Below are 288,358 nucleotides of genomic sequence, written 5' to 3'. Positions count from 1 at the left end.
ATTTAAAATATTTATTTAAGTCTTTCTGCCTTTTGATTTTTTTTTAAGAAAATGTTTATCTAAATGCGGGAACTTTGTGGTTGGATTTCATGTCTATAATGAAAAATAACTAAATATTTGTTAAACTAATGCAAAGACGCCGACATACTTTTTTTTTTAAACAGCATGTCCGTGACTTACTCTAAGTAAGATAACATTGGGATAGTTTTCCTCAAAGTTCTCTGGGTAAATAATTGTAGTCAGCAGTGCAGCTACAAAAGGTGCTTTGCAAGTGACACTTGGCCTTGGTGACTTGAAGTGGACATATTTAGAACTGCAAGTCCTTGGTTAACACCAGGCTCATTTGTTCTCTTGTGATTCTCTCAGCATTGTCTCGCAGGCCACATACAATGATGTGAGATCAACACATGTGAATTAAAGGATCTTTTTTTTTTCATCACAAAACAATCTCTTTAGTCTCAAAATTTAACAATTTACAGCACCATGGTGAAATGTAGTGGAGAAATTTATGTTTCACCTGGCAGTAGCTCAGGAGGTAGGGGCAGAGAGGAAACGGGTTTGTATTCCCGGATCCTCTGAGTTAAATGTTCAAACACTGAACTTCTAATGCCCCTCAGGGGTAAGCACCTTGCATGGCTGCCTCAGCCTGTGAGTGTGTGTGTGTGTGTGAGTGTAAATGGGTAAGTGTGAAGCAAATTGTAAAGTGCTTGTGAGGTCTTCAGTGACTTAAAAAGTGCCATGTAAATGAAAACCATTTACCATTTAAAATATCTCAAACCAATCAATATGATCTTTATCATCATCTCAAACGACGTTTGGTGTCATTCACAAACATTGTTTGCTGGTCCTCTGCATCCGGTGCATAAACGGTGGATGCTTTTTTTTAAGCCTGCGCACCCACGTACATGCACGTGAATGTTGTGTGGGTGAGGAGGAGGTTCAAAACCTTCTTGTGCACCACTTGAGGAATTTCCAGAGTTTAGAAGTGGGAACCTAGAGCAGGAGGAGGAGTAGGACTGGCGGTGCCCGCGGCAGTGGGTTCGAACCTGGGTCTCCTCCGATGACACCGGAAAGCGCACACAGATTGCAAGGAGAAACGGGAGCAAGGAGGAGGTGGAGACACTCCCTGTTCCTGCTCAGGTTGTCTGCTGCCACGGTGACATCACATCGAGTCTGCACTGTAGAAGGTGCGTACAAGAGACCCCCGCCAAGGCGCGCAGTGGTCGGACGCACGCACCGCACAACGCACGAACAGGCTCAGTGAAAAGTCTATGGCAAGTGCAACAGGATTCCGAGCAGCAGGAATGTTTGGATGCTCGTGCAAGTGGAATACCTGACAGCAGAAACATTTGGATTTTCCCCCAGAACTGATTTGGACCTCTAGGGTGGATCCGGATCCCTTTTCCCTCCCTTACAAATTCGGATAATCAGGATTTGTTCTTCTAAAAATTGTGTGTTTTTGCGGCACTATTGTGGAGATTTCATGTTGGAAGAGAAGGTAAGCATGTGATTAACACTTAACTATGTATTTAAATATTTATTTTAAGCTAAATGCACATTCAAAGTCCTTCGAGGATTTTAAACGCTCTGGATCATGTTCAGTTTGGATGCGTTCAGTTCAGATAAAAAAGTATCCGCTCACGCAGACTTAGTTGTCTTTTCAAAGGTCAACGCAATAGGGGGCGCTCGAACCTCGCTTGCTCATGGCCAACGTATAAGGAACCCTGTACGCACAACCACGATCGGAAAAAAATGTCATCTTGTAACATGATGTGGCTTTGGATGTTGGTTTTTATATTTTCATTTTAGTTTATTGGGAGCTTATAAGAAATAAATGCATTTGGAAAATTCTCAACTTGTGTTACTTGCATGAAAGATATTGTTACACAGCCAAAATAAAGGACTTGTCAAAGTTCCAGAAATATTGATGAATGAAAACCTTCCATTATTATGCTATTTCCATTTGATTTTTCCCCAAAGTTGGGGGGCTCAAAATGAAGCCATTCAGAATATATGTAATGGTTTGGTGATGAATTTGAAAAGGGTCTGGCAACCAAAGTTCACAAGGCTGGAAAATGAAATCTATAGCGGTAAAATATACTGTATCATGTCACAACTCAAATTAAATTGCCTATGGATGATATTCTGGATCACTTGTCAGGATGATGCATTGTGATGTCGTGATTAGAAATTCCAGGTTTTGCATAGAAATACAATTTTATATTCCTTCCAAGGTCAAATGGTCACAACCCATGATGCAGTGGTTGTCTCAAAGGGTGGGGTGTTTATCACCAATAACTGATGTAACTGTGTGTGTTTTGGATGACCAATATGTACACAAATAGCCTTTTCATTAAAAAAAAAAACAACATGTTTAAGATTCTAACTGAGGAAAGTGTTTGAGTTTTTAACAAAGGAATCATGTTTTTTGAAAAACACAGCAGCATATATGTTTTTGGTTGATGTTCTTTTCTCTTTGATTTTCTTAAATACAACTTTATTTAAGGAAGTACATATTCATATAACGTAATCTCTTCTCATAACTTTAAAAAGCCAGATTACGGATAAAAACAATACAATCTTAAAAACATTTATTTTGATTAGAGAAGTACAAAAATGTACCAAAATTCTAAAACATCGTTTTTGAAAAACAAGGAGACATTTCAAGTCAAGTCAAGTCCCATTAATTTCTATAGCCCTTAATCACAAGATATCTGAAAGGACTGCGCAGGATTACACCATGCCCTGATCTTAAACCAACATGCGGGCAATGAAAAACTCAAAACATTAGCACGAGGAAAATAGAAACCTTTTGAAGGGGCTTAACAAGTGGTAATCCCCCTTTCAGGATGACCAGGGTGCAATAGATTTAGCATTGGGTAACAGTACACAAAACATAGTGAACATCAATAAGAGAAAACAATAGGTAATATGTTGAAATTTGTCCAGGAAGTCCAAGACCGCAATGATGCCTCAAGCCTGTAAAACAATAGAAAATGTCCATAACAGCAACCACGTAGCTTCCCATCTCTCCCGGCTGGTCGATGCAGGCGTTGACATGCTTCAGGTCCAGATACTGGTCCGCTGATCTCAAATCGTTCTTCTCCCTCGTATCACCACCAGCCAGGCCGTCGGAAAAAGACAGGAAAAGAAAAACACAAGGTGGGCATCAATAATAAGCAATTGAATAAAAGTGGGTCTTAAATCTAGATTTAAAAACGTTTACTGAGGTTGCAGATCTTATCTTCAGAGGCAGAGCATTCCACAGCACGGGGGCTCAGAAGGAGAATGCTCTCGAGCCTGCAGACTTCTTCTTGGCTCTTGGAGTCACAAGTAGACAGGTATTTTCCGAGCAAAGGTTCCGTGAAGGAACAAATAACAAAAACTCAACAAATTTTTAATTAAAAAAAAACATTCAAAAGACAGCAAATATTATTGTGATAAATTTTTCACCAAAAAACCAACAGCAATTTAAATCAAGATAATTTTTAAGAATGAAAATTAAGATTTATTTTCAAAATTTGGGGAAAAAAATTCTGAAACGAATTTTTATATTACTGTAAAGAAAATATTAAAAAATATTATTTAAAAATATATTTTCATTTAAAAATGATTCAGTAAACCTTATTTTAAAAATACTATGCCTCGATTATTCTGACAAAATTTATTGTATTTTTTTAAATTCAATTTAAAAAAGCAGATTTAAGAATATTAATGATCTGTAATTAATTCCACTTACACAATATCCATAAACAAAATTATTATATATTAAAATATTCAACAGACCAAAATAGTTATTTTTAAATGTATAAAGACTTACAAAAATTAAAGATTTCAGTATGAAAAATCTACATTATTTAAATATTATATTAAATATTTTTCTGTCAAAGAAAAAAAAGACTATTGCTTTTCTCACATTTTTCCAAATTTCGAAAATCAACATATCGTACGTATGCCTCAAGCCCCCAAGTTTACACATTTTAAATTCTGTTTGAAGCCAACAGGTGACTTAAGATCCAACATGCGTGCGTGTGCGTACATCACAAACGTGCAGCCAGTGAATATCGGATGTACATAATAGAATAAAAGGACGAGTCGATGAATGCGGTTTAGCTGTTTGAGAGAAGGACGGCGACACGCTACGCACTGCACTCTGCACGCTTAACATACCTTTAGGGAGGCCAGTTCCATAACGCAGCAGGGGCACTATCGATTTCCAGAGGGGAGATGTCACAGTGAGTTCAGGTCAATGCTTTGATTCACTCTGCATTGATACATTTCAATACTGAAGGTGGAACCATTAAGTTGATAAACAGGAACAAGGTTACAATATACCTTTTATATATGGCAGGGGCAGGCAACGTACGTAAATGCTGAAGGGGTAATCATTTCTGATGTTATTGCACTTCACACAAAATACATGCCAAACTTTGTATAAATAAGTGTTCATATGTGAGGTTTTATATTTTAACACACGTTTTAAGGTTTTCTGTTCAACAACAAAAAAAAGCTTGTTGCAAAAAAAAACCCCAAATCATAACATTTCGCCTGCACATGCATGCAGTATGTGGGATACGACGTTAATCAGTTCTAAGGTGGGGATCGTGAAATAAACCTAAGGTATTAAGCTAATGCATTCCCAAACCCTTGGTATCCCAGGTAAAAGCATTAAAATTGTCTATACATATTAAACACTTGTAATGAGTATATAGTTAGCACTGCTTATGTAGGTGTACATGTTTAAATAACATAATAGATATACATGAAAACAAATATATATTTGATTTCTTTAATTATATTTGATTTACTCCTGTGAGGATAGCCCCTAGAAAGTGGTACTCAACTGGTCTGACTTCTAAACCCATTACTACACTCTTATTACAATCAGTGACCCAAAACAAGAACCCATTTCCCCTTCTCAATCTTAATGTAAACTTTTGCAGTTCAAACCAGGTATCGTAAAGTAAATTCACATAAAAAAAGAACACCAAAACCTAAACGACTTTAAATACCAATATTGCATTTAAGGCTTAATTAGCTGCATTTTCAATTAAATCCCAAGCGCTTCACTTCAGTAGCTATGTCTTCAAAATAATAAAATACATATCTCACATATTATCTGCTGCATCTGTAGCTGTACCAAGCTCAACGTTTTTTTAAACTTGCATTTGCAGGGAATTATCACCATCTATATAAATATACCTATTTTTTTTTCTCAGCATTATGTTGCCAAGGCAAAGGCTCACAACCCACTGAAATTGAGTCTCGGACCCAATTTTGGGTCCCGAACCACTGGTTGGAAAACACTGCCTTAGAAGACTTTATTGCCTCATCTAAACCTTATTCTCAAGGCCCTAGTGTGTAATATTTGACCACTATATGGCACTGTAATGTGTCATGCAAACAAAAAGCAGTGCATCAGTGTAGCAGCAAGATGCCAAACAAACATAGGAGCAACCTTAGGTAGGGTTAGGGTTAGGGTTAGGGTCAAAAATTAACATTGGTATTGTACTTCAGGTCATTTTGCCTAGTGTTCAAATCAATGTATTTCTCTCGCTGAATAAAAGTTTTCATACCACCGGGAGTCACTAAATATTACACATTGCCCCTTTAATAATTATTCCAATTGTTGATTGGTTATGGTCATGTTCATTAGCGAGGGTAAGATTGGGTGTGCCATCTTTGTATTTCCTTATTATTTCAAAAATATTTTCCATTGATACCATCTTCTCGCTTCTCCTTTTGCTGTCACTGCAAGTCTTAGAACCCATAGCTAAACAAATGCGAAATTTTGATTCAAATGAAGAGAGAAATACAGCATTGGGGGAAGAAGTTCAGCCAGAAGCATATCAGCAGTTTCGACACGAAACAATACCAGATCTTACAAGACATCAACCGACAGCAGAAAGATAGATATCTTAGAGACATAGGTGTTAAGGTCTGGTTTGACCATGCGACAGATTTCTTCATCTCATATCGTATAATGATGAAAAAAAAACATACAAAGATACTGAAAAAATATCATATTTCACGTTATAATGTTAAAATAGCTGGGGACACCAGAGTCCTACCGTAACTTACAAAAACAATGGGGTCCGATTTCTGAATTTGTGTCATCCCATTTAAAAAAGAACCAATTTCAAATAACAAATTTATTTCGCCCTCTATGAATAGTCATATCACAGGTTAAAACTCTAAGACTAATTGCAAAATATTGAGACCAAGCTGTTCCATTAAATAATAAAGAAATAAAGAAAAACCATCAAACCCAAAATATTTGGCACAAGACGCTTAGGAGCTTCCACTGCCAAATATCTCACATTTAAGAGGTTTTACTCCAAATGTAAAACAAAAATGAAACATAACTCTAGAAAAAGAGAGCTTATCAAAATATTTATATAAATATTAGTGAAAAGCACCACTAGGGGTATGCTTTCACTCTCTATTGATTTACGGTTCATTTTCAAGTTTGTAGGTTTTTGTCCTTGTCGGGTCCCCACATTTTGCCTACGTTTGGTGCCATTTTTCAAAATAAGAGAGCTTTGCAAGGTAAAAAAAAACCCCACAAACCTGCATAACCTGAAAGTATCCCTAAAACAAACGACGTTGAAAGTGTACCCCATCGTGGAGCTTTCCGTTCTCTGCCCAATATAAAGTTCAACTATTTGTCAGACAACTACTTCGGGTATTAATTCCATCATCTTTTTTAAAGAGTCTTTCAACTTCGCACTACCCCAAAAAACCCTAAAATGTACTTAAATATTTATGCGTAATTTCCAAATATTTATTGTTAAGACTCTCACTTACAAAATCATGTGAAAATATATGCCTTAAAATGATCTGGACCAGGGGTCTCAAACCTCTTTGTCACGAAGCGGAGCGGGAAACAGGAAAAAAGGACCCATTCGCGTGGACATACTCACAATTTATTGGGGGAGGATGAGGAGGATGCGCACACGCGATCAGGGGATCGATGGTCGCGTAGTGGATTCGAAATCCAAACAAAAGTTGTCAAAAACAAAACAAACGGATCGGACCAAAAACAAAACAGGATCAAAAGCAGGCAAACCTACAGACTAAGCATTTCTCAGAGCCAAACAGAACTTGCAGAAATCTCAAAGAAGGTTCCCAAAAATCTCACAGGTTTAACAAAGTTTAACAAACGCTCAGGCAAAGCACAGTTAGAAAGAACGTGTTTAAGTACTCCAAAAAGCAATCAGTCAATGCACCTCAGCCGGTGTCCATGGGCAGGGCTAATTGGGCACCTCGGCAACCGCGGCAGAATCCAGCGCCACCCGTCGGGACCGACTGGGCGCCACGGCAACCGCGCCCAGCGTGACCCTTATTGGAGTTAAAGGCTACTTTTTGTTGCTGATTGGGACAAAGGTCTAACAGGGTGGTATGCATTTCTAAAATGACAATTTAGCAAAGTATTACTACGTGTTTATTATGTGATCACCAGGTTGTTATTATTAGAAGTTGGGTGTAAATAGGCTCAGTCAACCGCTAAAACGTCATGGTGGTTAGAAATCAAATTTCCTGGAAAATCTCGATGACCCGTTACAAATGAGCTATATTCAAAATCTATCTGGGGCCTACTTAAGTATTCTTTGTGGGCTTTGGGCACCACGTTGGAGACCCCTTATTTAGACTTTACCAAAGCAAACTCATAAACCCATTTTTTTTTACCTTTTTGGATCCTGTAATCCCTAAACCAAACCTTGCCCCTCCCCCTTTGTTTTTTTACCCGATTTTATTTCCTGCTGCGACCGATCGAGCAGCCAATCGTTCTCCTACTGCCGCCTTCCACCGAGCAGCCCTCAATCACCGCGCACCTCGCCTCGATCAATAAGGCCCCATAACTCAAGGATGCCTCCCCGTGACCCTGACCACAGGTCTTTACTGCCCCCTGGGGATGAAACACACACACACAAACATACACATGCCATCTATTTCTATAAGTGTCAAATGCTAGGGATTTCCGCAAATAGCATCCGGGGGCACTTTATTCACTTAACTGCAGACAGGGTAGGTGTACTACAGGAATAGGCAGAGCCCAGTTAAATTTGATATTCCACCCCCCTAACCATTATCAGCAGTTAATTTTTCAGTTACGGGATTGAACAGAAAGTGGATGCTGCTGTTTTCTTTCGCAACAGACCCTAGTTGAGTATTACAGGAATAGGCAGAGGCCAGTCAAACCAGATCTTTGACCTCTCTCACCAATAACCATTATGAGCAAATACATCTTCAGATACGATAAGGGTCTGCAAACTGCAGCTCGTGGGCCAGATCAGGCCCGCCAACGGATTTAATCCTGCCTGCGATAAAAAGCTGAGAGAAGCACAAAAGAAATATAAGCCCCCCTATCACATAAAATAATGACCAGTAGTTTTAAACGTGCACACTGTATCCAAAGCTGGGGCCACTCCCAAAGCTGTATTTGCTGACTATATTTTATCTACCAGAGAACATTTGAGGACACATCCCGATGTTATTTTACTTAAAATAGTAGTCACGGACTTGCTGTTTAAGGCATATTGTTGCACTCAAACGGATTAAAATTGTCAGGCACCAGAAACAGAGACAGAACCCAAAGGAGACGAAGGCTGGCACCCACGTTCCAGTGATCGTCGATTGAGGGGAGCAGGGTGCTCGGGATGCGGAAGTGGCACCTCTGTGGCGAGCGATAGCGGTGTCGAAGACGGGAAAACAGGTCGGGATGTCGGGTTGCACGAGCAAAGACGTGGTCAAACAGAAACAGGTCAAAGCCAGGAAACGTACGAGAGCCAAAGAACAGGGAGTCAGGGTCAGAAGGCTTGTCTTCGGGCAGTGGGGAGGGAACACCTTGAACTGGTTTCCAGCTAGTCACAGGGCACACAGAGACAGACAACCATTCATATGCTAACGCATACCTAGGGTCAATTTTGAGACTAATTCACCTTACATGCATGCTTATGGAAGGAAACCCACGCAAACGCAGGGAGAACCTGCAAACTCCGCATAGGAAGGGTGGCAGCTGGATTCGATCCTATGACCTCAGAACTGTGCCACGGGCGCGCTAAACACTCAGCCGCCATGCCACCCCTGTTAAGTTTGGGTGGGTGAGTTCGTGGGTTGGATCCCTTAATCACTAGGGTGGTAGGGGCACTATTGCCTGTGGTGTGTATTGGGCAAGTACAGCCTGGTGGGACCCATACCTCTCAAGGCCACATATGTTTTCACCCGGTCTCGACCTTACATATGTTAGGCGAATGTGCTAACCACCGTTCTTGCAATATTTAATCAAAATTATTTATCAAGACATTGCATTTAATGCAAAAAAATACTCCTTAGATAGCCTAATTGCATTGAGTTATTCAATTCAAAATGATCAACTATAATGCTTAAAAAAGGAGATATTAATTCGCATTTACTTTTAATTAAAGTCCATTAGTAAATTATGAGTGATTTAAAACCAATGGGATGAAACAGTCCCTTTACAGTCAAATAACCAATGAAACATAATTTGTACAGGCAAATGCAAATATCGAAAAAATGGATTGGCTCCTATGTGGAGTTTGCATGTTCTCCATGTGCTTGCCTGGGTTTCCTCCACATTCCGCAAAGTATATGCATGTCAGGTTAATTGGCTGGTTCAAATTGTTCCTAGGTATGAAAGAGGGTGTGAATTGTCTGTCTCTGTTTGCCCTGCGACTGGCTGGCAACCGGTTCAGGGTGTCCCCTGCCCACTGCCCGAACACGGCTGGGATGGGCTCCAGTAACCCGCAACTCTACTGAAGATAAGCGGTGCAGATAATGGATGGCTGGATTGATTGGCTCATGCTATCTGTTTTCCTCATGTATTACCGAGGCATTGGATATAAAAATCTATATCGGGTATACAAAAAATTAAATGCATCAATCAGTCATTTTTTTTACCTCAGGCCTGGGCGCTTGTGCAAATTTTTGCAAACCAATGCGGCCCGCAACTCAAAAAGTTTGCCCACCCCTAAGATACGGAATTGGAAAACTAGTGAGTGCTGCAGATTCGGATTGCATCCATCCACAGTTGAGGTTTCGCTGAAGTGTGTGTTCCCTCATTCCGTGACTTTTCATGTTCCGTTTTCTCAGCGGAAATCACTAAATCCCGCTAATCAGAGCATTTGATCCGAGCATCTTGTAACTGTTGACACGTGCTGCGTTGCCTCACGACATCTGAGCGCGCACAGCTTGAGCAAACAGCTAAATGAGAATTTGCGGAATTTGCGCTGATAGACGGCGGCAAAGACAGCGAGCAGATGGAAGCAAGGGCAACACCCGGCTTGCCCGCAAACAGGCGACAGACACCGTGTTCCCACATTTATTCATTCGGTTTATTTTGCAGTTTAGTGAGCGTTAAATTGCTGAGTATGTGTATATGTGCTTTGTCACAGTGAAGTTTTTGGGTTTTATACATAAAATACGAGTTAGTCACCTGGGATTATATTTTTTAAAGGAATATTTTCTGGAACAGTTGAAATAAGTAATAAACTTTCCATCCTCTATCTGCTCTGCTCAGCCTCAGTAGAGTCGCGGGGTGCTAAAGCCCATCCCAGCCGTCTTCAGGCAGTGGGCAGGGGACACCATGAACTGGTTGCCAGCCAGTCGCAGGGCACACAGAGACAGACAACTCACTCGCTCATTCACACATAGGGACAATTTGGACCGGCCAGTTAACTTGCATGTTTTTTGAATTTGGGGAGGAAACTAGGGTGCCCGGAGGAAATCAGAGTGCCCGGAGGAAACCCATGCAAGCATGAGGAGAGCATGCAAACCCCGCACAGGAAGGCCGGTAGCTGGATTTGAACCCATGACTTCAGAACTGTGCCGATGAAGAACTGTGCCCACTCAGCTGCCAGTGATAAAACAACACAAACTAAAATTACGCTAATACAATCTTAGAAAAGTAAGTATAAATACAATTTAAATAGTACATATTGTGGCTAATCAAGAAAAAACTAATTTAATGAATGTCTATGACCAGTTCAGTTACATCTGGAATATAATTGGTAAGAAACCATGACAAATACAAATCAGGCGTAGAAAGAGATTGAAACTCTATCATGTATTTATGTTTGATTGCGTTTATATCTGGTGTGGCACAGTCAGATTTACAATTAAATTAACTTACATCAAATTCATTACTTTATTAGAAGAACAAGAACACATAGTCATATGCAAAAGTTTAGGAACCGCTGATCATTTTCAAAATTTTCCTTTAGAAATCATTGGTTGTTCGCTTCAGCAATTCCATTTAAATATATCAGTTAGCAGACAAACACAGTGATATCCGAGAAGTGAAATGAAGTTCATAGGATTTACAGAAAGTGTGCAATAATTACTTAAACAAAAGTAAGCAGGTGCATAGATTTGAGCACCCTTGTTGTTTTATTGATTTGAATACCTTTAGCACTAATTATTGGAACACAAAATTTGTTTGGTAAGCTTGTTGACCCATGACCTACATACACAGGTAAAGCCAACCATAAGAAAGTGTATTCAAGGTGGCCAGTTGCAAGTTGTTCTCCTCTTTGCATCTTCTCTGAAGAGTGGCAACATGGGAGCCTCAGAACAACTGTCAAATGACCTGAAAACAAAGATTGTTCAACATCAGGGTTTAGGCGACAGATACAAAAAGCTGGCTCCGAGATTTCAGCTCTCAATTTCCACTGTGAGGAACATAGTGGGGAAATGGAAACACAGGCACAGTTCTGGTTAAGGCCCGGATGGGCAGGCCAAGAAAAATCTCAGATAAGCAAAGGCGAAAGATGCTGAGAGCAATCAAACTCACAGACCAGCTCCAAAGACCCTAAAAACATGATCTTGCTGCAGATGGTGTCACTGCGCATCGTTCAACCATTCAGCACACTTTGCACAAGGAGATGCTGTATGGGAAAGTAATGCGACAGAATCCTTTTCTTTCCACATGCCACAAACAGAGTCACTTGAGGTATGCTTAAGCACATTTGGACAAGCCAGCTTCATTTTGGAATGAGGTGCTGTAGACTGATGAAACAAAAATGGAGTTATTTGGACATAACAAGGGGCATTATGCATGGCGGAAGAAGAACACAGCATTCCAAGACAAACACTTGCTACCCACAGTAAAATTTCGTGGTGGTTCTATCATGCTGTGGGGCTGTGTGGCCAGTGCAGGTAAACACTTACCAAAAATGTTATAAAATGACACTGAACAGTATGTTTAATCACAAGATAATTTATAATGCTACCAGGTTTTAAAGCACAGACACTTGACAATGACATAATATTTGCAGAAAATGATTCATAAATGTTTCATTAAATTTTAAAAAGTGACATTGGATAATTTCTCACGGCAGACCTGACGATCTCCCACGGCACACTTGTGTGTCACAGTGGTTGAAAATCACTGACCTAGAGGATATAATAAAAAGAAAGGGCTCCGGGGGAGGGCCTTTAGACCCGCTTGGATCTGGTCAGTGTCAAGAAAGGAACGAAGAAATTACTTGCCTACATAAAATGGTTCTCAAAAATGCGCAAATTATGCTTGCACCGACCGATAAAAATCAATTTGATTCACAACAAAAAACAAAACATTTGACTTGTAGCATTAAAAAGAGCAAGATGGATACAATGAAAAAGATGAATAAATTAAATGCCTACCCTAGAATAGTGACTTTTAAGTTCATAGCAGTTAGTTTTATCAAAGTAGAACATTTAGTATAAGTAACAAACCCTCCCTGGTTTTCTAATAGGAAATTCAAATGAACTGAATTATTGTTTTAGAACTGAAACACGTAGGACATCCGGAGGTTTTACAACCTTCTCCCTTGTGTCATTGGGTGTCTAACTTCTTTTTTGACTCCTTGTTTCAGGGTAATACAAAACAACCCAAAAATAAACTATCCTATTTTGAATACCTTTAACCAGGGTGTGTTCTAAAAACTGAAGCAAGCCACTTTTTAATGATTTTTACCTTGAGAGTGTTGTGCTTGGGCAGAATTAGAGAGGTGGTTAAAAGATTGGGTATCCCAAGAACCTATTTGTTACCATCTAGCAAAGCGGTAACAGCTGTTTATCTGCGTTGCAATGCAGCGCCATCATTAAAAAGGTGGCACAAAAAGTCACCTGCCCGCTTTTCTCCACGCTCTTTCCACTTTCCTTTCAATTTGCCGTCTGATTGATTCCTGCTCACTTCCGCCGGTCTGCTGCAATTGCTTCAGACTCTTATTTTCTAACCCAAATGCTTCAATTTATCTTTTATTTTCTAAATGACTAAATAGAATTGATGCTATCTTAGCCTGGGGCTTTAAAACACTAAATGCCTACTAAATATAAAAAAAATAAATGAAAAAAAAAATCAATAAACAATCGTTTCTCTTTTTTGAATGTGCATAGTAGAGTTTACATTTTGACATAACCCTTATGACTTTTTGATCTACTTATTCAAGCATCACTAGTTGCTCTAGCATTAGCGCTGATGCTAAAGGCCTAAATAAAACTAACCAGAACCAACCGTGTTAAACATGTAACACTTTTAAGTAATTTTTCAAAGAAGAAAAAATATCAAGCTGCTTTGTGATACCTACACTATTATTGAACAACTTTATGTTAAAGTTAGGCATTTAGTGATATGACAAAATGACAATCATACAGTTGTTTTAGTAACTGCTTGACCATTTGTTGGGAGTCATGTACATTATTAATATTAAAAAAAAGCCACTTTTATACAAATATTAATTATTTTACAATTACCTATTTTCTTCAATTGTTTCGATTGTTTTCTGTTTCTCTCTGAGAAGAGGCATTAAACACCTAACATTTAGAATACCACTTCACAGTGACAAAGACGTGATCATATTTATAATTACTGAGTCACTTTTTTGATAAGATGTGTAAATTCATTTGCTTCCTTGTGGGAAAAAACTGAAACCTCTTTATCATTCATTGTCATGTCCTGCACGGCTGTCATAGCGCCCAGTTGGCCCCGCCCACCGGCTGACCTGCATTTCCTGATTACTCCTATGGGTACTTAAATGCTCTTTTTGGAACTGCCCTTTGCCAGATTGTTGTTTACCCTTGTTGAAAACTTGTTGATACCTGTTTATTCTTGTTTTGCTTGTTGGACTTTGATGCACTCCGGTGTAACATTCTGAGAGATTCCTGCAAGTTCTGTTTTATTCTGAGAAATGCCTGGATTGTAATTTTGCCTACATTTGAGCCTGCTTTGTTTTGTTTTTGGTCCGTTTGTGTGTTGGACAACTTTTCTTTCTTAATATAAGTGACAGATCGTCTACGCAAATGAGTTCCTACTTTCTGCTTCCTGACCCGTTTCAAGACAGTCCCGTTTCGTCTCATGACAATCATTTTGACAAATATGTTTTGATGCGGGGTCAGACCCATGCGGGGCATAAGAAACCAAGGCAGGCATGCTCAAACAAAACCGATGAACAAAGTAACGGACAAAAAGTGGTTTCAAAACAACTAATAAATCTTCAAAACCAAAAACAACTCATAAAAACAAAACCTGACATGAAAATGGTAATGACCATCCTCTACTGTTGGTTATATTCACTATAAAATGCGCTGATAATAATACATTGCAGATGTAGAGAGAAACAAGGCACAGGTTGGCATCCTCTAGCGAGGAAATAGTGTGCCAAATCCTGACATACATTAGTAATCACTTATCAAGCCACCTCATAATGCCAAACATTAAATTGTTTACTCATACACTTTGTGATAAAAAAACAATTATCAAGCTGCGTTATAAAAACAGAACAATTAGAGCAATTAGCAAACTCCTTCATGATGACAAACATACCACTGAAATAATTTACGGGGATAATTCTAACCAACCTTTAAATTGTTTTGTTATGATTCTGTTGTCTGGTGACTCATATCAAATTTCTGGTATGAATACAAACATTGTTTCGATTTCAGCCACCAAAGGACAAAACCTGTATTTTACACCTACAATTTCATGCTGACAAAATGAGCCATATCCCGGCTGTGCTTAACCTGGCGTCTGCGACTCGGCCATACAAATCTTTCTCAAACTCCTCTTGATTTTATTCTTCTTTCAGGCGGCACCATTGAAAGACAAATAGTTCCAATATCCGGCGCTCCAGATTCAACGTTTTACCCGCCCATGCACCTTTTACGATTGCACATTTTAAGAATGTTCAATCCCGACCACTCAATCACCATTCCCTAAATCGAATCAATTGGTAAATGTGCAAGGAAATAAGTTGACAGCAAATATATGATGAATTGCTTATGACTGCGATAAAGCGTTCTTTCGGCTAACAGCATCCGTGAGGCTTACGTACTTTCAAAGTAGAGTGCACGGAAAAGTATCTCCTTGTGTTTATTCGGATTGAGCAGGTAGTATATAGACTTTTTAGGGGATACGCGTACTTGTGCTGTGGAGTAAAATAAGCTGTCTAATTTCCTGAGCCTTTTGCTGCAGTGAAGCATCAACTGATCTACCTCAATACTGTGAAGAAAATATGCATTTGAACACCCTGCTATTTTGGTATTCCTCCCACTTAGAAATCATGGAGGGGTTTGAAATTGTCATCGTATGTGGATGTCCACTGTGAGAGAGATAAACTAAAAAGAAAAATCCAGAAATCAGAGTGCATGATTTTTTAGCGATTCATTTGTGTGATATATCTGCAAATAAGTATTTAAACACCTGAAAAAAATGAATGTTAATATTTGGTACAGTAGCTTTTGCCTGCTATTACAGAGGTCAAACATTTCTTGTAGTTTTTCACCAGGTTTGGACACAGTGCAGGCGAGATCTTGGCCCACTCCTCCACACTGATCTTCTCTTGATCAGTCAGGTTTCTGGGCTGTCGCTGAGAAACACGGAGTTTGAGCTCCCTCCAAAGATTTTCCATTGGGTTCAGGTCTGGAGACTGGCTGGGCCATACCAGACTGTTGATATGCTTCTTACGGAGCCACTTTGTTTTCCTGGCTGTGTGCTTCGTGTCGTTTTCGTGTTGGACCGAGCGACGACCCATGTTCAATGCTCTGACTGAGGGAAAAAGGTTGTTCCCCAAATTCTCACAATGCACAGCCCCAGTCATCCCGTCTTTAATGCAGGGCACTTGTCCTGTCCCATGAGCAGAAAAACACTCCCAAAGCATGATGCTACCACCCCCATACTTCACAGTAGGGATGGTGTTCTTCGGATTGTACTCTTCATTGTTCTTCCTCTTCTTCCGCTTTGTGGAATCATGACCAAAAAGTTCTAATATAAAAAAACATTGTATGGGTGTTCAAATACTTATTTTGTTCACTCTATTTTACAATAAATACAAGGTTCTATTATCTTTCAAACATGTCTGAAATGTAAGCACTCTACCTGCAATTGGATAAAAAACAACCTAAATTGATGAAAAAATGCAAACTACATAATCTTTAAATAAGTTAAACTCACAACACTTCAAAAGCTTTAACCCCAAATTCAAATGCTTAAATAAAAGGGTATCGAAGTAAAGGGTACAAAGGGCCAAATCAAACTTTTGGCTACAGACCAAATAATTTCTTCCAAAAGACGCATATAGTCCAGTGCAGGCATTGACCTTTTTGAAGGTGAGAATTACTTTTTACTAATATTAGCGCAAAAGGCTTCCTGTTTTATATGCCTTTCTAGAATAACATATAATTACAATGTTGTTACTATGTTATTACCAGATTGTGAGTTGAAACTAGGCTCAGTCAACCAATAAACATCATGTTAGTTGAACTCAAATTTCCTAAAAAGAAATCACAATCAGACCCCGGTCTTGTGAATCTCACTGGACCTACTGAAAACAGAACTCAAAATCGAACTATGATCAAGTGACATTTCCTTAATATATAAATCCAATAACATGAACATTAAGTAAAAGAAGCCCGCCTTCGTCAGGCCCCATCTGTCATCTATTATTTCTATTTTAGCTAAAGTAGGCAAAATTTATTCTAAAAAAAAAATAGGAGCAATTTTTAGTGTTCACTCTTTTTTTAATGAATTATTGAAATGTAATACAATAAAATGAAGTGCAAAAAACTATTACCCATTAACAACTATTTCATCAAGGAGAAGTAACATATAATGTAATAAATATACAACATTTTTTGGTGTATAATACAATAATGTATCATCTCAGGATCCATGGAAAACTATTGTGGGCAAAATCATGCCCATGGGCTTCGAAATTCACACATGTTCTTTAATAAAACTCCTATAACTGTCAAGACCACCACAGGGGGAAACGCAATCGCGTAACGTTTTCTTACAAGTTTTATTGGAGGAAAGAGAAAGGGCTGCGCCCATGATCCGGTGTTCGCTGGACGCTGGAAGCAAGTCGCTCGCGTACTCGGACTGTGCTCAGAATGCGCAAGTGGATCTTTCGTAGCGAGCGATGGCGTTGTCAGGGACGGAAAAAAACAAGTCGGTACCCGGGACTGGGAGAACAAGGCGTGGTAGGGTCTGAAGGGAGTCGTTAACCAGAATGGCAGAGTAGACGTAGTAGGGGGACGAAAGAGATCGTGAGCCAGAACGTCAGAACAGACGTGGTCGGGAGCAAAAACAGGTCGTAGCCAGAGACAGACGGGAGCAATAGCGGGACAGGTGGGAGTCAGGGGCGAAAAAGCTTGCTTAGTATTCACTGAGGTTCGCAGAGGGACTGACAACAGGGGACTGACAGGATTGGGTTCAAATAGTGACAGGGAGCCAATCAGAACCCGCAGCGGTTGGCACCAAATGAGCGGGCACAGGTGATTCAAATCGGTAATCATGATAATAACTCCTTTTTGTGGGCTATGAAATTCACACTTATTATTGTTACATAAAATCCACACTTTTTACTTAGCCAAAATCGTTGGGCGCATTGGCATTATGTTTGAGTTTATGTTTTTGAATGAAAATGATATTAATACACTTTCCTGGGTCAGAGATAATGGACCAACCCTCCACTTGGGTCAATTTGACCCAAATTTTAGAACTTTTTCTGTGTTTCTACTTTATTTCTTCAGATCGTTTGTTGTTTGGATTGTTTTAATATAGAATAACCTGATTTGCCACTCATCCTTTACTGGCACTCAGCTGGTCCAATGTATCAATTTAACTGGTTTTCCCCGAATTTAATGTCAGAAGGAAATTTCTATTTCTTTTGAATGATTTTACACACATTTTGATAGCCAAGATTCAGTTATTGGATACCTTCAGCATATGACAATCCATTACATGTATTAAAGAGAGGCAGGTTAGGCAAAGCCTCCACCCTCATCATAAAGGTAAAACTTAAATTCATAGTGGTCGTATTTCTTCGTCAACATTATTTTTCATTTAACTTCAGATTTTTGCAATTTTTTTTTTTCAAAATCACTAAATTTTCACATTTATGGAAAAGGCGAGTGCCTCTCTGGGAATTCTTTTCACTATGTCGACAATCACTTGGCTCACTGTTGCCCCCTGACGGTGAGGAAGGAGAACTATAAATATAGAATTAAGAAATATATTAAATGGTTATATTTATTAGGCGTTAAAGTCTTTTGCATTTAACAAGACAATTTTGGGATTTTTTTTTGATTAAATTATGAATATTATTGATACAATAAGTACGTAACATATTACTGTGCTAAGGGTCTGTAGATGTGGTATGAGGCATGCAATTCTCTTGCCTCATGACAGGCTGGTAGTCAGGCCAAGCTTTCTAAAATGGCACACAACTTAGCCACAAACAATAGAGTTTTGCAAGCTAACAATAAGACAAACTATTGCAATTTTTTTGCAAGGCTTGTCTTATGGACTTTTTTCATAATGGATGATCCTATTTATCGTGGGTTTTTTTTTTTTTTTCAAAACAAGTAGTATGCTATCTATGTCTCTTATTAACGCGCTGAGCGTCTGCAGGTATAGTTTTTTAGGTATAGAGTATTTTTTTTTGCAAAAAACATTGTTACAAAAATACAAATACTCTCTAACAATGTCAGCATCGGAAATAAAATACATTCCATTTCACAATACTTTAAAAATACAGTCAGTAATGAAAAAAAAAGTAAATTGTCTCTCATTGGGTCTGTTGCCAGAGACAACAGACTTACACGTTTTTGTTATGAACAATAACATGTTCACAATTTTGGTTGGAGCTTGTTGCTTTCTTCCGGGTAGAGATAAGATCTTGGACCCAGATTGGAACCCGGCCCTGATTTCAGAGTGCGCACCTCGGCATCAAGCTGTTTGTTTATGGAGACGGCAAAAATCACCCTTGCGAGGTCGTCTGGGTAACGTGAAGGTTGTGTACTTCGGCGCCGTGTTTTTGTTGTTGTCGAGGACGGCCAAAAGCACCTTTGCTCCCCACGAATAAATTGTGAAAATCTGAGTTTTTGTCGAGTTTAGTTCCTCAGATCAAGTTAATCTGACTAATTTGGTCTGGTTCGGGGTTTTATACCCTCGGGCCAGGTCGGGCTGGATTCTGAAGGCCCGATATTACCTCTACTTCACGGTGAGCTTTATTTTCATGTGTTATAAATTCATAGTTTTCAGTCAGCAGACCACTTAACTAGACAAATTAAGCTTAGGAGTGTCCTTTTCGCTTGTTTAAAAAAAGCCCCCTCCACTCTGTGCTACCTGCTTGCCTCTTATATTTTTAGCTTCTGGTGGGGGGTAAGCTCAATAATTTGTCCTTCAGGATTCAGATTCGGGCCAGGTAGAGAAAAGGTGCTAAAAGTGGGACACAACTCAAGCATAAACTTAGGGAGTGGCCCAGGGTGCTGAGTGAGGGAGAGAAGGGCGGCGCTATGTACAGAAAGATGCAAAGTATCAGGTACCAAGACAATAGTATAGATTCAATCCATGTACGTGTTTAGTTTGATGATATTGATATTACTATCAATCTGCCCACCCCTACTGGTGTCACAAGAAAGATGTTTTCTTCACTTCTTAGGCCTGAATGATTGAATTTGTATTTCTTGAGATAAACATCAATTGGATTTGGCATTTATGTGATGTGGATCTTACACTAGAGCACCCACCAAATTGTCTTGCATCACGTGTAAAACAAAAATGCAACTGATTCTCAACATAAAGCCCTGCAATCTCAGTTCTGAAAGTCACGATGTTAAGTAAAACGCACAAGTGTGAGGAAGAAAATTTCATCCCCAGCAGAGGTGGGCGAAATTTGCTTCCTGGCATCCTGGCACAATGGGTAGAAAAAAATGGATGAGTTAAAGATGCAGGAGGAAAACCGTTATTAGGAAGCAGGAATGACTTGACGCTCAACTTCACGGCTTCCCGCTTCCGTCGCTGTCGGTCTTTTTTACGCGCTTCGGCTTTAATTATCAGCTCGTGGCCATCTTTGGTCCATAAATGCTCGTAACAGTCAGGTGCTGGCACACACAAACACATTAATACAACACACCTTTTTATACAAACATACACAGCCTGGATGACATATTCATATTTTAACGAAATGCAATCACACGCCTCCGTAAATATAAACAATTGGAAGCAACAGCTGAAAAACAATAGAGCTCATATACCAAGATTAAGCACACAAAGCTAAATTCAAAAAATACACACACACACAGACATTGGTGGGGCAGTAAACAATGATGGCGATATTGCCAGGCGGCTTGGAAATGAGAAGCTGGCCGAGGCAGGATTAATTAAGTAGGAAATGGAAAGATACCGAGAGGAAAGCGAGCCAGTGTGGCGCCAAATAAAGATGCGGATCGACAGCGAGTGAATCACTTCAGGGACGATAAGAAGATGGCAATTTATGAACTAGCCTATCATGACTCCATTAGAAAACATGCGATTGTGCTAACAATCGCACGGTAAAGTTAACGCAAAATTTATTCCCTTGAGAAGAAAACAAGTTGATGATTTATAAAGATGTCAAAAAGTTAGGAGAAAATAAATCGATGAGAAGCACCCATTTCAAAAAAACATAAACATTTTGGTATGAGGGATATAGTTCTATATCAAAGTCTGCCTGTTTTGATGTAAAATATCCTGCACCTTCCCCACTGTTTAGCCCCCCCTTCCCATTTTTCCTGCACAGGCACCTGCAACTCTTTGATACATTTCTCATCTCATCTCATCTCATCAGCCGTACCGCTTATCCTCATTAGGGTCGCGGGGCTCATCTCATTAGCCGTACCGCTTATCCTCATTAGGGTCACGGGGGGGGGGCTGGAGCCCATCCCAGCCATCTCCGGGCAGTGGGCAGGGGACACCCTGAACTGGTTGCCAGCCAATCGCAGGGCACACAGGGACAGACAACTCATTCGCTCATTCACACCTAGGGACAATTTGGACTGGTCAATTCACCTGAAATGCATGTTTTTGGAATGTGGGAGGAAACCGGAGTGCCCGGAGGAAACCCACGCAAGCACGGGGAGAACATACAAACTCCGCACAGAAAGTCTGGAGCTGGATTTGAACCCACGACAGGTTCCCATGACATGAACTGTGCCGCACAAGCGCTAACCACTGCGCCGCCGTGCTTGCTTGATACATTTCTTTAAGGAAAAAATCAGAACCATCCACCAGTTCCTCTCTCGACACCTAAACTCCTCCTTTCATCTCCCCAGTACCACAAAATAATCAGAGTTAATCTCTTTTTTCAAGCCCCTCACATGTCTTCTCGACCCGATTCTCTCATCCCTGGTCAAATCCTGCCTCTCCTTTCTGCTTCCCACCAATTCTGCCATTATCCAGTCTACTTTCCACTGGCACTGCCCCCTCTGCCCCTAAAACTGCCACTGTCACAACCATTCTGGAAAAAAAAACTCTTTCAGACCCCAACAACCATACAAATCCAAAATCCTTGAACTAGTCTCCTCCTAACTTCATGCCAATCTCTCTAATGATTCCCCTCGTACCTAACTGGCCGCACTCTATTTATTTAACTTAAGTCTTTCTACTCTGACCTCTCTCCAGTCACCACACCTGTGCCCCAGAGCTCTGTCCTGGGACCCCTCCTCTTTATAACCTACCCACTCCCCCTGGGCCATATCCTACAGACATTCAAGATTTCCTTCCACTGCTTTGCAGGTTATACCCAACTCTACCATATCTGCAAACTCAACTCCACACTCACACCACCCTACCTCAACTCCTGCCTTTCTGAAATAAAATAATTGTTCATTGTCAACTTCCTAAAACTAAACACCAGTAAAACTGAATTACATTTCATCGGCACCGAATCCATCCTCTCTAAAGTTGACATTTTTTATAGACAAATCCAGTTTTTCCCTCCCCTCGGGTCAAGAGTCTGGGTGTCATCTTCAACAGTACACTCTCCTTTAACTCTCGTATAAATAACATCACCTGGTCAGCTTACTTTAACCTGCACTCCATCAACCGCCTTCATACCTCCCTCACCACCCACACCACCGCATCCTTGTCTATAGACTTGTCACCTCACCACTTGACTACTGCAATTTCCTCCATTACAGTCTACCTCAAAAGCTCCTTCATAAACCTCAGCTGTTTCAAAACTCAATCTCGCCATCACATCACCCCTGTCCTTTAGCAACTATATTGCCTCCTAATAAACCAAAGAATCACCGACAAAATCATTCTATACACATACAAGGCCAGCCATAACCTTGTCCTTCCCTACCTCTCCGGCTTACTTCAAACTGCCACAACATCCCGTTCCCTAAGATCTTCCTCCTCTCTCCATCTCACTGTACCCGCTGCCTGTCTCAGTTCTATGGGGAGCAGAGCTTTCAGTCACTCTGCCCCCAGCTCTGGAACTCATTAACAACCGACCAGAAGATCAAGAGATGGTGTAATTGTAGCCTCTGCAGTCCTTTGAGATATTTTGAAATTAAGGGCTATACCGGGGGTGGCTAACACGGTCCTGGAGAGCCGCATGTCCTGCATTTTTTGGAGGTTTCACTGCTCCAATACCAGTTTATCCCAATCACCTGGAACATTATCAAGCTCTCACAAAGCCTGCCAACAAGCTGAAAATTGGCGTCACCTAAGTCGGAGCAGAGAAACCTCCAAAACATGCAGGGCGTGCGGCTCTCCAGGACCGGGTTAGCCACCTCTGGGCTATACGAGCAAATGTAACTTGACTTGACCTCAGGTATTCCACCACCCTGTCCACCTTCAAATCCAAAACACACCTCTTAAGACTTGTTTATTTATAATTGTCTGCCTCTCATGCCACCCTCTTTTGAAGTTTACTTTGTTTTCATTTTGTATTTATTTCTTGCTTGTTTTGTTGTTGTTTGATATTCTGTGAACAGGGTCCTTGGGTGTCCTGAAAGGCGCTTTGAAGCCAAATATAGTATGTATTATTATTATTAATATTATTATTATTATTATTATTATTGTCATCATTATTTTTATTATCATACTTCCTTGGCTTATTTGGGAGTTTTTGTTGCTTCTAAATGTTATTGAACTAACTTTCATTGCACTTTTTTTACAATACACTTTCATCTTACTATCATCGCAACTTATGCCACACTACAAGCACCAATTAGTAGATATTATTTTCACAGTTTTTATACATTTAACAGGACAAATACATCACAACATTCATGAAAATGTGTTTCCTTGAGTCTCCTTTTCAAAAGTATATAATGTGCTGGTTCAAATAGAAACTATTCCAACTTCCATTCCATATATCTCCTTTGCAATGAACATTCAGAAGGAAACAGACTTTCATTACTCAGCAAAGCATACGGAAGGAGTAAGGGTCACATGTAAATGGCCGAACTTATATAGGGCTTTTAAAGTCACTGAAGACCTCCCAAAGCGCTTTACAATTTGCTTCATACTTTCCCATTCACACACCGATAGCAGCGTCAGCCATGCAAGGCAACTTACTTGCTAACCGGGCACGTTAGGGATTCAGTGTCTTACCCACACTTCGACATATAAGACGAAGGAGCCAGGAATCCAACCTGCGACTTCTTGATCCCAAGACGAGTGCTTTCCCTCCTGAGCTACTGTCGCCACACATGCCTCCTGGGTTCCCCCTTGATAGATCCACTTGCTCATTATTGACCAGCTGGAAGAAATTGTCGGATGGAATGAACAGGTGCTGTAGTACATCACAAGTCACGTGGAATATACACGAGACAAAGTGGAAACATAAGGGAAATAATTGGAAACTGTAAAATGGTCACCGCAAAAGCTGACACGAATACTTGGTATTTGGAATTCATGTTTGGTCGTCAAATGAAGACAATTTTAAATTTTGGTGTAGCAGTGTCCTTTAAAGCTACTTTGACTTTAATTTGTGCCAGGGTTCCAATTCCACCTTGAAAAACTGGTGCAAAGGGATCCAGTAGGTTCCTCAGTCGTTTTAGGATAGGTTGAGTGCTTTTGTGAGACATCTCGTCATTGGAGCTTCAATAGCCCTATTCATAGTTAAATGTGTTTTAACCCCCCAAATTTTTTCTTCTTCAATTTGGCACAGAATGTGTAGTGTCCCCTCCCAGAATTATGCAAATATTACATCTTCCAGGAGCTTCAGAAATGTAGTCTCAAAACGGGCCTATCTGGCTTTTTTCCCCTAGAACTGTGATATCATTGAAAAGAACACTTTCAGAATGGGAAATCTCGTTAACACAACATGTGGGGCAGCTCCGGAAGAATCAGTGATTGCAGTGAACAGCGATTGCATATCGCTTATTTCTGCTAGGGGAAATTGGACATATGCTTTCCTTCCCGCTGGGGGCCTTGTTTCGTCGGAGTTGCGTGCTTCAAAATCCAAAAGCTGTCTGGTGTAAGTGCATTCCTTGTTCGCTTTATCCTCCTTTTAGGCAATTTGGGCTTTTGCCTTGTGTTTTTTGCAGTGTATGTTGGTATAATAATGTCCAGTTTTCGCCATAATAGCGTCCAGGCTGCCGAAGGCTTCTGGTTTTATTTCCTCCTGGTTGGCACTCGTTGGCTGCACAGGGAGAACATGCAAACTCCACACGGGAAGGCTGGCAGCTGGATTTAAACCCATGACCTCAGAACTGTGCTGCAGACTTGCCAACCACTCAGCGGAATATATGATGAAATATAAATATATTTTATGCAAATATGATGTACAGTTTCTTCACATTTTGTATATTTTAGAATTTGGGAATACCTTTAAAGACACTGTTTCATCACACCACTCCCGTGTTATTTTCGATTGTTCTCGATTGTTCTCAGCTCAGGGATGCTGCTGGAAATGTGAATTTCCCTTCGGGGATGAACAAAGTATCTATCTATCTATCTATCTATCTAACAATTGCCATTCACGAAAGGCTGAGTAACAACTTTTACAACTATAATACAAAGTGTAATTGTTTGACCTAAATTCCTGTGAAGCTGTGTGCGTGTTTACATCACCGAAGCATTGATATGGAGGCAGTCTGTTACGTCGTGTCACTTGGTTCCGCTGCTTTGTTACAGTTTCGTATCATAGCGTTGCATCAGAAGGGAGGTGTCAAAGATCATTATAGGTCAACGTAATGGGCTAATAATGAGTACACTATTTTTGGCTTGATTGGCAGGAAGCCTCCATGGCTGATCTGTAAGGTTAAACAAAAACACATGTAATCAATAATAAAAGAGCTCAATCTTTAAGCCGGAGCCAGACCAATCAGAGAAGCAATTATTTCGTGAAGCACATGGCAATAAATACATTAGCAACGGAGAAAAAGGTGAACCCTGCAAGGGCGCGGATAATGCAAATTCACAACGTACTGTATATTTATGATGAGATGCGTGTGCTAAAGTTGCAAAGACGTACCACTGGGCACCAGTCTATACTGCTGATTAAGGCTGAGATTGGAGGATATTATTCAATTATAATTGTGGGTGTGCATTCTTGTGAGTGTCTGGACAACTCTGCAGAAACATAAAAATAAACAAATTCTACAGGAAATGGATACGAGACAAGGCCACGTCCTTTGGGATGATGAACGTCCTCTAATCCTGAAATAAACACACTACGACTATATTTACCGTATCTGTGTGTATGTGTTTGCTCATTTCGATTGTGGGTACACACATACACACATACACACACACGCACACACACATCACTCTCTCTCTCTCTCTCTCTCTCTCTCTCTCTCTCTCTCTCTCTCTCTCTCTCTCTCTCTCTCTCTCTCTCTCTATATATATATATATATATATATATATATATATATATATATATATATATATATATATATATATATATATATATATATATATATATATAAAGCCGTTAACAGTCAGACAAATGCACTTAGGTGCATATATATAAATTCATTTATTTCCATTACGTAATAGTGCTAATGAAGTTAAAGCTTTAACCTTGACAGTGTTATCATATTTTGAGTGACTGTAGACAAAGTTGTTGTTTACTAACTAGTTAACAAAATACCGTATATACTCACTTTTAGTATAAGCCTACACTGCATATAAGCCAACCGTCTAGAAATGCTCTTAAATAGGCATTTACTAAAATAAATAAACACCCAAAATATTAAAAAATAGATGTACTTAAAATATGATAAATATTTAAGTATTGAGATAATATAAGATACAAAACAAAAGAAGTTTAAACCATTCATTGTACCTTTACGCAGCGCTTTCATGTCAGAAACTCATATATTATTTTCTTATTACGTAATCATTTCCATCTTTATCTCGATTATTGTCATCACTGTTTTCCCTTATAAATAACTTTCTTGGGACGCAATAATTTGAGCAAAACATGCAATAAAAAACACTGAATCAAAATAAAAAGAGATTTGGATCCTCTCAAATACAAATGGGATGGCTGATCAGGACAAATCCATCAGGAAGAAGAGACTGTGAGTTATTGGGGGGCTACACATGTCTTATGCCCTCTAGTGTTCATTTCGTTCTATGCGCATATACATAGACCGCCTGAATTCATTACTGCTACAGTACTGCTCTTTCTGTAGTCTTGTGAATGTCATGTAAAACCCTGTTACTTTTATTGCTCGTCTTGAGTAAAATAGGGAATACATCATATAAAAGACATTCTTTCAAAATGTTGTGTTTATGTATGGTTGCATTTATGAAGTTGCGTAAGAAAAAAAAGAGTACGTTGGACCGCTGATTTTTTTGAGACTTCATACTTTGCACAACGGTTTCACAGCGACATGTTTTGACAGACCGGGTTAAAATGAAATACTGTGCACATAAATGAGTATATATAGTAGTCACTATTGCACCATAACATTCTTTATGATGTAAACATCGCAGCCCTTTTGCTTTCGTGAATCTCCCAAGGCTTATATGTCAATGCTGGTCGCCGGAAAAATGTTTGAAACAAGTGCTTTGCAGGCTTGAGTCGGATAATAAAATAGAATACAATAAAAATAGAATCTGGTGGGGATCATATTCACCAATAAATAACAATACTTATAAAACACTAATCCTATTTACTGTATGGTAGTAGGCATACAATTACAAATGTTTTAGTGAATTATTGAACTGTCATAACAAGTACCGTTATATTAACTAATGCTTGTATTGGCACTGATACCTTTCATGAATTCTCAAACATCCCTTAGTTTACCGATCACTTTTTAGAGGTTAGGTTGTGTTAGTGTATAGTTGAGAATCAACATTTTGCATTAGTGTTAATTTCTCATGTCAACCCTTTCTGCTATCTCGGTTACAACTTTCGATTTTAAATAAATAAAAACAAATAACATCCAATGTCACTGACACATCAGCTGCCATGAATGTAAAAAAAATGGGCGAAACAGACTCACCTCAATCCTTGTAGAAAATAAACAAAAAACAGTGCAAAAACCATTTTAATAACCTGGATTTAAAAAAAATATTTCTCAATAACACATGACCACAAGCATCTTAACCTGGTAAGGGTCGATTGGTTTTGTGGTACCAGCAGAGAGTTTAAATTTAGAAGCATTGATGGAATGGAGGCAACAATAGGGTGCGGAAATAGAATACGACTCACATCCTTCTAAGCAACACACAAACTCACATGCACAGGTTAACCTCATTGAAATTGTTGCCTCTTTCAGCCGCAAATCAAATAAAGCCTCCTTCAAATAGAAGCAATTGCTGTTTATGTCCTTGGAATCTCCATAACTGATTAGTTTTCAAATTCAACTGACATAAAACGTTCATAAAGACAACACTATTTAATCGCATTACACAATTACACACAATCATATACATATATATATATAGAGAGAGATCTTTTCCTCCTCATGCCATGAGGCTCTTTAACTCCACCCGGCCTAGTGAAGGCCCACATTAAACCATACCCCCTACATTGCTTTTTACTGTATTTTATTGCAATGTGTATTCTGTGTAGCACTATCTAGATACTCTATATAACACGCTACAGTGGGTATTAGCACGTCACATTGGGTATTTGTATATTGTATTCTTTTTGCTTTATTATTGTATTGTTCTCAGCACAGGGATGCTGCTGGAAATGTGAATTTCCCTGCGGGGATGAATAAAGTATCTATCTATCTATCTACAATACAGCGACTTTTAAATGGGGCCGTTTGATCAGGTAAATTGTCCTTAGTTTGTAAAATTCTTTGTGCGACACAATACAGCAACATCTTGTGGTCAGATATCATAGACTGTCGCTTAAAAGAAAAATGTTGAGGTTTGTTCACTTTAAATCTCCATCGTTTTAATCTTCCTTGTGCTTTGTAGCACTTGGTTTTGGTTGCACTACCCAATACAGCGACATATAATGGTAGATTTTACACAGTGTCCAATAAAGCTTGTGGGAAATTGTTACATATCCCTTGTACTCAATGTCACAACATAAAGTAAATGTAAATACCAACATACTCCAAGCACAGATAAACATTTGAAAGGACTTTATTCTGTGCAGCTCATGAAAATCTGGAGCAAGTCATCCATTAGCTGTGGCAGCATCTTTATAGCTGCCTGCCATAATTGGATCCTAAGAAGTCAGATTTACCAGCACACTTTCTTCATGTTATTACTAATATGCTAGAGTGGTTTAGCATTTTGCAATTTAATGTATGTGTTGTCTTGCATACCATCAAATTAGAAAATGGCTGAATAGGTTGGCACACTAGAATGATGTGTTCAAAACTATGACTCATACCTGCAGTTTTTGAATGGTTACACAGCATTGACTGAAGTGTACAGTAAAGTGTTGGGAGTAATGGCTTTATTTTTTTCAGGACAGTAACAGGGTAATCTTTCTATTTTTTGGCAGCCATTAACAATAACTCAAAACAATGCGTCCGTGATGATAACACACAACGGAGAACGTCCTACAGCAATATTAAAAGTAAGAGCACTATTAAATTCACAATACTTAACATCTCATTTGAGAAACTAGTATACGATTCTTTTTCAGTGGTTCCTGCATCTTTAAACACTAAATGTACCAAAACTGCTCTTTTCTCGTTGCTGAGAATAGTCTTTTCAGCTATAAAAATCAGAGAGAGAGAGGGATGGAGAGATGGAGGGAGTGAGAGACGTAGAGAGAGGGACTTTATATTGTTTTACTGTCGACTTTCGTTGTGAACAAAATGTTCAAAGTGTAACTGCCTATTTCTACTTGAGCAGATGTCTCAGGTTGTAGGAGTTTGATTTATTTATTTCACACTACAGTGTTAAACATACTTTTTATTGTTTAACTGTTTGAATTTGTTGTGTAAAAATACTTGAAGTACAGTAGCATATGTCTACTTGAGCAGTTGTCTGACTAGAGATTGAGATTTATTTATAGAGTGAAACATACTTTATTTTGTTATGAACAAAATGAAGTATAGTAGATGATATCTACTTGACCAGTGGTTTTAGGTTGAGAGAGTTAGCTTTAATTTATTAAAGTCATTTTGTGTTTCTTTCGCTGATTGTTTTTTTAAAGGGTTTTTTAAATAAAATATAATTTGTTATGGTTTAGGGCCTGCAGTCCCTCTCCTTCTATAAGATATTCCAGCATTACCCAATTTCCAGCGCCCACTCACAATTTCTCCGCCCAGGATCTCCCCAGATGCCCTTAATCAGACAATTAGCCAACCACTACCATAAATACTCCAGGCATCCACTTTACGTTGCTGATTGTTTTGATTCATGCTCCGGACATTCACTCGCGAAGATGATCAGGTTCTCCCAATACTTTATTCTTAAGTTCCCTCCTCATTCCAAGATCACCCACTCCAAGACCTGCCACCCCAATATTCTTCTTAGAGGTATTCCCAATTCTCCTTTCCAAGACTCCTGCCACCCCAAGATCCCCTCTCAAGTCTTCCACTTAAGTTGTTGCTCGTTAGCAGTCCTGGTTCCACTCTCCCTTATCCTTAGTGTATTATTTTTTTGTTTCTTGAATAAACACCCCTCTTTGGGGTTTGATCACCTCCCCATTTTGCATATCCTTGTGTCCTGTATTTGGGTCTTTCTGACATCCCGTGACATATTTTTTTTTTCTTTTTGTCCTTCTTTCGCTCTCTATTTATTTCTAATATTCGTGCAAACAATAAAAAACATAACAATAATTGAATGGGAAGACATCAGAACACATTCACAATTTTGTGATTCATTAGGTTTCCTTGAATAAAATATCAGTTTAATCTGAAGGCTAGTTTAAGGTTTTGGTGTGCAGTTGAACATGATGTGACTTGCTGCATGTGGTTGAATGAATGATAAGAAGGACAGTGCTACCAGAAGAAGAGCGTTGATTGAATGGCTTGAACTAGACTGACCCATCAAATTTACTGCTCTTTCACGAAACAGGGCTATAGTTACCGAGCCTACTGCCCTAAATGGCAATTATTCAGCTACTTTCATACATTTGTCCATTTGAGTCTATCATATTACATTTTGTGGGTTGAAATAAAATCTCATTAATCCAATATTGTCCCTTCGCTTAGGGATTAATACGACAACAATTGCGTGTTTTCTCTTCAAACAGTTTCTCAGATCAAATCATCACGAAGCCGAACTCGTCAGCGTACATTGATTCCGCCGTTAATCCAACAGGCGTTCAAGTTGTGCCGAGATCTATTTTTATCCCCGCTACCGCATCCACCCACTGCTGCCGTCCACAGCGGCCAAGAAATACTTCTGCTTCCGAGACCTTTTGTTGCGCTAAATGTCACCCTGCTAACTTCTGAGAAGAGAAACAACACTTTGTCGCTTGCTGGAGAAGGAAACTACTTTAAAAAAAAAGCCTCGAAACAGGAAAAGATTGTCGTCGGGCTCTATTTTGGGGTACGATTTATGTCTGGCACAGTGTGAGGCCTGAGTCTGTTCTGGGGTGGGTTGAAGCAATTGTTGGTTATTTTCCTATCACATCCTCTTTTGTCAATCACAAGCAGCGGCTCGTTAGATTGAAAAGGAATGCATCAACTAAATCGCATTAGCCCAGGAGGTAGAGCATCGTCAAGAGGTCCCAGGTTCGATTCCCGGCTCCTCCGTGTTATATGTCGAAGTGTCCCTAATGCCCCTGATAGCAGGGAGTTGCCTTGCATGGCTGACACTGCTACCGGTTAGTTCCTGTGTAAAAGGGAAAAGTGTGAAGCACATTGTAAAGCGCTTCGGGAGGTCTTCATTGACTTGAAAAGCGCTATATAAATGCAGACCATTTACATTTACATTTTACTCTAAAGTCAGAAGAACGCAAAGAAATTCTGATCAACAGCAGGTGCTTTTTAGGATTATTGCTGGGTTCCAGAAGCGACTCGGGTGGTGTTTGGGAGAAGGCCAGGGTGGTACCGCTGGTCCGGCCTAATGTTAACAGCTAGGCTAAAAACTCTCCGAAGCCATCACTGCGGACCTTGGACAGCAGGTCTATTAGTCATTAAATGGATGACTTTGTAGCCACAAAGTCTCATTTTAGTTACCGCAGAGATCTGCCTGCAATCGAAGACACACAATGATAGTGCTCAGCTAGCCGGAGGTTCTCTAAATTGCTTTCTCAAGCTGAAAAGAGAAGCCCTCTAATGTGACCATAGCCAACAGTCATAGTAATAATAATAATATCACAATGATATGAAATAAAAGCACAATGATCCGTTTATTATTTTTTGATACTGGGCACCTCCAAATGAGATTGCATAGGATGACAGTTTATTTTGGCAATAATACATCACTGCGGTTCATTATTTTTACTATTACGCACTCTTTGCTTCATTGTTGTTCTTTGATTTCCACACACTTTAGGGTGGATCTGCTTTTTGTAACGTAGGATATTTAATGAATATAAATGGCTTAGGAGAGGGCTTCTAGAACAAATTTGGAATTTGGCATAGTGGGTTTTTTTCGTACTATCCTCTCTTGTTCTCATTGCAAGTTCAAAATTCATTGATGTATTTCCTCCTTGTTTTGAGTGTCTACTAAACGTATCACTCTTTGTGTATATCATTTATCAAATCAGTGTAGCAATTGGAGATGATGGCACAGTTCTGAGGTCATGGTTTCACATCCAGCTAAAAGTCTCGATGTGCTGAGTTTGCATGTTCTCCCTGTGCTTGCGTGGGTTTCCTCCGGGCACTCCGGCTTCCTCCTACGATCCATTAACATGTATTCTACGTTAATTGGCCGATCCAAATTGTTCCTAAGTGTAAATGGACAAGTGAGTTGACTGTCTCTGTGTGCCCTGTGACTGGCTGACAACCCGTCCAAGGTGTCCCCTGCCCACTGCTCGAAGATAGCTGATATGGACTCCAGCACCCCCGTGACCCTAGAGAGGATAAGTGGTGAATATTATGGATGGTTGGTCACACAAAAACAATATTTGAATTGTTATCCACAATAGAAACGTTGAATAATCTTCAAAGTAGCATCTTGCAAATTAATACATATGTAGTGTGCAACTTTGTGCACTAGCTTAGCACTTTATACATTATTGTTTAACACCTTGTCAGCTTACCTCTTAGCATGACAGTAACAGAGCGTAAGGATCTATGGTTGGTAAAAATAGAAGTCCAGGGCCGCTGCTGTGTGCGCGGTTTGCAGCATAAGCATTAGCGCCATCCGTCTATGTAGTCTGGCTCCAGCTGCGCCTAGCAACAAATCATCAAATTGAATAAAAATATATGCAACCTAGATAAGATGCACGATGTCTTTGTCATCTGCTTGAAATAATGTGTTTGTCGCTTTTCTTATGGTGGTCATTTTAGAACAATAGCTCAGGAGGTAGAGCGATCGTTTTAGGATTAAGGGATCCCAGTTCGAATCCCGGCTTGTCCGTGTTACATGCCGAAGTGTCCTTGGGTAAGACACTGAACCCCCAATACCCCCAATAAGCAGGTTAGCGCCTTACATGGCTGCACAGATCACGGCCGCTATTGGGAAATGTGAAGCACAATGTAAAGCGCTTTGGGAAGTCATTGACTTGAAAAGCGCTATATAAATGCAGATCATTTCATTTCATTTCATATAGTTCCGTATGAATTACATTTTGTGGTACGAGTTGAAACACTTCTTCAAATCTTTGGATCGGTGATATTTAACCAGTGGGCAGGGGCACACTAATGTTCCTTGAAACCTGAAATAGTGTGCCGCAGGACATTGTTCAATTTTCCCTTTGCAAATAAATATGCCATTGCTTTATTCCAGTGATCAGCCAAGTAACTGTAACGTTTATCCATGTCAGCAGGAAGCAGATTATCATTTTCGATTTATAATACTGGATATCTCCCCGTGTGGTAGTAGAGGGAAACATTCTCAATAACTTATTTTGTTTGATTAAAGTCACTTGCAAAATATAAAACAAAAAATCTTGCACATTAATTATTGAATATTGCATTTTTATGTTATTTTTTTGACAAAAATAAAAAAGAAAACAGTTAAAACCTTAAAAAACAAAAGTTTTACTGAAAAATGATTCTCACTTATTTTAAGTATTGTTTAAAATATATCAAATCGGAATCATGAGTTTATTAAAGCTTCTTAAGTTATTTTGTGGTTATACTTTTCGGTTTTCAAGTCAAACTATGTTAGGAGGCTTCATTAACATTGAAGCAAAATAATAATCTTCGCAGCAACCAATTTCATGTTGCACAGTAACTTGATAAACAGAAAACTATGGTAATAAGAAAATGGATGGAAACATTTACACATGAGGATTTTTAATCAAATTTACAGTTTTAAGCTGATTTTGGAGCGGCGGGTTAATTTGATTACGAAATGGAATGTATGCTATATATATATATATATATATATATATATATATATATATATATATATATATATATATATATATATATATATATATATATATATATATATATATATATATATATATGTATATATATATATCTATATATACGTATATATATGTATATATATGTGTTTAATTTTAAATCTGGGGCCAGCTCATACATTTTACTATAAAAAGGAACATTTTCACAGTGTCCATTCATGATGCCTACTCTCAGATTCAAACCCAAATGGCAAACTTTTGACGTGTTTTCAGATATCATTTTTTGGTGATCTTATTTTGTGAATTCATGATAGTCTTGTAAATCGAATTTTGTGTTGCAGAATGAAGCTAAATGCGTTAAAACAAATCGTGCGCTGATTCAAACCAAAACTTTTGTGTTCTTTCAGACATTTAATTTTAAGTACCATATATTTTTCTTTTTTAAACTGCAGACTTTTTAACCCTTCATGCTATTCTGAATTCATTTTTGTCATATCACCATTGCTACAAAAGTTCATGTTTGAATTCCAAGCTTGGTTCGATTTATAAATTTTAGGCAAACCAAGCATTTGCATTTTAACTATTTTACAATAGTTGCTTGTCAAGGGAAAAAAATGGCGGATTTTCTGCATCCTTTCAGATTTTGTTTTTGAGACTTATAAAATTGAATAGAATAGTCTTTATTGTCATTGAAAACGACATAGTGATTTTTTTTTGCAACTATATTGGACAAGGCACTCAAGGATAAACAAGATAATCAAATAATAAAGACAGAGAACAAAAACACGACATAGGAAAACATATTTACAATGTAGTTCTTGGAGAATGGCCCAATGTGTTAAATGCAGTGTCCTTTCGTAATAATAGTACACCATAACAATAGTGGAATAAAAAGTACCATAATTATAATTAGCAGCAAACCTGTTTTTCAAGCAACTGGCAAGATATACAGAATATCTTTCACAGTATTGTGCACTTGTTTAGGGTGGTTACAGCCCTAGGGAAGAAACTCTCTCTGAGCCGTTAGTCCTCGTTCTTCGGGACCTGTAGCGTCTACCAGAACACGGGTCAAAGAGGTGGAGGGGACATTAGGGAGAGGTCCTTTATAATGTTTTTGGCTCTGCTGCGTTATCGCAAGCCGGCAATGTCCTCTAAACTGAGCAGAGAGCAGCCAATGATTTTACAGGTTGTGTTGATGACTATATGTATGTTTTTTTTTCTGTCCGCTGCCATGCTCCCAGCATACTACACCGTGTGACGCTGTATGCCAGAATGCTCCCCACTGTGGCTTTGTAGACGGCCACCTGCAGCTTCTCTTCTTGTCTTTAGATCATCAGAATTAGACGTCTGCTCGGCTACATTTTAAAGTCAGGGCCATTGACAGCTCTGGATGTTAAAAATGTATTTTAGAGAGATGAGCTAGAGTGATATTGATTTTTGACCACAACCAGCTGTTTATAACTCAGATTGCAGATTTCCTGCGTCCTTTCAGAATTACTATTTGGTAACTTAATAGTGTGTGTTTTTTTTAAAAATGCAAGATATATTTTATTTCAGTCAAAGGGATTGAGATCAGGACCTTTCTAAAACAAGGTACACTGAGCACAACAGTCAAGTTTATGTGGAAAGCTCTTAAACTAGTTCAGATTTTAATTGGTACATTACACGTATCCTCGCTCTGATGAAATATTCATAAACATTTGATTGGGAGTCGTTTGTCAAACACGAAGAGATCAGACATAATCAGTTATTAGTGGGAAAACAAACACTATGGCGTTGAACAACACTGACTCCTTCTTTGCCAAGCACAACCAAATTCTGATTGTAATTGAAACCGCTCATGCAAATTCGTCTCACTGATATGGAATTAAATGTTGTTTGAGTCAGAAACACTTGTGTGTATGACCGTTTCTTTAATGACACAATTGTAGATGAACAACGAACCGAACGGGGAGTGTTCCTATTACAACACAACTCTGCGACCGAGTGTTTGAAAAAAATACACTGAGAAAGTCATCAAGTAGAGAAGGATTAAAGCAGGAAAAATGTTTATGTTCAAAATCATTTGCATGCATGCAAACACATTGCATAAGGAATAGGTGGAGCGATAAAACTAAATACTGAAACACGATTGTGTCATGGTTGCCCTGGCGCCCAATTGGCCGTGCACGTGTGTGTCACGGTTGCCATGGTGCCGTATTGGCCCCGTCCGTGTGGCCGATTGGCTTTCTGTCTATATAAAGCTCAGCGCTCTCTTGCTTCCTTTGTCAGCCCGTCAAATGAACTTCTGCCCCACAAGACGTGGATTCTGACTCGGTCCTGTTTTCCTGTTAATATTTGCTGTCCGGTATTGTTCCCAGGTTTTTTTGTCCTGTTTAATTTCGGGTTCCAGTTTTGTTTCCTTCTCTTTTTGTCCTGTTGTTATTTTCTCCAGTTTTTTGTTCCCGTCTAGTTTCTCACGATTATTTTTGATATCCTGATTCATTATTTATCTTGTCTGTCCCGTCCTGTCCGGTATCGACCCCATCTGTCAGGAATCAACTCGGGCAATTGGAATCTATCTCTTTGGTCTCTGCCTTCCTGTCTTTCCACGCCAGACTGGATGCTTAACGTGCATGACTCCCCACTTCCCGTAAACTAAAGGCTTGTGTGAGAACGTCATGCAATTGGGTACTGATCCTGTTCTGGTTCCTGGCAAATTGTTAATGAATAATCACGGCTGTGCTTCATCAAGTAAGGGTGTGCATTAAAATACATAGAAAATGTTTTGAGAATGACAGGGAAACTCAGAAACTCATGACTACATACTGTATGCAGTGACATGTTAAAAAAACGTGTTAACTTCTGCTTTTAGGTTTCAAATGAAGGTTTTTAGATATACAAATGTCAAATTGAAATATTAAAATGAGGAATTTAAAATTAGGGCAAGGCATTACGGGTTTACATGAGCGATGAGGTTTTAAATCGGGTCTCAAGATCTATGTCAAGGTTTGAAAAAAAAGAAAATTGTAAAAACTCACCTAGTCGTCATAATCAATTAAATATTCATGTAAGAATATTGATTTGAAGAAATGATATGTATTAAAATTTAGGTGAAAAACAATGGCAAATTCACGTTGATTTGTGAGTTTGGGGTAATTACATTAAAGGGTTTTAAACCATTCATTGTTAACTGTAAAGGGTTCTGGCTTAATAATTATTACTTGTATTGCTCAAAACACATAAGTGTGTCACGACCACAACGGAATCAGAACCCAATTGCGTAACGTTTACCAAAAGTTTTATTGAAAAAAAGAGGAAGGGCTGTGCCCACGATCCGGTGCTCCCGGAATGCGTGAAGCAATTCGCTCTCGCAATCGGATTGTGATCCGAATATGAAAGTGGATCTTCCGTAGCGGGTGATGGCGGTGTCAGGGACGGAAAAACAGGTCAGGAGAGCAAAACGTGGTCGGGGTCAGATACGGGTCGCAAACAGGGACAGGAGAGCAGACGTGGTCGGGATAAAAAAATAAACGGGTCGTAAGCCGGGACGGGAGAGCAGACGTGGTCGGGATTAAGACAGGTCGTAACTGGGGACAAACGAGGAAATCAGGAACGGGCAGGTGGAAAAACGGGTGCAAAAATGGGACAGGCGGGAGTCAGGGTCAAAAAGGCTTGCCTTGTATCAACAGAAGTTCGTAGACAGACTGACAACAAGAGAGTGACAGGACAGGGTTTAAATAGGGACAGGGAGCCAATCAGAGAGCCTGCAGCGGCTGGCGCCAAATGACCGGGCGCAGGTGATTCCAATCGGTTATTATGACAATAAGGTGATTTTAATATATGAAAGTTATTCTACTAATGTTCCCAGAAAGTTATATGATTTTAATATGTGTGCCTTTTTCTATTTTTTGGGCATTTTAAAAATATTTTGAGCAGTTTTTTCAAATTGCATTTAAAAATAAAATGCCCTAAAGGTGGAAATGCGACTTTTTTAGAACAGCAGCCATAATTTGCATTTATAAATAAACAAATATGCAGACATTTAAAAATACATTTTATATTTCTTTTTGCTTAAAAATGAAACGTTTAATCAAATTTGTTTTGTAACACAAACATTATGTCCGTTTGTAAAACAATAACCTAATTCACTATATTTATTGAAAAACTCAAATTGCAATATAGCCATCTCAGGAATTTGATAAATATTTTGGGATACAAATGAAATAAATAATGATAAAAATAGCAAGAAAAGTAACATATTTAGAGTTCCTGGATATCTTTACCGCCAGGGTTGTCAGGGCTTGGAGAAGTACAGCCTGGCGGTGCGCATCCCTCTCTAGATATTTTTGGATATGGGTTTGGGCCCCCACATGAAACAATAGCCACTTATTTAAAAGTTGGGGACACTGGGGAAAGAAAGGTCACTAAAACAACATATTCTCATCTGTAGTGTTTTTTTTCCAATTTATACAAATAATCATTATATTTTCACACCTTGATTTGGCGGGGCTGTTGAGAAAGCATGATGGGCAGCATTTGGCCTTGGGCCCACCCCGTACCTATACCCTCAACCCTCCCCAGCCAATATATCTGGCAGAGTGAGATCCAGTAAGTGCATTTGTATAAGAATTTTAGCACACTTACTTAAGTAGCCTGGAAGCTAAAACATGCAAATGTGTGTGCCTCCTTTTCTCCAAGTTCAATTCCTCACCAGTACATGACGCCAAATCCAATCATTGCCCATTTTCAGTAACGATTATTGTGCTTACGTGTGTTCGTGAATGTGTGCCTTTTGTGTATTAGGCCTGGCTAGGTGATATAGGCAGTGCTCATACACTCTTGATCAGTGAAGGTCAAAGTGCAGCTAGCGTGTCATCAGTTCTGTTGCCTTGACAGTTTTACGGCCTCCAGTTGACAGATGACACACAATGGCGAACACAATTCAGCGGCCGCAAAATGCTGACGGTTGTCGTTTTTTTAAAGTACATGCAGCCATTAACCGAATGCATAGGGACCAGTTCACATTTCTAATGTCAACGATATTGTTCATGTTTTTGATTGATCGAATCATGACTCTGCAGGGTAGCTGTAGAACTGCTTAATATATGGAAGGTAAAAGGACAATTTGTTTATAATTCACGGATCACTTAATTCAAAGCAAATAAATACTTTTATTTTGGCTTGATTTAAAAAAAAAGTAATAAAATAAATAAATATATATATATATATATATATATATATATATATATATATATATATATATATATATATATATATATATATATATATATATATATATATATATATATATATATATATATATATATATATATATATATATATATATATATATATATATATATATATATATATATATATATATATATATATATATATATATATATATATATATATATATATATATATATATATATATATATATATAATAAAGGTTTCAGCCTAGCTCATCAGTAAGTATCAAACCTCTGGGAATAGTTTCAGTCTGGTAATTACCATTAAATGGCAGGAGTGACCACACATTGAAGAAGCCCAAACTTCCCAGTCTTGCTTCCTGTATCCGCCAATTGAGAGTATGTATAAGCCGGATAGGTGTAGTAAAGCAGTGTGGTCGGAGTAGCAAAGCTATGGATAAGTACATACAGTTAAAGATTCAACAGAGCTTTTTTTATTTCTGAAAAAAAGACAACATCGAGAGGGATGACGTTTTGTGCACATCCACAGGAACGCAATTCCCATGGTGACCAAAATCCTGTGATCATATTACTGGAAACATCGGGCGCTGGAAAGTTCTTACAAAGTTCATGCATTGTTCATGCATGAGTTCAGTGTTCTTGCAGTAAGTCATTTAGCAAGAAACGTGTCCTTGTGTTTATGAAAGTCATTGTTTAGATATCGGAGGTGTCACAAATGCAAGAGAAAAAAAAGCACCTACGTGAAAGTTCTGGAAAAGTTGTTTTTCTCAGTTTTCTTGGAAACCATTATTTTCCAGAAACCTAGCAAACACTGATACTAGATCTTAAATCGATAAACTATTGACCCAAAAATGTGAGTGTACTTTTATATAAAAAAATAGATTCACACACCTATGTCATGTTTCGATGTTCCCTTTGCTTGCTATTAAAGTGGTTTAATCAAGTGCAGTTTTAGTTTTTAATTTATTTTCCCTGTCTAAAATCAATACCGATAGTCAACTCTTGAAGTCAGGTCAAATCAAGTCATATTTATCTATATACCCATCTATCACAAAAATGTCTCAAAGGACTGCATAGGATTACAACTACACCATCCACTGACCTTAAACCAACTTGCAGGCAAGGAAAAACTCAAAACCTCGGCGTGGGCAAAAAATAAACCTTGAGAAGGGCCCTCAAAAGTGGTAATCCCCTTTCCAGAATGACCAGGGTGGAATAGAGATAAACGTAAACAAACATAGTGAACATCATTAAAAGAGAACTATAGGTAACATGTTGAAATTTGTCCAAAATGTCCATAACAGCAATGACGGAGCTTCCTATCTCTGCCGGCTGGTGGATGCAGGCGTTGACATGCTTCATGTCCAGATGCTGGTCCGCTGACTCATCTCAAAATAGTCCTTCTTCCTCATATCACCACCGGCTAGGCCGCCAGTAAAAGACAGGAATAGAAAAATATGAGGTGGGCAATGTTCCCTCTAGTTTTCCACGGGTCTGAGCGTTCACACAATGTCGGTGAGCAACGCTTGAAACAACAGTGAGCCACCATAATCCCAAGTGTGGCAAGATAATTAATAATCAAACACGTCCAAAACTTGATATCAAGTAACATTTTTCGGCAATGCAAATTGTTTTTCCACTTTTGAATGAATTGACTAATGTACGATTGCAAATGTTGTAAGGCCTATAAACGTCGTTTGTTTTTACAACAATTCTTTCACAAGATTTTCATTTCTTTTTTTTCCTGGTATCTTTTGTCGCATAATACTAACATTTTGGGGGGTTTATTTAGTCGGTTGCACGATACACAACTGTATTTAATCACATTTTTGAGTGGAAGTGCAATGTTGGCAACAAGATTGACTGGAAATAAATGGAAATAATTTGAATGCAACACAAACTTTTTATTCTTTTTTCTGTGTTTTTTTTCCACTTTTTTAAAATTCCTTTAAAAAAATCTCATTGTGTTTATTTTTTTCTGAGCTGTTACTTTTTTCTTTTTGTTCTCTATTTACTTTTTTCCTACATTTCTTTCTTTTCTTTTTTTCTGGCTTTTTTGTAAATGTTTACTTCTTTTTTTCTCTTCCTTTTGCTTCTTTTTTTTCTCAGCTTTTCACTACTTTTTCAATTTGGTATATTTTTCTTTTTTGGTCTATTCCCCCCTTCCTTTAAGTCATTTTGTGCGTAATTTTACTTAATATTTGGTCATGTTGGGATTAAAGAAGCAAAAACAACCTGAAGAGCCGTTTAGGACCCGAAAGAGTCGGTTCCTTTTAGTGAGCCGAGCCGAAGAAGCCAGTTCTCGACATACTCTACTAACTTTACTCAACTTCGTTCGACTTCAAAATACCGCATTTAGGACACAACGTCAGGGGAACCCGTGTATTTTTACCTTCATGCATTGTAACTTTGATTTAAGTCGCTTCTTAATAAGTAATTTTGTGCCCTCATTTTTGTGCGCTGGCTAGATTTTCTTGTGCGCTGAGAATGTGCGAGCAGTGCGCAATTGCGCACACGTGCAGCTTAGAGGGAACACTGGAGGTGGGCATCAATAATAATCTATTGAATAGAAGTGTGTCTTAAGTCTAGATTTAAAAACTTACTCTGAGGTTGCAGATCTTATCTCCGGAGGCAGAGCATTCCATAGCTCTGGGGCCCAGTTGGAGAACGCTCTCGAGCCTGCAGACTTCTTCTTGGCTCTCGGAGTCACAAGTCGACCGGCACATTCAGAGCTGGGGCTCCTTGCAGGAACAAAATCTGAGAGAGAGGGGGTCGCAAGTCCATGCAAACATTTGTATGTTAGTAAGAGAACCTTAAAGTCACATCTTAACTGGACTGGGAGCCAGTGAAGGTTGGCCAATACAGGAGTAATATGCTCAAACTTTATTGTCTTAGTCAAGAGTCTCATGGTACAAAAACATTCATTCAGTTAAAAAATATGATTCATTTTGAATATTTAGGAAAAAAAACATAGTTAGTTTTTATAAAAAAAAAACCTCATGGGTGTAGACATGTACACTCTTTTTACATAGTGAAATCCATAACTAGTAGTCACCGCCAAGTGATCCTTTGGCACTGTTTTTCTTCACATTGGACAACAGTGCCCTCTACTGGTCAAATATTACACACTTGGGCTTTAACAATTCTGTATGTATTTCACATTATTTTTTGATTCATTTCTGGAATTAATTGGGTATAATAATTATTAAAATTAGATAATCACTAATAACAATAATAAAATAAATAAACAAATAATGCAATAAATACGTGATAAATGCGATAAATAAATAAATAAAATAATAATAAAATAAGTAAAATATATTTTTTAAACGTATTGCTCTTTTAGTTTTAGTTTGTGATCCTGAACGTCATTTCTTTAGGCATTCATTTAAATTACTATTTTATTTTGCATTTACTTTTTGCCCTTTTAACATTCTGCACTAAAATTGTTTTTCTTTTTAGGTTTATTTGCCTTTTTGTTTTTAATTTTAAGTTGCTTATTTTTGGCATTTAAGGGGTTGTGTATTTTCTTTGTTTCCTTTTAACATTTGCACGTGAATTATTCTTAGGATAAAAATGTATTTTTATCAGTCATGCAAATGTTGTTTTTTTCTTTTTCTTTTGGTTTTTAGTTCATAATGAATTAGATCACCCGCAACCCTAGTGAGATAAGCGACACAGTAAATGGATGGATGAATGGATGAATGGATATATTTGATTATTTTAAACTTTTGGTTCAACATACTTACACGCTGCGACCCAAAGCAATAAAAAACTCCACTTCCTAAATTGATTCTAACAAATGAATGTCTAACTCAAAGTAGATATAGTAAAAATGACTAGCAAAACGACTACATACATGCCTGCATCGCATATAAGCGATCCCCTAAACATGTTTTAAAATAGACACAAAGTAAACTTACTGCAAAACATTAATAAAGCAGTTACCTATACATTGATAATTATTTTTGTGTTAAATACAGATTAATGTTCTGGTATAAATCTAAAAATACATCATTTTAAACCATTTACTGTACCCTCCAGTAGCTCTTCAAAGGGACACCTGTACACCATTTACGTGTTCTGCAATTATATCATATTATATTACGTTATAGTTTCCACTTTTCCTTCCCACTTTCTTGGGATCCATTATTATGGGCAGAAAAAGTAAATAAAACCAACAAAATACCAATAAAATGAGATGTGGTCCCTCTCAAAAGCGCTGATTGACTGATCAGGTAGAAGAGATCAATGAGGGCATTATTGCCATCTACTGCATTTGACCCTCTGTTTTTACTTTTTCTTAGCATTATTTTGCCCAGGTAGGAACTCACTGAAAACGGATACACTTTCGGGTCCCGACACACCATTTGAGGAACATGTTGTAAAAAAAACTGCTTTTCAAAAACAAGTGTGTCTATTTTTAAATAAAAAAGGTCACATTTGGCATTCCTCCACAAAATGCCATGACATTTGCAAAATAGTTAGTCACCTTACTTTGCTTCTGCAAACTTGTTTCATTATTTTACAGAGTACAAAACTTAAAACACATTGAAACGAGTGACAGCAGCGATGCTAATGAGGAAAAAAAGTGCAGGCCAGATGTCGTCTAGTGTAATATAGGCATATTAGAAGACAACTTCTAAATAGAACTTGTGTGTTTGGGTCTTAGTTTGTAGTGTCATATTCATAGATGTGCTTTGGCCACCGGCAGCAGTCAGACTGCAAAGAAAACGACTGTTCTTGTGTGTCCTTTGACTCTACACCGAGCTTAGATGTATTGCATAATTTAAAAGTGGCTATACAGCATCTGCTGTTTTGCATTGCGGTCCCAATGAAAACACGATGGGCCAATTAAGTCTGAGCAACCCCCCCAGCCCTAAATAAGGTAGAATGACCAGGCAGAGGTCTTGTACCAAAGCTGTAATAAGTCATGTAATGATGATGAGCTGGAACTTGAAAATACGACTTGTGTTCCAGGCAGAAAGTACCTTAGAGATTTGGAGTGCAAACTCAATTTGGATCTTTGTGGGTGTTATGATTAATTTGCTGGCCATTGAGTGAAGATTCGCACTGATACATTTGCGGACAGTTTTGGGCGCACTCCAATGAAACAGTTATTAGTGACAGTTTGTAGTTACTTCATTTAAAATGTTACCCCCCGTATTTTTGACACTAAGAAGTAGTGTTACAAATGATTGTATATACTCGCATAGAAACCGACCCTCTAAGCTGCTTCAAAATAGCCACTGTTGTGATAGGATACTAGGATGTTTGGACGTATGCTAAGGGATAGGCAGGGCACCTGTATGATGCGGCAGGGGTAAACCGGTGAAAGCTGTGGTGCCCTACTGTTGAACAGAAGAGTGTGTTGTGTCACCCTGACCCTTGTGACATGGCCGCTTTCTTGCGTCTCGTTTCATCGGGAGGGACGAAAGCATGACCAACTTGGGTGCCGAGGTGGGTTGGCCATGGTCAAATTGTCTGTGTTTTCTGCTACTTTTTCCTTTTCTCTCTTCTTTGTTTTTGTGTATGTGTTTGTCTTGTTGTTGGTCACCCCTCTTGAGGGATATGACCAGGGTTGATATATATATATATAGAAAATAGTCACATCATAAAGAAGGCACAACTACACACAACTACAGTATGTCACAAAAGTTAGTACACTACTCACATTTCTGCAGAGATTTCATCATAATATTAAATTGAACATTGCTAAAGAAACATCACTTTGACACACTGAAAAGGAGTACGTATGAACGAAGACCATTACTTAGTGGTCTGATGGGACAAAAATGCATTTGTGTGGCTCAGATTGTGTGAAGCATGTATGGTGGCAACCGGGTGAGGAGTTCAAAAGTGTTTGTGTCATGCCTAAAGTTAAGCATGGTGTTGGGAATGTCATGGTTTGGGTCTGCATGAGTGCAACTGGAAACACGAACTCAAGGATGTACTGAAGAATACTAGAGCAGATAATGATCCCCTCCCTCCAGAAACTGGGTAACGTTGCTGGTTGACTGAGAGTTGTATGAGACAACATGAAAGGTGTATGAGTATCCAGCAGAAAAAACATAAATCGTGATTTACATTTAATAAAAAGGGCAGTAATACAGTAAAGTACCATGTAGCAACAACAGCAAAGGTATGAAAATTGCATTAATAATGCGTCAGAATACTCCTTACCGAGAAAAGTAATTACATTCCAGGAATGCGTTCCTTTGTAACGTGCTAATCTCAACACTGTTAGCACACGTGCTAGCGGTTTGCTAGCTAATATTTTTAAAATCACATCAATAGGGCTTTGAATCCTTACTTGGGACAATTCTGATGCTCTTCTACCTCTCCAATCACCCTCTAATTCCTCTCACATCACTTAGGCATGCAATAGCACTCTGAAAATCTCACACAAAAGGCAGTGCGTGTATTTTTAGCCCATTGCCATTTTCGTCACATAATGGTGCTCTTTCGACCCCGCAGCTCTCAGCATCGATTCTTGCACCCAGGTCAATACTTGCACAATTTTGAGAAAAAAAAAGAGAAATACCAAAAAGCATATGACAAAAAATCCTTATTTTCTTTCTTTTTGGAGCAGAGCTTGGTGTCGCCATGACGAGCGAGGAGGAGGAGGAGGGCCCCTCGACCGCGGCGACCATCACCCGGATGACTGGGGTGGATGATGTCATTGAACCCTCCTCCCCCGACCCGTGCCACCTGGAAGAGGAAGAAGAAGAGGAGGAAAAGGACGATATAGAGGAAGAGGAAGTGGACCACGATGACAATGACGGTGATGGTAGCAGTACCAACAGTGCACTTGTGGTCCCGTATCCCGATCTCGTACCGGTGGTCTTCTTCTGCCTCAAGCAAACCACCTGCCCTCGCAGTTGGTGTATCCGAATGGTGACCAGTCCATATCCTTTTTTTAGATACCTGAAGTCAAAGTAAAGGACCTTAGGTACACACATTTGTTGGTAAGGTCCAATACTATATTCTTGTGCATAAAACTGTCGCCAGTCAGGATACAGAGAAACAGGCATCAAGTAAGGGTAAATGACTCATCAGGTTAGGCAAAGATCTACTTATCTTTAGCATCACATTCATAGCACAGCAGAAGTCTTTTCTTAAGGTGCTAAAAAATTAAATTTTTTTCTCATGTTTCTCTGAGCTTTTTCACTGCCATTAAGAAACCCTCTCTCACTGATTAAATAGAGCTTTCATACGAAAACATTAGAGCAGGAGTCTCCAAACTACGGCCTGTGGGACAGATACAGCCCTTTTCCTTATTTGGTCTGGCCCTCTAAACAATACTCTAAAGCATTTTGATGCACAATTAACTTTTACCTAAAAAGAATGCAAAGTCTGGGTACATCGTTTTGGTTGTAACAGGATTTGAACCAGAGTTGCGGTGGTCTCTTACGATTGGAATACCAGTGACATACATGATGTATGCAGTGGTGTTGTTTTTTTTCTCTCATTAGCTTTTTCAGTCATGGTACTAGAGACTAATTTAGTCCTGGGTGTGCGTTTTTGGTTGCAACAGGATTTGAATTCTGGTCGCAGCGATCTCTCACCACTGGACTACTAGCGATATGGAAGACTTATGAAAAGGGATTGTGTTTTTCTTTCATCATCACTCTATTTTTAGTCAGAGTACCAGGGACAAATTTTGTTGTGCATTTCACATGTTACAATGACAATGAATTTGTCACGTACAATGCTTGGACTAGAATGATAGAATATACATTTTCGCCATTGTAACAAGTGAAACACACAACATATTTAACATTCGTCTCTGGTACTGTGATTAAAAACAGTGTGATGATGATAAAAAACGACTGCCTTTTGGCAATTAATCTCCACTAATGGTGGTCCATTGATCTGACATCAAAGCTGATCCCAGACCTGTTCAGAAAGTGTTCTGAGTGTTATTTGGTTTTTTAATAGTGTTATTTTTTTCATTTTCTGACTTTTGTTTTGAGAAGAATTCTGAAGGGTATTTTTTTGTGGCTTTCGGAAAACATAATTTTTAACATTCAGGCCCAGACCCTGGACCCTCATCAGAAAAGGGAAAGGTTATGTGGCCCTCAGGGGTAAATGTTTGGGGACCCCTTGGGTTAAAGGCTTTCAAAACCTCTTAGACTGACACACATTTAAAGAACAACTGTTTTCGAGTAGCGAAGCTGTATAGGAAGTAATGAAAAAACCTAAATGGACGAGTGGGCGGAACCTCTTTGAAGGCAAACAGAACAGAACAATCAAGCTGTGATTGATTCGAAGCCCTGAGAATAGAATGACCTGGATGAATGAGAATATTCACAGGTAGCCCCAACTACATTGGCTCTATTATGCTAAACAAAAGAAAAATATTTATTCACAGCCTGCTGGGATTGAGTTGCATGATGGTGATTTGTCAAAGCATGCTAGCGAAAGCAACACTGAATGATTCAATCAACAATTATTTCTCACCTATAAATAAAAGGTGCTCTACACTGCAATTATGAGAAAACTGACTAGTAGTTATAGGGCATGGTATAGCATTTCAGATAGTCGAGTAACTAATAATTAAGGTACAGTTATCCCTCGGTTATCACGGTTAATGGGGACCAGAACCCCCATTCGAAAAGTGAAAGTCTATGAAGTAAATTGCACGCTCATAAAAGCCCCCAAGGGTGAAAATTACCTAGGAATGATCTCAGCAATGACCGAGAGCATAGGATTGTAAGAAAATAGCAACTATAGCTCTACAAATATATACACAGAAAACAGAATAGCAGTTGAATGAAAGATCTTTTTGGTCATGATACATAAGTACAACAAAATTGGAGTTATTCTTCTTTCAATGCAAGAAAGCAGTTTAGAGCTACACACTAGCTTTGGGTATCCCCAGATTAATGCAGGACTCTGTGATGATCATAATACAACTACCCCGAATGTAGCGGTTTTCCACGAGTTGTAGCTCCAGGTCATCCGTTTCATGAGTAATGGATCTGGCGTTGGTGAGATACATGCTTGGCAGGGCTGGCCTGTTAGAATAGCCGTAGCAGTAGGCTGGACCTGCAGGCTCGCTAGTTGCCCTTTCTCTCTCTCGCTGTTTCTCCGCTACTTCCCAAAGTCTATAACAATCCACTGGTGATGACCGTTCTTTCTCGCTCTTCTGACTTTCCAGTCCGATTTAAATTATGAACTACTTTTTGATGTTAAGACTCAGTAAAAGCTAGCGGTCGCCATGCTCCCCAGTTTATTTTGGGAGGAGACATGGTCTTGTGTGCCCGCCACGCTGTTTGACTGACTGGGCAAAACACCAGCCAATCACAGTGACGTACACAGACCGTCATGCCCACCTAACACACAAAGCCGTCCCTGACCTGCCCCTCTGATATACCGTCTGCTCAGAACACAATGCATACGTTTATATCAATGACAAAATGACAATTCAATTGAATTCAAAATCAGCAAAGCAGTGAAACAGAGATAACTGAAGCGTGAAGTAGTGAGGGGTCTCTGCACATTTTAGTTACATGCTAAAGTCATTTTAACAAGGGTCGTGAGAAGAAGAGTGTACATTATTGAGCCACTGTTACCTTGCTAGGCTAGAAAGAAGCGGAAAGCAGCGTGTGTGCTGTCAGCTCAACTCCACTTTATAAATCGCCAACAACCAACCACAGCTTGGGTGCATCCAAGGATATTTTCGGGGATCTCTGCACCTTATTTGCTCTCTTTGCTTAAGTGCCTCAGCATGTAGGAATTAGAAAATTAATTCCAATCAGATGCCCAATAATAGACTCCTTTTTCACTTCTAATGCCCTCTTTGATGACCTGGCCGCTAATGAAACATTTTATCGGTTCCACACCTCAAATCACCACATGATGTGGTTAGGAACCATGCAAAATTTTGTTCGTATTTCCATAACAACAATGATGGGGCGTCGAGGCCTGCAATGCCATCTCTACTGGCTTAAAAAATATTTGAATCGTGTAATGTTATTATATTTTGTCCATAAAAACTTGGCAAATTATTCTTTATGGTCAGCTTAGTTTCATTTCTTCCCCCTGCTTTCACTGCGTCCAAATGTGTGCTTTTATATTGAAGCATTTAACCAATCGCATTTTAGCCATTACTTATTGCCAGGCTCAGTAATCAGCCCAAAAGGCCTTCAGAAAGACATCTGATGGCCTCGCGTCATACAACCAGCGTTTGATAAAGCTTTTGGTTGAACCAAATGGTTGAGCGGGTCCTGGAAAAGATCACCGATTTTACAAGTTGGCTAGGAGACGGTAACCAGATTCAGATTCAGATCTACTTTATTGTCATTCTAGTACACGTGTATACAGAACGAAATGTCGATACATCTGACCCGCACAGTTTCCTTGAATGTACAGATATAAGTAAAAGTTGTATTGTATTATGGCTACGTATGGTATTTTACCATAGTGCCGATAGTGCAAGATGAGTAGCTAACCAGATGTGCAAACCAAAGTATCACAATAAAAACGTGAAGAAAAAAATTCCAGTTTCCACTGCTCCTTCCAACGGACATTTTTACCTTTAAACCCATACCCTCCGACAGCCCCCCGGCAGGCCACTGGACTTTTCATCAACATATACGTGTCTGTTCGATGTCACCAGTCACTGAATTCACATATTATTGGAAAGCTTAAACTCTTGGGATCCAAGATATGATGAACCTTTTAAAGATTCACAGAAACATTTCAATCAGTCTGAAAGAAGAAAACGTAAACTCTCAAACTGAGGTAACTCACCATTACGCCCCCTGGACATCTTCAAATTCCTGAATGTCTGCCAAAATGGCTGTTATATTGAGGACAATCCATATAATCCAACTCTGTAAAATATTTACTCCAAACACTGGTTAATGCCAACAGATAAATAGAAATCAGCCAAAAACATTTTTGCCACATGGACGTTGCTTCTTTAAATTAATTTCTTATGTTCCAAAACTCCCTTTGAAAACAGACACTCTTTGAATTACTCCCAATATGGTGATTACCCCTCCCCTTTTAATTAACTCATTTTCTCTTTCAATAGCAGGCTTTTTTCACAGTCCACAGCCCACGTTAGCCCATACAGCCTGTTTGACAAAACGGATATTGGCTCTAATAGGTCCAAAAGTATTTAAGCACTAGTAACCAAATCGAATTGTGATTGACATAATGGTTATACAATGCAATTTTCAACATATTTTATGCCATTTTCCGGGGGTGTATTCGAATCACACCCGAAAATAACATGCACCAGGCAATCAGTGATTCATTTTTACATTTACATTTACAACTCTGTCACAATTTCTAAAACATTGGCCAAAGTAAAATTCAAATTTGTGAACATTTTAGTGGACTAAAGTCTCCATATGACCTAATCTAAGAAACATGTGTGATATCCAATGTTCAGTTTTTCAAATTGTGATCAAATTTAGTAAGATACCAGGTAATCTATTATCTCACCTGTTTTCCACATAAGATGCTTATGCTACACTCATCTGCAGGCATCTGATACAGAAAATAATGCACAAAACAAAAACATTCTATTTCTATGTGGTTCAACTCAGATTACTAAATGTTAGTAGCACTTGCAAAGATTATTTAAGTTTGGGACAAAACTTCAGAATCTTACCTTTCAAATGAGACCAAATGCATCCATATTCTCCAAATGGTTAAAAAACATCATTCGATTTACTCTGGGTACGTCTTGGATTGGGATTTCAGGCAAATTGTACGGGAATGTAAGGGAATTAAACCACAAAACCTCAGAAAATACAACAGCACAGGCTCGACTTTCAGCATTAGCATTCTTGGCGATGGAAAAAAACTTCTTGCTGGGACTGAAGTGCAAGGCTAATCTGTATGAAAGTGTAACCTACATTTTCTTGAGGAGAAAGGAGTATGGATTTTCTGCACAAATACAAGAAATTTTTGCTGGGTTAAATGTGACTATATTTCTAAATGATATTTTTATTTTATGAGGTTTGTTTTCGATGCGTTTTTATATATGTCACAGGTTTAGCTGCAGTAAACATTTTATAGCCATAATATATCTATTAGGGATTAGATTAATTGAGGGTACTCAAGGCTTCGGTGGGAAATACAAGGTCCACCACTAAATTACAGGAGTCCAATAGAATTACTTTTTTTATTTGGTTCGAACACTATCAGATTGAAAGACTGCATACTCAGGAGTAACTCATTTGGTTTGCCAGTTTATATTTCCGCTTGTTTACATTGATTAAGATGATTTTTTTTTCTTGCCCTGTTCAAGATGAAAAAGACACAGGAATCCCATCCTGCTGTGTTGAATCTTATTCACCCTCTGAACTTGTCAATAACCCCCTCTGGGTGGTGCGCAAGTTTAGTGCAGAAACAGACTAGTACAGTAATGATTGTCTTTTTTTCGGGCAGGGTTCGGTACACAGGACATAATGTAGCAAGCAACATTTGGCAACAAATGTGGTCCATGAGGCATGCGAAGGTTTACTGTTCCAGTAAACCCTAGAGTTCCTTAGGCGTTACTCATGATCTGCAAGGGCAGGCAAGGGTTTGATTATGGGTAAGATTGGCCCAATAAAATTCAAGCTGACCCGACCCAAGCTACATGAACCAATGGATTAACTTAAATGATAAACGAGCTTGAAATAAACACAAAGCTTTACCCCGGCTGTGCGTATTTCAGCGCCAAACTGTGCGTTTCGGCTGAACTACACAGCTTGGTGTTTATTTCAGGGCAGCGCCAAAATAAATGGTTTAGCGCCAAAGTGTGCATCTTGGCGACGTGCAGCGAAAGTGAAACTGCACAAAATAGCACCGGAAAGAAATTCATATTCTAATGATTATAAGCTGCATATAGTGAAATATTTGGTCAAAAAGTAGAAAGAAAGTTTGTAGAGCTTGTAAGCTATTGGCAAGAAGCAGAAATGACTTCTGACATGAGAGAGATGGAAGGAGGAAGCCACACGTCTTTACCTCAACACAGAGGAAGGACAATTTCTTTGTATTTAGTGGGTTGAAGTAAAGCATTTTCTTTATCTAGATAATTACTGGGAGAAATTAAGGGCAGTTGTGTAGATCCTCCACAAAGGAGAAAAAAAAAAAAAAAGGCAGGATCGAAGCCCTCCCGGCCCAACTTAATGATTGACATTTTAAGAATATGGGCTGCGTTGTGGACCGGACCAATATCTTACCTCTAAGTTTGATACACTGGAATAATGAAAAAAATACATATACATATAAACTATTATTTCTTGTCTGAGAGTTGATTTTGAACTGTACAGCTTGTTTGCCATCTGCTGTGGATAACGGTCTAACAGCGGATACAGGAATATTGATTTGGGTTTTGTGTGTATAAAGTACGGGGTGGGAATTAATACGTTTTCCTTGCCTCACTCCCTTTCAGTCATTCTGTTATGATATAATTTATATTTACATGTGTTCACAAGGAATGTAACTGCCTGAAGTAAATCAAGACAATTCTTATTTTCGTCGGTCCAATCACAAGGCACACATCAGTACAAGACATGGTCACATCAGATTCATATCTAAAAAAAATGGGTTCTGTTGTAATCTTTTTGGCTTTGAAAAAATAAAATAGATGAGAACATGTCTAGGCCTTTAAATGTAACAGGCGTAACTGTCGTGGAGAAGAGGGCGGAGTCAGAGTAAAAAAAAGTTGTATCTTAGATCATGTTCTTGCTTAACAGCTAAATGCTTTTTATTGTAGAGAGGGGAAGTACATAGCAAGCGTCGTTTTCTTGCTTTGCTTTCTTGCTCAGGTCCTTATTCATCTGAATCATTTTTTCTCATTTTACCGTGAGACCACTTGTAGACGGAAAATTATTACATCTTGGACACATTTTTTGTCGGTCGCATGCAACATGAGGTTAACACAAAATGTCAATGATACAAGAACACGATGGTACTATTCTTTAACCCTAGATACCCAATCGTTTTTTCATCCAAAAATACTGTCCGTCTCCATGTCATCACTTGGTGCAATTTTGCATTCCTTCACCCCTGTTTTGTGTTTAAATGGTTCATAGACTGTAGAGCCACCAAAAGAAGGATAGTCATGAGAATATTCTAAATTTGAATAGAGGGCATCCACCATAACGTGGATACAGGTTTAGAGACAAGATTGTTGGCCTACACCCAACTCTCTTTGCCATTGAGCTTTATTTTTTTCCAATTGCTTTTTTTCCCTGCTTTCACTTTTTTTTATTGTACTTGCTGTTTCACTTCTATATTGAAGTCACCATAGAGTAAATCCAAACTCTACCCTGGATGAGAAATCTGCAGAACAGGCAAAATAAAATGTGTTGGCGAAAAAGACAAGGCATGATGCAGATGTTTTCATGCATGTTCAACTCTGCGCATCTCTTTCGCCACATATGTCGAGAGATGACACTTCTGATTGTCCGCTAGAAAGGCAGAAAAAGAAGGAAGGCAATGTTCTTTACGCTCGCAAACGGTAATGGTTCATTTTACACCTTCCATCACGCCTCCCGTCATCTCTGACACTCTACAAATGAATGAATATGTGGAAGCAACCGAGCAATAGAACAGGGCATTCACTTTATATCCTAGAAGCAATAATGGGATTAATACTCTGAAGTTTCATCTTGCATTTGTCTGTGAAGTGAGACTAGGAGATTCACTTCATGTACAACTACTTAGCTTTTATCTTTTGACTTCTGTCCATTATTGCAGCACGACTGAAAGCAAGCCAAGTCTTTCAGTAGAATCTACATTTTGACCGAAACAATATTTGCTAATGCATACAGTAGCCTGAGATGTGCATATTAAGGGAGCAACCCTGCCAAAAACAGTTTGATACAGTTTTAATCATCAACTTTTCCTAAAGGGACATTATGTATTATTTAGCGCCTTATAATGGTTAAAAAAATATTTCATCTTAAAAAAAACAACAACAAAAACAAAACAACAATATTTGAATAATAAGCACACATACATCGTATACTGTAAATTTTCATTTTTTAAGATACTCTAAGTTGAATAAATTTGTGTTTATTTTGATAGCATGAGGATGCTGACATGATTGCTTGCCATCTTGCTGCTAACGATACCCCAAAACTCAAAAACTTTGTAAATAGAAGAAAATTGTGCGGTTCGGTCACTTTGAGCCTCCATAGTCTCTATTATTTCTTGTGCTTTGTATTACTCATTTTTGGGTTGCACATCACAATACAGCGCCATTTAGTGATTAGATACTAAGCATGGTCCCTTTAAGGTCATATCCCACGGAAATAAACTCAAAACTTTGTTTTGCATCTCTTGAACTATACAAGCAACAAACCGACAAACAATCCTGCTTAAAGATGTTAAAGGTTGAATAGTAAATACATCGAAATAATAAAAAACAAACTGATTCAAACACTGCATAGTAATATTTGCTTCTAATCTTTTTTTTTTTTTTTAGTAATTGCTATACAAAATTGAACGACTAAACCTGTCAGGGGGCATTAAACATCATTCATCCCAATGATTAACCACAAGAACCTTCACCATTTCACAAACCACACATTAGTTTTATTTGCAACAAATAGAAGCATTGAAAAAGTCTGCATCCACTCCAGAGAGCTGTAAAATTGAATTATTTCCACTAAATGAATAATCCTGGTCCTTTATTGGTGAGTGAAAGCTGAAAACGCACCGGGGGGGGGTGTTCATATAGACTTGCAGTCCCTCAAAAATAAATCACTTTGACATCTGCAAAGCTCACGCTGCCCCCCTGCGCTCCGCCGCCATGGCAAATGATCCGTTCCGTCTTCATGTGCTCGCTGTCCCTGTGTCCCGTTTCCAAAAATCCATTTCATCTCCGCCACACGATGACAGCCCGCACCTCAAGCTCCTCAGCCACCGGCTCGTCATCAAAAGTAAACTTGGGTTTCTCAATGAACTTCCACGAACTTGTTTTTGGGCTTAAGCAGGGCAAAGACATAAAATACAGTAAATTAATAAAACAAGTGTACATATTGTTGCTCCTAGGACACGAGAAAAACTGGATTGTAACCTAATAAAACAAAACTGAATAAAAAAAGACAAGAAGAAGTAACTAATGTATGAGCAGTAAATACAAATCAAATTATTTTTTGCTTACAAACACGACCATTCGAAAGTCTAGGGGCACCCATACTATTTTGTGTTTGCCATGAAAAAGTCACATGTGTAGAGTATTCATCTTTTGCCAATATTGATCTTTTCCTTTTGTAAATCCTGCCCTATATATGGCTTTCTCTTTGCCACGCTGCCATGGAGGCCAGCATCTCAGCTTCATCTCTTAACTGTAGATGTTGGCGCCGGTGTATTGCGGGTACTGGTTAACCAAACTGCTAATTGATTGGTATTTTGTTTTTACTGGTCATCATATGCAAGGTTACAAAAGTTGAAAGTTAATAGTTTTGATTAACAAATGACAGCGGAAAAGGGGAAACAAGCAGACAGGAAAAAGACGGAACTAATTTTGGTCCTTTCTGCTCAACAGCCAGAACACTTTTCACGTTATTCATGTCATGTAATCCAATTTTATAACAATACATTTTGGGTATCACAAGTCATCTCTCATCATCACACAAGATAAACCAAACGTGTAAAATATAGATAAGCGGAAACATGTTTAACAGAATCAGTAGTGTGTTTGTTTAAATTCTACGAAAAGAGCCAAATGTCAATCTCGATTCAATGAAAACATAATAGTTGGTTGATCAGTCATTGTTGAAGTAGAACCTCAGTTGTGCCATTCTGATCCCTGATCAGTTGATCAGGCATTTTCCTCCTCTGTATCCACAAACTCCACATAAAAAACCCATCACAAATTCCAATAATGAGAAAAAAGCACGTCAGATAAATGCCTCCAACGTCTTTGACGTCCAGTAACGTTTGCCACAATGGTCTGAACTGGAGTGCTGGTTGCTGGAAATGGGCGTCTTTAAAGCTATGTAGCCATTAAAAACAGACATACACAGCTAAAATCACTATTCATCACATTACCTACGCATGAGGTGTTTTTTGGTTGAATTAATGTTATCTCCATTGGAAAAAACAGTGCTTTTTTTAAACGAAATAAGGACATTTCAAAGTGACCACAAACGTAAACATGGTTGTATGGCTAACCAAGTAATAGACAAGACCCCGAAAATACATGATCAAATGACAAGAGGACTAATAATAAACCAACAATAAAAATCTAAGAAATAAAAATTACTAAAAAGTGAGACCACCTAGTGAATAGACAAAATTAAATAACCAAACAAAAATGTATATGCTTGACTCTTGATGAGACTAACCCAATGTTTTTCATCAAGTATGGTGGGGCACACTAGAGTGCCGTGACAGCTTGTCTATTGTCTATTGCCTAATTTTATCTTTATTGGCATTAAAAAATATCATGATTTAGTCTGGGCAGCACGGCGGCGCAGTGGTTGGCGCTTTTGCGGCACAGTTCTGAGGTCATGAGATCAAACCTCCTGTGTGGAGTTTGCATGTTCTGCCCGTGCTTGCGTGGGTTTTCTCCCGGCACTCTGGTTTCCTCCCACATTCCAAAAAACATGCATGTCAGGTTAATTGGCCGGTCCAAATTGTCCCCAGGAGTGAATGAGCGAGTAAGTTGTCTGTCTCTGTGTGCCCTGCTACTGGCTGGCAACCGGTTAAGGGTGTCCCCTGCTCACTGCCCGAAGATAGCTGGGATAGGCTCCAGCACCCCTGTGACCCTACTGAGGATAAGCGGTGCAAATAATGGATAGATGGATAATTTAGTCCAGTAATCAGCAACTATAACATTTTCCTCCATTAAAGCAAAAGTATCTTTCTCTCAAAAAAGAAACATTAAAAGAAGATAATTTTGCCCAGGAAATTAGAAAATGGAATCACATATATATATATATATATATATATATATATATATATATATATATATATATACTGTAGATCTGTAGATCAATATGCAATATGTATTCTGTGTAGCACTATTTAGTTATTCTATATAACACGCTACAGTGGGCATTTGCACGTCACACTGGGTATTTGTATTTTGTATTCTTTTTGCTTTATTATTGTATTGTTCTCAGCTCAGGGATTCAGATTCAGATTTACTTTATTGTCATTCGTGTACACGTGTATACAGAACGAAATGTCGATACATCTGACCCGCACAGTTTCTTTGAACGTCAGCCGGGATAGATAATATTAACCATGTCTTCGTCAGAATTTTAGCACAACAGTTCGTCATCTCGCGGTTCGATGCCACTTCCAGTTGTTAAATGGTCCAGTTTATTGTCCAGAGAGCGAACGTTGGAGAGGAAAATGGATGGGAGAGGCGTTTTGCAGGGTTTAGCCTTTAGCCTAGCTGTTAGCCCGGCCCGACAACCTCGCTTCCTCGTCCGGCGGTCACGCCGCTGTCTTGCCACTCTGCTTCGCTGCTTTGTAGGCCGCTGGGTCTTGTTGACATAGCAGTCCGTGGCTAATAAACACTCCCGAGTGGTCGTAGCACCGAGCGCTTGATGTCTGGATGATCGCATATCCAGCAAAAAAAACTGCGATCGTATCTTAATCTGCAGTTCGAGCCGACTTTGTGCGCCATCAAAACTGAGTCGAAGACTGGATCTTATGGCCGACGTGTAAAAAACCGTTGCGAGCCGATGCAGCCGCAGCCGAACAGGGGCGCCGCCATGATGAATTGCTGGATGCTGCTGGAAATGTGATTTTCCCTTCGGGGATGAATAAAGTATCTATCTATCTATCTATCTATCTATCTCTATCTATCCACCAAAAGAAGGATAGTCATGAGAATATATATATATATATATATGTGTATCTATATATCTGTCTCTAAACCTTTGTTGTACTTTTGACTCCTGTCTGAGCTCCTCCAGCTAATGCGGCTATCTTTCCACATGCTAATGCTGCGATTAATCAAAAGGCTCATGACAGGGTGCATTTAAAAGGCTATCTTTAGCCAAATTTATCCTGTCCCCTTCACTTTTTATCCCCCTAACAAGACGACGGAGGATTCTGGGGTTTATGTCAAGTTTGGGATCTAAAGAAACTCAAATTGCAGTCAAATACCGCATTCAAGCTGTGAGATTGAATCTGGCAGTCGGAGCGCATGTCTCACTTTGATGATGTTTTAACAGGAAATTTCTTTAATGACACATTTAGAAAGAAAAGTCTTTGTTGTGGCTGAGAATCATGCGGCAGGCTGACATCATATCAAGCGGATTTAATCGCTTATTTCCCGTCATGAGCTTTTAATATTGTTTTTATGTATTTGTTTTACACAAATGAATGTGCAATACCAATATGTTCTCTCTTAGTTGTTGCTTTGGGCCTCACCCTCAATAAAAGCAGCAGGTCGTCGTCCTCATCAATAATTCAGGTCAATCATCAGTGGCTCTTATCTGGAGAGGTAAAAGTTTCAGCAGCATTCTTTCGCTTTGTTCAGTTAGCAGCTTTTTTCTCATTGGAGAATATACACCCTTTTCAGTTACAGACGGTCCCCTACTTACGACCATTTGACTTACGATAAACGGTAGATACGAACATTTTTTTCTGGATGTCGGAAAATATCTCTCAGATATTGCTGTTGGTTTGATTTTGTATTGTGTGCACCTTTTTCCGTGTACAGGACATTATTGTAGTGCTTCTTTCCGCTGCTATCGGCATGTGGCACTGTGAGAGGTCACCCAGCATCCACCCCGAAGAAGAAATCTGGCTTCTACTTCCTAGTTCGTCCGCAATCATACTGCGTGTACTTATGTACTGTATCTCCAGTGCGCTAAGCACTTTGATATTTTTATTGTTTAATATCTCGTGCATCCATTCAATATGGTTGGTGTAAAGTGTAAAGAAGAGGCGAGCCGTTTCTTTTGAAATGAAGTGGAATAAGAAAGCTTGATGCGGTTGAGAAAATGGTTGGATCGTTTTTTTTGGGCCACTGTCTAAAACGGAGGAGGACCTCTTCTAAAAGTAAGTTACGCTTAACTTTATGCATCTTTGTAGAGGAGGGGGGCAGGGGTGGCAAACACGTGGCTCTAGAGCCGCATGCGGCTCTTTGCCAATAAGAATGCGGCTCTTTGCCTCATCATATGTTCTATATACTGTGGCTCTTTGCCTTGTTTCATGTTTAGTTTTTTTTGTGTGTATTGAGGGTGGACACTTTCCTTGAAATCAACACAAGAACAATAGTTGTTGTATTGTAAGGAGAGGAGTGTGTTATGGGAAATACTATGTTTTTAATTGTGTGTGTTTATTTGTGTCTGTCTGTCATGGCAGGTCAGTGTGTCGTGTGGCTCTTTGACTCTCACAGTTAAAAAGTTCGGCTATTTGTGTCAAACTTGTTCGCCACCCCTGTTACAGAGCATATTTATTTACATGTTTATTATTTAGTACAAAACAATACAGGGGACTTATACAAACCTTCAACATACAAAATGTAGCACTGAAGCAACGTACGAACAATTCAACTTCCGAATGATCGTCCAGAAGCTGAGTCTTGTTTGTAAGTAGGGCAGCATCTGTATTCACAAAATATATACATTACTATACGTAGCAACATTAATGTCTACTCATGTAAAGCCATTCAATTTGAAACACGATATTACTCATACTAATGCATGCGCGTGGGTGGGACTGCAGGCCAAACACTTTGTGGAGTTATGTAGATGCTCCACAAAGGTCAGGGAGAGGCAGCAGGAAAATGATTACACATTTCAGTTGACTCTTGGAGCAATCTGTTTCTTTTTCCCTCAAACACTGAAGTCGGAAATATACTTTGCTAATTTAATCTAAAGAATTTTCATATACCTACAAACCTTTTTTGTTGAATAGAATATAATAGAATTGCAGTACATTAGAAAAAGAGAAAGGGAGAGAGAAAAAGAGTAAGAGTGAGAGTGTGATAGAGAGAGACAGATAGACAGGAAAAAGACGGAGCTTATCTTGGTCTCGTCCACTCAACAGACTAAACCAGGGGTTTCCAATGTGTGCCTGCGGTTACCGTGTAGTGAAATAATTTATTAATGGTATAAAAATAAATCATATTAAATACATACTTAAAAACAGAATCATTCTTTGGTGTTATTGCACAATCCCCATCCAGGCAGTGTTTTATTTTTATTTATTTATTTTTTTGTTTTTGTTTTGTTTTTTTGCAGCGTTGAGGATAATAATAATAATAATAATAATTTCCTTGTATTGTCATTCTGTGTAACAATGTACACAGAACGAAATGTCGATTGCACCTGACCCGTTGTAGCGAGCCGATGCAGCCGCAGCCAACAGAGGGCGCCGCCGACCACTTTTTAAGTCTTAGGAATGACTCGGATGATTCGTGCATTGGATAGAAACTATTTTTTGACGTGTTAGTTCTTGATTTGATGGTCCTGTATTGTGTACTAAAGTGCGACAGTTTGAAAATAGATCTCTGCTAGACCTCACTGTAGTGTGTAGTGCAACCAAAGAAAAACACAAAAAATGGAGACTCAAAGTGACCAAACTGCATCTCTGTTATTCTCATGGTTTTAACCAGGCTATCACAAAAGTTTTGGCTTTTGGGGTACCGTTAGCCGTACGATGGCGTCAGCTCCATCTAGGCTCGTGTTGTGTAAAATAAATAGAAATGTATTGACCTACCAGTCTATGAAGGAATTGTAAAATACTTATATATGAAAATATATATGCCTACTGTAACTTTTTTTAAATTTTCAATAAAGTAACAGAATAGTTCCTCCCCACAATCATGCATATATAGTGCAAAATATTTTACATGCCGGGGGGCTCGAGAAACTTTGGATCAAAGTTGACGGATTTGGCTCAAATACTTTAGACCTGTGACATACAGAATGAGGCAGTTTTTCGGTAGGCAATTGTTGCTTTTCGTTTGTGTTTTTATCCGGTCGATGCAATTTTATCCAGATACATTCTCGTTAGGGTTCAAGGCTGCTAAAGGCTTCAAGTTTTGTTTGATCTTGGTCAGCTGCCCTTAACAGCCGGCTGTACTGTACTTGTTTATTCCTAGCTTGGTTTGTGTTTGTTGAATTATCTGCTTTTCTTGGTTCCTGGTTATCCTGGCTGCTTACTGCATGTTTTTGGCCGCCCGTTCTTTCGCCGATCGGTTCCGCTTCGCGCCGTTTATATGATTGTTCATGAACTGTGTATTCGCATCTTGATAAAATCAATATTTTTTAATAAATTATTTTCTTGCTCACTATTAGGATGTCCTACATAGCACATAATGCCCCTTATACAGCGAGCGCTATACAGTTCATCAAATGAGAGAAGGGAATAGTCCACAACTTTTGGTGTTGTGATGGTCACTGTCTGAAGTGCAAATATCCGTGCTGCTGTACAGTTGTGCAGCTGGTGAACCATACATACGCAGGTTGTCAGGATGGACTCAATGCAGCATCTGTGAAAGGACACATGCAGCCCGTGCCTGGTTTTGTTCTACCATCAGGAAGTAGATTGTTTGCTGCACGTTTTGTGCTGTTACTGCTTCAAGTCAGAAATGCACTCATCCTTTGTTATTGCAACATCTCTTGCAGCCTGATCATCCTGGAGGGGGGGGGGGGGGGGGGGGGGGGGTTACCTCATCTGCGGTCCCTTCACAAGGTTTCTTCATTTTTCTTATGTTTAGTTTTTTTGACTTTCTCCTTGCCCTCATGTAGGTTTTAGATCAGGATATGGTGTAATAATAGTCTGTAGTTTGCAATAGTCTGCGGACTGTGCAGCCATTTGAGACTCCTTGTGATTAAGGGCTATACAATTAAACATTACTTGATTTGACTTCACTAGACATAATTCGTAAGGCCCTAATCAATTTCCCTTCCAAAATAATCATACTCAGGGAGCAATCTTGTTTGAAATAATGACACTTGTAAAAAGTGTGCTCATTATGGCCCCTTTCACAAAACAATGTTTTATCACATTTGCATTTTTACTACTACAGTATGCTTGATTTGGTGGACGTCTCAGACCAAAGAAAAACAGAAAATACATACTTTCAAATGTAATTTCCCGGTTTGAAAAATATCCTCTCTGACCTCAAGGCCTCCTGGGGATGTTAAAAAAAAGTTCCCGACATGACAAAGAGGCTAAATTATGAAACGTCTGCAAGTTATTAAAATGTCTGCACCATGGTTTCCCAGACTATTTGTCATTTTTTTATATTTTCCTCAAAACATTTATACTGATAATTGTGTCTTTGTTCTGTCTGCTTATATACAACCTGCAGGGAGGTTGAGGAAAGTAAAGAAGATGGCTAACTTCAGAAGGTTTCACAGCCAGAATAATCACAGATCTACTGCTAGCCTGCTCGCACAATTTGTGGTTATGTTACGTTTGTCGAACGTTTGCTGGCTGGCATTTGCCTTTGAACAAATATTTTAGCTACTTGACAGAGAACGATTCTCAGGTTATGTAATAATTGCATAAACATTTGATAAAATTAAAGAATTGTGAGCTTCAGTATGGTAAATGGCATACCATGGTTTAAGCTGCTTTGCTAACTTAGGGCCAGGACGCATTGCTGTAATTTTATTCTTCTACTTCAAGATTAACAGCTGTTGGAACTTTCTTCATTATCGCCGCCAATGCTGTTATCAACCAATGCCTGAACTCGTTTTCAGTTAATCAGAACACATAAATTACGTTGCAGCAAACCACAGTCAGTCAATTCATGCTTCATGTTTTTCTTAAACAAAAATATTAAATGAACAAACCTTCTATGAAAATTCTCTATTGTTTGAGGCTGCTTAACTCATATAAAGCCTGGACACGAGAAAAAAAATGAATAAATGAGGGAACATAACACTAAGCATAATAACACCATAAACATCTTCAAATTAGTCATTCTGAGAAAATGTTGAATCATTGTTCCCAAAAAATGATGGCTTGGGTATTTCTTGTTTATATTAGGGTTATAGTCCACGGTTAGACTTTTGAAATGGCCTTAAGAACCTCAATTGGGCTTTCACAAAAGGAGTTCTGTCAAGTTTAAAATAAAATTCAAATTTCATTTCCGGAGGATACATTTTCAATATTTTGTTCCAAACTTTTGACAAAATTTTAAGAAAATCAAATCCAGAAAGTGTATGATACGAAGACAGAAAAGAGAAAGACCAAATATTTTGATGTAAGGTTTTAAGACAAATTTGGGTTTCAAATTGGGGTTTAAAACAATCTCTGAATCCGAGTTGGAACTTTGGGTTTGAGTTCTTGTGTAGAGTTTAAAACAAGGGCTAATGTTTGAAATCAACCAAGTTATTTTAAGAATTTGTTTTTCGAATATTGGGTAGGTCTTCAAAAAATGATTGCATTTTCAAATTAACAGTACATGAGAAGATCTAAAACACTGTTTATGCTTTAGGAAATTATTTTCAGTCAAAAATGATCTTTTTTTAAGTTCTGGTTTCAAGCCAAAGTTTCAATCACGCCTTTCTCATCAGAGTTTGGGATCCCAGTAAAAAGCCTTGTTTTTGTTGTCATAATTCACAATGGTTGACACTGGACATTCTGCATGCATGTGTGTGCGTTTGTTTGTTTCTGCTGCTGGCGGCACAAAAAGTAAACCTACACAAATTGGCATCATGCTACATCACGCACACTGGAGGGAAATTTAGCCAGCAGATGGTCCGATCAGCACCACGCATGCTCACTTTATTTGTTTTCGACATGAATATAAGTACTTATGAAATCTAGGCCTCTCCCACATGTTTTTTTTATGTTGTTTGACACTAAAAAACTGGATAGAACTGACTTCAACCAGGCTAAGAATTAAAAAGGTATTCGCAGTTTTTCTGACTGAAACCATTACCTTATTCAGGAATGGTCCACAAAACCACTTAATGATATCAAAAGTACATTCCATCTAATACCTCTTGAAATAAAAAAAAATGCTATCATAACAGAAATACTATCAAACCCAACACCATTTCATTTCATGCAATTTCAGGCTCCCGATAGTTAAATAGCCACTACAATGCAGCTGATGCAGCCAAATCTTATCATTTAAAAAGACATTGTGTGTTATATAGTGCCTGCTAGTGGTAAAAAAATGGATTGATTGATTTGAATAATAAGCAAAAATACTGTATTCAATTTTTTCAATTACAGTACTCATAGGTCGATAAAATGTGTATTTATTTTACATAATACGAGCCTAACCTAAAGAGAGCTGACATGGTTGTCCGCCATCTCATGCTTGCATGCTGGATAAGTCTAACGAGGCTAAGCAAGTATTCAAAAGGTGAGAAGGTACAGTTCCGTTTAGTCTCCATCATTTGTATTTTTCTTTTTGTTTTCTTGCACCTCTTTTCAAATGTGATACACAATACAGTGCCTTCTAGTTGTTGAATATTACACAGAATCCCCTTAAAGGAAACTGTGACTTATAATAGGAGAAGTGTTTTGCAAACCTCTTTCCTGAAAGAAAACAAAAAAATCCTTAGGTGGAAGTTGTTACATAAACATTTATTGTAGTGTGTCACACATGAGGTTTGTCAGATTGTCAGCTTGCTGAGCTTCGACTTTCCACCCTCCAGGTGAGTCGAGTAGGTGATGGATTGCTAAATGAGCTCATTCTCTGCCCAATAATCTTATTGAAACCAGGCTGTTTTTTATTTTATTTTAGTGAAGGCTCAAAGTCATAAAATGTTCTGCATTGTAATTTCAGAGATTTAAAAAAAAAGAAATCTGCCAACCGGTGACTTATTAAAACCTACATGCACACACACCTCAGTGGAGATGGTGATATATTATTATTTTCCTTTTTTTCTTTGTGTGTTAGTTACCATGGCAACACAAATCTCAAGGAATCCCTTGGCATCTGAGTGGGAGACACACCACAAAGTCAGATCGGGTGCGGAAAATCGGGTTTTACTTGGAGACTGGAAGAGCGCAAGTCTTCAAGCTCTCGTTTAAATGAAAAGCTTTTTTTGTGTGGTATTTTTCAAAGTGGTGGCGTAGGAGTGTAGAATTACAGGGTAACTCAAGGGGGAAAAAAAGCGTTTTTGTGCCATGGCCATGATAATCTGATTAATACTACATCTGTGGAATCGAAAATAAAATCATCTAACCATGGATCAACTATGATTTTAATGCACCCTTTTAACTCATCTGATTTCTGTCAATGTGTCAATGTGCTGATCCATATTCACAACTCTACCGCTTTACGCCTGAGACTTCCCATATTTATGATTTTTTTTTTAAACTTAAAGGTTTTTCAAGTAAAAAAAACAAAAAATATTTTGACTCGATACCAGTATTCTAATCTACATCAGCTTTATTTTAAGGCAAGACTAAGTCTTTGGTCAGGGTTTTTCCACCTTTTTCAAGGCCACATTCAAGGACTTTTTAAAGACTTTCAAAGCATATTGTCTTATTTATTCAATATCATTAAATGCAATCTGGTGTGAGTGATGTATTTTGCAGAGACACAATTATATCTGTGATTTCTATATGCAATTTTTACTCTTGCATGTGCATTTTTCAAAACATATGATTATTAGATCTTGAGTAAATCACAAATATATTTGTGGATCTGAACACACATCTTTCTCCACAGAGGTGTTGGATAAAAATGACTACTATGTAACTTACATTTTCAGTTGCAGGAAGTTCTTCCCATTAAAACTTACCACCAGGAAACGCTACCCCTTTTTTTGCATGGGCCATAATAAATGTACACAACTGATACATAATCCTTGCACTAATACACATTTCATCGTGCCCTGTTTCAGGTGTCGGATGCACCTTGCCTCAGGGATGCGACTCGTAGGGGGCGATGTCGTTTAACAGTACAGTGCCATATAAACCAAAGTCAGCTGCTGTTATTCACAGGGAAAGAATGAAATGGAATGAAATTATCTGCATTTATATAGCGCTTTTCAAGTCAATGAAGACTTCCCGAAGCGCTTTACAATGTGCTTCACATTTACCCATTCACACACACACATACCAATAGCGGCTGTGTAGCCATGCAAGGCGCCAACCTGCTTATTGGGGGCATTAGGGGTTCAGTGTCTTACCCAAGGACACTTCGACATGTAACACGGAGGAGCCGGGAAAAATGCAATGGCAAAGCAAAGCCACCAGAAAGTAGTGTTAGTGTCATTTTTAAGCAGACTTCTTGAGAAGTATAGCAACAATTTCAAGCATTTAAAAACACTTCACCCAGAATCCAAGCACTTTTCAAACCTTAAAAACACAACATTAAGATTAAAACATTCACAATAATTTCAACCTGTATGAATCCTATCTGTGCGTGAATCATATTAAATTTTCATTTTGGTAAATTTTACTACTTTTTTGTTTTTTTGGTCTTTTATTTTTAATTGAGTGTGCCTGTGGATGCCAGTCCCCAGCTGAGAGTGGGAACATTTGAGAATTTACTGACTTCAGTCTTCATTATTCATTAGTATGAATATTCTTTCAAGAATATTATTGTGATCCAATAGATAAAACGGGTATTGGTTAGATTTTTATTCCATATTTTTTTCTAAAAGCGAAAACAACCGACCCTAAAGATAAAAAGGTTAATCAGCATTCAATTTTGAATGAATGAAAACTTTATTTAAGCATCAAAATAAACACACAACAAAAATAATAATTTAACAACAAAATAACGTTACATAATATGTTCGAAAAGGGGTAATAAGAAACAAAGTGCTTATTTGCTTTAAAATACTAATCAAAAACCTCTTGGAAGCAGAGATCTACCATTTGTTAGTGATTGACATGAAAGGGTATCATTTTGATATACATTTCTAAAACAACACATTGCCAGTTATGTTAGGATAGAGAGAATTTTGTTTAACTTTTTCCCAATTTAAACTAAGCATTTTAAGTGGCAAACTCTTTAAATACGTGCGGCCATGCATTTATTGATATCTTTCAAGACGACATAATTCTTTTTCCTCAAAGCCTTCCCCTTCATTCAGTTTAGAAGGACCAAATTGCTTCCAACAATGCCTTTCTCTTCATTTAGTACATAATCTCATGCGCTTCATGAAGACTTAGCAAGTCGGCAATACACAGCTGTATTGCAGTGGTCCCGGCCTTGTTAGTACCACTGACCGGTTTAATGTCTGACAATAATCTGGCGGCCTGGCCCGATAGTAAAATCAGCAATTAACTGACTAAAAGTAATGTGATGATGAGATAAAATAAAAAGCCTTTTCATGTATTGGCAGTATCCCTTACTGGCATTTTAAATAGGAACTGACATGTGATCTGGGTTGCATTCCTGTTGCATCCAATGTTATGCAATTATATGCAATTGTGATCACTACCATATATTCTGACAGATCAATAAATGCAGAAATTCCGCATTTTCTGTGCAACCAAACTGCTAATGTAGCTTAGTTCCATGCGCTTTATAGTCCAGTGGGCCTTGTACAGTTTATTAAAAAATATTAGGAAATACTAATTTTTGGTGGGTTGTAGTGTGGAAAATACAGTATATAAATATTCTTGTCTAGCTAATTCAAGGAAAGCACAAAGAAGCTAAACTCCCCAAATGCAAGGTGAAGTCACGCTGACAAACAGCAATCGGCTCCTGCATCCGAGTGTAAGGAGCTGACATGAAGTGCCGCTTTGTGATGTCCGGTGACAATTGGAGAAGTCCTGAGAGCGCGCATGTACATGTGCACACACTTCTTTGGATGCTATTGACTTACCTTGGATTCAAGATTCACCAGTAAAGATAAGCCAGGAACCATGTCTGCTCACATAAAATTAACTGGATTTGGAATTTAGGCTTAATTTGTTAAAAACATTTCTTCTGTTCATTTTTGAGGGCAATATTTTGTCTTTCTTTCTAACTTTTAATTTCCAGAATTAAAATATTTTCTTATTTTGGATGTACTAAGCCACAACACAAAACCAACATTCTTTTTATAACAAAGTATGACAATATTCCCCAACAAATCCAAATGTCTTGCAGATGAAAATACAATTCCAATCTAAAAAAATGGGGGAAGAAAAAACACCTTTAGTACATGAAACACAGATGTTCAAATACTTGTTTGCAGCTGTATCACACCAATAAATCGGTAAAAAAAATCATGCATTGTGATTTCTGTATTTTTCTTTTTAGTTTATCTCTCTCAAAGTGGACATGCACCTATAATGGAAATTTCAGACCCATCCACGATTTCTAAGTGGGAGAAATAACAAAATTGCAGGTTGCTCAAGTACTTATTCTATTCACAGTAATAATAATAAAAAACATTCAACTCTACATATATATTACACTCTTTTTCCCCAAATTAACTTCCTTGTTTAAAAAATAAATGAAATGATTTACCCACCACCCATTTTTTTGTACTAGCGTAGTTACGGAGGAACTGAACAAAACTGTTTTTCTTGAACTTTAATTATACATTACAAAATGTTTTGCCCAGAAATTATTTCCTTATTTCCATATCCCTTAAAGTTTAGAAAATCATCTAAATAAAACACAAAGTTTAATTGAATTCAATATCAGTCTAAGGAAAAAAAATAGAGGCAATGTGTTCTAAAATTTAGAATCTTTTATTTATTTATTTTCATCATCAAAATAAAATTAACTGCAGAGAACAGAAATATCTAAGTTAAACAAATGCCATTTTCTCTCAAAATGCAACTGACAGAACCAGAACGGAAAAAGGACCCAATTGCGTTATGTTTCTTACAAGTTTTATTCGAGGAAAGAGAAAGGGCTGCGCCCACGATCCGGTGTTTGCTGGACGCGGGAAGCAAGTCGCTCTTGTAACCGGACGGTGCTCCGAACGCGGAAGTGGAAATTCCGTAGCGAGTGATGGCGGTGTCGGGGATGGAAAAACGGGTCGGTAGCCGGGACTGGGAGAGCAAGATGTGGTCGGGGTCGGAAGCGAGTCGTAAGTCAGAATAGGAGGGAAGACATAGTCGGGGACAAAAAGAGGTCGTAAGCCGGGACGGGAGAGCAGACGTGGTCAGGATCAAAAACGGGTCGAAGCCGAGGACAGACGGGAGCAAAAAACGGGACAAGGTGGGAGCCAGGGTCGAAAAAGGCTTGCCTAGTGTTCGTTGAGGTTCGCAGACGGCCTGAAAACAGGGCATTTACAGGACTGAGTTCAATTAGTGACAGGGAGCCAATCAGAACACGCGGCGGTTGGTGCGAAATGAGTGGGCACAGGTGCTTCACATCAGTAATCATGACAGCAACATTATATTGAATATACAATATTAAAAGCATACAATAAACTAAAAAAATGATGAGCTCCATGTAGTCGTAAAACTCATTCTGATAAAAAATGGCACTGTCTGGACAAATTATTGTTTCATCCAAAATGGAACTCAAAAAACAATGAATGAAGGAATGGACAAACAAATGAATAGATGACTAAATGAATAAATGAACATAGAAATAAATGTAAAGATAAGCCAGGAACCATGTCTGCTCACATAAAATTGAATGAATGAATGCATTAATAAATGAGTGAATGGGTAAATGGATAAATACATTCAACATTTTTGTCCTTAAATTAAGACCAATATGAAGAAAAATATGAAAAAAATCACCAAACAGTACATTTTCCTTTTCTAATTAAAAAAAGATAAAAAATTGTCAAATAAAATCACTGTCTACTCTTGTTCATTATATTTATATTGTTCTTTGTCCTCAGTTGTACCTAATCATTTTGCCTTATTGCGCATTTGTCCTTCCCTCATGGAGTTTGCTGCTGAGTCGACGACGCTATTGTTGATAAGCAGACACTTTCTCTTCCTTCAGTTATTGATCTTCAGTGCACACATTTGCCCGACACAAAAACAAAAACTGTCATTATGAGTTAAACTTTACTGAATATTTCCATTTGTATTCTTCCTACGCGTTTTACATTAAGGATGATGACCATTCTAATGATGAATAGGTGAGGCTGATGTGCAGAAGAGGGATGCTAACTGTGGCTCATTAGATGTAGTTTATTGTGTGGCGAGGAAATTGCTGATGTGGTGAAAAACATGATAGCTCGCTCAAATGTCAACTTTAAGAGCAGGCAATGAGAGTTTATTACTTTACACACCTCATTATTGGGGGCACGCACACATCAACACACACACGGCAATGTCAAGCCGCTAGAAACATGTTCTAATTAAAATACGTTTGGATAACTGTTCATTGGATTACTAAGAGTGAAATTATATTTGTGGACAAAAATTATTGTTTTTAATTGTTTGTGATTCAGTACAAACTAACATCTCTGACTTCTCCATTTTGTCCCCATAATTATTTCCTTTTTGGTCATTTTCCAGGTCTTCTTTGTTTCCTTTCCTTTTTCTTCTTCATCTTCTTTCACTTTTTATGTCTTTGTTTCCATCTTCCTAACTGTCTTCTTCATCTTTGTCTTTATACCCGACTTTATGTGTATCTCCTTGTTCTTGTTCTGTCATGTTCATTTTCATTGTCATATCTTCATCTTTGTCATGTTAAGCTTTTTATTTAAGTAGAAATGAAAGTTCTGGTGAAAAACAGCTTGATTAAGGCTAAACCTTAATGCTACCCATTCCCCTCAGTTTTATTCCATACTCTAGCAAAGCACATTCACACTGAGGGTAGAGCCCACCTTATTCGACACCACTGGAGACTGTCATTTTGCTTTTGGCGGAAGGTGTACACAGGCACATTTTGGCGCAGGGTCAATTGTGTCGAGTATAAAACATGTTCGATATTTTTGGAGCTCAGTCTCCACATTTTTTAAGTGTGCAGGAGCGTAAGGAAAACCACAACTTGACACATGCCTCTTTAAACGGGGTTTGCTTGGATGTGAATAGTTTGTTGTAGAAAGAGAGGATTTCCTAATCGTTTTAGAGAAGCAGCTTTTTTCGCCTGGCTCAATAAATAGAGCTATTGTGCAGATAAATGCACCCCACGCGTCAGATGCACCCCCCTTGTCTTGATTCCAAGTGCTGGTTTACAGAGCCATTTGGTTTTCGAACGACACGATTTGGGTGCCGTGGCATTCATTAACAAATTTGTCACTTTCAAATATAGGACTGACATTTTCGCGACGCAGCCCCTACTTTCGGCTGTTTAAAAATACTGTATTGGCAATCGCAATCTAACTACTGTATACAGAAAATAAGTGATGTAAACAACTTGGAGGAGAGCGGAAAACAACGCTGCTTAACAGGGTTTCCAGTTCGCGGGGTATGTCGCCGTTCATTGCCAAACTCCTCACGCGGTTGGTGTCAGGTGTGCCCAAGAATGTTCCATTCCTCCACAAAGGGCAGAGGAAGATGGAAGGGTAAGGGACACAAATACAATTTTATGAAGTCAGCACAGGGGCGCCCTAGCATTTCCCTACCACAACCTCTCGCATTATTATATATATTGTAGGATGAGGAATAGCCTCTTTTCAAGAGCCATAACCTCACTGAACTCCCATCGTTGTTAAGGAAAATATACTCTACAACTGCCAGTGAGAATATACAACGTATCATGAACATATTGTTATTTATTTATTTCATCTTTTTAATTTCCTCTTCACTTTGGACCGAAAGGAGAAGCCCTCCAAGTTTGTTGACAATAAAGGTCCTTCGTTAATTAATTCACTCATCCCTACGTTCATTAATTCATTAATTACCTAATTGTTCATACATTCATTCTTCATTATTTACTGACTAGTTGGAAGCGGTTGTGGCAGGGAATGATAGATAGATAGATAGATAGATAGATAGATAGATAGATAGATAGATAGATAGATAGATAGATAGATAGATAGATAGATAGATAGATAGATAGATAGATAGATAGATAGATAGATAGATAGATAGATAGATAGATAGATAGATAGATAGATAGATAGATAGATAGATAGATAGATAGATAGATAGATAGATAGATAGATAGATAGATAGATAGATAGATAGATAGATAGATAGATAGATAGATAGATACTTTATTATGTGTTTATGCTGAATTACGGAAGTAATTCTTCTGATTGTGGTGAAGAAAAACAAGGTGCAAAAGATATAATTGAGGCAGTCAAAGGAGAATAACAAAGAGTGAAGTACAGTACTCGTCTGGTGGCATACTCATTTCTTCTCAAATTCATACAGACCAGTTTATCATTGTAACCAGTTCCAATGTTACTGACTAGAAGTGAGTGAAAAAAAAATAAAAAAAAATAATATAAATGAACAATTAAGACATGGTATATCACAACAAACACAGCTTGAAGTAATGGCGTGGTAAGCAGAAAGCATGTTTCTCATACATACAGTATAGGTTTCAGATTCTGATTCCATGGGGCTGGCGGAGCTAGGTTCTGGGTGAGGTTGGGCCGAATTGGGCCTTTCTGCAAGAAATGCTCAGATGAAAATGATCCATTGATCTAGAATGTTTTTTTCTTTTTTCAAAATTGTTCACACAAACTAAATATAAAAAAAAAACACCTTTGCAAATTAATGTGGTATTTTATCTTATTGCATATTATATTATTTTTGGGTGATTTTTTTCAATGAAAATATCATCAATCAGTAATAAATAAGCCCATAATTTGCGTGGGCTGCAATTACATTTAAATAGTTGTACGGAATTTGGAACTTTGTTACACTCTGCCGCCATCTCCTGGCTTGTGTCATCATTACATAATTCAGCGTCATGATGCAAGTATGTGCAAATTTTTAGACGCACTCGAATAAACTCTTCATTTTTCATCTTTGTTGGGGTTTGGGTTAGTGTTTTGAATCTACTTGCAGCAGGCTTTTTGTCACTTTCACCATTTTCATTCTACACTGAGAAATAGAAATACAAAAAAAAAAAAAAAACTGCGGGGGCAAGCGTGATGTCACTCTCCAGCTATCCCCCCAAGCCCCATGCCTACTGTGTTCTGCCTCGGATAGGTCTGTCAACTGTTAGATGAAAGTAGATAGGCACACTGGAAAATAAAGCATAGGGGCTTTTTAAACTCAGTTGGGCATTGTTATCATATACAGTACTTAGAGATTGGAGAAAAGATTTAATTTGCAACTTTTTAAGGGCACCCCAGCTTTAAACTTTGATATGAATACAGGGGCTGCATAATTCCTGAAAGGAGCTGGGGAGGGAGGAGAAAAATCAACTATAGGGGAGGTCAGGGAAAGACAAACAAATGGAATTGTGCCTGAGTGTATATTGTGATCAAGAAGCTTGTTCCTGAAAAGCTACAGGCTTCAGGAGACCAAGTCTAATGAAAACAGGGGAAGAAAAGTTCTTTTAGGCCTGCCGACAGTGTGCTTGTGTGCGTGCGTTCAAGTCCATTGGGCTTTGGAGATCTCCGGCATCCTTTCACAGGAAAGGCCTGCGGGACGATTCGGACCTCCTCCCCAAAAGTGTCTAGTTAGCCAAGCGTTGAGGTGGCTCCCTCTTGGGGAACACAGGCAACCGCTTTGGTCACAGTCGGCTGGTGCTTACGTCCTTTTTATTGCGCTTCCCTGCAAACACTTTACCTCCAAGCGCATGCCATTGAGTTAAGTATTCCCCCTGTGGGAAAACCAAGTTGCGCACATGGACTTTTTTAGTGTTTTTTTGGGATGTCTTATAATTATTTGTAACATTCTTTCCTGCTAAGCTTTACACCACAAAACTGACATTGAAGGGTTGGAAAAACCTTAGTTATTTAACTTTTGCTTTTGAATGTTTTCTTTATGTTTTAAGAAAGTATGCATACTCAAAAAATACATGCACACATATTTAAATTATATATAATATAATACATTATATATAATTATATAATTTCTTGTGAAGAATCAACAATAAGTGGAATACAATCATGTAGTGGAACACACTTTATTGGATATTTTAAACTTTTTTAACAAATAAAAAACGAAAAAGTCAATGTGCAAAATTATTCAGCCCTGTCTAGTTAATACTTTATAACGCCACCTTTTGCTGCGATTACAGCTGCAAGTCGCTCGGGTGTGTCTTTATCAGTTTTGCACATCAAGAAACTGATATTTTTGCCCGTTCCTCCTTGCAAAACAGCTCGAGCTCGGTGAGGTTGGATGGAAAGCATTTGTGAAAAGCAGTTATCAGTTCTTTCCACAGATTCTCAATTTGATTGAGTTCTGGACTTTGACTTGGTCATCCTAACACCTTGATATGTTTTTGTTGAACCATTCCATTGTAGCTTTTGCTTTATGTTTTGGACCATTTTCTTGTTGGAAGATAAATCTCCTCCCAGTCTCAGGTCTTTTGAGGATCAGGTTTTCTTCCGGAATGGTCCTGTATTTGGTTCCATCCATCTTCCCATCAATTTTAACCATCTTCCCTGTCTCTGCTGAAGAAAAGTAGGCCCAAACCATGATGCTGCCATTACCATGTTTGACTGTGGGGATGGTGTGTTGTGGGTGTTGAGCTGTGTTGCTTTACGCCAAACATAACGTCTTGCATTGTTGCCAAAAAGTTCGGTTTTGGTCTCATCCGACCAGAGCACCTTCTTCCACATGTTTGGTGTGTCTCCCAGGTGGCTTGTGGCAAACTTTAAACAACACTTTTTTTGAGATATCTTTAAGAAATGGCTTCCTTCTTTCCACTCTTCCACAAAGGCCAGATTTGTGCAGTATACGACTGATTGTTGTCCTATGGACAGATTCTCTCACCTCTGCTGTAGACCTCTGCAGTTCATCCAGAGTGATCATGGGCCTCTTGGCTGCATCTCTGATCAGTTTTCTCCTTGTATGAGCTGAACGTTTGGGGGGATGGCCCAATCTTGGTAGATTTGCAGTGGTCTGATACTCCTTCTATTTCAAGATTATTGCTTGCACAGTGCTCCTTGGGATGTTTAAAGCTTGGGATATCTTGTTGTATCCAAATCCAGCTTTAAACTTCTCCACGATTAAAGTCAAGTCAAGTCATGTTTATTTGTATAGCCCTTAATCACAAAGAGTCTCAAAGGGCTGCACAGATCACAGATTATTGCAAACCACAGACTATTATGACACCACCCCCTGATCCAAAACCTACATGAGGGTGAATAATACACATATATTGTATGATATAAAATATAGCTTATTCATATGCTTTAGAAAATAAATGTGTTTTAAGCTTAGATTTAAACATTTCCTCTGAGGTTGCAGCTCTAATCTCAGGGGGAAGAGCATTCCACGGCACCGGGGCGCGAATGGAGAACGCTCTTGAACATGCGAATCTGTTCTTGGCTCTTGGGATCACTAGTAGACACTATTTGCACTATATATATATAAAACACCTTTGCAAATTAATGTGGTATTTTATCTTATTGCATCTTATTATATATATATATAGTGCAAAGAGTGTTTTTCGAAAAATGTCACAATTTGTAAAAATAAATAGAATGTATAGTAGAGACATTGATTACTTTAGAAATAATGATTTATATTTGGAAAAAAAAATCCAATCCTTCAAATTTTACTTTCGTCAAAGACTGGAAATATCAAAGCGACCCCAAACTTTTGAAGAGCATTGCATAGTTTTGATTCGTAAATCTGTATTATCATGAGAACAATAAATAATATTTGGAATAATTTAATCTTTAAATCTGTAAACATTTCTGATTTTGAAGAAAACAAGTTTAATTTATTTTTTTTAATATACTGTATGCTTAGAGGTTCTACAGCTGGGACTTCTTGATATAAAAAAACAAAGATTACAAAAAAAACACAACAAAACAAAGTCTCGTCAATAAAAGTTTTTCTTCCACCCAATTAATACAAATTCAAAATCAGTGTTCATCATAACAAAACAATTTGTAGTTGTGACTCAAGATTTGCACACTGAATGCTGACTTACGATGTTTCATTTTTAATAACAATTTTTCACCAAAGGAGGACCTGCTGCTGTCTTAGCCAATGACCTCATTTTTGGTGCCTGCGGCTGGAGGCCCTTCCCTAGACGGGCTGCATCCGGAACCTTCTTCCTGACTATAGCAGCAGGGATGCGAAGCCATTAAACACTATGAATCCAGACTTCAATCATTAACATATTTTTTTTTCTTAGTGTTGAGACAGTACTCTAAGAAAAAAAAACACTGTACTCTCAGAGAGTATCAATATCTTTATAGAGTTCTGATTTTTTGGGGGGGGATTAAGCTATTTGAAAACTTGGTCAATGTATTTTTTGATGTTATACGTGCATACGCATAGTTCATAGCTCATGGTTCACAAATCCCTTAACCACCTGGATCGCAGGGGCACCACGACGTGTGGAATGTATTGGGCAAGTATAGAGTTTGCTCTACCACATAAAACAGATAGTACTGCTTTTTAATTGTCACCAATAGCAGGAGAGGTCCCCTGATCTGAGTCAGATACAACACCTTCATCATCTGGCCGCTGTTGTTTTTTGGTGTAAAGCGTAACCCACATTTTAGAGATGAGCCAGATCTCAGCAACGGTAATCAACGTATGACAATACTGATAGTGGTAAAACTATTAAGGGATTAAAAAAATGTATTGAAATGAAAGAAGGACATTTTTACTGCATCTGAAATAAAACAGAATAGATGATGCCACTTGAGGGATAGATGGATGAGGAACCTTATTATAAAAAAAGATTCTGAAAGTCCCAATGCAAACAAAAGCTATTCCACAGATATTTATACATAACATATTAAAAAGTTACATAACATACAAAAAGTTAAACTATTTAATGCAATGTAAAAACCCCTAATCTCCCAATTTTTTTTCTTTTTCATTTTACCTAAGACATATGTGAACATCAAGTTAAATTAGCAAAGCAATGTTAGGAATGAAAACAATTTATGTTTTGGGCTATTCATAATAATAAGAACAACAATAGTAATAATAATAGCATCGGTGATGAAAAAAATAAATGAATTATAATACGTTAGAGTTTTTTAAATTTACTTTATTGGGATTGGTTCTCATTTTGAAGATGATTTTGAAATTTATCCGGAATTGATGGGCTGTCCCACAGGATCACTTTTGAACACATGTGAGACTACTGATTTTGAAGATGATTTTAAAATAAAATTAAAAAAAATACATTAAACAATGCACACACAATAAGGAAAGAAAAATAATGCTGTGGGAATGTCTGCCAGATGAGATCATCTATTAACCGATCATACAGTCATCTAAAATCATCAAGTTTACAAGTTTATAATAAAAAGGTTATTTTCTCATAATAGGCTCGACTCAAAGGAAGGCGACATCGCCAACGCTCAATTCATTTCCTATGCTAGAAGCACGACAAGGTGAAAATTGCCAAGCCACCGCCCACATTGCGACAGTCGAAACTAGTCTACGTGGAAAGACATGCTCGTACACATGTACGTGTATGCAGAAGCTTGTGACATGAAAATAGGAACACCAGGGAGCTAGTTAAAGGAGTTTTCAACATCCATTTTGTGCAATATTTTTTACAATATTATTTGCAAGACGTCAACAAAAAGTGCAGCTGCAATATGAATTGAGTATATTTATCTTTAGAGTTTTGAATCAGTTAAAATAGCGTTCAATCAGCTAAAATGCATATTACACCTGCGTCTTTTGCACAGCATTAGTAACGATAATACAGTTAACTCAAGGAATTTTTTCTGGATCTTCATACCTGAAAACCATTTTAGTTTTTACAATTTCTGTGGTAAGCAGATAGCATGTTCCTCATACATACAGTATTCTCAAATATAATAACCAAATAAATAATTTCTAGAAAAGCGAAGCGACACAAGACGATCGCCCGTTGTGTGTTAAATTTGCGCCTGTAAAACATGAAAATTGCATCAGTACAACAGGGGTCTTAGGGCAGAGCCCTGAGGAACTCAAGTTGTGTTTCTTGTTGAGAATTGTTGAAGTTGCCCTTAACCAGCTGTTTGTTCTCACGTGGTTTGAGCGAGTGAGCATGATGGTCATCCTGTTGAACTGCGTCACACTGGGAATGTACCAACCCTGCCAGAACATCGACTGCTCCTCCGACCGGTGCCAGATCCTGTCGGTAAGATAATTTCTTTCAATGTACTGTAATATCCGCACTAAAAGGCCGAGGCTAGTATTTTGTTATTTTTATTTTTTTTCATTTTAAGACACACGGGATTATAAGATGCACAGAATTAAAACTGCAGTCATGGCTAAGGTTGCACTAATAATAAATAAGTACCATATTTGTGCATTGATTGATCAGTTGAAATATATTAGTGATTACACTTGCAACAATTGGGAGATGGCCAACGGGAATCCAACCCGGATCCCGGCAGGTAGAACACTGGATCTTATCCATTGGACTACTAAGGATACAGACAAAACACGGAAAGGCATTAGGTTAACGTCATCATCACACTGTTTTTTAGTCCAAAACCACATTGCTGATGTTATTATTCGGCCAGGCAGTGAGAATATTGTCAAACATCAATTTGGTACGTGGTAGAAAATAGGTTGGGGGGTCACTGAAATATAGTATTGTTTACGAAGTAAACAATATTCTGAACTGAATAAAGAGAAATACATTGTGGGAAGTAATTTGGTAGTCCTGGAAGACATAAACACATGGCCACACATATTCAACAATGTTTGTCACTTACACCACAAACTTAAGGAAAAGTAAAACATAATTGTATACAGATATTTCACTTCCTGTTTTCTCATTTTTATGACATATGTACCTGGTACCGCCCCCAAAAATAGGGTGATAATGAAATAAGACCTGTTGCCTTTTCCAACATTATCAATGTCCCTAGTGTATTGTTCATTAGAATTTGGCGCTCGTATTGTCGCTAACCGGGTTCAACTACCATTGTCAATTTGCTTATGGAATTGCGGCCAACGATAAATATCAACTGTTCAATAGTTGCCCATACAAGACAATGCAATAATAATTGTACAACTGTGACGGTAGAGTAATAATTGCATAACTATGATTATACACCAGTATGCATTTCTATTCTTTTCCGGATATAAGTTGCACTGGATTGTAAGGTGCATTTTAAAATTTTGGGCTGACTTGTAAAATAAGGTCTGAAAATAAGACAAAAAAAAGCATTTTTTATTTCATTCTTGATATAAATTCCACATGGTGAGTTTTCTGGGGGTCCAAAATATGATTGAAGGTCCATTAGGTGCCTGGAGTACTCCACGTATTCCGTTTCTCCGTGCAGTTTTCGTTCTTATCGAGGCCTACTGAAAGTTCCCGGCCGTGACTCACCAGCTTAGCATGTGGTGCTGTCAAGACCCCCCCTCCTCCTCACACCCGTGTCAAAGGTGCACCAGTGGGTGTTGTGTGCAGGATACATCTCAAGCCTCTTAGCTCGCGCACACATGCACAACACGGCGCACACATGCGAACGATTGATTGGCCTCTCTAGGGGGAGGCCGTGTAGTCGGAGCTAATAGAATTCCTCCCGCTAGTATCCATAAAGAAGAGTTCCCCCAAACCCCCCTCAGGTTCGATATCAGCGTGACTTCAGTGAGCAGCGGCGGCCTAGATCGATGGGCTCCTCTCGGAAAAACTCGCCGATGAATAGCATCGGCTTGATGGCCGATGCTGCCGAGTGCGCGAAAGCAGACGGACGACAGTGGAAAGCTATCAATAGCCACGTAGGCAAGAATCGAATCGGTTCCAAGTCAACACATTTTGTGGAATTTTAGGTAACTCTTTTGGCATCATTCCTCCTGTATCCTGTAAATCAATTTTTGAGACAGTACACTAATTAAGGCTACTGCAGAGCTTAATGCCTAATTCTTTTTTGGGGGGAGAAATACCATGATTTTGTGAGATCGTTCACATTACCAACTAAATGCAACTTGTACGCGACTTCATCTTGTAATGTGAACGTGCCACATGTCATGTCACTCACAATTTACCTATGTCTGCGGAAGAACTCATGGATATTAACAGCGGAGCTATGTTTCCTCAAAAATGACTAAATCCAAAGCCTTGCTTTCCCCGATTGAGTACGCTATGTGTGGTGGGACTTAAATTAAATTATGTTAACATCTATTGGAAGATACTTCTGCTTTATGAATGAACTTGTGGGACATGTTGTGAATCCGCTATGCGTTGTTTGCTCACAAAATAAACAAGTGATCATCTTCCAATAATGTGTGATTTAATGACACAAGTTTTTTTCCACAATTGTTTTTATTTTTTCCCGCTTTCTTCTACCTGGTTGAAGACAGAAAAGTGATATTTACCGACTATAAATGATGTGAAGGTTGCATGGATGCGTCTTGACCGTTAACACAGTAGTCACATTCCAAAAGATCGGATATGTATCGTATTTCAGACCAAAAATGGAAGTGGCATTTGTCCGGTGTGAAAAAAGAGGATATGTGCAATTCAGATGGACTTTAACAGATCAGATACAACTCACGTCCATGGAAAAAAATCTGATCTCCCTGCTTTGTGAACCTCGCCTCAGTTAGATTTGTCATATCAAACATACAGCCCATGATTTAATACAGTATTCCACCAATATCTGAGTGTGTCAAAAAAGAGACTTTAGCTCAGTGGTCAGGAACCTAAAGTTGGTGACCCCTGCACTACACAATACAGCAACGTGCAGTAGTCAAATATTACAGTGACTTTCATGGTTTAGTGAGGAAAAAAATAAAAGATTACAAATACATCATAAATTAATTGGGGTTTAATTTAATCTTCACGTAAAGTTGGAGATAAGTATTAGCAAAAAATGAATATCAGGAAAACTGAAAACATGAAAAAAAGATTGGAACATAGCAAAATATGGAAAGTACTGTTATAAAGAAATAATTTTCCATTTGAAATTAAAGTTTAAAACTAAATATTGCTGTCAATAAAACAATGAATATCTAAAAATTGTAAACCCCTTAAAAAGTATTTTTGAAAACTTTATTTTCAAGAACAACTGTCCAGTAAAGCCTTACAAACGAATTACATAAAACATATGTTATCTTTCTTAATGTTTTTAATGTTATTTTAGAAATAGGTGTCAAACTGAGTTCCCTTCATGCTAATTAGGAACAAAAGGTAGCTCTCAGCTTAACAAAGGTTGCGGAACCCTTGTCTAAAGACATTTTTTTACAAAAAACACTGCTCTACTTGAACATAACCTTCAAAGAATGAATCTCACAATTTAATGCAATTTTTGGAGAGGAAAATCCCATATTTAAAAAAAATATATATATTTTCTCGAAGCCGTAACAGGTTTAATAAATCTTAGAATTAATAAAAAAACAATGAACAAATGAAAGTTTTTATTGCTGGTATTAACTGTTCTTCCAACTTTCTTTCGTGCTAATGTGCAATTTTTAAATGGTAAAATAAATACGTAGAGTATTACAATCATTGTGCGTATCACAAATACGACAGCGGGAAGCCTGCACATATCGTGTGTAACGCAAAACACACACAAATGTAGTATCAACAATGCCAAGGTTGCGTGAGTTAGCATTAGGGGCCGGTCACACAGACATTTGCGGCTGAATCACGGCCAGATATTTCTGCCTTTGAGGCGGACGCTATTGGACGCATTGAGATCGCCATTAAGACGAGATACAGCGGTGCTTAACACGAGGTCGGAAATTTGCGCGCGGGTGGCAGCGCGAAACTGTTTGGCGCTGCTCAATTCTTCAGAGCGCGGGTACACAGTCTTTCACGAGCGTATTGAGGCTGAACCACGGCCAGAAATTTTTGTCCGTGAAGCAGATGCTGTTGGGCGCTGTTGGACGTTTTGAGACCGCCATATAGACGGGATAGAGCAGTGGTTTACTCGCGGTCGGAAATTTTCACGTGGTTGGCCGCGCTCAAAACTTTTGAGCTGCTCAAAAGTTTGAGCACGTGTTAAACCGCGTGCCGCACACGTGGTCAACACGAGGAAATGACGCGGAAATGACGCGGAACGACGTGCTCTGGCCGCGGCCAGGGCGTGCTTACACATGGGTAGGACGGGAAATTTCAGCGGGTAATCGTGGGTGGAGCATGGTAATAGCATGTTCTGCGCCTGTATCGCGGTGTTATTACGTGAAATTAGCGTGTTACGCGTGTGACAGTCAAACGCCTTTCTCCGCGTATAAACAGCGCGAATGCCGAGCACACGTCAGTTGTGCTCGTGACGTCAAGGGGGTGAACATGGATCCCTGTCAGCGTAGTTTCTCTTCATTTCGAATAAATCTTTCGGTGCATTCGCAATGGTCGCAGCAAGGCTTTGATGCTAGGACCTTAGCTTGGCCTTTTGGCTGAGAGTAAGAATCCTGGCTCCTAAGCTTTGTAGCGTATTATGAATTGATCGATAATGAATATTGGATAAAGAAGATAAACCAATAACCCTTAACACTTTAAGGGAATGTAATGGCGAATATATAACCAAAACCACTTCGTCTTGCATTTGTTGGAAATGTAATTCAACTTAAACCATTCCGTCTTTGTTTTTATTGTGAATGTAATCTAACGGTAAATCCTCCCCCCCTCGCGTGAACGCGCATTCTGCTGCGCTTCCAACGAAAGCGATCGTATTCTATATAAAATGCTTATTAAAACTATAAAGCGAGCTAATTATAACAATTGGGATATCCTAGTCTATATAACGTGTTTATTTAAACAATAAAGTGCGATCGTATTCTTCAAAATGCGTTTGTTAACGTGGATGAAAAAGTCACGCGAGGGGGTGGGGCGGTGTGGGTGTTGCGTAGGAGTCGGATTTGGGCACAACACCGGCTCGGGAGCTTTTATAACCGTGGTCCACAGGAGAAAATGACGCAGAAATGACGCGATGAGGAAGCGGAACAGTCGCCGGCGTCTGTTTTGCGGGCATACCACCGATGAACAGCGGGTTGGCCAATTTTGCGCATTTTCCATCGCGGGCAACCACGGGCAAAAAAAAAAACGCAAAATTTTAGCCGTGATTCAGCCGCAAACGGCTGTGTGACCGGCCCCTTAGCGAGGAGCATCTGAAATCTTTCAAAGGCGAGCGCTGACTCAGAAGTTTTGTTCCATTTTTGTTTCGCTACTTAAGCTGCATCAAAACGAAAGCCGGCTGCGAGAATCTGCAAATTGTAATCCAACGCCGACAACAACAGCTGCACCAGCTAATCTCGCATTTCGCGCTGACAGAAGCAATAACATGCATTAGCCTGAGCGCGTGTTTGATTTCTTTGGGTTTGTTCTTCTTTTAATTATAAATTTGATTAAAGCGGCGACTGGAGGGAGTGCGGCCGGGGTCCATGTAGGGAGCTTATCTGATTAGCGTAGCAGCAAATGATTTTCTGCTACATTTAGAGCCTGGATGGAAGTGGGTTGTGGGGTCGTACTCTTTAGTGTCTGATTGGATCGACACGAGGCAACAGCAGAGTCATGACGATCAAATGTTTGTTCCTTTGTGACCTGGCAGGCCTTCGATGCGTTCATCTACATCTTCTTCGCCTTGGAGATGGTCATCAAGATGGTGGCGCTTGGGATCTTTGGCCGACGTTGTTACCTTGGTGACACCTGGAACCGGCTGGACTTTTTCATCGTCATGGCAGGGTAACTTAGAAAAGGAATATGCCCAAAATGAATGATGCATCTTGCTTAAACCAGACACCTATTTTAGGAAGGCACTCTTGTCTGAAATATTTTGTCCCATTGCTTAAAAGTTGACTTCCGAGGCTCTTTTTTATGTAGTTGAGTCTACAAACAACTATACAAATCTTTCTATCTAATCAATCTATCAAATATAAAGCTATCTATTCCGGTCATTACAGTAGGACCTCGCTACTTCGTGGTTCCACGTTCGCGGGTTCAGAGCTTCGCGGGTCTAAAAAATAATAATAATAATAAAATAAAATAATTAAAAGAAATAAAATGATTAAAAACATTTAAATTTAAAGCATTTTTAAGGGGCGTCGCTACTTCGCGGATTTTCACTTTTCGCGGGTGGTTTTGGTCTCCATTAACCGCGATAACCGAGGGATTACTGTACATCCAACTAAATTTGTCTATTCTAATAAAATGGATAGCTACTTTAAAAATTTGCCTGTGCATCCGTGTTTGTGTTTGTGTGTGCGTGTTTGTGTGTGTGTGTGTGAGTGCGTGTTTGTGTTTGTGTGTTTTTGTTTGTGATTTATAGGCTCCCAAACAGCTAAACAGATTTCGTGAACATTTATGCAGATTGTACAAGCCTACACAAGTGTCTTTAGCTAGGTTTTGTGTCAAGGCACTCCTAACTAAATTGATAACCATTTACTTCTGTGAGGTCTGCTTTTGTGGGGTAACTAATGTCGTCCGACGCTCAAATTGGGCACTGCATCTCCTGGCCGCCGACGACTATAAGCATGTGAATCCAATTTTCTATCGGAACCAACACCTTGCTTGGTCCAATTGTTTTATTTTTTCCCCCACATTTCAACAAACCATACACCACAGAACCGTTCAGCGTGTTTTTAAGACATTCAAACAATAGAATTAGAAGAATAAAAACAGAGGTGTCACAAGTGCATGGGCCAAATTCTGAAACCAAATCAAGAAGACAAGTACTACTTTGATCCTTTGTTTTATTTCTTACAGTTGCTTCCCAACACACCAAAATTTACTTTTTTTGTCTTATGTTTGTAAACATGACGAAACCCAAATAACTTACACGTAGATTGGTTTTGAATTTTAAAAAAATGTTACATTTTATTAACAAAAATCCTTATTTGATATTGAAAAATCATTTTTTGTAAAACACATTTTTAGGGTTCAAATGACATTTTTATTATATACTGCAGTCTACTCAAACATGGTTGGTGGGCTGCAAACAGGTCCTGTACCACAGTTTGGACAGCCACCATTTAAAGGCTGTTAAAAGTAAAAGAAAAAAACAAAGCGTATATTTATGTCTGTATAGTTAACTATACTGTATTTTCAAAATAAATACATATATAATTCCAAACTGTTTGTTTTTCTTTTGATTTGATATATTCTTGTACAGTGATTACAAAAACATACAGACTCCAAGCACTACCTTGACAAGATGTTTGCCTATTCATTCTGACAGTTTCTTTTACCTTATTTTTCTCTTTTAAGTATTTTTGTATTTTTTCCTGGAGTGCCGGGTGTGATCTCGTTGTAAGCAATGTTCACTACGCTGTTATCAATAAACATAAAAGCAATTCCTATACTAATCGTAAAAGTAAAACGCCACATCACCAAGTCTAATTTGAAACCTAGTTCCCAATAGTTAACTTAAGATTCCACATATTTTTTCCCTTTGTCTATGATTTATTTGGTTGTGTTTTTTTTTAAGTCGATGGGACAGATCATTGAACTTAGTTGTGATGGGTCGAAGAGTAAATACTGGAAAAGACCATCTTGTTTGAAAATTTAACCAAAGAACAGCCTTGTTGGCATCCCTATTATAAATAAATATATTAAAAACTATCTATCTATCTATCTATCCTGGCCTTGGCCATATCCCTCGAGAGGGGTGACAGAAAGACAAACATACACAAAAACAAAGACAATAAAAGAGGGAAAAAGTAGCAAAAAACACACACAAAAATGTTTGGACCATGGCCAACCCAAATGCCCAAACACCCAAACAAGTTAAGCACCTCGGCCCCCAAGTCGGTCATGTTTTCGTTGCTCCAGATGAAACGGGACACAAGACAGCGGCCATGTCACTCGGGTCAGGGTGACACAACCCACTCTTCTGTTCAACAGCAGCTTTCACTGGTTTACCCCTGCCGCATCACACAGGTGCCCTGCCCATCCCTTAGAACACGTCTAAAAATCCCACTATCCTTTTACAACACCTCTCCACTCATTTCTATCAACACCAAGAGCTCTAGCTTCCACTATATTTAGACCTCTTTCCTGCAGTGCACTCATGACACCATCCTTCCACGTCAATCACGGCCTTCCACTTGGTCTCCTTCCATTTACTTCTACTGAAAACGCAACAGAAAAAAGGTTGACCGTAACAAGTGATCATTGACAACATGCACGTTTTACATTTTTGGATGGAAAAAATTACACCAGTTTGATAGGCTGCATTTATATAGCACTTTTCAAGACAACAAATACCTCCCGAAGCACTTTACAATTTGCTTCACTTACACTCACATACCGATAGCAGCATCATCTCATTGGCGGCATTAGGGATTCGGTGTCTTGCCCCAGGACACTTCGACATATAATACAGACAATGCGGGAATCTAACCTGCAACCTTTTGATCCCAGGATGAGTGCTGAGCTACTGCCGCCCCGTTTAACTACTAATAATACAATTTGAGACCAAGCCTATCCTTGTTGCCAGAAAACCCACATGAAGATCTGAAGAAAAGCAGAAGTATCCACATAGCCACTTTAGGCTATTTTTGGACCTGATTTTAAACACTCGTTTTTAATCCAAGAGAGTGGGAGAAACAAGTAAGCAAACTATGACGGTCATAAAAATACAAACAAATTGATTGACTCTGCAATTGTAAAACTTGACACAACGTCCGGTTCCATTAAAAAAAATAAAACATGACTTTTTGTAGGGTTGTCCACCTTGAGTATACCCATTAAATATGTTTAAGAAGCCATCACAGAAAAGAAACAAAAAGTATGCAGGCTAGGTTTGAAATTGCTGCAGTGGGGCAGATCGCCATGTTTTGCATACTCATTTTCTCGTGCATGTTTTATCTTATTGGAACCAAATTTAAACTACAAAGCTGTTTGGTAATGAATGATTCTGAGGGTTTTATAAGAGGAAAATTCTATTACATTTACCAATTCAGCAATTTCCTTTAATCGTATTTTCTTTATTTTGTCGATGCCGGCCGGCTCCTGCTGGGTGGCCAACAATGACGCCTTAACAATAGAGTTCAGCTCATATCATAATGACGTGAGTTTATTACCCAGCATTCTTTGTACCGCTCACTTAATGAATCCTGCGGTAGCTGCGGTGGAGCAGCGTAACAATGAAACCAACGTGTTGCTGTCTTTCAAATTAATTAAAACGTTCATGTTTTATTCAACAGTGTCATTAAATGAAGAGAATGTTAAGTTAAAGAAATGTCACAATTGTTTTACAAGTCCATTGCTTCAGGCGGGTATAATGATGACAAATCACCTTACTAAAATTGATTAGCGAATTAGCATAATGGCCGTTGAACTTTGGCGGGCTGCAGGTATTTGCTCACATAACTGTCAAAATGATTGCTACCTCTGGCCATCATATCACATACAACATCCAAAGAAATACGATGCGAAAGGGAAATGTTTAATGAGTTAAATAAGTTTGATTGGCAATTTTGTCACGATTAGACGCAAAAGGAGAAAAGATAAAACCTTGCCAGGTAGTGCCGTAAACCAGTGTTTTCCGAGGTTTTGCGAGCCGAAATACACTTTTTTTCCCATCAAGAAATGTCATGGCGTACTGTTTATGGAAAACATTTGTAAAGTAATTCCTGGCACCGGTTTTAACATGTTGTTTTTTCCACCTTTTCAATTACCATGTTGCTTAAATTTACAATAAACAGTTTTCTTTCATCTGTGAGTGTCGTGACTCAGGAGGTAACATATGTTAAAAGTGTTGGTGATTTATTTTGCTGTCATTTGAGAGTTTGCCACATTTTAACCTGTATTTAAAGTTTACTTTATTTTAACCTGTTTTTTTTTTAAAACAAATGATTAAAAAAACTTAATATGAGCAAAAACTATCACCCAATGGAACCCAAAAATGTTTTACTGGATTTTCAATTTTGACCAGTTTTTAAAGTAAACTTAGACAATAACTGAAATCAGTATACTGAGTAAACTGTGTGACTTTATAAGATTTATTTTAATATTTTGTAATCTCGTTTGTGTTTGTAGCTTTTCATTTAGGTGCAGCACACACGAAACACATCAATCAATGATTAACAAAAGGAAACAAACTATTTGTACAAAAGACAGTTGTGCAATACAATAATAAAATACAAGTCTCCAAAAGTAAGTAAGCTAAAGCCGAAGCTCTTGATTGCCTTCTCCTTTTCCTTTTATTTTGTATTCTTTGCATGGAAGACATAGACAATAAAACAAAACCTTAAAAGAACATTGGAAAATAAAAAAGAAATACTGACGCCCAAAAAGTGTCTTGAAGCTTTGCCTGTAAATTCACATAGGTCTTTGGTTACTAAAACTAAAACTTCCCTGGATCGCTTTAGCTGCTACAACTGTATTGTTACCCTGACATTTCTGATTTTTGTCACTATATTTTGGTTGAATCGCCGATCACTAGGATATGCTGAAGAAAGTATCGAGAAAAGCTGCTTTAAAATACAAAGTCATTCTCATTCCTGAATCATTTTACTGTATCATTTTTGGTCCAATCTGGGTCATGACACCAATTATTAAATAGACCGTTAGGGTAACTACTGCGGTGGTTTAATCTACATTGCTGTCCACGTTGCACTGAGAGTAACTGCAGGAAGACTGCACCCTCTTGGTTGAAGTATTTAAGGTATTCCAGAAAGAGGAAGTGTTACAAAGGACAGTCTAACACAGTGTTTTTCAACCAGTGTTCCAAGGTACACTAGTATGCTGTGAGAACTTGTCTAGTGTGCGGCAGGAAATTGCCCACTTTTATCTTCGCAAAAATAATTTCATTGCTCAGTATCATTGTTTTTTTCAAATGATGAGCTGAGTAATTGTAGGATTCATCCACATCAATAGATTACCATTTTTTTCTCTTTTTATAAACTAACTATATGCTCATGATGTCAGAACCCGAACAGGAGGGGGACCCAGATGCATAATGTTTTCACACAAATTTTATTCTACGGGAATGGGTCACTCATGTGCGTGAACACCAGGGAAGCAGTGATCTCTAGGCGGAAGAAGTGAAACACAGAAGTCAGAGGCAGACGAGATCGAGGCCGGACAGAACAGATGGGGTTGATACAGGACACACGGGTAGATACTGGACAGGACAGTTGGGATCGATACCGGATACAGGAGCAAGGTACTGGACAGGACAAGACAAACCAGATCGATACCGCAGACTGGAGACTGGAGCAAGATACCGGACAGAACGAGACAGGCGGGATTGATATCTGATACTGGAAACTGGAGCATGATACCGGCCAGGAGGAGACTGAGGAGATTGATATCGGATACTGGAGACTGGAGCAAGATACCGGACAGGAGGAGACAGACGGAATCGATACTGGATACCGGAGAGGACGAAACAGGCGGGGTCGACACCGGACACTGGAGCAAGATACCGGACAGGACGAGACGGGCGGGATCAATATCGGATTCTGGAGACTGGAGCAAGATTCCGGGCAGGAGGTGACAGACGAGAACGATATCGGATACTGGATACACGGGCAAGAAACTGTCAGAGTCAAAACACAAGTCTTGCAAGTGCAAAGGTTCGTTGACGGACTGACAAGGAGTGAATGAGAGCACTGAGTTTAAATAGAAGGGAAGCCATTCAGGCAACGAGCCGCAGCTGGCGCAAGACGGGCGGGGCCAATTGAGGCCAATGGGCAACCGTGACACATGAGGCAGTACAGTATGTTTGATAACTTTTTTGTTTGACAAATATGTTGAATATGCAGTGCAAAAAATAATAAAATATACCAAATAAAGGAAACATAAAAAGGATAGAAAAGAACGTCAGGAAATAGTTTGGCAGATCATTTGTATTACTATAATTAGTATTTTGTTCGTTATTTTTCTTGAAAAAAAAACTCCATGGAAACACAGTATAGTGAAAGGTTAACATAAGGTTATGGTAAAATCCCAAATTACAGCAATTTATGAACCAAAATGGAGAATCCATATTATTTATCACTTATTACAAAAGATTGAAATAAACCTAATACTTTCAATTTAGGGAACATGATTATTTACGATTTAAAACACACACACACACACACACACACAGACATAAAACTGGTGCCAGGGAATTCATTTTTCAAGTAACTTCCAGGACAATGTAGCAAAACAAGAAATTAACCTGGTTCAAATCAGGGTGAATGTTAACGTGAAAAAAAAATGGCAGCAACATGGAATGACTACACTACGTATGATGCAAAGATAGATAAAACTACTTCTTGCGGTCATATTACTTCCATTTTATCTTGTCTGTTCCTTTAAATATGATCCAAAAATACCCATTGTCCTCGTTAACCCCATCTCCTACCCCTTCACATGGGCCACGGTAGAGGTGGTACAACCAATTACACACCAGTACCCGCACGGGTACAGCAAGAACGGGTGGGATGATAAAAAGACCCCCGGGAACTCTGCACACTGCTGGGAAGGGATTAGCGCAAGCGAGCGGCGAGTGTCAAAGTGGCACAAAGTGCCACGGTAAAACATTTCCCTGGAAAACACAGGAAACAATTTTTAATTACGCCAAGCACGACTCACCAGCCAAGCACTATTGTGTTCCCCAGATGAACATATGTGAAAGTTTAATTGCGGCGTATGTGAGTGTGCGTGTGTGTGTGTTTGTTTAACTTGTTTTAGCTTGTTAGAAAACCAACCGACTTGTTCATACAAAACCAAGAATACTGATAATTAATATCTATATGGTTAGTAGTTTCTTTAGTACTGAGTATCTAGTTAGAAACTTCTTATTCTGTAAATAATGTCATTAACCAGGTTTTTATTTTTAAAGGGACATTGTGTAACATTTGACCACTCAATGTTGTTGTTTTGTGTACTGTAACTAAAAACCCGTGCTACAGAGCACATGGAGGAATACAAATTACGGAGACTCAAAATGATCACACCAAACCATTTTTAGTTTCAGGTTTTTGCCCAGCTTTTCACAAGTTATTATTTTTTAATGTATCCTTAGCAACCTTTAAATACATTTTAACGACTTACAATTATTTAGAAAAACTGCATAATCATATGATAATTCATGTTTTTTTGCTTATTTTTCAAATCAACATTTATTTCTTTTAAGAAGTGTTTATTTTTATCACTGTAAGGCATTAAATAATACATATGTTTACAAATTCACTAATATTGTCGAAATTAACATCAAACAATGATACTTATGGTGTATTTCAATTTCGGCTCAAATTTGTATTTAATGGGGACATATACTAGTGTGGGGCAGCACGGCGGCGCAGTGGTTAGCGCTTGTGCGGCACAGTTCATGTCATGGGAACCTGTCGTGGGTTCAAATCCAGCTCCAGACTTCCTGTGCGGAGTTTGTATGTTCTCCCCGTGCTTGCGTGGGTTTCCTCCGGGCACTCCGGTTTCCTCCCACGTTCCAAAAACATGCATTTCAGGTAAATTGGCCGGTCTAAATTGTCCCTAGGTGTGAATGAGCGAGTGAGTTGTCTGTCCCCGTGTGCCCTACGATTGGTTGGCAACCAGTTCAGGGTGTCCCCTGCCCACTGCCTGGAGATGGCTGGGATGGGCTCCAGCCCCCCCGCGACCCTAATGAGGATAAGCGGTACGGCTAATGAGATGAGATGAGATATACTAGTGCTTCTACCTTTCATCCAGTTCATCTTTGTTGCTTTGTTTTGAATTTTTGAATGTTGTACAAAATGTTCAATATTATTGCCAAATATTTTACAATGGGTCACACAAAACCAATGTCTATATATACTACGGTCATGTAAAAAAATCAAAACAACAGAAATAAATCAATAAGATCTATCTCTGATAAGTGTATAGCTTAGTACAAACTCAAAATAAGGACAGAAGGGTTGAATTAATTTTGAAATTGCAAGGAGAAGAGGAGATGACTGTACAAACAAGGATCAGATAAAAAAAAAAAATCAACCCTGCTCTGAACGTCCTCCCTACAGCCCATTCATTTCTTAAATATACTAGGTTACAAAAAGTAGAAAGTTGGAAAGTAGAGAAAAAAGGGCTAGGACTAAAAACACTTTTCAATCATTTTTTCTCCTTTTACTTGGTATTAAATAACTTGAGTTACCTGTTTTGAGGTCAATACATCTCTAAACACATTAACGAAAATGTATATATTTTTTTTTTTCCTGGATGAGAATATTGTTTTTTTTTTCTGCCTTTACAAAATCATTGAGACACACGACAGGAATGAAAAATAATTAATCATGAACCAGAAATTTAACATCTGTAGGGCATCCTTGTCCGTGTCCCCCGAAATTAGATTGATATCATTTTTCTGTAGCGCAACATCAACACCTTGAATTTGTGAGCCTAAGCGTTTGAGCGTGCAAGTATTTAAATTAATTAGCCTAATCGCCGGATGATGCGTGAGGTCACAGAGTCAATGGCGCGTGTCTGCGGGGATGCCGCCGGTGATTAAATGCCCCTTATCCGCTGTCGCATCTGCGCACCAGTTGTCTCCTGTCGAGCGCACTGACCCTCATTAGTACCATTGTTGATGGTTTACCTTGCGAGATTTCTGTATGCCTAGACTAGTGACGTGCAGTGAGTTTCATGTCTGATGAGGCACAGTCGGATTTACGAATGAATGAACCTACATCATATTCATTATTGTATTGGCAGAGCAAGAAAGCAGTGTATGAACTGTAGCATTGAAAAAACAACAAAAACGTTTCTGGTCTTATCATATCTTATTAATAACGTGTATTATATGTTCCTCTTGAATTAAAGCATCAATAAAAAGGCAACGTTCCATTATGAAAGAAGATCTAACAAAGGAGAAAACGTTTACTGGATGGCTTGACATGCTGTTAGCATGCTAATACAATCACTACTTATTATTATTTGGGGCAACAAATAAAATATTGGATGTGGGATGTTAAACAAACACGCAAAAGAAGAAAAGTAATTCCTTCTTTAAAACTACCTCTGATCTATCTACCGACCTACCCATGTAGTTACTAATCTATCAAAATCCCTACAACAAGAATTTTTTGTTATTTCATCATGAGAGATTATGATTAAAATATATATATATATATATATATATATATATATATATATATATATATATATATATATATATATATATATATATATATATATATATATATATATATATATATATATATATATATATATATACTGGACTGTCTCAGAAAATTAGAATATTGTGATAAAGTTTTTTATTTTCTGTAATGCAATTAAAAAAACAAAAATGTCATACATTCTGGATTCATTACACATCAACTGAACTATTTCAAGCCTTTTATTATTTGAATATTGCTGAATTTGGCTTACAGCTTAAGAAAACTCAAAAATCCTATCTCAAAATATTAGAATATCATGAAAAAGTATACAAGTAGGCTATTCAACTAATCACCTGAATCCTCTAATTAACTCGAAACACCTTGCGAGGGTTTCCTGAGCCTTAAAAACACTCAGCTTGGTTCAGTAAACTAAATCACAAGTATGGGGAAGACTGCTGATCTGTCTGCTGTCCAGAGGACCATCATTGATACCCTCCATCAGGAGGGTAAGACACAAAAAGAAATTTCTCAAAGAGCAGGCTGTTCACAGAGTGCAGTTTCAAAGCATGTCCACAAAAAGTCTGTTGGAAGGGAAAAATGTGGCCGGAAATGCTGCAGTAGCTCAGGAGGTAGCGCGCTCGTCTTGGGATCAAGGGATCCCAGTTCGAATCCCGGCTCGTCCGTGTTACAAGTCGAAGTGTCCTTGGGTAAGACACTGAACCCTTAATACCCCCAATAAGCAGGTTAGCGCCTTACATGGCTGCAAGGCCGCTATTGGGAAATGTGGAGCACATTGTAAAGCGCTTTGGGAAGTCATTGACTTGAAAAGCGCTATATAAATGCAAATCATTTCATTTCATTTCATTTCATTTGGAAGTCAAGGCGCCAGAGTCTGGAGAAAGGCTGGAGAGGAGCAAAATCCAAGTTGCTTGAAATCCAGTGTGAAGTTCCCACAGTCAGCAATGGTTTGGGGAGCCATGTCAGCTGCTGGTGTTGGTCCACTGTGTTTCATCAAGTCCAGAGTAAATGCAACTGTGTACCAAGAGATTTTAGAGCACTACATGCTTCCATCTGCTGAAAAGCTCTATGGAGATGAGGATTTCATTTTCCAGCATGATCTGGCACCTGCCCACAGTGCCAAAACCACCAGTAACTGGTGCACTGACCATGGCATCACTGTCCTTGATTGGCCTGCTAATTCCCCTGACCTGAACCCCATCGAGAATTTGTGGGATATAGTTAAGAAGAAGATGAAAGACACCAGACCTACAAATACAAATGAGCTGAAGGCCGCTATCGAAGCATCCTGGGCATCAATAACACCTCAGCAATGCCACAGGCTGATTGCCTCCATGCCACGCCGGATTGATGCAGTAATCCGTGCAAAAGGATTCCCAACCAAGTACTGAGTGCATCAATGGACATTTTCAAATGTTTGATTTAGTTTTGCTGTCATAAAATTATTTTTTGACTTGGTCTGAGGAAGTATTCTAATATTTTGAGATAGGATTTTTGAGTTTTTTTCAGCTGTAAGCCAAAATCAGCAATATTCAAATAATAAAAGGCTTGAAATAGTTCAGTTGATGTGTAATGAATTCAGAATGTATGACATTTTTGTTTTTTTAATTGCATCACAGAAAATAAAGAACTTTATCACAATATTCTAATTTTCTGAGACAGTCCAGTATATATATATATATATATATATATATATATATATATATATATATATATATATATATATATATATATATATATATATATATATATATATATATATATATATATATATATATATATATATATATTCTTATTTTTTCTTATTTTTTCTTTTTGGTTCAAAAAAACCCACTAGTTTGGGTAAAATCTTTCCATTTCTGTAGTTGATTCCAAAACAACAGGAAACAACAGCAATCTAACCCCTTTAGGCACCGCACGCTTCACCAAATTGCAAGAGATTTCTGTCCATTGGGCAATATTTACTTTTGGGAGGCAAGACAGATGTGAGTTGCCTAGTTCTTGGTACCAGCGTCCGGTTTGTTCCCTCGTTGACTCTAAAGGGCAAACCATAGATCTACGAAAAAGAGGAACCATGGCTAGCTGTATACATTTTATGCATCGCTGCTAAAAATAGCTTTCATATTTATTTCTGGATTGCAAATCCTCCTGCCCCTGGTCAAATGCAGGTTAAACCGTTAAAGCCCCCATTTACAGAAAGACAAAACATCATTGGCAAGGGCTCAGACCTTCACATCACATGTAGCGCCCTTCTATTGTGGCTGGTGGGCGAATTTGTAGCCAACAGCTTCTTAGTAGTGTCTTTGATTTGCTGCATGTTCTCTATTTGCGATGAGTTCAGGCTTTCCGTAAAAAAGTGGCTGTGGCCTGATACATTATTTCTAACAAACAAACAAATAAACACACAAAAGAGCAACAACGATCATCAGAATCTGTTTTTGGCAGAGAATGCCGAGACACACGTTAAACAAAACGAAAAATAATACATAGTCTGACAGTCAATCACTGAGCACCCTGAGTTTCATAGATAGAAAAAAGTGAACTGACCAGTAGGAATATGAACAGTAATTCATTAACTGGACATAACATTGTTTTGCGAGGCTTGCTTTTACGATAATGTGCAAATAGCTGAAAAAAGTTCTGTAGTTAAGTACAGAATGTGACACCGTCACACATACCCTCAATTGAAAGGAAGGTCAAAAACACAAGAGATGAGGAGCTCAGCACTGAAGAAGGTGAAAGCTTATCAAAGACACCAGAAAGCAGATAAGAGAAGAACTCCACGGGCAAGCACTCACGGGACAGCAAAGACAGCGTCCATTCATCTCATTTGAATAATTAATGAAAAGGTCTCCACCAGGAGTCTCCGTTAGCGCTAAATGAAGCTGTTCGATACTGGCAGCTAATTAACGTTTCAGTTTATCCGCTGCTATTGGGTAGTCACTATGGGCAATATGAGAAGCAATATGTTTTGCATAGCTATCAGCGTTTTTTTAGCTTTCGTCACGTCTCAACTTTTTTTTACCACCTTCGCACTAAGATCGATGGTGAACTCGAAAATATTGGACGCCATTATCAAAATGTTATTGTGAGAAAGAAGTCTGTATCATGCCATGGACAAATGATTCACACTTAGTATTTAAGTGGCATAAAAATAACTTGGACCAATACCTTTGAAACACTGAAAGGGACACTGTGAAATATTTCACCCAGAGATATTGCGGTATTGTGTATTGCAACTGAAAGTGAGTGCTAATAAGCACAAGGAGGAATGAAAACTATGGAAATAAATGTGAATTTTTTGACCTAGGTTATTTTAAATTCTCATTTAAATTTTTTGTCATATTTTGCTGTTTTCAACTTGCTTCTCTGTAAACTTAATATCAAAAGGTATTAAATTATTTTTGTCCAATAAATCATTTTTATTTATACTAAAATTTTAAATATTAATAAACTAAAATTGTATAATACGGCAGATAATTCATAACTATACTTTTCTTACCTCACGTGAAAAATAAGTTAAAATATATATCTTTTTTTTCTTTAAATTTTGTCTGCATAAATTGAGCCTGTATTCGCCATGGCGACGGGGGCACCAAGGTTATGTATTGACTCCTCCAACACTGACCCAAACATTAAAAGAAAGAAAGAAAATAAAGAAAAAATAAATTAAGAAAGCGAATAAAGAAAGAAAGAAAGAAACAATTAAAAGAAGGAAGCAAAGAAATGAATGAAGCAAGCAAAGAAAGGAAGGAAGCAAATAATTAAAGCAATTCGTGCACACAAAAACATATCAAGCACCAACTATTGTGCCTAAAAATGTGTAAATTATGTTCAGCCTCCCACACTAATAGCTTGAAGTATAGACGGAATCTATACAAAAACAATGTTGTCATGCTTTTGCTGAGGCCTCACCCCAACCCACACAAACATGCCACACTTCACCCACCCATCCTGCCTTTCTAAAGGTCACTATCCACTTAATAATACATTTTGGGGATAATTGCCATCATTCCTGTTGGTCTCACCTAAGTTTTTTTCTTCACTAATTCTCCAACAAATGTATACGTTTTTATCACAGTACCCCAGCATTTTTCCGCCTCGGTTTCCTGCTACACGATCAAAAAGCAGTGTGTCCCACAGGCCCTGCTGCTTTACTCTGCAAGCCCCCGGGAGAATATTTCATCGGCCCAAATTGCGACAAAATAAAGTAAACATGGAAGGGAAGAGAACCTCCCTATAGGCCAAAAACTCAGAGGAAGAAGCTACGTGTTTTTGTATTTAATTGGATGATAGGTGTTGTAGAGAGTGAATGTTTTCTGTTTTATGTATGTTTTAAATATTTATATATGTTCAAAAGACTTTTTTTGTTTATTCAGATACCTTTTGTTGCTTGATGGAGTTAATATATATACAATGTATTTGAGCTCTGTGACATTTAGACTTCCAATTCGGCCCCCGAAAGAGTGGAAAACAAAGTGTGTTTAAAAATGGCAAAGTACAGCCTCTCAATTCGAGGGGGATGCTTATTAGACCAAAATAGAAATTGGCCTTGCAAAAGCTGAGGTCGCTCTCCGTCCTTTTTTCGTCTTTATTTTATCATTCCAACATATTCTTATGTCTTTTTCAGGCTCATAAAACTTTAAACGGGCTGTGCCCTGGAAAAAAAACAAAAACCACAATGCTTAAAATATTATATGTAATGCAAATGTTGGGATTGATTACTTATTTGAATAAATAATCGATCACTCAAAATCAAGCTAGTTTAATATGTCCGTTTAATACTTATGTACAAAGGGGATTAAAACAAACGAGAATAAGCTTACCCAAATACACTAATAAAATAAGTAAAGAAGAACAACACAACTGTCTAACAAGGAAATCTATGCAATTATCTCTGTAGATGTCTAATAATATGAACTGAATAAAGCAGAATAAATTTAGCACATATGACAAAGACTAAACCTGCTTGTTATCTATTTTCTTTTACCTTCATGGAATCTTTACGTTGTAAACACTGGATAAACTTTGAATGATTATAATGTAAACATTCCGTATGGGTAATATATATATTTTATTTTTTAATTTTTTAGATATGGCAATGATATGGAACAACACATATTGATTATGGACTCCAGAGAAAAACAAAACGAAAAAGAAATTGATAAAGTTAGAATCTTCAAATGTATTAAAAAAGTGAATGCAAAGGTCATGGCTAAAACTTTTTGAAGAATGCAAAATGCAATAAATAAAGGTTGAGTGATTTAATTCTCCTATTACAGTGCAGTCTAAGTCATTGCCTGAAATATGTTTGAGCAAGGTTGTACATGTAATCAGGCGTAACGTAGTGAAAGTCACCTCAGACCTTCACAAATGACCCGCCAAAACATACCCAACTTCTCGAGTGCTTGAACTCCAACCTCAAATAATTATTTTCCCCTCTTTCCCTGAAACGTCTCCCTTCATTTCCGCCCCATTGGAAAGCCTCAGCGGAACGGAGATTTTCCTGGCTTTTTAATTTCCATGCGCTCTACGGATTTTTGACATCTTGACACCCGACCTCCGCGTGAGCCGAGAATTCTTCTTGGCCTGCTCGCTTGTCTCCAGCTCTGTAATTATCTCTTAAACTGGCTCCATCTGGCTTTATTGCCCTCGTTTTAATACGCTCTATCATTGGGAGAAGACTTTTCCCTTTTCAACTTGGAGCCCTTTCCTACTTGCCCAAGAACATTCCGTGCTTAGTTCTTGGGCATGTAAGGTTGGGGATCCTGAAATCTAAAGTGAAATGATTGGCACTTTAACAACACTGAACCATTTTAGTTTCTTTAAAGGCAACAACAAGGCTCTCTAATACCACAGCACTGCAAAAAATAATTATACTATTAACAGAGGCCTTAGCAATTAGTTTAATTTTTCAACTTTTAGTCTTATTTGGGAGAAAAATCATCCTTACAATCTTATCTTGCTACGGTAAATTATTTTGCTCAATTTAAGTATTTACATCCAAGATTAGAAAAAAAAAATCATTATAGAAATGTAGATGTATAAACACATACAAGGATGGACCCATGAAGGGAAAGACGGAACTGGCGGCAGTTGTTTTCAAAAATATTGATGTTATCTAATAAAAAAATGAGGTAAAAAGTGACCAACAAGGGTTGAAAACCAACAAAAAGTCCCATTTTGATAGTATCAAAATCAGAAATCAAGACCAAACCAGAAATGCAAGGAGCAAAATAACAAACAACTTGCCACCAGACAACTAACAACATGTCCGGACAAGACAAATTTACCTTTTTTTGGGGAGGAAATAAAAAACATCTTTACAATGAGCAAAGCTGTTTATAATTAAAATATTGTATGTACTGTGTATATATATATATATATATATATATATATATATATATATATATATATATATATATATATATATATATATATATATATATATATATATATATACAAGGTTGGGTAGGGTTACTTTAACTTGATTACTTTCAATTACTTTTGGATTACTCCAATACCAAATATGCTAATAAAAGAAGATAAAACTAAATATGAATACAATTATGATTCACAACACGTGGTAAGCTTTCTCTCCTGGCTTTGATCTCTTTGATCTTCGGCAAAACTAACATAAAATGCGACAGAAACAAAATGAAAATAAATCCAAACAGCTTGCCAACATCATTTTTGCCATTCCATATATTCCGTTACTCCCCAAGCCTGCACAAAATGTAGTAATTTTATTCATATTTAGTTTCTTTTGTCTTTTATTAGCATATTTGGTAATCCAAAAGTAATTGAAAGTAATCAAGTTAAAGTAACCCTACCTAACCCTGTATATATATATATATATATATATATATATATATATATATATATATATATATATATATATATATATATATATATATATATATATATATATATATATATATATATATATATAAAGAAAGAGAGAGAGAGAGATGGGCAGGAAAAAAATCACACTGCTGTTTATTGTTGCTGCATTTACAGTATATTCACAAGCTCTTTTTTCTCTATCACTCTTTATCATTATACTGTGTCTCACACGCTTGTGATTTCTTCTTTGCCTCCTTTACTGTAAGCTATTTTGTACACATTTCACGTTTTTTGCACCCAGTTTGCATATTTACACTCACTTAATGATTATTTTTCCTACAATGCACATATAAATGACAGAAAAACATGTACTTTTTTCAGCATGGTGGAGTACTCGCTGGACCTGCAGAACATCAACTTCACGGCCATCAGGACTGTGCGAGTCTTGCGTCCCCTCAAAGCCATCAACAGAGTGCCAAGTGAGTCGGACGGAAGACGTCATTGCAAATGCTGAAGTCAGCACCAGGGACAGCAACAAGTTGTGGTTCTGCTGTCCGTGGTGCTGAAGACCATGACAGCCACAACTGTCCATGGCTGTTTTGGAGTTTAAGAAAATACAGAAAAAAAAAATGTATGCACGGGGAATGCATTGCCACAAATTCTTCAAATTTTCCATGACAAATGGCTTTCATCCACAAGACTAAAAATCTACATGTTAAATTTGGAGTGATGTTCTTTTTTTGCATTTCCATATATAGATTCCATTTCTTATTAGCATCTTTTCCAGGACATTGTAATTGATTTTTTCCCCATGTCGACCAGGATTTAGCATTTTTTTTTGTGTGCGAAAAATGAGGAACTGATGACAAAAATCTTAATTTTAGAGCAATCTATGTGTACAAACGTTAACTGACTACTTTCCACGATTTGGACACTTTTCCTGATAAGTTGAAACAACAATTTCCTTGATACCTGTGTGAGTTTTGCCCCACACATTTTTATGACCCGTATTTTTAAACATGCATAGTTTCTTATTGTTGGATTACAAACTTTTCGAAATGTATCTTTTCAAGACTTCCTGGACAATTTGAATCTGTTCTTGATTAAAATGTTCTTATCCTGTTTTCTTATTAAATAATATTTTTGCTTTTTTACATTCATTTTAGAACATTCTACAACACTTTTTCTCCTTAATTTAGAATTTTCTTCAAATATTTCATGTTTAGTTTGGTTTCAAAGGTGGTACTTGTCCGTACTAACATGTAGTACATGATGCTTAAACTCAATGACAACGATGGACTGTTCTCCATGGCAGGGCAGTCTAGTGTGTCAACTGGGATGATTTTCTGTCAAGAATAGTTTAACGCCTCATTTGTTCCTTGTTGTTCTTAATTATTCCGCCACAGCGTCAAGCGACAGCTAACCCGTCTTTGCCTGAATCGAAATCCGGCGAAGCCTCGGAGGCATACGCGCCTCCATTCACGCATACAAATTAGAGCTGCTATTGACAAGTTGTTGTCTTGGCGCAACTTGCAGTGGAAATGATTGCAGTATAACGTTCATCAGTCATTTTGATGGATATCATTTTGAAGTCGTAGCACTAACACTTTCTTAACGGCCTCTTCTACTTCTAAAACGATTGAAGTTTGTATAATCTTACCAACATTGAACGTTTTACAGCATGTCACTGGCAAGCAAGCCTATCGTGAGATACCGGTAGTGAACAGGTAGCTAAATACAAGGAATAGCGTAATCAAAACAGGTAAAAAACATATAACAAATTGGGGAAAAAAAAAATCAACTTTTAAAAACAGTCAAAATTAAGAGTTCTCACAAGTTTATTTGATGACACACGCCTAATGTTTTTTTACAATTGTTCCTGATTTTGTTTTGTGTGTATTATGCAGCTAAATTGTGACAATTACGGAAAATGTGTTTGTTTTCCTGTCAGGATGTGCGTGGGGGTTTTGGCCACGCTTAAAACTTATTGAGGTGACTACTTTGCACTTACTGACAAGGTCTTGCAATCCCAATACGTAACATTACAGTGATGTAAATTGATTACTTGTGATTACTTCTGGATTGCCAAATATACTACTAAAAGATAAAATAAAATAAATGTGAATAAAAAGACTACATTTTGTTCAAGATAAATGATTAATGTAACCTTGAGAATGAGTGTAAATCAAGATCAGTTAGTGCTAACATTTTAACAACGTAGTATAGTGTATTGAGCAAAAATAAATCTTTCCCTTAACATGGCGAATAAGATGTTTTGTTTAAGTTACATTAGCTTATCAAAAACCCAACATTATTTTAAACACATCATTTGTTCATTTTCTAAATTTCCAACACACTCTAGGCCTTCCTGTCATTTCCCTCCGTCTCTTTAGTCACTAGGTGTGTCTAGTGTAATAATTGTAATTACGATATACACAATTCATCTATATGTGTGTTATGTCTATGTACATGTGAGACCCATGTGGATGAGTGCATGAAGTGAAAAAATGGATGCTTGAAAGGATGTGGTGGAAGAGAGCTCATGCTCCCTAGTATTAAATCCCATTTTATGTCAGTGTTATTTCATTTGTTCATACGTGTTTGTTGATGTTGTCTAGTAAGTTGCACTTTAATTATGTAGGCATTTTTTGTTAGTGATGTTTTTTGGTCATATAGTCAATTAAATTAAATGCAAAGGCTTTTTGAACTCAGTTGGGCATCAATAACTCATACACAATAGAGAACAGCTTCTACATTCAAATTTTGGAGACACCTATATGACACAGCCCACATTAAATATTATGATGGCCAATAAACAATGGGTAGTGGGCAGCGACCGGCCCCAGGGCTATAGTTTGGCCCCTAGTATTGGGCCTTTTTTGTGGGCTTTTTTTTCAATGGCACACTGACCGAACGTCACATCTGCAAACCAAAGATTGTATTTTCTATTCACAACATGTGGGTGAGGTTATCTTAATCTGCACCGAATATTCTCATCAATCGAAACACAGCCACATATATTTTTCTGGGCATGTGAGCGATGGTCAAAAGCTCACGATCTGATTGTTTTCATTCTACGTGCTCCTGAGTCGTCAGGTGGCTTTTATTGTGCCTCAGTTGCATCAGGCAGACGTAAGCTTTAGTGTAATTTACCAACGCTAGCATTTTTTTTTTGCTGTTTTGCTTCCATTATAATTAACTAAATATCAATTTATTCCTTAATTTCATGTTGGCAAAGTCCAATTTATTTGTACAACCAATGATACAGAGAGTCTCAAAGGGCTGCACAGGCCACATGTACAACATCCCCTGATCTGAAACCTGCATGTGGGCAAAGAAAAACTCAAAAACGGCAACATGAGGAAAATCAGAAAGGGCCACACATGATGCCCCTAGACGAATACAGAGTAGAGTATGGACATTTATCAGGTGTCAAAAACGTATCCATTTTGAATTCTGGGAATATTGATAATTCATTGTTGGTTTATTGTTGTCTATGAAATTTGGACCAAAATGTAAATCAGTCTGGACATATAGAGAGGCATTTAACCCCTGTGATATAGGATGACCCATTTAAAACTCTTTTTGTTCGAATGCTTCTATTTATATTATTTTGTTTAAACTTAATGAACCAAGCAAAAGCGACACATGATGCAGGAATAAAGAGTGTCAATTACTTATCTGTGTTTACTCGCTAGCCAATGTCATTTTATGCCTTTTGGAAACAAGTGAAACACCTGGACGTTGCAAAGGGCACCTAAGCTCGTGTTATATTATTTAGAACTCAAGATCAAAGGATCGAATGGTGGCAGTAGCTCAGGAGGTAGAGTGCTCGTCTTGGGATCAAGGGATGCCAGTTCGAATCCCGGCTCGTCCGTGTTACATGTCGAAGTGTCCTTGGGTAAGACACTGAACCCCTAATACCCCCAATAAGCAGGTTAGCGTCTTACATGGGTGCAATACAAGGCCGCTATTGGGAAATGTGGAGCACATTGTAAAAGCGCTTTGGGAAGTCATTGACTTGAAAAGCGCTATATAAATGCAGATCATTTCATTTCATTTTATATCAAGGTTAAAATTGACAGCTTAGTTTATGAAGTTAATAATTTCTTACCTGCTAAAGTCATCTAACACATCACATCATGGATTCAATACCTTCAAATAGCCATTGTGAGGTGAAGCAGCTAGACCGGAAAAACGTAAAACGTACTTAAAAAAAATGTTGACTAGTTATTGGTTTATGGTTGCAATTAAATTAATTTCAAAGTAAATTAGGTCTGTTGGCAAACATATCTTAAATTCAAATATTGAGTACCATTTGTAGCGTATTTATGTCAGGGGCCCACTCAGATTGTGCAGAAGCACAATGCAGAAACAAATTAGTGCAGTGCTCTTTATTTCAGGCAAGGATTGGTACACGCGGTGTCTGGTACCGGAGCAACAGTATCTACCACACTAGATGCAGTAGTTGTGGTCCAGAAGGCAGCCAAGGGGTCGGTAAATCAGCAGGCAGCAAACGTGGCTGTCCAACAATTCAACAGATGGTACTTGTTATCCAAAAGGGGCAGGAAGGGCTTGGTAAACTGCGATAACAACAAGACTGTGACAAGAAGGCTTTGGACAGGACAAGATTATCTTCAAACTAAAAACAAGCTGAGGAAACTGTGTTTAAATAATGAAGAGGGGGAGGTGTGATTGGAGGGTAATCAGGACAGGTGATACCAAGTGTGCGGTGGAAATTACAGCTAGGAAGAAAGTCACCAAACAAGCTAAGGATAAGTGAGAGGGAGGGAGAGAAGTAACCAAACCTGAGTTTTAGTCTGTGAAAAAAAAGGGGGAATAAATGATTTGAATAAATCATCTGAAGAGGTAAAATCAATACTTATCATGCTCATCTCGCCTTTTGAAGCACCATAACGTTTTTTAAATATGTTTACCAAGCAAACGGCTTAAAAACTTTAATCAATCTCATAATCCCAAGGGGGATGGCAGCACGCCGGCGCAGTGGTTAGCGCGTGTGCGGAACAGTTCTAAGGTCTTGGGAACCTCCTGTGTGGGTTCAAATCCAGCTACCGGACTTCCTATGCTTGCGTGGGCTTCCTCTGGGCACTCCGGTTTCCCTCCACATTCCTAAAACATGCATTTCAGGTGGATTGGCCGGTCCAAATTGTCCCTAGGTGTGAATGAGCGAGCGAGTTGTGTGTCCCTGTGTGCCCTGCGATTGGCTGGCAACCAGTTCAGGGTGTCCCCTGCCCACTGCCCGATTATTGATGGGATGGGCTCCATCACCCCCGCGACCCTACTGAGGATAAGCGGTGCAGCTAATGAGATGAGATAATCCCAAGGGCGGCTATACACAACTTTAACTTTGCTTTGTGCTTTTTTCGATGTTTTTTAAGCCTGCTTTGCCTTTAAGCCAACGTCATAAAACTGATTTAAAATATTCAAATATTAAGATAAATATGTACACAAAATATTTATAAAACGTGTACCTAAACAGAGCTCATTATTTGAATGTGTAGAAAATAGAGTTTTAAAAACCTTTGATGGGCTGGAGTACGCTGACTCATGATTTTTTTTTCTGTTGTTGCAGATGTTGTTTTGGAATATATTTCCTTGATATCTTGACATCCTATTTTATTGAACCATTTTAAACACAGAATGCGAGAGGATTAGGAATTATGTACACTCGCTGAGCCATTCACCTAATGGGGATGCTAATGAAAGCTGGCTGGCGGCAACGGCAGATCCCAGCGCAGTTGGAGCTGTTTACTACATTACCCATAATCCCCCTCGGGAGAATAGGTATTACCTGTTGTCGTTTTCCCACTTTAGAGCTATATTGCTTGTTTGGTTTATTTCTATTTGTCTAGTATATTTTCCTGCGATCCTTGAATATAAGTGGTGCAGATATTGGATGAATGGGTTACTTAACTGAAACTTTTAAAATGAAATGTTTAAGTTACTTTGAATTCAGAGTTTAAACAATCAGATAATTTGTTTGATTCAGGAGATAGAAACTCCGCACGGGGAGGCCAGTCTCTGGAATTGAACCCTGGCCCTCCACACCAGGGGTTTAATTGCTTAGTTGAATTCAACACTTTTTTTATGAGTCATTGTTAGGGTTAGGGTTAATTTGATTTATGTATTCATTTATTTCCAATGCACAACCAAATGTGAAAGGTGCACTGTGAGTTTGCCACTAACTTAAACAGTTTGCTGTGTGCTAAGCCATAATTGCAGCTTTTGGGTCAATGTAATACAGTTTATGTGGGAAATGAGCAATAAGATTCAGTCTTAATAATAATGTATTCCTCGGAGCTTGTGAGGAATCCATAATACAAGAAGAATATGTGACTAAACCAATATTTTAGCCCATTCATTTAACTTTAATAATAATATGTTTATCCTGTAATAGTTCCATGAGGAAATATGAACACAATAGCATTATTCATTAGGATAATATCCATAGATCATATCATTCATTATGTCTTAAAATGAAGCTGCCACCAGATGAAGGTCACATTCATTTATCAAATATAGATCACTCAAATCATAATTTCAGGCTTAATCACCAACAGTGCTTAAATCATGAAGCCCCTAGCGGCCACTGTGTGCCTATTAGTGGCGATTCGTCTGTTAAATGCTAAATGTACCCGATTAGCTTGCACAAAATTTCCCAGAGGATTTCAAACACTAAGTAATGAACCCCTGCGATCACAAACACTAGGTAATGAACCCCTGCAATTAGTGACGATATTAGAGATTAAACATATTATTAGGATAATATGGGAATTTAGGGAATCCAAAATCAATATATATATGCTATGAGCACATGCTGATTCCTCAAAGCTTAGCAGTCCACGGTCACGGGTTAGGGCCCGGTCACACAGCCGTTTGCGTCTGTATCGCAGGTAAAATTTTGAGTTTTTTTTTTGCCCGTGGTTCCCCGCGATGGAAAATGCGCAAAATTGGCCAACCCGCTGTTCATCGGTGGTATGCCCGCAAAACAGACGCCGGCGACTGTTCCGCTTCCTCATCGCGTCATTTCCGCGTCATTTTCTCGTGTGGACCACGGGTATAAAAGCTCCCGAGCCGGTGTTGTGCCCAAATCCGACTCCTACGCAACAACAGAAGAAGAAAATTAGCACAGGAGGAGGAGAGAAAGACCACAGCAGCAGAGGTTTAGTTGGGAGGAGTAGGAGAAGGATGGAGGTGAGGAACAGATAAAGCAGCACCAGCATCAGTGATAGAGCAGAGTGAAGAGGAAGAAGATCAGACAGCAGCCTAACACAGTACACCATATGCCTGATTGATACATATGCAGTAAAAGACAGTTGTTGTGGAACTAAAAATGTTAAAATCTTAAACAACCTTTTAGTTTTGGTGTGCCACCCCATGATTTCAAGTATCCCCATCTGGCTACCCCTATGAAAATTTTCTGGAGGCCGAACAGTCTATGATGAATCAGATCCTTCTTGGATTCCTGGTCTGGGTATCTCGCCACACTGATCATTTCCAAACGTCCAAGGAATCGAATAATTTTCCAGGGAGGAAAAAAGCAACCTCGCCAAAACTCGCCTGAATCGGGTTTTTCATCCTTTAAGAATCTCAGGGTGGAGTCAAAATGAGGAAAAACTGAGATTTGCTTTTTTAGGCAATGTCTTTCCAATAATTTCTCTTAATTATCTCAGGTCCTGTCTTTATGGCGTCTTATGTCGAGCAATGACAGAAGACGTGCTATCGGTTCCTGCTATGATGTCTTTTTTAAAAAAAAAAAACTTTATTGAAACAAGGAATAAAAAAGTAATTGCTTGCAGATTAAAATAATTTATTTTATTTGATAATTCACTTATATGGTCAAATATTTACTACAATGTGTTCCCTATCTAATTGTGGTATCCTATTTAAAATAATTTATTTTATTTGATAATTCACTTATATGGTCAAATATTTACTACAATGTGTTCCCTATCTAATTGTGGTATCCTATTTGAATACTGAATTTTAATCTTAATTAGTAACTCATTTCTAACTCACTTTTGAAGTGGAGTTACAAACATTTGGGTGAAACTTACTTCTGTGGTTTCTTGAGAATTCTTATTATTTTTCAGTCTTCTTATGATGCATATTTATGTGTTGTGTAGGCATGCGCATCCTGGTGAATCTGCTTCTGGACACGCTGCCCATGCTGGGCAACGTGCTGCTGCTGTGCTTCTTCGTCTTCTTCATCTTTGGCATCATCGGGGTGCAGTTGTGGGCAGGGCTACTGAGAAACCGTTGCTACCCGGAGGATAACTTTACGCTGTGAGTGTGTGCAAAGGGGAAACGGCTGGCTGACAATGAAAAAAAAACAACTAATTTCAGAGGGTCAAAACATTGCCATGGCAACCAATTTAAAGATTAAGATCTTGCACAAGTGCAATTGTATGACGACCTGACCCACCTGACTTCTTTCACACGCGCACAAATACACACGATATCCAGCTTTTCAACAGTCATTATCAGGTAACGCCAGACCAATTACCGTAATCATTTTTTTCCAATATGATTCTACCATAGAAGATGATGAAAACACCAAAGGCTTGCATTCTAGTATTGTAAAACAAGGTTGTAAAGACACTTTCAAGGTTGTAGCAGATAAACACAAAATTTAGTGGGAGTTGTTTTTTTCAAGGAATCTTTTGAAAAATTAAATATCAAAGTGTCTTCTCTGGTTTCAGAGGTTTTTCTATGTTGGGCACCTTAATTTTGAAATTGGTGACAAAGTTGGTCAACAGGCTAGATAGTTTATGTGATTGTGAGCTACTAGAATATTTAAAAAAAACTAATGGTTATGGGACACAACATTATTCCATTCTGAGATAGTGGATTGTAAGGTGAACTTGTCATATAGCTGAGAGTAGAAACCTATGAATTAGCTAATGCGTAGCAAAACCCCCATACTCTAGGTAAAAACCTTAAAACAATGTATGCCTTTCAAACATTAGTAACACAATAGTGTATCGTGGGTGATTAGATAGTTTCATTGAAACTCAAACCTGAATTTTGAACCTGCAAGGAGAACAGCAGAGGACTGTACTCAAACCCTCAAGATCCTAAATTCCTGTTCGTTCTAAAGGTTCACTCCAAAGCACTTTCTTTTTATCAAATCTCCTAGGTAACAAAATGCAGATCTGCCCCAAAGGGTGTGTATTTAAAAAAAAACAACAACAACATCATTGGCCAATAATGTAAACAGTGCATCATATTACAATTAACTACCAACAGTGATGATTAATAGTTGAATTGGCAAATAACCCTTGCATCCTATACAATCTCCTTTGAAGGTGTTCAATATTAAAACAGAAACGAGCAGAATAAACTGATCATTTTCCCCATTTCCATTTAACAAAGACGAAAAAAAAAAATGTTATTATAAGCAGTACTGGATACTAGTGAGATCGAATACACAACTACAGCAAAAAAGAAAAAGTCTTCCTTAAGTCCCTATCAACAATGGGCCAAAAACAAAATAAATGTACAAGTAAAGGACAACATGCAAATCCATTTAGAATAGAATATGCCTTTATTGTCATTGTTACAACATGGGATATGCTGTGACAACGAAATTGGACGACTTTGGTGTAACGTGACATGGGATGGTACATTGGAGTCAGTAGTTGGATGCAGAGGTGGGAGGAGACGGTGGATTAAATCGAAAACGTATTCAAAAACTTCCACTTGAGAGGATTGGCATGACCTCTGAAAATGTTGATGCTTTAATTGCCTCCTTTTTTAAAATCAAAAAATATTGTTTACGCTCATATTCCCCAGCAGGGTTAATGGTACATATTTCTTCCTTGTATTTCTATCTTATCTCAAGCTTTGTTTCCATTGTTATAGTCTTCTTGCTTCTATACCACCACTTTAAGTCTTGGTACCCAATGAAAAATAAACACACGTTTGTTACATGAGATTCTGAACTGAACGGAGAGACAGAAGGGGATTATCTTAGTAGTGAGTTGAGCCAGTAGCATATTGAAGATCCATCCATCCATCCATTATCTGCACTGCTTATCCTCAGTAGGGTCGCGGGGATGCTGGAGCCCATCCCAGCTATCTTCGGGCAGTGGATACCCTGAACTGGTTGCCAGCCAATCGCACACAGGGATAGACAACTCACTCGCTCATTCACACCTACGGACAATTTTGACCGGCCGATTAACCTAACATGTTTGTTTCTGGAATGAGGGAGGAAACCGGCGTGCCCGGAGGAAGCCCACGCAAGCACGGATAGAACATGCAAACTCTACACAGGAGGTTCAATTTCATGACCTCAGAACTGTGCCGCACACGCACTAACCACTCCGCCGCCGTGCTGCCCGCATATTAAAGATGCCGTGACATAAACCAATAGCTTATCAGCATTTCACATGAGGTTGATGCCTAGCAGGTATCTTAGAAACATATGAGGGACTCGGCTCACAGTCATATGCACCAACTAGGAGTAACCCAGGAGTACGACGCACTTACAATTTCGAGAAGGGGCCCTTCGTTCAAGAACTGGGCTTCGTTTTGTCCTGACAATGAAAATGAAATTAATGCAACGCCTCAATGAGTCCATGCTAAAACGTCATTAGAGGAGGTTTGTCTTCTTTATATGGTTGCTTTCTCCTTTGTCAGTCTGATCACTGCTTGGGTTAACTAGATCCCATAACAATTTACCTCCCAAAAATGTTTTTTTTTAGTCATTGAAAAAAACTACTTGCATATGATTGTACCTGTTGTCAGTTCTGAGCATGTTGCTGAGAATGCAGTGTGAATTTATGGGTCTATGTAAGTGCTAATCTGTAAAGAATGTGCTATTAACGTTATATAATTTGATTGCTTTATTATTATTATTAATATTATTATTATTTATAATAACAATATTAATATTTGTATTATTGTTATCATCATTGAAGAATGGACTCCATACTTGATTATTATTTTTGTACTTAGTACGATATTTAAATTCATGTTTTCTAGTAGAATAATAAATTAATACTTCCCTTTAAAAAACATAGTTACTTATGATGATAGCTTGTCTATTTTAGTAAGAGAGAATCTTGTATTAAAGCAATACTTACAGTTTCACTTCTTTTATTCTTAAAATTTTAAAAATGTAATAAATAAATGATATCCTTAAGGATATCATAATTTAATTCAATAAGTATGTTTACATTAAATCAGGAAAAAAATAGAGAAAACATGCTTAAAACATGGAAAAGGGGGCTCGTGTGGTGCATGGCAGAACATTTTGCTCCATTTCTTAATGTTTTTTCCTTTACCATATTTTCCTTTTTTATTTTTTAAGGAAAATAGGAACATCATAAATTAAAACAAGCAAATCTATCTGTTACAATAAATTAGCTCGATGTAAATATATAATTATTTCATTTTATTTATCATTTTATTTATTGCAAAAAAACGAAAAAGAAGAATTGCAAAAGGAATAAGGATTAAAATCTCAAGGATGATTGCAGGATTTATTTTTTCCTGAGTCAAAAAAATGAGAAATTATATCCCTTTAACAGTTAATTGTTCTTATTTTAGAGTATTTTTCTTATCTTACTACAGAAATGAAACACATAAAAAAAAACATAACACTTCAAAAAAATTTGCAGTAAAGAAATCGGGAACATCACAACTCATACGTTTTTTTTTTTTTTTGTTGTTTTTTTTTTATTGTTTTACCTCGTACTCAAGGTACTTAAGCTTAAACAATTAAGCCCAACAGCCCAAATCCCCCCCAAAAATAACTTTATTTGAGGGACTGGGCCGAAAGAAAACCCATATTTATTTGTAAGGACTCGGCAGAAGGAAGGTTGATTTTGGCCGCCCACGCACCCTCACTGTGCACCACCTTCTCTGGGTAGGTCTTGCATGCTGCGCTGCGCGAGAGCGGGACGGAATCCATCAAGTGGATCCTCCAAAAAGAAAAGTAAACCAAGAACATTGATTGACTGGTGTGTCATAAATTCCCGATTTATGAATGAATCTTGTTCATGTTGGAACCAACATGGCATCGCATACAACTGGATTTCAATAACATGTCGCAAAATGTTGTCGTCTCTGCCGGACACCAGCAGTGGCGCTCATTTTTCAATTAATAGAAACATCTACTGGTAGTAAACAACACTAACATTCAATCCCACCACAAAGTGAATAGTATAAAAAAAAAAGTCAGAGAAACCTGGCCTGACCGAAACTGAATGTAATGATGGCCTAAGGCTAAGTTCACACTGCTAAATGTAATGGTCGAATCCATTTTTTCTGAAACCAGATGTTTTCTTTTGAGATTGTTCACTATTCCAACTAAATAAAACTTGTATTTGATCTCCTGTGTGAAATGCACAAGTGTTTCGCATGCACAGAAGAGGACGTCACATGCCATTAATCGCCCCTTTCTCTCGAAAAAAAAAAAACAACCCCCCCCTGCAATTTTGATAAAATCCCTCACGTTGGGCCTGGACAGAGTTCTCCCCGCAAGTATAATTTACATCCAAAACCTTGCTTTCCCTCATTGAATGCAATATGTGTTTGCATATGCCATTGTTGTTGATTTGTCTGCTTCCTCCCGCCTGGTTGAACGCAGAGTAGTAACATCTGCCACTTATCAATTTTGTACAGGTCGCATGAACGCATCTTGATCAATCACACTGCAGTCACATTCTAAAAGATCAAATATGTATCTGATTTAGGACCACATATGAAAGTGGCCTAGGTCAGGTGTGAAAAAATCGGATATGTGCCAACTTTCACGGATTGGATACAAGTTGCGTTCAAGAAAGAAAATCAAATTTTCCTCTTGCCTTTCCTCTAACTCAGACCACCACTAACATAAAGATCTAATGACAAACTGTCTGACAAAGCTTTTCTACAAAGATGAAAACTGTCAATGTACTGTTGTACTTAGTCGTGTTTGGCCGCCTGCTTTCTCTCAGGATGTCAGGCGTCCGCCTCCCTCGGCCGTACTACATGGCGGACGAGGACGACGAGCGTCCGTTTATCTGTTCGCTGCCGATGGATAACGGCATCATGTCTTGCCGGGACATTCCATCACGGCGCGAAGGAGGACGCGCCTGCTGCCTGGACAAGGACGACGTGCTCTACCGCCGCTCGCTCGGTCTCAGCGACGAACACACGCCCAACGGCAGCGCCGCGGCAACAGGCCTGTGCGTCAACTGGAACCAGTACTACACCAGGTGCCAGACTGGTTTCAGCAACCCGCACAAGGGAGCCATCAACTTTGACAACATCGCCTACGCCTGGATTGTCATCTTCCAGGTAAAGCAAGATTGAGGGTGATCATGCCTCACGTTGCATCCATTTGTTGTCATTTCTAAATATTTTATATTTAAATCAAAGGCAAAGCATATGAAAATACCAGAGATCTGACATTTCCAAAGGGTGTCCAAAATGTTCTTTTTTACCTTGGATACTGAGATTATCTTTTGCATTTTGCACGTCTATGCACCGTGCAAGCGTTTGAGTGTCTTTATTTAAATGAAATTAAATTAAATGATCTGCAATTATATAGCGCTTTTCAAGTCAATGACTTCCCAAAGCGCTTTACAATGTGCTTCACATTTCCCAATAGCGGCCGTGCAGACATGTAAGGCGCTAACATGCTTATTGGGGGTATTAGGGGTTCAGTGTCTTACCCAAGGACACTTCGACATGTAACATGGAGGAGCAGGGATTCAAACTGCGATCTCTTGATCCCACGAGCGCTCTACCTACTGAGCTGCTGCCGCCTGCAGTAAACAGATGTTCTGCATAGAGACTGGCTCAGATTTCGAAACATTACTTAGTTACATTTTGAATCTCTACTGTGATTGGTCAGACTTGTATTTAAATGTATTATTCTGTGATTCGACAAGGCAAGGGGGTGGTGGCACTTCAGCTGTTATACCAACCACCAGAGTTAGTTGGATGCTGGAGACTGCAGAAAAGTTGTTTTTTTTTTACCAAAGAAAAAACGCTATCAGCAATTTTGGCAACCGACTCCCAACACGATTCCGGTTCTGAAACGTCAGAACATGGGTTGTCAGGGGAATGTCGCTTGATCAGAGGACGGTGTAATAATAGTGTGTAATAATAGTCTGTGGTTTGCAATTGCCTGTGCAGCTCTTTGAGAATCTTTGTGATTAAGGGCTATACAAATAAAAATGACTTGACTTGATCATCAGCCTAATGCTAAGAACTCCATGTGTTTAGATCGCTCTGATTCCATTGAACCTTTTAAATGATTTAGAGTGAACAAATATGTTCTAAAATAACTTAATTATCACATTCAAAATACTTCTAAATTTGTTGTAAAATGTATTTGATGAACGATATGTATTTTTTTACGACCACATGGGTTAAATGAGCTGTACGGAATTCAGAGCTTTTTTCCTCGCAAAGATCTACCTGACAAGATTTTGGGTATTGTGGATACTTTTGGGCAAGTCTTAGGATTGATGACTCACAAGGCCAGTTGGAATCACCACCATTTTAACGGATATCTTCTGAAAAAAAAAAAAAAGCTCCTTGCTATTGTTGTTATGAAATCCCTTTATTTTTTTGGTCTTTTTGCTCGGGGCCGTTTGCGCCTGCGCCTAATTTAATAATACACTTGTAACTTTGGACTCAGTTGGGCATTGTTAACACATGACAATAGAGAAAATATTTTACTTTCATTTTGTTTAAGGACACTTCAAATGATGCACCCAACCTTTATGATTATATTAATGTGAGTTAATTTTTGTTTTGTGTGCAGGTGATCACACTGGAGGGCTGGGTGGAGATCATGTACTATGTAATGGATGCACACTCGTTCTACAACTTCATCTACTTCATCCTGCTTATCATCGTGAGTTGAAGCAGTTAAAATATGATATTACAGCTTAATTTAAAAAATAAGAATACTATTTGTTCCACTGGTAGATAACTGTGCCAATGTAGTTGTTTCTAAATATAAAGATATCCGAGGGGCCAAAATGTAATTTTATCTGATTCAAAAAGGGGGCACCATGTTGGTTGATACAGATGATAAAACTCAATGATCATCATAACAACATTTTTTCTAAATGAAGCTACAATTCTATGTACATCCATGGTTCATTGATTTAATGAGAGTAAGCAGGTTTCCATTATAAAAGTTATACGGTAATGGGAAAATGGCATTAAATTCAATTTGATTATTTCTTACGTGGGTGAAATGAAAAGAAAGAAAAAAAAATGAAGAAGACTATGCTAATGGGTGTATTAAGGCCTAATTAACTTTCTTTGCCCGAAGCAGCAACAGACTGATTGTTTTTTTGCACACCATACCTCTCAAAGAGTTTGCTGACCACTGAAATGATCACGTCGCTTCAAGGTCCGGGTGTCCACGGAGAGGTGGATAAGTTATGTTTATTCTTTGTCGCCAAGGCACATTGGTGGCCATGGTGCAAAACACCATTTCAAGAGGTCGTTGCTTTGACCTTATGTTTGTGGCCCTTTTTTCAGAGTTTTGTCTTGCACTTAGTGGGTTAATGGCATACGAGTAAGGCTGCTGATTGTGTAGTGACCTTGGATGGTGAGTATGGCTGAATGCGGACAGTAATAAGAGACTACCCAAAAGGGCCAAAGGGACCTAGGCAGTACCCTGAGGCTTCGTCCGAACCAACGTGTATTCAGCCTGCAATGGGCGTTGAAAGTTATACTCAAAATCAACTTTTCTCTTCGCCCTTGTAAGGGGCTGGCATCAAGAAGCCTTAAACTTGATTGTCGCAGGGATGATTTAAGGTAATCTAGTGAGAGCTTCATCATGAGATAACGTGCTGAATTATTGGTAGTGTAGGGTGTGAAGCGAATGGGAAGCCCAAATAAAATGATCGAATGTTAAACAATTTTACAATGACAATTATGGTCTTGTGAACCTTCTGAAAAGTGAACAAATATATTCCAATTTGATTTGATAGGTAAAGAAATATTTTCATTATGAACAAAAGGCAAATGTCCTTGGTATAAAAATCTTCATTACATGAAGGTGGCCTTGGGGGTAGGGCCCCTGCCCCAAGACTGGGAGGTCGCTGGTTCGAGCTTTGGCCAAGTTATAACTAAGACATACAACATTGGTACCCGCAGGGTTGGGTGGGGTTACTTTAACTTGATTACTTTTAATTACTTTTGGATTACTCCAATACCAAATATGCTAATAAAAACAAAATAAACTAAATATGATTAAAATTACTAAATTTTGTGCAGGCTTGGGGAGTAACGGAATACATGGAACGGCAAAAATGATGTTTGGATTTATCTTCATTTTGTTTCTGTCGCATTTTATGTTAGTTTTGCCGGAGATCAAAGAGATCAAAGCCAGGAGAGAAAGCTTACCATGTATTGTGAGTCATAACTGTATTCATATTTAGTTTCTTTTGTCTTATTTTAGCATATTTGGTATTGGAGTAATCCAAAAGTAATTGAAAGTAATCAAGTTAAAGTAACCCTACCCAACCCTGGGTACCCGTTGCCTCCTTGCTTGACTCTCGGCATATAGAGGTTGCAATTGAGGTTTAAGTCCCCAAAGACTCCCAACGAAATGTTCCAACACATCAGTTGGGTCGAGCGAGGGGCCTGGGAATCCCCACCTCTGTATCATTTGCCCAGAAAGAGACAAATATGTATGTTCTTAATTCCAGGCACCCCCACTAGGGGGACAAGGCTCCGGTACATACATATATCTTTATCCTGTGTTTTATATCCTATAAAAAATGGGATAAAATCACTTAAAAAAAACAGCAATTTTCATTCACAAAACTTTAATGGAATAAAGTGCATGGTGAAGTGACGTAAAGTGAAAACAATAAACAATTCCTGGTTTGTGATACCATAATGAATCAACATCATCTCAGGGCCTGACTAAAACCTTATTGGGAGCCGGCTGTGGCTCCCAGGCCTTTGATATAAGTAGGAATTCTTGTTTGAGCATTATCATCATACAGTCGGGCCATTCGAGGAAAGTTATATGAAATAAATTTGTGTTTAAAAAATATGATTCAGGGTTACGGTAAAGCCCCATGAACACATGGCGGCAACAGCACGCAATGCCACTCTCGACCGACATTTTACTTTTGTCGTCAGACGTGAGGGGGCACTTTTTGGAGTTAAAAAAAAAGCACAGTTTGATAAGGTTGGCGTTCGGTCGCCAAATTCCTTTAGTGTGCATGACACTGAGTAAAACAGCAAGCTGCCCTTTAACACAATGCACACGCTGTAAATACAAAACACCACGATGAGATCTGAAAACCTGTATGACGTCCTTTGAGAGAAATGTTCTCACATGATCACATGGTTTCGGTCACCATGTCGATTGCGTTTTTTGCCAACATTATTCACATAGAACATCGAAGGAACAAATTGGACATTTGATGGTTCTTCATTAAACATTGATTACTTGCTCACATTATTTCAACTTTTCAGTGTGTATACATTTGTTTATTGAATAGCAGTGTAAAGTTATCCATCCAAAATGCTACAGTTTTCCTTCCACATCATCAGAGTCATTGTCATAAATTATTTAATCCTTGGGAACGATGATAAGTAAATACAATTTGGTTTTTTACAACAGCAATCACCACCAATGATAAAAACACAAAAAGACGACTTTGGACATCTGTATTGCATTCTGGCACTATTCTCTTCACTAAGGTTGTCCTGGCGCTGTTGTCTAAAAATATAGGGATGCCATTTTACATGACGCAGCCCTCATTCGCATTTTTTTTTGCAGAAAGTGAACATGTGTTCCGATTGGTAATAGCTATCCAAATCTGGTAGTCGCTATTTTGAATTATGACGTGATTTAAAAACACAAACAACATGTCGTTGGTAGCATTCTGCTGCTAAAGGTGTCAAGGCCATATTCCCCAAGCGTTTGGCAACAGGCTTTAAAAATGAGTCTTCATGTCCGTATTCGGTATTCTTAAGTAGCACAGTCCGTTTTTTCTCCTTTTTTGATGCTCCTAAACCAACATGCTTGAGGTATCTGATCATGAACATAGTTGCATGCGATTCATCACTTAAAAGAGTAGAGAACCAAAGCAAAGTAAATGTGCTTTCTCTGTTAACTGGCATGAGGATGAAAAAAAAAGGGAAACGACTTTTGGCCTCCAAGTTGCAGTTTTTCTTCACTTGTTGGTTGTTTTTTGTTTTATATTTTTAGTTTTCTTAATATTGTTAAAGATTGTGCCTGAGGTCAGCACACCCGGTGCTATTGGATATAGCAAGGGCTAAGAAGAGTTGAGTGAAGGGATAAAACCCTTTCCCTTGCCGGTCTGCTCTTGATTAATTGCACTACTGAATCAACTTCAGCTCCCTTCAATCCTTTCACTATACTGTATCTATAGGTGGCATGCTAATGAGTTTTGAGGCAAAGGCAAACCCAGGAATTGTAGAAACTGGTTTGGAATGCTGTTGAGGAAAAAAATGATGAAATGGCCTTGAAAATGGATGGAGGGGGGCAGTGGGAGATGAAAGGTGGGAAGCAGGACGGCGATGATGAACACGAGTGGTGATGGATGGCTGACTGGTAAGAAAGGACGCCGGGAAAGAGATGGACCAAAAGGACCCACTCACATAACTTTGATCTTTAAGCGGAACACTTTAAAAGGAAAATAATCTTAACGAAACTCCGACAGGCTAATCACCTTCGCTCACTTTGATGCATGTCTTGTGTATGCCAATTTTTTCCGCTATTAAGTCCAAACAAGAAGGATCGTGTTCGTGCTTCAACCGTGGGAATAGTTAGCCAGCCCTTATCCGATTAGCCTTTAAAAGCAATTAAAGAGCTCCAAAGGCGTTGGGCCTCTTGGCAAATACAAAGACCGCAGAGAAATATGGCACTGAAAAAACCCTGAATAAGGCTTCGATAAAAGTATTGGGACACTGACATAGTAGAAAATCATGTAAAATACGTTAAATTATATATTTTTCCGATTTTACTAGAAAAAAACAGGGCATTAAATTCAATTTGATTATTTCTTACTATAGTTACAAACATACTATAAATGTATATTAACTCTGAAAACATGTTAAAACTATCTAAAAAAACAAAACAACTAAATGCGTAAACAATTTTCTAACAAAAACAAAAAGAATAAAAACATGCCAGATAGTTTTGCTTACCCTGAGATCTAGAATAAGAACATATTTAACAAAAAGAAACAAAATATAATAATCAAATGGACAAAATGTTTTGCCTTTTTTCTCAATATATGGATCATCTTTTGTATCCAAACGTGTTAAACATTATACTATAAACATAACAATAACAATAATAATTCATAATAACAATAGTATTATCATTATTATTATTATTATAATTTATGATAACACTTAAAGAAAACAAAAGTAAATTTCAGTGGGAAAAGGACATTTTCAGGGACTTGGTTTAGTTTTGTTTACAGTGTGTTGTCACGTGGCGTGGTGGAACTGGAAGGGGTGACCGGACCAGAATGGAGGCAGGAGGCAGGAAGGGAGAACTCAATTGCGTGACGATCCATAAGTTTTATTTAACAAAATAAAAGTTGTCCAAAACTCCGGGACCAAAACAGAACAATACAGAGTTCCTCCGGCACGAACTCAACAGGACAAGGCATAACAGACGGAAAATGTTTAAACCTAAAACAGGACAAGGCATAACAGACCTGGGATTGTGTAGTGAGCCAGCGCCCGCCAAACCCAAAATCCAGCCTTAAATAGCAGACCAGCAATCAGCTGATCTGCTGCAGCTGAGTTCGGGGGCGCGGCAGACTGGTAGCCATGGCGACCGTGACATGTGTGATAAGATCATTTTGTTTTAGTTGTGTTAGAAAAAAATATCTGCATGCATCAGATAAGGGTACAAGAAATAAAAGAATTTTGAAGTTCCAAGGAGAACAGGAAAGGACTGTACAAACAACCTCTAGATGCAACACTCTAATCTGTTGTTAAAATCCTCTCCTGAACCCCTTATTTTTATTAAAATTTCTAGCTTACAAATAGAAGGGTGTGGAATATCAAAGAACAGAGCAAAAAGCAATGGCCAATATTGAAAACTATCCGGAACCAATCAACGAAAATGGCTACATTTATGGAGTCCCTCAGCGTGTGGAACATTTTGCAACATATTTGCACAATTGTGAACACTGCCCGTTCTGCGCCTAACTGCAAAAACAAATTCTGTTTGGCTATACCTTTAATCTGCACATGTCATATAATCTTCTTTAGGTTTTGTGCTGATTTAATTGTGTTAATGTTCTCAAACAAAACAGATTTTTATATATTTGTAGCTTTTATTCTGTGTTTTGATTCATTTTTGATTTTTAATCATTCACAAATAGGCTTCACTCCTTGAGTTTGCCCCCATACCCTTCTTACTGTTTGTTTTTTGTTTTGTTCACTATCTTGATTGACTCCCCGACGCTTGCGGGTCCCAGCATCTTCACCATGACAAATCATATTCATGATATTACACTGCTGGAGGTGAGAAAACACTACAAGGTTTTCTGTCAAATCATTAGTCGACGCACAGTAACACACACACACATACTTCCACACGGAGCAAAACACTGGCAAAGTCACACTGCTAAGTGCCCTCATGTAATAAAGTTGATTACTTTTTGAAAAGTGTATTGATTTATCAGGCAAATATTTGTTGCTTCGCTGGTTTTATTAAAATTACAATTAACACGTTCGGTTTACGGCCTTTGCTACTGAGAGTTCTTAAATGGCAAAAACAATGGAATCATTGATTTTATTTTTGTCATTTTACGATGTATTTTACTTTTGTTTTACTTGTAATGGAAGAATCAAAATCCTTAAATCAGGTAACAAACGCAAAAAGTCCCTTCGTCATCGTCGGGTCAGTTAGGGATTATTTTATTTTCAAGCCCATTAGGCGCAGCATGTTTCAAGGCACACTTTTCATGATTTAGCGACACTTATGGCGCACCAGCTCATTGGGCGCAAGTGCCGAGCCTTAAAACCCCACAGACAATCATACAAGTGTGCGTATTAAACGAAAAAAAGCAGCACGAGCAAAACTGAGTTAGGTTGTGGTTATTTAAGTATTTATCACAATCTAAAACCCCAAATTAACACAATTAAAAAAAAGAGAGAGAGAGCTAGACAAGAGTTTGGTAATTTTTTCTTTCTTTCTATTTTTACCATTAAACCTTATCAAACAAAGCCGTCAAAGTCTTCATGCTCAGTTTCTGACAAGAACAGCTGCGCCAAATCACCATCAAATGATTCGTTTTTACAGTCAGTTTCTGCGACCGTCGAAACGCTTCTGCCACTTGAGCTTTGCTCGATGATCCAGTGCTTGAGTCTTTTTTCCAATTCGGGCAACCTTGCCCTACATCTGCAAAAGCTCAGCTGCATTTTATTTCCTTGTCTGAGCTCATTTTTCAGCTTCCTCCATTTTCGAACCACCGATTCATCAATTTTCTCTTCTATCGCGGCAGCTTGATTCCTGTGTTCCTAAGCTTAGTTCATGGCCAGTTTAAACTGTGCGAGTTAACTGTTCGAGTAAGTGCATCTTTGCAATTTTAGGCGTCAAAACAAACATTTTGTGCATACACTGCAAGCCCAATTCAAACTTTCACAAGGACCTCTGTCATCAGGCGAACTGGGCGATAGGGCGCAGATCACATTCTGAATGAAATCTGAGACATTTATATGCGCCTTGTGGGCGTGAAAAAAAAAAGAAAACTGTACGATTCGTGTAAGTCCACAAGAACGCAATCGCCATGGTGACCGAAACCATGTGATCATGTGACCAGGATCATCCAGTGTTGAAAAGTTTTTAAAACGTTCATGTATCGTTCTTGCAATAACATGTTATTTTGCAAACAAAGTACTATTTATTTTGTTGAAAGCATTGTTTAAATATTGGAGGTATCACAAATGCATAAAAAAGTGAAAGTAAACATTCTCCTTGAAATGCAACATTTCAGATAAAGCTGATTTTCCCAGAGGTTTTCTTGGAAAAAAATATTTTTAAGAAACTGTTTCTAAACAAACAATGGTAAGTTAGAAACTTGCTCTTTTCGAATGTGATATGAGGGTTAAAGCTATGCCTGCAATGCTACAGAATAAAATGTTATGTAGTTCTTAAAAATTGAGTCTGAATGAAACATTTGGCACCAGTTCTTCCCATTTCAGAGAAACGTTTGGCATTGAATGAGTTAAACATACAAAACTATTACCAACTTCGATGCTTAATTTGTGTTTGGTGTGACTTACCCCTTGCAGGTGGGCTCATTCTTCATGATCAACCTGTGCCTGGTGGTGATCGCCACCCAGTTCTCGGAAACCAAACAGCGAGAACACCAGCTGATGCAGGAGCAGCGAGCGAGATGTTCGTCTTCGTCCACGCTGGCAAGCGAACCGGGCGACTGCTACGAGGAACTCTTCCAGCTCCTTTGCCACTTCATCCGCAAGGCCCGCCGACAAGCCCTCGCACTCTTCAACACCCTGCGGGGAAAACCCAGAGGCTTCCGCGGAGTTGGCAGGGGTCGTCGTGCCGATGCCAGGGAAAGAAAGGCCAACGGGAGGGGAGGGCGAAGTGGCTTCAGCAATTTGCCGCCTGGTAAGTCTGATAAAACTGTGTACTATCAGCGAGTTTTAATGAAGATCTGTATCTCCAATGCATGGGTGTCAAACTCATTTGACCTCCGGGGCCACATGGTAGAAAAAAATATTCACGGGAGTCAGACTATTATATTGAATGGCATAGAAAATGTTCCTTAGCTGGAGGGCTGGGGGTCTTTTTAGAGGCTCACAATTAAGTAGTAAATTAGATCTGTAAGATTTGATCATAAATCCATTATTAAGTTTTTTCCCCCCTCAGTGTTCTTTTTTCGTCACTAAGGTTTAATATCTCATAGTGCTTATGAACAGTGTATTTGTTAAAAAAAAAAAGAACAGACAAAAAAACAAAAAAAAAACATTTAATATTAATTTCCATGACAGTTCAAGTTGGGTAACCTCATGCAGACTGTAAAGTGACAAAACTAGCATGTAAAGGATTGATTTACCAATTTGAAAGTATTTTTCCACATTTTATTTATTTTCATTGGCAATGTTTGCCTAAATATAGGAGTTTCTCTGTTAGATTTCATATCTAATATCGAAAGATGCTAAACCTTCTCTAAATTTCTGCAATGACCCCATGGTAATCTCTCTCTCTCTCTCTCTCTCTCTCTCTCTCTCTCTCTCTCTCTCTCTCTCTCTCTCTCTCTCTCTCTCTCTCTCTCTCTCTCTCCCGCTCTTGCTCTCGCTCTCTCTCTCTCTCTCTCTCTCTCTCTCTCTCTCTCTCTCTCTCTCTCTCTCCCGCTCTCGCTCTCGCTCTCTCTCTCTCTCGCTCTCTCTCTCGCTCTCTCTCTCACTCTCTCTCTTTCTCTTTCTCTCTCTCGCTCTCTCTCTCTCTCGCTCTTTCTCTCGCTCTCTCTCGCGCTCTCTCTCGCGCTCTCTCTCGCGCTCTCTCTCGCGGTCTCTCTCTCGCGCTCTCTCTCTCGCGCTCTCTCTCGCGCTCTCTCTCTCTATCTCTCTATCTCTCTATCTCTCTATCTCTCTATCTCTCTATCTCTCTATCTCTCTATCTCTCTATCTCTCTATCTCTCTATCTCTCTTTCTCTCTATCTCTCTCTATCTCTCTCTCTCTCTCTCTCTCTCTCTATATATATATATATATATATATATATATATATATATATATATATATATATAAAATCTTTTTTTTTTTTTTTTTACTGCCCTAAACAGCATGTTGTGCCTTTTATTTTAAGTAAAATAACAATACGATGTGTTTCCGCTATGTCGTCTGGTTGATTAAAGGTGCAGTATGGAATTCGGAACTTTCTTACTCATTGCCGCCATCTCATAGTTTATGTCATCAGTCAATCTCTCCATGCTGTGCTTGCAATTCTGAGATGTGCATAAATAAACTGTTCTATTTCATCGTTTTTGAGGTTGGGGTTGGCGTCTGGACTGTATTTAAACCAGGCCTTTCCTTACATGTTAATGCTACACTAACAAAACTGCACAAGCATTAAATCCCCACCCTCCTCCTCTCTTCATTCTACCTTCCGGATGTGTTCCAACCAGACAGCGAAAAACATAAAACAGATAAGCACTGTGGGGGAAAAAAATATATATTTTTTTTTAACTCGGATTGGGAATTTTAACTCTTACTTAAAAAGATACTCTTTAAGTGAACCTCAAACAATCCACCCCACCTTCATAATTACTTAATCTCATACATAGTCTTTCCTATTGTATATTTGTAGACAATGCCCAACTAAGGTCAAAGAGCCCTTAATATTCATTTCCCACTGCGCCAATGTGCTTTTATCTTACTTTTAGCAAAGCTGTTCCGGCTGAAATGGATGACACAAGTTAGGAAATTGTGGCAAAGAGTAACAAAGTTCTATCATCAGTGGGGTTTCTTTAAATTAAAAAAAAAAAACCTCAAGTTTTAAGGAAGAAAATTTGATGAGAAATTAAGACGTAAAGTTTACCAAGAGAGCCCTGCGACCTGCTGGCGACCAGTTCAGGGTGTCCTCTGCCCATTGCCCGAAGATAGCTGGGATGGGCTCCAGCACCCCTGCGACCCTACTGAGGATAAGCGGTGCAGCTAATGAATGAATGAATGGATACCAAGAGAATGTGTTTTCTATAATATATTTAGAATTTTATCCACAATTAGGACGCCACCATCACAAATCCAATCACGCCACGTCCAGTGAGCCCCCGCCAGTCTCCGACGGTCACACGCCCGCCGCGGGTGAAGACAACGCAGTGGATCGGGCAGGTACGGGTGACTCTGACAAGATGGCAGAAGGCTGGGACGGCGGCCTGGGCGCTGGCGAGCGATGTAGTAAGATCTGGCACGGCACCAGAAGGAAACTGTGGGGCATCGTGGAGAGCAAGTACTTCAACAGAGGCATCATGATTGCCATCCTCATCAACACCATCAGCATGGGCATCGAGCATCACCAGCAGGTGCATACACACATGCACACAAATACACAAATACACATACACGTTTCAAAGCTCCCTCACATCAATGTGTTCTCTTACACCTCTTAACGTCTGCCACACTTTCTTATTCGCTCGCTTATATCTTCAGTCTTCCTGTCCTACTAACACACTTCAAAATGCTCACTACCTGATTGGTTACATTAATGGTTCACTTTTTGGTTGGAGTTGGTGTTTGGGTGGTTTGGAGTATGCCTCCTAACGTATCGGGAGGGGATTCAGAATGTATAGCTCGTGAACCAGATGTAGCTCTTTTAATAAGTACATCCTTTTCACAAGTGCATCTGGCTGGGAGAAAATATAAATGAACATGCAAGTCTTCTCTGTATCATTCTAATTGTTGTATATACAAAGCTGAAGCAACGCAGTAATTGCATGGTTCGGTCCATAATGTGTAGGGCAGAGTTCCAACTACAGTTTACAGTCATGGTGTTAGACCAACAGACACCGTTTTGGCTGTGCGTCCCCATGGGATCCTGTGCATGTGTGTCCACTTTTGAGACACTTTATGATAAAAACCAACAGAACCAACTGTAAACACCAAAAACTCCAGCCAAGCACTCAGAGCAATTTGATTTGGTGAGCGGTATTGGTTGTAGCTTGTAGGTGTCACATAGCTGAAGGTAGATCCATCTGTATCTTTCTCTTCACAGTAACAAGTAACTCTTTTACACAAGACCTCTGGTCACACATTGTTCAAAATGAGCATCAACGATTGTAAGAAACTGCGGGAGGAAGACAATTTTAAAGCCTTGTATTTGTTGATATGGGACACAGGCTGTGGCATTATTATTGTATCACATATATTTTTCAGATTATCAAATGTCACAAAGTGAAATAAAATTCTGAAGAATGTATCCTTTGTCTAGAGAGCGGGTTCAGCAGTTTTGTCGAATTTTGTCTTAAAATATAAAGTATCGTGTGGCTCTCAAGAATAGAAACATCTAAATATCATTAATTCATTGGTTTTGGGTCAAATAGGTTTCATACCCTTGGTTTACGGTAATTCATTTTTTCTAGGTTTTAAGTTTTTCCTTGCCTTGTAGGTTTTAGATCAGGGTATGGTGTAATAGTAGTGTGTAGTTTGCAGTAATATGTGCTCAGCCCTTTGAGATTCCTTGTAATAAAGGGCTATAAAAATAAACTTTGATTTGACTTGACTAGTCTGAAGTTATTAGACAAAACATAGTAGGACGAGTAATTGAACGAACTAGTTGATTCAATTATGACAGTCCTGTTAGGCAGAAACTCCTCAACTTCCGCTCACCCTGACCCGCACCTGTTTGACCTGTTGCCTTCTAGTATGGGCTATGGGTCCCTTAAAACAAGAACTTACAGGCTTAGAAAGAGAGTTCCTTACCCAGCCATTAGTTTGAAAGTGGCTGTATGTCAATTTAGGTGAATTATTAGTGTTTAAGCGGTTCATTGTATTCCTATTGACACACACACAAGTCCTCAATGAAGTTGGAATCATGTGCACGTTTAATATTAATCAACAGAAAGGATTTATGAAAACATGATGTCACGCAATGATGAAAGCTGGTAAGTAAAAGCAAAAATGTTTATTAAAATGGAGATTAAATTGATAAAACATAGAGAAAAGAACAACATAATTGCCAAGTTATTTTGGAGCTTCCAGACAAAGCTGTTTGAAATTTTCCAGGACTACTCTGGATCAATTTATTGTCCCTTTGCAAGTGATATCACGATGCATTTTCTAGCAGAATGAGAGTCATGACGGACGGCAAGAAAGTACTTGAAGGCTTAGCAGTTGAATAGGCAGTTCAGTTGAAAAAAAATACCAACATCCATGAATATAACCAGCACTATTTATCATGGTGATTTATTACTGTGCTGTGGACACGGTTCTGAGCCCGATTTGAAATTGTACCACTTTTGATGAAGACGGAAGACGGCAATGTTTATCTACAGAGGCACAAAAATGATAGGCCTCTCCTGTATTTCCGATCAGTTTTATGTTAAGTAGGAAGGCGTCACGTCAATGCCAATCAATATAATAAGTTAGCTAGTGCTAACTACCTACAGGCTGTATGTTATGTCTTACCGTTGCCAATTCTTATTACGTGAATTAGCTGCTTATATTGTATTAACGATGGATTCAGAACGGTAATCTCCCAATAAACACATGTATTGAAAACTGTTATGTACTATGACACAATGCTTATTACGCCGAAATAAACTGCCAAATTATCAACGGGAAAGGAATGTTCAAAAGATACAACTTCATTTCACCAAAGTATATATTTTCAACATGCTCAAAAGTGATTTATATACCATCTGAAAATGCCCCGTGCTTTACTGTTCCATTACATTCACCCCCAAATTTAGATACAAAGTTGTTTTAGAATCGTTTGTGCTAGGGGGGCATTTTATGGAAGCATAGAAAAGCCTACCAGCTACAAAGAACTGGTTAGCATCCAGACTTTTATAAGCTTTTAGGGGCCGGTCACACAGACATTTGCGGCTGAATCACGGCCAGGAATTTCTGCCTTTGAGGCGGACGTCATTGGAGGCATTAAGATCGCCATTCAGACGAGATACAGCGGTGCTTAACTCGCAGTCGGAAATTCGCGCGCGGGTGGCAGCGCAAAATTATTTGGTGCTGCTCAAGTCTCCAGAGCGCGGGCACACAGCCTTTCACGAGCGTACTGAGGCTGAACCACGGCCAGAAATTTCTGGCCGTGAATCAGATGCTGTTGAGCGCTGTTGGACGTTTAGAGACCGCCATATAGACGAGATAGAGCAGTGCTTTACTCGCGGTCGGAAATTTTCACGTGGTTGGCCGCGTTCAAAACTTTTGAGCTGCTCAAAAGTTTGAGCACGTGTTAAACCGCGTGCCGCACACGTGGTCAACACGAGGAAATGACGCGGAAATGACGCGGAACGACGTGCTCTGGCCGCGGCCAGGGCGTGCTTACACATGGGTAGGACGGGAAATTTCAGCAGGTAATCGTGGGTGGAGCATGGTAATAGCATGTTCTGCGCCTGTATCGCGGTGTTATTACGTGAAATTAGCGTGTTACGCGTGTGTTACGCGTATAAACAGCGCGAAGGCCGAGCACACGTCATTTGTGCTCGTGACGTCAAGGGGGTGAACATGGATCCCCGTCAGCGTAGTTTCTCTTCATTTTGAATAAATCTTTCGGTGCATTCGCAGCCAAACTTTAATTCTGGGACCTTAGCTTAGCCTTTTGGTAGAGAGTAAGAGTCCCGGCTCCTGAGCTTTGTAGCGTATTATGAATTGATCGATAATGGATAATGAATAAAGAAGTTACAACAATCTCCCCTAAACCCCCCCCCACCCCCCCCCCCCCCCTGTCAACGTAGTGTTCTCGTCTTAATCCATATTTATTTCTTGGCATTTCTTCTCAGGACAACAAAATAAAATTGGTGCCATAGCTTGAAATCTTGATCTTAACGGGACTGTGTCTTGTGCGGTTAAGATTGCTACAGCCCGGTGCCGTGATTTGCATCTCCTCGCTAATACAACCACCTTTACCTCGTTTTATCTCACTTTTAAGTAATGTAATGGCGAACATATAACTAAAACCACATCGTCTTGCATTTGTTGGAAATGTAATACAACTTAATCCACTCCGTCTTTGCTTTTGTTGTGAACGTAATCGAACAGTAATGCACACCGTAGATAAAATCCTCCCCCCCATCGCGTGAACGCGCATTCTGCTGCGCTTCCAACGAAAGCGATCGTATTCTTTATAAAACGCTTATTAAAACTATAAAGCGAGATAATTATAACAAGTGGGAGATCCTAGTCTATATAACGCGTTAATTTAAACAATAAAGTGCGATCGTATTCTACAAAATGCGTTTGTTAACGCGGATGAAAAAGTCAAAAGCGATCGCACCAGAATGCGCGTTCACGCGAGGGGGTGGGGGGGTGAGCCTGTTGCGTAGGAGTCGGATTTGGGCACAACACCGGCTCGGGAGCTTTTATACCCGTGGTCCACACGAGAAAATGACGCAGAAATGACGCGATGAGGAAGCGGAACAGTCGCCGGCGTCTTTTTTCCGGCCATACCACAGATGAACAGCGGGTTGGCCAAATTTGCGCATTTTCCATCCCGGGCAACCACGGGCAAAAAAAAAAACGCAAAATTTTAGCCGTGATTCAGCCGCAAACGGCTGTGTGACCGGCCCCTTAGATAAGCATCAGTGTATGGGGTTACTCATTTACAATATAGTGGTACAGATCATGTGGACTGAAGTCAGGCAGACAGGTGGATTTAGTTAGATTTGTATATATGTCATGAGTAAGGGCCCGGTCACACAGCCGTTTGCGTCTGAATCACGGCCAGAAATTTCTGCCTGTGAAGCAGACGCTGTTGGACGCTTTGAGATCGCCATACAGACGAGATACAGCAGTGCTTTACACGCGGTCGGAAATTCACACGCGGTTGGCCGCGCGAAAAAGTTTCGCGCTGCTCAAAACTTTAGGGCCCGGTCACCAAGCCTTTCACGGGCGTATCGAGGCTGAATCACGGCCAGAAATTCTTGCCAGTGAAGCAGACGCTGTTGGACGCTTTGAGATCGCCATATAGACGAGATACAGCAGTGCTTTACACGCGGTCGGAAATTCACACGCGGTTGGCCGCGCAAAAAAGTTTTGCGCTGCTCAAAACTTTAGACCACGTGTTAACCGCGGGCAGCACACGAGGTAATGATGCGGAAATGACGCGGAACGACATGCTCTGGCTGGTTACACATGGGTAGGACGCGAAATTTCAGCGGGTAATCGTGGGTGGAGCACGGTCATAGCATGTTCTGCGCCTGTATTGCGGTGTTATTACGTGAAATTAGCGTGTTACGCGTGTGACGGTCAAATATATACAGCGCGATTTGCCGAGCACACGTCAGTTGCGCTCGAGACGTCAAGGGGTGGACATGGATCCCCGTCACCGTAGTGACCTCGTCTTAATCCATTTTTATTTCTTGACATTTCTTTTCATTTCATAACAAGATAATAAAATAAAAATGAAAAACTATTACAATAATAACATATTAGCTTCTTCGGTGCCATAGCTTGAAATCTTGATCTTCACGGGACTGTGTCTTGAGCGGTTAGGATTTCTACAGCCCGGTGTTATGCCGAGAAATGCATCCCTGCCGAGATTTGCATCCCCTCGCTACTACAACCGCTTTTACCTCGTTTTATCTCACTTTTAGGGAATGTAATGGCGAACATATAACCAAATCCACTTCGTCTTGCATTTGTTGGGAATGTAATACAACATAAAGCATTCCGTCTTTGTTTTTGTTGTGAACGTAATCGAACGGTAATGCACACCATATATAAATCACTTTTGAGAAGTGTTATGCACTCTACCGTAAAGCTTATTATGCAGAAATAAGCTTTACGGTAGAGTGCATAACAGTTTCAATACGAGCGATTTGAATTAAAAAAGGCAAAATAAACATGTTACCTGCTCAAAAGTGATTTGTATACGGCGTACATTACCGTTCGATTACATTCACAACAAATACAAAGACGGAATGGTTTAAGTTGTATTACATTCCCAACAAATGCAAGACGAAGTGGTTTTGGTTATATGTTCGCCATTAAATTCCCTAAAAGTGACATAAAAGTGAGATAAAACAAGGTACAAGTGGATGTAGTAGGGCATGCAAAGCTCGGCAAGGATGCATTTCTCGGCATAACGCCGGGTTGGCAGCTTTTATACCCGTGGTCCACACGAGAAAATGACGCGGAAATGACGCGATGAACAGCGGGTTGGCCAATTTTGCGCATTTTCCATCGCGGCCAACCACGGGCAAAAAAACCCCGCAAAATTTTACCCGCGATACAGACGCAAACAGCTGTGTGACCGGGCCCTAAGATTGTATAGGTCGGTAGCTACCGTTAATAATGCTAACCTCAGTTTCTCTAAATATCGCTTTTTGTGCTTTGCGACAAGGTGAGCTGCCTCATCCGACAGCTGCACATTTTTTTTGGAATAGTCATTGCCAGTGGTGTTGAATAGTATAGCTTTTGTGTGTCGTGTTTTACTGTTTACTGCCCTAACCCACTGTTTACTGTGGTTTATGAACGTCTGTTATGGTGTCTGCACATGATAAGATCAATACCACCTGGTCTGCAAAGTTGTGATGTACGACTGGCTTATCTTAGCTTATTGTATGCTTGTCGTCATGAGGAGAGACATCTAGTGGAATGTTAGGTCTCAAAAACACAGTTAAGCAGAGGTGTTAGTTCTTAAAGTTGAACTCCTGCTTAAGGCCTTTGGCTTGCAGATTGAAATGAAGTCCATTGTTGTGTTGCGGCGCGGCATTCCATGTCCAAACGTTCCTGGTTGGGATTTAGAGTTAACCTGGCTTGGGTTTCAAATTTTGCATCTTACTGGGATCAATTTGGAGCTTGGGTGTTGAAGTTTTGTTGGAGCATTTTTGGCACTCCGCAAGTGGGGGAACGTTAGAAAAAAACAGTTTTCGGAAAAATGATCCAAAGAGTCAAGACTCTTTTAACTAGTGGTTTGTAGTACAATGTATTCTGACTTCTGGACAGATCTATTTTAGAAAGGGGATGCAGAGGGTTTTCCGTGCATTCTTTTGATTGCACCTGAAGGTGGAAACCCCCGTTTCTGTGGCATCGCCCTCCTGGTGGAACGAGTATGGAGTTCTTGAGTTGTGGGGAGGTGCACATCTAAGGTGAAACTGTCAAAATGGGCATCGGTTTACAAGTGACAAAAATGTTTTTATTACAGAATATTCAAAACAAGTTTTTTTTTTAACTTGTTTTTTGGATTATGAATGAGATGACTACATTTTTTTTTACTTCATGATACTATGACAGTGTAGGAATGGACGACTTGAAAGTTAGTTCAGGACTATAAGCAGCTATCGTTTGGTTACACTTTCAACACTATATTTAAAAAAAATGGTGCGGCTTTTTCTTTTTCTGCATCAAAACAGAAGAAAATAAATTAGTCCATTTTTTGCCAATGTTACTCATAGAATATATAACAGGAGCAAATTGGGAGGTACCTTAATTAAATATTTACAACTTACGATATTTCAACTTTGTCAACCATAAATATAACAAATTCCTAAATTTATTTGTCTGAGTTGAACCTTAGTGGAAATATATATCAATAAAGCCATTCTCCTCTTTCAGGATCATCAGCATTAATAGCCGTTTGATGGAGTTTCCTTTTTCTTCTCAAGGAATAATAACAAGCGAATGCAATTTGGTCCGGTACCACAATAACCACAAATGACAAATGAAACAAAAGACTACTCCCACGTCTGTGTTACAATCTGGCACTATTTTCGGTATGGTTCCCCTGGCGCTGTCATCTTGAAATATAGGGTTCACATTTCAGCCTTTTGTTATGCGGTAGTAAATATGTGCTCGTCTTTTTAATTGCCATCTTGAATAGTCATGTAATCCGAAAACACGTTACGTAGACCACTCAAAGCAGGACTGAAAACAATAAACTGAAAATGTCCTTACTTCATTGTTATGGCTGCTTAGATCTGCGAATTACAATCCGGGGCATCCTGTACAAAGACAAAATTTAGTTTGGTTCTTAAGTTCGAGCATTTGGCTTATGATCAGGCTCGCTCTGCTGACTAGTTTTTATTTTTTGTCTCCTTCTTTCAAGCAAACAACCAGTCTTTCATTTTGAACTTAAACACTATTTAATATTGGAAGTGGTTTAAAAGAAAGAAAATAAATCACACGAGTATGACTTGAGTTCTGTCCTCATGTAGTTCACCCGTAAATTGCTTGTGCCTGCAGCGGCAACGTGACTTTTGGCACCTTTATTTTTCTTTTTGCCTCCCTTTTCCCGTCACCCGCTTTGTCTTTCGATCGACATCTCCCGCGCTCGATACACGCCGGCACCCCCTCGCTCCCTTCTCTCATCTCGAAGGCGACTAAAAATAGTCCCACGACGACTGAGCGCCACTAGCTTTAATGGGGAAGACATTGAGTAGGCTGCAAACCGGCTTCCAAACTTGCTGTTGGTGCCTTTGAAGTGGAGAGGCGCTGGCTCAATTTGAATCGGCACCTGTGTCGCTGTGGCGGCCCAACCCCATCACAGTGCTCGGCTCTCTCACGCAAGGGTCTTTTTGGTTGAAATAGGCGAGTATGCTTTTGAACATTTGATTGACTCATATTATGATCTACTTCGATTCCATTGTTGCAATTTCAATATGAGTCACTTCAATTATGATACAAGGATTCAAACTCGGGATTTGCTCCTGGTGCAATGGGATTCAGTTGAATGCTGAATTAAAAATCTTTTACCACTTGACTCACACAATTTTTTATTCACTCCCCTTTGGAAAACGATTAACTAAAATTGCAATATTATTCAACCAAAGGTGTAGGTTTGGTCTTTGCATTGTTGCGAAAACAACGCATTATTTTAATTCATCACATGATATTAATCCAGCTCTGTGGCCTTGGGGGTAGGGTGCCCGCCCCGAGACTGGGTTCAAGCCTCAGCCGAGTCATACCTAAGACTTACAACATTTGTACTCATTGCCTCCCTGCAAGGCGCTGGCATTAAGGGTTGGATTTGGGGGGTTTGGTCACCTAATGACTCCCAACAGATCAGTTGGGTTGGGCAAGGGAGCTGGGAATCCCCTCCTCGGTATCAATCTCCCAGAAAGAGTCAGAAATGTGAATTTGTTCTTGACTCTAGCCACCTCCCACTAGGGGGAAAAACCCTCCTAAAACACTGCAACACCGTCTTCAGGTCTGGAGACAAGGCTCTTTACAGCGTGGCCAGGGCTGACCTGAAGAGAGGCATTGAGGGCGCAAAGGCAGCCATCATGAGGAGGATCGAGCACCTCTTCGCTGGAAATGACTCGAGGAGGATGTGGCAGGGTCTACAACACATCACAAACTTCAGAGGCAACAACCTGGCAACTGTTGGGGCTGATGCTTCACTAGCTGCGGATTTTAATCAGTTATTTACTCGCTTTGAAGCTGGAAGGCCACAAACAGTCACATCACACCCACAAACAACCAGCAGTAACACACTGACATTTCAGGAGCATGAAGTAAGGCGTGTGCTGAAAACTGAAGTCAGCAGTGGAAAGCCTCAAGGACTACATGCCTGTCGCTCTTACGCCTGTGGTCATGAAGTGCTTCGAGAGGTTGGTGTCCCAGCATATCATGGACACCTTGCCACCCACACTGGACCTCCACCAGTTTGCCTAGAGGGCAAACCGCTCCACTGACGACGCCATGAACACAGCACTGCACAACACGCTGAGACACCTGGACCACCGGGGGAGATACGTCAGAATGCTCTTTCTGGACTTCAGCTCAGCCTTCAACACCATCATCCCGGAGATCCTGGTGGAGAAACTCTCACACCTAGGACTCTCTTCCCCCATCTGCCACTGGATAATGGACTTCCTTTCAAATCGCATACAGACCGTGAAACTTTGGAACCACCTCTTTCCCACCCGGAAACTGAGCACTGGCTCCCCCCAAGGTTGTGTACTGAGCCCCCTGCCTTTCACACTCTACACCTCCGACTGCTCACGACCCACCTCACGAACGCAATTGTTAAGTACGCCGACGATACCACCTTGATCGGTCTCATCTCTGAAGGGGACGAGGCGGCGTACAGGGATGAGGTGGAGTCACTGACAACGTGGTGTTCGAAAAACCACCTCATACTGAACACCACAAAAACAAAAGAACTCATACTGGACTTCAGGAGGAAAGGCAGGAACCCAGCACCACTCATTTTAAAGGGAGACAGTGTAGAGTCCACTCTTTCAAATTCCTGGGTGTGCACATCTCCGATAACCTCTCCTGTTCTGCAAACACCAGAGCGGTGGTAGGGAAGGCCCAGCAGCGATTCCATTTCCCTAGAGTGCTCAGGAAAAATCATGTGAAACAGCAACTGCTGGTGTCCTTTTACAAAGCCACTTTGGAGAGCTTTCTAACATACTGCATTACAGTGTGGCATGTTGGGTGCATGGCAGCAGACAGGAAAACGCTTCAGAGGGTCATCAACACAGCCCAGAAAATCGTTGTTTGCTCTCTACCCAGTCTGGAAGACATTGCCTGCTCTCGCTACCTCAGCAGAGCAGAAGACATCATCAAAGAATTCTCCCCGGCCGCAACCTCTTTGACCTGCTGCCTTCCGGCAAGCGCTACAGGTCACACAAAACAAAAACAAACAGACTCAGAGACAGTTTCTTCCCCAGAGCCATTAACACCTTTAACACACACCGCACAACCAACTGAAACTCTTGCAAACACACTACCTCATACAGATATGAAATTATATTCATGCCTATGCTCACTTTGCACAATGTTGACTATTTTTTGCACAATGTTGACGATTTTTTGCACTTAACGCATATTGCTCTAATACAATCCCAAAATTGTATGTAACATCCTACATGCCATATTTCTTGTGTAGATATTGTGTAATTTATAACCTTATCTTCTTTGTTCCTTTATATTGTGTAAATTATAACCTTATCTTCTTTGTCCCTTTATTTTCTTTGTTTTTTTATCCTCACTGTTAAATGTGAAACTGGAGTGCCACGCCCAATTTTGTTGTCAAAATATGTTCAACCCATTTTGTAACAATGACAATAAAGGTCTATTCTATTCTATTCTATCCTATTCTAAATTTGGCGAGTGTGGCTGTGGTTTATGCTATGCTAGCCATAATATCTCATTCTGAACACTGTTTTGATATAACAGCTCCAATGTATTTAAACTTGGTGACAGGTTCAAGCTCTTGATGATTGATGATAATGTTTATAGTCATACTCTGGGGTCATTACTTTACCTTTTTTGTGCTGCTTTCCATCTGGGTTGATGGTTTGTTCAGGCCATTGACCAGATCTCTGAGTTTCTGTTCTTCTACTGCATTCTGGAAATATCATCAGCAAAACGGAGGTTGGTGATGTTATCTCTCCCGATTCTGACTGTAGTTTCATGTTGGTCGGAGGCTCCCGCCATTACCCTCTCCAGGAATATGTTGAATAAAGTTAGAGAGAGAATGCAGCCTTGTTTCATACTGACTGTGGTTTAAAACCACACTCGAATGGTACCGCTGATCATTTCCCTTACTGTGGGCCTTGGCGGATGTTCAATGGTCTGAACTAGTTTCTGGCCCATGCTGTACTTCCGCATGGTGGCCCACTCGGCGGCCCACAAGGCGGTTTGGCATACTCAAATGTGTTCTCGAAATCCACAAAAGTGTGGTCTCTCTGCTTTTGTTATTCCTGGTGCCTTATTCAATTTCTATGCAATATAACTTAACCATATTACAACCTGATTCACTCCTACTGCCAAATTATTTCACTCCAACTGTCAAAAAATACATCCAATGCAAATCTAATCAATTAAAAAATAAATAAGCGTATATTATTTTCTAATATTATGATGAATTACCAAAAATAAAAATCTAAGAACAATGCCATTGATAATTTCAACAAAGGTATTCAAACATGAAATGAAATGAAAGGAAATGAAATGAAATGATCTGCATTTATATAGCGCTTTTCAAGTCAATGACTTCCCAAAGCGCGTTACAATGTGCTCCACATTTCCCAATAGCGGCCTTGCAGCCATGTAAGGCGCTAACCTGCTTATTGGGGGTATTAGGGGTTCAGTGTCTTACCCAAGGACACTTCGACAAGTAACATCGACGAGCCGGGATTCGAACTGGGATCCCTTTGATCCTAAGACGAGCGCTCTACCTCCTGAGCTACCGCCACCCCATAAGACCTAATTGAATACCATAAAATTCCCTCGGTTATGATGTAAGTAGACTTAGACCAATGAGCTACTCAATTTATGATCTGATTCATTCTCCCTCTCCAATTATTTTTGATAAAATATTCACTAAACACTGGTCCCTGAGGATTCACATAAATCCCTAGAATTAGAATCTGATTCACTTCTCATCATTATGATGCTCTCCCATGAAATTATTGATGCCAGCTACGATATGTATCTACAACTAAATTCCCCTAAAATGCACATAAATTTCATCCAATCAAAATGCATTGAAATATTAAATGCTTTGCTTAGATCACAATATGATTCACAGCATTGTGAAGGCATATGATTCACTCAAAAATTAATTTGCTAATAGCCACCCGTCTGGTCTGCCAGTGATTCATAGAGCAAAGAAGAATGACGCATGCTCAAGAGGGTTCTCCATTCTTCTGAAATAAGATCTGTAACCTAAGTGAAAGTGTTTAAATCTAGATTTAAGATTTTTTTATGTTCTGTGCTTTATAAATTATGTTCTTCTCATACTACTTTTTGATTGTCTTTTCCGATGGCTGAGTAAGGAGGAGTATGAGTCTGGATGTGCCATGGCGCATGCATTTTGAACCATCGGACCAGCACCTGCACCTGTTGCATTTAGAACCTGCTGCAACGGTTGAGATTTTGAGAAGTTGTCGTGGGCCTTTCCCTTGATTTTTCTTATTATATATGTTTGTTGTTGACCGTATCTTTGTCAGTTGATTCCCTTGCAACATTCTTTGCAGCCTGGTCTTTCCGGAAAAGGGATTTCCGATGTGCAACCCCTTCGGTGTGTGTTCATTTTCCTCATGCTGAGGTTTTTCTTAAGTTTTTCCATTCCCTCTTGTAAGATTCAGATCATGGGATGTTGGTCACTGCACCCCTCTGAGACTTTTTGTGATTAAGGCCTATACAAATAAAAGTGACTTAACTTGATAATAATACCTATTTTTTTCTTTTTAATCCGTGATTCACAAAAAAACAGTTAAATAAGAAATATCCTCCTTCCTACATCCCTGGGTTAAAATATGCAACATGTCTTTTCTGGATCGATATTAAAAACCGCAGTGACATTCTGGAAGAGGGGAGGGTAAATGTCAGGCTTATGTGTACCAAACGCCCCCGTGATACCTCACGTTTAGTAGTAAAAAAACTGGGCTTGGTTGCCTGTCGCAACTGTCGTGTCCTGGAAGTCTCGTTTGCCGTAAGTGCAGATTCAGTAATGCGGTGTGATGAGCGTGTCACAGCAGATGACAGAGGGATGGAGAGCCCGTTCGATGCAAAAAGACGGGATTCAGGGGAATGCTGACAGAAATGCTGATCCTAGAAGCGATTTGGTCGATATGTGTCAACTTACTACACTGGATTCAAATTACAGTGTCAAGTAGGGTTTGGGTTATTAAGCAAGGGATTGGGTTTTGAAGTGTAGTTAAAAAAATAAGGTTAACATGATATAATTAGTTGTAAGGGCTCACAAAATAAGAATTTCAGATCATGGTCAGTGTCTGAACTTTTTTAATGTAAGGAATGGTTAGGGCACTTGGGTTAGAATCTGGTCCTTAAGGGCCAGAGCTCTGCATATTCTCGAACAGACATCTCGTTTTTTTTTAAGCTGAGTGATAGTTTATTGTTACTGATTAGCGCAAAGGGCTACCAGTTTATAGAAAGAAACAATTCATCATGTTATTTCCATTACTTCATTATCAAGTCGTAACTATTAGACATAGGGTTAAAATAGGCTCAGTAACCACCTGAACACGTTCCTTGTACAAGAGCAGTGATCCATTTACACATAGGTGTCAATCATAGGCTAATTTAAAAAAAGGAATAATTTATTTAAATACACTGATCATGTGAATGATTCTTCATGCCAGATAAAAATCAAATTTTCTTAGAAAATCTCAAAACGACTCTTCACTGATGAGCTACTTTCAGAAGCGGTCTGCGGGCTACTCAGGTGTTCTCAGGGGGCTACCTGGTGAACACAGGGACCTTGTTAATTAGGCTCAATCAAATCAACCTAATTGTTGATAAGATATCGGTAGAGCTTGCAAATGAATCAAGTGTGATTCCATAGGGGAACCTATAGGAGAATGGGACAACATGCAAAGCTGTGAGCCCTTTTGGGATTCAGTTTGACGTGTCTGGGTAAGGGTTTTAAATTTGCTTTTGGAATGGATTTCACCTTTTTTGGCTAACCTTAGGATCTAATGCAAAACTCAGGTTTCTGGATTTTAAGCCTGGATTATGGTCTTAGATTTGGGTTTGTCACCTAAATTGATTTCTTGAAATGTTTCAAAATAGGGTTGAGCTTTAGGTTTTGAATCAAGGATAAGGTTTCAGACAAGGGTTATAATTTATTTTCAAAATGTGAAGATTGTGTTGGGGTTTTTAGACTGGGTTTGGGTTAAAAGCATGGGTATGATATAAGATCAAGGTTTCTGTCACGACCGGAACAGGCACTGGAACCAAATGCTTCACAAATTGTTTATTGGGGAGTCGAGGAAGTCAGGCGAAAGGAAGAAAAACAACAGTGATCCGATGCCCGCTGGGCAGGAGGAGTTTGAAGCCCTCGTGAACAAAGCATGGTCAGAGATTGGACGAAAGTCGGGCAGCCGGGACGGGAGACCGGAGCGTGGTCAGAGATCGGACGCAAGTGATCCATTTACACATAGGTGTCAATCATAGGCTAATTTAAAAAAATGAATAATTTCGGGATAAGTCAGGTAACCGGAGATGATCGGGAAGCCAATGAGACGAGCAGGAAAACAGGAACAGGGTGGGACAGACGGGAGCCGGAGTCAAAAAGTGCTTGCCTAGCATGTGCGGGAGTTCGCTGACGGACTGAAAAGGAGTAAATGAGAATGACATGTATAAATAGGAGGAGAACTAATTACGAAACGAGTGGCAGCTGGGACTAAATGAGTGAGCTCAAGTGAGAGCAATGGGCAAATTCAAAAACATTTTTTTCCTTGATTTAGTCATTTTTTTGTCAGATTTTTGTGTCAAAATAATGTTCGTGCAGCTAACCAAAGTATTGTTTCCAAGTCAAAAAACGTTTTTGAATTATTTATATAAAAAGTGATAAGAGCTGTACATTTGGATTCCCATTCAGGGGTTTGAAATTGGAGTAGTAGTTCAGAATTAGTGTTTCTAGCCTGCGTTTGATAAAATATTTAAAACTGTAAATACAAAATGTAGTTTGGGTTAGATATCAAGACTAGGGGTTTTGATTAAGATTAAAAGTAAACATAATAATCTCAAACTTGTACTCAGGTTTCTACGAAAGGTTTGGAATGGAAATGGTTGCAATTCAGGCAGAATTGTGTATTTACTGAAGGTGTAAAACCAGGGGAAGAACTTTAAACTGAGGTTTGCATTTCCAAATATCTTAAGTCATAAGAAGGTTTAAAATCAGGGTAATAGTTTGCATCTGGGTTTCAAATTAATATTCGGGGTCGAGGTCTATGTTTAAAAGTATAACTCTGGATTGGGGTTTCCAATGCGGGTGTAAAACTTGCCGAAATTAAAAGTAAACTAAATGAGGCAGCATGTGGCTTGCAGTCAACCGTTTTCCATTTCTTATTTTATTTTATCATATGGTCACCGTAAGGTAATTAAAAATTGTACTTTCAATTACTACCAGATTTGTATTTCTTATGGCATCCTCAGTCCTGCTTTACCCTACCTGCCTTTTCCGTGGACAACCTCTGCTTGTTATAGCTTAGCTGCAGTGGCGTCTTTAGATCTGATAGCAGGTCTACCCCTAATGAGACAGTATCATCATTTGGTCGGTAGCCAAACTCATGGGCAAGTGGTGTTAGCCCGCCGCTTAGCACTGTCACAACACATGGACATAAAATCATGTATATGCAAGGACGCCATGTATCGATTTAGCGGTGCTTGCGTTGAATTGTCAGAAATGTCACTTGTGGCGGTGCAGGAATCGTGTCTGTTTGTGTGCGTGTGTTTTGTGGAAAATCAGAGTGGTTACTGCTCTACAAATATCAGCAAACACACATTGACGGCATCACCAGGAAGAAGACCGAGACAAAAATAAGCGTTGGTGGATATTTGCTGTCAGATTAAGGGGAAATACTTATTTTTCCTTTCAAATATTTGAAACATCATTTATTGTTCAGCAAATCATATAATGGAATAAATGGAAAAGTCTTGTGATTTAAACTAGGGCTTCGAATTAGGGTTTCAAGTTTGACTGGGTTCAGGTTGAGGCAGAGGTGACCAAACATTTGCCTCTGAGGGCCACACACACAAAAAGAAAGCAAATAAGACCATGTTGTTTTTTTATTGTTTTAACTGTAGTTTACAAAGCCCACCTAGATACATGATCTTTATCTTGTCTGTTTTCCTGTCTTATCGCGTGTCACTGCTTGTGTTGTTTACATAGAATCGGCACACACACATGAATTAAACAACCGCCTAGCCCTTTTCCATGGGCCTTGTTTTATCTAGAAAAACAAAGACAGCAGACACTCAAACTTGATTTACGAATGTGGGAAGGTGGGATCGCGCAAATATACTATCCAATTTCCTGTTCTAGCATTTTTTTGAGAAAGTTTGAAGTGAATTAACATGATCTTAACACTCTCACAGTCTGGCAGTCAGGTTTAATGTTCTCCCAATCACCCTCTTGCTTTACCCTGCCTTATTTGGTCACTTCCTCCTTGGATCTAATTTCCACATCCACTTACCTGGTGTCACTTGCCCTGATCGTTCCCTAATCACCTCTCGTGCTCACTATTTAAGCTCTGGTCCATGACTGCTGCATCTGGTGATCTTCAGACCTTTGCCCCTGTTTCTGACTCTGTTAACCAAACCCTGTCCAAATTAAAGATCCATTCCCGCGCTAATCTGTGTGTCGGAACTGTACTTCCACGCCACTCCAAGCATGTCCCTTACAAACACGTCGTATGGTCTTCCCCTTAAAAAGGAATTTAACAAGCGGTATTCTAAGTATTTGACAAGCACATTTTGCATACTTCTGTGATTGAGCAATAAAAGAAATGAGAAGACCTGACCCATCTGGTTGACGTCTGCCTGTAGTTGAACTATCACACACCCTGCATTGATTGTAACATCAGAGTCTTGTGATGGCATGAAAAGGACAGGACGAATAAATGAATACATTAAAAATATTAAATACTGTTTATAATGACTGTATGCGCCATGCACCCTGCACTTTTTATGACACCACGAGAATGCCAATAAAGAATGGAATTTTCTTTAAACAGTTGTTTTATGATCAGAAGTAGTGATGGCAAAATGAAGCCCTATAAAGCGGTGAAGGCCTCAAGGTAAATGCACACACAGAGACTTCAAGAAGATTAATTACCTCCACTACAACAACATGTGGACAGAATAATGTATAACATGCTTGTGTAAAATATGCTCTCAATACAAAGCATATATATTTGAAGAGTCTATCATGAATTGCTGTGTGTTACTCTGTGCATATGCAACACGTGGAAAAAGAAAGTAAAATAACGTGCTTATTCATTTTTTCTAAAAAACATTTTTTGCAAATGTTTTGGACCACGCATTTTTTTTTTCATAGAATATTACTATATAACTCACATGGTACAGCAGGGGTGCATAGATGTGTAATACAGAGGTACCTCTGTTCTCGACCATAGTCTGTTCCAGAACCCTGTTCGAAAATCGATTTGTTCGATCACCGAAATCATTTTTCCCATTAAAAATAATGTAAATCATTTTAATTCGTTTCAACACCCTGAATGTTTACCTTGAATGTTTAACGTAAACATAAAGCTAACCCAGGCTAATCGTACGTTCGCGTTTATCGTAATCTTCCGTACGAAAGATTCCCCTAACATGAACGTGTAAAAATAAAAAAATCAGGTCGTTTACAAGTCATTTAACCCTGGGTCTCCACAACAAGTGAGGAGCGGTTCATTGGAAAGGGGGAACACCCTCAATGTTGGGCTCCGTTCCAACACCCTGAATGTTTAACGTAAACTTAAAACTAACCCAAGCTAATCGTACATTCGCGTTATCGTAATCTTATGAATAGGATTTCTTACCTTTGTGGTGGTCAGCAGAAGGCGCTCGCACACCTCCTTCATATTTGGCTATTATTTCTTTCTTAAATGCAATAGTTGTACGCACTACTTTTCTTTTTTTACCTGTAGCAACTTTACTGCTTGCACTGACTTTCTTCGGAGGCATAATAAGGGGCTAAAACACCCGTACGCCGTTCAGCATCGCACCCTAGCGTACGCACTCACGCTTTACCGGTGTTCGAACTCCGATTTTTTTGACCGAACAGCGAAGCAAGAATTTCTCGAAATTTTTGGTCGGACACCGATTTGTTCGAACTGAGAGGCGTTCGAAAACCGAGGTTCCACTGTAGAAAGTTTGTTAATAATTGGAAGTCCGTATTTCTGTTATTCCCAGTACTAAACTGGACTTTCAACCCTGAAAGTGTTTTTGGTACATTTATTTCGGACCGCACTTAACCCTTTAGAATGATTTCCTGAATCTGTCATGTGGTACACTCGCTTTGCGGGCCTTCAAACATCCGCACTTACGTCATAAATACAGACATCAACTCACAGTTCATGAACCACTCATCTAATTCATGGGGCCATTGACTGTCATGTTCAGCGATTGCAGCAGGCTTCAGAATTTTTTGAGCTGGTCACAAATATCCCCAATACCTTAATTCGAAAATCATCAAATAATTTTTAGGGTTTGTGGTTATTATTGTTGGCTTCAATTCGAGAGGTTTTACATTGGAATATTTTGACTTTGGAGACACATTTCAGGTATGCACTTACTATGTTAAGTTTTGAGTAAGTTTTCAGATTTGAATCTGGAAGTTAAGTCAGGTTTAGAATCAATTTAGGATTTTAGATTTATGTTTTGATGTCCATGCTTTGTAGAAAGGCTCTCAGGTAAAATTGAAGCCCGAAGTTAATTTGAAAGAAAAAGTGTGTTATTTGACAACTTGATGGCGCTGAACAAGTGCTAAAATGCATTAGGGAAGATGCAAACTATGGAGACTCAAAGTGACCTAACAGCACCATTGTTCTTCTCATTGTTTTGGCCAGCCTTTTGCAGGGTTGTTGGTTTTTAGGTACTGGTAGCAACAAGATGGTGGACAATGATACCAGCTTCCTCTTAATGAGGCTTAGGGGCCGGTCACACAGCCGTTTGCGGCTGAATCACGGCTAAAATTTTGCGTTTTTTTTTTGCCTGTGGTTGCCCGGGATGGAAAATGCGCAAAATTGGCTAACCCGCTGTTCATCGGTGGTATGCCCGCAAAACAGACGCCGGCGACTGTTCCGCTTCCTCATCGCGTCATTTCTGCGTCATTTTCTCGTGTGGACCACGGGTATTAAAGCTCCCGAGCCGGTGTTGTGCCCAAATCAGACTCCTACGCAACACCCACACCGCCCCACCCCCTCGCGTGACTTTTTCATCCACGTTAACAAACGCATTTTGTAGAATACGATCTCACTTTATTGTTTAAATAAACGCGTTATATAGACTAGGATCTCCCAATTGTTATAATTAGCTCGCTTTATAGTTTTAATAAGCGTTTTATATAGAATACGATCGCTTTCATTGGAAGTGCAGCAGAATGCGCGTTCACGCGAGGGGGGCAGGATTTTATATACGGTGTGCATTACTGTTCGACTACGTTCACAACAAAAACAAAGACGGAGTGGATTAAATTGTATTACATTTCCAACAAATGCAAGACGATGTGGTTTTAGTTATATGTACGCCATTACATTCCCTAAAAGTTAGATAAAACGAGGTAAAGGTGGTTGTATTAGCGAGGGGATGCAAATCTCGGCACCGGGCTGTTGAAATCATAACCGCAAGACATAGTCCCGTGAAGATCAAGAGTTCAAGCTATGGCATCATTTTTATTTTATTATCTTGAAAAGAAATGCCTAGAAATAAAAATGGATTAAGACGAGATCACTACGCTGACGGGGGGGAGGGGGGGGTTAAAGAGTGATTGTTCTATCTTCTTTATTCATTATCCATTATCGATCAGTTCATAATACGCTACAAAGCTTAGGAGCCGGGACTCTTACTCTCAACCAAAAGGCCAAGCTAAGGTCCCAGAATTAAAGCCTTGTTGCGAATGCACCGAAAGATTTATTCGAAATGAAGAGAAACTACGCTGACGGGGATCCATGTTCACCCCCTTGACGTCACGAGCACAAATGACGTGTGCTCGGCAAATCGCGCTGTATATACGCGGAGAAAGGCGTTTGATTGTCACACGCGTAACACGCTAATTTCACGTAATAACACCGCGATACAGGCGCAGAACATGCTATTACCATGCTCCACCCACGATTACCCGCTGAAATTTCCCGTCCTACCCATGTGTAACCACGCCCTGGCCGCGGCCAGAGCATGTCGTTCCGCGTCATTTCCGCGTCATTACTTCGTGTTGACCACGTGTGCGGCACGCGGTTTAACACGTGCTCAAACTTTTGAGCAGCTCAAAAGTTTTGAACGCGGCCAACCACGTGAATTTCCGACCTCGTGTTAAGCACCGCTGTATCTCGTCTGAATGGCGAGCTCATTGCGTCCAATAGCGTCCGCGTCAAAGTCAGAAATTTCTGGCCGTGATTCAGCCGTAAATGTCTGTGTGACCGGCCCCTTAGGTCTTTTAAAATAAAAACAAATTCTCAAATGAGTTTTTAAAAAATGCACGTATGCGTATATGATAGTTCGTGTTATCTTGCCTTTTAACTAAATATTGTCTTTTACCACTAAGGGGTACTAATTAGTACACACTGTTCTTTTAAGCTTGGGATGCTCAAAACATGAGTCACACCCAAGCATCAAAATTTATCTTATTATTATACAATCACACACACACTTCTCTCAAATCATCCGTCTTCTATGTCAAGAATGTTTCTCCTTAAATGACTTCTGCATCAGTTTCAGGTGCAGGTGACCTGAGTCTTGTCCATACCTTCTTAGCACGAGTTTAGTTTCCTTGATTTGTGCAATTCTCACTGCATATACCAGATATTTTTTATTAGAGTGTGGGGTTTTAAATGAGGTTCAAAGAAAGAGGCAGGGTAAGGGTCAGGTAGAGATTCTAGCACTTGTGTTGAAGCTGAGGTGGATTATTTCAATCATCAGGGTTTCAAGCCTGATTTTCTTTAACTGAAGGTTTCACGTTTTATCACTTCCTCCATTGTAAGGCCTCATAAAGCGTCAAATAAAAAAGTATGGAAATATATATGTTTTTCTTCAGCCAGAAGAATTGACCAATGTTTTGGAGATCTGCAACATCGTATTCACCAGCATGTTCTCCCTGGAAATGATCCTCAAACTCACCGCCTTTGGCTCTTTCAACTACTTAAGGAACCCCTACAATGTATTTGACGGCATCATTGTCATCATCAGGTAAGGTTTTGACTGTTTTCTAACGGAATGGACTTTTTTTTACAGATCGTCATTATTCAACTCACATTAATCAAGAGTTCACACAATAGGAACATTTTCGATTACATGATGGGGATGTTATCAGGGTTTTAAATCCGGGTGCTGATTTTAATTTCTATTGTTGTACGCAACAGAGAATATGGCTTTAAAATACTAAAATATATGATATAAATTGAAAATATATAGCCGATTAATATTGCAACCTGGGTAAAAAAATGTGTGTTAGAGTCCCGAAATGGGTTTGATCATAGAAGTTGTAGTGAGGATCGAGATTTTTAGTCAAGGTTTCAAACTATCATTATTGATTTAGACTTGGACATGTATCAAATAAAGATCGAAAGCAATTCAAAACTGTTCCAATGATGTGACACCTAAGTTTTAAATATAATCTTTCGGTTTCAGTGAAGTGGTTAGGGTTTCCGTTTTCAAATTAATGTTTGAAATAGAGGGAGTGCACCTAGCAATGTTAAACCATAGGCACTAAAAATCAAACCCTAATTTGAAACCATACCAGGACAAACCCTCAAGAGATGATGCATGAAACATCCTAACGTTTGAACGCTTCCTTCTGCTTGTTGTCGTTTTACCGCGTGTGCTCCACCAGCTTGAAACCTTGTCAACCATTTGAATGCCACAGCGTCAAAACACACCTTTTGGTCTTTTGTCAGGCTTCAGGTGCTTTTCATGTGTTTTCTGTTTGCCGCCGTTCATTTGATGGGCGCCCCCATCAAAGACATGAAAGCCCCCCGAAAGCTCTGCCAGATCAAATGAGGCCGTCACGCCGCGCTGCGCCGCGCAATTCAGTGCATCTGTATCACCGCCTTATCTCCGATTTGGTGCTCTCAGCTTCTCAATGTGCCCGCTAAAGCGTACATAGCTCCATTGTGTCTGCGCCATCAAGGGGGCGGGTTCTTTGATGGCCGACAGATAAACCGAGGAGAAGAGTATTGCAGACCTTTGAATGATGAGAGCTCCAAAAGCTTGCTTTCAAGTGTTTAGGTTATCCCCGATGTTTAAGGACATGGACTGGCCCTGGTCTTGGTTATGGTTGTCAGTTAGGTCTCCAAGTCAGTGTTGAATGAGGTTTGGTATCTATTCAGGCATTCCAATAGTTGGCATTCATTAAGATTCCCACTTTAAGTCAAAGTTTGAGTTCGAATTTGGCTGCTAGTAAATTAGAGTTTTTTTATGGTCATGGTTTTAAATTATTGTTAAATATACTATTTCAAGATTTAAATTTCCGTTACAAGACAATTAGGAGTTGTTACAACCATGCCTCCATGTTAGGTCTTTGAAATAAAAGGTTAAGTTCAATTCAATATATATATATTTTTTTTTTGTCAGGTCAAAGCTACATGGCCAGTATTAAGTAGGCAGATCTGAGAATTGTCTTTGTCTTTCCTCTGTGATTTTTCCAGTGTGTGCGAGCTGGTGGGTCAGTCTGACGGCGGCCTGTCAGTGCTGAGGACTTTCCGCCTTCTGCGGGTCCTCAAGCTGGTTAGGTTCATGCCGGCGCTCAGGAGACAGCTGGTGGTCCTTATGAAAACTATGGACAACGTGGCCACCTTCTGTATGCTACTCATGCTCTTCATCTTCATTTTCAGGTAGGGGCATTTATTCATTCAATCAATCAATCAGTCTATCTGTCAATCTATTAATTTTTTAAGGTTGAATTATAGAATGCTCCTAAGAAAAAAATAAAATCCAGTTATGTTATATACCATGTCTATAATTAGTAAGTGAATAACCATGAATAACCCACCAAATAATTTATTGAAACATTAAAGGGACCTTATGTATTATTTTGCGCCCGCTAGTTGTGAAGCATGCAATAATCTCAACAAATAACTATTGAATAATAAGCAAAAATATATGAACTGTCACATAAACGTGCATTTCTTTGGGGTAGGTCAAGACATTTGTATTTATTTTAAGTAACATGAGGCTCACCTAGAGGGAACAGATATAATTGTCTACAATCTTGCTGCTACAGGTACCCCCAAAACGCTTAAACCTTGCAAAAGGGTCGGCAAAATAATAAGTAGAAAAATGGGGAATTTTGACCACTCTGAGTCTCTGTAGTTTGTTTTATTTGTTTGTGCTTTATAGCAATAGTTTTTAAATGCACTACACAATACAGCTTTATTTAGTGGTCAAATATTACAGTGTCCCTTTAAGTCAGCCAGTGAATGAGTTCGAGTCATTGGCACTGAATACGTAAATCAGTCAGTGAATCAGTGAAAAAGTAATCATACCAAACGATACAAGTTTTAAAAATATAGTTATGCATTGCTAGTAAATGAGTGAATTACCCCCCCCCAAAAAAAAAAAAAATAATAAATAAATAAATACAATAATATATGTATATATATATATATATATATATATATATATATATATATATATATATATATATATATATATATATATATATATATATATATATGGCAGCACGGCGGCACAGTTCTGAGGTCATGGGAACCTCCTGCGTGGGTTCAAATCCAGCTCCAGGCTTCCTGTGCGGAGTTTGTATGTTCTCCTCGTGCTTGCGTGGGTTTCCTCCGGGCACTCCGGTTTTTTCCCACATTCCAAAAACATGCATTCCAGGTGAGTTGTCTGTCCCCTTGTGCCCTGCGATTGGCTGGCAACCAGTTCAGGGTGTCCCCTGCCCACTGCCCGATGATTGCTAGATTGCACCAGCACCCCCGCGACCCTACTGAGGATAAGCGGTGCAGCTAATGAGATGAGATATACATATATGTATATGTACATATATATATATATATATATATATATATATATATATATATATATATATATATATATATATATATATACATATATGCGGGCAGCAGCACGGCGGCGCAGTGGTTAGCGCTTGTGCGGCACAGTTCATGTCATGGGAACCTCCTGCGTGGGTTCAAATCCAGCTCCAGACTTCCTGTGCGGAGTTTGTATGTTCTCCCTGTGCCTGCGTGGGTTTCCTCCGGGCACTCCGGTTTCCTCCCACGTCCCAAAAACATGCATTTCAGGTGAATTGGCCGGTCCAAATTGTCCCTAGGTGTGAATGAGCGAATGAGTTGTCTGTACCTGTGTGCCCTGCGATTGGCTGGCAACCAGTTCAGGGTGTCCCCTGCCCACTGCCCGGAGATGGCTGGGATGGGCTCCAGCCCCCCCGCGACCCTAATGAGGATAAGCGGTACGGCTAATGAGATGAGATGAGATATATATATATATATATATATATATATATATATATATATATATATATATATATATATATATATATATATATATATATATATATATATTTATTTATTTATTTATTTATTTCACCTAAAGTCTGTTCATATAAGCAGAGTACAATAAATAAACGTAAATGAAAGAGACAAAACAGCTAAGCTAGCCTCCGTGTTTAGGGTAGTGGTCAAAACCCTTTGCCCTTCTGGGTATGATACCTGTCAACACAAGTGCTCCTAGTTTTATTCAACTGAAAATGAACCTGCGCCACCCCAAGAATAAAACAGAAATAACACTCACTGACTAGAATAATCTTACTCCATCACAAGTACTTATTCTCATATGCTAATATTTAATCATCTTTTAAATGAATGAATTTCATTTACATAGTTGTATTACAAATACAAATGTTAGCTACTCTGTTAGTTTATTTGTTCCTTAGTCTGTAACCTTTCGTTCTTCCGATCACAAACGTTCGTACGATCCAGCTTTTGCTTGAATGGCTTTTTACTCTTTGTCATTTGAGTGCATCACACTATCTTTAAAGTAAATGCATCTTCATTTCCACCAATTTCGAGTATTTTCTGCCATCCGCTATTATACATGGAGTGTTTTGTGTGCTACCAGAGCAGCCTTGGAGGATCACAGTGTCCGACTATTAGCCTCGGATGCAATGAAACAGGGAGACACACTAGGCTGTGTGTCACGCTTTAACAAGCAGGCACTCCAACAAGTGAAGAGCTGACGCTCGGGCAGCAGCATTGGCCTCAGGGCCGAGGAACTCCTTCACTAGATAACACGAACAACTTTAGTGCTTCTCTCTTAATGTAAACAGTCATGCCATACACAGTGTATGTTTGGATTGTGTGTTAATCAGTGCTTGATTTCTGTGCAATAGCATTTTGGGGATGCACATCTTTGGTTGCAAGTTCAGCCTGAAAACCGACACAGGGGACACGGTGCCGGACAGGAAGAACTTTGACTCACTGTTGTGGGCCATCGTGACCGTCTTCCAGGTACTTGGGATGATCCGGAGCAAACATTTGTCAGATTTTCTTTTTTTCCTCTCTAAAATGAACAATAATGGAAAACAATGGTGAGTGAGTAAGTGAAGGAGTTAGTGTGAACTGTCCATAATATTGTTGTAGATCCTGACCCAGGAAGATTGGAATGCTGTTTTGTACAACGGCATGGCTGCGACATCACCACTGGCTGCCCTCTACTTTGTTGCGCTCATGACCTTTGGGAATTACGTCCTCTTCAACCTGCTGGTGGCCATCTTGGTTGAAGGCTTTCAGGCAGAGGTGAGCGGAGCATTTAGAAGTTGTCGTCATGAGAGGGTTTTTGTTGATTAGTCCATTTTGGATTTGACCAACAGGGCGACGCAAATCGCTCCTACTCGGATGATGAGCATTCTTCCTCCAACTTTGACGAGAGCGAGAAGCATGAGTCCCTGAAATTTTCAGGTAAAACCTTATAATTGTATTACATAACCCTGGACAATATTTCTCAAATATGATGCTTAAAATAAACAATCAAGCAAATGGGTGTATTAGTTTACATGCATCTTCCTGATCACTTAAAAGAAATTCAAATTGCAATTGAACATAAAATACAGTTTTAACATAAATTATATAATATTATTGAAATAAAATGCAAGTTTACTATGGGTCCTTACCATGCTAATCAATATAGGAGTATGCGTGCAAGAAGGGTGGTGGAGAGCAAGACTGTTGAGGAACCTACTCTACACATTGAATTGAAGGTTTTGTAACTTTAAATTCTCATACGCACTTTATTGTGCCCTCTTAACTGGACCCACAACAGTTTCACTTTCTAAAGGTATTTTGAAGAAAAACCTATCCAAGGAGATTAGTTTCCGCCTCCTGTGAACTGGGATAAGCTAATAATGGTGATAAGCAATCTGATGTGGTAGCGCCTGGAAATTCTTGTTCCTTGGATTTTCCCTTGCGTGTTGAGCAAACACATCTAATGTTTTAAATTTCTCGTATTCAAAGTAACTTGTATCTAAACGGTAAATTGACTGCATTTCTATAAACCTTTTAACCAGTCACTGAACACCTTCCAAAGCACTTTTCGATGTACTTTACACTTAACCATTCACACAAACACACTCACACACCGAAAGCAGAGTCAGTCATGCAAAACACATTAAGAGTTCAGTGTCTTGATCAAGGACCCGTTCACATTTAATTCAGAAGAGCCGAGAATCGAACTTGAAACCTCTTCATTCCAAGACAAGCATTCCACCTTCTACTGATGCTACTGATGCTCCTAATGTAGAGGTTTCACTGTATTTGGAAATTTGAAAATATCATGAACAGACATTGTCTCATTTCTCTCATTTTCAAATTCATTATCCAGATCCCAGAATTTGCACCTTGACTCCCAACGGCCACCTGGAGCTGGGTGTCCTTCCAGGGTCCCGGGGGGGCTCGCACTCCTCTGAAAGGCAGAGCTGTACTGGCGATTCCCGAAACAGCAGCTTGGTTAGCGGGGGAAAGAGCAGCCTGGAGAGACGTTCCCTTTCGCTGGTATACTCAGCATGTGTTTTATAAAACCTTCTAAAACTTTTTCTTTATTTTCACTAACGTTCGAGAGAGTTGGGTCACCCAAACAATGTTGTGTAGTCCATGACAAAGTACCTCTTTTATTTACTTTATTTATTTAATGAGTTGTCCATGAGAATCTCTTCCGGTTGTTGGCCAATCTCAGATATGGCTTCTTCTTTGCCACTCCACCCTAAAGGCTGTTTTGCGGGTACTATTTAACTAAGTTCAACCAACTTAGTTAAATAGTACCCGCAAAACAGCCCGTAAGGCGTCTCTTTCTCAAAACGATAGACTCAAATGAACTTGTCCTCTTGCTTGGTTATTCCTCCCACTTCTTCTCTTTACTCTGTTTCTGTTGTTCTCTGAAGGAAGTAGTACACACCGTTGTGGGAGATCTTCAGTTTCTTGGCAATTTTTATTTTTCATTGCACAAGGGATTTCCAACAATCCAGTAGCCTTATACGACAATTAGCAAATATAATGTACTATCAAAACACTGAAAACAATGTGTGGTCTGTATTCCTGATTAGTTTATTGTTGTCTTCATTGACAAAAGAGTGTTGTTCCTTAAAAAATAAGGACATTTCTAAGTGACCCCAAACGCTTGAATGGTAGTGTATGTTTTAGTAAAATGCAGAATCATTCTCAATAAATACCTTCACTCGCTGCTTTCATTTTGAATTTTTATCCTGTGGGTTTAGAGGTGTGCAATTTCAAAAGTTGCTCGCATTCATAAAATTCCAGGAAACATTATCAGCATACATTTCCTGCATTCATAGACATCTTCAGATGTATCGAAATATGATTCCTCAAATACGCATGGTACGTTGCGTGTCGCCCAAAAACACTGAACAATTCTAACTAATCCATTGATGACTAATACAAACAAGATTGAGTGCTCCATGACTTCAGCATTTATAAATGATTAAATGTGATCATCAATTTCAGAGAGCAGCCGCTCGTCCTAATTGGACTTCACCTGACACTTTGTGGATTGATTGAAACGCGGCTGCAATGCAATGGACGGCGCAATCTTGGTTTTTAATCACCGCGTCGATTATTTGTCCACATGTTCGGTACGGCGAAGGTCAGACAATGATGGATGTTCTTTTGCATGATGATACATTATGCCACACGTGTTATTCAATGAAGTCAAATAAGAAAATATGCAGCTGGCTTTTTGGATAGAAATTTACTTTATTAAGCTGATAAAATCCCCATTATGTTGGAAGCCACTAATGTGACAGAATTATGGTCTGTCAAATATCACTGACATTTTACTGTCATTATTTTATGTGTGAATGCTTATAATTGTTCGAGTTTATAATAAAATTATACTATGTTGTGCTCCAGTTAAGCCCTTGGAGATACCTATTGATACATACAGTAGTGCCAAGCCTTCCTGTGTAGATGTGGCCTACAGAGTATAAACCAGGGGATCACCAATCCGTTTGGAACCACAGTGCTACTTTATTTGTTATTAATTAGCGCAAATAGCTGACAGTTTTATATGTATTTATATGAATTTTAAGATAAAAATTCATTATGTTTTAACTAAATTGTTCCTATGTTATTACCAGGTGTAATGATTAGATGTGCAGTTAACACGGTTCGAACACCTTCTTCATGGCCCAATTCAAGTACTTTTGAAGGATTTTCAGAGACTTTTTTTCAATTTCTCCCGTACGATTAAAATAACAAATCCGGTGGGAATCATGTACTTTACAGAGCAATAACTCTTTCTGCAATTTACAAATTTATATTTGTAAATTTATAATTTTCCGTGCGCATTTATCGAGACGTGATTTTTTTTTTTTTTTTTTTTTGAATAAATCGTGAATATATTTGAGGATTTAAACAATACGTGTGTGAACATTTTTGAGACAAATGTCTCCTAATATGTTGGGTAAACATGTTGTCCCATTTCAATTGAACACTGGAAAATGTGACTTTATTTTTTTTCCATGACCCATAATAAATGTTAATAATTGAATGTAATCCTTGCACTTACACATTTCATAGTGCCCTGTCCTCTTGAGCGCTACTGTAGGGGGCTATTGTGCTTCATAGCACATTGTGATACAATTAATATCAGCTGCTGGTGATCACAAGGGTAGAAAAATGCAATGGCAAAGAAAACACAACATAAATTTCAAGCTTTTTCAAGGATTTCACACACCCGTACTAACCGTGGGTTGATTTTTTTTTAAAGTCAACCACTTCCTCCACTGCAGTTCATGACCCCTCTGTGGCCCCGCCCCTAACTTTTGAGGGAGAAGCAAGTGCTTTCCTCACGCAGAGCTCCTTGGTGTTCGATCAACAGCCCGATCCCTATCCCACCTGTGAGCTACGACGTGTTTTCAACCACCTAACTAATCAGGATGAGGCTTCCAGACGACTCAATACCCTTCGCCAAGGCGTTCATTCAGTAGCAGACTTCTCTGTTGAGATCTGAACCCTGGTGGCCAAAAGTGGTAGGGAAGACGGCCAAGCCCTCCAGAGTGCCTTCTATCATGGCCTTTCCAAAGCTGTTAGGGACGAGCTTGCCACCTGGGACGAGCCTTCATGCTATCATCAGTCTACCTGTCCGTATAGCACACCGCCTTCGGGCCCCGACAAACAGAAAGGACCAGCTGGATCCCAAGCCCGTCTTATCACACTCCACCTTCCATTCCCCTCCCGGCGCTCCCCCTTGTCCAACCAGAGCCTTTCCCTGGGAGAAACCAGTACAACTGGGTCGTGCCAGACTCTCAGGTGGGAAGCGTGCACGACGTATCTGTGAGGGCCATTGTCTTTATTGTGGTTGAACGGACCATTTTATCTCCTTCTGCTCAGTCTTTCCAGAAAAAGACTGGACTCATCTAAGTCGGGGACATCTTGTCGAGTTTCTCTACCAAATCCTCGCCTTCTTCTTGCCCCCTGCTAAAATCAATGCATCCCACTCCCTCTGGCTTTATCCAACCGCTCCCAACACCACCATGACCCTGGTCCCACATCTCTGCGGATTTTGTCACCGGTCTGCCCACCACCAAGGGGAACAGAGTAATCCTCACCATCCTAGACTGATTGTTTAAATCGGTTAACGTCAGTCCACTCTTGGACTCCTGAATCATTTCAACTGTTTTGATTCCCGAAGCATTCCAAGCTCCAAAACGACAAGCCTTCACATTTATGTTCCAGTTTTGTTACACCATACCCTCCTCTGTTACGCTCCTTGTCCTCACAATTGTCCACCCAGGCCATCGTCCTAAAAGGTTTTCCCAAATTTCTACTTCTTCCCAAAACCCCCTGTCTGGTTTCCCTCACAAGCCTAACTTACAAGATCTTCTCCTCTTATCCCAATCCCAAATCCCCTTATTGTAAAGTTATTTGTTTAACTAAACATCCTCTCATGTGGGGGTCAGATCATACCCCTTGTGTCTTGTGTTTGGGTCTGTCCAACACTCCGGGACAACAACACTGGTTAGATACTTGCAGAACCATCCCACAGGCTTCTCAGGTATTTTTATGGGGCTGCCTGGTGCCAGTGGACACCACGTTGTTGACCCCTGTTATGAAGAATAGAAACCCTTTTTTGACATAACAGATATGATACTGCATTTAAGGCACCATAGCTGAGAACACTATTTTTCTATTATGTGGTAAACAGTTTTAGCAAAATAACAAAGCACGTTTTAGATAAACATGTTATCGGTGTCATCAATATGCTGCTTACGGCCACAAGAGGTGCCATGTTTCTCAATGACTACAGTTTGCTTTTGTCAAACTAAAAATTATGTGTGTTTGAGCGATGAAATATTCCAGTCCAATTCCTGAAAATGTTGACTTTTTAGGATATATTAAAAGGAAGAACCTACCTCAGCTTCTAAGTATTTACTTTTGTTTTAGTTGTTGCCCGTGGCTTGTGGCTTAAAGTGCGTAACAAATTATGCTGACGGCAATTTGCGGTGTCTAAAATACAATTTGACACACACGGGACTTAACTTCCCTTGTTGCACACTTCATTACTGTTTCCATAGCAACGGCTACAAGGAATTATTTTCCCTTTCTGACGTACGGCAGCAGCTCGGGATCGCGTCTTGGCGAGGGGTAAAACATATAATTAGGTCCATCATGCTGAGAGGATTAGACATGCTGAGACAAACACGACTGCCTTCTTTTCCCCAAAAAATAAAATAAGCATGAGACTTTTGGGGGGTTTGCATTTTAAAAGGTGTAGCGTTAAGGACAGCATCGTTTCAAATAGACCATTTTTTTGCTTGTTCATAAAAGTTTGACCTGCGGTTGATGATTTATCATGTTGAGTACTGAGAATCTTTTATGATTGGTAAATAAGCTTACCCCAAAAATACCATTTATGATCATAAATGTGCAATCTCAGCTAGATTGTGTGAGCATCGGTTCTCGCAAGTGACAACAAAGAGTGATCATACGACCAATGGAAATGTTTCCTACTTTAGAGCATTTGTCAAAGCTTCATCAACATTTATACAAAAAGCCAAACAAAAAAATAATGTAATGCTGCGTAATAATGAAATTCAAATCATATGATAGGGACCGTATTATCTGGAATATAAGGTGCGCAGTTTATAAGGCACTCTTTCAAAAATATATATATTTTTTTGTGATTTTTTTTTTTCACATGTAAGAATTTTAAGGATTTTAAGGTTGCATCAGAAAAAAAAACATTAGAAAATAATGGTAATGTATTATGTTGAACATAAACTATCATTATAAAATCTTGTTTCACCACTAAAATACGTCAATCATAAACGGTAAATGTATATGTCACAGACCAGGAACAGAGACGGGACCCAATTGCGTTCGTTTACTCAGTTGTATTTAGAAGAGAAAAGAGAGCTTGCATCCACGATCCGATGATTGTCGGTCACGGGTAGCAGATAGCAGGAACGCGGGAGTGGAACTTCCGTGCCGAGCGCAGGCAGTGGTTTACAGTGAGAAAACAGGTCGATGGCCGGGCGGAGGAGCAAAAACATAAACAGGTCCGGAAAAGAGGCCGGCAACAGCTATCAGACAGGAAACAGGGCAGAATATATTCGGAGAGTACAAAAGCTTGCCTAGCTGGGAGCATAGGTTAGCAGACCATCTGACGGGTTCTTTTCAGAAGACAGGAGTTTAAAAAGAGTCCAACAGCCAATTAGGCTCCGTGGCTGTTGCCGTTAATGTGGCAGCCACAGGTGCCCCGCTTCAGTAACCATGACAGTATATGTATATTCGTTTTTTACCTGCAAAGGAGATTTCTTAGGGCGCCTGTTCATTCTTTAGACTATTGTTTCTCGCTGTTGTTCGTTATTTTGACTATTATGCACTGTTTATGTCTGTGTCACTCTTTGCCAATAATGATGCTGTTCTTTGATTTTCAAACCCTTAAGGATGAATTTGCTTTTCGAAACATAGGAGGTATAATAAAAAGAGAGGGCTCAAAAGAGGTATTTTAGAAGAGATTTGAAATGTGTCATTATGAATTTTTGTGCAGTCATATCCTGTTCTTTTTGCAAGTTCCCAAATTCCATAATTATCTTCTCTCCTTATTTTGAGTGTTCACAAAACTAAAAATGTATCACTAGCATTTAATTGTGATTATAAATGTCCAATTTGATTTAGGTTAACCACATTTTTTAGCCTATAAGGTGCACTGCATTATAAGGCGCACTTGCAAATTTCTGGCAAATTTTGGGTTTAGGTAAACTTTATTGTACAGAAAATTCTGTATATTTTCATGTCTAAAAACTATCTAGATCAAACTTCATCTAGGCGGCAGTGTTAACACACTGCATGAAAATCATATTTGACATATGTAGGCCGCTGTAAATTTACAAAAATTTGTTTTTTTTTTCCCAGCGTCATGGTCGCAGTTCCAATTACCACAACTGGGGGCGCCCATTCCCTCCACAATCTGCGTGGAGACGCAGGTTAGAAACAATTCGTATTCAGCCATTTTTATTCCTGTTTCTTCAAGACAATCATTAATAACCAACCTTAAGATCAGCAGCCTTCGGGACTGCTTCATTGGTCTCTAAATGAAAAGCATATGCAAAACAAATAGTGTCGATATCTCTCCTTTATTCTCACTTCTCCCCAAGGTCCAGCTCAAACAGCCTCGGACGCAGGAACTACGGCTTTGGTGGTGCCCCTCTGGTGGGAGGTAGCCTCCGTGTCCACAGCACCCGCGCCCCGTATCCGTGCCAACAACCAGCTGAACAGGAGTCCCTCCTGTCTCGGTCATTGTATCCACACCATGCTCCAACCCTGCCCTGTCCTCCCACTTCCAGAATCCTCCTTTCCAGGAGGGATCGCCGTGCTTTGTCCCTGGAGCTACCTGAACTTCTCCAGGCAGCAGGACGGGGGTGCCACCCACCCCCCATTACTAGCAACATGGACCCTACGAAAAGGAGCAGGGAATCCGTCACAGGGTGCTCAGGCACAGGGAGTGGCATTGGGATGGACCACCGGGACTGTAACGGCAAGGCTCATGGACCCCAAAGCCGACTGACGGTTGATATTTTCCCACAAGTCAACGCGCGAAAGGCACGAACAGACCTGGATGAAGAAACAGACTATGTGAGTGAAATAAAAAAACTTGAAAATAATCAAGATTTTTTTTTTTGCACCACAACCTAACTTCAAACACAATCTCTGGAATGAACAATTTGAAACTGTAGGCCTGCCTTCAAACCACTAACTAAACTAAAATACAGAACTGAACTCTTTCCCATGTCTTAAAATCCTAATTGTTATCCTGACAATAAAATCCCAATAAACAGTGTAAAAACATTCTAAGCTTAGTCAAGCTTTAAAACCACAAATTAAATCCCCTACCTGTACATTTTTTCCATGCAATGGAACTAGATTTAAAACTGCATTTGAAACCATTTGAAATCAAACCCAAGTATGATACCATCACTTGAAACATCAATCCTAAATTAAATTGCTGAATTGTAATCATAGTTTTAAATTCATATCTATGTCTTGGACAAGACTTAAATACTTGAGTCCCTAACCTTTGTTTAAAACCCTAAATTATAACTTCCATTCAAACAAGAACTTGGTTTCAAATCATAATCTTTTAAATCTTACTTCAGTCTTATGAAACATACTCCAAATACCCAAACCACTCAAAGAAACCTTATTTTTTTATATACCGTTGCAAAAAACAGTAAAATAAATTGTTTTTTTGCTATTTGCTGCTGCTAAAAGTTAAGCACCTATTTTCAATGCACTATGCCTCGTCATTGCATTATTATTCTCATAATTTAGGCCAGTTTTTTAAGTAGTGTGTTTTAATTATCATTGTAATTGCTTTTTTTTGCCTAGTTATCCTGATAGTGTTTATCTTTTTTCCCTTCCAAGTCTGCATATTACTTGTTTTACCCTGGATTTCCATGTTAAATCCCTTCATATACATTGTTTTTCAACATTGAAATCAATGACAATAAAGATAATTTGGATTCTAATTTAAAACCTCAAACCCAATTTAAAAGTCTACCCACATATTGAAAACCTAATGTGACAACAAAATGTATATGAAACTATAATTTTCTCTTGGTCCAGTCTCTGAAGAAATTTGTTCTTTGTGTGTTAAATTCTACTATTTTTTTGTACTTCTGTGTAGAATAGAGCGCTGGAGCAGATAAGTTCAAAATGTTTTTTTTTTTTACAATAAAACAAAGTTCAACAAAAAATAATTAATAAACAAACAAACAAAAAGACAAAATACGTTCCTGGCTTGTTCATGAGACAATGTCCCCAAAATGCCTCAGTAAAAACTAATGGGCCGGTATTTGTCGGCATAGTTTAAAAGACGAGTCTCTGAATGTCGTGATTTTTGTTTTCAGATGACCTTAATATAAACCGTGGGCATTTAAGCTGACTTGTTGGAATTTGTGAGTGGTCTGGCAAAGGCCCAGCCACAAAGCAAATCACTTAAAAAGTGCATGGAATGCACAATGACCGGACGAGACATCCAATAAACACAAGCAGACATAAATACTACACTTAAATACAAAGATAATCATGAAGCGTATTAACTAAAACAAAATGAAATGTGATAAGTCAAATAGTCAAACGGATTTAACAGGAAAACAATATTTTAACATCCTGAAACCGAATTTGAACCAAATAGAACATCCAAAATGTGTACTTTATTTTTCATTGTAATCAGACTGCTAAAGAACTGTAAACAAAGTCAAGCCTCATTATGGTGAAAATGGTGAAAGACTCCTCAGGTTTCATTTTATTAGAATGTTAATCTATACCATTACTCTCAACATATTGCATGTCAATTTCTCTAAATGGAAGCAATCAAACGTACCTTTCTCATTCTTGTTCTACATCTTCCTGCATGCAGAGTGTTTGTTTCCGTGTGCAGAAGATGATTGAGGTGTACAAGCCGGCCTGGTGCGAGAGTCGAGAGGATTGGTCTGTTTACCTCTTTTCCCCACAAAACAAGTGAGAGAGCAATTTTTATATTAGTTTGTGTCATCGTTGTGGTTTTTTTTTTTTTTGTCCCTCTTCCACATTGAAATCCTCATATGAAAATGTATGATTTGTTTTGTAGTTGTACCGGTAGTAGACTCAGCTTTTTTGGCTCAGCTTCCAAACGGCTCTTAATCTATGTGTAGTCAATTATTATATAACATTATGCATAAAATGGCATAATGATTAATTTTACAAATATATAATTAATTGTTCACTGTAAAGTAGACTCAATTAAACTTTTAATGTTTCAATAAACACAACTTTAAAATCCCTAAAAAAAGTCACATAACGAAATATTTTATAGCACAACAACAAATAAACTATGGATTTCAAGAATAAACTCTAAATTTTAAACCTTTAAAAGCTAATCGTGAAACACAATGTTCCTGAAAACACAGGAAATATTGACTAAAATATGTCCAGCTCTACAGAAAATAGATGATAAATAACAATAGCAATTTTAACTTTTTATCTACTGAACCAATTGTATGTCAGCAACAGGAAATCCTTGATGGGAGCTGACTCTTGATTGTCGGGGAGTTGGCTCCTTTGTTCACTTCAAAGAGCAGGCTCAAGGAGCCGTTCCATTCGTGGTTGACTTACTATGAGTCGCCAAAGCTTCAAGGTCACCGCAAGGTCAAATATGATGAGTACAAAAAGCTTCAATTTTTTGCCCCCCATTTTTACTCTCTTGCTAGACCCAATGTTGGGCAAGAGTTAGTTTTTGGGTGAACCAGTGGTTGATTTTAACACCGTAACATGTCTTTACCATGTCACCAGTTATTTTGGTATTCAAGATATGCTGACAATTTCATCACAAAGGAAGAAACAAGATACAGATGCTGCCCTACTTATAAACGAGACGTTGAATTTGTTCGTGAATTGCTTCAGTGCTAGATTTTGTATGTTTAAGGTTTATATATATATAAGTATGTAAAGGCTTTTATATGTAACCTGTATTGTTTTTTTTTACTAAAAAATAAACATTTCATAAAATAATGTGCTCTATAAAGATAAATAAAAATGAGTATAATAGGTCCTCCGTGGTAAAAAGTGGCCAAAAAAAGCGTTCCGACCATTTCCTCAACCACATAAAGCTTTCTTATTCCACTTTAATTTCAAAAGAATCGTCTCACCTCTTCTTTACACTTTACACCAACCATATTGAATGGACACATGAGATATTAAGCAGTATAAATGTCAAAGTTCTTAGCGCGCTGAAGATGGTGTAGGGGTACAATGTGAGGTCTGCATGAATGATGTAAGTAAGGCGACGTATGTCACGAGACTTGGTGCGAGTGTAGGGGAGTGCGAGAATTTAGTTTTGGTGGGAGTACCGTGTGTTTACAATAAAAGGGTGCTGATGGTTGTCGCTCTCCAAAGAGACCGTAAGTGTTTCTGAGTACTTTTTCGTGAACAAGGAGCAATCCATTACCAACACAAAACGACACGCTACATTGGGGGCAGATTATGAGCAGGTGAAGGAGAAATGTTTACACACGAATTAGGAAGAGGAAGCGGATTTTTTTCATATCCGGGTGGATGCTGGGTGACCTCTCACAGCCCCACACAGCGGTAGTGGCGGGAGGAAGCATGACAGTAATGTCCTGTATTCGGAAAAATGTGCACACAATTCAAAATCTAACTAACATCAATGTCCAGGTATTTAGCGACATCTCGGAAAAAACTGTTCGTATCTACCGTTTTACGTCAGTCGGATGTTTATAAGTAGGGGAGCGTCCGTACCCGAAAAGTATATGCTAGCATATTTTAATAAGTCCCCTGGGTAGTCAGCTCATGGGATGATATTCTGCAAACATGGACTTGTTTCATCCATGACTGTCCAGTGGATCCAACCGTGTAAAATATTTACTTCAAAACACACAATAATGTTGATAGATTAAAACAAAAAAAAAATCGGCCCTAATGCATAACGACACTCGTTATTTAATTTTACGCGTCATAGTTACTCGCAAGTGTGCACAATTTTGAAGTCAGACATTCACAACTCTTTTAAAATGTCTAGAAAAATGTCTGGAAAAATGCACAGTTGCAAAGGTTTTATAGCTGTTAACTCATCGTCTCCAAATGACCACTTTTGGAAACGCCTAGACCTCTCCTTAGGAAAATGTTTAAAATACAATGTTTAGTTTTTCAGATTGTGATCAAATTTGACAAGGTACCAGGTATAGCTTCAAGCTATTTTTTCACCTGTTTACCAGCTAAGATGCCCATGCTACACTCTTATGCAGGCATTTGATTGCATATAAATTCAGACGAGAATAAAAACCTTGGGCAGCATGCCGGTGCAGTGGAAAGCGCGTGTACGGCATAGTTCTGAGGTGATGAGATCGGGCTCTCCTTTTTTCCTCCCACATTCCAAAGACATGCACCCTAGGTGTGAATGAGCGAGTGAGCTGTCTGGCTTTGTGTGCCCTGCGTCTGGCCGGCAACCAGTTCAGGGTGTCCCCTGCCCACTGCCCGAAGATAGCTGGGTTGGGCTCCAGCACCCCCGCGACCCTACTGAGGATAACCTTATAGCTATGTGTGTTCCTACTCAGATTACTCAATGTTAGTAGCACTTGCAGTGATTATTTCAGTTTGGGACATCATTTTAGTGTGTTTCATTTCAAAAGAGACCAAAATAGTCTCCAAACAGTTCAAGAACAGCTGTAATTTGGGTATGTCTTGGAGTGGGATTTTAGGTTAATTTTAGAGGAACGTTAAGGGGGTTAGACTGAAAGAGTTTATCTGAGGTTATAGTTTACTAGTCTTACAAAACGCATCAACTCGAAAGCCCTGATAGGAGTTTGACCAACAATACATGATCATAAATATGGAGACGGTGCTGTACACAAATAACAATAGTTATTGATTTTGGCTGGTGGAACCCTATTCAAGTGATTTTACAGTACCTTTCAATCACCTATATAGACTGAACAGAACTGGCTTTAATGGATGAGAAGGAGCATAGCCTTGAAAAAAAGCTATTACCTTGACAATAACTAATGTTATCGGCTTGTTAAAACCCCCGCCGATGCTCCGTCTGCAGAATTTGTTCCCGTCCACAGACTTATATTGACTAGGGCGATCATCTGAGCTTTTGTTTTCCCCACCGCTGGGAACGCCCCCGAAGGCCTGCCACAATGGGCACTTAAGGAAAGCCCGAGGGAGCGGAGCTGCGTTTTGGCTTGCTGGCAGGTGCCATCTGTCATGCAGTGTGTTTGTGGGTGCGTCGGGGGTTATGTTTGTACAGTTTAAGAGTGTGAATTTAGTCCTGTTTGCATTGTATGTTTATCCTTACATGAGAAGCGTAGCAGTAAACAAATGATCTGACTTCAGAGGAAATGTCAGCTCAGGCTCAGTAAGGGATAAACTAGTGGCAGGCACAAAGCGAAAGTTGTTTTACAAAATCTCTGTGTAATAAGTCATTGCCATCACTGAGAAATTTCTAACACATGCTCAAACATATAATTCTCCAGATGGTTTAAAAGACAATACCATATGCTCCCTTTTTGTAGAGATATACAGATGTTGGTATAACTTGACAAAGTTTGAATTTGAGTTTCAGATGAGCCCTTTTTCAAGTGCAATAGTTCGATATATTAAACGATAGGAGTTATACCTGGATTTTTGGTATCGCTCTGATGCAAGTAAATACAGGCATTCAATACCGATCCAATACAGATACGTTCGTCCCAGCAATGTCATGATCCTTAAACAACTGAATCCTCCCCTCTTGAATTAGTTCACGAGTATGATTTTAAACAAAACGCTCAAAGATTTTAGACACAAAGAATGTTTTTATTAAGTAAATACAATGGAAACCTTAACAGTATAAACAAATGAATACAACCATTTATATTACAAGTGTTTCCGAAAAAAAGTTGAGAACAAAAGCTTTACCTGTTTAAAAACGTGTTTTAAGAAAAAAACATTGTTTTCGGTAGATCATACGGGCTAACAAAAAATATTTAATGAGCTGCAAATGGCCCTCTGTCTGTAGTTTGGATGCAGGTAGAAGAAACTCTCAGGGCGGTTTGTAGGATATGACTTAATTTGTTAGGTTGTAATGAACAAGACAATTATTGGGGATTTCAAATACAATGTTTTCTTGGGTTGACTATTTTATGTTGCTATGAACAACATGATCCCTGGGGAGTTAAGAGCAGAAATAACTTTTTTTTTAATCTATTTTGAACAAAATTATTTGTGTGAAGGTTACTTAGTAGGATGAAAATTATTATTATTATTATTATTATTATTATTTATTTTTTGCAGGGTGGATGGTTGTGTGCCTGGGGATAGGAAGCTTGGTCAAACAAAATTAACCAATTTGTTTTAACTTGACCCATGAGTGTTGTTTAAACAATATGACCCAAAAACAATCACTTTTGTTTGTTTGGAGAAGGACAGGGATTCAACCAAACACACTGCACAACACTTTGTGTGGTCATCTTAAAATAATGAAGAATATTTGTGAAGTTAAAATGAATTAACACATTTTTCTTGCCGTAAGGGTTTTATTTGTATTTGGTTTGTATAAGACGATTACATTATCATATTCATTACCTTTTATTTGAGTAAAACAATTCAATTAATAAAGATATCTTGTGGTAAGAAACACCAGTTCAAACTTTTAAAAATTGTCAAGTTTTTTGGAACAATCCTTACCCTCGGCAATTGCATGATTAAGTAATGCCCCAGAATGTTGTCTTTGACAATATTATAGAAACAAATCTTTCACAGTCTCTTGTGTTTTTTCTCTGTCAGGTTCAGGGCTCTCTGTCAGTCAATCATTGCTCACAAGCTCTTTGACTACGTGGTGCTGGTCTTCATCTTCCTCAATTGCATCACAGTAGCTCTGGAGAGACCCAGGATCCACCAAGGCAGCCTGGTAACATAATTTACTGTCATCAGCTATTACTCTCGAGCCTTGGATGTGTGGAGCCTGCTGGGGAAGGGGGCAATGCAACGGATGTTGCTGCTAAGCACCCGGAGACTGATCTGTTGTTATCTGAACACTAAAAACTATTTCTAGCTATTTTTAATTTGTGGTAATATTACCAGTTTTAAGGATACTTACCTAACCCTTTGAATCTTAACTAAGTGACCTAAATAATCTCCGAATGCAACTCTGTCTTATGTTCCAGGAAAGGGTTCTTCTGACTGTTTCCAACTATGTTTTTACCGCCATCTTTGTGGCAGAGATGACGGTCAAGGTAAGGAACATCCATCCAACTGTCTTCTATTGCTTTATGTTTCCTTTTTAAATCCAGTTAATTAGTGATTTCTGGTTAATTAGAGGGCTTCCACACATTCTGGTAATGCCACACATGGCATCCACACAAACACACTTGTCTAGGAGCCTGACGCCCAGGAAGTGCGGTATTATCTATTTTTCATTCATTATCAAGGGCTCCAATTGTTTCATGGGTGCTAATTCTATGCAGTTGATGTGAAGCAGAGTTCATTTTACTACCTTATTCTGAATATTTTCAGTCCTCTCATCTTTTTCTTGCATGATTTCAGCATCTATTGTGTGCATTTTGCAGTGGCTCTGTTTAACAACTCAATTTATAGTCTTGGGCGCTTTACTGAGCACAGCTATTACTTGCCCAACCCGATTAAATATTACAAAAAGTAGTGTGTTACTCTGACAGTGACAATATAGTTACAAATTACCATATCTACTCCCGTAGAAGCCAGACCCCCTAAACTATCCATATAATAAAATAAATGAAAGAAAATGTGTACACCAACCGGTAAGAGCAGTGAACCCTTCATATTTCTTGTCATGTGCAATCTTGAAAAATTGCTAACAAATACTCAGCCTAAGACATTCCATATCCATTTTGTCCCTGGGCATCAGACCACTCAAATATTAAGTCCTTCTTTCTTTCTTTCTATATTCCTTCCTTCCTTCCTTCCTGCCTCCCTCCTTTCCTTCCTTCCTTCCTTCCTTCCTTCCTTCCTTCCTTCCCTTTGGTCATTCCTATTTTTTTTTCTTCTTTGTATCCCTCCATTCCTTTTAGCCCTCATTTCATTCTTCCTCCTTCCTATTTTTCCTTTCTGTTGTTCTCATTCTGCTCCCTCACCTTTTCCTTTTATATCTTACTAAAACAAAACATTATTCCTCCCAATTACTCATTTTCCTTTATACTTGCAGTATTTTTTTTTGTTTTTATAATCCCCAAATTATTATATTCTAGGCATCTATTTTGTGTGGCTGCTTTCTTGTTTTACCACATGCTAACCTACATTTCCATTGTACTTTGCATAACTTTTCTTTGTTATTAACACAAGTACTATGTATCCTGTTATTTTTTCAGTTTTGTTTTATTTTAAGAAGAGTTAAATTGAAGTTTGAATTAGTTCTTGGATCGGGTTGTGTTCATTGTTTTTTCTCAATATGTTTGTTTCATGTCTGTATATTGGGACAGTGTATGCTGTCGAGCCTCCGATGAAGGGTTGAATGGCACAGAAACTCACTCCTTGTTGTGCTGTGGGCTTAATGTCAGGTTTCAGGTTGGGAAGAGTGGCTACGATAACTCATTAAAGTGATCAGGAATTATTTTCAATACATGTCAGAAGTGAGCTAGTTTTTGATCCTGCACCAAACTGTTTATTGTGAAATGTTTTCTTGGTTTACCCCGTGAGAACAAAGGGAGTCTCTGTCTTCTGACGAAACACAGTAGCAGTCCATACTCACCCAAGCTCCTCAAAAATATAGTAAAACTTGAAACACGGGTTAAAAATTAAGTACACTAATTAATTACAGCATACTTATTTACCAAAATTAATACGCGGTATACAATGACTACAAATTTTAACTAATTACACTTTCAATTTAGGAAATGTGAGGTGAGTTTTTTGAGGGGTCTTTAAAAAGTTGAAAGTAGAATATTTTTTCAAGTATGTGTTAACAATGCCCAACTGAGTTCAAACGGTCTTTATCAATATTTTCCCACCCAGCGATCTGTTGTTATCTTAATTTTAGGACCGCTGTTCGGGGACTCGCGAAAGCAGCAACCTGGGGATTAGGGTTGGGGAGAGGAGGGATGGGGAGTGTTTTCACACTTGTTCCCAGGTTGTTGTTTTTTCTAGTGTAGCCTGAAAATTGTAAAATAAAAGGCCTGTTTTAATTACAGTCCAAACACCAATGCAAACCCTCAAAAAGATGGGAAAAGAGTTTTTATCCTTTCATGACTGAGGCTGTGATCATGACTTTAGGCCAGGAAATGGCATTAGAGATTAGCAAAATTCCACGCTTTAAGAGATTTTTTTAATAAAAAAAAGTTTGCCTTGGCTCAAAAAAAAAAAGCTTAAATACACTGATCTACTTGATAGCCTGCCTATTTTGGCAGCACTCTGTTTAATTGATGTCAATAACTGCATGTGCAAACCAGAGCTATTCTCTTTTAAAAGCATGCAAACACACACACTAAAACGCACAGACAACAAACTGTGGGGCTACATGTACTCTTTGAAAACAAAATAAACACCCACCTGAAAAAGTTAAGATCTCCAGAATGTTTTTTTCTAATTTGTGAATGTAAGAACCATGGAAAAATCTGCTCAAGAGTTATCAAAAGACTTGTTCACGCCTTCAAGCCTAAATAAAATCCTTTAAAAGTTAGTGTACTGAATTTGTGTCATAATAAACACTATGTTATTGAGCTTATGTGCTTGTGGCACCAGATCACCAAAATTCAACAAAGAGTTTGGCTGCTGTTTTCCCAAAAACCTCCTGACAGAATCAACCATCCTTTTCCGCAATTCTCTTTGTTTCCCTCAAGAAAGCAGGCAGCGTTGTTTTCCCGCGTGACAGTTTTAAGCTAGCTAGTGCTGGCAGGTGTCAAATGACGCCCCTCCGAAACATCTCACAAAGGCCTTTATCTTCCAACCTCGTCCTCCCCCTCACCAACGTTTTCCCAGTCACAGTCTTCATCCTTCCCTCCGGGATGCCCGTATTCCTCCCCGGGATATTCTCTCATTCTTTGGCTTTGTCATGTGAACTAAATGTTGATGTATTTGTAACATGGCCTGGATGTCCGCAGGAGCCTCGGAAGAAATCTGTGAAGAAAAGATTACAGTGCCTACTGTAAAATGTAGAGACTTTTGGGGGGAATTGAGAGATATGCCCAGCATTGTGGTTTGAAAATTAGAATCTTGTTCACTTTACGTGAGCAACAGTAGTAATTTGCTATTCAGTGCTATTAACGGTTGTAAACCATTATTAAGTTTAAACTTTAATAGACACTCAAAATAAGGCGAGAAGACATCAATGGATTTTGGAATTGTAAGGGCTGATATGAGGGTGTCAGATACCACCCTTTCCTAAAGCTCTACTCTGAGCATACTTTGTTTTTTATTAAATCCTTAAGGATATAAATAACAGGTCAGCCCTAAAGCGTGTGAAAAACAAAGAATAGCAACATGATAGACATATAGTTACAATGATGCAATGGTCAAAACAATGAACAAAAGTGAGTCTCAATAAGGAACCAGCATCCCATGTAATTTATTTTGCACTCGTCAAAAAGTAACAAACTTAAATATATTTATTTGAGTGATAATCTAATTGGAAAGGCAAGGTAAATTATCTTAGAATTCTGTAAAGACTCAGAGTTAAGAGCCTGCCCTTCCACATAGAGGTGGCTCTGACATCCGGTTGGGAATCCCTCTTGCTTGGCTAACTTGTAGGATGAATTCCATCTAGACATGGTCCCATTCAAAGACACTGGACAGACTGTATCTGGAAACGCCTTGCGATCACCACGGTACAGCTTGACAAAGAGGCTGAGGAAACCCAAATTTCAAATGAAGGAAAACAAATGGATAGATTTTTGTTAAGTCATGCACATTGTGACGAGAAGACTAGTTTACGTGACTTTTTGTCCTTAATTTCAGAGATGTGTTTTATTTGCTTAGAAAACAACAAGAACAATTTTTATCCTGATAGTGCCTTGTTGTGGTCATGGGTGTACACGTACCCATGGGCATGAGAAAATATCTAAGCACTGCTCCAACAATTACAGCATTTCCTACTTTTTACCTCCCCCCAAAATGTGCCATTGTTTGATATGTGTTCTCATTTTAAAAATGGGAATCGTTTTACTACTTTTAAATTAATTGCACTACAAAAATAACAATCTTAAAAATATTATATCTTTATGAACAATTATTTGTCTGACTTATGTTTCTATTAAAAACATTTTAGGCATTGTTTTTCTATTTCATTTCCAAAATTGTGACTGACGTTTTTTGTTTTACCAAATACTGAAAAGACAATAATGAAAGTTATGGATGAAGACAAATAATAAGTTACTTGGGACAAGATGTTTACAATGTTAAAGATATTCTGTGAAGCATTGGTTTGCTGGAAATTTTCCAGGGTACATCAATGAAAAAAGGTGAAAAAGCACCGTCTGAAAAATATGGCTGCAGACTTGAATATTTGATTCCATTCAGTTAACTCATTTGAACTGTTATGTGTACAAGATAGAATGATGCAAACTTGGAGGAAATAAAGATCAAAATGAAACACAAAGGCTAACCTCAAGTCACAAATCTACTCAAGTTCCTGGGAGACCTGATATAACAATAATTCCAATCCCTAAGAATACATCATTCTGTTGCTGTAATAGCAGACGAATAAACCGTGTGAACTGCTCTGCTTTTCGATGCGATATAGTTATACTTTTCATCGAATGACACAAGCACAGACCATTAACATGCCTAGAGGGAGCATCTTTCCAAGGCTAAAGCTCTTACTCAAATGCGCTCAGGGAAACTGACAATAGCACATGACTCGATTTCCCTGCAGCCTTTGAAAGCATTGATCATAAATCTTTGCCCTCAGAATTGGCAGTATATCGGTTGTACAAATTCAAACCTGCCTGGAGGGCTTTCTTGACAAACAAAATAGCTTTTCATTGAAGGTAAGTCGAAACTAATGGATTGTGGAGTTCTGCAAGTGATGAGTCCAGGTCTGTCCCTCTTGTTAAATATTTACCAAGGACCTACCATTAATCCTTTCAAAGCAAAGAACTCAACAGAAATTATTCACTTATCAATGAACAGCAAATATAAAACAAAAAAATCGTGGTATTAGTTCAATTAGTTAATAATTGTTGAATGGAACACCGATTAAAAATCAGTCCTTACTGTCTCTCAGACAAGATGTATTGTATGTGGAATGAATACACATTTAAAAAAAGTCACAAACCACCTTTAGAATTATCCAATTGGGTAAACTTGTCAGGATTACCGTTGCATGTCCATAAGATTTGGGCAGAGATTTGCAGCAAAGTTTTGGTGACTTACTAAAAGTAAAGTATTGTAATGCGTCTCCACTACCTACTTAACTAATAATGCTGCTTATGAAAATTACTAAGCAGTGCTTTCATGACTCTTTTAAACTCCCAGGCTTTGAACTACTCCATCAAGTCTATCAACAAGGAGCATTAATACAAATTGATCAGTTCAATAAAATGGAAAGAAAATAAGCCCAATATTGAAAAAAAGACATGGACTTCCACTGTGGTCATCATTTTCTTAGCACTTTTCATCTCATCAGGTGGTTTCCATGGGTCTGTACCTGGGCGAGAAAGCTTATCTGCGGAGCAGCTGGAACATTCTCGATGGCTTCCTGGTCTTCGTGTCGCTCATCGACATTGTCATATCAATGGCAGGAGGTGCTAAGATCCTTGGTGTTCTCCGTGTCCTCAGGCTACTCCGGACTTTGCGACCCCTCAGGTCAGCCTGTGGTGAAAAGGTTATTGGGTTAATCTTAAAACTTTTCTCAACTCGTAAATGCTATTTTTTCTGCTTTGTCCTCTTGCAGGGTCATCAGCAGAGCCCCAGGACTCAAGCTGGTGGTTGAAACCCTCATTACCTCCCTCAAGCCCATTGGCAATATTGTTCTTATTTGCTGTGCCTTCTTCATCATTTTTGGAATTCTCGGGGTCCAGGTGAACAATGCTTTTAAAGAGTTTGTAGTTGGATGAAGGTAGGGTTAAAACACCACGGTAACATGCTAAGACTTTTAGTGTTCGTTTTATGGCTAGTGTATTCTCATTGTGGAAGTTTAATAATACCTTCAGTGTATTGGCAGTATTTATAGTTAAAATTGGATTCAGAACTTGCATCAGCCTATTTAAACCTCGATGAATTGTCAGAATATGAATTTTATGCCCCTCACATGGCGCTAAAGAGTCAAATTAATCTTGTCTATGACTAATTTGTTTGGGTTAGTACATTTTATCATATATGTTCAATTTGCTGTCTAGGTGACGGTTAAGTTTCTTAATGTTGGTAAGTATTATGGTGATTATCAGTGGTGTTCAGAGAGACGGTAGGTTGCGCTAAATCTCCCCCTTTGTCCTTTCTCAATTAAGTGTGTAAAATGAAAGTTTTTATTTTTATTTTTAATAATTACTATAATATCAATGAAAAGATAAACGGTTCACCGAGGTTATTAATGACGGACATAATCAAGAAGACCAGCAGCATTCACCCATATGGATAATGTCCAGGTTGATACTATGGATAAAATGAAAACATTGTGGGCTTGAAAACTGGAGCACTTATATTGTCCTTGGCTGTGTGAAAAAACAGGTGCTTTTCTTCGAAACGGCACCATGCCATATTTTCTAGATCATTTTAGTTGGGAGCAAAGTTTGATTACCGTATTTTCCAGACTCTAAGGCAACTATAAGTACCAGATTTTCTTCAAAATGTGCAGCACAGTTGGAAGTAGTAGATGACACCGTGAGAATATGGAAAGTATTTGCAGGAAGTACAACATTGTGTTTGAGTGTGCATGTTAAAGTTAAAGTTGGTTATGTTTATGTCAGATTAACCCTTTGGTAATATAATTCACTTCAGCAAAAAGTGTGCTTTTTGTTTGAGCTTTGGTTCTTTCTTTTCAAAGTTTGGATTAGGTTTCATGCAAATATTTCTAGGGCCAAGGATAGTGGGGATAGGGCAAAAACATTGTCCAAGTGTGTTTATGTTTTTTTCTTCTTTTTTATTTCTTTAAAAAACATCAATTTTTATATCATATATGAAAGTTGCTTCACCTCAGCATCATCCTCTTGAAATTTCATATTATCTTCAGCGTTGCCATTGCACAGCACTTAGAAATGACAATTTTCCTCACGAGGGAGAAGCAGGCTGTCAACAACTGGTGCTGTCAGACTCTTTCATGTGTGCACTGGAGCTGCATTGGGTGCTAATTATGGAAGCACTTCAGAAAAGCATATCACAACAACAAGTGCCTTGATGGAGATACTTTTGTGTGTGTTTGCGAGGCAGCTGTTTAAAGGCAAATTCTACTACTGTGTGGGTATCGACGTGAAGAACATCACCAACAAGTCCGACTGCCTGGCCGCCAACTACCGATGGGTGCATCACAAGTATAATTTTGACAATCTTGGACAGGTACAAAGCATATATAATCAAGCCATTGACAAATAAAGCTCCCTTATGTTTTTGATTTTATATTGTGTGTATGTGTGACCTCCCCCAAGGCGCTGATGTCCTTGTTTGTTCTGGCTTCCAAAGACGGTTGGGTAAACATTATGTATCACGGACTGGATGCAGTGGGCATCGACCAGCAGGTAACACATATTCACCAAACAAAGACTATCACTAAATATATATATATATATATATATATATATATATATATATATATATATATATATTATTGGATTGTAAATACAGACATGGTTGCTGCATGTCCTTCACAAAAGCATTGTCAAAATTACAGGCTGTTTTCATAAGGAATGGGTATGGTTTCAAAAGAAAGTCGAAAGTCCCCTTCTACTTATTCTAACATTTTGCTGGAATTTGAAGGTGGTCTGGTAGGACTCACATACTACTCAGCAAACCAAATCACTTGGAACAATGGAATGACCGAAAGAGACATCAAGTGATCACAACAAAGTAGATACTTCACTCAAATACATAGATACTCATAAGGTGCATTAATTATCACTAAACTAATAAAATGAAGAAAATAATCAAACACTAAGTACTGGAAACTTATACATTTATAACTGCAGCAGTGACATTTTTTCATTTTCCAACAAGTGACACCTCCCAAGATAAATAACCTACCTGCTTAAAGGGACTTTCCTGAAATGCAATTATTCTGCTGCATTGTTTGAAACAAAACCTAAGATCTGGAGGATTGACTTGCTCACCATGTCTTAACCTGTTCTACAAGTGAGATTTGTGCACTCTTCTAGCATCAAAAGTGGCATTCGGGAGTGATGTCAAACTGAGTGTTAACTGTATGTGAAGTAAATTGTAAAGGAGGCCTCAAACAAGTTGTGCTTTATTTTCATGGAATTTGGTGTTGGAAGTGGGATCCATAGGACATTACACTGGATAACATGCTGGACAATTAATAGAGGTACACAGTATGGCCATGCTGTTCAACGTGGAATTAGATATTAGTCTCAGAGAAGGGACCCAAAACAAACTTCTTATTCTAGTGTTCTCAATTAGCTTCAGGTTTGTAATAGCTTGCCTGTTGGCTTCTACTCATTTGCCAAAGCTTTTGGTGTCAAAAGTGGGATCGAATGAATTGGCCATAAGGCTAGCCACTTTGGCCCACGAGCCACATGTGGCTCTTGAGTGCTGCCAAGTTGCTCCCAATGGTTTTTCCAAAAATGTTTTCCAATCGAGAAAGAAGGGGGGGAATATAAAATATATGTGAAAAAATACAAAAGATTTTCAATGCGGTAAAATTGCATAGAAACAATATTACATTTCAACTAGGTGTGTAACCATGAGACAAGAGGGAAAATCAGCTGGTACGTGTTCACAGGTGGTAGGTGACGAGTTTGACCGCCACTCTCTCCCTGGTATCATGTTGTAAAAAGATGGAATAAAGGTTGTAGAAACAATCGCAGTAAAGTTATATATTGTAATGTTAAATCGTGGGTCTCAGTTTAAAACTCTAGCCTGGAGAACTTAACTGCAATGCTAAACACCGGGGCTGCTCTCCCCGGCTTGTTTTCCTCTCTCTCCACTGTCCTGTGTATGAAGCTGTGCAGCACAAGCCCTGCCCCTTTTAAAGGGGCAGCATCACAAGCCAGGCAGTTAGCTGTTGTGTGTGATTGGCCATGGACCGCAAAGGCCATAAGAAAAATAACTGCACAGAAATCTAAATCAAACTATATTAATGTGATTTTATTTACTTTACCTTTTCAAAATTCACTCAAATGTGTTTTGTATTTTTTGGTCCAATATGGCTCAACACCTGACCTAAGGGGAATGTCAGATTTGTAATATGGTGATGATTCTATCGAGCCAGAATGTTGGGCCAGGCTTAAACTCAAAATGTTGGGGTTTGAAGTGAGATGCAATGGTTATTGTAAACACGTCTATGTTAAGTCCACACAGTGGTTTCTTCATTCATTATTACATAATTCATGGTGCAAAATATTGCTGCAATATTTGGTTACAGAAGCAGGATCTTAAATGTATTGATTTTTGTCTAAGAGCAAAAACAGAAATAAACAAACCCCCACCAAATTTGTTGTTGTAGTTGTTCCCAACATCAACTTTTTGTCTTTAGCTCAAGTATCAACTTATTTTTTCTGCACATTTTTTCGCCCCCAGGCACACACACTCAATGTGTATAAAGTCAGCTGACGTGAACAGATTCTCGCTCACAGTGGATTTCATTTCAAGGCCATTAAGTAATCTACTACAGGGAGACTTTCTCCTTTCTTCCGGATGATTCCGTCAGGCTGCCACGGGGTGGGGGGGGGGGAGAAAAAAAAAGACTTATCCTATTTTAGCTTTCAGCTCTTTCTCACACAATTGCATAGATCCGTCTTTTTTGTGACACTTAAATCGAGATTGTTATTCAGTAATCATGCTGGGTTAATACATTTTACCTGCTACTTTTCCAATATTTCCGACATATTATATACTGTAGTCCACTCATACTTTTTCTATTCATACAGATAATGTTTTTTTTTTAATGAAGAGCTGGTGGCTTGGCTTTAGATTAATGGTTTTCAACTGGTCTGACTGGAGGAACCAGCATCCCAGCATGATTACAAGCCGTGACCAAAATAAAGAAATACATTCTAAATTTTTGAATGCAGTTCAAACCAGAAATATAATATATTCGCTTCATCTTTATTGATTTTTTTTTTTTACATAAAATTACAAGGAAAACTGAAATGACTTAAGGTAATAATATTTCCTAAACAAGGGATATTTTGTATTATTTAGTGACTAAAAGTAAAAAAAAAAAAAAAGTTAAAAATGTATTTATATATATATATATATATATATATATATATATATATATATGTAATAGATACAAACATGCATGTTTTTTAGATATTTTTTTTTACTAGCCGCACCATAATTGTCAGCAATTATTTTGCTCCAGGAACTTGAAAAAAAAAACGTATTTTTTCTCATTTCTTTCCATTTTTCTTTTGTTCTTTCTTTTTCATGCCACATAATTTCCCATATTTGTTCTTTTGTCCCCTGTATCTAATTTTGTTTATTTTTTTTTCCTTTTTTCTCCCAGTCTTTTCCCTTATCCCAAAACGTTTGACAAATAAGAAAATGTTCCTTTTTGGTCACTTCCATTCGCTGTAGTTTGTAATCTCCCTTTTGTATTATGGCACTCGTTGTTGGTTGCACTACAGAATAAAGGGACATCTACTGGTTATTACACACACGGTCCCTATACTGCAGCATTGTTTTACTGAAATCCAAAATACTTGACTTTGGTAGCTTTGTTTTAAAGATAATAAAATCCTTATCTCAAAAATTCTATGCTGTATCTGCGTTTAGCGATCCTCAACCTGCTAATTACTGTTAATAAATGTAATTAAAACAATTTTTTTTGTGGGTTTTTTTTTTTTGTTATTATTTGCCAAGGCAAAGGCCCTCGGCCCATTTAAAACGGATCTTTGAGGGCAGACATTACGCTGAAGTGGCCCTTGGCGAAAATTAGTTTGACACCCCGGCCCTAAATCGTTAAGAGTTCCCAGTTACAGTGAATGCTAGTTTGTCAGCGCTTAGAATTAGAAATAATCCTGCTCAAGGTTAACAATTAACACTAGTGTTAGTGCTTTGAAAGTGTAACTACATTTGTTGCCAGTTTAAGGTGACTGAAGCTAGTATAGCCCATAATTGAATATATTTTTTGTCTTTATCGGTCTGATTCACAGCCGGCGATCAACAACAACCCGTGGATGCTTCTCTACTTCATCTCATTCCTGCTCATTGTCAGCTTCTTCGTTCTCAACATGTTTGTGGGTGTGGTTGTGGAGAACTTCCACAAATGTCGCCAACACCAGGAAGTGGAGGAAGCTCGGCGGCGTGAAGAGAAGCGCCAGAGACGTATGGAGAAGAAACGACGAAGTAAGGAAACAAAATCTATTTTCATTGTTATATACTAAGGCTCATGGTGCCCCCATTTGAAGTCAGACAAACACAACAGGCTTCTTGTGTTTTGAACAGTATTGAGCACGTTACTTAAAAAACAGAAATATTTGCAGTTACTAGTTAGTTCACAGGGTTGGGTAGGGTTACTTTAACTGGATTACTTTCAATTACTTTTGGATTACTCCAATACCAAATATGCTAATAAAAGACAAAATAAACTAAATATGAATACAATTATGACTCACAACACGTGGTAAGCTTTCTCTCCTGGCTTTGATCTCTTTGATCTCTGGCAAAACTAACATAAAATGCGACAGAAACAAAATGAAAATAAATCCAAACAGCTTGCCAACATCATTTTTGCCGTTCCTTGTATTCCTTTACTCCCCAAACCTGCACAAAATTTAGTAATTCCATTCATATTTAGTTTCTTTTGTCTTTTATTAGCATATTTGGTATTAGAGTAATCCAAAAGTAATTGAAAGTAATCCAGTTAAAGTAACCCTACCCAAACCTGTTAGTTCATTTAAAAGTAATTCGGTTAACCCCCAGGGAACTGAAACCAAAAAAGGTAGCGTGTTACTCTGACAATAAAAAATTACAAGTAACACATTACCGTGTATACTCGCATAGAAGCTGACCCCCTTAAACTGAAATAGCCACATAGTAGGAGAAAAAGTGTACCAGTACTGTACACCAACATGAGTGAACCTTTCATTATTCATGGCTTGTGGAATATTGAAAGCTTGCAAATGAACAATTAGTTGAGCCACTCCCCCTTGCGCGGCCTACTGTTCGCTCGTGGTGACACACAACCAAATATATGCATACAAACTGATTGTTCCATTTCACTATTTCATTTTATAGTGGAAAATTCGGCTTAGACCTAGATATATATACGGTAGTGACAATATCTCTATGCTGAGAGATTCTGTGTGCTCATACTCTGTGCTTAAGACTGCGCCAACATAACTGCATTATCTTTATTAATTTTTTTTTTTTATATATAAATACAAACATGGTAATGTAAGTTGCCGGTGTTGTATGGTTGTCATACCTGTCAACCTCCACGGCCTTACAAACTGTCGTATTTTCCCTTACAAAATACCAAATAATCTTGCACCATATATTTTTTTTCAGACGTGTTTATTTATGTAGTTTAAGATGTTAAATTGTACATGTGTTTCGTTATATCATATATATTGTTGATTAACATTTTGTTGTGAGATCCTGAGTCGCTCGACATGAATGAGGTTTATTATAAAAATGTTCAAAAATTAAGTAGCTTGGACGTTCACTGTAGAAGGAAAAAATACATGAAAATATAATTAAGTAGAATAATACATTTTCTTATTCAAATTATTAATTCATTTTTTGCGTCAAATTAATGTTGGTAATATACTCATTTTAATACTTCCTTTTTTTCTTAACTTCTTCATACAACACACACACACATATATATATATATATATATATATATACATATATATATATATATACATATATACATATATATATATACATATATATACATATATATATATATATACATATATACATATATATATACATACATATACATATATACATACATATATACATACACATACATATACATATACATACATATACACATATATATACATATACATACATATACACATATATATATATATATATATATATATATATATATATATATATATATATATATATATATATATATATATATACCACAGCCAAATCCCCTAGTGGGAGGTGGCTAAAGTAATTTCTGACTCTTTTTGGGAGATTGATTCAGAGGAGGGGATTCCCAACCCTGTCGCTCAACCCGACTGAGGTGTTGGGAGTCATTAGGTGACCAAACCCCCCAATCCCAAACCCTAATGCTGAACGCCAAGCAGGGAGGCAACAGGTACCAATGTTTAAGTCTTAGGTGTGACTCGGCCGAGGCTTGAACCACAACCTCCCAGTCTCGGGGCGGGCGCCATACCCCCAAGGCCACCGAGCTGGTTATACAACATAATAATTCATAATATAATGCATCAAAGCAAGTGAGCCGTTTGAGAGCCGGCTCTCTTTAATGAGTTGAGCCGAAAAAGCCGGTTCGCTAAAAAGAGACGGACTTCCTTTCACCACATCAAACTGCTCGCTTTGTTTGCAACAAAAAAAAAAAAACAATACCGAGATAGAGGCTACTGCGGCTAACTCATTTGACCTTATTGATTTGCCGTTTCGTGATAGTCGATGTATACCGGTGATCGATGTACCCATAATTGACAAATTTGCGTTTTTCCGTACAGATCTTCTCGTACATCGTACACGTATTAAAATGCATAATGAACATACTTTATATGGCAAAACGTACAGGTTGACAGGTATGGGTTGTATGTGACTTCGACAATGACGCTGGAGTATTCAGCAATTAGAAGATACTGTAAATAATCATCTGCATTTAGTAAGTAGCGGAATGATGAACGCGCCTTGTAGTAATGACCGTAAAGTTACATAATTTTATTAGTAACATGTTACAGTACTCGAATATGTTCCTTGGTAATGCGTCAGTTTCATCACTGGTTACGATGCCAAACATCAGCTAATTTTACTCGAACGGATAACAAGAGATACATAAAGGCAAACATAGTACAACATTTCTGATGCTGCCTTAATGAACACCCTAATATTTTGATGTTTCAGGTGCAAGACTCAACAATTAAAGATAGTAAATAATGAAATGATTGTGTAGCATAAAAGGGAAAGTCAACCCAAAAGCTGTAAAGCAGGCTTCTCGAACGTGGTGCCCCCTAAGGACAGCTGAGGTGCCTGCAGACCGGTTCCAAAAGAAAGCTCACCAGTGTTGGGTCATTGTGATTTTCCAGGAAAAAAAATGTTTTTGTCGGTTTCAGATCAGAAGAGGTACAGTTTTATGAGACATTATGTGGGAAAGGGCTATAAAAATAAATGTGACTTGACTTAGAGGTTGACCGAGTCAGTTCATCTCTATTTCTAATCATTGATCTGGTAACAGCACGTTAACAACATATTAAAAACATAATACGATATTTTAAAAATTTATTTTAAACTAGGTGCTCTTTGTGCTAATCAGTAACAAAAAGTTGCTCTTAGCTTAAAAAAAAAATGAAGACCGCTGTGTCATGGTTGACGTGGCGCCCAATTGGCCCCGCCCGTGTGGCGCCAGCTGCGGCTCGTTGACAGATCTGCTTCCCTTCTATTTAAGCTCAGTGCTCTCACTCATCATTTGTCAGTCCATCAACGAACTTCTGGACCCCTTAGACGTGGGTTTAGACTCGGTCTGGTTTCCTGCTTGTGTTTCCTGCCTGGTATTGTTCCCGTCTATTTTGTCCTGTTTAATATCAATCTCCAGTTTTGTTACCGTCTAGTTTGTCCTGTTTAATTTCGATATCCGGTTTTGATATCAACCCTGTCTGAAACGTCCTTTCCAGTATCAATCCCATCTGTCCTATATCTGCTCGTGCAATTGGTATCGATCTCGTCGGCCTCTGGCTTCCTGTCATTCCAGGCCAAACTGCTGCTTTACGTCCTCTGCCCACTGATCGCAGAATCATTGGCGTTTGGGTTAACGTGCAAGACTGCCCTGTTTCCCATAAAATAAAAGCTTGTGTGAGAAACGTCATGCATTTGGTTTCTCCTCCTATTTCGGTTCTTGACAAGCTTCTGTAGAGTAAAGATTATATCACAAACAATAGGCTTGAGATAAATGGCCTACAATGTCTATGATTCAGTCAGCAGGTCAGCCAACGTTATGTCATCTTTATTCAAATGCATTCTCAAAACGGCTGCCCCCTAATTTAGTTATAACAGGTAGACTTTACTTTTGCTTTTTTACTTGTTTTTAATCAATATGATATGCATGAAAATGCAGTGTCTATAAAGCATTACATTTGTTTGACTTGTGCTACAAAAGGCCAGAATTAAGTGGATTCATTATTTCCAGTAATTGATGCAAGCAATATGTTTAATGTTATGACAAAGTTCTAGCAGTGCTGTTTTTTCCTTCCACCCATCCATACTCGTTACTGCTTATTCTCACTGGGGTTACGGGGATGCTGGAGATCGTCCCAGCCATCTTCATGCAGTGGGCAGGGGGCAGGGGACATCGTGGATTGCTTGTCAGCCTGGTGTTTGAAACAATTCTATATAATTTTTCATCTTTTCATCTTTGTTACTTTTTCTTGTTTTTACTTGCACTCTATGATTGGATATCAATCCACCTCTAGACAGTGAAAATCCACTGAACATCACATTCACATTTTCCGATCGTGTAAATTATGTAAGTGAAACGTTAACTTTACATATCAAGGCTGAGGATCAGGATACAAAATATGTAATTGTATTCCGTTACCGTTTCAGAAAACAAGAAATGATAAAATTCCAAGCATATTTAGTATTACAATTCCATCCATTATCTCCACCGCTTATCCTCAGTCGGGTTGTGGGGGTGCTGGAGCCCATCCCAGCTATCTTCAGGCAGTGGGCAAGGGACACAGGGACAGACAACACTCACTAATTCACACAACACACAATTTGGACCTGACATGCATGTTTTTGGTAATGTGGGAGGAAAACCGGAGTGCCCGGAGGAAACCCACGCGAGCACGGGGAGAACATGCAAACTCCACACAGGAAGGCTGGTATCTGGATTTGAACCCATGACCTCTGCGCCGTACACGCGCTAACCACTGTCCCGCCGTGCTGCCCATTACAATTCCATGTAAAACTATATTTACAAATTCATAATGCGTCTATAGACGAATTGTGTCCATTCTAATTTCAATCACTGACACACGAGAGAGATGAGGTTTACACACAGCATGCGTGCACATGTTAATAACGTCTGTATCTGTGCGCAGATTGTACAAATTGCATGTTTATCATACTGTAGCAGAAGCACTTTGTTGTCTGTATTGTATTTGTCTTTTGATCCAGCCCTTGTTTTGTTCAATTGATAGATAGATATAGATAGATAGATAGATACTTTATTCATCCCCGAAGGGAAATTCACATTTCCAGCAGCATCCCTGAGCTGAGAACAGTACAATAATAAAGCCAAAAGAATGCAATATACAAATACCCAGTGTGACGTGCAAATGCCCACTGTAGCGTGTTATATAGAGTAACTAAATAGTGCTACACAGAATAAATTAGAGCACCCTTGCAGTTTCGTGAGGCCGTTTGTTTGTGTATTATGTAAACCTAATGTGAAAAAACAGCATATCTGTCTGCCATGTAAAAGAGATAGTCTTATTTTTGTTTATTAAACTATATATGTGGGAAAATGTTAGCAATTTTTTGAAGGACTACAACCAATTACTTGACCTTGGTTTTCTCTAATTTTTTTTAAGGTTACATTGTACATTTATCTTAAACATAATTAAGTAATTGTATTTATATTGTTAATTTTGTCTTTTATTAAAATATTTGATAAATAAATTAAAATAATCAAGTTAAATTACAGCAATATTATTGTATTCGGATAACTGATGACATTTTTCAACAGGTTACTGGTAACTATAACAGATTACATTTTGAAATGACCACCACAACCATGTATATTATCATGTTTAGAGGCCCAGAAACTTCCTTACTACGCTTCCTATGGCCCGGCACGACTTGCCATTCACACGTTTTGCACCAGCCACTACCTGGATTTGGTTATCACCTTCATCATCTGCATCAACGTCATCACTATGTCGCTTGAGCACTACAGCCAGCCGCAGGTAATAGATCAAGTGTTGGAAATTCAATTTTTAGATATCCTTTAATGGATGGTCTTGCGCTTTAATCACTGTAGCAGCATAATTGATCTCAAGAGGTGCGATGTCTTTTTTTCATCGTAGTCTCTGGAGACAGCACTGAAGTACTGCAACTACTTCTTTACGTCCACCTTTGTCATCGAAGCAACACTAAAGCTGGTGGCCTTCGGATTTCGACGTTTCTTCAAGGACAGGTATGAGAATAAAGGTCTTAAAATTTGGAAAGTAGACTTGCCTTGAGTCAACCCACAAAAATATCTCAGGAACCCCCACCTTGGAAGAATTTCATGCTACATATCAGTGACTGTACAATAATGTCAAGGGATGAACCAATTATTTTGATCAGTTCAATATCCCTTACTTTGTATTTAATACGCCTTAAAAGGCCACTGTCATCTTTCATTAAAAAAAAAACAATATTGATTAAGATAATAAGCGAAATTACATGAACTATTATGTACACATGCTTTTGTTTTAAATACTCTGAACATTTTTGTATGTATTTCAAAAATCACGGATCTCACCTAGAGGGACCTGACATTTGTCAGCAATCTTGTTTCTATGGAAATCCCCAAAAACAAACGGTCTCAGACACTCAAGCCTGAAAAGAGACAATGTCGGAGCCTGTAAACTTTAAAAAATGAATAATATCGTTTGTCATTAGGAATGGGCAGAACAGAGTTGAAATGTATTGATTCGTCTATCATCTATAGGCCTGCTTCTGCGGGGGTGCTCGCAGCTCAATTATTTTGAAATATTTCATGATAGGAGCTGGATGCTTTGAAGGCACATTTGTGACTAATCTTTGGACCAAAATGTCTTATGTGGGGAAACAAACTGGTGGGGTCATTTGTGGATTTTTTTTTTTTTTTGAGGAATGATATGCAATTTTTACACCCCTGCTAAAGCTGTGCAGGTGAAAAAAAAATAGTTTTTAATAGATATCAAAATCCATGAAGTCTCTTTCCGTCCATTGCACGCAGAGCAGCTGCTGCTGCGTATTACTTCAGCAGATCCCATTGAGGAAATATTTATTACTACATCTGCTGCTCCGTTTTTAGAAAGTAGGATTTGCAGAAGGAAGCTTTTTACTTCCTGTCCACTTCTCTCTGGATCCAACAGTGTTGGTACTCATTATTTCCATTTTCTACTGGGTTTGTGTGCCGTTTCTACTGCTCTGTGTCTTCAATTTCACTAGTTTAGGGTATGTTAGCATCATGTGGATTCACTACATTTCCACCACCTCGCCAGAGAAGACATCTGGTCGGAGGAAACATTTATTCAATCTCATAGTTTGGCAGAGAGTTGACTTGCCCTAAAGAAAGTGAGATTTTATGATTATGTTTAACTTTACTACTAGATGCTACAACTCATACCTGTCTGACTGGGCTGTGTTATAATTACTTGATCAGACCCTTTCGTATCATTTTATTAAATGGCAAATGTTACATTACATCAACAAACCACTAAATACTAAACTAACAAGGATCAATAAGCTACAGAGTCAAAATCAAAAAGGTTGAACAAGTTGTCTACTTTAAATCTTGTTTCAGAACCCCTAATCCCTTCATTCGTAACCAAACCCAAGCTCAAATCTAGACCATCCTGCCCAAACCTTCACCATGTTAACATTTTGCCATTAAGCTCTTGAGAAACTGTATGGTAATATTTTAATACCCATAGCGTCAGATAAAAACATTTTGAAAACTGATGAGTGGCTTTAAAACTCATCAGTCTCCTTTTTGTCTTGCGAGACAATGGACTAGACCAGGAAAGTTACCATGTCATTTTGATATGGCTCAGCATCAGCTGTGACTGAGCACTCTGATTCCTGAATGACAGTCTTTGTCACAGTGCCCGCATGTAAAGGCACACAGTGGTGCAGGTGCATAGGCTGTTCTCTCGCTTCGTTGTTGCCTTTTGTCCTGCCACTGCTGGTCCCTCTTCTCCTGTGCTCTCTACACACCAGATTTCGTGTCTCCAGGTGTTGTGGTCAGCAGCAACAGCTTCCCATGAGTTGGGGGCGATCTCAGCTCCTTTTATGTCCCATTTGCATACATCCTTGAAACGCAGCATGGGGCAGCCGACTGGTCTGGAGCCTAATGCAAGTGCGACGTAGAGATCTTTGGGAAGGCGTCAATCATCTATTCGACGAACAAAGGCGCCTTTATGACAGCATCGCAAACATGCTTTAGGAGTCTGCTTGTTCATGTTAGTCAGCATTTCCTGCCACAAGATGCCCAGCAAGCTGTTGAGGTGTCACTCCTGAGGGGCGTAGGGTGGCAGGTCTGGCAGGTCTCACTGCCGTAGAGCAGGGAGCTCAGCACACAAGCGTTGTAGATGGAGACCTTAGTTATTGTGGTGAGCTCTGAATTTTACCGAACTCCCCTGGACAGTCTCGCCATGGCATACGCTGCTTGTCCAATTTATTTGTTGCTCTCTGTGACAAGAGACAGGCTGGTGGAAATTGTTTAGCCGAGGTATATAAAAGGGTCGACCACTTCCAGGGTGCAGTCTCCGATGCAGATGCTGACTACTTCGCTAACGTCCTGGCTCAGGATGTCTATTTACTTCAGGCTGATGGTAAGGCCGAATTCTTGGCAGGTGAGGGCCAGACAGCTGATGAGCCTCTAAAGTCCTACCTCTCTGTGGGAGGCCAGTTCTGTGTTGACGCGAATAGCATATTGTGCAGCAGCAGTCGGATTATCTTAATCTTTGGGCGCAGACATCAGAGGTCTAAGAGCTTGCCGTCAGTTACTGTGTGGCGTAACATTCCAACCTCTGATGAACTGAATGCATACAAAAAGCAGCAAGGAAAAGATGATCCTGAAGAGTGTGGGAGCGAGCACACGTCCTTGTTTTACTCTACTTGTGATTGGGGAGGATGAGCCATCAAACTGCACAGTGCCCTTCATGTCTTCATGGAAAGAGGCAATCACGTCGAGCAACTTTGGTGGACACCCAATCTTATGCAGGACCTTGAAGAAGCTTTTCCTGCTGATTAGGTTGAAGGGTTTCATCAGGTTTACAAAGCCTATCTACAATGCCTGCTACTGTTTCTGACATTTTTCCTGAAGCTGGTTTACAGTGAAGATCATGTCGGTAGTTGACCTCTTGACTCTGAAGCCACAATGTGACTCTGGATAGACTCGCTCAGCCAGCAGCTGCAGTCTTTTAAAAGCGACCTTGGCAATTGCCTTCCCAACGATGCTCAGCAGCGATATGTCTCGGTGGTTATTGCAGTCGCTACGGTCCCCCTTGTTCTTGTAGAGGGTTCTGATGTTTGCATCGCGCATGTTGTTGTTGAAATTAATAGCCTTTGCGTTCTTAAACATCGATGTATTGTGCATTGTCTTGTGCAGCAAAAAACACACAACAAATGCAATCATGGGGGCAGGTTAGGGAAGGCTTTGTGCGTTTGTTTTTTTGGATGGGCGTGAGTAATGGGCTGGTTTAAGCCGTCAATTACACAGCCGACGAGGGCGGGCACCCAAGTAAATGTGTTGACCACCCCCCAAAACAAACTGTGAAGCAGGGCTACAGAAAGTATTTTAGGGGTTTGTTTCACGAGAAAGAAATTTATAAATTAACCCTGAGTCAGAAGAGAGCAAAAAATGCTGATCACCAGCTGGTGCTCTTTGGATTGTTATCGGGTCCTGGAAAAGAACGAGACAGCACCGGGAGAAGGCGCAATAGTGGTGCTTCAGGCCCAGCCTACCGAGTCTAGGCTATACAGTACATCAATTATCACAAGCTACCCCTGCCAAGCCTGTGGCTCACCAATGCCAAATCCATTACTCATGAAGTGTGGAACACCACTACAATTGTGACGTCTGTATTTTATTCATCACAGTAACCTGGGTCACTACGAGGGTACCCGATGCTAGTGTGTAGCCAGCAGCCGCTCTCTACATTGCTTTCTTGGACAGAAAGGAGAACCCCTCTTTTTTGTGATGCTATTGTAAAAGGTCAATAAAGATCATTCATTCGACTACAAATCTGTGTTGTGTGTATTAATATTTAGATCTATTGCTATTTGATTACAGTCGTATATATTAAATGTTACTGTTAACTAATGAATAAATAAACATTGCTACTTTGAGAGTTTTAACTATCGTGGGACAATTTTGAAACGACCCCTGCGAAAAAAAGTGATTACTTTATCCACACAATACCAAAAACAAATGTAACTTCAGTGACAACTTTGAATAGTGATTTCAATTACTAGATGCAACCAGAGTTGTCCACTTTTGAGGTAGCAGAGTGCACACTGCCTGCCCTTTAAACTAGATCTGTGATTTTTACAGTCGTAAAATGAAACAAATGCTTAAACTCTTAAGGAAATGTAAAAAGGTCTCGAAATCCAACCCTCAAGAGTCTGTCTTTGACTTCATAAAATACATCACTGACTCGGACGTAATCCCTTTGTCAGAAGTAGTAAACGGTAACGAGGCATGGGGTCCCAGTGCTGTGCTGGGATTGACTGTTATCTGTACAGGTGTTAAATATTCATGAGAGGAGAGTCGGCCCTCAGGTGCGATGCTACGAGTGGGGAAATCATTCAAATGATGTGTGAAGTTAACATTAATATTCATCGGGGAATTAACATAACAGAGAGCTCCTCGGCCTTGGTCCTTGATAACGTTTGCAACTCACTTCCTGCTACTTTTTCTTTGACAATGACAGTTGCGTTTATTTGTATGCATGTGCAGGTGGAATCAGTTGGACCTGGCCATCGTGTTGCTCTCTGTGATGGGCATCACATTAGAAGAGATTGAGATAAACGCCTCCTTACCCATCAATCCAACCATCATCAGGATCATGAGGGTGCTCAGGATTGCCAGAGGTACATCATTGCCCAAAATATGTCCACACACATCATTAGAAATCAAAATTACTTCATGCCTCAACAGGAAATAGTTTTAAAGCTGCTGGTAGTGGGAATCGCTTAAACAGGGATCTAGAAGGATAGGCTCGCAAGCCAGGTGTGTCTCTTTTCATGAGTGCATCAAGTTCGGAGATGAAATTCCCTTTTTTAAAGCATTTAGCAGCAAGAGCGCCGTAGCACTTTTTTACCTTTATGACTGGTAAGAAATGTCATAATGATTTGTTTCTGTGTCTCTTAGCCAATCAGAACACACACTTAAGTGTGACATCGATCTTCAACATTGCCTAGATATTTTTTTCAAGTGTAGTCTGCGCAAGTCATGAGAAAACTGAATGAACGATGCACATGATATTGATGATATATTTAAAGATTTTCTACCATAAAACAAAATTGACATACCTGTCAACATAAAGAGTTTCACCATATTTTATGTTTTTTGTTCATTTCAGATTGTGAATGCCATACAACAATTTATGTATGGGGAAAAAATTGTTAAAACCAATCCCATCTTGTTAATTTTGGCTCTAATCCGGAGCTAGCCGGAGAAAATCATATCAACTGCAATGCACATGGCGACAAACACAAGGGAAAAGCCACAATCACCTACTTACGAGCAGAAATGAGCAGTTTACCGTCGCCGTTCATTACATTCGCTGTTGTGAAGTCGCCTTACATGTTGCGTTAATGGGATTCGTCATTTTCAAAGAGTTGTGTTGCTTCAATAATGTCGCAGTTCTACAGCAAACAAGCCAGTTGGGTCAACTTTGAGACAACATATCTGGAATATTTTGCATCATAATTGTGGGAGGAACATAACTTGTTCTGTGAATTTTTGGTGGCGCATGCCGACGATCCGGCAAAGCGGAAGTAGAGCGCAGATTCTTCTTAGGCGTCAAGATAACGAGCCTCAGCTGGACGCTGCAGTTGTGGGCGGTTGGCTAACGAGCTGATGTGTGGCCAGGGGCAAGTCAACAATTCCACCACAGAAGAAGAATCGTGAATAATCTTAGAAGAAAACCAAAAAGCTTCAAAAAGATTTCATCTGAACCACACTGAGGATGAGAATAATTCAATTTAGTGGAAATGTAAATGTATTTACCAAAATCAACTATCTGATGCCAATGCTAACAGTTTGTATTCCCTTTTTAGACACGTGGGTGTTAACGCTTGTAAGTACAAGCTATTCCCTAGTGATCACTTTGAGATAGGCAAAACATTTAAGAAAAAGTTAAAGATAAAGTGACATAAATGGCTTTATATGCCGATTGGAAGAAAAATAATTCATTGATCTAAGGTCAGTTAAACTTCTCTGAAGTTAAGATTAAGTGAGACGATTTGAATTTTTGTCCCGATTTAAAGAAAAATCATTCTATTCCTACTTTTATCTGATATAGTGATGACTTTGCGATATGTACAGACATATCAACTCTAGCAGACAGCAAAATATGCATTTAGCACTATATGTTGAGGTATGAAAAGCTTATCTGTATCTACACCTCCCAACGCAAAGCTATTCAAAAGCAAAATGCCAAAAAATTCTATTCTGTTGACAAATTATTTACAGCATTTCAAGTCCGGTATTTTGTATCGTTATTATTTATTAAACCTGTTTTTTTGGGGTTTTTTTTCGTACTTTTGTGTAACCCGCAAAATTAGGGGGTAAGAAATATAGCATTTTTGCATTTTAATTGTATTTTATGCTTTGTGTTTCGGTATTAAATATACTATCAAATGGGTTTATTGTGTTCTAAATATATCAGCCGGTGTGCATCATTTGACCACTAGATGTTGCTGACTGTTGTGGTTCCCCAGCCTTTTGAGGTTTTAGGGTACCTGCAAGTTAGCGGATAATTATGTCAGCTCCCGTTAGGTAAAGCTCATGTTATGCAGAATAAAGGCTAATTTTTTGACCTAGGATTTTTTTTTAAATGTACGTGTATAGTATAGTTAATGTAGCTTATCATTCAAATCAATATTATTTTTTAATAAATTAATTTTTTTCTCCCCGAAATGCTAAATAATACACACCGTCAATGTTCCCTCTAATTTCCCACAGGTCTGAGTGTTCACACAAAGTTGGTGAGCAACGCTTAAAACAACAGTGAGCAGCAGCAATCCCAAGTGTGGCAACTAAGTCATTATCAAACATGTCTAAAACTTGACATCACATTACATTTTGCCGAGTTTCCGGCAATGCAAAAAAAAGTTTCACTTTTGAATGAATTGACTAATGTATTATTGCAAAGGTTGTACAGCCTACAAACGTCATTTGTTTTTACAACAATTCTTTCACAAGATTTCCATTTCTTTTTTTCCTGGTATCTTTTGTCACATAATACTAACATTTTTGGGGGCTTATTTAGTCGGTTGCACGATACACAACTGTTTTTAATCACATTTTTTAGTGGAAGTACAATGTTGGCAACAAGATTGACTTGGTATAATTGGAGATTATTTGAATGCAACACAAACTTTTTCTTCTTTTTCCCTGTTTTTTCTTCTTTTTTTTAATCCCTTTTAATAAAAATCTCATTGTTTTTATTTTTTCCAAGTTGTTACTTTTTTTCTTTTTGTTCTCTATTTACTTTTTTTCCTTTGTTACTTTCTTTTCTTTTTTTCTGGCTTTTTTCTGAATTGTTCCTTATTTTTTCTCTTCCTTTTGTTTCTTTTTTTTCTCAGCTTTTCATTACTTTTTCATTTTGGTATTTTTTTCTTTTTTCTTCTATTCCCCCTTCTTTTAAGTCATTTTGTGCATAATTTTACATAACATTTGCTCATATAGGGATGAAAGAAGCAAAAACAACCGGAAGAGCCGTTTGGGACATGTGCAATCACAGGCAGCGCTTCAGACCCGAGATCACTGGCACCCAAAAGTAGCATGTTTATCTGAAAGTAACTATCTAGTTACAAATAACCATATATACTTGCATTAAAGCCGACATCCAAAAATGTTCAAAAATAGCCACATGTAAGGGAATAGAAAAAAAACATGTACACCAACCTGTGGAAGCAGTGAAGCCATTACATGTCTTGTGTAATCTTGAGAGCTTGCAAACAAACACTTAGCAGAGACACTTCATATCTATTTTGTTGATGAGCTGCAAACCACAAGATAATTTCCTCCTTCATTGCTGAGTACTGTCTAAGACATTTTTTATTTTCCAGGCATATTGTATTGCAAAAATCTCATCTCATCTCATTTGCTGCACCGCTCATCCTCAGTAGGTTCGCTGTAGCCCATCCCAGAAATCATCGGGCAGTGGGCAGGGGACACCCTGAACTGGTTGCCAGCCAATCGCAGAGCACACAGGGACAGACAACCCTCTCGCTCGTTCACACCTAGGGACAATTTGGACCGGCCAATCCACCTGAAATGCATGTCTTTGGAATGTGGGAGGAAACCGGAGTGCCCGGAGGAAACCCACGCAAGCACGGGGAGAACATACAAACTCCGCACAGGAAGTCCGGTAGCTGGATTTGAACCCACAAAGGAGGTTCCCAAGACCTTAGAAGTGTGAGGCTCACGCGCTAACCACTGAGCCGCCGTGCTGCCTATTGCAAAATAATTTTCCGAATAAAAAGACCAAAATTCAGAACATGTTTACTGACAATTTTGCTTATGTTTGCCCCATTGATTTCACGTTGGTTTGTTTTTTCCTTTATTAGCCATGTCCCCTCCCTAAATGCTGCCATCTATTTGCTACTGGTGACATGAAAGCAAACTTTTGCATTCAACCTGACCCCCTGGTTTCAGTACTTATAGTTGTAAATACAGCTTAGATGTGAGAATATATGTTAGGGAGAATGTCAGTAGAGGGAGATTCTTGAAATGTTGCTTCATTTTGTTTAAATATGCATTATGGACAAAGTATTGATGCGGTCAAAAAAAGTATGTGATTTTTGTTTGCAATTAAAATCCAAAATGGGTTAGTGGCGACCAAAACACAAGAGAAGGGTTATTAAGTAATAGGGTAACGTGCCATGTAGTAATGATGTTTAAGTAGCACGTTTTTCATAATAACGTGAGAGAAAGATACCGTATTTTCACGACTATAAGGTGCACCTAAAAGCCTTCAAAAGCTGACCATGCGCCTTTTATTTATTTATTTATTTATTTTATTATTATTTTTTTTTGTGCCTTATACCTGTATATGGATCACTATTGAGTCGCAAAGTCTCGCAACTAAGGCAAGCAGCCGCCGACTAGACTTTCCCCATATGCGAAGTAGTCCGTGGTGTATGCTGAGATATAAATACCAGCATTTCATTTCCTATCCAATGTGTCAATTATTATTTGTATCAGTCATTCTTGACAAAAGTTATTCGGAGGTAAAGGAGGCAGGTCCTTTTTAACATTTACAGGCCGGCATAGGCTAAAGCCGGGCAAAACAAAGCCTGCACTTGACCGAAAAAGATGAATGTGAATCACACTTAGGTTGCTCTACGTCACATGTGTCAAACTCACGTCCCGCGGGCCACATCCGGCCCAGCGTACAATTATATCCGGCCCGTGAAATCCTTTAATATACATCTACTATAATGGCCCGGGTCTATGAAACCCTGATAACTTTCAAATTATACTCCGATACTAAAAACCACAATGGCCGAGAAAATTATGTTAATTGACATTGCCGGTTATTTGTGGAGATTTTGTGGCAAATTAAGGAATTTAGTGTAAAACGGCACTACAAGACAAAACTTCAGAGTAAGCTGAAAAACCTTGAATCCAGGGAAAAGAAACAGAAAGTTGAGGAGTTAAAGCAAATTACCAAAGTGAAAAGCACCAATTTTATTGATATTTTCTGTTATTTCATATTTTCATTTCTATAGTTTTGACAGGAGATATTTTTGTGAAGAGCAACGATTTTTAATTCATTTAATGTTTAAGTTTGTTTATTCTGGAATAATATTCCTGACTGTTTTAAATTCATGTTTTATTATTTATTTTTTAAAGGGAAAGTGTATTCAATAAATATTTATCCTGTTCGGCCCGCGACCAAAGTTGTGGTTTGAGTTCTGGCCCTCTGTATAGTTGAGTTTGACACCCCTGCTCTACGGCAAGGAGAAAACATGTTTTACTAGTCTGTATTTGTAAACACAAATTATGGGGCTAAACAGACAGCTAGCAACAAGCAACGTCCATCGATGCAGATACTCTCGGCTGATTTTTTTCTTTTATTTGTCGGCATTATTGCTTGTTTTGGCGTGTGTAAATATTTTACACGGTTGGAGTTACTACACTCACGGATGTAAGAGGACCATGATTGTGTATTATTATTGAACGTGATGGCTGCAAGACGACTTTGGTGAGCTACTCCGGCTTTATATTTTCCCAGTATCTTGTTTCAGACTGATCTTGATGTTTCTGTGATGAGTCTATTTTTAGATTCAATTCAAAGTGTTTTTTGTCATATGCACAATAAAGACCAACGTTTCTCCGCACAATGAAATTCTTAATTTGCTATCCACACAGTTGCCAGCAAAAAAGAAAATAAAAACTAAGAAATGGTTGGCATTTCTTGAATCCCAAGAGTTTAACCTTCCCAATGATATGTGGAATGACGCATTTGAGTGATTGGTGACATCGTACAGACACCGTGTCCCTATGTGTTTAATACACGTATTTGCTTCTTTGCGAGCCTTCGGAATGTTAAGGGGTTAATAAGTTTGACTGAATTATATGACTGTTTTGTTGATGTTCCCACTGTTGCGCCTTATAGTCCGGTGCGCCTATGTGTGGAAAATATGTGACAAAAAACTATTTTGGGGAGTTGCACCTCATAACCCGTCGCGCCTTGATTCGTGAAGATGCGTCATAAAAAAATGAAAGCCACAAGCCATATTTTCCTTTGGATGCGCACTGAGCTGAAGTGTTGTGGGATAAGATGACACTGTGCTTTTGTCCCCTTTTCTGGAAGTAGAGCATTAGCCTCCCATTCCCTCCTCTACAAACCACCTTCAAGTCACACGCACAAATGATGCCAACCGCGAGGGGAATTTGGCGTTGACGCCTTTGACTGCAGAATGCCAATGGCACCATGCCCCCGCACACCCTACGTTGTTTTCGGCGGCGCCGTTGTCCTTTCTCCCCCAAGTTATTACGTCACGTATTTTCGGACTAACATATACCGTATTTTCCGCACTATAAGGCGCACCTAAAAGTCTTAATTTTTTTCAAAAGCTGACCATGCGCCTTATAATACAGTGCGCCTTATATATGGCTCAATATTAAATCGCAAGGTCTCGCAACTTACGCAACAGTCGCCGACTCGATTTTCCCCCGAACGTGTAGTCCGCGGTGTATGCTGGGATTTATATACCGGCAATTCATTGGCTAACCAATTTGTCAATCATCATTTGAATCGATCGCTATTGGGTAAAGTTATTCGGAGCCTCGGATAGGCTAGAGGGCCGAAACAAACCCTGCAATTGGCCGAAAAAAGATGTGTCAATCATCAGTCAAATCGATCGCTATTGGCTGAAGTTATTCGGAGCCTCGGATTGGCTAGAGGGCCAAAACAAACCCTGCAATTGGCCGAAAAAGATGACTGAATAGTAAGCTCGCTAAACTACGCCAATAAAGAAACATGTTTCATTAGTCTGTATTTGTAAACATTTTACTCTCCTGGATTTACTACAATCACGGTTGTAAGAAGACTATGCTTGCGTATCATTATTGAACGTGAGAACTTAGGTGAGCTATGCGGCTTTATATTTTCCCGGTATCTTGTTTTAGAACGATATTGATGTTGCTGTGATGAGTTGAGTGAATTAAACTCAATTGAGATATTTTTGTGATTAAGGTCTATATAAATAAATTTGACTTGACTTGACTTGAACAGACTCTCGTCGTTCGCGATCAAAACGGCTCTGGGAGCCGGCTCCTTGAAGTAGATGACGGGAGCCTACTACCCACCAATCAAGAACGGCGAGACGCTGTTTCGCTCTTGGGATTGGTCAAAATGCATTTTTTCCAAGGAATCTGTGCTGTTGACTTTAGATTAAAATAACAAAATTATTTTGTATTTTATCTTTTGTACATCGATGAATAGTATCATTTATGTTTCCTGTGTTTTGCGAAGTTACCGTCCAAATGTTTATTTTGCATTATTTCCCCCCCTTTTAAGTAATTCATAAAATTACGTAAAAATATTAATACATACATTGAACAACAACAATGACCTGAAGAGCTGTTGGGAGCTGAAAGAGTCAGATCTTTTTAACGAGTCGAGCGAAAAAGACGAACTTCTAAAAAGTCTGAATTCCAATCTCTTCAACGGACCATTCGCTCCCTCGAGGATAGAGTAAACGCCGGTCAAAGACGCGTTTTGTATTTAAAGCGCATGAGTCAAGTCGCGGTTTTCTCCGCTACCCAGCACTCTTAAATAATTTGGCGCTCTGTACGGTGGCCAAGAGGTCCAAAACAGTTTTAAAACCCTTGTCAAGTTGTTCTCTGAAATATACATTGGGTTCAAAACTCGTAATTTTCTTTTATGATATGTAAAATTGTTTCCTAAAATGTCAGTGTTTTCGAAAATGTAAAAGTGTTTTCTTAAATGCAAAATAGTTTCAAACAATGTAAACGTGTTTCGCACGTCTCGGCCACAGTAACCGAGCGCCAAAAGTATTAAACATGTTTGTTACTCAGCCCCACTAGCGCCACTTTCCACCCCAAAATGCTCCCGCACAGCTTACGCCAGAAGCAAAATGATAATCGGCAGTTGCGTCACACGCGGTTGGCCCTAGGTGTGCGCGGGGTTTTAGCGACATGCATGAAACAGGGCCCGAAGCCGGCATGCGCTAATCAAACGACAGCTGGCGGTAATTAACGAGCGAGCTGGGCGGCAGTTTGATGGCTAGTTGGAGACCAAGCGACGACCATCTTGTGGTTTATCGCCCACGCTAATGTCTAGCGTCTGTCTGGGTCTGCGGGAGGTCGTGTTACCAGGCTCACCCGCTAGCTTCATCTCTCACCAACTGACCCTCCACAATGTGTATTATTTAGAGCAGTGGTTCTCAACTGGTGGATAGTGACCCAAAAGTGAGTCAAAACAATGCTAGGGGAAAACAAAACAGAGTCAATGACACTCCTAAGGGGCCGGTCACACAGACATTTGCGGCTGAATCACGGCCAGAAATTTCTGCCTGTGAGGCGGACGCTATTGGACGCTTTGAGATCGCCATACAGACGAGATACAGCAGTGCTTAACACGCAGTCGGAAATTCGCGCGCGCGGGGGGCAGCGCGAAAAAGTTTTGCGCTGCTCAATTCTTCAGAGCGCGGGTACACAGCCTTTCACAAGCGTATCGAGGCTGAACCACGGCCAGAAGCAGACACTGTTGGGCGCTGTTGGACGTTTTGAGACCGCCATATAGACGAGATACAGCAGTGCTTTACTCGCGGTCGGAAATTCACACGTGGCTGGCCGCGCGAAAAAGTTTTGAGCTGCTCAAAAGTTTGAGCACGTGTTAAACCGCGTGCCGCACACGTGGTCAACACGAGGTAATGACGCGGAAATGACGCGGAACGACGTGCTCTGGCCGCGGCCAGGGCGTGGTTACACATGGGTAGGACGGGAAATTTCAGCGGGTAATCGTGGGTGGAGCATGGTAATAGCATGTTCTGCGCCTGTATCGCGGTGTTATTACGTAAAATTAGCGTGTTACGCGTGTGACAGTCAAACGCCTTTCTCCGCGTATATACAGCGCGATTTGCCGAGCACACGTCAGTTGTGTTCGAGACGTCAAGGGGGTGAACATGGATCCCCGTCAGCGTAGTGACCTCGTCTTAATCCATTTTTATTTCTTGAAATTTCTTTTCAAGATAATAAAATAAAAGTTATGCCATAGCTTGAAATCTTGATCTTCACGGGACTGTGTCTTGAGCGGTTATGATTTCTACAGCCCGGTGTTATCCGAGAAATGTGTCCCTGCCGAGATTTGCAGCCCCTCGCTACTACAACCACTTTTACCTCGTTTTATCTCACTTTTAGGGAATGTAATGGCGAACATATAACCAAAACCACTTTGTCTTGCATTTGTTGGGAATGTAATACAACTTAAACCATTCCGTCTTTGTTTTTGTTGTGAACGTAATCGAACGGTAAATCCTCCCCCCCTCGCGTGAACGTGCATTCTGCTGCACTTCCAACAAAAGCGATCGTATTCTATATAAAACGCTTATTAAAACAATAAAGCGAGCTAATTATAACAATTGGGAGATCCTAGTCTATATAACGTGTTTATTTAAACAATAAAGTGCGATCGTATTCTACAAAATGCGTTTGTTAACGCGGATGAAAAAGTCAAAAGCGATCGCAGCAGAATGCGCGTTCACGCGAGGGGGTGGGGGTGGGTGTGTTGCGTAGGAGTCGGATTTGGGCACAACACCGGCTCGGGAGCTTTTATACCCGTGGTCCACACGAGAAAATGACGCAGAAATGACGTGATGAGGAAGCGGAACAGTCGCCGGCGTCTGTTTTGCGGGCATACCACCGATGAACAGCGGGTTGGCCAATTTTGCGCATTTTCCATCGCGGGCAACCACGGGCAAAAAAAAAAAAACGCAAAATTTTAGCCGTGATTCAGCCGCAAACGGCTGTGTGACCGGCCCCTTAACAACAGATGAGGATTGTTAGAGCTATTAAAATATTAATACGCTAATGGCTAGAGTGATCAGACAGGAATGCAAATGCAGTTTCAGAAACCACTGCGCAGCGGGGAGAGAGAGAGACGTGGTATCTCCCGTTCCAGTCAGTACCAAGACTCCCCTCACACCGTTTGCAGATAGCGACCGAGTTTCATTCAAAGTTCGCGCATGCGTGGAAGTTATCAATGACGTCACAAATACATCTTCCCATGCTTACAAGGAAAAATAACTGAAGTATATGTGTGTATTAAAATCAGACTATGTGTGTGTGTTTTAATGATTACTCATACATTCAAAATGGAAAAATAGTAAATACAAATGAGAAAAAACAAGTTAAAATGTAGGTTAATTTCATCAGGATTATTTGTAACATAGAACACAGAGAAATACACAATTACCTAAATATGATCTACTTTACAGGATCACGACCTGCAATGCAAGATGGCATCTGTTATTTCATACCAAAGAAAAATACCAGTATGTTTTTAACACATGTTGAGCATGGCCGAACACAGACAGGGCAGACAATCTATGATTGGATTTCATAAAAATTGCAGCTAAATGAGGCATTCATGGACATTGTGTATTATTTTATTTTGATGTCAAATAGTCTCAACCTACAAGTATTTAAAACAATCTGTTTTATATGTACTGTATTCACATTATTTACTTATTACTTATATCAATAGTTATTTTTTTTGTTTATTTCGAATTGGTAAATAATATAAAACGTCAATTTGAAGGAGATATTATTACTTGAATTTTTGATTCACAGTTCATTTTGTCTTTGAAAAAAGTAAATATGTTCTATAATCTCTGGTTTTAACTGTATAGTATTTTATCTACTACATTCGAGAAGTGCTTTTTTTGTCTTGATTTATGTCAGATCTCCTAATCAGGGTGGGATACTCGGTCCTGAAGTCAGACTACTTGAGAACCACTGATTTGAAGCCTCCTAGTGGTAAAAAATGGTATTCATAAAAAAAAGTATTAGTTTGAATAATAAACAAAAATGCATGAACTATTACCAGTATATGAACCTGAATTTTTTAAAATACTCGTAGTTCAAATGTTTTGTATTTATTTTTCACAACATGAGGGTCACATTAAGGGCACTGACATGACTTTCTGTGAACTTGCTACTAAAGCCCACCGTTGACACCAATGGTGCCTTGCTCCCGCACATCTGACATCATTTTCAACTGCGTTGTTTTCAGGTCTTCAGTTTTCGGATCATGCGACCATTCAAAATGGCAATTTAGAAAAATTTACTTTCGCGCCAAAAGAAACTTAAACTGGGGTTGCTTTTCGTGACATAAGAGCCTTATACAGTATTTCTAGATGACAGCACCAGGGTAACCATACTGAGAATAGATTGTAACACAAAGACATGAAAATCAAAATAAACTTTTATTGTCACTATTATTATTATAATAGCCAAATTTTACATTCAAAAGCACAAATTCATAGATAGAAAAAAAACCCTCTCATTGCCTTTTAATATGAAATCAAATGTACGTTTTGTCTATAGCAATTGCCCCTAACCAGAATGCTCTTTTCGAAGTTTCTTCATTTTCCTCATGCTAAGGTTTTTAGTTTTTCCTTGCCCTCATGTAGGTTTTAGATCATGGGATGGGGTAATAGCAATCTGTAGTCTGTACAGTTCTTTAAGACTTATTTTGACTTCTGATGAAGGATGGTCAGGAACATTTTTGCCCATAGTACCATTAGAGCAAAAATAGTTTTATTCTCACATTTTTTATTTTTTTATTTTATTTTGGAGAGAGCCACACCACATATTTTAAGACAAAATTTAACAAAACTGCCAAACCTGATCTCCAGACAAAAGCTTATTATTTAGCACATTTTATTTCAAAGTTTGATGTTTGATAGTTTGTTAAAATCTGAAATAATGATAATTATGCCAGAGCCTGTGTCCCATAACAATATACATGTGTACCGCAGTCACTTAAAAGAGATGAGGCTCATTTTGACTGACACGTTTGTCCTGACAAATGTTTTCAAAACATAGTGCGAGCAAAGTTGTTTTGTAAAAATGCCACAAAACACTGCAAACGACAACTCCAACATGTTTACCTTCAGTGCAGATGGTGCTGAGTAGGGGGACTGCTTGCCCCCTTATGTATAGTTCCTCCCATTCCCACCATTCTTCCAATCAAATTGCTCTAAGTGCTTTGCTAGAATTCTTGTGTGTATACATTTTTTTCTGTGGCTTTTTGTCACAAAGCGTCTCAACAATGACCACAGATTGTTTCATGAGCTTCCACAGAACGGATTCTAAAGCAATTTACAACCAAAATTGGATGTGTTTATGAGACACCTTGACTGTAAAGTGTAGTTGAAATTGTGTCCTATATATTATGGACCGCTTTAAGAATTTGTTTTTATCTCTGAGCCATATGTACATATAACCCCGTGCTTGCGTGGGTTTCCTCCGGGCACTCCGGTTTCCTCCCACATTCCAAAAACATGCATGTCAGGTTAATTGGTCCAAGCTGTCCCTAGGTGTGACCGACCGAGCGAATGAGTTGTCTGTCTCTCTGTGCCCTGCGACTGGCTGGCAATCGGTTCAGGGTGTCCCAATTCCACTGCTCGAAGATGGCTGGGATGGGCTCCAGCATCCCTGCGACCGTACTAAGAATAAGCGGTGCAGATAATTGATGGATGGATGGATCCCTTTCCACCCGGAATGTTTGTTTAATCTATTTTCTTATTTTTCGGGTTATTTGGAGGCTTGTACAGATTGTTCATAATTTTAATACATTGCAAAGGAATAGTGTATGGAAGTGTGCATACGCTTTTTTCCATAAAGAATTTTAAAAAAGGCTAAATTGCACGATTAAACATTATTTTCCATGCAAATGGATTGCATTGATTTGGGGCGTATTCATTCTTGGAATTCCCAGTCATATATGCTTTATTCTGTGTTGGTGTGCAGTGTGTGTGTTTGTATGTGTGTTTCAAAGCGTAACCAGTAGTAGCAGTTTAAAAATGGACCTGCGGGAATTGGAAAGTGCCCAACCATTGATCCCTATTCTCTATTTTACTGGTTCCTTTTTAATTCTACTTTTTGTGTTCACTTTGATCTTACTTGCGTGTGATCTTCCACTTAGGTTTCTAAGTGCACTTGTGGGTTTTCTTTTTAGTCCTGAAGTTACTGAAAATGGCAACCGGGATGAGAGCTTTACTGGATACGGTCGTCCAAGCTCTGCCTCAGGTGAGTGAGCACACAGCCACACTCTCACACACAGACACTCACAAAACTCACACACGAGCGATATGAGAACTCCCAGGAGTTGATTAACATTTGCAGAATGATCAATGGCCACTGTCCGTGGACGTTCCCTCGAGAATTGTGACCTTCACACCGACATCTTTGATGAACATTTTTGTACTTTCCTGAGTGAACTTGCTTGGCTGATAATTTGTTCTTTTTTTTTTTTTTTAATATCTCGTTTCCCTTCTTTTTATGTCGCTAATTGAATCACGGGTTTCAGTCATGCAAGGACCGATTCATACAAAAACAAATGCGTGTCTTAATTTCATGAAATGCTTATTAAAGGTGGGTTGTGTCGTTTGTAGTGTCCTTGAAAAGTTGAAAGAATATTTTTTTTCTCATTGTTATGTGTTAACAATGTTCAACTTAGTTCAAAGAGCCTTTATACTTCTTTTCCCATCACGCCTATCTTGTTTGATTTTTCTTTTAACAAAGCTGTGTGGGGCGGAACACATTAGGTATGAGGAACCAAGCGAGGGGGTTTGTGGGTTTAGATCGACTTCATGCATTTTCCCACTTTTTTTTCTCTTTGTTGGTGTACATGAAAGTAAGAAAAGGCCTGTTTTCAAGTACAGTTCAAATGTCAACCAAAACACCAAGGAAGATGAAAAAAGAAGAGTTTATTCTACAATGTCTAAAACATGCTCGGTAATGACTAAAGCCAGGAGATGGTGGCACTGAGTAAGAAAGTTCCGAACTCTAGACAGCTCCTTTGAATTTTAAAAATAAATGTACACATTTTTTAAAAACATCCTAAAATGTCTAACATCGCTTTAAAGGTATAGTGTCTATTATTTAGCGAGAAAATGTCGCCGTATGGTCTAGTGCAACCATAAATAAGTGACTCAAAGCAGAAGGAAAAATGTGAACTGCGGAGACTCGAAGTGACCTAAACGCACCATCTACTTTTATCTTTTCATTGCCTAGCCTTTTTGAGGTTATTAGGTACCCAAAGCAGCAAGATGGAAACTTGTGTCAGCTCCCTCCAGGTGAGGCTTGTATGAATGTCAAATAAATGCGAATTCCTCAACATACGAATATTTGAATAAAAATGCATCTTGACATGATAGTTCATGCATTTTTTCTTTAAATTAATTAATATTGTTTCATCCGAATGTCCTGCTTTTAACCACCACGCGTAATGATACTCATTGTCCCTTTAGAAATTATGGTGGAGGGGTCAGTACCACTTTTTGTGTCTGATACAACCTTGTCACTCTAAAAATATAATCATCTTAAGGAATAAAGGAAAAAAGTATTAAGAGTATTTTATTCAAATTTAAAGTACACTTTAACAGCACTTGACACAGTACACATTGCAGTTGTTTTAGAAATAAAGAAAAGGCAACCTGATGCAAATATTGAACTTGAATAGAATATCCTTCATGGGAACATTATGATTTTGCTGCACTGTACAGTGGAACCTCGGTTCTCGACCATAATCCGTTTCAGAACCCTGTTCGAAAACCGATTTGTTCGATCACCGAAATCATTTTTCCCATTAAAAATAATGTAAATTGTTTTAATCCGTTTTAACACCCTGAATGTTTACCTTGAATGTTTAACATAAACATCAAGCTAACCCAGGCTAATCGTATGTTCGCGTTATCATAACCTTCCGTATGAAAGATTACGCTAACATGAACGTGTGAAAATTTAAAAAAGGATAAAGAAAAGAATTATGGATAGGATTTCTCACCTTTGTGGTGGTCAGCAGAAGGCGCAGGTGGACGGCCGTCGCTTGCTTATAGCACTCACTCCCTTAGCCACGTCACTCGATTTCACAGCCTCCTTATTCTTTAGTATCGTACTGATCGTAGATTATGGTCGAGGTTTTACTGTACTTCAAAAACAGGTGGAAAAATAGTCATTTACAAAATGAAAGCAAAATGATCTATTTTTACTTTGTGAGCCATAAGGGACCACAAGTCATAAGGAAATATACTATACTATGCTATAGTGTCAATTTGGGCAGCATGATCATTGCAACTTTAAAAAAACATTTACAATTTAAAAAAAAATTGTGGCTGGGAGTTCATTTTTTAACATTTTCAATGGACAAGTGTGCTGTATTTTCTGTTGTTGTTATACTTTTTTTGAAAAAAGATTTCTTTGAGAATGAGAATGTGTTTACATATAACTTAACTGTCTAACATAACCAGGACTTTTGACTTAACTCTTTTTTCTTTTTAAAATTATGTGAGTATGTGGAGGGTTTAAAACTGCCAGCAAGTGTTGAACTGCCGCAAAGCAAATTAGACGACAACTGCGGTGTGATTGTGTTTTTTGTGTGACAGGTGGGAAATCTTGGCCTGCTGTTTATGCTGCTTTTCTTCATTTACGCTGCTCTTGGCGTGGAGCTTTTTGGAGAGTTGGGTAAGAAGTTGCACGCCACCAACTGGCGGTATAATTATTTTGATACAAACTGAGACACTGCGGAGTAAATTGGGCCAACTGCATTTTTGAAAGCAGGGGGAGTGTGCTCATTCTTGAGGTGTTTTGTTTATTTTATGAGCAAAGACTTTTCCGCATTGAAATTGAGGAGAAAAGGTAGTTTGGCTCTGATTTTTTTTTTGTAAGATATTGGTACCGTAAATTTTAGTCTACAAGCAACCTGTTGTTTGCAACATTTTAAACACTGCGACTTTAAATCTGATGCGGCTTAATCTGTTTTTCTTTGTCGCGGCACAGACAACAGCGATTTGTTCTTTTCCACATTGCATGCCCTCTAAAGACAAAAGACCGCAGTGACATTTGAGGACATTCATGTCACCCCTCGAACGAAATTGTACTGTTTTTGCCAACATTATTCATGAAATACATAACAGGAGCAAAACTGGAGGTTCAACAGTACTCCATTTAATATTTACAAGATTCTGATGATATTAAAATGATTTCAACCACAAATCAAGTACTCAATTCATACATCATAATTAAACAGGAGTGGAAGTTATCTATCAAAAACGCTAGACGTCAATGTGAGGTCGCTGACGTGTATTTAATCATCAAGGAACAATCACAAGCAGTTACAATTTGGCCATTAACTTGGCATCTACCGATGACAACAGCACATAGAAATCACATCTCTGTTGCAATCTGGCACTATTCTTTACATTTTTGTTGCCCTGGTGCTGTCGTCTAGAAATATAGGGCTCACATCTTTTGACATGCAGCCCTCATTTGCGTTTTCTCTCAGCGCAATAGTAAATATATATTTATCTTTAAAATTGCCATGATCTAAAAACATGTAATGTAAACAACAAGGACGTCAGGTGTTCTTGAAGAACATGTGGCCTTTAATCAGGTGCGCTCCATAGTTCGGAATTTACGGTAATTCTTTTTCGTTTGACACAGTTCGTAACTTAGTTGAAAGGAAAATGAATTAATATTTGATCAATATATGTCGTTGTAATATGTAGTACAACTGAAAACGAGTGCTACGAAGTAGGACAAATAATTTCAACTACAGAGATTTAAGAGGAAATTCAACCTCACAAATGCTTTTGTTTTTTTTAACCATGCCTTTCACAATATTTTGAGTTTTTGGGTGTAACTGTAGCAACGAGATGACAATCATGTCAGTTCCCTCATGTTATATAAAATAAATATAAGTTCCTTAACCTAAAAGTATTGTAAAAAATGCACGTTTATGTGATAGTTCGAGTTTTTTCCTTTTCAATAAATGGTGTTTTTTACCACTAGGAGGAACTTAATAATAAACAGTATCCCTTTAAGGCAGTTTCAAAGAAAAGTCAGTATTTGAGATTCACGATTAACAAAGAACAGGTTCACTCATGGACCAAGTGCAAATGAGTTTACACAAAACAGTACACTGTTAAACTAATGTCCAAATTGGAAGTCCATGTTGATTTAAGGAATGTTTAAAAGAAAGATTAAACTAAAAAAAAAAATCATAAAAATTTAGCTAGCCCACTTTTTCGCAAAGTGGCTAAGTGACAGCCGTTAGTGACATTTTTTTTTGTCCAAAATCCATCAGTGTGCAATGTCGACTACCCGTGCGAGGGCATGAGCCGTCACGCCACCTTTGAGAACTTTGGAATGGCCTTCCTTACCCTCTTCCAGGTCTCCACCGGCGACAACTGGAATGGAATCATGAAGGTGTGTCTCGTGTTTTATTGGTCATCTTTAAAAACAACTGAGAGAGAGCTACTGTGTTACCTTGAATCAAAACATTATTAAACAGAAATTGTTTTTTCATAAACAATATTGAAAACATTTTTCTTCACTAGTTCATGTTTTAATCCAGTGTTATTCCATTCTAAATATGCAACCTTATTCTCTAAATCGCATATGTGAAAGTCAAAGCCCTGGGCTAGATGATTTCAAGGCCCACTCATTGATTCATTGTATTAAGCACCAATTGCTATAATCATTTTTATTTATTTCTTCTTGGAAGTGAATTTTGTCCCCCTTTGCTGAAGTAGAAACATTTGATGACTGATGGTGTTGAAATAAAAGTTTTTTTTTTTTTTTTTAATCTAAGAAATAATATGTGGATTTTTATATCAAGGAGATTTGGCGTTTGAGCTTGTTGAAATGTATGGTTACTGGCGGAGCCATAAGAAAATGTATCTTTATTTTTTTTAATATCCTATTGGGATATAACTATGTTTTATGTAGGTTAAATTAGGTGCATCCTTTTTAGGAATTTCAACATTCCATCAGTACAGGTCTCGCCTTGTAGCAAATAATTGTATTACTTTGGCGCCTCTGCTTTAAATTGAATTTTTATCTTAAATCATGACATGTTCTTGCTTTAAGAAGGACCTTAAAACCAAATACCACTATTTTCTTGGTCAATTGAGGTCAGGTCATGTTTATTTGTATAGCCCTTTATCACAAAGAGTCTCAAAGGGCTGCACAGAACACAGATTATTGAAAACTAGAGGCTATTATTACACCATCCCCTGATCTAAAACTCACATGAGGTCAAAGAAAAACTCAAAACCTCAACATGAGGTAAATGAAGAAACCTTGAGAAGGGACAGCACATCAGGTAATCCCCTTTCCAGGATGACCAGGCTGCAACGGATGTTGCAATAACAAATAATACACATATATTGTAAACATGTATTCAGATTCAGATTCAGATTCAGATCTACTTTATTGTCATTCTAGTACACGTGTATACAGAACGAAATGTCGATACATCTGACCCGCACAGTTTCCTTGAATGTACAGATATAAGTAAAAGTTGTATTGTGTTATGGCTACGTATAGTATTTTACCATAGTGCCGATAGTGCAAGAGGAGTAGCTAACCAGATGTGCAAAATGGGCAGTCAGGTTAACAAGTCAGGTAAACAGTAACATTAACATTGTAACAATAACGCTGTAAGTACAATAGTGCAGAGAGCAAATGTGCAAGGAGTGGCAAGCTATAAAGAACTGCCAGTAGTGCAAAAAGATAAGCTATTGAATAGAAGTGTGTTTAAAGCATAGATTTAAATAGTTTCACTGAGGTTGGAGATCGACTCTCAGGGGGAAGCGCATTCCGCAAATGGAATGGAGAACGCTCTCAAACCTGCGGATCTTTTCTTGGCTCTTGGGATCACTAGAAGCCCAGCATTTTCAGAGCAATAGCTCCGGACCGCAGGGGGAAATCTAATCTGAAAGATATGAGAGAGCACGTCCATGCATGAATTGCATACTACCAACAGAACCTCAAAATCACATCTTAAGCTAACAGGGAGTCAATGCAGGTTTGCTAAATTGGGGGTAATGTGATCAAACTTTCTTGTCTTAGTTAAAATCCTCGCTGCAGCATTTTGTACCAGCTGTAGGCTCTTGATTTTGGACTTTGGGAGACCGGAGAGTAGTACATTACAGTAATCCAGACGAGAGGTAACAAAAGCATGAATAAGAATCTCCATGCATGATTTTGTATGCTACCAACAGAACCTTAAAACCACATATTAAGCTAACAGGGAGCTAATGCAAGTAAGCTAAAAAGAGCTTAGGCTTTTGGCCCTAAATTTACATCTATTTTCTTGACAAACATAGTTAATGTTAATAACAATTACATTCATTTTTTTCCAACAACCTAATTAAAAAAATACAAATGATTTATTGGGGAACATTTTTTAGTTTTATTTTTACAATGTAAATGTAACTATTTTGGGGGCAAAGGAACACCAACATTTCACATTAGGTTTTACATTAAAACATTTATTTTTTACTGTTTATATCTCATTTTTTACGATAGTACCTTCTTTTGTTGTAAAAAAAAAATACTTCTTGCAAATTTTCATTAGGATTCGCTAGAGATGAATTGTATTCAGCGTTTGAGAACTGAATGTCCTTTTTTCCCAGGAGCAGATTTGATTTAGAGGTAGAAGGTCAAAGATTGTCTTGCCCAGAGAAGGCAGGTATGGAGTGAATAATGAAAGACTGTGTCAGACGCCTAAACAATTTCCCAAGCAGTGTTCCCTCTAAGGTGCGCACGTGCACAATCGCACACTGCCTGCACATTTTCAGCGCTCAAAAAAATCTAGCCAGCGCAATGTTCCCTCTAAACTGCGTGTGTGAGTTTTTAAAGTTTTTCGAGAACCGGCTTCTTCGGCTCGGCTCACTAAAAGGAACCGGCTCTTTCGGGTCCCAAACGGCTCTTCCGGTTGTTTTTGCTTCTTTCATCCCTATATGACCAAATGTTATGTAAAATTATGCACAAAATGTCTTAAAGGAAGGGGGGAAATAGAACAAAAAATAAAAAAATACCAAAATGAAAAAGTAATGAAAAGCTGAGAAAAAAAGAAACAAAAGGAAGAGAAAAAAGAAAGAAAAATTCAGAAAAAAGCCAGAAAAAAAGAAAAGAAACAAACAAAGGAAAAAAAGTAAATAGAGAACAAAAAGAAAAAAGTAACAGCTAGGAAAAACACAATGAGATTTTTTTTAAAAGGGATTAAAAAAATGAAAAAAAAAACATTGAAAAAGAAGAAAAAGTTTGTGTTGCATTCAAATAATTTCCAATTACACCAAGTCAATCTTGTTGCCAACGTTGTACTTCCACTAAAAATGTGATTAAATACAGTTGTGTATTGTACAACCGACTAAATAAGCCCCCAAAAATGTTAGTATTATGCGACAAAAGATACCAGCAAAAAAAAGAAATGGAAATCTTGTGAAAGAATTGTTGTAGAAACAAATGACGTTTGTAGGCCGTACAACCTTTGCAATAATACATTTGTCAATTCATTCAAAAGTGAAACATTTTTTTGCATTGCCGGAAACTCGGCAAAATGTAACGTGATGTCAAGTTTTGGACATGTTTGATAATGACTTAGTTGCCAACCTTGGGATTGCTGTTGCTCACTGTTGTTTCAAGCGTTGCTCACCGACTTTGTGTGAACACTCAGACCCGTGGAAAATCAGAGGGAACATTGCTCCCAAGTGCAAAGAAAACTCAAAATTACTAATCCCCGCTTGTCCTTTGAAACATTTTCTGGTTATCAACGTCTCAGAACGATACTTGACCCATGCTGAAATGACACTGCTGAAGTTATGACACAGTGGAAGTTTGCTTCCTTTACAAACAGGCTGCCTTTTACAAGTCGGAGAATATTTTATTCAATTTAGATATGTGGGCAGCACGGCGGCGCAGTGGTTAGCGCTTGTGCGGCACAGTTCATGTCATGGGAACCTGTCGTGGGTTCAAATCCAGCTCCAGACTTCCTGTGCGGAGTTTGTATGTTCTCCCCGTGCTTGCGTGGGTTTCCTCCGGGCACTCCGGTTTCCTCCCACGTTCCAAAAACATGCATTTCAGGTGAATTGTCCGGTCCAAATTGTCCATAGGTGTGAATGAGCGAATGAGTTGTCTGTCCTGTGTGCCCTGCGATTGGCTGGCAACCAGTTCAGGGTGTCCCCAGCCCACTGCCCGGAGATGGCTGGGATGGGCTCCAGCCCCCCCCCGCGACCCTAATGAGGATAAGCGGTACGGCTAATGAGATGAGATGAGATTTAGATATGTCTCTAAATTTAGTGTTATAAATTTGCAACACAGATAATAAATACAAATGCTAGATCAGAACTTTGTTGATCAGATGGCATGCCTAGCTTTGTCGCAAAAAGGGAAATTTTCTTAATGCTAATGCAATTCACTGTGACTAAAACTAGTTTGGAGTGCTAACCAGAAAATTGAAAACATCTGTTTATTTCATTTTCTTTATTAATCTTATCTAAAATATAATCTTTGATATAGTTATTTTGTTTAATGGTGTATTCAACCACCACTTTACCACCCACATCTTAGCAGATGGCTAGTGTTCAATTATTTTCAATTCACTTGATTCGTTTCTGTTACAACTGTTTCTTTTATCTCAAAACTCTCCCTGGTTTTATGTTTGCTTTAAATCATGTCGATAAAATATTTCAATCCTAATATACATTATTTTGTTTGCTGAGTTTTAGTAAAAAAAAAATGTAGAAATAAAAATATTCTCCAGTTTTAGTCAGGACAAACAATTTACACTTGTAGATTCATCAGTGGACAATATTGAGCATATCCATCTGATCTAATGACAGTTAAGAAAATATCTTCATCTTTTTTGAGAAAAGTAATACAGTCCATGCATTCAGTAGCCTAATGGGTCTTGTGTCTGTATTATATTCAAACAAAAGCTTAGTATCAAATCATATCATTGCTGTCTCAAACATTAGACTAAGAACCTTGACTCACGAAACAAAAAAAAAACCCTCAAACACAGGACACTTGTTTACTTAATGTTTAACGGAATATTCCTCCATGTACTCTTTATAATGACACCAAATGCTTTCACACATATGATGATAACATAAGCTTCCAATGGTAACAGGAAACAACACGATTTAAAATGACTTCAAAAGAAATGTGAGATGGAGCTAAACAGTTTAAGTGAGTAACTTTTAAACTTCAACTGCAGTCTTTAGAATTATTTACATACCCATCAACCTGAGCTAATCGCAATGACTGCATTTCCCATTTTAAGCAGCAATAAACCTTACAAACAGAACGTGGCACCTATTTACTCACAGCAAGACACACTATGTAGAATACAGCGACAATATTAGCAATCTAGGATGACGTTGTCGTCAGCTACCAGTGACCAAGGCAATCTGGAGTAGAGTCGAAATGGGCAAGGCGAGATCAGTCGAACCAAAAAAAAACAGTTTTTAAAAAATATAAATATATTTCACAAATCCTACTACAAAAAGTATTATACGGCGTATACAATTTGAAATTAAAACATGTATGAAATACGGGGAACACAATATGTTGGTATGTATTTTGCTAACATCAGCTGTCGTCGCTCACATTCCATCACAGAGCTGACGCTAATTACAATAGACTTTGTAAAAGTGGTGCCTATGCAAGATGCAGCTTTTTTCAGTTTTTCCAAGTATGCTGATGATAAAGTCTATGTGTTCACTTCCTAAATGTTTTATTCTGTCCTTCCATCTTCACCCGCTAGGACACCCTCCGCGAGTGCCCTGCAGGGCATCCTGGTAGCGACTACAGCTGTCACGCGGGTCTTCAGTTCATCTCTCCATTGTACTTTGTCTCTTTCGTGCTGACGGCCCAGTTTGTCCTAATCAATGTGGTGGTCGCTGTCCTCATGAAGCACTTGGACGACTCCAACAAAGAGGCGCAGGAGGACGCCGAAATGGACGCTGAAATCGAGCTGGAGCTGGCCCAGGGTGGCCTGTGTTGCATGATGGGTGGCATTGGGGCTGTCGCGGGGGCCACAGCCGGCGTAGGTGTGGGAGCGGTGGGTGGAGGAGCAGGGGTGGTCACCGGGCCCAGCGGCACTTTGATGACCGTGCCAAAAGATGGAATAGGCGGCAGTGGGAATGCAGGGGTTCCCCAGGAGGCACACACCAACCACAGATGTCGACTTCATTCTCCTGCTCAGGTAATAAAATTCTATTTTCAATCATGATGATGATGGTTTTAATCATATTTATGAAGCTCGTATCCACGTGTTGAAGGAGAGCCAGTGGCTGGACAGCGTGTCTCTACTGATCAAGGACTCCATGGAAGGTGACATGATTGATAACCTGTCTGGCTCAGTTTTCCATCATTACTCCTCCGTTTGTAAGGACTGTGATGGACAAACACAGGAGGTAAACACCCATCTGCACAAACACATAAACAGTGATTAGGGGCTTTACTATTTTGGGGGTTTTAGGTTCGTCTGGCGGAGGTGGAGCGGATGTCATTGATGTCGGAGCAGCTGTCTGACAAATCATCATCTCCAGCACTGCCTGATGATCTCAGCCTCGATGATCACGCTAGCTACCAGATGCTGATCGGAGAAAGCCAGGTAAAAACGCACATGCACATACACAACCACTCGCTCGGAATAATCTTTCCTCTCCTTCAGGTGGGCAGTAGCGGTGGCTCACACAGTTCGATAGAGTTACCCACTGCAGGGCAATGTGTCGGCCAATACGAGGGCCTCCCCCGTCTGGGAGCTTCTAGTGTAAACAATGACAAAGATGAGGCAGTCCACCAGCTTTTTGAAGCAAGCGACCATGCTCACTTGCGTCTGCCTTCTATGGACAGAAAAAGCCCAAAGCATTGCTCAGGTACAAAGACATATGCAACTTTTCAGTAGCTACATATTTTTTGAAATGTGTAGAATAATAATAAGAATTTAAACAAAATATCGAATGTAGGAGCTTAACCCTGCAAATGTCAATGGGGTTCCAGGTTAATAAGGCCTTGTAACCCTATCCCATTTTGAGGGCTAAAAGGGCTTGCTGGTACCAACATCAGGATTCCATCCGGGGGCCAGTCCTTTGTACATCCACTCAAACCACATTCCCAATCAAACTGTCGCCATTCCTTATTTTTTTTTGCAGCCATTTCTTAACTTTTTCTATTCACTGGTTAAAATTTCACTCACTAACAAACCTGTCACCGTTCTTTCACTCTTTATGGTTTCATTCACTGTTAAGATTCCATTCACTAACAATCCATCACCAGTTTTTCACGTTTTTATTTTATTCTCAGGTTAATATTGCATTAACCATCCAACCGTCACATTTTTTTGTCATTATTCACTTCCCCACAGAATCCATCAACATCCCTCCTAAGACGTTTCAATTTGTTATTAACTAATGACCAAGAATGTCAAATTGTTGAAAGAGGGCCGAAAATGAGTAGTTGATAAGAAATGCTCACCACAGGCCCGAAACATTAAACAGTTGAATGTTTAACGACTTGTTACATGGTTCCCCAGTCATAGAGGCCTAGAACAATCGTCGACCTGGAGAATTTACTAATAGGCAAATCGTTTTATATCACGTTTCTTGAATAATAGTATCAAATTATGCCAGAAGGTTGAGGGTGTTCTAGTCTTATAATTTGTCAGTTTTCAAGTTATTTAGGGATTTTCCTTCAATTTAAAGATAATGAAGACCCCAATTACCACCCTAAATAATCCACTTTAATTAACTCGTTTCTCATTTTTCACCGTTAATGAGACTCTATAAATGTTTGATACCAACAAATCTGTAGGATCTTCTCACATTGCTCCCAACCAAAATCTGTATAATTACAATACTGAGTTCACAATTTAAGTGTAACACCTAAAACCAATGGAAGATGCATGCCAGACTACAGTTACACTTGCATCCACAGACAACTTAAGTCCCCCAATTAACCTATTTAACTACCCTGGTCATATCCCTCGAGAGGGGTGACCGACAGTAAGACAAACACACACACAAAAACAAAGAAAAGAAAAAAGGAAAAAAGTAGCAAAAAACCACCAAGAATTAGAGACAGCCAATCACGCTACCACACGTTTTTTTTTTTTTCTGAAACGTGGGAGGAAGCCAGAGGGTCCAGAGGAAATCCACAGGGAGAACATGCAAACTCAACACAGAAAGGCTGGCACCCAGAATCGAACCTGTGACCCTGTCTTTTGTAAAATTGTACATTTAAAAAAAGAGAGAGCTCAGGGGAGGGCCTCAGTACAACCCGTAGCAAAAAGTATGGAATCACCACTCTTGGGCGAGTCCTCACTCAGACATTTTCTTCTGGAGAAAAAACTCAGATCACAAACATGAAACAACCCTAAGGTCATTCCAAAGTGCAATATATTGGCATTCAGAAACACAAAAAGAAGTTAAAAAATAACATTGCAATGGTCAGTAAATGTTACTTCTATAGAGCAAGTGCAGGGAAAAGAATATGTAATCACTCCATTCTGAGGAAAAATATATGTAATCATAAAAAAAAAACAGACAAAGAAATAGCAATCAAAACATATCACTAGTATTTAGCTGCATCACCTTTGGCTTTTATGACAGCAGTCTTTGAGGCATGGACTTGATGGGTGACAAACCGTATTCTTCATCAATCTGGTGCCAACTCTCTTTTATTGCAGTTGCCAGATCATCTTTGCAGGTCTGAGCGTGGCTGTTTACCTTTTTTTTTTTTTTTTCAATTTCCACCACAGGTTTTCAATTGGGTTGAGATCTGGGTTTTTTGTAGGCCACGGCATTGGCTGGATGCCTCTTTCTCCAAGGAATGCTTTCACAGGTTCTTCTCTGTGGCATGATGCATTGTCACCTTAGAAATGAGTTCATCATCCCACATTTTATTAATTGAAGGAATAAGAAAGCTGTCCAAAATTCCAATGTAAATTTTTTTTTGCAGTTTTGACCACAGTCATCTCCGCAGTGACTTTGCCAGCCCCGTATTATTAAGAATTGCGGGAATTTTGATGTTTTAGGCAGTCCTCGTTGTAAATATCACCGGAATAGCACCAAACAAAAGTTCCGGCATCATCACCTTGTCCAATCCAGATTTGTGACTTATCAATGAAGATAACCTTCATCCAGTCATCCACAGTCCATGATTGCCTCTCCTTAGCCCAGTGCAGTCTTGTTCTTTTGTGTTTAAGCGTTAACAATGGTTTCCTTCTAGCTTTCCAATATGAAAATCCCATTTCCTTTAGGCACATTTGCACAGTTCTTCCACATACACTGACTCTAACTTCTTCCAATTTCCTCCTCATTTATCTTGGTCTACATTTTCTGTTTTCAAGACATATGGCTTTTAGTTGTTTGTCTTGCGACTCCATGTCTTCCCTGGCCTGCCAATACAGCTGACTTTGAACAGCCCACATCCTTGGCAACCATACGAGCAGAGTTACCTTCTTCAACAAATTTGACAATCCTGTCTTTGGTCTCTAGAGACATTTCTCTTGTTGGAGCCATGATTTTTACCTATCCATTTAGTCCAGGAGCCCTCCAAGGTGTGATAACTGCACTTTTTTTAACTGCTGAATAACGAGCAGATTAAGGAAAGGACTGATTGGGTGTGTCCTTATTTTCTACTCAAAATGCTCTATATCCTGTTTTCTTCTTCTCAGAATTGAGTGATTCCATACGTATTTCCCTGCACTTGCTCCATAAAAGTAACATTTACTGACCATTGCAATGTTTTTTTCTTAATTTATTTTAGTGTGTCTGAATGCCAAGGAGCAATGACCTTACGATTGTTTCATGTTTGTGATCTAAACTGTCTGAGTCACGGCTGGCCCAAGACTGATGATTCTATAATTTTTGCTGGGGGTTGTATATAATACATAGTAGAGGAAATTCTTTATCTGAAGGCTTATCTCCCTGCCTCCTTTCACATTAAAAATCAATTTGATTTATTCTCTCCTTATTTCTTGTGCTTAATAGAGTTTAAACACATCCGTAACAAAAGAGTAACAAATGGCAATGTCTGCTACCACATCTCTAAAAGATAAAAAACCTAAAACCTAACTTGCGCAAAATTTGAGTTTTTTATTTATACCAATAACAGGCATGGGTAAGACTAATATACAAGTTTTCTTTCTCTGCAAAAATATGCTTATAATCTTACAGAAACACCTTCAAAACAAAAAACATACAATGTACCATTAAATAGCCAAACAAAAAAACTTCAAATAACTGATTGTCAATCAACAAAAAGGTAGGAAGATTATTTGCAAAACATACAAATAAGCAAAACTTGTGCACTTCGGACACAAGGAAATTCCAACTTACAAAGCCTAACAAGTCAAATCTAAAATAGTACCGTTTTCTAACGGGTCTATATGAGCTACTGTGAAACGGAATTACAAATTTTAAAACGATGAAAAGTATGGAAAAATTAGAAGAAAAATACAAAAAGGCAAAAAGTACTAAATAGGAAAAAAATAGATACCAAATATCGAAAGAAATCAAACGCTGAAATGGCAGAACATAGAAGTTAAACAGAATTTTGCATGGATAAGTGTAAAGTGATGTAAAGAACAACAAGGCCTGGTTGTGTTTGCAGGTGATCCCGTGAGCCACATGGATGGAGACTTCAGGTCCTCTTCAATCTTCCACCTTCCTGCTGACTTCTTTCACCCCGCTTCTAAGCTCGCTGACACACCTCCGTGCCGGTTGGCATCGCCGGCTTCCTGGGCGTCCCTTCGTTCACCCGGAGCTAACAACAGGGCCACACACTCACGGGTATTATGAGCGAATGAATGGATGGGTGAGCAGATAACATCTGCATTAATGCAAACAAATCTTGAAACTACGTGGACTTTAAAAAATTGAAGTAATGTGTTCACTCATACGAAAATGTTCTTTGGGTTAAGGTCCGTAATAGCGTAACTGGCTCTGTAGCGTCCTTTGGGATTGTTTTCGGAACCGTTGAGCTAGTTTGATATCAGCCCATGTTTTGATGGGTCACTAAATTATTGGGAATCCAATGAAAAAGTTCCCTGAATACATCCAATGACTTGCAAAAGTATTTTGAGGGACTTCCAGGTCTTGGTAGGTTTGGAGTGGTTTTAAGCTCTCTACTTTTTGATATCATTTCCTGCACCCTTTTCCGGGAGCTGTGTAAATACTGCAAAATCTTGTATCCCATAACTTTTCCACAACTTTATCTCGGACGTGCCTGTTGTGTTTTTTGGTCTTCAAAATGAATCACCACTTGGGGTAACCCGCCTGAGCAATCTAAGAATCAATGGTCTGGTCAATGTAACGCTACTCTGAAAGTTACAAATTATTGTATATACATAAAAACTGCCCCCTAAAACTGATTAAAAATAGACATATAATAAAATAAATTGAATAAAATGTGTACACCAACCTGTGGAAGCTGTATGGCTTTTGAAATCTTTAGAGCTTGCAAACAATTAACCACGACACTCCACGCCCATTTCGTCATTTGTATTTAAACGACTTGATTATATCCTACTTGATTTATGGGTAATGTTCAATAGTTTTTTTTCTCCTGGCATAAATAATAAATACCAAAATAAGAATGAATCACAATTCAGGGGTCTTTTTCCATTAATTATTTGCTCACGTTTGCTCTAAAAGCCACGCACCCTCCCACTCGCTGCCTACTATTCTGTTTCTGGTGACCCACAACAAATTATGTATACACAATAAAAAAAAATGACCCCCTGAATGCAGTATTTTCTTTTATAGTTGTAAATACAGCTTGGAGTCGTGTACATACTGTAGTCAGAATATTAGAATATCAGTAGGGAGAAATTACGCATACATATTTTTAGTTGTATTTTGTAGGTAGATCACAGCCTCTCTGAGTTGTTGTTTTCGGCATTTTGTTACTGGCAGAAGGATTCTTGTATGTGATTTCATGAGTGAGGGAGTAACTGCCCAATTGCAGTAGACATTGTGATTCACGATCTGCTTTTGAAATAGCGGAATAACGCACCTTTTTGTAACAACAGTTGAGTTACAAAATGTTATAAATAATGCTTTACAGTACTTGTTACTGAGAAAAGTATTACCTTCCAGGAATGTTTTCCGTTGTAACCCGTTACTCTTGACACTGTTCATAAGACACATATTAGGCAGACATGGGACCCTAAATTGTATACCATCCGTGTTTTAATTTGGTGATATCACCGCAATGAAAATGTCTCATTAGTTTTGCATTACTCTTGTAAAGGACTAGAACATTATTTCAACAAATACAGTGTCCCTTACCAACATGAATTGTGGTAGGCATTTCTATCATCTGTAGACGCACAACATTTCTCAAGTCACCAAGACCTAAAGATTTTGTCCCAGGGATTTTCATTGTTAATTTTTGTGATTTCAAAGTTTTCAGACAAAGTTCCTGCCTTGCACAGCTACCACCTCATTTTTAATTAGGACTAACATCGCCTTGCTTAGTATGAGCATTGACTTTCTTCCTTCCATTCACATGCGCGTAAAAACAAGAACAAAGAGCTTCTGGTCTTTTTTGGTTCTTGTGTATCCATAGCGACCCATGCCTCCCTCTCTCCACCTGGTGGCTTTGTAAAGCTCGGTTCCTCTGTGATCCAGTAGTGCTCAGCGACGCTGAGCTAATTAGCATGGCTGCCGCTCAGCTTTGTTGGCTGCCATCGTTCTTGGCTCACGCTTACATTTGTATTTCTCTCACCGGTTATCATGTATTTTCCTTAATCTCGTTACATCTCTCCAAGGGTTTATTCTTTGTTACTTAAAGCTCTTTTCTCATCACCTTTGTCTTACTGATTGTTTTTGCAAGATGGTAAACAGACAAATATATGTACGCCCACTCATGTGGGCATATAGCTGCTTTTAAGATGCCATTCCCTTGCTGCAAGAAACCTGTCAGAATTTAAATTATTTAGACCAGACAGATATTTGTTATCCTTGTTTGCGAGGAAAAAATGGGGACGGGTTACCCTGGTCGTAGACAGGTGCAGTACGACCTGATTTTAATGTGTACAGCCTCATTATTAAGTCCTGAGTAAATCTGATAATGATATCAATTTTGGAATATGATGTGTTGTCAATGGGAGACATCAAAAACACATTACTATTGCTCTTTAAGACTACAGTAGAGTCCAATTCAAAAATAGAATTGAACAATATTACAGATTACAGATTTTATGGCCCTGGCAGAGCTCCAGATTCAAAAGTAACCTTTTTTTTCTTTGTATGCAGCATAAATCCCAGAGCGAATCATCGTCGGCCACTGGCAATCCGGATGCTGGGCTGCAGGTGGCACTGGAGGAAAGCTATGGTGTTAGCTTCTCGCCAACTCAACGTTTGGATCGCCAGAGTCACCAATCAAACCTCACAACAGTCCAATATGAGAAACATGACTCAGCTTCTCACCTCCAGGTTACCGAAGAACTCCAGAGGAGTCCTGGCCCCCCACACCAAGACTCTGCAGAGCCCCCCAATGAAATGGAATTTATTTCCGACACCCTCAACGGCCTCTCGCTAACTTGTCAGCAAACAAATACAAAGACCACCCTGGAAAGGGATTCTAACTCTAGGAAAAACAGATGAAACTTTTTTAATCTAAACTAGGTAAGGAACTCTTCCGAATCGTTCTGTGATGACTCAGTTCTGTTGTCTCTGAACCGTCTTTTCTCTGTTACTCGGCTGTTCGTTACTCGGCTGTTCGAGTCTGGTCATCTTGAGAGCGGCCTGTCTTTGCAAGGTCACGGAATATAGACAAGAAGTACAAGACTCAGGGAGCTGGCCCTGGAAAATAACAAAGAAATGTTCCTCAAGCTTCAAAGTCTGTCAGAGAGTCAGAACTGTGCTTGTTTTAACCAGTACCAGCGCGGTTGGGTTGAGGCCTGTGTCAACATTTTGTAGCACAGTAGCTTGTAAAAACATTGACTGACAGGTGGATACTGTCAAGTACGGGACATTGCCAGTTTGATTGTGTGATTGTATGCGTAAGTATCAAGGTCTCTGTCTTTAAAGACACATTTACAACAAGCAGCCTACTCCAGTTGGTAGGTGAGAGGGAATACCCACCACTCAAGCATGCACTTTAGACAGGTTTTAGGCAATAGAAGTATGTATGACTTTGTTCATGGTTAGGTAAAGACTTTGAAAAAAGCCAAGCCAAACCTTACAGCTGCTTGGTGGAAAGAGGTCTTCCAATTAAGTCGGATCTAAAAGGAGAACCATTCAAATTGGTTCTGATCAGTAATTTGTCAGTATGTTCAACAGCCTTCTTTGTTAAGTAGAGTCTTGAGTAGGGTCTCTACTAGTCTCAGAGATACTTTAGGATACTCAAACCCAAATGAATATGTATTGTACTGATCTGTACCATTGTTAAGTGGAAAAAAGAAATTTGTTTTTTGCCTGGTCTGAAAATGAGCCACAGAAAGTGGTGAATACATTTCTGTCATAGTTGGAGACCTAAAAATTGAACCTACACCCAAATCAATTCATGCTGACCTAAACTGGAACATTATCGTTTCTTTTTTAGAAACACATTCAGTGTCTTTGTCAGGTCTGAAAGTGAAACCCTCAAAATCAGACATTTTTTCTTTTATTTATTTTACCCATATTTACTTGTTACAAAATAAAAAAAAACAATATGTCCCACTCAATGGTATAAACAAAGCTTTGCCTGGTCTGAAATAAATCTTGCTTTCGAAGATTTATCTATCACAACCTTTCACTTACTTAATAATGAGGTAGTAATTTTGGACCGCGGAATTCATGAAAAGATGTTCACTTTCTTTACCTTCCTTCATGAGTAAGTTGACACGGGGGAAAAATGCCTTGAGTGTATACCATACTGCTGCTTGATAGGAAAAGGACATTGACGCTAATAAGGTCAGAACGTGGACTTCTTAACAAAAATATGGGCTCCTTGGCTTTAAAAAAGGGCTAAAAAGGTGTGAAAAATAGCACAGGCATGGGCCAAATACTGTTAGCATCCGTCTTAGACGCCTGTAAATGGCGTTTTTAACTGCAGGTAGGGCGTCAAAGGGCTGTATGGAAATGTATCTGCACCCCACCGGAGGTCCAGTTTTTACACAGGCAATTTTAAATGTTTGCTTATTTATTTATCCTGTGCTACACTCCTTCTTGCCCATCATCTGATTTGTTCTTCATACTAATGGGACTTTCTTGTATAAGACGCATTTTAAAGGTAGTATCCTATGGAATAGTGACATAACATTATCAAGAGTTTTGGAGAAGTTTAACAGCATTTATCTACAAAAAAGAAAATAATTATCTGAGTTCTGCTCATCACAAGAGAAATGTATTCCTAACTAAAGGACTGTAAACATCAAAACATAATTCTCTATCAAAACTCTTTACCTAACTATCTTGGTGTTTTTTTTCCCAAATCCTAATTGACTCAGGTCTGCCCACATGTAGCAAAACTATGGCTAGTGACGTGCTACAATTGATTTTGTTGGATGGCGGCTTGTCGGGCTGCGTCCGATTTTCCTGGCCGAGTGTGTCTTGCGAAGTGTCATGTAGATTTCAAGTGGACACACACAAGTATGCATGACACGGAGATGTCAACAGTGTTTTTGTAGCAGAGACTTCATCATTGGCCTTTTTCTGAGTCACCCCACCCCAATACACACATTGGAGATATGCAATATGTTATAGTAGCTGTACAGTTAGACGTCTGACAATAGAAAAGATTATATTTATGTAATAGAATCAAAATGCCAGTGAGATTGAACAGTCACAGGAAAGGATGGTGTTGTGTTACATGTGATGTGCATCCGACCCCCCACGTCCCACCACCAATTCCCCCTGGACCGCCCTCTCGGCCACTTTCTTCCCTCCCAGCCCCCCAAATTGCATGTGCGGTTCTTTTTCCCGTTTTCCTGAATGTCACTCTGGTGTCATATAAAACGAGCTTTTCACAGCAGCTGACCGTCTCCGACCCCTTATTTCTGATATGCCAACATATCGTCATAGGTCTTGCTTTGGTCAAGCTAATGAGATTTTTGCTTCTCCCCACCTCCTAAAAGCAAAACATATTTCTTAAGGAAAATAATATTAGCTGAATCCTTGTCTAGTCTTTAAATTTGACCACAAGCACATTAAGAAATACAAATTTCTAAATAAGTAAGAAAAGAATGCAGTACAGTAATCTCTTGTTTTTCACGTTCCAAAAATGTCCTCCAATGGTCAACATTTGTGAAGTAGAAACTTTTATTTTATCTATGTAATCATTTATGTATTACTCCTGAACAAACAAAATTCACAGGCTTACGTTTTTATGACAAATATCTCCTGTACTGTCAATTAATTAATGAACTTTACATAAAACTTTCCGCTATATTTTGGATATTTTGTTAATATGCATTTACCATCCAGTTCTGTGCTACAGAAAATATATATTTTTCCATTATCAATCATTTTTAAAAAGTCACCAGGGATACACTAGAGAGCGCCAGAGATCCGCATGTACCTCCAGAGCAAGTTTAGCGGTTTGAGAAGTCAAACTTTGTTGGCGATAGAAAGCATGTGCCTAAATTTAGCTAATCAGAATGCATAACACAATGCATGATGAAAATCCGCAAATAGCAAAACTGCGCTAAGTGAACCTCGATACAGCAAGGGATTAATGTATACAACAAGCAAATGAAATCAACTATTCAATTTAATTCAACAACTGTCTGTCCCCGCGCAATTTGGCTTCTATTAGGCAGTGTGATGTGGTGCACTCTTAACACTTGAAATGAGAACAGAAGAAAGATGTAATTGTATAATATCAAAATAGTTTCTGACAATTGAATATTTTTGTTCATATCTTTTACATTTAGTATTGCTATCTTTCCACAAAATCCATTAATCAGGTTTAGCGTTAGGCTTGGAATGTTTTCAAAACAAAGTTTTACAGCTACTGTGTTTTGTTAACAGGTAATTCCAACTGGGATGTCATGGCAGAATTACATTGAATTGGTCTGTCATCAGGCGATTTTGCACGTTAGACCTATTACACTTTAAAGATGCAAAAATCTTAATCAGAAAAAGAGAGGAGGGCATTAATAATAAAAAAAAAAGTCATCTCATCTCATCTCTCATTTCATTAGCCGTACCGCTTATCCTCATTAGGGTCGCGGGGGAGCTGGAGCCCATCCCAGCCATCTCCGGGCAGTGGGCAGGGAACACCCTTAACTGGTTGCCAGCCAATCGCAGGGCACACGGGGACAGACAACTCACTCGCTCATTCACACCTAGGGACAATTTGGACCGGCCAATTCACCTGAAATGCATGTTTTTGGAATGTGGGAGGAAACGGGAATGCCCGGAGGAAACCCACGCAAGCACGGGGAGAACATACAAACTCCGCACAGGAAGTCTGGAGCTGGATTTGAACCCACGCAGGAGGTTCCCATTACATGAATTGTGCCGCACAAGCGCTAACCACTGTGCCGTCGTGCTGCCCAAAAAAAAAAAAAAAAGCTTTGTATATTTTCAATATAAAATTCAATTAAGGCCTCCAAAGTAATCGCCTGATTTGCCTATGTCAGATTCAACACTGAAGCACAGCGTTCGCACGGGTGCTTGAAATAATTGAAAATACATTAATTCTAATTTTGTGTGTTCAATGATTGAAAAGTGCTTAAATTTTGGATGAAGTGCTTGTAAATACTTGAAATTGTTTAAGAATAATGCCGGCACTGATCTCTGGTGGCTTTGCTTTGCAGCAGCTGGCATTAGTTTGTATGGCATCGTGCTATAAAGCGTCATTGTCCCCCTGCAGATTGCACCGAAGAGGACATGTCCATGCTACTCCTAAACAGGGCACTTTTAAATGTTTGTCAGTGCGAGAATCACGTATCAATTATGGACTATTATTATGGGCGATGCAAGATAGCGTTTCCCATTGGTAAGTTGTAATGGGAAGAACCTACTGCAACTGAAAATGTAAGCCACAGATTACCTTCATCATTACCCAACATTTATATGGGGAGATATGTGTCTACAAATACATTTGCGATATACTCAAGATCTAAAAATAATATGTCTTGATAAATGCACACGCAAGATCAAAAATTGCATATGTAAATTGCAGATACATTTGTGGCTCTGCAAAATACATGATTCATATTGGATTTCATCTTCTAATGGTATTGGAGAAATCGGGAAATTGGCTTTACAAGTCTTTAAAAAGTGCCAGGATTTGGCCGTGGTGTTTACGAGTTCTGCAAGCATCAGCCATTGGGACTTAACATAAGAGCAAAACACTTAAAAACAATCATTAGCAACATTTGTTTCCTTTTCAACATTTCCCATGCAAGGTTTGAATAACTGCACTTTTTATTTCAGCAAATCAGAACTTTAAATAGATCTATTTTCAAATTGATTTTGAGCGGATTTTTCTCCACTTTGAGAGCATTATTGCTGCTTATTATGCACAACACATTCTATAAAGGCGGGGCCGTTTAATTACCGTCTCAGCCTCCCTCATCAAGCTTGCTGCAACGCTTGAGCACAGAGGTGAAATGAAGCGCAACAATGAAAGATTCTACTGGGCTACAATATGACCACAGTTTCTCATTATCATAAACTCCCAAAGCTACTTTTATTACAGGCTAATTTATTGGTCAAAACTGCCTTTTTAGTTCCCTGTCAAGATTTGAGCAGCACTGGGAAGACTTAACATTGACAGCTAGGCAAAGGTATTGAATGTAATGATAAATACAAAAATAATAAATAAAATGGGTGTCCACTGACATTTTTTAGGGAGAAGATGGGCATATTTATGCATTTCTTTATTTTTTTAACTTTTATAAAATGTAATTCTTTAAATCTACTATTTAAAAGGACAGTGTGTATGATTTGAGCACAAGATGTTGCATTACAATGTAGCACAGGGAAGAATACAAACAAAGGAGACTCAAAATCACCAAAATCGCAGCATTCTACTTGAAAATGATCTGCATTTCTATAGCGCTTTTCAAGTCAATGACTTCCCAAAGCGCTTTACATTGTGCTTCACATTTCCCAATAGCGGCCGTGATCTGTGCAGCCATGTAAGGCGCTAACCTGCTTATTGGGGGTGTTGGGGGTTCAGTGTCTTACCAAAGGACACTTCGGCATGTAACACGGACAAGCCGGGATTTGAACTGGGATCCCTTAATCCTAAAACGATCGCTCTACCTCCTGAGCTACTGCCGCAGATTCCTGAAGTCAGCATTTTTCATAAGCTATTCAATACAAGCCTAGATTCAAACACTTCCACTGAGGTGCAGCTCGAATCTCAAAACAACAAAAAACTTTGAGTCCAAATAAGAAACTGGCTTCCCATGAAATCTCCTTTGCAATCGCCCAATAGTAACAAACTTATTATAACAAACATTTTAATATGCATCCAAGCATTTGCCATAGCTTCGATGCAATGTCAATGCCCTTTCTCTTATAATAAAACGTATTTTAGTGATGACCTTCGTCACCAGGAGGTAGCTGGCTGTGTTTATTAAAACCAAGCCTTTTCCAAAGCAAGGCAAACAATCTTGTTCTGAGATAGACCCGCGGTGCACTCACAAACTAAATAGACAGTTAGAATCGTCATATATTTAAAAAAAAATCTCTGACATCTGTTTTTTTTTACTAATGTTTGGCCTCTGAAATTACATTAATATAAAAAATTACAGTATTTTTTTTTTTTTTACAACCTTCAATTGATAAACATTAATTGTATCACTGTATTACAAGTGTGTCTGAGACAGCAAATACAGCGTGAAGAGAAATACACCCAAACTTGCTGCTGAGATAGATGAGAAGATTTTTTTTCAAATATTGGTGATTGGAGAAAAACACTATAATGACTTTTGCTAAGGGCACCTATTCACTATTAATTGCACCTGTGACGGTGTTTGTAAAATTCTATAAACATGTTTAGAATTAAAGATGAACAAACCTTATGTGTTTTTCCAATGGAAAAATCAAGCCCACATTTAGCATTTAGCACTCTGAAGACTGAAAATACATGATCACCAGGTGATAAAGTGAATATAATGATCACACACTTAACAAAAAAAGCTTTCACTGTGGAAAATATTTCATGAAGAAAACAAGATGTATTTGCGTTCTGCTGAGCCGGCAATTGTGTGGACAGTCAAGCTAACGGTGGCATGATCAAATGTGATGTGATGGACGGGGTCCAGGAAAAGCGGGCAGATGTGGTCCGATAACGAAGCAGATGCTCCAGAGGTCGTGAGAGACGGTAGAGGGATGAGGAGCAGCAAGAAACAGATGGGCGGGACCTCTGCAACCAATTATGGTTTGTCTGTGCTGGAACAGTCCGTGCCGTGACATCATCATCCCTTTGATGTCCCCCAAGGTTGCTGAGATGGACCAAGAAGAATTATTTTTCACTTTTCACAACAGCTAGATCAGTTTTTCTTAACCTTGTTAGATTTACCGAAACCCCACCAGTTTCATATGCGCGACCACCAAACCCTACTTTGGTGTGAAATAAAATGGGAATTTTTTTTCTTGAAATTTAAGACAGAATTTTTTCTACTGGTGCACAAAATGAACTGTGCAGAACAAAACCAACATGGTGTGTAAAGAACTGACTCAATTCCAGAAATACAGAGTGACTTCTGCTGTTGCATTTGAGAGACCAGTTAAGGTATACTTGTCCACGCCTTGACAAGTGCTACTCTCATGTTGTTTTCACAGCCAAGTCTAGTCTCATTTCCTTGTTTTTATGTCCAGTATTTATTTTTAAGTTATGTTGTAACAAATGGTGTAAAACTCGTGGGTGTTTCTGGCAATACCTGAAGTGTTTCAGCAATGTTGTGTGGCTTGCCCTGCTTTGGTTGCATGTACACAACTTCATATGATACAGTGAGGATTTGTTTGTTTATGGGTATGTATCCAAGAACAGGCATAGTGGCCTCATCATAAAATCTGGCTATCTTCACCTTAAATTCAAAGAGTCTTGCGTTCTCTATTTCCCATCTCCGTGCAGCTTTTTGAAGTGTTCCTTTAGTTTTGCCAGGTCCGAGTCCAGAGTTCATCATTGATAATCATGCAGTTAGGACGCTGACTCCCATCATTTTTACGCGATGAAAGAGAATACATATTGTACATATTTGTCCAACTGTTGTTCTTTTTTTGCTCGACAAGGTTAGTATGGATTAAAATATGAAGAATGCATTACACGATGTACTATGATGAAACTTACACGTTGAACTACTCCTGAGTGCACTAAATTCCATGCAGCGCTGATTGGCTGATACAGACGCTCCCCTACTTTTGACCATTCGACTTACGTAAAACAGTAGATACGAACATTTTTTTCAGGATGTCGGAAAATATCCGGACAGGGCTGTGAATTAGATTTTGTATTGTGTGCACTTTTTTCCGAGTACTGTACTGTATAGTGCTTCTTTCTGCCTTTACCGGCATGCGGTGCTGTGAGAGGTCACCCAGCATCCACCCAGAAGTAAAAAAAATCGTCTTCCTCTTCCTAGTTTGTGTGTAAACATTTTATACTGTCTATGTCTATAATATCGCCAGGGCGCTAATAACATTTGTATTGTTTAATATCTCGTGCATCCATTCAATATGGTTGTGTGAAGTGTAAAGAAGAGGCGAGCCATTTCTTTTGAAATGAAAGTGGAACAAGAAAGCTTAATGCGGTTGAGAAAATAGCCGGAACGCTTTTTTCGGCCACTTTTTACCATGGAGGAGGACCTCTTGAAGCACATCTTCTAAAAGTAAGTTAAACTCAACTTTATTTATCTTTATAGAGCATATTATTTTATTAAATGTTTATTTTTTAGTACAAAACAAAACAGGTTACTTATACAAGCCTTAAACATAGTTATATAAACCATAAACATACATTCCATGCAATTATATCACGTAGGCAACTAACGAACAAATTCAACTTACGAACGAGCGTCTGTTTTTGATAATATTTGAAAGTTTATTTTTTTTTATCAGAGCATCTTCTGTGAAAAACCAGGTGCGACCCAGCCTCCCACAGACTGTTTCCAGCAGCCCCCATTTAATTTGAGTTTGAGACCCCTGACTTATTAAAGAGTTATAGAAGGCCGTTGGGGATGAAAAGATGAAAATCAATATATATATTTTTTTTTATTTTTTTTTTTAATAAAGTTTTATGAGAACTTTATTACACGTATTTATATGTAATAAATCCAGTCCAAGTTGACCTAGTGTTGTTGCTCAACCAAAGTTTAGAAGACCGGTAAAGTTATGAATCTGTCGGCCGGGCTTCTATACAAATTACTGTAATGCACTACTCTCTGGTCTCCCGAAGTCCAAAATCAAGAGCCTTCAGCTGGTACAAAATGCTGCAGTGAGGCTTTTAACTAAGACAAGAAAGTTTGATCACATTACCCCGATCTTAGCTAACCTGCATTGGCTCCCTGTTAGCTTAAGATGTGATTTTATGGTTCTGTTTGTAGTATACAAAGTCATGCGTGAACTTGCTCCCTCATATCTTTTAGATTTAATTTCCCCCTATGTTCCGGTCCGGACCCTTCGCTCTGAAAATGTTGGTCTACTAGTGATCCCAGGAGCCAAGAAGGGATCCGCAGGTTCGAGAGCGCTCTCCATTCGGGCCCCGGTGCTGTGGAATGCTCTTCCCCCGAGACTCGATATACAACCTCAGTGGAAATGTTTAAATCTAAACTCAAAACACACTTATATTCTATAGCATATGAATAACCTTTATTTTATGTTGACAATATCTGTGTATTACTTGACCTCATGTAGGTTTTAGATCAGGGGATGGTGTCATAATAGTCTATGGTTTTCAATAATCTGTGTTCTGGTCAGCCCTTTGAGACTCTTTGTGATTAAGGGCTATACAAATAAACATGACTTGACTTGACCTCCCAGAAAAATTGTGAATACGAGCAACAGCACCCAATGACTATGTTTAGGTGAAGTAAGTCAACAACAAAAAAAAACATTTCTAACACTTTTTGCAAAAAATACAAATGTTGGAATTTTACAATGCTGGTTTTTACAGGCTTAAAGCATTTGTGCTGTGCAGTAAATATAGAAACCAATTATCTTTCTGAACCGCTTATCATTACGAGGTTCACGGGGGTGCTGGAGCCTATACTAGCTGACGTCAGGTAGTGGACATTCTTGACTGATTGCAAGGCAATCACACGCCACACAAAGATGAACAACTGATCACACACGCGCATCCATACCAATCAACCTGTCATGCATGTTTTCGGTACGTGGGGGTGAATCTTCAGAGAGGTCGGTAGCGGAAATTGAACCACGGACCTCTGAACAGAGAGACGGCCGTGCTAACCAGTTAGTCGCCATATCCAAATTACATCAATGTTTTAAAATAGCATCAGCAATGCATTTAAACTATTGATAGGCTTGACATTGCTTTTCTCACATTTTTTGTTTCTGTCAGAGCATGACCTGTATTGATTTTGAATGTTAACTACATCAATTGAATTGCCGATGTTGAAACAAGGCATGGGTGGAACGACAAGCTCTGCTTCCGACACATCTCTTCCCCATTTTAAGCCCGTTTGAAGATGCCAGGACACGCTTATTCCTATATGCGCAACGCTTTCATGTCCGTCATTTAAACTCAGGCTTACACTGAAACAAAGGAAATGTCATATGGAATGGTTCTGAAAAAGTCAATGTATGTACCTGTGATTGGCTAAAATCATTGAGTAGCACGTCACGCAATTTAAAATAATGTCTCGGGTTGGTTTAATGACTGATTTCTCCTCCAACCTTTTTTTTGTTCTGTGCAGGATGTTACCAAATGACGAACAGCCCGGTACTTATACAAGCAACCAAATTGTAAATAGTTATCTTCATTTTGCAATGGCTGTCCCTCTAACTAAAAAACACTTCATTTTGGTCTGCCTCTCTTTAATGCAAAGATGTAGCGATAACTGTGATATTAGCATATAACCCAAAATTTTATCAGAACTATATATATGGTGATATTTATCTCAGTGTAATGTTTGGCTAGCATTACAAACCCCCATTAATGTAGGCTGTAATTTCCACTTGCGACCACTAGACGGTGGTACAAATATGGTGGGAAGAAGAAAAATAAAAACTGCAGATTTGTCTGGTTTATATGGAAGATGTACTTTAACAATAAGAGAAAAGCCTTAGCCATTTTCATAAAACTGTTAAAAGTATTTACAAAAAAATAAAAAATGACTTTTTTTTCATTATTCATTTTTTTCAGGGAAAATGAGGAAAATTAAATTCTACTTTGCCAGATTTTCCTTTTAATTATTATATGTTTAGTCTTTGTAGAATAGTCCCATACAGAGAAGGAAATCACTATCCACAATATCAGATTATTACTTTTGGTTCAATGATATATTAGTTGTTTTCCAGGATAGTTAGAAAAGCTAGAAATTTTAGAAAATAAGCAAAACAATGTGCATTCATTTTTGCAAATGATGTAAGTTTATTTTTGAGTAGATTTTATTTAATACATATATTGACACATTTGATGCTAAAATTGATTTTACTTTCCTAATAAGGGCATGTAACTTTGTACTAGAATTTATCATGCTATGTTATAGTCTTGTTATTTTAAGCATTGTTAATATTTTAGGGAAGTTTTCAGTACATTTTGTGCAGTTTCAGGAGCGAGCAGCAGCAAGTCAACTGCAGGAGAGAGAGTGGGAAAGGTGAGAGGAGAGAGAGTGGGAAAGGTGAGATGGCACAACATTCATTTGGACAGGTAACTTAAAATTAGTTTTACCTGGTTATATCAGTATCAGAAATTATTTTCCCCCCATTTTATTAACACTCCACTTATTGAAACATGAATATTTTGTCTGTTTGTTTGTTTGTACATGATTCAATTGTTTGTTTGTTTGTACATGATTCAAATTGAATCTTTTCTTCCGGCGCCGTCACGAATGGCAGCCACTCCAGCAGCTCCCGTGTTATTTTCGATTGTTCTCGATTGTTCTCAGCTCAGGGATGCTGCTGGAAATGTGAATTTCCCTTCGGGGATGAACAAAGTATCTATCTATCTATCTATCTATCTATCTATCTATCTATCTATCTATCTATCTATCTATCTATCTATCTATCTATCTATCTATCTATCTATCTATCTATCTATCTATCTATCTATCTATCTATCTATCTATCTATCTATCTATCTATCTATCTATCTATCTATCTATCTATTTAATTCTTTATTCATTTATTTTAACCATACCTCCTGAATGTCATATGTTCCTTTGTTTGCTTTTGTAACAACAAAAATGAGTAAAATTGTGTTATATAGCAAGTAGCAGATAACTTGGCTCATTTTCCTGATCATTTTTCTCAAGGTCAAAAATATGAATTAATGGAAGTTAAACAGATATTGTTGAAGAAAAATGTTTCTGAAATAAGTCAAATTATTTGCCATTGTAATATAGTTAACTGTTTTCAAACAATTGTAAGAGAATGTCTTAGTGGATCAAATGTCATGTATTCCAAAAAGGGGCATTACGTCAGTTTTGTTTTAACTTTACAATTATAATTGTCATTGGTCGCTACTTTAAAAAAAAAATGTTTTGTGGTTTTCTAATTTAATGGTGAAACTAAGAACTAATTCAAAAACACACAAATTAATTGACATTATACAATACACAGCGTTAAAACAGCACTTTAATAAAAGAATAAGAACTTTTCTATTCTAAATGTTATACGATTAAATGGAAGTGTGTGGATTTAAGTTTGGAAAGAAATAAATGGAGAAGAGAATCTGAATTGTTTTGAAAGGATGGGTTACCCACAAATAGTGTAATTGTGCCGCACATGGATCCTCGGATCACAGTTTGTCATTTTACAACTTTCTTGCAGTGTGTATTATAGTTGTGATATTTTTTTCTTTTTGTTTATTATGGTCCGTTTTGAATAATTCAATCCGTATTCCAGTAGCTACAACATGAGTGCCAGTTTTTTGAAGGTAAACAAAAATAAATGATAACAACACTAATCAGTTTACAGTTTTCAGATTATTACAGTTGAGATTTGCAATAGGGCAACAGTTTATCACATTCACTTGCACCTTAAACTCCTCATAGGCTGACAAACTTGGAAATCCACTACCATATTTGTGCAATTATTTATCATTCTGTAACACTTTATTGCTGATCATGTTGCATAACAACGGTGGTTATATGAATCAAACCAGAATCAAATCACTGGTAAGAACACAGAATCCTAACCTTTAGGATGTTAGGGACATGAATAGTTGTTTTCACTTACATAACATTGAATGCGACGGGAATCAACGCCAACCCGCGTGGGGAGACAGCCGGAACCTGACTGCTAGAGATACAGACAACACATGACACGGTGTTAGGTCATTGTCACACTATTTTTAGTCATGGCGCCAGATATGATAGAGTAGAGAGAATGTTGATTCACTCTTTCTCAGCTCAAATTAAACATTGTTTTGAACGTTGTGCGACTAAGCAAACATTTATATCTTTCAGGGTGAATGAATTACTTCCCACAATGTCTTTCTCAGTTTTCAGTTCAGAATCTCTTGGCTTTTTAAAGACTTTTAGAGTCAGCTTTACCACAGCCGGGTTTGATTTTAGAAAATATCCTCGCGCCAGGCCCAATAACATCAAAAATTTGGTAGTGTTCTATGAGATAAGACCTAATGACTTTTCAGTTGTCTATGCATCAGACCTGGTGTACTACACACCCCGATCTGGGTGCAAAACACATAGCATTAATTTTCAAGTGAATGCATGCAATTGTGATCAGTGATATAATCCGACCAATCAATCACTGCGCTTTTTTAATTTGATGTGCAATTCTAGCCATTACAGTAGTTTTTATTCCAAGCAGTCTATAGTCTGGTGCGCCTTATACTAAAAAAAGAAAAAAAGAAAAGAAAAAAAAAACAAAAAAGGTCTATTTTTGGGGGGTGCGCCTTGTAATCTAGTACACCTTACAGTGCGGATAATACTGTATATACTATTTCATCAGTTCTACTCCGCGCCCAAGCAGCACCACGCTGCTAATATTATGACTGCTGAAAGTGATATTCCTTCATCATGTTGACTATCAAGTCTCATGCTCCTGCGTTTTCTGGATAAGTAAATCGATTATTATCCCTTCAGCTCTCAAATGATTATTGTTTTTACAACCGTGCACAATTCACGTCATCTTCAGGTTTTCATGCCGACGGAGGCCCAAGAACTGCCAACTGCCACTCAAAGTCAATCACACCACTCGTTATTGCATTTCCTCCCCGGACGCTTTGGATCAAGTCATTACTGTCATCACAAGTTTTTCCCCAAAACCATCAAACACTGATTCACTTTTTTGCCCAATGTCAACAACCTGGACGGGCACTCAATAAATTGGGTGAGGCAGCAATAAGGTCGTTCTGCACCCATGGGTTTGATTCATGAGAAATTCCCTACCATCTTTTAGCCCTTTCTGACCACGTGTGGTCCACACAAAGCTGCCCAGGGATGCTTTAAAGTGACAAAGTAAACATTTTATTAGCACGAAGCTTGGCAGATTGACACAAAGGATGTTGATGGATGAAAAACGCCAATGCCTCATGCTTGCCATGAATCCAGTTTATAATTTATTCGTAAAGTAAGTATAATCTTCGAGACTCAACCCACTATTCCTCCTCCGACAAGTAGGAAACCAAACCTTTACACTCCTTGTTGCATAAGCTGCATTTGTAAATACATGTAAAAATACACAGTATATATAAATATGACGCCTCTCAGGGTGAAGGTGAGTATTCCAGAGGGCGAGGGGGGTTATATCGGCGGAGGCAATTCATTCACATTGTCCATTTAATAATGCCTGACATCAGATTTCTATAACCAGTGCTATCTACTATTCGGGCAGATTATTTCCCCTTTTCTGATTATTTGACGCTTAAATGAACAGTATTTTATATTATTAAAGAAAATGTGTTTTTTAAAAAAGGATTCTATATCTTTGAATTAGCCAATACATAAACACACAATGTCATGAACCGGAGCAGGAGGGGAACCCAAATGCGTGACGTTCCTCACACAAGCTTTTATTTTACCAGTAATGGGGCAGTCATGCACGTTAAACACAAAACGCCAGTGATTCAGTGATCGCTGGGCAAAAGAAGAAATATGGCGTGGACTGATAGAAAACCAGAGGCCGACGAGATTGATACCAATTGCTCAAGCAGATATCGGAAAGATGGAGAGATACCGGACAGGAAGGGACAGACAGGATTGATATCAAAACTGGATATCAAAATTAAACAGGACAAACTAGACGAGAATGAAACTGGAGATCGATATTAAACAGGACAAAATAGACGGGAACAATACCTGACAGAAAACACAGGCAGGGAACCGGACAGAGTCAAAACCCATGTCTTGCGGGGCAGAGGTTCGTTGACAGACTGACAAAGGGTGAGAGCACTGAGCTTAAATAGAAGGGAAGCCAATCCATCAACGAGCCGCAGCTGGCGCCACACAGGCGGGGCCAAGTGGGCGCCATGGCAACCGTGACGCACAAAAGTACATATATTATTAGTAGAAAGTAACTGTAACGAGAGCTTTCGGATGTTGACTCATTTTTTAAGTCAAACGGAATGTAAAAGCACACATATGGGCTCCCCTGCTTTATTCAAGCTGAGAGCTACTCTAGAGAGCTACTACTTTGTTACGAGTGTTGGGAATATTTATTCAGTAACGGGGTAATCAAACTCGTTATAACGGCAATATCGTAGCTGACGGTCAAAAGTGGTGCATTACTTTTACATAGAGGTAAGATCAGGCCTAAAAAATTTAGCACGACCCGAACCGAGTCGCGGGTATATAAAAGAAAGGTTACAATTGTTTGTTTTTTTGGGGGGTTTTTTTCTTCACAAATTTATGATTATTTCAATGTATGTTTTCTGTGTTTTCAACATTTAAGTATTAATTTAGCTTCATGTTTCCCCATTGTAAATGAATTGTAATAATACATAAAAAAAATATATATATATGGATTACACAACAAAAACAACCAAAAGAACAATTTGGGAACCGTCACTTTTTAGTGAGGCAAGCTGAAAATTCCGGTTCTCTAAATAGTCGGAACGCCAAGCTTGACAAGGGACCATCGAGCTAGATTTAATTAATTAAACCCACTGTGTATTGTTTACTGCTAAATGGTATTTTATTGTATTGCTTACTGTTTCTTTTAGTTAAAATTCAAGTGTTGAAATGCAATAAATATTACCAGGTTCTATAACAAAACTACCTAACTGTTCTTCTCTATTCATTTGAGTCAAATACTGCTCAGAAAATTTCAAATTAATTGAAGATAAAACTTATTTTTAAATTAACAGAAATAGTTACTTTTCCCTGTTAACTAGTTATTTTTCCTACAGAGCTACTAATCAGTTCCTTTATGGAAAAAGTAGTGAGTAACTATTACTAATTCTTTTTTTTAAGTAACAGGCCCAACACTGTTTCTTACTAATCACTAATACTTATGCAAAGGGAACCCGCTTAAATATATATATTTCGGGAAAAAATTAACAACAGTGATGAGCTATTTCCAGAATAGGTCCGCGGGAACCTCAGCTGTCCCTTGGGCGCACACACGTCCGAGACCCTCCGTGTACATCTATAAACATATATATATATATATATATATATATATATATATATATATATATATATATATATATATATGTAACCGCGGTGTACGTGTCCCACCAAAGATCCACATTCACGCTGGACTGGATGATGAGGTTTTTATTATTACAGTTTCTGCAAATGGATGAGTCACAACATTAGCTTTTCTGCTGGCTTTGATCTCTTTGATCTCATTGCAGTTCTCCCTGGTAAGACTGCTAACAAAGCTTATCAAAGAGCTTTCTTTTCACTTTACATAAAATACATTTTAGAATATCACAATACATTTTTACAACTTTACATTTTAACTAGATACTTTTAACAAGAGATCGTATAGTGGATTTTAACGTTTATAATAAATTCAACATATTTTTCTTTAGTCTGAATTTTAACCAACATCATCCTTTTTTAATGTATATGAGAAAATAGAAATAAAAACAATAATGAGTATAAAAACGGGTACAATTTACCTGCAAATGGATGAGTCACAACATTAGCTTTTCTGCTGGCTTTGATCTATTTGATCTCTACAAGGGGAATTAATATTTTAGTAAAACAGAAACAATAAATAAACCTAAACAGCTTGACAATATCAATCACATTACTGTGCATATTGAGAGATTTGTCAGCTGGGGTTATAATGTTTAAAATTAACTTCTTTTGTGGAGCACCAAAAGATGTGTCTTACCATTGCAGTTCTCTCTGGTAAGACTGCCAACAAACCCTGCCTCCTGGTCACATGTCAGAAGCCAAAACCAAACCCCACCCGATACCAGCAGATGGCACTGTTGGACTCATCATTGCAGGACATTTACCAAAAACTATACACAAATTTCAGCAGGAATTTCAACAAAACAAAAGTTATTATTACACCCGTTACATATACTGTATATATACAAAATCAAGATGAAGGCGTTGTGAAGACGCTGCGGCTCGGGCTCCAGTTCGTCTTTTGTTTTTCAGTGTCCCCTGATCCCTCTATTTTCCCTTCGACTCCCTTCGCATATACAATAATATCCACTACAACCCGAAGGATATACAGAGATCACCGGATCTCCCTGGAAGATCTGCCTGCCAACAACAACAACGACGGAGCAAAAGGAAAAGGCTGCCAGTCGGCTCTGAGCTAAGAAGGCGACCACACAGACCAGCGCTCCCAAGCATGTTCAACCAACGCCAGATCCATCGTCCACAATGAGTGAATTTGAGCTACGGATCGCCACCAACAATGTCCGGAATTGGAGTATTTTTTCTTTTTGTCATCACGGAGTCTTGGCTTTCCCGACGCCGCATTACATCACCGGCTCGAACAAGACGAAGACTCCGGGAAAAACAGGGGTTAGAGACTACACGCTACAATAACAGCCGAACCATTGACACACACTGCTCACTCGATATGGAGTTTCTAGCAGTATCGTGCAGACCCTTCTATGTACCGGGAGAGTTAACTGTGGTCTTTGTGTTTGCTGTTTACTTTCCACCGCTAACCGTTTCACCTGATGCTAACCTTAGCATAGCGCTAAATCTCCTGCCCGCTGCTATCAATAAACAGCAGCTTGCACACCCCAATGGAGCTTTATCGTCGACGGCGACTTTAATCGGGCATGTTTATGGACTGTACTCCCAATCCATTCAATTGTGGACTGAGCAATTCGGAAAAACACTGGACTATGTGTAATGTAAGATCAAACATCAAACATTCCGGTTGTATCCAGCAACTTTGTTTTGACCCTCCCCCCGCAAATAAATATTCTCAAAAACTGCTGTGAACATTGACAAATGTCACATCACACAGAGTGACTCAGTTAAAAATTTAGGTGTCATATTTGACCCTGATCTATCCTTTGAAACGCATGTAAAGAAAATTACTAGAACTGCTTTCTTCCATCTTCGTAACATTGCTAAAATCCGTCATCAGTCGGATGCGGAAATTATAATTCATGCGTTTGTTACCTCCCGTCTCGATTACTGTAATGCACTACTCTCTGGTCTCCCGAAGTCTAGAATCAAGTCTCTTCAGCTGGTACAAAATGCCGCAGCGAGGCTTTTAACTAGGACAAAAAAGTACGATCACACAACACCGATTTTGGCTAACCTGCATTGGCTCCCAGTTAGCCTTAGATGTGATTTAAAGGTTTTCTTAGTATTATACAAAATCATACATGGACTTGCTCCCTCTTATCTTTCAGATCTGATTTCCCGTTATGTCCCGGTCCGAAGCCTACGATCTGAGAGTGCCGGTCTTCTGGTGATCCCAAAAGCAAAGAAGTGTTCTGCTGGTTCGAGAGCGTTCTCCATCCGGGCACCGGTGCTGTGGAATGCTCTTCCCCCTGACATCCGATCTGCAACCTCAGTGGAAATGTTTAAATCTAAGCTTAAAGCTGACTTCTACTCCATAGCATATGAATAACCTACTCTTCTCGTCGGCTGAAAAATAGTCTGTGTAATATAGTGTAATAATCTGTGAAGCCCTTTTAGACTCTTCGTGATTTAGGGCTATACAAATAAAAATGACTTGACTATATATATATATATATATATATATATATATATATATATATATATATATATATATATATATATATATATATATATATATATATATATATATATATATATAAATATATATATATATATATATATATATATATATATACGGCAGCACAGTGGTTAGCGCATGTGCAGGCACAGTTCTAAGGTCTTGGGAACCTCCTGTGTGGGTTCAAATCCAGCTACAGGAGTTCCTGTGCAGAGTTTGTATGCTCTCCCCCGTGCTTGCGTGGGTTTTCCTCCGGGCACTCCGGTTTCCTCCCACATTCCAAAGACATGCATTTCAGGTGGATTGGCCGGTCTAAATTGTCCCTAGGTGTGAATGAGCGAGCGAGTTGTCTGTCCCTGTGTGCCCTGCGATTGGCTGGCAACCAGTTCAGGGTGTCCCCTGCTCATTGCCCGATGATTGCTGGGTTGGGGCTCCGGCACCCCCAACCCTACTGAGGATAGGCGCTGCAGCTAATGAGATGAGATATATATATATATATATATATATATATATATATATATATATATATATATATATATATATATATATACAGAGAGAGAGATAGAGATAGTAATAGGACATTGGTTTTCTTAATTATACATTTTCCAACTCCTTCCACTTAGAAAATTGTTCTGCTCTCTTTGTGTGTATGTGGTACACAATGTATCAGTGGTTTAACTCATTTTATAATAAAGTGTTATGATTGGCCTCCAAGCTTAACTTTAATCCCAAAGTAAAACTGAACCATACAATGAAAATATGGTCAGTCTAAAACCACACTAGAAAAAGCCACGATACAATTAGAAATTTAAACAAAATACACAAAAATTGTTTACCAATAAAAGGATATATTTACAGACCACGGGGTCAAAGGCACAACAACGGACCAGAAGATAATGGCTGTTGATGGTGATGATGCCATGTGTCAATGCCAAATATATATTTATTTTTTTCATAATTTTAAATAGGAGCAATTATGCTATGATAAAATTGTACTGGATCAGAACCGCTAATCTCCTAATAAGAATGCCAATCTGGCTCTTGATGTGATATCCCTTTCTGTCGGAGAGTATACTCAAAATAATTATGGAAGACTACGTACGCTTCAAATTACATTACCCTGGGGTCAGAACAAAATGTTTCTTTTATAAATTTGATAGAATATCGATTTGATTGAATATCAATGAAAAGATTAGATCTAGAATATGCATCAGTGTCAACGCCCTAAGTTAAATTTTGTGTTTCCATGCACTAAAACGTCATCAGATCAGCATATGTTGTGTTTTGTCTTTCTTTCTTTCAACGACCTCTATCTCCCTTGGATACAATCCCGCTCAATTCTGCATGTGGATGAAAATTGACCTGTGTGAAAGATCCCCATATAAATCGGTCTTCTTTTCCCTAGAGGAGCAGCCCGCCTCAATCCTTCCAGTCAGCCCAAATGAGATTTGGGGAGGAAAGCGCCCAATCTATTCCCGCTTGCAATAGAAGTTGCGCTCAAGTCGGACCTCGTTAAACTCGACCTGGACCTTTGCCCTGCACTCCATCGTGAGCGTTCAACACCGCAGGTGAGGCCTTACAAAGGTCAGGCTCACATGAAATTCTTACTTCAACAAAGTCTTCAACTTTGGAGGAGGTAACTTTAAGTGAACCAATTTTTCTGCACGATGACAGGAAACTGAAAAGAAACGTTAAAAATCACATGAGATTCCTATTGTATTCGTACACTAACCTGTGCTATGTTTAACTTATACGTTGCTTTGACTTTCGGTGTTTAAATCAATCTAATTTAAGAAGTTACTTTCATTTCAACTATTTTTGGGTGGGTCTTGGGACAGTAAGCCCTGTCGATTGTCATGTAATTATCAAATGATGTGGTTTGGTCATTTGGGTCTCTGTGGCACTCAATTTCGGTTTCATAGCACAATACCGCGACATCTGGTAGGCAAATACACACTGTCACTTTAATATGATTGGATGCTATGTGAGAAATGCACACTTATTTGTTTCTCAAATTTGTGAGGTGATGTTTCTAGAGTATGCAATTTTATTTGTTTATCTCTTTCAATCTAGTCTTGCTCAAATGATACTCAACTCCAACTTTGTGTATTGTATTATGTATTACCTTTAGTGCTATTCGGTTTGAATACAGTAATACTATTTCCTGTTTTGTTTACACTAAATGAATTATTGGCTTTGCTGTCTATTTGATTCCAGTCATGCGTCTTCCAACTTCTTTGTTTGTTTGGACAGTTTTCGATTAGGTGTCATGTTTGTTTTAGTGTGTCTCTAATTCTAATCAATGCTTGGTCTTTCAATGCTGTGTTCACTCACAAAAGCTCTTAGTATTCGCCTGAGCAGTCCCCCTCCACTCTCTCTCTCTATCACTCTATCTCGCGCCGTCTTTATCTATCCATGCGTACAGAGACACACAGGCACACACACAGGCACACACACAAACACACACACACACACACACTGTGATTGGCACATTCCCGGTAGTGTGTTGTCTTACGGGTTTGCAGATTTTAGTAGTTAAGTGCCTTTACTGGGTAGCTCAAATAAGCTCGAAGTGATCGAAATTCCATCTATTTTTCGAGAACTGTCTCTTTCAGCTTGGCTCACTAAGAAGAGCTGACTCTTTCAGCTCCCAAAAACCTCTTCAGATTGTATTTGCTTATTTAATCCATATAATGAAAATACAATTAACATTATGCAAAATATACATTTGGGTACAAATAAAGGTAAAAAAAAAAAGACAACAATGAAAAAAAGACAGAAGAATAATAAAAATGAAGTCAAAAAGAGAGAAAAAGAAAAAAAAAGAAGAGGCAATAATAAAGGAAGAAAAAACATTTAAAAGGGTTTTCTCTTAACTTATAAACATATACCTGATTTTATTCTCAATGAAAATGCATCATAAGGATGCCGTTCCATTCATTCAAATTCCTTGTCTATAGCTGAAAAAAGGGCCTTCATGTTTCATCACATGCAAATTACGCAGTATTGGCTTTTTAATTTGCTACCACTGTCCAAGTCACAATCTGATGCACTGTTCCCCCTACTGGCCATAATAATAACAATGATCATATTACATATCTTGCATTTCATTAGATTCCTTTGAATATTTAGAAAAAAAATATCATTAGTTTCCTTTGTGTTTGCATTCTCGGGACTTATAGCATGTCGGCTAAATTTTGAGTTTTGCTTATTATTTGTGGTCACCGTGGCTGAAAATGTAACACGGTTTATTTATTTTGGTTCATAATGTTGCTGCAATTTTGGTTTTTAACATATTTCTAACTTTTTTACTACATTCCTATCTTGTTTTTCACAAATCAACAATTCAGCCTACAGAGAGAACGTCCAGAGGCTGACAACCAGGTGCTCTGAAAATACTATAATACACACAAAAAAAGACAAATATTATTGCTCAACGAATTCAGGTTCCATGGGGTCTTAATGTCCGATAAGCTCTCGTGGACAGTAAACACCACGGACGTTAGGACAAATTCCTTGCAGTATCTCTATTTTGAAATTAGGAGAGGAACAACCTAGACGGGAAGCTGCTGCTGGCCTTCTACCAATGATCACAAAGAGCCCGCTGACCTCTGCGTTTCCGTCTGAAACGGGAGCTGCACTGAGTAAGACAGAGGGAGGCTGCAGAGGATAATGAAAACACCGCACATCATTGCCTGCCTCTCCCTTCCCTGAGGGGCATGTACTCCACTTGGTGCCTTAGCAGCGTCCAAAACATCATCAAAGACAGGTTACATCCAGGTACCCAGCTCTTTGTCATGCTGCCTTCGGGAAGGTGCTACAGATGCATCAGCGCAAGAACCGACAGAATGAGGAACAGCTTCTTCCAGGAATTATTTCAACCCTAACCTAACATCTACAGCATTTAAAGGCATAATATTCTGTACAACTGCCACTGTATGGCCCTACCTATTATATATCATCAATGTATTGTTTTTATAATTTTTATACTTTTGCACATTTTTACCTTTTAAAATTGTTTTACTCGCCCTCCACTTTCATTATACTTGTATACTTGCTATAGCAATGCAGGTCATGCATTCATTCATCCATTTTCATAACAAAGACTAACAATAGTTAAAATGAGCAAAAGTAGTATCTGGCTGTGGAACAGAAAAATGTTTTTTTTTGCCTTATAACTTTGTATTCCTTTTGTTATCTATAATTGTATCTATCCATCTATCTATCTATCTATCTATCTATCTATCTATCTATCTATCTATCTATCTATCTATCTATCTATCTATCTATCTATCTATCTATCTATCTATCTATCTATCTATCTATCTATCTATCTATCTATCTATCTATCTATCTATCTATCTATCTATCTATCTATCTATCTATCTATCTATCCATCTATCTATCTATCTATCTATCTATCTATCTATCTATCTATCTATCTATCTATCTATCTATCTATCTATCTATCTATCTATCTATCTATCTATCTATCTATCTATCTATCTATCTATCTATCTATCTATCTATCTATCTATCTATCTATCTATCTATCTATCTATCTATCTATCTATCTGTCTATCTATCTATCTACCCTGGTCATATCCCTCGAGAGGGGTGACCGACAGCAAGACAAACACGTACTCAAAAACAAAGAAAGGGAACAAAGGAAAAAGTCACAAAAAACACAAAAAAATGGACCATAGCCAACCTAAGTGCCCAAACACGCAAACAAGTTAAGCACCTAGGTCCCCAAGTTGGTCATGCTTTTGTCCCTCCAGATGAAACGGGACACAAGAAAGCGGCCATGTTTCTCGGGTCAGGGTGACACAACAGACTCTTCTGTTCAATAGCAGCGCCTGACAGCTTTCACTGGTTTACCCCTGCCGCATCATACAGGTACCCTGCCCATCCCTTAGAACACGTCTAAACAGTAGTGTGTGTATAAGAGTAAAGCAATATGTTTGCAAGAGAATAGTATTGTGAGTATGAGAATATGATAATATTTAGGAGAGTATAGTGGTGTCTATATGAGAGTATAGTAGTATCTTTGAGAGTTTAATGGTAAGTTTGAGGTTATAGTGTGTGAGAGAGTATAAGAGTATGTGTGACAAAGTAAATGAGTTTGTGTGTGTGTGAGAATAAGGTAGTATTTGTGAGAAAGTATAATTGTGTGAATGAGAGTACCGTGGTGTTTGTGCATGGCATGATAGTGTGTGTATGAGACTGTAGTTTTTCATGTGTGAGAGTATCATGTTATATGTAAGTGCAAATATGATTTACTTTCCAAACGGCCTCTCGTGGTATGTTGTGTCTGTATGAGAGTGCAGTTGTGCGTGTGTAAGAGTATGATGTTATACATGAAAGCAAACAGGATTTTAGTTCCCAAACGACTTCTCATAGGTAAATTGTGTCTCTTGCACAGGTGGGGGTGAAACAAACAAGTCTGCACAACCCTCTGCAATGCGCTTCCTTGTGCAATATCAGGTTACACTTACTGCGCGCGCATGAGATCTTGGAATTTACGCACGGAGCGTGTCTCTCCAACATGGAAGTGCTTGGTCTTTGAGGACTTTGTCATCCACTTCATCTAGTTTGTGGTACACTTCCGGTGGGGGAGACAGCCAGGAGAAGACGCAACTTGAAGTACTTCCACAGACCACCATCATTCAGTTCTCGACTGTGGATTAGCTGGAAATTTCATCCGTCCACCATGTCAATGTCCACTCGGGTGCTCAGAGAAATCCTGCAGAGGCCAGGAAATGACACCTGCGCAGATTGTGGGGCGCCAGGTGAGAATGGCATAATCGCTACTTTATATGTGACTGGCAACTTTTTGCCCAAAAGACGGTTTTCCTCTTCATTGTTTCATTGTGGGAACTCTTTTTTTTTATTTAAGTTATGCGACGTGGAAACTCCAAAAGGTTTTTAGTGGAAGTTTCATGCAAGTCATGACACGCTGAACACGCCCTCACACGCTCTGTTGGTTTGGGCTGGCATGCACAAGAAAAGCCACAATTTCCTTGTAACTCAAATAAGTTCCCGGGAAGGTGTATTAATAGAGACGTAAAAAGTAGACAGTAAAAAAAGGAATGTTATTGAAAAGGTGACGAATCTGATCTCGACAAACCAAAAAAGACATACGGATGTCATCCAGATGAAGTAATTGATTTAAGTATGAAAAAATAAATTAAATTGAACAGATATGTCATATTAAATAATAATTGGAAAATTTAGGGGAGAAAATCCTATAGATGTCACTGAAAATGAGAATGTTATGATAAAGTTCTTTATTTTCCCTAATCTATCCATTCATCCATTATCTGCACCGCTTATCATCAGTAGGGTCACGGGGGTGCTGGAGCCAATCCCAGCTATCTTCTGGCAGTAGGCAGGGGACACCCTGATACTGATTGTATTTTCCTTAATGCCATTTTTTTTAAAAAGTCACATTCTGGATTTATTATCAATCAACCGAAATATTGTATACCGGTAGTATTAATTTATGAATTGAATATGGCTGACTTGTTAAATAGGCTAGTAGTATATTCTTTGGGGATATGTTAGTGTACGCCATGATCAGCAATATTTAAACCATAAAATATATTAAAGTAATATTTAAATCGATTGATAATGAATTCAGAATGTCATTTTTTATATGGTTTCATCTCATCTCATTAGCTGTACCGCTTATCCTTATTGGGGTCGCGGGGGGGCTGGAGCCCATCCCAGCCATCTCCGGGCAGCGGGCAGGGTACACCCTGAACTGGTTGCCAGCCAATCGCAGGGCACACGGGGACAGACAACTCACTCGCTCAGTCACACCTCGGGACAATTTGGACTGGCCAAATCACCTGAAATGTATGTCTTTGGAATGTGGGAGGAAACCGGAGTTCCCGGAGGAAACCCAAGCAAGCACGGGGAGAACATACAAACTCCGCACAGTAAAGCCAGTAGCCGGATTTGAACCCACGCAGGAGGTTCCCAAGACCTTAGAACTGTGCCGCACACGTGCTAACCACTGCGCCGCCGTGGTATTATAGTAAAATATTTTATTACAAGCTCGGTGGCCTTGGGGGTAAGGGCGCCCGCCCCGAGATTGGAAAGTTGTGGTTCAAGCCTCGACCGAGTCATACCTAAGTACACGTGCTAACCACTGCGCCGCCGTGGTATTATAGTAAAATATTTTATTTCAAGCTCGGTGTCCTTGGGGGTAAGGGCACCCGCCCCGAGATTGGAAGGTTGTGGTTCAAGCCTCGACCGAGTCATACCCGTTACATTGGTACTTATTGCCTCCCTGCCTGGCGCTCGGCATTAGGGGATTGAATTGGGGGGATTTGGTGACCCAATGACTCCCTACACATCAGTTGGGTTGAGCGAGGGGGCTGGGAATCCCCTCCTCTGTATCAATCTCCCAGAAAGAGTCAGAAAATACTCAAACCACCTCCCACTAGGGGGATGAGACTCCGGCATTTATAATTATGGAAAATAAAAAAAAGATCACAATATTCTTATTTTCTGATACAGTCCTATACATTAGTGAGGTCCTAGAAATGCAATTTTTTTTTCATTTTTCAAATTGACATATCAAATAAATTAGGTGACTTAATGCAACAGGGTTGTGTAACTCCAGCAAATAATTGTAACAATTATAAATCACCCCCCAAAAAATCTGCGTAAATACTCCCACGATAACACAATAGGGAGGTCCCAAATCTCGATCCCATCTCAATTTAAATTCCATTTTATTTTAAAACCCCAATATTAATTTAAATAATATACCAACAAAGGTTTTCCTATCGCACCAACGCATTATGTTTTAATAAAACCATGAGTCCAACAAGCGGTATTATTCCTATATAAGAAATTTGCTCCTATATTCATTATAAGTTTATAGTTTAGTTGGTACTCCAAATAAGGAGAAAATACATCAATGTATTTTGACATTGCAATGATAACAAGGGGAGAGAGCCCAGTCTTCAGATAAGAAACCTCAACCTGTTCCAAAGGCCCTCACCTAAACCCTTTTTTTAATTAAAATTCCTAGGTTTCAAAAGCGGATCTGCCCAAAAGGCAACAATGCGCAATTATACTCAAAATTATGAAATGGCCTTCGATGAAATCCCATTTGCAGGTGTCCGATATTAACAACAGAATCAAATTATCAATACCCCAAATCTTGGGTTGTCCTTGCGGTACTTATAGTACTCTAATGACCCCAATACTCTTTTCACAGATTTTCACACCTGTAATTTGGGGTCCCATCTATTGTCACCTCCTACTTTGCTTACTTAGGCGTCGATCATTTAAATGCACACAATTTATTCCGTCTCTTTGATGAAATAATTGCACGTCTTTGGTCAATTTTATACACGGTGATCCTGGGAGGTAGTTGATATTAATCATTTGTGGGTCAACTGAAAACATGTACACATAATGAGCACTGACATCATAAGAACTACTAAAAAAGATATTCTCAAAGGTTATAAATATGACTAATTTTAAAACAAAATAATTACTAAGCCTACAAAGTCCAATAATTCAATAAAGGCTTGTTTGTTTAGAGAAAAAAACATATAATTTGAATTTTTTTCCCCAACATCATGCATCAGCATTATTTTTTAAAGCTTGACATCAAAGTAATACAAGGTTATCTATTATCATCCGTGTCTTATAAACAACCGACCAAAACGGACCATTTTTTAACATTGTATTTCATTTTTATATTGTGGTTGGGTGTCTTATAAGGAAGTCTGTGTTCTTCGCTCTTCTGAAATAAGAATGCGATAAGAATGTTTGCTCACCAGATAAGAATAAGGCAAAGAAAGCCTATGAGGCCCTGAGTTGAAACTTGTTTTCTTTTTTTTTTCATATAACGGCCCATTTGTTTGACTTGATATAGAACTTGTCTGATGCCGATGATTGCCAGTTAGATATAAAAAATGACAAGTACTGACTGTCGAGACTTTTTGTGCCTTAAACTTACAGACACCCAAAAGTTTCATGCGTAATGTCCCCTACAAAAGAGGATGAAAGTAAAGTACAATTTCGAATGCTTATGTTCAATTTTACCCAATGTGTTAGCTGTCAGGTTAATTACCATTGCGGATGGTATGAAATTCTGTAAAATGTATTGGGTATGATAAAATTGCTCTTTTAAAGTGCAAAAAATTTATTGTGAATCTCAATTTTTTTTAAATGAAAGGAAGCATTTTTGCACAAATCAATCTGCTTGAAAAAATAAATAAACTTGGGGTAAATTAAAAAAGCTGTTTAAATGGAACAAAAATTGAGTACTAGCAAAAAATAATAAAAATTGTCAAACCAATCAGAGTTAGTTTGATTATTATTCAAAATAATAAATGGAAGGAGACCAAGAGGAAGGCCGCGATTGACATGGATGGATGGTGTTATGAGTGCACTGCAGGAAAAAGGTCTAAATCTAGTGGAAGCGAGAGCTCTTGTTGGTGATAGGAATGAGTGGAGAGGTGTTGTAAAAGGATAGTGGGATGTTTGGATGCGTTCTAAGGAATGGGCAGGGCACCCGTATGATGCGGCAGGGGTAAACCAGTGAAAGCTGTCGGGCCCTGCTGTTGAACAGAGAGTGTGTTGTGTTACCCTGGCCCGGGTGACATGGCCGCCTTCTTTTGTCCCATTTCATCTGGATGGCCGCAAACATGACCAACTTGGGTGCCGAGGTGCTTAACTTGTTTGGGTGTTTGGGCATTTGGGTTGGCCATGGTCCAAAAATTTTGGTCTGTGTTTTTTGCTCCTTTTTCCCTTTTTATTTTTTTGTTTTTGTCTGTGTTTGTCTTGCTGTCGGTCACCCCTCTCGAGGGATATGACCAGTTTATATAGATAGATAGAGAGACATATACTATAAAATAAGTTTTCCCTCAAGTGACAGAAACAGACTCTGTATAAAGAAACAACAACAAATGGACCTTTAAATAGAATTATTCTCCTGTGTCATGGTTGCAAACATTTTATGAAAATGTTGTTTGTTGTTGCCTTCTGAATATGCTTTACAAGTACTTCAAGGCTTCCTGATTATTGACAAAACAAAACATGTAAAACAAAAAACAAATTAAGAAGTTACATTGATGAAAAAACAAAGGAAGAAAAAAAACAAAATACAGAAAGGAGTGAGCAGAAGCATAGCTTATTAGCTCTCACTCCTTTACAAAACAAAAGAAAATCTCATCTCATCTCATTAGCTGCACCGCTTATCTTCAGTAGGGTGGCGGGGTGCTGGAGCCCATCCCAGCAATTATCGGGCAGTGGGCAGGGGACACCCTGAACTGGTTGCCAGCCAATCGCAGGGCTCACAGGGACAGACAACTCGCTCGCTCATTCACACCTAGGGACAATTTGGACCGGCCAATCCACCTGCAATGCATGTCTTTGGAATGTGGGAGGAAACCGGAGTGCCCGGAGGAAACCCACACAAGCACGGGGAGAACATACAAACTCCGCACAGGAAGTCTGGTAGCTGGATTTGAACCCACACAGGAGGTTCCCAAGACCTTAGAACTGTGCCGCACACGCGCTAACCACCGCGTCGCCGTTCTGCCACAAAAGAAAATGTATATGTATATATACACATACATAACCATATTTGACTAACGACCAGCTAAATTAATTTTTGAAGCTTACAGTTTGTCATTGTGTTTTTTAATGATTTTTTAATGAACTTCCATTTTTTGCATCATAGACCCAGACTGGGGTTCGACTACATTAGGTGTGTTCATCTGTCTGGCCTGTTCTGGCATCCATCGAAACATTTCTGATGTCAGCAAGGTGAAGTCATTGAGTCTTTCCCACTGGGAGGACTTCGAGCTTCAGGTAAAGCCACACGATAGTCTGGCTAACAAAATCTCCAGGTTGACAATATACATGGTCATTTTTTGTTTTTGGGGAAGTACATGGCAGACAATGGTAACAAGCGCATGAAGAGCAAATATGAGGCAGCAGTTCCAGTTTACTACTACAAGCCATCGCACAAAGACTGCCAGTGAGAACAAAAAATTTTCAAGAAATTTTAAGAATGTGAAAACAAAAGACTACATTTGCGTTGATTCTAGCACGTAATGTGTTACGACTTACTGGCCAATATTTTGCGAAACTAAAGTTTGCCATTTTTTTGACCTGCTGTGCTATTTATCAGGGCGTTAAAAGAGCAGTGGATACGAGCAAAGTACGAACGAAAGGAATTCATGGAACCTGGCAAAGATTTCACATATGAGAAAGGCAAGATAACACAGACTCACACACGCACACATAAACACATACCTAAAGAAGGAAAGTTGTATTTACTTTGAGAAGAGTCATGTTGTCATGTTGTCTCCTCTCAAAATGTAATTTGTAATGAATAAATGGTACAAAATAATCTCTTAAATATTTTGGTTTCCCTACAAATTCAGACTTTACACAGGAAAATATATATAATTTAAGGAATAAGGCACTTTCCCATGTCTCTCCCTTCCCTTCAATTGCACTCCTTACTCTAGAAAAGCTCACTCATGAAGCCAAGAAAGTCAGAGTTCTGGGTAAAGCATAGAAAAAGGCTGAGGGATACAAACACTTTTTGGCCAAGTCTTGTTGGGAGTTTCTCCCTAGCCAGGGCCCCTCTGGATTCAAAACCATTTTTTTAGGGTAATTGGAAGAATCATCATGTTGTTTGGTCAATTTGTTTCTCTGTAGTTTGTATGCTTCCATGTGCTTTCCAGCTCTCGTTTTTGGTTCCACTAAACAATACAGCAACATCTAGTGGTCAAATATTACACACTCTTACTTTAAAATTATGTTAATAATAATACTAAAAAATATGATATGTTATAACATTTGGTAAACGGTACTAAATTTGTATATGCATCTTATTAATATGCCTGTCATTTGCAGTTGCACAACACAATACAATAACAACTTGTTGTCAAGTGCTAAAGAGTGTCCCTTAAAAAGAATGTGATTAAGATAAATAAGGATGACCTTTGTCCTTCAGGCACCAGGGACGGCGTTTTGATGAAAAGGGGGCGGGACAACGGGCTGTTTCTCAGCAGGCGATTCGTCCTCTCCGAGAGAGAAGGCACGCTCAAGTACTTCACCAAACATGATGTAATCAAATTTACACACACGCGCACGAATACACACAAAGATAAATACAGTGGTACTTCCTTATACGAGCACCTCTGAACACGGGAATATCAGGATACGAGTTTAACAGAAATCCAGTTCACAAGCAGTCCCAGATCCTACCACTAGAGACGGCTCAAGACCGCTCCAAATTGCTCACTGTTTGTGACTGCTCAATGCTCCTCCAGAAACAACAACAGGCGAAAAATAAACAAATGTGCTATATTTTTTTTTGTGTGTGTACGTTCATTGAAAGTTACAGTAACTTTAATTTAAAGTGTCTAGTAAGTGCTTACGTGTCATTGACAGTCTCTCAAACTCATACATTATTAATGAATGCAGATACTCCTTGATAAGCGATAGTAAACCTTAAAAACACAAAGCAGCACCTATTTACTCAAAGCAAGACAGACTATGTATCAACCGCAACAAAATTAGCAATCTATTATCAAGTTTTCATCTGCAACCAGTGACAGATGATTCATATTACAGCCAAAATTGGCAAAATGAGATTAGCCTTTTTAAAAAAAACTTAAAAAAAAAATAAAAAAAATTAATTACAAAAAAATCTGTGTATAAGTATAGGTTGACAGATAAATAATTACAGTGACTCCTCCTTGGAGAACCAACCCAACAACTGTAACCCTCCTTCTTCCTGTTCCTCTGCAGCACGTGCACAAAATTGGTACAGCACTTATAAAAAAACTCACTTTTTTTTTCGTTAATATCTTATTTATCTTATTACAGATTTTTTTAATGTTTTATGGTAAATTACTCTTTAAATGTGTTTTTCCTGAGAAGGAAAATGTGTTTTATATCTATTTAGGGTCCATTTTTATAGTTTTGGAAGGACAGGAGTATTTATTGTTTCATATCGGGAAAATTTGCTCATTAGAATAGAATAGAATAGAATAGAATATGCCTTTATTGTCATTGTTACAACATGGGATATGCTGACAACGAAATTGGACGACTCCAGTTTACATTTACAGTGAGGATAAGGAAACAAAGAGATAATGGAACAAAGAACTAACTGTCTTTGTTGTAAGTAGGCTTTGCTTTCCTTCGGAGAGGGGGGGTGGTTGATGAGGGGGGTGAGGGACAAACAGAGTTGGCGGATACAACCGGAATGTTTGATGTTAGACGAGCAATTCGAGCTATGAGCACAATCCTGGAACAAATTAAGCTCGTAAGAAGAGGTGCCACTGAACAGTTACGATACCAATCGATTAAGTAGAATTTTTCTCCCCCTGCAGGCCAAGGAGCCCAAAGCTGTGATCAAGGTGGACAGCATCAACGCCACCTTTCAACCTGACAAGATCGGACACCCTAACGGTCTTCAGATCACATACCTGAAAGACTACAGCACCCGCAACATCTTCCTCTACCACGACAGTGGAAAGGTTGAAACCCCCCCCACCCCCAAGTGTAAAGATTCCGTCCCGGAATGATTCTCATCTTTGTCCTGCAGGAAATCGTTGACTGGTTCAATTCCATCCGAGCTGTCCAGCTTCACTACATGAAGGTGGCCTTCCCTGGAGCCTCGGACGCAGAGGTCAGGACGCCTTCAATAGTGTCCTCCCCGGGCCATGTTTACTGATCTACTGTAGTGGGTTGTTTGCTCAAATATGCTATACTTGAATGTACTACCGCCAGGGAAGTGCGTTGGGGTTAGTGTTCTGTGATGACAAATGAATGAACATATAGAAAATCATATTCATCACTTGATTGGGAGAGAAAGAAACAACAATATATGTGTAATCCTCCAATTTTGAGAAAAAGTCCAGGTAACACCAAAAAGAAATACTGGACGCTTGCAAGTGCTATTGCTTGCAAGTACAATGACAAATTGTATTGTTTGGGGCACCAAATCAGATTCTTTGGTCTCACTTAAAAAACAAAAACAAACAATTGTGAGAATAAAGGAAAAATAACTTTAACACTGAATATATATAACCATTTATGTATTTTTAATTGTATATTTCCATAATGACAGGTGAAACACGGCTTCGCCCGCCTCCCCTGACTGCACGTCACTGATTACCCCTTTTTTGTTTTCCCTCTTTCATGATTGAACGAATTGATTCAATTAAAAACAAAAAAAATAGCCAGAGAGAAGCTCTACACAACCAAAATGTAATAATTGAAATTTTAGGGCTGACTGGCCCACAATATGTATCAGGTCCGCATAATTCACTTATGCCTGACCTCAGTAACCATGACGACAGGGGTTCGACACATCAGGATAACGTTTTGTGTGTTGTTCGAAACGAGTCAGTTGTCCAAAACCACAAATTTGTTTTCTACCCCATAGTTTACTTTAAATTCCAGTTGTTGGGTTCCATGTCAGGTCAAGTCAAGTCACATTTATTTGGATAGCCCTTAAAAAAAGATGCCTCAAAGGACTGCACCGGTCACAATTACACAATCCCCTGATCTTAAACCAACATGCAGGCAAGGAAAAACTCAAAAACCTCGGCATGAGGAAACTAAGAAATCTTGAGAAGGGGCCTCACAAGTGGGAATTCCTCTTCCTGGATGAAATCCCCCTTCTATGCCTGTTAAATTCATTGTCAACATAGGATCCACGTTTAAAGTAAGACTGGTCTAACCCCCAAAATAAAAGATCAGATTTAAATAAAATAATTAGTTACTATTCTTTCTCCCTGTTTTTGTCACAAAGCAGAACAGGAAACAAGAAGGAGAACCCAATCCCGTAATGTTACCCACAGTTTATTGGGGAGAAGAGGAATGAGCGCACACTCAATCCGGGGATCGTTGGTCCTGGAAGTAGTTTGATCGGAACGTGGAAGTGGTCAAAATCAAACAGATCGCGGCGAAAAAAACCAGGAGCAAAACGCGGGCAAAAAAACGGAGATTCACAGGGCTTGGCAAACAAGAGCAAAAACGCAGGCAAAAAGGGGATTCACAGGGCTTGGCAAAAAAAAGCAAACAACACAGGCAAAATGGGGATTCACAGGCTTGACATATCAGAGTTTAGCAGGAGTTTTGTACACCAGGTGACTCACAGACAGCGTTGAAGTAGTCAGGGAGCAATCTGTCGACGTGTTTCAGCTGGTGTCCATGGGTGGGGCCAATTGGGCACCGTGGCAACCGTGACAGAACCTGGCGCTACACGGTGGGGACCAGTTGGGCGCCATGGCAACCGTGACAGTTTTTCCTTTTATTTTTACCTGTTTATTTCAATGCATATAAATTACCCAAGATATTCGATAAAATATTATTTAATTAATAACAAATAATAATCACTTTATTTTCCTCTGGGATCACTGCTAAAACTTGTATTATTAGTAGTATTATTATTGTTAATATAGTCTCTTACAGGGCAGCACGACGGCGCAGTGGTTAGCTCGTGTGCGGCACAGTTCTGAGGTCATGAGATCGAACCTCCTGTGTGGAGTTTGCATGTTCTCCCCGTGCTTGCGTGGGTTTCCTCCGGGCACTCCGGTTTCCTCCCACATTCCAAAACCATGCACGCCAGGTTAATTGGCCTAACCAAAGTGTCCCTAGGTGTGAATGAAGGAGTGAGTTGTCTGTCTCTGTTTGCACTGCGACTGGCTGGCAACCAGATCAGGATGTCCTCAGCCCACTGCCCCAAGATAGCTGGGATGGGCTCCAGCACCCCCGAGACCCTACTGAGGATAAGTGCCGCAGATAATGGATGGATGAATGGATAGTCTCTTAGATTCGGTAAATGGTACTAAATGTTTATATTCCTGTTATTTGTAACTGTTCAAGATTTTAATACTAATATCCAAGAGAAATGGTATACAGTATAAATACAGGAGACAGAATACACACTTTATTTGATAATGAGTGCTCAACTGGGTTTCATTTTTCCAACAAATTGGCACAGTGGAGTCAGCCTAATTGTATGTATTTATGCCCGGTTCACCAACTGAGCAGCGACCGTTAATGTTAGCAGCCAAGTCTGGGATGTTAATCGCTAATGCTAGCGTCTGCAAAGCATTAGGGTCTTTATTGCAAATGTCTAACCATTACATCCAAACTAGCAACGGCTGGAAGTTTTTTAAAATGTTGCCCATGCCTTACTGTAGCTATACCACGCCAGCTTAAGTATGCAAGAGTTAAGGTCACAGGTTACGGTAACTTAAGTAGTTCAGGTTACAGAAGCCCATTAGGACGATTTTTTTTTTTTTAAATCAAATTATCCATACTAACAAATTCAGATTAATACAAAAAAGATCATCCAAACCTACTTTCAGGAGTATTTGGTTGTTCATTACTGTGGATTGTTGTGTGTTCTTATTCTCAGCTGGTTCCCAAACTCACCCGCAACTTCCTGAAGGAGGGCTACATGGAAAAGACGGGCCCCAGGGTAGGTCTCCCCTTTTCATTATTTATCTGTTCAGTTTCTTTGTATGACTTAATCTTATTGGTTTAAAACTCTTATAAAATGGTTACAAAGCATTGCTTGAACTGGGTTGTCAAGACTTTACATTTAAAATACCCTACTGTGACTTCTAATCCGGGCAGCACGGCAGCGCAGTGGTTAGCGGCACAGTTCTGAGGTCGTGAGATCAAACCTTCCTGTGCGGAGTTTGCATGTTCTCCCAATGCTTACGTGCGTTTCCTCCGGGCACTTCGGTCTCCTCCCACATTCCAAAAGCATGCATGTCAGGTTGATTGACCGGTTAAAATTGTCCCTAGGTGTGAATGAGCGAGTGAGTTGTCCGTCTCTGTGTGCCCTACGACTGGCTGGCAACCAATTCATGGTGTCCCCTGCCCATTGCCCGCAGATAGCTGGGATAGGCTCCAGCACCCCTGCAACCCTACTGAGGATAAGCGTTGCGGATAATGGATGGATGGATGGACTTCTAATCCAGGCTCTGATACTTTTTGTCTTATCCCAAATAAGAAATCCATTTAGGCACCTACTAGTGTAATTATATTTAGCTTTAAGCTAACACGTCGAAACCCCTTTGTTGCTAGCAGAGTGATTCACAACCCACCAGGCCTTACTAGGACAAATATTCTTATTACTAAATTGTAGTGGCGTGCAGTACCTGTAACACATAGGCATTCAGTTCTAGTCTGAATTCGTAATGTGTCATTCGTGAACTCTGAAGTTTGGAAGTCAAATTTCCTATTTTATTTGAAAGGAGTAGGGTTGAGGAAAGTAGATTTGAGCCGACCCCGCCCCTCGCTGCACACTCCGCCAAACTCCACCAAACTCTGCCACGGAGCGCAATTTGCCCGGAGACCCGGCAAGAAGAGGTTGTTGGTAGGTAGTTGGGCGCGAAGGCGCAACACGTAGAGCCAGTCTTTTGTAACAGAATGTGTATGAAAAGAGACAAAAAAGAACAATAATAGTTAGATAAAACAAAAAAATAGCGAGAGAGAGAGAGAGAGAGAGAGAGAGAGAGAGAGAGAAGAGAGAGAGAGAGAGAGAGAGAGAGAAGCTCGGCACAACCAAAATGTATTAATTGAAATTTTAGGCCTGACTGGCCCACAATATGTATCAGGTTTGGATTTGATTTAAGATCTTACCTCCGGGCTGAAAGTGGCGCACAAACCTTTTCCTGCTTGGGAAAGGCTTTTCCGCTTTGAAGTTGTCCAACCTTTCGCTATTAAATCAACACAACAATATTTCCTTGTGAAGCTTGGTCTCTTCAAGATTAACGGCTGTTGCCCCCTTGCCCCCCTCATATTTTGTGAAATCGATGACGTTCCCCAAACCTCGCTAGCAGGCGTTCAGACACCAACTCCGAATTTGATTGGTTAAACCAACAGCTTTCTCGAAGACTGATACAAGGCTTCAGGATTTGAAGGGCTTCTGGTAGATTTCTGAGCCTAGCAACAACCAATGGCTGATATCTGATTAATTTGATGCTTAAATATGAAAGGACACATCTGCAAGCAGCACAATCAGGGAAAATGAATGAAAGTAAACAGAGAGACATTTTGGAATTATTTAAGTATTGATGGACAACATCTAATTAACGTCACACGATTCTGTTTTTTTAGGCTAGCGGGAAAGGCCTTGCAGGCTGGTCAACAATGAGGGGTTAGCCGGCTAGATAATAACCAAACCTATAATAGAGGTTTATCTATATTTTTATAGATGTGCCCTCCACACATAAATCTGTCATAGAAAAATAAAACTAAGGACCATTTCAAGATTCCTTTCTCACAACAACAAAATGACACAAGTTATGAAATAATTTGATTCAGTCTCAATAGCAATTTCTGACTCCCCTTCAAATCACTAGCGTGTGCACAGTCCAGTTTTTGATCAATGTCTTCTTTTTTCCCCATGAAATTCCAACAACTCGGTAGCAAGATGACTAATGCATGTACTAACAATGCCTCTTTGATTATTGAGCTCTTTGAAAAGCCAAACTGAAACTTAACTCAGAGTCAGAGTTCCCCTCCGTCTCGAATCATGAAAGACGCTATTAATTTGTGGTAGACTAAAATGTACACAGACATGTCAATCATTTTGGTACTGCAGCCAGGGGAAAATTCAACTGTTGTTTGGACCTGAACCAACTTTGCGCTAGAGTTTTAGGGTCAGTCAATGGAATCTGAGTTTTACAAATAATGTTTGTTTTTCTTGTATAGCAAACAGAAGGTTTCAAGAAACGCTGGTTCACTTTGGACCAGAGAAGACTCATGTACTACAAAGACCCTCTGGTTAGTAGGACAGATGAACCTACACACTCAACGGTACACATATGCTAACATTTTGGGGGAGCTTGTGTTAGTATGTAATTTTAACCTCATTTGTATAATATTATTAATAAAATGTTAATATCTATATAGCATTACTTAATATAGAGTGATGCACAAGAACAAATTAAATGCCTAAAATAATAGTGATATGACTATGTTGTTATCAGCTTTAAGTTTTTCCAAAAGTTTTTTTATAACTTTTCGAAAACTGAATATTTAAAAATGAGAGTTTTTTTTTTTTTTTTTTTTTTTTTTTTTTTAATCTTTAGTGCAAAGTATTTTATTAACATGTCACACATTTTTAAAAAATGTTGCAAAGTTCCATTCATTATTTTCACAATCAAATTGTCACAATGTAAAGCACAACTATAGTTATTTTACACAATATTTCATTTATTTTTTTAAATAAATACTTTCTGGGAAAATGTAAACTAATTTTTAAACATAATATAAACTATAAATTAATCGCAAACAACAATAGGAGTAGTAGTAGTAGTATTAGTAGTAGTAATAGTAGTAGTAATAGTAGTAGTAGTAGTAGTAGTAGTAGTAGTAGTAGTAGCAGTAATAGTAGTAGAAGTGGTAGTAGTGATTGTACATATTAGATATTTGCTCTATTGAGAAATCTAATATTCACCGAGAAATAACGATTTTTTTTTCTAATCGAACGGCCTAAAACGTTTCTTTCCTATTTTTCTTAAAATATTACTGAAATAAAAGAATAATCAATATTATTTTAAGGGTAGTTTAATCTAGTGCATGATTTTCCAATTGCTTATTGATTTATTGATTGATTGATATTATTATTTTTATTTCTCTTTCACTTTTTTCATCCAAATACAAGGTTACAATGAAATCAACAACTTTGAAAACAGAAAGAAAAAATAGCAAAAAGGAAAAGCTAAAGTTTATCTTGATCCCCTCCTTTTGACTGTCTAAACACTTTTCAAAGAGTATTATGTAAAAAAAAGCGTCCCTCTTGTTCGAGATACCGTACAGCATGCGTTATAAATGACCCTATTTTTCTCAATACATACAATCGCTCCTTAATTTATTCATAAAAGCAGTCACAAAAATTGTAAAATGATAAAAGATAAGTCTGATTTGCAAAATACATATTGTTTTTTGTGCTTATACTTGCAATGAGGTCATAAAGACACTCGTGTTTGCAGGACGCGTTCGCAAAGGGCGAAGTGTTCCTAGGCAGCAAAGAGCATTACAGCGCCTCAGCCGGCTTACCCGCCGGCACGTACTGCAACGGTGCCTGGCAGCATGGCATCACCATCATCACGCCCGACCGCAGCTTCCTGTTCACGTGCGAGACGGAAGCCGAGCAACACGAATGGCTCCAGGTCTTCAACGAGGTCATGAGCGCTCAGATGTCGCCTCAGGAGCATACAAGTAAGATCGACCACTTCCGCCGTTACCGAGCTGTGATGTGCAGACAGGGGAGGCAGGTGAAGCTCTGCCTCACTTGTCTTTAATGAAATTCAAGATACTGGGAATTGTTGTTCAGAATTGTGAGGGTTACTAGTAAAATGTAATCCGATAAAGTTACGAGTCTCCTGGTGAAAAATGTAATCAGTCACGTAATCCCAATACCATCATATTGCAGTAATTGGTATAATGGCGGCGCCCTCTGTTGGCTGCGGCTGCATCGACTCGCTACAACGGGTCAGGTGTATCGACATTTCGTTCTGTGTACATTGTTACAAAGAATGACAATACAAAGGAAATTATTATTATTATTATTATTATTAATGTAACTACGTTTGATTACTTTTGGATTACTCCAATAGCATTCTAATAAAAGGCAGAATAAATCTGATGTAAATAAAATGCTAAATTATGTAACCTTAAAAAATAAATGGAGAGAACCGCGGTCAGGTAGTTTCTTGTACAAAATATTGCTTACATTTATTCAGCAAAAATATAACTTGTTCTTTCACCATATGGCTAACAAAATAGGCTCTGTTTTAATTCACATCAAGAGCATTGTATGAATCAAATGTTGTTTCGAACACACACAGTGTTCACTTTTTAAACTTTTTGTTTCCAAGTTTACCTGTTTGAAGTGAAATGCCAAACATCTTCACAATATTCGTATTTACTAAGCTAAGTGAACATTCTTACAATATATCAAAACAGTGATTGTATTGGGATTTTGATCCCATTTACTGCAAAGAACAAAATGAAGACAAATAATCATATTTACTAAATGTCCCTGAACACAACGATGATATACACACACATTATATACAGGACTGTCTCAGAAAATTAGAATATTGTGATAAAGTTCTTTATTTTCTGTAATGCAATTAAAAAAACAAAAATGTCATACATTCTGGATTGAAATAGTTCAGTTGATGTGTAATGAATCCAGAATGTATGACATTTTTGTTTTTTTAATTGCACTACAGAAAATAAAGAACTTTATCACAATATTCTAATTTTCTGAGACAGTCTGTATATATATATATATATATATATATATATATATATATATATATATATATATATATATATATATATATATATATATATCTCATCTCATTAGCCGTACCGCTTATCCTCATTAGGGTCGCGGGGGGGCTGGAGCCCATCCCAGCCATCTCCGGGCAGTGGGCAGGGGACACCCTGAACTGGTTGCCAGCCAATCACAGGGCACACAGGGACAGACAACTCATTCGCTCATTCACACCTAGGGACAATTTGGACCGGCCAATTCACCTGAAATGCATGTTTTTGGAACGTGGGAGGAAACCGGAGTGCCCGGAGGAAACCCACGCAAGCACGGGGAGAACATACAAACTCCGCACAGGAAGTCTGGAGCTGGATTTGAACCCACGACAGGTTCCCATGACATGAACTGTGCCGCACAAGCGCTATATATATATATATATATATATATATATATATATATATAGAGAGAGAGAGAGAGAGAGAGAGAGAGAGAGAGAGAGAGAGACAGAGAGAGAGAGAGAGAGAGAGAGAGAGAGATTTACACTTACTCAAGACACTGTTTTAAATAATAAATGCTACATTGACATCAGAAAAACACCTAATAAACCTCTGTCATTTTGTGTGTATATGTGTTTTATATTTTCAGTGGAGGCTTTGTTCAGGCACAAACATTGATACAGCAGCTCGCCAAAAAGGATTTGTTCTCGCAAAGGAACAGGACTGAAACCAGCGGGCTATCGTATCAAGTATTCAACAGTCTAACAGCACCATCCAGTGGCTTAACTTAATGTCTTCCCTGTCCATTTTGAAACTTTTTTTTTTTTAGCATTTTTTTGTTTTGGGGGCCAGGGGGTGCTCTTATTTTTATTTTAAATTTAAAACAGTTCGTATCTCAACACTAATTAAATAGTTTGAAAACGGTACGTGATGTTTGTGTGTCTATCACCATAGGAAGTTTTAATTGTAAAAAAGGTTTCTTTTGACATCAGAAATTAAAGTATTGTATTCTAATATATTCTTGGTATAATTTTGAGAACCTTTCAAATTTCTTGAAAACAGACCTTAAAACAAAAAAAGTTGATGAAAGAAACAGCACACGTATCCTAAGTATATGCACGGACTGATTTTTGATTTATTGGGTGGATTTAAGGCCACGGTTTAAATGACTACTATAAGGTTCAGTTTTCTGTTCCAATGTCATTGGCTGCTTGAATATGGAAATTGGATATATTTTTTTAAGCTTCACTTCGATAGAGAGTGTTGGGTCTATGGTGACGGGAATCCTGGCTCTTTTTAGAGAACCGGCTTTAAAATGAGTTATTCAGCTCCCAAATGGCTCTTCAAATTTGTTTGTTGCTTTGATCAATGTATTAGCATTTAAAATATGTCTTGTTTTTTATGGCTCCAGGACAACATGAGTAGCCAACATGACAGTTATAAAAGTCACTTACCAGTAGCTCATGTTGCATTGTGACTAACAAGGTCCATTATGGATATATGTATCCAAACCAGTGGCTTTGGACCAAAAAGCGGGTCACGGGTCTGAACCTTGGCAAAATAATGGTAAGAAGAAAAAAACGGAGGGTTAAAAACATTCCTTAATAGTAGAGGCCACTAATGTCCCGCTGGATCTCTTCTTCCAATTGGCGCGTTTAAAAGGCACCACAACTTATTTGATTGTGATTTTGTTGGTTTTATTACCTTTTCAGCCCCTAATAATAGGTCCCAAGAAAGGTAGTGTAAGGGAAGGAGAATTAGTAAACACTGACGACAACCATTGAGTCGAAGAAGGAAACCACTGCAAAATACTAAAGTGCTGTAGTCTCTGCCATCAAAGCGTTGCTGGATAGTACAGTAAATGGTTAAAAAATAGATATATATTTAGCTTTTTACCAGTATACTAATCTTCATTAACGACAAAATTAAATAATTATCATTGTTTTGGTAACCACGTAATGAATATTTGGAATTACTTTTAGTATATGGATATTTTGAAGGGGGCGGCAGTAGCTCAGGAGGTAGAGCGCTCGTCTTGGGGTCAAGAGATCGCAGTTCGAATCCCGGCTCCTCCGTGTTACGTGTCGAAGTCTCCTTCGGTAAGACACTGAACCAATAAGCAGGTTGGCGCCTTGCATGGCTGCATGGCCGCTATTGGGGTGTGAGTGTGGGTGAATGGGTAAATTGTGAAGCGCTTTTGGAAGTCTTCATTGACTTGAAAAGCGCTATATAAATGCAGATCATTTCATAAAGCAGTTTTAAGAGGGTCGCTTATATTTGATGTAGGTGTATATTTAAGTATATACAGTACTTGAGGTTGTTTTGGTCTTGCTGGTCATTTTGGGTTTTTTGAAAAAATAAAGTGAATATATTCCACTATCATTGCTTTAAACTGAGGTTGAAATTGTTTCTTGTTTGAGTCGCATCTTGTCATTAGGGTGGACCGGTTGGTTCTCTAGTCAGACCAGTTCAGAACCAGTGCAATAGATTTTTCAAAACTTGCACATACTGTGTAATTTGTTAAACAACACAACAAAATACATGGATTTGTGCTTCAGGTTTTGCATGCATCCAACAATGCTTGGGAATCATCCCTGTTACTCTGCATCCAACATTCCTCAAATACTGATCCAACTGGTGTGTTTAAACAGGGATTTAAGGCTGTCCAACAGTTTCCATTGGTGCTTGTGAAGAGGGTGGGGGTGCTTTGGCAATTTAACACACGGCTGACAAAAGGACGACAGAAAGTTGAGCAGCGGGAGCTTCAATGAATTGACCGGTCATTTTCTTATAGTCCTGGACCTTTCATGGTTGTCATTTGACAACTCGACGTTTCATTTGTGGTGTTCATGGAATAATAATAATGGGATTGCGCTTGCAACCTTGACTTACCATGAACAACAATGCCTCCAACGGCACTGGAGGCTCCTGGGTGAGTAGTGAGAGCGGCGATGGCGGCGCGGGCAGCGGGGCGAGCACCGGCGGCCTTTGGGTGACCTCTCTTTTGGGCGCCACGCTTGCGGTTATGTGGCTGGTGGGCACTGCTGGCAATGCCTACACGCTAGCAATTACCCGCTCGGCGGCACCACGGCGCACAGGGTCCGTCTACATCTACGTAGCCAATCTGGCCCTGGCTGACCTGCTCTACTTGTCCACCATCCCCTTCGTGGTCTGCACCTACTTTGCCCATGATTGGCTCTTTGGGGATGCAGGCTGCAGGATCTTACTCAGTCTGGACCTACTCACCATGCACGCCAGTGTCTTCATCTTGGCCGCCATGAGCCTGGAGCGCTACCGTGCCGTGGCGCGGCCCGCAAGCGCCCGTGCATCGTCGACTCGCAGCCGCAAAATAGTTGCCGCAGCAATCTGGGCCACGGCCTTTGTGCTCACGTTGCCCATGATGATCATGATACGGCTTAGGTGAGAGGTTTTCTGAGAAATTATTATGAAGTGGTGGAAATCAATAACATTGTTTTAAAGGTGGGGCACCTCGTTAGAAAGTCTGGTGGCCAGCAGGATTGAGCAGACGTTAGAAAAGTTGAAAGTTAAACACAGACGCTCTTCTAATTACGAACATTCGAGTTATGAACAACGCTAGATACGAAAACAATTTTTTGGGGTGTCAAAAAATATCCAGACATTGCTGTAAGTTGGGTTTTGTATTATGTGCACCTTTTTCCGAGTACATGACAGTATTGTAGTGCTTCTTCCCGTCGCATGGCGCTGTGAGAGGTCACCCAGCATCCACCCCGAAGGAGAAATCCGGCTTCTACGTCCTAGTTCGTGTAAACATAACAATGTGTACCTTATCGCTGGTGCGCTAAGAACTTTATTGTTTGATATCTCGTACATCCATTCAATATGGTTGGTGTGACTGTAAAGAAGAGGCGAGCAATTTCTTTTAAAAAAGAAAGCGGAATAAGAAAGCTTGATGCTGTTGAGAAAATGGTCGGAACGTTTTTTGGGCCACTTTTTACCACGGAGAAGGACCTCTTCCAAAAGTAAGTTAAACTGAACTTTATTTATCTTTACAGAGCAGATTATTTTATGAAATATTTATTTTTTAGTACAAAACAATACAGATTACTTATGCAAGCCTTAAACAAACTTATATAAATCCTAAACATACAAAATATAGCACCGAAGCAACTTACGAACAAATTCAACTTACGAACGATTGTAAGTAGTGCAGCGTCTGTATTTTCTCTTTTAGTTATGTGTTAACAAAGCCCTACTGAGTTCAAAGATGGTTTATTTTCCCTCACACCTATCTGTTTTTACCTTAGTTAAAGTAAAGCTGTTCAGGGCAGAACACATTAGGTGGGAGAAATGGGGAATGGGGGGAGTGATGGAGAGTGACAACATTTTGCTAGATTTTTTGGGGGGGCATTTTTTTTTTTTGCTAAAATTAAACTGAAGATATCAGTGCAAAGTTGAAAAATAAATCTAAAATAAAATATTTAATCTTCTTTTTTTCTTTTTTGGGGGATTTCACATGTTTACATGCTCTTCAATATTAAACTGCAAAATCACCTTGCAAAATGTATAATTAAATGGGACAGTGAGTGTTATTAACCTTCACTTTGGTTAAAAAAATGTTGCATTAAAATAATACTGATTTAAATTAGGGGTCACCAAAATTTTAAGCTGAGAGCTACTTTATGTTATTGATGAGCACGATGGGCTTCCAGTTCTTTAATGCATTTATAAATTATAAATGTATGCTATTCCAATGTTGTTACTATGCTTTTACAAGGTTGTTATTGTTAGAAGTTAACTCGACTACTGAACCATCATGCCAGTTAGAAATCAAATTTACTAGAAAATCACAAAGATCAATCACTGGTGAGCTATTTTCAGTCTGCGGGCTACTCAGGTTTTCTTAGGGGGCTCACCTGTGCCCATGGGCACTCACTTAATTTAGAAGTAAAAGTACATCATTTAAATGTGCATTTTTAAAAATACTTGTCGGTTGTGAAGTTAGCATATATTTTATATTACATAAACCTCGTATTAAGGGAGCTGACATCATTCTCTTCTTATCTTGCTGCTACCGGTACCTAAAAACCTAAAAAATGCTGGGCAAAAAGTAAAAGTAAAAAAATCATTTTGGTCTCTTTGTGAGTTATATTTTGCATTCTTCCTTGTGCTTTTTAGAATTAGTTTTTGGTTGCACTACCCTATGCAGTGACAAATTGTGGTCAAATAATATACACTGTCCCTTCGAGAAAAAAAAAATCTTTACTTATTATGACAAATGCGTCTCTGATTTTTTTGTAATATTATTAGCAGGATTCTTTCAGTTATCAATTTTTTCTCATACTTTTATTTTGACATTTATGATCCCACACAGGCAAGACAAGCCGTCCCCATCAGGAGTAGTTAAGCGGATGTGCTTCCCGACGTGGACCCTGGAAGCCTTCAGGGCCTACGTGGGTGTATTGTTCCTGACCAGTGTTCTGTTCCCGGGTTTGATCATTGTGTCACTATATGCGGGCCTGGCCAGGCGCTACTGGGCCAGTCAAGCCCGCCTGGGAGCGAGCGGACGCTCGGCCCGTCAGAGGGGACTCAAACAGCGCGTGGCCGTCATGATCTTCAGCATAGTGGCGGCCTATTGGGCCTGTTTTCTGCCATTCTGGGGATGGCAGCTGACTCAGATCTTTTCGCCGGAGTCCCTCAAAGGTCTGTCCCAGGCCACCCACAACTACGTCAACTTTTTCGTCACCTGCCTGACGTACGGCAACAGCTGCATCAACCCTTTCCTCTACACGCTGCTCACTAAAAATTACAAGGACTACCTGGCCCAGAAAAACCAGTCCACGGTGGCCAGCAGGATTGAGCAGAGCCAAAGTTCGGCCGCTCGGGAGTCCTAGTAAAGCGTGGCTCCAGCAAGGGTGGCTTATGTGTTTTATAGTGGGACAAAATAGACATTCATCTTTCTATGTTATATGACTGACTGACCACATTTTCAGACTATATTATGCTTTCATTCCTTTTTCAATCCACGTATCCTCACCAAGGTCTTGAGGGTGCTGGAGCCCAACACAGTGGGCAGGGTACATCCAGGACTGATTATTTACTTCTACAAAATAAGAACATTAAGATTTTTTTTATTTTATTTTTACTTAGTCTTTTTTTGTTCAAAACAAGACACTTTAAGGTTCTTTTTTTACATATTAAAGGTGCTATATACATAAGTAAACAATTGAGTAAATATGTTTTGGGAGAATTAGATATACTAGATATTTTTTTCCATTTTAGCATGCTTGCAAACTAACCTATATGTTTTGTGTGAAATAATAGCAAGAAAAACTAAGATTTTAAATGATAACAAAACATAAACGTATTTTTTGCAATTAAAATAGATTTAGGGAGCTTGACCTTTTTATTTTTGTGCTTTTGACAATTTATTTGGGGGAGGGGTTGAGGTGTAATAGGTGGTTGGGTGCCGGTTGTTGTATCACTTCGATTTTTTTCGGGGAATAGATTTTTTTATCATACTGTTTTATATGTATGTTTTGGAGTTTCCAGGAATATTTTTCCATTTTTTTTCTCAGAATACTTTTTTTATTTTTTATTCTATTTTTTTCAGTTTTTGATTTTTTTTTGTTATGTTTTTGAGTTCATGTTCACAATTGGAATTAGTAGGCAAAGTTAAAGTAAGCCTCGTGAAAAGGAAAAAAAAAAAAAGATCAAGCCTTACCGTATTTTAAGCCGCAGTGTTAAAAATGTGGGGTGAAAGTAGTGGCTTGTAGTCAAAAATGTATGGTCAATATTTTTATGTATTTTTCTTCCCTGTTCTGGGGGATTGTTGTTTTTGCTCTTGAATATTTTGTGATGACAGAAAAATCTCTTTTAACAAGGATAAAATATTCCTACAAGCAAAAAAAAAAAATACTTTCTAGAAAAACGTCCTTCCCCAAAAGTAGATTTTCAACTTTATTTGGTAGAAATGCAACATGCTTCTGTACATTCTTTTTTTACACCCCAAAAACATGTTACAAGATAATGGACATCTATTTTCCTTACAAAATGTTTGTTGTTATTGTTGCTGTTGTTCATTGTTCACCTCATATTTTTGTTGGAAAAAAATAATAGTTCATTCTGTTTTTTGTCTTTCTGTTGGCCAAAGGAAATACACTTGGCTTACTATTTTCGATTGGTATTTACATGGCAAAAAAAATGGATGTATGAAAGTATTAGCATTCAACTCATAGCTTTATATTTCAAACCTACCACATTCAGTTTTTTGGTACTTTGGACACCCACTTTGAAGAGAGAACTTTTGATATTTATTTCTTCCTCTTTTAAGTTTTTCCACGAGGCTGCACACACGCTCTCTTTTCTGGGAATGTCGTGACGCTGTGTTACATTCCTCAAGCTCTTCTCATCTTACCTTTTGGTGTCCTTCTGCTAATTATCTCGCTGACCTATTAAATTTTTGTTGTTTGTTGGTTTTGTGACATCACTCTTATTAAATGTGACCGCATTCTGACAGCTATAAGTCCCAATTGATGTTTTGTGTAACATGAGCCTAAAATGTCGTTGTTGTTTTTTGCTGTTGTTGTGTTTCAAAAAAAGTCCTGCAATAGTCAAAAAACACAAAGCGCAAACATTGATTTATTTATTACATATCAGTAACATAATATATACGACTTTAACATAACAACAACTATATGTCTACAAATAAAACACAGAAAGAAGAATTGCGGTTGAATGAATGGTCTTTATTGTCATTATACAGTGTAAGAAGGCGATGTAGAGAGCGGCCGGCTAGCTACACGCTAGCATCAGGGATCCTCAGATTAAGCCAGGTCTGTGTGATCATTAAAATACAAATGTCACAAATGTAGCAATTTCCCACCAGTTGTAGCTCCAGGTCATCTGTTTATTGGGAAACGTGTCTGGCGTTAGTGAGATATAGGATCAGAAGGGGTGGCTTTTGAAAGTTACGTAGCTGCAGCAGTAAGCATCGCTATTGCTTTATCTTCTGATGCCGCCTCAGTTTCTTACCAGAACGGATAAAAATCTACAAAGCACCCGAGGGTGATCAGCATTTGTTTGCACTCTTCTGACTTTCCTCAGAGTCCGATTTAAGAGAATAATTTTGTCAATGTAACAAGCCGCTAAAATACTAGCTGTCTCTGTGCTTTGCAGTTTTTTTTGGGTAGACACATTGCCTTGTGCACCCGCCCCACTGTTTGACTGACAGCATACACCAACCTATTACAATCGTGAACACAGTCACATCCCCCCAACACACACACAGTCCTTGGCGACCTTCCCCAGGGATAGGTTTTGCTGTGTATTGTCTGCAGCAGAACATAATGAACGATGAAAATCCACAAAGTTTAAAAATTGGAAAAAATAAACCGTGATACCGCGAGCGATTACTGTTCATTAATTCATAGCTATCATAAATATTCATTCATCCATTATCTGCACTGCTTATCCTCAGTAGGGTCGTGGGGGTGCTGGAGCCCCTCCCAGCTGTCCTTGGGCAGTGGGCAGGGGACACCCTGAACTGGTTGCCAGCCAGTTTCAGGGCACATAGAGACAGAAAACTCATCCGCTTATTAACCTGACATGCATGTTTTTTAAATGTGGGAGGAAACCTGAGTGCCCGGAGAAAACCCACGCAAGCAAGGGGAGAACATGCAAACTTGGGAGAGTTGGAGGGTTGGTAGCTGGGTTTCATCCCATGACCTCAGAACTGTGCCGCAGAACCACTAACAACTCAGCCATCGTGCCGCCCATCAAAAATATCTCTCTCTGCAAATTAAAATTGACCACAGTGATATATTTTTTTTTAACCATACAATCTTTCTTGTCATAAGTTTTTAGGGAAATATATTAGAAATGTTTCTACCATTTTGTAGCACGCAGTATATTTATTTCCTTTGGTAATTAATATCTACTGAAATCATTACTATTTTGCCTTTGAACTAGGAGACATGAAAAGTAAAATGTGTGTGCGCAAGTAAAAAAGATGAAAAAAAACATTGTACTTTTTTTATCTCATTTATTTTGGGAACCAGTGGAACATTGTGCAAGCCAGTTGTCTAGCCCCACCTTAAGGCATTTTCGTGTCATTACAAGGTAATTCCAAAGGTCACAAACGTCTTTGTAAGCTTTCCAGAAGATTCTTATCACAAGGATTGTCAACATGTAAGCGACGCACCCTCGACTGTCTATTTGATCTTGATGCCGATGATCTTGGCGTCCCCGTTGACGTGGAAGTATTTGTACTTGACGTCCCCCAGTCGGTTGGGAAAGCTTAGCATGGAGCCGTCGGGCAGCTTGATAAAAAACTCCTCGTAATTGAAGTTGATGTAGAACTACAGAGGGGAGAAAAAGATGTTACTGGACTTTGGAAGGCTATAGGAGGTCCCCCCCTTATCTTTTTAAAAGGCTTTTTATGTCGCAATAAAGTGGCGCGTGATTATGTAGCTGTTGACCTAGTGCAGTGTTGCAAGAGAAATACCTTGTTTGATAATTGGCTTCAACTTGAGAAAGGCATTAAGTACATATAAAAAAAAGACTAGAATAATGGTGAAGTGACATTAAACACTTTGTAGCAAGCACAGTTCAGCAGCCTTGAAAGTTAAGACATTAAAAAACTGTTGAGATAATCACTCCTTAATTAGGAGAGTGGAGTGAAAATTGTTGAACTTTTTTTCCTTATCAAATTTAAACTGCGATTGGCTGGCAACCAGTTCAGGGTGTCCCCTGCCCACTGCCCGGAGATGGCTGGGACGGGCTCCAGCCCCCCCCGCGACCCTAATGAGGATAAGCGGTACGGCTAATGAGATGAGAGATGAGATCAAATTTAAATGAAAGTCATTTGACTTTTGGTACTACAGGAAAAATAAATCCCCAAATTGAGAACAAGTCAACATTGTGGTTTTTGAATTAAGAAAACACTTAAATAAACTCATGTTATATTAATTTTATATTGCATTTTTATCAAGAATGCTTTTTGATTGATATCAAGTAGTGACATTTTCATCTGAACCACTGCATAAATGTATTGAGTGGTATTATGCCTCTTCAACGTTCTGAGAACAAGTTGGACTTTGAAATTATGGATTCCTCTTCTGCTTTGTAGAAAAACATTTTTTTCAATTTTTTGGGGGAGTTGATATTTTCTTTGTTCATATACTAGCACTAATTTAACCATATAATCACAATTAAATAGTTTTGTCAGGTCAATTTTTATGTCACCAGCATTGTGCACAATCCTAACAACGTTCTGTAGTAGAATACGCATTTCTATATCGGTTTATTTGTATTTTTCCAAATCTCTTTACAATAATTTATTTAGGGCAAGATAGTAAACTCGACAATGTGTCAAGGGTGTTTAGGTCAAATTTATGTCAGCATCAACTTATCATCGCAATATTATTTACTAATTTGGACTTTATAATATTCATAAGAAGTATCCAACTAATATTACGGCAAATAATCACTCAGAGAAAATTACAGTTTTTTTCCATTAGAAGATTGCCTATTTTAATTGGAATTCAAATTTATTTTTTTTGATCTCCCGAAACATTATTTCTTTTATATTTTATACATTTAATGATAGTTGTTTTTATTTAATAACTCCTTGATTTTGTTAAGTTGTAACTGCATTTGTTGTAAATTTGTACCAGAACTAATTATTGTGGTGTCACCAGAAGGTTTAATACATTTTAAATCTAACGATATATGACACGAATAATTTATACACAATAAAAACAAAAAATGTCTGATACAGACCTTTGAGGAACTCATTCTTGTGATTTAGCTAGATTTGAAAAGGTAATATTTAATTGAACCCATTATTTTTTTGACAAATTAAGTGCATTGAGATAGTACAAATTAATGATATAATAAAACAAATATATGCACCCGACTATCTTAAGTAGGGTCACAGGGGTGCTGCAGCCCATCTCAGCTATCTCTGGGCAGTCCTTGAGGAACGCCTTCTTATGATTTAGCTAGATTTGGAAAGGTAATATCTAATTTTTGAACCCATAAATTTTTCTTGACAAATTAACTGCATTGTCATTGTACAAATTAATAATATAATACCACAAATATATGCACCTCTTATCCTCAGTAGGGCCGCTGGGTGCTGCAGCCCATCTCAGATATCTCCGGGCAGTGGGCAGGGGACACCCTGAACTGCTTGCCAGCCAATCGCAGGGCACATAGAGACAGAATAGTGCCTTTTTTGTTTTGTTTTTTACCATTTGTATACCATACACACACTTAAAACTTAAAAATGTAGTTACTCAAAAGCTCGGGATATTTATGATTGGAAGAGGACAAATTGTGAGTTTGGCTTCTGATGTTAGGTTATTAGAATAGTTATACAGGACAGATAAATATTAGAAGATATATTAAAATGAGTTTTCCTTAACTTTAAACACTACTGATCTTGAATTTGCCATGTTTTTGAATAAGTCAACATTGTTCGGTAATTGTTTACATTTGAATCATGCCAGTCCATTAATGTGTGCCTAAGAGGATGATGCCAAACGTTGAGGACCTTGTCAGTGGTCATACCTTGCCCTCCTCGCCGCGGGAGAAGCAAAGGTTGCCGTCACGGTGCTCGTCGCCCCAGCTTCCTCCAGACATAGAGTTGAGGACCAGGACATCGTCGTCAAAGCGCGGGTTGAAATGCAGAGCTATGTTTTCCGAGTCGTGTCCAATATTGATGGCGAATCTGACAGGTGATAGCGTTTTTTTACAACAAACGAATAAATTATTTAAAAAATCTGTTATTTTTAAGAGAAAAAAATTGCCAAAGGGCAGACCTGCTACAGTCATCTTTGGGTTTGATGCGGATCTTGAACTCCTGACCCTCCTTAAACGTCATGTCCGTGACTTTCTGTAAGAGACAAAGGGATAGATTAATTAGTAGATGGATGAGCGGTGGGTTGGTAGCAAGGAATGAAGGGATCAATGAATGGAAGGAAGATGGTATTAGGGAAAAGAAAGGTAGAAGGGGATAAAGGATGGAAGGAAAGAAAATAGGAAGGAAGAAAGGAAGGAATTAAGGAAGGCTGGCAGCCAGGCAGGCAGGAGGAGATAAAGAATGGAAGGAAGGAGGACAGAAGGAATGTAGATTGTCAGGAAAGGATAAAGAATGGAGTGAAGGAAGGAAGGAAGGAGTGAATGAAGGAAGGAAGGAAGGAAGGAAGGAAGGTTGGCAGCCAGGCAGCCAGGCAGGCAGGATGAGATAAAGAATGGAAGGAAGGAGGACAGAAGGAAGGTAGGTTGGCAGGAAAGGATAAAGAATTGAGTGAAGGAAGGAAGGAAGGAAGGAAGGAAGGAAGGAAGGAAGGGAGGGAGGAAGGAAGGAAGGAAGGAAGGAAGGGAGGGAGGAAGGAAGGAAGGAAGGGAGGGAGGAAGGGAGGAAGGGAGGAAGGGAGGGAGGAAGGAAGGAAGGAAGGAAGGAAGGGAGGGAGGAAGGAAGGAAGGAAGGGAGGGAGGAAGGGAGGAAGGGAGGAAGGGAGGGAGGAAGGAAGGAAGGAAGGAAGGAAGGAAGGAAGGAAAGAAGGAAGGAAGGAAGGAAGGAAGGAAGGAAGGAAGGAAGGAAGGGATGGAGGAAGGAAGGAAGGAAGGAAGGAAGGAAGGAAGGAAGGAAGGAAGGAAGGAAGGAAGGAAGGAAGGAAGGAAAGAAGGAAGGAAGGAAGGTTGGCAGCCAGGCAGGCAGGAGGAGATAAAGAATGGAAGGAAGGAGGACAGAAGGAGTGAAGGTGGGAGGGGGTGAAGGAGGAAAGGAGGGAAAGAGAAAGACAAAGAAAGCATGAAAGCAAGAAATCATGAAAGCAAGAAAGAAAGCAAGAAAGAAAGAAAGCAAGAAAGAAAGAAAGCAAGCAAGAAAGAAAGAAAGAAAGAAAGAAAGAAAGAAAGAAAGAAAGAAAGAAAGAAAGAAAGAAAGAAAGAAAGAAAGAAAGAATGAATGAAAACTTTATTAGAACATCAAAATAGAAGAAATAAATAAATAAAGAAAGAAATAAATAAAGAAAGACATAAAGAAAGAAAGAAAGAAAGAAAGAAAGAAAGAAAGAAAGAAAGAAAGAAAGAAAGAAAGAAAGAAAGAAAGAAAGAAAGAAAGAAAGAAAGAAAGAAAGAAAGAAAGAAAGAAAGAAAGAAAGAAAGAATGAATGAAAACTTTATTAGAACATCAAAATAGAAGAAATAAATAAATAAAGAAAGAAATAAAGAAAGAAAGACATAAAGAAAGAAATAAAGAAAGAAAGAAAGAAAGAAAGAAAGAAAGAAAGAAAGAAAGAAAGAAAGAAAGAAAGAAAGAAAGAAAGAAAGAAAGAAAGAAAGAAAGAAAGAAAGACAGAAAAAAGGAAGGGAGGACAACTTATTTATAACTCTATCTTCAATTTGTCCACATTCATTGAAACAATTACAGGCCTGCTTTTCGCTAATGATTATGCAAGGCGACCTCGTAAATGTTGATGTTCAACCAGGTTGCTGTATAATAATCTCATGGAACAGGAAGTGGCTATTTGGTCACCGCATATAAGCTCGTCATAAAAACCATAAAGGCACACCTGACCATAAACCATGTCAACACCATGTACCTTTATAAGGAAAATTCATGACTTAAAGTCATAAGTACATGATTTACGGGGTATTTTCATGTGCGAACGTATCATTATACATTCAAACATGTCTATGTATTTAATCAAAGATTCCTAGTTCCAAACTGGCCGACACCAGCTTTATTAATTAGGGTAGACCTTCACGGAGGACTACTATATCAAATATGTATTTTCAAGGGGGTTCTGTAAGGTGATTCTTATCAGTCCAGCAATTTGTATTGTCCCCCGCAGAGTGCCAAAATGAATTTAGCTGGTCGATGAAAATAATGTACATGATTAAAGAACCATTGAGGTTACCATCCCTATTGGCCGACTGACATTTTGTATCTTAAGTGGAGCCCCTGTAAATGAAAAAGTCAGTAGAATTTATTGTAACTCATATGTCAAGATGAATTGTTGGAGAAATATAAGCCAGAAATGCTCTATGTATGTACGGGTGCCCTGCTTACCATCTTGGCTGCCTTGTGGTCCTTTTGCAGGTCGTGCCTTGGGTGACAAGAGCCTTCCTTGGCTGCTTCTCAGCTTTTTATAATGCAGGTGGAGCCGGAAAAGGCGAGGGTGGAAATGACAGTGGTGGGAGGGGGGGTGTTAGTGTTAATGGGTGTGAACAAGGACAGTGGGTAGTAAAATAACGTATTTCTCGAACTTTAAGGAATTTGAAAATGTGCTTAATAATCCAGTGTGCCTTATATATTGGAAAATACAGTGGATAAAATCAGAAACGCATTGGTCAAATTTAATGATACTGCATACAGTAAATGTTTCACCTTTGAGAAACGTATATAGTGGTCTTAGAGAGCATATTTGTGGATAAAATGCTCATTGTTGCTAAACAGAAATAAAAGAGAAACGCCGAACTTCGGCGGTAGCTCAGAAGCCGATGTTTGAACGCTTATTGCAAATCCTTGCTTTGGACAATGTTTCTCTGTAAGTATGAAACGTATTGTAATTACTGGAATTAAAATTTTTGTTCATGGAAAAATTAATTGGAAATTTCATTGTTAGCAAGCTCACAGAACCTGTACTTTAATACTAGCTTCACGCTGACCTCGTCAGGGTAATGGTTGAGGCCATTGTTCAAATAAATAGCAACTCAAGAAAATAAGTTTGGTTGTCCAGGACATCGTTAACTAGCTGTCTAGTCGGAAAAAAAATGATACTTCAGAGTGTGGAAAGCACAGTAAACATTTATGAATTCATTAATTAATAAATCAATGTTAGTGGTGAAACCAGATGTCATAAAGTTCAATTTATGTTGTATGAATAAAAATGGGCTAACTCTAACCCTTAAATGGATTTATTCATTTTTATGCAACACTAGTTCTTAGTGTAAATTCCAGGCACTTTATAGTCCAGTTTGCCTTATATATGCAAAAATATACCACAAAAAATGTATATATTAGAGGGTGTGCGTCTTATAAGTGTCAGGAACCAGAATGGAATCTCGGACCCAATTGCGTTCGTTTTAAAGGAATCTTTATTGGATTGAGCTGACAGGGCTTGCTTAGGAAGCCGATGATTGTCGGTCGCTAGCAGCGTTGGACGGAATGGCTGTTCCTGATAGGTAGGCAGAATCGATACGTCTTAGCGGGCAGGTCGATGGCCAGGGCAGGAGAGCAGGTCGTAAGCGTGGGGTACAAAAAGGGCGACACCGAAGGCAGGCAGGAATCAAACAGGAAAGGTCTTTGGTACTGGAATCTGGCAAAACACACAGGGAGACACAAGTACGGTCTGACACTCTCCTCTGGGCGCTGATAGCTTAAGAGGAGAGTGCCAGCCAATCAGAGAGCGCGCTCCTGTGTGCCAAACGATTGCTTCAGGTGTTTTCATTTTGGCAATCATGACAATAAGCAAGTGTGCCTTATAGTGCAGTTAAAACTGTAATTCCCTGGAATAGTGCTTAAAAGACAGTGTTCCCAATATTATCTTTGAAAAAAGCATGCCATTGATTAGTATACTTTATTTCTTTTGGCGATCAGCCGACTAACATTCAGTTCTTTTCAGTAGGTAGCAGCAGATTACTATTCTTTTTTTTTTTTCCTTCAATATGTTGGGGTTGTACAAGGAAATGCAGTTATTCCTGTATTTTGTATGATGAAGCTGTTTAAGACTGCAACGCAAAAATGTGATGAATCTAAAAGTAAAACACACACAATTTTCTTATTTTTAAGTAATATTTTCTTATTTTACGAAAAACCCTAAACACATAAAGTTAAAATGTAGTCAAATAAAATGGTACTCTGCTAGCAGACATTTTTTTCTCATTTTAGGTATTTTTTATTATTATTTTTTTCAGTAGAAAAACAAAATAAAAATGTAAGAAACCTTGGAAAAAGGGTTAAGAATATACAGTAAAAGCATTGACAAAAATAAATAACCTGAATCACCTCCAGAGCCACAATGACTACAAATAATATGAAAAAAAAAATACACGGTCAATTTGATTTAGGCAACATCAAAGCTTTAAAAACCATTAAACTGGTGTTAATTTCTAAATTATTTCGACAGAAAACGTGCAACAAGATTTTAAACTATAGAATGAATATTATGTTTACTTCAATATTTGGCAATGTATTATCTTTACTTATCTTCTAAAAGGTTTTCGAAATATTTCAAAGTTTTCCTGAATTCAAATGTTATGTTTTCTCCACTCAGATGCTCATGCGCCAAAACATTACTCACGTTGCTTTCTTTTAGTATTTTATTTATAGTTTCATGATGTATTATTATTATTATGTTGCCTGCTACAGCCCATTCATATCACTCCAAACTTGTAAACTATCAGAAATTCTAACCCACAAATTTTGGTGTGAATATTTCAATATAATACACATTCCCAATGTACGGTTCACGGATCACTTAACCAATAGGATCGTCTGGGCACCACCCCCTGTCTTGGGCAAGTACATCCTGGCAGTGCCCATCCTTTTCCAAGCAGTTTTTGAAGTAGGAGTTTGTTCCCCCACATGAAACATATTTTCAGGTTTCCACGGATACGAGTGGCAGGAGAAGCCTCCTGATCTGACAAAGATACAGCGCTTTCATCATCTGGTTGCTGTTGTTTTTGTTCGTGCAAAGTGTCATCCTGCTATTTAGAGATAAATGGTAAATGGTCTGCATTTATATAGCGCTTTTCAAGTCAATGAAGACTTCCCAAAGTGCTTTACAATGTGCTTCACCCATTCACGCACACACTCACACAGCAATAGGGAGTCAGCCATGCAAGTTGCTACCTGGTTAGTGGGGGCATTAGGGATTTAGTGTCCTGCCAAAGGACACTTCGACATATAACACGGAGGAGCCGGGAATCGAACCTGTGACCTCTTGATCCCAAGACGAGCGCTCTACCTCCTGAGATGAGCCACGTTAGCATTGACAGGCAGCGGCATGCGAAAATACTGATTTATCATATACTGAAAAATTATTAAATTGTATTGAGTAAAACAAGTCATAATCGTACTTTTTCTTTTCACATTATGTATTGTTTCTATGCATTTCTGCAACACTTTTTGTTCTCTTGAAAAGTGAAAACGTTCGATTGTTGTTTGACTTGTTCATGCCAATTTTGTGTAATGATGCAAGTATTTTTAAAGTACTTAAAAAAAAAAAAAAAAAACTTTTATCGCATTCTCGTTTCAATTTTCTTTAATTCAAAAACACCGCGAGAATTCAGTTTTTCAGAATTCAACAAAGGTGAGGTTCGTCCCACTTCGTTTATTTACCAATCACTTTATTGGCTAATCTACACAAGAGAGGGCGTTACCTAAACTTATATCAGCCAATGGCGTTATTGGCTTTCCCTAGCTCCAACTCACACTGCCATCAAACTAATTTTATAAACAACCAACAAATTAGACTGAACAGGTAGTTAGCAACTTTTCATCATGACTCAATAAATTAATGTTCAATGATTTTAATTTTTGGATATCAAGCTGGATATTTCGACAGCAGAATAGCAATGACACCTCAAATTTATCTAAAACTGTTGGACAACATACGTGGGTAGCTAACCTGAAGTAAATTTTACCAAGTAGTTAGCTCACTCAAGGCTAATGGCTAATCAAGGACTAGTTCAACTTTGCCCTTTCCTTGCTTTTTGTTTCAGGCGTCAGAAAAAATGATGGCGTCGTCCGTGGGGACAGGAGCAGCAACAGCGGAGGAGTGCACTGTGCCAGCTTGCATGTTCGCCCCGAACCAGGGCTTCTGCGGCGTAGACGACGACGAATGCCGGGGAGAGAGCTTGGAGGACGGTGAAGGGAACGAGGGCGAATGTGCGGAGGTTTTGGATTTGAGCAACAAGGTTAGCTCGATTGGACGTTTAAATTTTATAGTTGTGCATTTCGAAAACCCTTTCAAAAGAACTATCCATACATACACGTCACAAGTTTTGCACTGGCTGTGAAACGCGAGACAAGTGACACGTCCACTCGCCTGCCAAATTGAGGGACACCCCACATGCTACACTAAACACTTATTATTGTGCGAAACCACGTAAAAGTAATACAACACTAAATATATGGCCATGCAGCTATTTATAATAGTATGGTGCAGCTTTTGAATACATATTTTACTTATTTAAATGCTGTTTTCGTTTGCTGTTCATGCAATTTTTTTGCTTTCTTTGTTTCGTGTCATGTATACAATCATCTTGCCCTCAGGTTCTGTTTACAACTCGTGTATTTCGTTAAAGGTGGGATTATTAACAAATGAATGATTGCGAACATTCAATTCTTCAATCTGAACTCACTAAAATGATGAATTTTCTCGTTTGAAAGGGCAGTGTGTAATATTTGACCACTAAATACTGTAGTGAAATCGAAAACGAGTGCTAAAGCATAAAGAAGATCACAAACTATGGAGGCTCAAAGTGACCAAACTGCACCCTTTTCATTCTAGATTTTTACCTTTTCCCAAGCAAGGTAGTGGACAATCATGTAAGCTCTTTTATTCACTTTTTTTTAAAGAAATAGAAGCATGTTTATACAATACTGTATATCGTACTTGGGTTTCACTACGATGAAAATTCTATATATTATGACTTTTTATTTAAATCTATAGTGGGGCTAAATAATACAAAATATCTCCTTTAAAATGTATTATTTTTAGTTTATTTAAAAAATGTTTCTTCATCATCGTTGTCTTGTCTTTTAATGTTGCACATATATCATCAACTATAAAGCATTTTTTTAACATGATTGTAAAGATGGGACAGTGTGACTGTCTGTATGGTGAATAATGAAATAATGTTTGCAATGACCCTAATTTAGTTTTTGATTATTCATTATAACACATTTGATTAATATTTATTAACTGTTTAACATATTGGAAGATCAATGTCTGAATGTGTCATTCTTTAAACTATATAACGATGATATTGCATGTTGTATGATATTTAGGCTATCGAGATTAAAATTAAGATAATTTGGGACAGTTTATACTGTCATCACCAGGAGATTCATAATTTGAATCATCTTCTTGATGACAACTGATGAGTTTGACAGCATTAAAGTCAAAAGAGTCCACTACAATTTAGGAACAATAGGTTACACTTCCCCAAACCTGATATTTATATTTATGACTAAATGTTTTTCCCCCCCAGCTGCTCCTGGTAAGTCCGACAGGCGAGCAGTATGACGCGCTACGGCGACATTTGCGGGCGCGACTAGACGAAGGGTGCGGCGAAACCATCTTTGTGGTTGGAATGGGCTCAGGTAAGACTGTCAAACTTTCTCGAATGGGAACAAATTACTTTTTTTTTTTTTTTTCAGATTTTTTTTTTTTTATATGTGCTGGTTTTCAGATGGCGGGGACTATGGCCTTAGTGACAGAGACATGGAGGCATCGGTGGCCACAGTGCAATCACTGTGCGAGCAGGTGGAGGCTGACCTCATCCCACTGCGGGAGCGCATGGAAGTTGGAGGCAAGATCTGTGATTTCCTCATCCGCCGGCGCGTAGGAGAGGAGGACTTCTTAGAAGTCAGGTGGGTTTTAGGGTAAAAGTGATTAGGATCAGAAGACTTGGCCACGCATTGTGCAAAACATTTAGAGCGTTTTTAGAGAAATTGCTCTTATTGGTGGGTCTTTTACAAAACATTTTATTCCTCCCTTATAATATCTATTGGGTGCAGGGTGGCTGTAGTGGGCAATGTAGATGCTGGCAAGAGTACGCTTCTGGGTGTGCTGACCCACGGCGAGCTGGACAACGGCAGAGGATTTGCGCGCCAGAAGCTCTTCAGGCACAAACACGAGATGGAGAGCGGCAGAACCAGCAGTGTTGGCAACGACATCCTTGGTTTTGATCACGAGGGTCAGGTATGCGTGAGCCATAAAGTGATGCCCCCTCTGCCGGCAGGAAATCATTGTGTGCCGTCTCGTCGTTGAAGGTGGTTAACAAGCCCGACAGCCACGGCGGCAGTCTCGACTGGACCAAGATCTGTGAGAAGTCCACCAAGGTGATCACCTTCATCGATCTGGCTGGCCACGAGAAATATCTCAAGACTACTGTGTTTGGCATGACGGGACACCTGCCTGACTTCTGCATGCTCATGGTGAGCCTGTGGATTTGCAATCTGATCCTACCTTCAACTCAGTTCTAATTTGGGGGAAATTGGGGGACGGTGGTCTTCAAATAAGCCTAAAAGAAGCATTCATACTAAATGAAAATTAAATATTACATAGGTATGGGCAGCACGGTGGGCAGTGGTTAGCGTGTGTCATGAGATTCTGAGGTCATGAGATCAAACCTCCTGTGTGGAGTTTGCATGTTCTCCCCGTGCTTGCGTGGGTTTCCTCCGGGCACTCCGGTTTCCTCCCACATTCCAAAAACATGCATGTCATGTTAATTGGCCGGTCCAAATTGTCCCTAGGTGTGAATGAGCGAGCGAGTTGTTTGTCTCTGTCTGCCCTGCGACTTGCTGGCGACCAGTTTAGGGTGTCCCCTGCCCACTGCACGAAGATAGCTAGGATGGGCTCCAGCACCCCCTGCGACCCTATTGAGGATAAGCGGTGCAGATAATGGATGGATATTACATAGGTACCGTTTCATGGAAATATTATTTGTGTACATAAATTTGTTTATTCAGAATATATTTTTTCAAAAATTAATTATGAATTCGATAATGTTAATAAAAGCAATTATAATTATCTTATGATTATAATTATTTTTCTTGCAGGTTGGTAGCAATGCTGGCATCGTGGGCATGACCAAAGAGCACCTGGGTCTGGCGCTGGCTTTAAATGTCCCTGTGTTTGTAGTGGTCACTAAGATTGACATGTGTCCTGCTAACATACTGCAAGGTACGTTGTTGTTTTTCTCTCACAATTGTATATAAAAGTATATCATTCAACTCTCTTCCAAAGCTAAAAAATCACTACCTACATGAATACAGGATAAATATCAATATAGCCTAAAAGGTAGATTATACTTAGTGCAGATAATAGGTCATTAGATAAAACATATTTAGGTGTCAAAGTTACAAAGCTTATGCCCAAAAAATAGAAATCCGTCTAATTAAGCCAGAAACAATTTCTATCCATGGATTGATTTATTATTACTAATAATTAATATTATTGTTCACTGGGGATGAATGTTATAGATCTACACATAAAAAGTGACTTTGAAACAATTTTCCAAGATGACAATGAATTCCAAGTATTCATTTACAAACAAGCATAGATTATTATTTTAACTGATGACAATAACTAGTGAAAAGTTTTATCTGCGTTCAATAAAACTAACTAACCCCAAATTTCAGATTGTACATAAATAAAAAAAACACATTAACTATTTTAATTATCACTTATTTTATTTTAAAGCTTATTTATCTACTCTGTAAGAACACAATTAATTTACTGATTGAAAATGCAAAAGTTATGATAACAAATAAGTCATGGAATAAGTTTTAAGAGAATGAAAACGCATGACACACTGTCTTCTGAATTACTTCAAGTGCAGTAATGCACATTTAAAGTGCTTCTATAGTTCTATTTCCCCTTTAAAATAAAAATTCTGTTGGTGTGTGTTTTTCTAGAAACACTGAAATTACTCCAGCGGTTATTAAAATCTCCTGGTTGCAGAAAGATTCCTGTGTTGGTTCAGAACACTGATGACGTCATCGTTACAGCGTCCAACTTTAGCTCAGAGAGGTTAGTTCTTCCATTGGCCATGTATTAATACTTCAACCAGTTGCCTGCATCAGTCTGCTTAAGAAGCATGTTATTGTCTTCAACTTTTTCCAGGATGTGTCCAATTTTCCAGATCTCCAATGTGACAGGCGAGAACATGGACCTCCTCAAAATGTTCCTCAATCTGCTCTCGTCCAGGACTGCCTTTAACAACGATGAACCCGCTGAGTTCCAAATTGATGACACATATTCTGTACCGGTGCGTAGGAAAAATACACAGGGCACTTCTTTGTAGTTGCCAGTTTAATTTCTGTTGTGTTAGATGGTGGATTTCATTAACGTGTGTTACACATGATGGGACAATATATAAAACATATTTTTGATGCTTTTATTTCTAGAAGTTCAGTTTGTTTCTGTTGTGTATTATTTGTCTTGAGTAAATGGTGAGAATATATTTGGTATTAATGGTATGACATGTACCGTATGTATATGTAGGAGCCGTATCCCCCTAGTGAGAGGCGGTTAGAATGTTGACTCCATCTGGGAGAATGATACAGAGAAGGGGATTCCAAGCCCCCTCGCTCAACCTAACCAATATGACGCAACACCTGTCGTCCGGTACCAATGTTGTAAGTTTTAAGTATGACTCAGCCGAGGCTCGAACCAGCGACCTTCCAGTCTTGGGTTCCACCAAGTCCACCAAGCAGGTGTACAGCCGACATGTGCATCATATTTATGTGAAGCATAATCTTTAGACCTGTTGAATTCATATATGTCGGACTAGGTTTGTATTGTTTTTACGGTACAAGCAAAAAGGCAATGATGCATGGAGCCTTTTTAATTACAAACATATAAGCTCCTGTTGTTCAAAATTATCCAGGTTTTTTTGATTTCTCAAAGTGCACTTCTATCCTGCTGTGAATAATCAGTGAGAGGATTATATGGTGCATGCAAACTGAGTGTAGAAATAGTTATGATTTGTAATAGTTCATTTTATTTATTTTATGCAAGGTGCTAGCAGTTTAAGGATGATGACATACCTTTTGTAACCCCCTACTTGTATTTTATGGTGACTACTGCTGTCATTGTTTTAACTATCTGACTATGTTACATTTTAATAGACCATGTGTCTTGCACGTGATGTGATATTTGTTGTAATGTTGTAAAAGGGCTGGTACTCAAAATGATAAGAAGCATGCATTTGAGGTTGGATTATTTTTAGTGACAATTTTAATGTTATATCATTCTATTCATATTGGTATGACTAGTTGCTGAGGGACATGTTATCCAGAGGTAAGATCGGGCCTAAAACATCCAGCCTGACCCAGGCCCGTGGATATTAAAGCTTGACCCAGCCCGAGCCCGACCAATGCCCTTTATTTGCAGGACCTAGCCCAAAGCAAACCATAAAATTCATATTTATTTTGTGAGGACTTGGTTAGAGGAGAGGTGATTCCTGATAACAAATTAAAGCCTGTCTTTTGTGACACAATCTGAAGTAAAGGAGACATTATAAACATTTACACCTTTTATATTTCTGTGTCTGGTTACATTAACTGACAATTTTACATTATTGACTAATTTTTTTTACAAGTTGAAGAGAACATTTCAAGTCCTGCCGATATTTTGTCAGGTTGAAAATTGGGCAACAAACCACCGCAGCAGTGCGTCCTTAAAAATCTGTCACGGCAGAGGGTGAGAGAGAGAAAGAAATACTGACGGGTGACTAATAAAAAAAGCAGCAAGACAAAAGCCTCGCCCTACCCGAATAATGATTGACATTTTAGGCCCGACCTGACCCGAAACCCGGGTCGGGCTTGTGCTTGGGCTTAAGAACGTATCCCTAGTTTACATGTTATTGACATTTTTTTTTAAATTTATCACATTTTCTTTCTATCGTGTACGCGCATGATTATATCGGATGACTTGTCACTTGGCAGGGCGTCGGCACGGTTGTGTCAGGCACGACGTTACGTGGCATGATCCGACTCAACGACACACTCCTCCTCGGGCCCGACCCGCTGGGCGTTTTCATCCCTATAGCTGTCAAGTCTATTCACCGCAAAAGGATGCCTGTCAAAGAGGTGCGTGGCGGGCAGACTGCATCCTTTGCACTCAAAAAGGTGAGGGGGAAACCATTTCAGGATGGGCAGCATGCCAGTCACGTCTAATTCTGTTTGGGGTTTCACATTTCTCCTCTGCTGTCTGTAAGATTAAGCGCTCGGCGATTCGCAAAGGTATGGTGATGGTATCTCCCAAGTTGATGCCTCAGGCCACCTGGGAGTTTGAGGCAGAGATCCTGGTGCTACATCACCCCACCACTATATCACCTCGCTACCAGGCCATGGGTGAGCGTCTTCTGATTATCATCGTTGTTTTGCCCCAATACCAGAATAAAAAGATGTCCCTATTTCCCGCTTCCGAAATACCACAGAAAATGTTTTCTGTGTTTGCTGCCACCACTTTGAAGCCTCTTTTTAATGGTTGTGAAAAAATGCAGAAATTGCTCTTTCCTTGCCACGGGTATTATGTTAATAAAAATTTAGAATAGAGATTACATATATAAGATAATAAAAACATCGACATTTGAAGATGTCTTAACCGCTTTAACGTTCTATTGATAAACAAATTTGTGTCTGCTCATTGTCACTAGTCTCTGAAATGCATCGTGCCACATACAGTGGCTTGCGATACTATTTGGACCCCTTGAACTTTGTGACCTTTTGCCACATTTCAGACTTCAAACATCAAGATATAAAACTGTCAAGCATCAACAATAAGTGGGACACATTCATGAAGTGGAACACACTTTATTGGATATTTTAAACTTTTTTTAACAAATAAAAAATGAAAAAGTGGGTGTGCAAAATTGTTCATCCCCTTTACTTTCAGTGCAGTAAACTCTGTCCAGAAGTTCAGTGAGGATCTTTGAATGATTCAATGTTCATGTAAATGACTAATGATGATAAATGGAATCCACCTGTGTGTAATCAAGTCTCTGTATGAATGCACCTGCACTGTGATAATCTCAGAGGTCCGTTTAAAGCGCTGAGAGCATCATGAATAACGAGGAACACACCGGCATGTCCGAGATACTGTTGTGGAGAAGTTTAAAGCTGGATTTGTATACAAAAAGATTTCCCAAGCTTTAAACATCCCAAGGAGCACTGTGCAAGCAATAATATTGAAATGGAAGGAGTATCAGACCACTGCAAATCTACCAACTTTCAGCTCATACAAGGAGAAAACTGATCAGAGAGGCAGCCAAGAGGCCCATGATCACTCTGGATGAACTGCAGAGGTCTACAGCTGAGGCCGGAGAATCTGTCCATGGGACAACAATCAGTTGTATACTGCACAAATCTGGCCTTTATGGAAGAGTGGCAAGAAGGAAGCCATTTCTTAAAGATATCCATAAAAAGTGTCATTTAAAGTTTGCCACAAGCCACCTGGGAGACACACCAAACATGTGGAAGAAGGTGCTCTGGTTAGATGAGACCAAAATCGAACTTTTTGGCAACTGCCAGACGTTATGTTTGGCGTAAAAGCAGCACAGCTCATTACCCTCAACCCACCATCCCCACAGTCAAACGTGGTGGTGACAGCATCACGGTTTGGGCCTGTTTTTCTTCAGCAGGGACAGGGAAGATGGTAAAAATTAATGCGAAGATGGATGGAGCCAAATACAGGACCATTCTGGAAGAAAACCTGATGTAGTCTGCAAAAGACCTGAGACTGAGACAGAGATTTGTCTTCCAACAAGACAATGATTCAAAACATAAAGCAAAAGCTACAATGGAATTGTTCAAAAAAACATATCAAGGTGTTAGAATGATCAAGTCTAAGTCCAGACCTCTATCAAATTAACAATCCGTGGAAAGAACTGAAAACTGCTGTTCAAAAACGCTTTCCATCCAACCTCACTGAGCTTGAGCTGTTTTGCAATGAGTAATGGGCAAAAATATCAGTTTCTCGGTGTGCAGAACTGATAGAGACATACCCCAAGCGACTTGCAGCTGTAATCACAGGAAAAGGTGGCGCTACAAAGTATTAAGTCAATGGGCCTGAATAATTTTTCACACCCACTTTTTCATTTTTTATTTGTTAAAAAAGTTCAAAATATCCAATAAAGTGTGTTCCAAATTCATGATTGTGTCCCACTTGTTGTTGATGCTTCACAAGAAATTCCAGTTTTATATCTTGATGTTTGAAGTCTGAATTGTGACAAAAGGTCACAAAGTTCAAGGGGAGCAAATAATTTTGCAAAACACTGTACCATTGGAAAGCTTAAACTTTTGGCATTCAAAATTTGATGACATTTAAAAATGTGATCATGGCAGAAACATCACGTTCTGTCTGTAACAAGATACCCAAAAACTATACAGCTGTGACAGCCCACCGGTAAGTCCTTATCTATTTTTGTATTACCGTTTGCCTGGTCACAAGAAAGTATGTGGAAAAGTGATTCTGCTTCACTTTCTTTCAAAACCCTTTAAAATGCAAAATGAATATCCTTAATCTATTCAGTCTGTATTACAGTTTATTTGTTTTCCTTTCTATTCTTTACACTTGGCGGGCAGTCGGAACAAAGATGCCACATACATTGTCACTGTTCACTGAAATGGTGTGGTTACATTTACGACAGTCCAGTGAATCCAACTGTGTAAAATATTTACTTCAAAACACACGATAATGCCGACAGATTTAAAAAAAAAAAAAACACCTAAAAGCATTCCTGCTTTGATTGACGAGCTTCATTTTAATTACTTTATTGGGCTTTAATATCCCCTTCATCATCCCCTTTAAAAATAACTTGTCAGATTATTTTTTAATACTTCCGTTAGCCTCTGGCCTTTTGATCGATATCTCTCTTGGCCAATCGCAAGCTTTTTTTAACGGTCCTTAGCATGTGGCAATCTATAATGGTCTCTTATGAGAAAAAGAAGAAAAATAACAATCATCTTTGCAGCTTATATCAAGCTGCTTGTGCAGCGTGTGCATGTATTTTTTTCTTGGATGCCCATGAAAAAAACGTTTCTTTTTTTTCGTCTTTCTTGAGGTTTGGGTTGGAATTTGGACTGAACCTGGGTCATTGTCTTACTTTCACCATTTTCTCCCCACATTTTAAAAACAAACAAACATGACCACGCGTGTGATATCACTCTGACCCCCAACTCATTTTTTATTAAAACCTAATAGTTACTTTTTTTTTAACTCGAGTGCCTATTTATTGAACCCTATAGAAAAAGCCTGATACTAAAAGTAAACAACAATACTAAAAGCAAACGTTAAGATCAATTAGTCAAGTCATTTTTATTTGTATAGCCCTAAATCAGGGAGAGTCTCAAAGGGCTTCACAGATCATTACACTATATTACACAGACTATTTTTCAGAATATTATCATACATTCCCCTGCTCTGGAGCCGAAGAAAAGAGTAGGTTATTCATATGCTATAGAGTAGAAGTGAGTTTTAAGCTTAGTTTTAAACATTTCCACTGAGGTTGCAGATCAGATCTCAGGGGGAAGAGCATTCCACAGCACCGGTGCCCGGATGGAGAACGCTCTCGAACCAGCAGAACACTTCTTTGCTCTTGGGATCACCAGAAGACCGGCACTCTCAGAACGTAGGCTTCGGACTGGGACATAGGGGGAAATCAGATCTGAAAGATAAGAGGGAGCAAGTCCATGTATGATTTTGTATAATACTAAAAGACCTTGAAATCACATCTAAGGCTAACTGGGAGCCAATGCAGGTTAGCCAAAATCGGTGTGATGTGATTGGACTTTTTTGTCCTAGTTAAAAGCCTCGCTGCGGCATTTTGTACCAGCTGAAGAGACTTGATTCTAGACCTCGGGAGACTATGATGATGATGTATGTCATGAAATCAACATTTCTGAAAAAAAGTAACTGGATTAAAAAAAGAAAGAAAAACTTAAAAAAAAACGCAAAGCTTTTATCACTCACCTGAAATGACATTGAAATCTCTCTTAATTGCATTCCATCAGTCCACTGTGGCAGCATCCGGCAGACTGCCACCATCCTCAAAATGAACAAAGACTGCCTGCGGACCGGGGACAAGGCAGCAGTCCACTTCCGCTTCATCAAGACGCCCGAGTACTTGCACTGCGACCAAAAACTGGTGTTCCGGGAAGGCCGCACCAAAGCTGTGGGCAGCATCACCAAGGTTAGCCGACTTGGTTTGGTCATTCACACCCATTTCAAGCGGTTCTAACAGCAAATTTTCAGCTCCTTCAGTCAGTCAACACGCAGGCAGCTAAGGCGCAGCAGGCCAAAATGCTGTCCGGCAGGAAGATGCACAAGGACGGCGCAGAGGAAACTTCCAACGGGCCGTCACTTCCGGTATGTATTTTGAGCTGTTCTTTTTCATATTGTAGCTGGTTGGAGAGGAGTTTTTTCCCTGTGATTACTTCTGGTTTAATTTCAGTTATTCGAATGATATTTTTAAAGTAACATCATATTTGTTATAACAAATACGTAATACCTGTTTGGGAACCCTAAACCTTTAGGGACAATGTCCTAACTGTTGTGTTGGAGTTGTGAGAGGTGGGCCTCTTGAGAACCAGGCATCCAAGCATTATGTTTGGAATCCTTGAAAAATGCTTTAATGTTGTGTTTTCATGGATTGAAAAATGCTTGCAAATGTTTGAAATACTTGCATGTTTCTCAAAAGAGCTGATTAAAAATGACACCCACGCTGCTCTCTAGTTGCTTCACTTTACCATTGCATTTTTTCTTCCCTCTGGATTTACGGCAACTGGTATTACTTTGTATGGCATTGTCTTATGAAGTGTCATCGTTGCTGCTAATGCTGTAGAGTTTTAGTACCACGTGAGACTTGCGACCCCAATCGGGCAAGAATATAAAATTACCGTATTTTCCCGACTATAAGGCGCACCTAAAAGAAAACCCGTTTTACTACTTTAGTCTGTACTTGTAAACAGGAGTTATGGGGCTAAACAGAGAGCTAGCAACAAGCAACGTCCATCGATGCAGATGCTTCTCAGCGGATTTTTTCTTTTGTCTGCATGATTGTGTGTTTTAGAGTGTGTAAATATTTTACACTGTTGGATTTACTTCACTCACGGATGTAAGAGAACCATGGTCGCGTATTACTGTTGAACGTTATGGCTGCAAGACAACTTTGTTGAGATACCCCAGCTTTATATTTCCTCAGATTCTTGTTTCAGACTGATCTTGATGTTTCTGTGATGAGTCTATTTTTATAATTCTATTCAAAGGGTTTTTTGTCATATGCTCAGTAAAGAACTAAGTTTCCCTGCACAATGAAATTCTTACTTTGCTGTCTACATAGTTGCCAGCAAAAAAGAAAATAGAAACGAAGAAATGGTTGGCATTTCTTAAATCCCAAGAGTTTAACATTCCTAATGATATGTGGAATGACGCATTTGAGTGATTGGTGACATTGTACAGATACCGTGTCTGAGAAACGTATTTGCTCCTTTGCGAGCTGTCAGAATGTTAAGGGGTTAATAAGCTTGACTGAACTGTCTGACTGTTTTGTTGATGTTCCCACTGTAGCACCCTATAGTCTGGTGCGCCTTATGTCTGGAAAATATATGACAAAAAAAAACATTTTGGGGGGTGCGCCTTATAACCCGGTGCACCTTATAGTTGTGAGAATATGGTAATTTTAAAAGGCTAATTTATTCAACCCTCTCTTTAATCATATTCCAAACCTGCAGCCCCTAGTATAATTCAGTTATTGATGTGAAATTCATACATGTAATATTGATAACACAGGTTCTGACCCAAACGTCTATCAAAAATAAGCAAATATGCTATATTGACAAATTTAAAGTTGGAAAATTCTTGATTTTATAAAACCACAAACATTCTATTATCCGTCCCCAGCTCAGATCAGGTGGAAGACGACGAGGAGGCCAGCGGCACAGAGAAAAAGGAGGTGCTAACTTGCTCTCAATGACGCCACCCCTGGTCCCTCCCACGGCGGGGATGGGCCTTGTTTAGACGCATTACAGGTCTCGCACTCGATCAATTCACCTACAGTGGAGCATGACACAAAGTTACACAAAACTGCCAAAGTCACCAGAAAATGTCAATATTTTTGTGCACATTTGTGAAAAAAAGGTAAATTAGTAAATGCATGTTTTCTGTGGCCTCAGCATTGATTTAAGTATCACAAAGAGACGTTAATACTTCTATTAATTAAACAAAGATTTGTTTAGTATTGATGGTTGTCCACTTACACAATTGGTAGCATTTGTCTTTGGTTGTGTGTTCATCTCCCAAAAACAAAATGAAAAGTTGTTTGTTTTTCAAACATTTTTTGTGTACAGATGGCACCATTTTAGTTAAATCTGTTTAAATAAAGATACTGTGATAAATAACTGATCATGTCACAGGCTTCGTTTTTTTTCCTTATTTAAGGTGTGTATAATATTTAAGGCTAGTGTTGTACTATTTAAATAGTACGATTCACAGATCCTTAAAGGGATCCCCAAATTGGAAAACATACAAAATGTGAGAAAATAGTTTTTTTTTTTTTTTGCGCAATCGCTCACTCTGTTTCTTTTTCTCTCCCTGCCTCCTTTCATTGTTTAGCTTGTCGTAGTCATCCGGTAACACCACAGCTTTAGGTGATATGAGGTCAAACTGT

General features: G+C 38.8%; 6 protein-coding genes across 6 annotated transcripts; 5 read left to right on the top strand and 1 right to left on the bottom strand.

The window, feature by feature from the left end:
* Positions 1-1,462: 1,462 nt before the first annotated feature.
* LOC148361496 (uncharacterized) lies at positions 1,463-46,282 on the top strand. The gene is made up of 2 exons (XM_088342923.1): positions 1,463-1,498; positions 45,933-46,282. Exon 2 carries the CDS (start codon positions 45,947-45,949, stop codon positions 46,280-46,282), a length of 336 nt encoding a protein of 111 aa, XP_088199049.1. The 5' UTR covers positions 1,463-1,498; positions 45,933-45,946.
* A 31,921-nt stretch (positions 46,283-78,203) lies between these two features.
* Positions 78,204-220,361, top strand: cacna1ib (calcium voltage-gated channel subunit alpha1 Ib). Its single transcript, XM_088342921.1, has 37 exons — positions 78,204-78,293; positions 79,736-79,888; positions 83,659-83,792; positions 100,379-100,476; positions 108,145-108,304; positions 112,966-113,308; positions 114,786-114,878; positions 122,285-122,621; positions 124,740-125,035; positions 146,143-146,294; positions 147,752-147,937; positions 150,472-150,589; positions 150,722-150,877; positions 150,952-151,039; positions 151,959-152,128; positions 158,009-158,079; positions 158,251-158,728; positions 160,515-160,615; positions 165,419-165,542; positions 165,799-165,867; positions 171,228-171,406; positions 171,495-171,621; positions 172,967-173,092; positions 173,182-173,271; positions 176,866-177,058; positions 182,690-182,841; positions 182,962-183,071; positions 187,590-187,723; positions 200,581-200,651; positions 203,009-203,087; positions 204,709-204,830; positions 210,178-210,618; positions 210,695-210,829; positions 210,895-211,029; positions 211,090-211,294; positions 215,031-215,209; positions 217,679-220,361. The coding sequence occupies exons 1-37, from the start codon at positions 78,204-78,206 to the stop codon at positions 218,027-218,029; spliced, it is 6,246 nt and encodes a 2,081-aa protein (XP_088199047.1). The 3' UTR covers positions 218,030-220,361.
* A 21,777-nt stretch (positions 220,362-242,138) lies between these two features.
* LOC148361494 (arf-GAP with dual PH domain-containing protein 1) lies at positions 242,139-258,885 on the top strand. The gene is made up of 11 exons (XM_088342192.1): positions 242,139-242,442; positions 247,365-247,495; positions 247,573-247,664; positions 247,818-247,900; positions 248,652-248,764; positions 250,039-250,185; positions 250,254-250,337; positions 253,080-253,142; positions 255,389-255,460; positions 256,672-256,900; positions 258,609-258,885. Exons 1-11 carry the CDS (start codon positions 242,364-242,366, stop codon positions 258,635-258,637), a joined length of 1,122 nt encoding a protein of 373 aa, XP_088198318.1. The 5' UTR covers positions 242,139-242,363; the 3' UTR covers positions 258,638-258,885.
* Positions 258,886-260,852: 1,967 nt separating this feature from the next.
* uts2r4 (urotensin-2 receptor 4) lies at positions 260,853-263,832 on the top strand. The gene is made up of 2 exons (XM_088342920.1): positions 260,853-261,379; positions 263,313-263,832. The coding sequence occupies exons 1-2, from the start codon at positions 260,853-260,855 to the stop codon at positions 263,830-263,832; spliced, it is 1,047 nt and encodes a 348-aa protein (XP_088199046.1).
* Positions 263,833-266,961: 3,129 nt separating this feature from the next.
* lgals2b (galectin 2b) lies at positions 266,962-272,123 on the bottom strand. The gene is made up of 4 exons (XM_088343141.1): positions 272,022-272,123; positions 269,764-269,837; positions 269,513-269,672; positions 266,962-267,297 (listed from the first exon to the last, which is right to left on the bottom strand). The coding sequence occupies exons 1-4, from the start codon at positions 272,022-272,024 to the stop codon at positions 267,151-267,153; spliced, it is 384 nt and encodes a 127-aa protein (XP_088199267.1). The 5' UTR covers positions 272,025-272,123; the 3' UTR covers positions 266,962-267,150.
* A 3,233-nt stretch (positions 272,124-275,356) lies between these two features.
* LOC148361491 (GTP-binding protein 1-like) lies at positions 275,357-287,709 on the top strand. The gene is made up of 14 exons (XM_088342919.1): positions 275,357-275,436; positions 275,678-275,872; positions 277,172-277,283; positions 277,373-277,553; positions 277,701-277,884; positions 277,956-278,120; positions 278,745-278,868; positions 279,603-279,717; positions 279,811-279,955; positions 281,637-281,819; positions 281,909-282,044; positions 285,705-285,883; positions 285,946-286,059; positions 287,593-287,709. Exons 2-14 carry the CDS (start codon positions 275,690-275,692, stop codon positions 287,707-287,709), a joined length of 1,938 nt encoding a protein of 645 aa, XP_088199045.1. The 5' UTR covers positions 275,357-275,436; positions 275,678-275,689.
* The last annotated feature ends 649 nt before the right edge of the window (positions 287,710-288,358 follow it).

This window comes from Urocampus carinirostris, chromosome 8 (genome assembly GCF_059441175.1).
Source record: "Urocampus carinirostris isolate Australia breed hairy pipefish chromosome 8, RoL_Ucar_1.0, whole genome shotgun sequence".
NCBI classification, from domain to species: Eukaryota; Metazoa; Chordata; class Actinopteri; order Syngnathiformes; family Syngnathidae; genus Urocampus; species Urocampus carinirostris.
The sequence above is the reverse complement of the archived record's forward strand: the minus strand, read 5'-3'. Positions and strand labels throughout refer to the sequence as shown.

Coding starts and splice junctions, on each gene's coding strand:
- LOC148361496 (XM_088342923.1), top strand. CDS start 45,947: ATGACGAGCGAGGAGGAGGAGGAGGGCCCCTCGACCGCGGCGACCATC.
- cacna1ib (XM_088342921.1), top strand. CDS start 78,204: ATGGTCATCCTGTTGAACTGCGTCACACTGGGAATGTACCAACCCTGC. Junction 160,616..165,418: donor CTCTTTTCCCCACAAAACAA/GTGAGAGAGCAA, acceptor TTTCTCTGTCAG/GTTCAGGGCTCTCTGTCAGT. Junction 177,059..182,689: donor TATGGAGAAGAAACGACGAA/GTAAGGAAACAA, acceptor TATCATGTTTAG/AGGCCCAGAAACTTCCTTAC.
- LOC148361494 (XM_088342192.1), top strand. CDS start 242,364: ATGTCAATGTCCACTCGGGTGCTCAGAGAAATCCTGCAGAGGCCAGGA. Junction 247,665..247,817: donor CCATCGCACAAAGACTGCCA/GTGAGAACAAAA, acceptor GCTATTTATCAG/GGCGTTAAAAGAGCAGTGGA. Junction 255,461..256,671: donor TGTACTACAAAGACCCTCTG/GTTAGTAGGACA, acceptor TCGTGTTTGCAG/GACGCGTTCGCAAAGGGCGA.
- uts2r4 (XM_088342920.1), top strand. CDS start 260,853: ATGAACAACAATGCCTCCAACGGCACTGGAGGCTCCTGGGTGAGTAGT. Junction 261,380..263,312: donor ATGATCATGATACGGCTTAG/GTGAGAGGTTTT, acceptor GATCCCACACAG/GCAAGACAAGCCGTCCCCAT.
- lgals2b (XM_088343141.1), bottom strand. Junction 269,673..269,763: donor CCCAAAGATGACTGTAGCAG/GTCTGCCCTTTG, acceptor ATCACCTGTCAG/ATTCGCCATCAATATTGGAC. Junction 267,298..269,512: donor CCCGCGGCGAGGAGGGCAAG/GTATGACCACTG, acceptor TCCCCTCTGTAG/TTCTACATCAACTTCAATTA.
- LOC148361491 (XM_088342919.1), top strand. CDS start 275,690: ATGATGGCGTCGTCCGTGGGGACAGGAGCAGCAACAGCGGAGGAGTGC. Junction 277,284..277,372: donor TGTGGTTGGAATGGGCTCAG/GTAAGACTGTCA, acceptor GCTGGTTTTCAG/ATGGCGGGGACTATGGCCTT. Junction 281,820..281,908: donor CATCCTTTGCACTCAAAAAG/GTGAGGGGGAAA, acceptor GCTGTCTGTAAG/ATTAAGCGCTCGGCGATTCG.